The sequence below is a fragment of the Gopherus evgoodei genome, chromosome 1 (assembly GCF_007399415.2).
Source record: "Gopherus evgoodei ecotype Sinaloan lineage chromosome 1, rGopEvg1_v1.p, whole genome shotgun sequence".
NCBI classification, from domain to species: Eukaryota; Metazoa; Chordata; order Testudines; family Testudinidae; genus Gopherus; species Gopherus evgoodei.
The window spans coordinates 268944551-269194096 of NC_044322.1; the positions used below are offsets into that span (position 1 = coordinate 268944551).

The following is a 249546-nucleotide window of genomic DNA, read 5'->3' on the forward strand; positions in this document are numbered from 1 at the left end:
CACAGGTTGGATCTTGTGAATAAGGCTTCTGTTCAAGGTGATCTGGCCTTATTTCCCTCTGGGTATCAGGAGGAAGCAAGAGGATAGCAGTTGGGAAACTCCATTAACAGGCGCCCCAGGGGAATGGAAGGGAATACTGTGTGTGCCTCCTCAGATTACATGAGCACTGCACATGCAGCAGGGCTTGCAGAGAAAACAGAGCAAACAGCAGAGCACGAAGGTCCAGAGGAATACTTATGTGCAATATCTCTTCCCTGTAGCTGTTGTACTCTCTGCTCATGTAAGGTGCAGCAGGGGAGGGGACTGCAGGGACAACCAGCAAAGAACCCGGGGTCTCTCTTTGCAATCCCCCGAGATCAGCAGCCATCAGCCTCTTCTTGCTAAAACACAAGTCCAGCTCAGACTCCTTGTAATGATGCTTCCCGTTCATTGCTGGGAACTGCATCCAGGGGAGGGGCAGAGTTCTCTTTGCAAGGCAGATTGACTGTAACAGTTTTAAGCAGGTTTCCACTCTGGAGCATGCTGGCTGGGTCCATGCAGCCCCAACTTTCTGTCAGTTGGCCCAACGAGGATTAAAAGGAGCAAATTTGCACTGAATTTGGAGGCAGAGAGAGACCAGGATTGAAACAGAAAGGCAAGCGCACAGGGAGGCAGAGACGGTGTGTGAGGGAAGCTATTCGATTGGAGAAGGCCAGGGTTATTGTCAACGCTGCTGGAGCATTAGCAGATGACACTGTCGTCCTTCTCTTTTCCTCATTAAAGCTTTGCCAACACCACCCGCTACAGGTGGCATGTCACACCTTGGTGCACAGTGGGTAGGGGAGCAGGGGTCCTCTTTGGGTGACAGGAATCCTTGTGGCTAGGAGTCTCAGCAGCAATTGCTGCTTTAGGCCTATGCAGCTTGCATGTAATCCCTGCCTTTAATGGTCCCACTTCTCACTCCCATCGACCCATCATCCCGGGCCCCATCCCGCTGGTTCCCTGTCCATGATCCCGTTTGAATCTGGCGCCCAAGGGCTGTGACAGGGGGTGAATTTCGTAACAGCTCTTCCAACCCTTGCTTGGAAAGCTGGCACTTTGGCTCCATCTCCTGGCCATATAAGGGAGAGTCCCCAGGAGCCACAGAGCCTCTCTCAGAGGTGAGGGATTTTCTATAGCCTGAGGGGGTCACAGGCAGGGAGGAGGAGTGCTGTGGATACAGGGATGTGTGGGAGTTTGGACATCAGTGAAAGGGAGCTGGACAGACCCCTCATGGATTATTTCACACAGAGCCGCACAAAACCTAGGCCCAACTGTGTTCTCTGGGTGATACGTGTCATTATACAGAGAGGCAAGTGGGGAGGTGGGGAGATGAACTGCTTTTTTGCCACCCCTGAGATCCAGATTTCTGCATGATGCCAGTCAGCCTTGCCCTGGTGTTTTTACTGGGCCTGATTCTCCATTGCTCTGCACTCTGCAGGAAGGGACACCAGTGCAAAGACAGTGTGAAACGCTACCGGCCTGGTAGCTTGTGACAGTCCCTTTGCACGGGGGCAGCAGTTTCTGTGTGGTACCTGGCAATAGGGAGTCAGGCTCATCGTTCCCATTTGACAGTCTGCCTTTCACTTCTCTAACATGGGGAGGCGGGGAGGGCAGTTTCGCCAAACATGCTGCAATCACAAAGCTGCCCTGCTTACGGCTCTCTTTCGGTAGCACTTCCTCAATCTGGTGGGGGCGGGAAACGAGAGGCTAACACTGATGTATTCAGAGTGAGATCCCTGAGGCCCTGCAGAGGGTTCCCAGTACATCCAGACTAACGAGCCAGAGGAGTGGGGCCCTGTTTGCTCCCAGTCCACTAGAGGAGAGAAAGGGCTGGTCCCTTCTGTGGCTCACCTGGACCCCAAGGAGCTGAAAGGATGTCTCTTCCCCGTCAGCTGCGAGACAAGAGGTGAGTTCCCCAGACACACTGCGTTACCACTCTGCTCCTTCCCTTTTGCTTGAACACAGGCCTCTTTGAAGAGACACTGCCTGGGTGTGGCTGCAGCCACCAAAACATTCGGCTTCCTTTGTGCGTGCGGGAGCCCTCAGTTTTTAAATAGGAATAGCCCCCCTGGTGCTATCAGGGGCCCCATGGAAGGCTCCCCATCCAGGGAGGGCAGCGGGTATTTGCCTCTTTGTCCTCCCTGCAGTTCCACCAGGGGAGACAACTGTAAACTGCAGCTGGGGCTCCACAGCAAAGGCAGGCTGGGACAGCTTCGGCCAGGGCCGGTGCAAGGAAGTTTTGCGCCCTAGGCAACACTTCCACCTTGCGCCCCCCCCAGCCCTGCAGCAGCTCCCCACCCTCCCCTGCCCTGAAGTGTGACGCCCGCCCCCGTGGCAGCTCCCCACCCCCTGGCCTGAGGAGCCCTGCGGTACCTCCCCACCCCAGCTCACCTCTGCTCCGCATCCTCTCCAAGCAGGACTGTGCAGTGGAACCCCTGGGCTGGCAGCTGCTGGCAGCGGCGTGCTGACCCAGGAGACCTCCCTGGGTTGCCAGCAGCACGCCAGGGCTGCCCAGAGGATTCCGGGGGCCTGGGGTCTTCGGCAGCGGGGGGGCCCCCACTTTGGCGGTAATTCGGTGGCGGGGGGCCCTTACGCTCCGGGACCCGCCACCGAAGTGCCCCAGAGACCCACCGCGGGGCCCCCCCACCGCCGAATTGCCGCCGAAGCGGGACCAGCTGCCGAAGTGCAGCTGGATCTTCAGCGGTAATTCTGTGGCGGAGGGCCCCCGCCGGGGGTCTCCGGAGCCCTTTGGCGACTGGTCCCAGAGCGGAAGGGCCCCCCGCCGCCGAATTACTGCCGAAGACCGGGCTGCATGTCGGCAGCAGGTCCTGCTTCGGCGGTACTTCACCGGCGGGGGGTCCTTCTGCCCCGGAGCGGAAAGACCCCCCGCCAGCGAGGACCGGGAGCAGAAGCTCCAGGGGCCCGGGCCCTGCGAGAGTTTTCCGGGGCTCCCAGAGCGAGTGAAGGACCCCGCTCCAGGGGCCTCGAAAAACTCTCGTGGGGGCCCCTGTGGGGCCTGGGGAAAATTGCCCCTCTTGCCCCCCTCTCTGGGTGGCCCTGCTGGCGCGCTGACCCAGAGGAAGCCCTGGGCTGCAGGCAACGGCGTGCTGACCCAGGGGACTCCCTGGGCTGCCAGCTGCTGTGGCAGCGCCCTGACTGGGAGGACCCCCTGGGCTGCCGGCTGCCACGGCGGCGCCCTGACCCGGGGAACACCCTGGGCTGCGGGCTGCCGCGGGGGCGCCCTGACCCGGGGGACCGCCTAGGCTGCCGGCTGCCGCTGGCAGCTCAGACTCCCTCTCTGTCCCAGCAGCAGCGGCTGCTCAACCATTTAAAAAAAATTGGGGGGCACTTTTTGGCACCCCCAAATCTCAGCGCTCTAGGCAACCGCCTAGTCCGCCTAAATGGTTGCACTGGCCCTGGCTTCGGCACATCCCGTGGCTGGTTTAACAGCAAGTGGTGGCGCCTCCCAAGTTTGGAGTGGTGCTGAGTAACTCCAGCAGAGCAAGGGATTGTGGGCAACTTCCACCACTATAACGCCCTTCTGAGTGGACTCTCCACTGCCAGAGGCCCCTTGTTCTGGGGTCTGATGGCGGAACGGTGAACTGATGCCCCTTCCATAGTCTTTGCGGAGTGGGAAAATATTCCATTTGCTAGAACTGGAAACCATCTTTTCCCCATTCCCACTGCTCCTCCACTTCCTTCTCCAGCACTTTTACTTCAGGATTAACACACAGAGAGCTCTCACGTTGTGGCATGTGACTGAGGCAAATGAATTTGCACTTCTCTGTTTTTATCAAGGGGGTTGGGCAGAGAAGGGCCTGAAAAGAAGGTGAAAATGATCTGGTCAGACCTGTGAGCCCATTACTATTTGTGTATACAGACAGAAGTGAGATAGGTGCCTGTGCTCACCTTAGGCCAAGGCAGACTGGTCTATAATTATTATCCTAATGTAAGGGGAGGAATGGTCCAGCTATTGTGAGGAACTTTCCTGGCTTATACATTACCCCAGTGGACTTAGCTAGCAGAAGGATCTGAGTCCTCACTCCCACTCCCTTTATCCAGAGGCCTGCCTGACCTCAAGGGCTCCCCTTCCGCTCTCCCATGTGGCAGAGTCCTCGTAACCCCAACAAGGCTGGGCCCAAGATACATGGGGGGCTAGGGTGTCCCCACTCTGGGGTGCTCTTTCTGCTCTGGATGCTTCCCTGACCCACTGACCATTGCATATCGTTCAAAGCAAATACAATTTATTAAACAGCAATCAATTAAAAAAAATTAGTAAGAATTGGGAAAGGTTAAAGAAAAACCTGTCACCCTGCTCTGTGGCATGGGGACATCACAAACACTGTCTCTGGAATGTAAGGGAAGTTCAGTCTGTTCCTCACACGTCCCAGGCTCCTCCTCAGGCTCTGGCTGTGCTACAGGGATGCTGCGGGTTGGATACTTGCTCTGGTGGTGGCCACATGCACTCAGGCTCTAGGCAGCAGGACCCTTCTTCTCAGCATCAGCCCCCCTTGTCAGGGTTATGATCCCTCTTCAAGTCTGGCCTGCAGAGTCTCTTGGCTGAGGGTTTCTCCCTGTATTGGGCCTGCTGCCTAGGATCCCCCTCATTCTTCCCCAGCTGCTCACTGCACCCGGCTCTGGACTGCTCCAGCCTCAGCTCCAGCTCCACCACTCTGCCTCAGCTCCAGCTCCAGCCCCAGCCCCAGCCCCAGCTCTGCTACTGCTCTGCCTCCAGCTCAGCTCCCCGGGCTGCTCCTCTAACCCCTCTCAGGCTCTGGCTGCTGCTCTCTCCTTAGCTCTGCCCTTCTGGACAGGCCGCTCCAGCTCACACTGAGAAGGACAGGACCCCATGCTCTTGACTCTCTCATTGGCTTGTTTGCCTCATCAATCAGGCTGACCTGGAGCACTGGCCTCTCCCCATTGGTCCTGAGGACTGTGAATCTCAGGGTCTTGATTTCTCATTAGCCTTTCCCCTTTCTTATGATCCTGGGAGAAGGCCAACCAAAAACCCCACTAAGTTTCAGAAAGAGGCCAACAGTCCCCTTACAGCAAGTTTTCTAGACACTGTAGGATGGTCAAGAATGTGCCCCGGGACAATGTTATCTGCCAGCAAAAGTGCGCTAAGCCAGACCCTTTGGTGTGTAGACCTGCTGGTGTGGCTGGACCTTAGAGCACGGGGGCTGATTTTCAGACTCACTGCATACCCAGAGCTCTCACTGATTTCTGTTGGAGTTGTACGTATTCAGTGCCCCTGAAAATCAGATCTCAGAGGTCTATACAGTCATCCTTGCCGTTTGTGGGGCCCCAGGCTTCCAGAAAGAGGGAAATCAGGGCATGAGTTGCCTTCTTCTTGCTTCTGTTGCTGTCTGGTGCCTGGCAGCAAGATGTTGCCTCCCTACCCTGGCTCTACTGCCTGCGAGGGTGATAGGACCAGCCCAGGAGTTGCAGAGGTTACATGGAGCCATTAGTTCGCTTGTGCCAGTGGCCAACACCAGCTGTAGTAACCCAGCTTTTTTTTTCTCTTGCCTTTCAGTGACTTTGACCAGCTTCCAAATGAGGTGCCTGTCTCCGCTAACATTGCAGATGCCCAAGAGAAGAGCGGCTTCACCAGTTACTATGTAAGAGAGAGACTCTCTCCTTGTGCTCACAGGTGTGACTGGCTCAGCATTGGGTCAGGGAAATAGGATGCAACCTGCCTGGCCTGATGCCGCTAGGCGGGGCCTGCTGCCTATACAGCCTTCCGGTCTCCATGTTGTTGGGTGGGGCCTGCCTTCCTCTGGAATGGAGAGGTGTCTGTCATGGGTGCACTCTGACAATCCAAGTACCTGTGGGTGTGGTCTGACATTGATGGGCTCTTTGACACTGCCTGTTTCCTAAGTCTTTCCATAGCCTTGTTTAGGAGATTCAATGGGGATAGGGGGATAGAGAATCTGACAGGGAATAGCCCATCTTGGCACATGCAAATTAGGAAGCTCCCTCCTCCACAGAAGAGGATGTCAGATCTGGACAGTGAATCACTGGAGCACCAGGGAGGAGAATGGGAGGGAAGGAGGGGTGTGAGATGTGCGAAGAGTGAGTGAGGCCTGCTCAGTGTGCCCTCTGCAGGGTAGGCTCCTCTTGCCAGAGGTATTGACCACCGATCTCTCACTGAGGGACTGCACAGTTTAGACTCAGTTGCAATAAATCTTGGCTGCTATCTGCTTAAGTCTGCTGGCAGTATCTGGGTGCCACTTGGCACAGAGTTCAATGCTTGGAAATCAGGCCGTCCATTAATCACAGCAAACCAATCTGTTTGGGAAATGGGCGAGAGTACTGTATGGTGGTTGGAGCAGGGGACCTGGAGTCAGGAAATCTGGGCACTGTTTCTAACTCTGTCACTGACTTGCTGCATGACCATGGACAAGGCTCCTAGGCCAGAATGTTCAAACTTGTGCGTGTCAAGTCAGCGAGAGTTATGGGTGCTTGCGACCTCTGAAAACCAGGACCTTAAATTAGGGGCCTAAATGTGGATTTAAGATATCCAAGGCACCCAAGCTTGAAAATATTATCTTTAATCTCCTGGGGCATTAATTTCCTCATCTGTCAAGTGGCAGTCATAAAGTGGTGTCCTGCTCTCTGATGGAAGGTGTTATAGGAGAGTAAAGTTTTATTGTTAGCATTATCTAATGCCTCAAATCCTCCCAGGTTTGCTGTTCGCATGATGGTGTGGTAGGAAACAGTCACAGTGACGTGATCCATGGGAAACCTGGGGACACAGGCAAAATCAGCCTGGCGTGGTTATTATTTTATAGCACCCAAAATGCCAGGTTCTTAACAGAAGGCTTACCTTCAACTTCAGCCTCCTGAGAAAACAGCCCAGACAGTGGACGGCGGGCTATATGCACCTGCTGTGTGCCTCACTTGCACTCTGTTGATCTTATTAGGTATGCATGTGACCCTCACTCCCTCTTCCCCTTCAGGTGTTTGTCATTGAGGTGAAGACAAAAGGAGGTGGCAGATACTTGATCTTCCGCCGGTACCGCCAGTTCTACGCCCTGCATAGCAAGCTAGAGGAGAGATATGGGGCAGAGAACAAAAGCAATACCTTTGCCTTCACCCTCCCCGTGTTGCCAGGTAGGCTGTTGTCGAACGCAGCCCCGTGTCTGCTCCCAGACATCCTTAGTAGATATTCCAATCCAAGCTTCTCCTAGTGGAGCTCATTGTAGGGAAGGATGCCGGAGTGCTGGCTGTGAGAACCAGTTCCCAGCAATGGGTGTTGTAGAGATCAGTGCAGGTGCAGTGGCGGAGGGATCTCCTCCAGCAGGGGACACTGACATGTAGAAAGCTGGAAATCCTTTCTCCTGTATTTCTTGTCCTGGTTGTTACTGGCATGTTGCTTCCTTCCTATTTTCTGTTTGGTAACTCTTCTGGTTTGTTGGTTTTGTGCTTTCCAGGAAAAGTTTATGTTGGTGCAAAAAAGGAGATTGCGGAGAGCCGGATCCCTATCCTCAATATTTACATGAAGGTAAAGCTTCAGCTTAGAGCTGAGGTTGCTGTGGGCATACAGAGTCAATGCTTTGGATAGGTCCCATTTGAAACCATCTTGGATAGCTATGTCCACCCCAGCAGGGGGTACCTGGCTCTCTTTATGGCGTTCACCCTGCGACACCCTACTTTCCCGAGGCACCATAACACTGGGGAGAGAACTCCTTCGTGTGCAGATTGATTATGGGCCCTGTATTAAATGAGTGGCTGACTGGGGCCTGCAGCAGCTGATGGTCTGATAGGCAGTAATGGGGAGCCTTCCGCTGCCCAGCTCTGCCCTCTCCCCACAGGGATCTCTGTGATTCCCGGGTTTGGGGATGACAGGAAGAGGGTGAATGTCCCTGGAGTAAATAAGGCACACTGGCAACACATTGGCCAAGGCCAGCAGTGAATAGAGGCAAAACCAGAGGCTGCTCAACCCTGTCCCACTTAGCAGGGAGATTTCTGACAGTGATGCACCTCCTCTGTGTGTCGGTAGATTGGAGAGGTGTTTCCATTACCCAGGTAACATACAGGGTGGATCTCTACCACTGCTGTTACTCTGCCCCCTTGCCTCCCCTGACACAGAAGCTGCTCTGCCTGCCCAGCTGGGTGCTGATGGATGAAGACTTACGACTGTTTTTCTACCAGTCGGAGTTTGACTGCGAGCAGGTGCCGAAGGGGCTGCGGCGGCTTCGCCCACGCACTCGCCGAGTGTAAGCCTCTGATGTGTTTCCTCCTGGGTCCCTGCTCGAAGGGAGGGTGCCCAGCCCCTTGTCTTCACCGCCCTTTGGGGAGAGGGAATTGGAGAGTCCCAGCGTGTCCCCCAAATAAGTCAGTCAAGTCCTGCCCTACTGCTTGTCTGTGCCATATAAACTGGACTGTTCCCACCCCCAGTAACTAAAAACCCTGCAGTATACAGGCTGCATTCTGTCTAAGGCAAGGGAAATGCTGAAAGGCCATCGGCACTGTTTTCAAATGGTGCCCTACTCATTGCGCTAATGACTCTGTACCAGTGATCTCTGTAGGGAGCTGTGTGTGGTGTGGGCAGGCCAGGGTTGGGAGCGTGATCCTGCACTGCTGAAGTCAATGGGAGTTTTGCCATTGACCTCAATAGCAGTTGGATCAGATCTTAAATGAATGTGGAGACTCAGTTGGTCCCCATGCCTCACCTGAGCAGGGGCCTATCCTCCAGAGCAGCACTGGGATCCCACAGGAGAGCTGTGCTGCATAGAACAAAGGAGATTGAATTCCCCTCTCAACCAGCAGCATGTGTGTGTGAAGGCCTGGATTGCATTAACACAATCCTTAAGGCTGAGATTTTTCCAAGGGAACTAACTAGCCCCCCAGAGTCCCCAGGGCAAGTCTGACTTCCCCGCTCTGAGCAGCGGGAGGGAGGAATTCCTCCAGAGCGGGGTTGGTAAGGGAGGTCTAAGATTCTGAGTACATGGTTTGAATTCCCCTCTGTGCTCAGCAGAGGGCTTTGCCAGGGAGTGTTTGCTACTGCGACACACCAGAGCTGAGAACCCTGGGCTTAATGTAGTTGTGTCCGCATCTATTTGCTTGACTCGCACTTCGTGCACAGATACTCTGGTGCTTTGTAAAGTGACTTGTGACTTGGATCACCTGCCTTCTAGAGGGTGAGGAAGCAAAGACTGTGCTATTCAGCTACTTTTCTTACCACTAGAAAGGGGTGTTTACCTTCCCGTTGTCTCCTTCCTTTGCAGCAAAAGCATTGCGCACCAGGCGCCTGGTTTTGACCGCATGGCAGCCCCACGGGCTGAGGTGGGTACCCTGTGCAGCAAGTAGCAGGTTGTAAACAAAGCTGCTTTTCCACTCAGGGATCTCTCTTATTACATCTGTGTCCTTCTTGGGAGAGGTTCATATGTTGGGGGAGGAGGGAAAATGGAATAAGCATAGATAGGAAATTCTTCTCACTCCAGTGCGGGAGAGGGGAAGAGTAGGAGAGACCAGTATGAGGTGAAGCAGAGGACTGAAGATATATAGAGACTGACTCCCCCTCCCAGTTGAATAACAGGAGGGTCTTATTGAAGGATCAATATGAGCTGAATCTCAGAAATGACAGAACATAGAGAACTCACTGCCCACTTTTCCGCATTTAGAGGGGGTCACCCACAGACTCACTCTCAGGCTCTGATTCAGCAAAGCACTTAAGCATATGCTTAGCCTGAAGTATGTACTTAAGTCCCATTACTTTCTGTAAGATAAGCACGTGCTTAAATGCTCTGAATCAGGGCCTGCGGCATTCTCATCACCAGGACTAGAAGAGTGAGGAAAATCCAGTCCTCAAGTCCTAAGCTGAGAAGGGGAAGCTCTTACAAATGGAAATTGTGTGTGTGGGGGGGAGAACATGAAAGAGTGGGGGAAAGGAGGGAGAGAGATAAAACACGGAAGGTAGAAGTAGATGGGACAAGGCTGAATAAGACAAGACATTTCATGAGGAGAGAGGAGGTTGGGGGAAAAGAGAGCCTTTCAATAAAATGAAACCTCATGAAAGGGGGAACACTTAAAGAGTTCATAGTCCTAGGAAAAAGTTGGGCACTGGGAAAGATACACTCAAAATCTAGGAAGATACATGGAAAATAGGAAGAGCAAAGGGAAAAGAAGGAGAAGAACAAAGGGGATGGCAAGTTCCTGCCCCCGCCCCTTTTAATTGGGTAAAAAACTTGTTTGATACAAGATTTTGACTCTGCCATTTGATGGCGATTTGGATGTTTCCGGCTGATTTAAAAAGAATCTTTCCTGGCTTTGGGAAAGAAGAGTTGACACTCCTTCCTCAGCCCCAGCTCCTGTTGGGTATTTGTAAGGCTGACTGTATTCCTTTCTGTCACTAACAGGAAGTTGGCTCTCTCCAGGGCATGCGGCTAGAAGCCTGTACTTTCCTGTTTGAACAAGCAGAGGCGGCTCAGAGTTTTCCTGAGCTGAAGTGATTATTTCCCTCTGTCAAGACACAAGATACTTGCACTCTGAAGCTGGTTTGGGAGGCCCTTCTTAAGAGAAACACTAAGCTTCTTTTTTGTCCCCTTACTAAAACTCAGTGGGGATGTTCTGGTCGGCTAGCTCCCAGTACCAAAAGGGGAAGGGTTGACGGGAAATCAGGACCCTGAGACTGACAGTCCCCAGGAACAATGGAGAGAGGCCAATGCTCCAGGTCAGCCTGATTGACAGAACGGGCAGGTTAATCAGGGAGTGAAGAGGCCTGGGGAGCAGATCTGGTCTTCCATGTGAGCTGGAATTGCCTGGGTCAGACGGAGTGGGGCCGAGCTAAGGAAAAAGCAGAGGCTCAAGCTGAGCTGCTGGGAGCAGAGCTGTGTCAGCCAGAGGGGCCAGAAAAGCAGCCCAGGAAGCAGGTCAGTGCTGGGAGCAGAGTCACAGAAACAGCCCACAGAGAAGACCTGTCCTGGGAGCAGAGCAGTAGCAAACAGAGCCAGAGGGGCCAGAGAAGCAGTCCAGGGAGCTGGAGCTGGAGCAGTCTGGAGCCGAGTGCAGTGAGCAGCTGGGGAGAGCAAGGAGGGACCCTGGGCAGCAGACCCAGTGCAGGGAGATGCCCACAGTCAAGAGGCCCTACATATTATGTAAGTGGGGGAATGGTCCTGCTATTGTGGGGAACTTTCCTGGCTTACACACTACGCTTGTGAAGTGGGCTAGTGAAAGGATCTGAGTCCTTGCTCCCTGCCTGACCTCGAGGGCTCCCCTTCCACTCTCCTGTGTGGCAGAGTCCTTGTAATCCCAACAAGGCTGAGCCCAGGATTCCTGGGGGGCTCAACCCCCTACCTTGTCATAGTCACTTAGGGCAGGGGCTAGGGTGTCCCCACTCCAGGGTGTTCTCTCTGCACTGGACGCTTCCCTGACCCACTGATCATTACATACATTCAAAGCAAATACAATTGATTAAACAGCAATCAATTTAAAAAATAAGGAAAAATGGAAAAGGTTAAAGGAAAACCCGTCACCCTGCTCTATGGCACGGGGACGTCACAACCAGCATCTCTGGATGTCAGGGAAGTTCAGTCTCTTCCTCACAAGTCCCAGGCCTCCTTCTCAGGCCCTGGCTGTGCTGCAGGGATGCTGCAAGTCGGACACTTGCTCTAGCGGTGGCCACATGCACTCAGGCTCTAGTTGTCAGGACCTTTCTTCCCGGCATTGCTCCCGCCCCGTCGGGGTTACAATCCCCATCCAAGTCTGGCCTGCAGGGCCTCTTGGCTTCCTGACTCCCTGATTAGCCTGCCTGCTCTGTCAATCAGGCTGACCTGGAGCACTGGCCTCTCTCCATTGTTCCTGAGCACTGTCAGTTTCAGGGTCCTGATTTCCCATCAACCCTTCCCCTTTCTTTTGGTGCTGGGAGCTAGCCAACAAAAACACCTCCACTGAGTTTTAGTAAGTCCCCTTACACAAAGGAAAGGAGGCTGCAGCCAAGGGGAAATGCCATGGAAAGGTTTACCCAGAACGTATTCTGCAACAGAGGGGTTCTAGTGAGACTTTGCCTTTGAACTGCCCTGCTCTGGGAATGCACACTTCCATCCCTGGGCACTAGCAGCTCGGAATTGTCTCAAAAGCAGAAATTGTTTGGGCCACGGTTTTGCCCTCTGGAAGATCTGAATGTTCAGTGCAAGGCTATTAGAAACTATGGGCTTAGTTGCTCTGAGATCCTTTTCAACTGCTGAAGACAGCAGCTCTTGGATCAATCATTCTCCATTGAATCTGTACCCTTTTTTTCATTAATAGTTACTATAGTTTATGTAGTTTATAAAAAGCCTGTTTAAAGAGCTATTTATATTGGTCACTAGTGAGAGGGGATTCCGGTGTCTATCCTCCTTTATGAGAACCACCATCTTCTGACCTCTCAGTCTTTATTTGTTATTTGAATAGCAGAAAGGTTCTGAGAGGCTTGGGGCTCTAGTTCTCTATATGACCTTGCACAAACATTTGGATCTGTGATGGGAAGTGCATGCTGCTCCAACTCTCCCTGCTTTCCTGATTGCTCCAGCTCTCAGTGTGCATCTCAATAGCAGGGATCTATTAGGCAATATACTCCCAAGAATGTGAGTTACAGGGAAATAACCTTTTCCTGTGAATATGCCGGACAGGAAAAGCAGGAAAGCAGAGTTCTGTAATCTGAATTTATCACTGAAATGGTGATCATTTCCCCCAGGCATTGTTTGACTTTCTTGGAACCAGTACACTGGAGTTGAACTTCAAAAAGGGAGACTTGATCTATCTACTCAGCAGGATCAACAAAGATTGGCTAGAGGTGAGACCGAGGTTACTGGGTCTATGCGAGTTTCTGAGCTGTCAGGGTACATCTAACGTTAGTCCATGAGAGACCAAGGCCCAGATCCTCAAAGGTATTTAGACTCCCAACTTCCAGTGATTTCAATGGAAATTAGTAGTCTAAATAATTTTGAGGATCTGGGATTAAGCTTCTATCTCCATATTCCAGGGTCCTTTCTTTCTAGGCTCTGTTTGAATTTTAGGTTTCCTCTCCTCTGGCGCTTGTGTTTCACTTGTACTCTCTTTGCCTATAGTGCATGCTAGAGTACGTAGAGGTGAGTAGAACACACACACACAGGCCACAGAAAAGAGAAGGAAACTCCTGTTCAGATGTGATCACTTGTGTTTGCATTACTTGTGACATGCTGCCCTCCAGCCCTACCTGCACTGCCCTGTTTTGGGGGGACTTGGACACTATGGGGAGGTAATGAAAATGGGCTGCGGGAGCATGCAGGATATCTGCTGATATGGTATCTCTGCTTTCTATAAGAGGACAGCCTTCATGGGGAAGTATCTGATGTTTGTATATCATACACTGCCCCAGTCCGTCTGTAGCCAACCACCCAATCCAATATTCCTGTTCCAGGTACAACATCAGGTCACTTCCACTGCACTCATCTCATTATGTTGATATAGTGTACTTGGACTCTCAGAAAGCCTTGGACATGGTCCTATATCAAAGGCTCTTAAGCAAAGTAAACAGCCATAGGATAATGAGGGAAAGTCCTCTCATGGATTAATAACTGGTTAAAAGATAGGAAACAAAGGATAGGAATAAATGGTCAGCTTTCACAGTGGAGAGAGGTAAATATCTGGGTCCTCCAAGGATCTCTGCTGTGACCAGTGATGTTCAACATATTCATAAATGATTTGGAAAAGTGGGTAAAACAGTGAGGTGGTAAAGTTTGCAGATGATACAAAACTACTCAAGATAGTTAAGTCCAAAGCTGACTGTGAAGTTACAAAGGGATTTCACAGAACTATGTGACTGGGAGACAAGTTAGCAGATGAAATTCAGTGTTGATAAATGCAAAGCAAGGCACATTGGAAAATATAATCCTAACTATACATACCAAAATGGTAAGGTCTAAATTAGCTGTTACCACTCAAGAAAGAGATCATAGGAGTCATTATTTATAGTTCTTCAAAAACATCTGCTCAGTGTGCAGCAGCAGTCAAAAAAGCTACCGAATGTTAGGAACCACTAGTAAAGAAACAGATAATAAGACAGAAAATATCATAATGATATTATATAAATCCATTATATGCCCACACCTGGAATACTGTAGGCAGTTCTGGTCAACCCATCTCAAAAAAGATGTATTAGAAATGGAAAGGGTACAGGGGAAGGCAACAAAAATGAAGAGAGATTAGACTAAAGCGATGTTTAAGAGATGGTATGGCTGAGGCCTATAAAATCTTAAAAGATGTGGAGAAAATGCATAGGGAAATGTTAGTTACCCCTTCGCAGAACATAAGAACTGGGTGGGGGGGGTGTCATCCAATGAAATTAATAGGCAGCAGGTTTAAAACAAAAGGAAGTACTTCTTCACACAGCGCGCAGTCAACCTGTGGAACTCACTGCGAGGGCAAATGAAATGTAAATGTGGATAAATGTAAAGTGATGCACACTGGAAAAAATAACCCAACTATACATACAATATGATGGGGGCTAATTTAGCTACAACGAGTCAGGAAAAAGATCTTGGCGTCATTGTGGATAGTTCTCTGAAGATGTCCACGCAGTGTGCAGAGGCAGTCAAAAAAGCAATCAGGATGTTAGGAATCATTAAAAAGGAGATAGAGAATAAGACTGAGAACATATTATTACCCTTATATAAATCCATGGTACGCCCACATCTCAAATACTGCATACAGATGTGGTCTCCTCACCTCAAAAAAGATATTCTACACTAGAAAAGGTTCAGAAAAGGGCAACTAAAATGATTAGGGATTTGGAGAGGGTCCCATACAAGAAAAGATTAAAGAGGCTAGGCCTCTTCAGCTTGGAAAAGAGGAGACTAAGGGGGGATATGATAGAGGTATATAAAATCATGAGTGATATGGAGAAAGTGGATAAGGAAAAGTTATTTACTTATTTCCACAATACAAGAACTAGGGGTCACCAAATGAAATTAATAGGTAGCAGGTTTAAAACAAATAAAAGGAAGTTCTTCTTCACACAGCGCACAGTCAACTTGTGGAACTCCTTTCCTGAGGAGGTTGTGAAGGCTAGGACTATAACAATGTTTAAAAGGGAACTGGATAAATTCATGGTGGCTAAGTCCATAAATGGCTATTAGCCAGAATGGGTAAAGAATGGTGTCCCTAGCCTCTGTTCATCAGAGGATGGAGATGGATGGCAGGAGAGAGATCACCTGATCATTGCCTGTTAGGTTCACTCCCTCTGGGACACCTGGCATTGGCTACTGTTGGTAGACAAACACTGGGCTAGATGGACCTTTGGTCTGACCCGGTACGGCCGTTGTTATGTTCTTATGTTCTTATGTTGGGAAGGCCAAAAGTACAACTAGGTTCAGAAAAGAACTAGATAAGTTCATGGAGGATAGGTCCATCAAGGGCTGTTAGCCAAGATGGTCAGGGATGCAACCCTGTGCTCTGAGTGTCCCTAAACCTCTGACTGCCATAAGTTGACAGTCAATGACAGAGGATGAATCTCTCAATAATTACCCTGTTCTCTTCATGCCCTCTGAAAGATCTGTCGCTGGGCACTGTCAGAGACAGGATACTGGGCTAGATGGGCCATTAGTATGATTCAGTATGGCTGTTCTTACATGACCATATCTGGGGAATTCTGGTGGTCATCTCCATGGAAACGACTTACATTTCCACAGCAGATCACATGTAGCAAAAATAGTGCCCTCTTTGTCATTCTCTTCCTTCCACTTGTCCCAGGGAACCGTCCACGATTCCACCGGAATCTTCCCATGTGCTTTTGTGAAGATCATTCAAGACTTACCCCTGGAGGAGGGCACTATCAATTGGCTGCGCTGCTATTACCAGGATGACACTCTCAGCATCATCAGGTAATGAGACGATGCTTTCAGATGACTGCTGGAGAGATACCCAGACTCCTGCAGCCCAGTCAGGGATCTGCTCTGATCATGTGAGATGATGATGTCTTTTCCCTCTTCTAGGGACATATCAGTGGAAGAGGATCTGAGCAGCACCCCATTGTTCAAGGACCTCATGGCATTAATGAGGTACAACACAAGCAGATGGAGGTGCATGCACTATTGCATGCAGAGATTCACTCCCAGGCATATTTCCTGAGTTCCTCCCACTCCTGGCTATGTTAAGGTCCAGCCATCCCAGTGTTCTGGGCCTGACATACTCTTCCCTATTATTCTGGAGAGTTGGCAGTTGTCACAACTTGGCCCAGTACCACTCTGTGTGGTCCCTAGTCTGTTGTGAATGGACCCAATGACTGGGTCCCACGTGCTTCCAAGCCAAGTGGGCCTGGGCAGAGTCTCGTCATTGCTTCTAGCTGTGGGACTCTAGGACACACTCCCAGCCTCAGTCCTCTTGTCTGACACCCTTAGGATGTGGGGCACCTCTGTCCAGCCACCCTAGACATTCATCTACACAGGAGAAAAAAGGCATTGCCACCACCCGTGGAGACATTTGCAATGCACACAAAATGTTGGGTCCAAGTGTTGCCAGCATCATTGAGTGTGCACCTTCTCTGAGCAAGTCTTGATAATGTCTCGTCCCACCCTGTTATTTATGATTTGTATTGTCGTAGTGCCTAGAACCCTATTTATAGATCATGACCCCATTGGGCTTGGTACTGAACAAACAGAATCTACCCCAACATCCCTGCCCACTGTTGCTAGTCCAGTGTGTCTGGAACTCACAGGCATTGCAGTCACATAGACATGGCTGGTTCTCCCATCTCAGTCCACCAGTGCTTTTCCCCACACAACCCTAACCTTGCCAGCCCTAAGCTTATAGAAATAATGAGTCCAGGCCCTCAAGATCATGAGACTGGCTTGAGAATTTTGAGACTTTAATCATAAATGTTGGAGTTTTTTTTATTTACCTCCTGGCATTTGAGAAGGGTCACATTTTCAGATTATTTTCTCAAGCATGAGGTCTGAGATCCTCGTGTAATCAAATGACTCCAGGAGCTGGGGCTTTAAGAAAAACTGGCGATAAAATTGAGAGTTGACAACACTATTGAACAGTGACCTCTCTGCACTCTAACACCTCCCTTTGGCTCACCTTGTTCTCTCCAACCTGGTTTTAGGAGGCCTGCGAGCCACTGAGCCATCTATCAGCTGGCTTGTTGTGATGGACAGTACCACAAATAACAAGCTGGACACACGGCAATAGGAGGAAATAGAACTTCACTGTAGTTTTAAAACTTGGAATATTAAAAATCAAACAGGGGGCCAGTTTTCTTCCACTCTTCTAAATAGGGTGACCAGATGAGAAGAAGAAAATATCGGGACCAAAAAAAAAAAAAAAAAGAGGAGTGCCGCCAGCGGAGCAAAAAAACACCGGCGTGCGAAATTTCAGGACAAATTGCGTCCCGATTGATGGGGACAAATGCCTAAATATTGGGACAGTCACGATTTTGTCGGGACATCTGGTCACCCTACTTGTAAAGGAAACAAACAAGGGGGAAAGGAATTGTTTATGAATTTACCAGTTTTAAATCGTTTTAATACACTATTAAACCAGTAGACCAACAGACCCGAGAGAGAATGCTGTGTGGCTTGACAGCTCATCTCTCTCACCAACAGAAGTTGGTCCAAAAAAAAATATTACCTCTCCCACCTTGTCTCTCTCATATCTTGGGACCAACGAGGCTACAACAACACTGGAAACAAATATTAAACCAATAAACTGTTTTACTTATTGTAGAGCAGTTCTTTGTTGGGCCACTCATCTGGGAGCTGCTGGAGTGGCATCCCCCACATGTTTGTCCAACCTTTGAAAGGGATAGTAGAAGAAGCATTATAACTTCATTTTGAATGACAGTGGAATTACAGATATATTCAGTGGGCAATACTACTTCTGCCTCCTAACTGCTCCAATTGCAGATTCACCTGTCCCTAGCAGTTTAGCTGGCTTTCTTTAATGGTGTTTGAAACACTGTTGTCTATTAGCAGCCAAACTCTATAGCATGTCCCTAGTGCAGGGGTGGGCAAATTACGGTCCGGGGACTGCTTCTGGCCCTTCAGACATTTTAATTCGGCCCTCAAGCTCCAGCCAGGGAGTGGGGTCTGGGGTTTGCCCTGCTCCAGCCAGGGAGTGGGGTTGGGGGCTTGCCCCGCTCCGCACATGCTGGGGCTCCGCACGGCTCCCGGAAGCAGTGACATTTCCCCCCTCCGCCTCCTACTTGTAGGGGCAGCCAGGGAGCTCCACGCACTGCCCCCGCAGCTCCCATTGGTTGGCAACTGTGGCCAATGGGAGCTGCAGGGGCAGGTGCAGCACCTGTGGATGAGGCAGTGCGCAGAGCCACCTGGTCGCGCCTCTGCATAGGAGCCGGAGAAAGGACATGCCGCTGCTTCTGGGAGGTGCTTGGGGTAAGCGCCGTCCAGAGCCTGAACCCCAGACCCTCTCCTGTGCCCCAACCCCTGCCTGGATCCCTCGCCCACCCTCCAAATCCCTCTGTCCCAGCCCAGCACACCCTCCTGCACCCCCAACCCCTCATTCCCAGCCCCACCCCAGAACCCGTACCTCCTAGCTGAAGTTCTTACCCCCTTACTCCCTCTTGCACCCCAACCCCCAATTTGTGAGCGTTCATGGCCCACCATACAATTTCCATACCCAGATATGGCCCTTGGGCCAAAAAGTTTCCCCTCCCCTGCATTAGTGATATGCATTGCTGGCAACCATTTTCAATAAGTAATGGCCTACTGGAGATGTACCCACAGAGGCCAGCATTCGAGTGAAGGGCAAAGAGACCCTGGCCCTCAGCTTCATATCTGTACAGTGTTAATACACAACGTGGTATGGGGACAGCTGATAGTGCAAAGTCTTGTTGTTAAGAATCTGACACCTCTCATTGGCTTGGGAAGGGTTAAATATCTTCAAAAAATTGGGTGTGCTGCCATTCTTTAGAGTTCTCCTTAGAGGGCTGCTGCCTCTTGTACACCAACATGCAATATCTTCCTGGCATTGTTTGAATCCATTTTTCCTCTCCTAGGAGAGAGTTTGACCGTGATGACATTGTTCTGAATTACCGGGACTCTGAGGGTGACCTGATCCGTCTGGTCTCTGACCAGGATGTCGAACTCATGGTGTCTGAGGGCAGGAGACGGCCCTCCGAGAAGCATTTTTTCCCCTGGAAGTTGCACATCACCCACCAGCATGACCTCAGTGTCTACAACACCAGCCCAGGAGGAGGCACTAGTCAGGCACTAGCAGTGAAAGGACAGTGACTGCCACAGGGAACTGTTTCCACTGGTGGCTGCACCCCTCCATCCACTGTACTGACTGTTTCTTTTAACAAGGCTTGAGACAGGCAACAATCACAGCAGGTTAGATACTGGTGCCCTGGGACATGGAACAACCAGAACAAGTGGACCTACTGCTGCCTGAGAGGTGTCAGGGGAGCCCTGCAAGCCCAGGCACCTCAAAGACTAATTGGACATTGTTAGTAAATGTAGCTAGTAAGCTGGATATAAATAATTGTAACTGTGTGTCAGTGTTGGGTTTGAAGTGTTGTTCTGGCTGAGAAGAGAAGATGTGCTATTGTGAACTATGCCTTTACGGGCTGAGCGCCCCAGCATGAAATCTGGGTAGAGCGCAGCAGAAGCTCCAACTGTTGTCATGGGGCTGACTGGAACTGGTCATGGAATAAAGCAGAGCTCTGTCTAATGCCTTTAGCACTGAGTGAGCACTGAGCACCACCAAAGGGAATGGGAAGGCTGCAGGGGGACCTCAAATGGCCCTTGGGATTCACCATGCTGCTGGGTCACCCTACAGTGAGGAGGATAATTTTAGGGGCTTTTATGACAACCTGTTCCTGCTTGTCTAAGCCCCATCTCCCATAGCAACGTCTCTCTGTGGGCATGAAGATGCCAACATATCAGGGGTTGTGTTCTCTGATGTCCAGGTCCACTCCGCAGATAGTAAATCCAAGTGGGAATGAATCCCTCAGAAGGGAGGAGATGAACCATGGCTGGTGAGAGGGCATCACACAGTAACACTGTCCACTGGCTAGAGGGTGCAATGGTTGTTTAGGATCTGCACATGGCTTTCCTGTCTGATGTGGCTCCTCAGGGAACCCAGGGGCTTCTAGTGTTTGTTTCTTCCTGCTTGCCCTACACAGATCACCTACTTGCCACAAAGTTTGCAAGGGGAGAGGGACTTTCTCTTTCCTCAGTTGCCCCAGCCCCACCTCCAGTCTTGGAACTATTGATTATTTTGCCCGCAGATGTGAACTGATTATGGGCATGAATTAGGGCTGTTTCCCCACTATCTGTCAGTGGGATTAGGTCAGAATGAGCTGACTGCAGAGGAATGCCAGAGGTTTGCAAGTAGAAGACATTAAAATGTAATCAGGGGTAACTATGGGAGGATTATCTCCCACGCTCAATAATTAACTGTGACAGGTTCTGCTGTTCCAAGGTACATGGTGTGGAGGAGAAAAAATTGCTCTGTGACTAAAAAGGGAGGCCAAAGTGCAGTTTACAGAGATCTCCTATTGGGCTTCCTCCTGCTTCAGCACAGAGTGAACAGATCTCAGTATGCAGCGTGCCATCGCCAGCCAAGTAGCAAGGCATTGTATGCGTATATACAGCACCAAGGCCAATGGGGCTCTCTTTAGGCGCTACCGCAATACAAAATAACAATGACAATATGAATAGCTCTGAGGAGCAAGGCTGCAAGTGTGTGTGGGGGGGTGCGGAACCACCCAAAGTTAGTGCTAGGGATCTTGGGGGGTTTCAAAGAATGGAAGATTTGGGCCCACTGGCCTGGCACTGTGCCAAGATGACATGGTTCAGATCTGTTTGCATCACTAATTGGGCCTCATGCAAAACACAAGGAACTCAGTAGAAAGACTCCTATTGACCTCATTGGGCACTGGGATCAGACTCACAGAGATTATATGGGATACAGAAAACAGGGCAGCTCGGGGGCACAGTGAGTTGATACATATCCAGGCATCTTGGTGCAGGGGCAGAGTTAATACATGGGGTTTTTAATGGTCTTGTTCTAATGCCTACATAGACACGTAACAAAACCACAGCACAGACTGGAATATGTGGCCTTCTCTATTCGCGCAAGGCCTGGGACTGGATTAGCAAGTCAGGAATGAGTTGGGCTGGGAATGCTTGGATGGCACCTATCTCCACTCTGGTCAGCCTGAGGCAGTGCTGTCGGCCCCTTCCTTTCAAGAGCAACAAATTCACTTTTCTCATGTCTAAAACTAATGAGTTTATCAGAACTTAAAATATCCAAAAGAAGAATTGCACTGCACAATGCAGGCCTGGCAATGTCAGATTAACATAGCAGAAAAAATAGAAATATACTCCCAGAACTGCCCTTTCTTCCCCTCATCAGCCATGTCACATGATACCCTAAACAAGTGAGATGCAAGAATCCCTCCTGGTAGGTGACACATCTAAATCAATCAGTAATGGAGCTGACCGATGGACTGAGAGCTGATTTTTGTCAGGTGTGATCACTGGTTACAGCTCTGAGCCAATATTTTTTCCTTGCAATAGAGGAACCGGAAAGAACAGGGTTCTCTTTGTTTGACACAATTCATACCTTACAAGAAACTGCTCAGATCTTCACCAAAGCACCAGCTTGATGTTAACATCTTCCACAAGCAGCAAATCATAGTATTTTAGCAGTTATAGATTCATAGATTCCAAGGCCGGAAGGGACCATTGTGATAATCTAATCTGACCTTCTGTATAGCACAGGCCAGAGAACTTCCCCAAAATGGTTCCTAGAATAGATTTTTGGAAAAAACATCCAATCCTGGTTGAAAAATTGTCAGTGATGGAGAATCCACCATGACCCTCAGTAAATTGTTTCAGTGCTTAATTACCCTGATTGTCAAAAATGTATGCCTTATTTCCAGTTTGAATTTGTCTGGTTTCAACCTGCCATTGGATTGTATTATCCCTTTCTCTGCTAGATTGAAGAGCCCATTATTAAATATCTTTTGCCCATGTAGGTACTTATAGACAAGTCACCCCTTAACCGTCTCTTCGTTAAGCAAAAAAGTTTGAGCTCCTTAAGTCTGTCACGATCATGCATGTTTTCTAGTCCTTTAATCATTCTCATGGCTCTTCTCTGAACCCTCTCCAATTTATCAACATCCTCGAATTGTGGTCACTGGAACTGGATACAGTATTCCAGCAGTGGTCATAGCAGTGCCAAATACAGAGGTAAAAATAACCTCTCTACTTCTACCCAAGATTCCCCTGTCCCTGTTTATGCATCCAAGATTTGAATTAGCCCTTCTGGGCCCTGCATCACATTGGGAGCGCATGTTCAACTGATTAAGCAGCATGACCCTCCATGACAAATCTTTTTCAGAGTCACTGCTTCCCAGGAGAGAGTTGCCCATCCCATAAGTATGGCTGCAGTCTTTGTTCCCAGATGTACACATTTACATTTAACTCTATTAAAGCACATATTGTTTGTTTGCTCCCAGTTTAACAATAATCCAGATTGCACTGAATTAGAGATAGAATAGACCAATTAAATCATAGCTTGTCCATCTTAAGAGCCTCTTCCTCCCCCAGCTTTCCCTGCAATAATATATATTCTCCATTGTTTTCTCCGATCTAGTTTTATGTCTCGTATGATTGGTCTTCCACTGCTTCCCTAAGGACATTATTCCACAGGATAATAGATGTCACAATTAGGAAAGGTTTCTTGATCCCCAGCCAAATTTCCCTGTTTCTGTTTCATCCTTTACTTCGACCCACTTTGTCCCATATGCAACAATTCCAATCCCTCTTTGGTATCTACACCCTTCCAACACCAATTCTTCTGGATGAGTATTATCTCTCTAAATAACCTAGATCTGTTTCAAGAATGTGAGGCATTTCATTCCAGGTACTTGTGACAGAGTCTTATCGGTGACATGCAGTTTGATCATTCATGCCGTGAAGTTTGCATTGAACTCAACATTATGTTCTGCACCAGAACCATAGCAAGACTAATACGGTAATGGCAAGGGGTTTAGAGTGTGTGTAATGAGCAGCCCTCTGCAATGGGGATATATTTCCTGGTTTCTGTATCCAAATATACTAATACAGCTGAGAAGGACATGGTGCTGACTGATGTCTTCCACTCCCTTTGGGAGTGGAGAGGGCTGGAAAGAAGAATTGCTATTTTTGTTTCCCAGTGTAAGAGGGTGAAGACCTGTGGGGAAAACAATAGAGGTGACATGCTTTGAAAGGTGGAATTTTCATCCAATCACCTGCTCTCTTGTCTTCACCAGTCCTCTCCAGAGTTAGCAGAGTTCCTGGCCCTGACAGCTGATTCCTGTCCTTCCCATAGCGGCAATGCAAGGTAAGCGTCACACTTCAGAGTTCGCATGAGCTGAATGGCCTGCGTGTGGGTTTGAGGCTAGGAAAGAAGCAATATTCCTCCATCTCGTGTAGAAAAACTGGCCCAGTGTCATTGGGGTTGAACATGACCATCTTACTCTCATTCACAGGCTCTGCTTTAGAAGTATCAATCCCTTCTGACAGGAAGGGTCAGGAAACACTGATGGGTTGTGAGGTACCATGTGGGGCCTGGAGAAACGTTACGTGACTCCCAAATATATGCTGGTGCACTCCAGAGGGAATGGCTAATGCTGGAGATGGAAGTGGGACTGCGACATCAGTTGTCTCAGGGCCCAATGCAGGGCTGCAGGTGCCCTCTGTGGCCTGGGGGTATCATGGGTTGGATGTCAACACGGCAGCAGCAGTGAGCATCCCCTCTGGCAGGGCCAGTGCAGGGGACAGATGGGCAGAGTCTCTTGCTGGCATCAGTGACAAATCTTCCGTGATGACATATCCCACTGGCCATTTCTGACAGGAGTTGTTTAAGATGGCAGCAATCGGTGACCTTTGACTTCAGTGTCCCCTTGCGCCACTTCCCCACCTGCTGGCTGGCCTTGTGGCCCTTCTTGCCTTCCAGCAAGGGGCTGCTTCATCTCTTTCTGAGCAGTAAGTGAGATGGGGTGGAGCTGAGCTGTTCCTCTCTCCTCCCCCACCAGCAGGGTCTGGGAAGGGGACCTCTGGGGTAGGGACACGTACTCCAGGGACACTAGCCTCTCCCTGGTTCCCAGTGGGGCAGCTTCCCAGTCCTGATGAACGTCAGGCAGGGAGCACCCATGGGGGAGGCTCAAGTATGGACCATTAAAGTCAAAGCAGGACATGAGGGCCTGAGAAGCAGTGACCTTAGTGGCTGGCGACAGGGACTGACTGGTGCCCCGACTTGAATGGCAGCCAGCCGGGGCTGCTGGATGTGGAACTGTAGTTGTCATTTCAAGAGTCTGATACGGGTTCTCTGGGTCCAGTGCACCAAGGAAGCACATCCTCCTATCGGCCACGGCTGCAGGGAGCTCTGCTGAACTAACTTTCATCGGTCTGCAAGAGGGAAACAAGAGGAATCAGAGCAGTCACCCTGCAGAGAACATCACATACAGACAGGGAGTGGAGCTAAGGGCCCCCTGGGAGAAAGGTCTCTTTGGGGTTAGAAGGAATCTTTCCCGGGGGGAAGATTATCCCATAATTCCCTATAGCAGAGTTTCTTGCTCCTTCCTCTGAAGCAGCTGGCACCGGCATCTGTTCCTGGCAGGATACTGGACTAGATGGACCATTGGCTGGACCCAGTCTGGTAGTTTCGGTGTTTCTGGAGTATAGGGGGCCCAAGCAGCATATTACCCTACAGAGACCGTTACCACCACCACCCATATTATATAGCACCAGACCTTTGCCTGGCACTTGGCAGAGATTGTAAAAAGACATGGCTCCTGCCCCCAGGAGCTTACAGCCACTGAGGTAGAAGATAGAGAAAGGGAGGGGGCAGGCAAGGAGAGATGGGGATTCAAACAAATACAAATAATGGCCTGCGCTTTCCAAAAGTGACCAGTGATGGCTGGGCACCAACCTTAAGACACTTTAAGGTACGTCTCCACTGCAATGTTTACGTTGGCCCCACACTTCTCTTGCACTGGAGGAATTATCCTTTGGCCTATTGTGGTTCCTACTGGCTCTTGTATGCTCCCAGAACCAGAATGAGTCCCAAGGGTGGTGAGGGCCTCACTTCCAGGTGACAGGAAGATAGGGTGTGTGGGGGAGGGGGTGTGTATGCATCTGTGTGCTGGGGGTGCTTATTCACCTCCATGTCCAGATTGGGAAATCAAGGGCATTGAGGGAAGCCCATTTCCCGAAACCCCTGAGCTGAGTGGATCTCAGTTTCAGTGAACTGCAGAGGGGTGTGGCCCAACCTCTGGGTCTGTGCTGAAGCTGACTGGAGTGTCTAACTCAGCAAGACAGGAGTGAAGGGGCACCTATTCTGGCAGGAAGAGGTTCTCTGTGGTATCCCTGGTCATTGAGTAACGGTCTCTAGGGAAGACAAATGAAAATTGATGTGCAATTGCCTGGGAAAAGGCTGCCATGAAGGCAGAAGCAGCCAAACAAAGGGCTGCACATGAGCAAGCACTGGACTTAAAAGACAAATTGATTGAAGCACAGAAAGATGCTCAGGAGCAGAAGAAAAGAGAACTGGGCAGCAAATGCACTGTCCAAAAAAAAAAAGGGTAATTTTAGATATACTGCCTCTGCCATGGACAGTGTCCATGTCTCTGGCAGTAAGTTCAGGAGAAGAGTGTGACGTTGCGCTCCATATGATTTTATATGTTACTATTTAAAATGCTAATGAGTGTGAATAAGATGTAACTAGAATACGCTTCATGCAAAAGGTCTCTTGTAAGGTATTATTACAAAGCTTATAATCTATTGAGTGTGGTCATCCTATCTGTATAAATGTATCACTCTTGTATCTGAAACTAGAAATATGAAATATATCTCTGAGGTCCTATTGCAATTATGCAAAGTGTGGGCCATTAATGGCGGTTTGGAATCTTGATGGCTCCCATCAACTAGGACAATTGTTTGTAAATGACTCTGTTTACTTGCAAGCTTTCCTGTGAGTCAGGCCAGGAAGAATGAAGGCTTGGGGTCTCACAGGACATATGACCAAGTCACCTGGTACTGGAATCCTTCTTTAACTTGGTGCTTTTGCATTTAGAAGGAGGGGTGCGAACCCAGAGACAGACAAAGGATTCTTGCCTTGTGCCAAAGCTATAAAAGGGGATGGAACAGAACAAACGGGGCTGCAGTCATGAGAAATCCCCTAGCTACCACCTGAGCTGGAACAAGGACTGTACCATGGGAAAGGATTGGGCCCAGACTAGAAAGGAGTCTAGTCTGTGAAAAAAGCTTATTGGAACATCTCTGAGGGTGAGATTTACCTATATTCAGTTTTTTTAATGTATTAGGCTTAGACTTGCATATTTTGTTTTATTTTGCTTGGTAACTTACTTTGTTCTATCTGGTATTACATGGAACCACTTAAATCCTACTTTTTATATTTAATAAAATCATTTTTACTTATTAATTAACCCAGAGTAAGCAATTAATACCTGGGGGAGCAAACAGCTGTGCATATCTTTCTATCAGGGTTATAGAGGGTAGACAATTTATGAGTTTACCCTGTATAAGCTTTATACAGAGTAAAGTGGATTTATTAGGGGTTTGGATCCCACTGGGAGCTGGGTGTCTGGGTGCTAGAGACAGGAGCACTTGCTAAGCCGTTATCAAGTAAGGCTGCAGTTTGGGGGGCAAGGGTTGGACCCTGGGTTTGTGTTGCAGCAGATTAGCGTATCTGGCTCAACAAGGCAGGGTTCTGGAGTCCCGAGCTAGCAGGGCAAATGGGCTCAGAGGTAGTGTCAGCACATCAGATGACAGTCCCAAGGGGGGTTTCTGTGACCCAACCCATCATGTACCTCCATTTCCAGATTGGGAAATCAAGGGCATTGAGGCAAGCCCATTTCCAGAAGGAGAGATCAGGGAGGAATGGCTCAGGGTTTGGGGCTGGTGTTTCCAGGGAGCCAGGGAGACCAGGGGCTGCAAGTCCACCATTGACATTTCCAGATGGGCGTGTGGAGGATGTGTCAAGGTTTATCATTCACACCAGTTACATTTGCCACCTCTGCCTGATGGAATCAGCCACACAGAGGAACTGAGATGCCACTATCACCGAGTAACGTCTCGGAGAGTATCACCAATGAGCAGTGCACTGATCACTCACCCATCCAGCACTTGGATGAAGCTGACCAGGTCTGTCTTCTTGGAAGGGCTCTGCTTGCCAAAGTCCAGCTGGCTGCTTGGCAGCGGAATCCCGAGCAGTACTTTCTGAAAAGAGACAAGGGCAGATAGCACTCCTGGCAGACAGAGGGTGATTCTCTGAGGGCAGAGGGGAGCCAGAAGTCCCGTAGTGGAGATATGGCAGTGTGTGGTAGCAGTTTAACTCCTCCTGGGGGCAACATTGCTTCTGGGGACAACATTGCTCCTTGATGGAGGGAACAGGTCTGGAGGCCTCGTGGCCCTGTCTCACCCTGCCCCAAAAAAGGGCAGAGGAGAAGTCCTCCAGGCAGTCTAGAGTGGCTGCTGGGAGCAGCTAATCAGAGGGGCTGCTGGAGTGACCAATCAAGGGGCACAAGGGCCATATAAAAGAAACCAGCAGCGGCAGAGCAGTCAGCTGCTGCCTGGAGCTTGAAGAAGGAGAAGTGGGTGCATGGCTGGCTGGAGGAGCAGCAGGACCATTGACAGCTCACTGCAAGTGAGACTAAGCCCAGGAAATGCTGCTGAAGACCAGGTGCCTGGCTGGCAGGAAAAGAAGCAGGGCCATGGGCAGCTTAGTTCGGGCAGGCTGAGCCCAGAACCTAGTGAGACCAGGTGAGAGTACCATGATGGGCCCTGCTGGTCTGGTTGAAGATTGAGTCCAGGGAGGGCTGCCAAAAAAACATTAACTGAGCGTACCAAGATGGGCCCTTTTGGGCTGTTAAAGAAAGCAGTGCCGCTACAGCCCCATACCAGGCCATGAGCAAGACCTAGAGACTGCATACCCCAGAACGGGGGACAGTGTGTATGATTCGGCCAGAGGGCTGAGTCACTGAAGAACTGCCAAAAGAACCATTGGCTGGAGACGTGCTCATGAGAGGCAGGTGCAACCCTGTTGTAAGAACTGAAAGAAAAAGGCTCCCACCCGACCACGAAGGGGACACCAGCAAGAGGTGGGTGCCGCCCTGTTCATAACTGAGTGATTGCAGGCATGTATCGGCCAGAGAGGAGGTGCTCACAGGACACAGGTGTCAACATCATTACTGGCAAGGTTTATTTTGTTCTCCACGGGCCTTTCATTTTCCCCAGTGCTGATCTCTCTCATTTAACTCCGCCCTTCATCAGGTAATGCCAGGTATGTGGTGGCAGCTCTGCCCACAGAGCGCAGGGGAACAGTGTGGGCAGGTGCAGGAGGGCAGCAAATCAGCCACTGTGTGTAATGGCAGCCCTGCCCTGGGAGACTATGGGAATGCTGTAGGTAGGGCCAGGGCCCAGGAAATCAGCCTGTGTCTATAGCATAAGAGCTCTGCCATCCCAGGGTGAGCTGGGGCACCCCATTTCCTAGGATTTCTGAACACCTTTGGATCTGACACCTAATGAAATGTGATGGACACTTAAAACCATGGGGTAAGGAACAGAGTCCGACCATGGATTGAAAACCAGCTACACAACTGGGAACAAAGAACTATTGGGAATGGCTATTCGTCAGGGTGCAGAGAGCTCATTACTGAGCTGTTCTGGGGCCAGCTCTGGGAGCTGTGTGCATTATGGATTTGGAGAGAGAACTGAGCAGCAGATTGGTGACGTTTGCTGGTGACACAAGATTATTTCAGTTGCTAAGGGTAATTAGCATGAGGGACTCCATTTTGTAAGTTCCCCTATTTTGTATCCATCATTAACTAAAAGAGAGCACATCACGTACACAGCTCCCAAGGGCAGCATTAAAGAAAGATAAAGCCAGAAACAGGAAAGAGGATCGGAAAACAGCAGCAACAGCATGATTGAGGAAAAATTCTAGTATGCAAAGTAACAGCTGGACTGTGCACTAGCCAGCACGAGGACAATGATTAGTTGTAATAGGCTGAAGATAAGAAAATGGCTTGTTTATTGGCTAAGGTTTCCAATCCATGAGGGTAGCATGCACTCCTAAAAGGTATATAACTTCTATGTAATCTGCAGCCTGGGTCTCTCCCTGACTAGCAGGGGGACACCACGTTCAAACATTGTTTGAACCTTGCGCAATAAAACTTTGTTGTTTGGACACTCTGTAAATCTTTGGGTTTTGTGCCTCAGCCTAGAAACGAACGGTGCGTGGCCTACAGGTATAATTCGCAACACAGTTAGAACTAGAGAGACTTGACAGCATCTCTGGGTGGATGTGAACCCATGGAGGGAATGAGCAACACAATAGTAGGTGCAGTTCAGCTTGCTCAAGCATAAGGTAAAACACAGCGGCAAAAATACTATCACCTGGGCTTCTCCTATGCACTGCTGGGCAGGGTCCTCGAAGGACAATGTGTGACATTATCTGATTAAGTTATGACCATATAGATCATTGTTGCAACCTCTTTTATATATTTGCAACAAATCTCATACAAAATGTGGCATGTAAGATGTCTATGAAAAGGTTATGATTTGCTGGCTATGATTATGCTATCTATATGCATGTATCATTTTTGTATTTGAAGTTATAAGTATTGGTGCTATACCTGGATTTCTAATGCTTGCTCCTGAGGTAACGCCCACAAGGTAGTTAGCCAGCACAGCTTGGAGGCACTATTCAAATTAAGAGGCTCATCAAAAAACACTTACCAGACAATAGACCATGGGAGATGCCAATCTATACTGAATGAACTGTCCTGCACAGGTGCTGTTTTAGGTACAGGTAATGGCTTCTTGTATCTATTGGGTGTCTGGGAAGTGGGCGGGCGAAGCCCATCCACCGCTAAAGGATCCTCCCCCAGCCTAAGGGGAGGAACCACAGGGCCACAGAACCCACTGAGTGCGGGGGACAACTAATAAAAGAACAGGGACAGGAGTGAGGTCAAAGGGTCAGAAGGAGGGAACCTAACGGGGACACCGAGCAGAGAATCCCGGACAGCGCCCACTGCTCCTCGAAGGCGTCAAGGGAGCCAGTGGACGCCGCCCAGAGGAACTCCACCCGGATGCGTGATCGGACCATGGAGCGGAAGCAAGCCCCACAGTCACCGGAGTCTCCATCGGCCAACCTCCCCTCCCTGGTCGCGTGGATGGCCTTTTTCGCCAGGGCGAGGAGGAGGTTGACCAGGAGGTCCTGGGACTTCGTGGGGCCACGGATAGGGAGTGCATACAAAAGGAGGTGAGGGGAAAAGTGTAACCAAAAACGTAAGAGGATGGCTGTGAGGAGCCGGTGTAGGGGCTGCAACCTGGTGCACTCTAAATACACGTGCGCCAGGGTCTCCCTCACGCCGCAGAAGGGGCAGGTGTCCGGGACAGGGGTAAACCACGCCAAGTACACGCCCATGCTCACGGCCCCATGGAGGAGCCGCCAACTGATATCCCCAGTGGGCCTTGGGACCAGGGTGGAGTAGAGGCTGGCCCACCGGGGCTCCTCACCCTCCAGAGGTGGCAGGAGGTCCCGCCACTTCGTATCGGGGCGGGACATGAGGGTGAGGAAGTGAAGGGTGTGGAGCACGAGCGTGTAGAGCTGTTTCCTTGGTGCGGTTTGGAAACGGACCGGCTGCAGGTCGTGCAGCCGGCTTGCGGAGAAGGGGCAGGGGGACCGGTCGTAATGGCTTCTTGTAGCGGAGTGATCACCCCGCTCAGGTTAAGAAGGGATTAAAAGTAGCCAAGGGATGCTGGTTGGGAAACAGCCACAGGTGTGGACACACCCAACTAGGGTCCAGCTGACCCTGATAAAAGGGCAGGCTGAGAGAACAAGAGTCTCTCTTGCTCCAGCTGAAGAGCAGAGAGGACCAGGCTGCCTGGGTGAGCAAGCAGGGTACCTGAGGCAGAGCTCTGGCCTGGTAAGTCCCCAGACTGAGGCCTTGCTGAAGGCCAGAGGAGGTACTAGGGCTGCAGGGAGGCAGCTGGAGCTGGAAAGGCAGCTGGTCTAAACCCCCTTGCTGATGAGAAGTGGCCACTTCAGACTGCAGTTTCGCCCTGAGGGAAGGGACTAGATGAGGACTGGCAGTGGGTCATTGAGGTGAGGTGGGCTTAGGGGACTGGGGTTCCCCAGGGAGGGGAGACCCAGAGTGTGGGGCACTGTTGTCAGGCAATATCCCAAGGTAAAGGGCATTAGGGTCTGGGAAGGATGCAGGACCTGAAGTGCTATAAGTGGTGGTGATCAGGAGGAAGCAGGCACCGGTAGAAAGACACTGGACAGCAGGAGGGACACTGAGGTTGGAACTGACCAGCAGGAGGTGCTGTGGCGGTGCCTGCTGTGCTACACTTCTTCTGTGTCAAAACCTTCATGCATGGACATGTGACTTGCCCATGTGACTCCAAACACTATCTTGTCACCTGTAACTTTCCACTAGATGTGCTGAGAGCTTTGTTTGAAAGAACAGGTTCCCTGCACATGGCAAAAGATATAAAAGGCCCTGGAAACCCCTCCATTTTGCTGTATCCTGCTCTGGCCTCTTTCCTGCCCAAACCTCTGGACTATGAACATATGTGAATGGAAGCAGTCTAATCACGGAATTGAGGACCTTGGAAGCAGCCAGAAACTTGACTTAAGCCAGCAGCTTATTCCATCACTGCTACAAGCCTGAGTGTGGTCTTTGCAATTACTGTATGTATTTGATTCCTTTGAGCAATTTTAACTCACCTGCTTTTTATAAATAAATCTTTAGATTCTACATACTAAAGGATTGGCATCAGGATGATTTTTTGGGTAGGCTCTGAGTTGCATATTGATCTGGGTGTGTGGCTGGCCCTTTGGGATCAGAAGAAACTTATTTTTTTTAGACTGGTTTTAAAGAACCACTCATCTCTAAATCCAGTGGTTTTGGTGGTGATATAAGAACTGGAATGCCTAAGGAAACAGCTTTTATGACATCTTGTTTGCCAGTGTAGTGAAACAGAAGTTTTCTTCTGTTGCTGGTTTAGTGTATGGAAGAATAACCACCAGTTTTAGGTTGTGTTTGCCCTGTTTCTTAGCAGTTTGGCATTGAGGCACAGTTACACAATGTAATGAGGGTATTTACCCTACAGGTGCTGTGAAAGAGTAAAGGTTTGAGGGGCTTGCTTGAACCTAGAGGATGGGCCAGGCCTAATTAGAAATAAAGCCCAGATGCAGATGAGAAGGGCTTGTGGCCATAAACAGCTGAGTGAGGCTAGTGGGAGGAAGGAGACCTAGGGAGAGGAGGTGAGAAGTAGCCTAAGAGAAGGCAGAGAGAGAGAGAGAGAGAGGAGGCAGAGCAGACAGCACACTCCAGGGGTGAGTGGGAAGTCTGACTGGAGACAGGGACACTGAAGAGCAGTAGCCTGCTGGAGCTCCTGAGTGAGGGGAGGAGCATGTCAGCTCCTGGATAGCAGGGCTGTTGAAAGCACAGGACCTGGAGACAAGCTGTGGGGATAAGTGGAACGGATGAGGCAGGCTTGTGAGGATGAGATGGCCAGCTGAGCTCAGCCAGGCTGAGGGGTTTGGTTTTGTTTATGGTTCTATTGGACATGGTAAAGGACTCTGTTGGCCAGAAGGGGCAGGACTCTGTCAAGTTGTCTGACCAAAGGGCCAGGGTACTCTTGCAGCTGGAGTAGGCCAAAGATTTTTAGGGAAAAACTAAGGCAAAAGTTGCTGCACTGCCACACCCAGCAAGGAGGAGTGTGCTGAGGTGGCTATTTGCTACAGTCAGGCCTTCAGGAACAGCAATGGAGGTGTCTGCCCAGAGCGGGACAAAGATCTAAAAGCTGATGGGTTGCTTGGGATCATTTAAAAAGGGAATGGAAATAGTCCCCTTCTGTCAGACAGGGGTGCTCTCCTTGGAGCACTACATTTCTGATCACCTCCCAGGACAGAGGATGTAGCTGAGATTGAAGAGCTTCCAAGAGGGCCAGTGGAGGTGGGTTGAGGTCTGGACAGCAGCTACAGGACAGAAAGAGTGTCAGGTTTATTGCATATGCAAAGGACAAAAGTGGAGGGGGGATGGTGTCTAGTGTCAAGTGTGGAAGACCTGGGTTTAAGTTCCTGATCCTCTACAGACTTTGTTCATGACCTTGGGTGAGTCATTTAATCTCCTTGCCTCAGTTCTCTAGCTGTAAAATGGGATAATAATGCTGCCCTGTCTCACAAGGGCATTGTAAGGAGAAATACACTAGAGATTATGAGGCACCCAGTACTGTGCTGATGGGAGTCATGGAGGCACCTGGCATAGATCTGGCTGAGGTCTTGAGGAATTGTGCTAGTGGGGAGCACCACCACTTCAGGGTGGGTGGGGGAGGGACTGTGTCTCTGAGGTGGACCTAGGCAGATGCCACCATCCTGTAGGGTGATTATACCAACTGCACCCTGGCAAGCAGGTACAGAGGTGGGGCAGGACCATGACTCAGCCTCCTGCCTTCACCTTCCCCAGTCCTTTTGGGGGCACAAGGAGGGAACAGTCCCTGCGCTTCTGCAAATCAAACACTGTGACTGGCCCTTGCATGGAAATGCATGTGGTTGGGGCTTGCCCTAGAAGATCATTACTAAGGGGATTTGGCAGACTGAGTGACTCATTTCCCCTTGTCCCATATCATGAGAGGGTCACTCAATAAAAGTAACATTCAGGGGAGGGGAGAGAAGAAATAGATCTTCCCACACTGTATTGGAAACCTCCCTATGTCCGAAGGGCGGAGGACTGTGACTTTATAAAGAACCAGCTATCGCCCTGGCTCATAATAACATAGGTAATAGTGTAAAAGCAGCAAAGAGTCCTGTGGCACCTTATAGACTAACAGACGTTTTGGAGCATGAGCTTTCGTGGGTGAATATCCACTTCATCAGATGCATGCATCTGACAAAGTGGGTATTCACCCACAAAAGCTCATGCTCCAAAACGTCTGTTAGTCTATAAGGTGCCACAGGACTCTTTGCTGCTTTTACAGATCCAGACTAACACAGCTACCCCTCTGATAATGGGTAATAGTGGTGCAAGTTACACTAGTAGTAACTGAATCTTGTGCACATAGGGCCAGGAAGTAATTTCCCTATGCAGTGTTGCAGTCTTGGCCAGGTGCACTGTGGGCAGGAGTTTGTTTACCTCTGAAGCAGGATAATGGATGTGAGAGACCAATGGCCTAATCTGCTGTTTCTACTTTGTCCACAGTGCTCCCGTCATCCCCCAGTCGGGGGCAGTGGTTTGATCAGCATGTTCAGGTTCCACCTGGGCAGCTACACACTCAGCAATAAACCCCAGGGCAGCATTTCCCCTTTCTCTGACCCATGCAGAGCTTCTACTTCCACTTCTCCAGGGTCAGCAGTTCTCTTACCTGGAGGTAGCTCTGGAGCAGCTGACTCCTGCCAGGATTTGGAATCTTTTCCTCTCATTTTTTCTTCTTGCTGTAACAAGACAGAGTTTGCAAGGTCACTTCTCCTAGGGGCAGGCTACACTAGACACACAGCCGTACCCTGGGCCCCCTTGTCAACCCAGAGGCCTGAAACTCCATGGCCCAGCACTCAAGCTGCAGCCCAGGCATATCCCCAGCTCGACTAAGCCCTAGATCAAGGGTAGGGGTGTGCCCATACAGCACCTCACCCTTGTTTCTCTGCCCCTCCCTGCACTCACTCTACCAATGTGTCTGGTGAATCTCCCACTCCCAGTGCAAACTTACCTGAGTAAGCCTCTATAACTGCACCAGCCAAATGCTATCAGCATGATGGTGAAGACTGGAACCAGCAGTGGGAGAATCAGTGGTGACCAGACTGAGACAGATAAATGAGAGATAAAGAGACAGCAACAGAAAATAGCTTCATTCTATATCAAACTTTATGTTCTGGATGCTCTGGAGGGATGATATTGAGGTCAGGAAAATGTAGGTTGCCTATCAAGTCACATGTCCTAACTGACAGGTCTGTTAGACCATGGAATAGTTGTGCATGTGTGACAGGCTAGATGTGACCTAATCAGGGCAATGAATCCGTGAACACGTTTGCTAAAACCAACTTGTGATTTGATCTGTCTGTGCCTGAGCCCTTTCTGTTGGGTTTTCCATGAACATCTGGATAACCAGTTTACATTTGTGCAAACATCTGAGGACGCGTTTGTATTTGTGAGAGTCCTCGTATGCCCACAGACCTCAGATGTTCCCAAGAAAAAATTCCCTCTCCTGCACAACTCCAAGACACAGGGTCTCCCAGGAGGTGCTGTGGAAGTGGGGTTAGTCTCTACAGATCTCTTTAAGTCAGCCCCAAAGGGGCTATGGTCCTCAAACCCCTACTCTCCTAATCCCATGTTAGGAATATTTAAAAAAAAAAAAAAACTGAAGAAATTCCCAGAGCATAGAACTTTGTTAAAGTGAAGTTCAGACTGAGAGAACAGATCAGTAACTTCAGGGTGAAGATCCCTACGAGAACATTGCAGGTATCAACAAAAAAGAAAAACACCTAGTCATTTGAAATGCCAGGAGACTTGCAGTTAAGTGTGAATTTACAAGAAACACAAACATTTGAGTCTGTACATTCACAACTTAAGGCCTATTCAGTCACCTCTCCTGTTTGTACAGGTTCAGGAAGCCAACTGGAGTCCATGAACTGCACCATAAGACCTAGTGACCAATCACACAGCCTGAATTCCAAATGCTGAACAACACATCCATGAAGAAATGCTTCTCTGGATGACCCGAGAAACCCCTGTAGGCTCCAATAGATTTGCTTAAAATCAGTTTCAAAGAGTCCATCTTTTTCTTATTTTTCAGACATGAAAATGTGGTTCAGAATGAACAGTTCAACCAGCTCCACTGATTGATCCCTTTCTACCTTCTAGCATGGATCATTCCTTCCCTTCTCCAGCCCTCCACGTAGATCCATGAACTTCTCTTACTGGCCTCCAGCCCAATTTTCAACCTGACCACATCCTGTGGGATCCAGTCTGCCTGCTTCCTCTTAAAGGTAGTAACCTGGTCACCTCAAAGGCTGCAGTGCAGAGATACAATGTGTAGGGGAAGGTTACAGTCATGTGGCCCTGCTCCCTGATTTTCCTCGGACTCACGGAACTAAAACCTCTGTACAACACTCTGACAGTGTAGGCAGTTCATGCTTCTAAACCTCCTTGTGGAGGCCCCTTCTCTCCTCACCTAGTGCATCCACATCCAGCCCCTGATTTTCATAGTGTTTTCTTGTTCCCATGGGAAATGGCAGCCCTGGGTTCCCATTCAGATAAGCCAATTATACTCCTTCTCTGTGATTTGAAGCATGCAGCCAGGTACCAAGGGGACCCTGTTCAGTCTCTTTGCTCAATTAACTGTATGAAACCCTGGTTCCCCATAAACCCCAGCTAAGGGACCCATTTCTCTAGGGAGGGAACTGATCCCCTCCCCCAAGCCCGTGGCCCAGCTGGGATGTACCACTCTCAGTTTTCCAGGTGCACGCCTCACTCCACTCGCTCCAGAGCCCCTGGTAGGTGAGCATGTTCACCCTCGCCCGCATTTTCCCCCTATAGTGTGTGGAGGGCTCCAGCATCTATAGGGTGAAGATGAAGGGAGGCTTGTCATTGCTGATGTTTACAAGCTGGGCATTCTGGGAAGAGAAGAGATGGAGGAGGGGTGAGGAACTCTCTGTCCCATCCACTCACCTACCTGGCAGAGTCCTGGGCTCCCAGCAGTACCATCACCTACCTCCAAGGAGTCACCAGTCTTCCAATACAAGAATTCATATCTCTGGCCTATATAGCCATAGCTTAGGATCTGTTTTGTCCACCTCAGCTCATACTCCTGGTCTTTTGTCTTTGTCATTGTCACGTTGACAGGCACAAGCAGCTTGACTAGAACACAAACAACACATTAGGAACATGTATCCATCTCCCAGCTTCGGGGCTGCCTAGAGGATTCAGGGGGCCTAGGGCAAAGCAATTTCAGGGGCCCCTTCCATAAAAAAAAATTACAATACTATATTATTGTGGGGTCCTTTGCGGGGCCTTGGGCAAACTGCCCCACTTGCCTCCTCCCACCCCCCCCACAGGCGGCCCTGGGAAAAATAAATCTTCCGCATCTTGGCACAAACCCAGTTTTGAGAAAACTTCTTTACAAGGTATCACTGGTTCTCAGCATCAGCTAGCGCTAAGAGGTACTAAAGCTCATTAAAAGGGTTGGACAAATATTTTCCATCAAAACATTTTTTGGATTGAAAACTAGGGGTTTTTAAAAAGCAGAAAAAAAAATCACAGACAATGTCTGCTTTCCTTCAAAATTTGTTGTGGTTTTTTTAATTGAAAAGCTGAAATTAGTCTGTCAAAACCTGAATATGGTTTGGGGTTTCAGAAGTGAGTGGCTAAACAATCAAACACAGCAAGCAGCAAATATTTGAAGAAACAATAAAAAAAAATTCTGCTTAAAAAAAATCCAAAACTTTTGAATCACCTCAGCTTGTGACCAAACGCTTGAGCCCATCCAGCCAGAGATTTTTCCAGGTTTCTGATACTCTGCTGGCTTCCTTGACTCATATCTGTCTCCATAGCTTTGGGTTCATTTAGGTTAGAACATAAGAACAGCCATACTGGGTCAAACCAAAGGCCCATCCAGCCCAGTATCCTGTCTACCGACAATGGCCAATGCCAAGTGCCCCAGAGGGAGTAAACCTAACAGGTAATGATCAAGTGATCTCTCTCCTGCCATCCATCTCCACCCTCTGACAAGCAGAGGCTAGGGACACCATTCCTTACCTATCCTGGCTAATAGCCATTAACGGACTTAACCTCCATGCATTTATCTATTTCCTAGAGACTGGCTCCATGGGGTCCCTAATAAACTGGAGATGGTTACTGTGGGTTTGTCTTTAGTATAGCTTATGTACATACTTCACGAACTGAGCATTTGAACTTTTTCCAAAATCTGGGATGAGCCTATGTTGTGAAAACTGAAATGCTCAAAATAGCACATGAATGTGAATGGACACAAGGTGCTAAAATTAAATTAACCCAGGGGTTCTCACACTGGGGGTCGGGACCCCTCAGGGGGTCATGAAGTTATTACTGGGGCTCACAAGCTGTCAGCCTCCACCTCAAACCGCGCTTTCCCTGGTATTACTCTTCTCATGTGATCCCTCCCCCAGTGGCTAATTTTAAATGAAGCTACCCTCCCCTGACATGAATCTCCCGATGGCACTGAAATTAAATATAGACTATAATTTGGCATTTGAGAAGTGAAAGGGATGCTAGCCCTAATGGAAAAGCTAACAGCTTGGCTCTTCTGCAAGCCTCAAACTGCTGAATGAGCTTTAGGGTAGGGAAGGCTGTGCCTCCCAAACAGCCTGGCTCTGCCCCCTATCCAACCCCCACCCACTTCCTGCCCACGACTGCCCGCCCCCCTCAGAATCCCCGATCCATCCTGCTCCTTGTCCCCTCACCCTCCCACAGAGACCCACCACCACCACCCCGGGACCCCACCCCTGCTCCCTGTCACCTGACTGCCCCAACCCCTATCTGCCCCCTCGCTGTGTCCTGACAGACCCCGGAACACCGACGATCCAACCCCCCATTCCCTGTCCCTGACTGCCCCCCGTCTGCCCTCTCCCTGTCCCCTGACTGTTCCCTGGACTCTCTGCCCCTTATCCAACCCCCCACAGTCCCGGCCCCTTACCCACGGCTCTCCCCTCACCTGGAGCCTCAGCGCATCCAGGAGCGTCGCTGGACAGCTGCAGAGTGGCTCCAGCGAGGCCTGAGCTCCCTCCACTCGGCCTGTAGCTTGCAGCTCTTCCCCCTTACCATGCAACTCTGAGCGGGGAGGGGCTCAGGCCCCACTGGAGCAACGCTGCAGCTGTCCAGGGACGCTCCTGGATGCGCTGAGGGTCTGGGAGAGGGGCAGAGGCAGGGTCGGGCAGGGGAGGGAGCCTCCCCCATTCTTGTGGGGGCCCCTGCAGAGCCCGGGGCCTGGGGCAAATTGCCCCACTTGCCCCCCCTTTGGGCGGCCCTGCCCAGCTTCTCTTTCTGCCCATTCCCTTTCCCACTGTGAGTTGTGGGCAGGACTAAGGATACACTTGTGCAAAACTTGTTGCCTGAGCAGACTAGCACCAAGGACTACTAATAGCAGTGCCCTTATCTGACTCATCTCATCTCCACACGCCCATTCTGTACCTCCTCATGGCAGTGCTCTGTCGGTGCCAGTCAGGAGCTCCAGTGCTGGGAGCTTCCTTTACCAGCCATCTGCCCCACCCATACATCACTGTCTAGCTCTTTTGTTAACCATTCCACCTCTCTGCCAACCCAAGTGTTTCCTAAGCTGGAGGAGAAACCACCAGATAACCCTGGGCTGAGTAACCAAATGGGCTCTCACTGTTTTTGTAGGCTTCAATCAGTTTCTCCTCCTTCTTGGGCCGGACAGTTATGAGGTACCGGCTCAGCCTGCTGGGATTGGTGACATGGATCTCACAGCTGTGGAACAGGTAGTGGCTGCCAGGCAATTCCTCCTCATGGACTGGAGAGCATTCTGTCTCTCTGGTTAGTTGCCCAGCACAGGAGCACGGCACCAGTCATAATGCAGCACTGGCAGGGGCAGTACATGATCCTTATACACATTTCCCCTGCCACTGCACCTGAAACCCCTCGCTTTGATGGGACCCTTCTAGGTGTGCTCAGTATCTGGCCTCTCAGCAAAGCGGCCAGTGAGTGCCAGTGTAGATGGTGGGAGCAGCCAGGCCTGAGTGATCAGGAGGGATAGTCAGATCCAGGAGGACAAGCATACGCTGCCATGGCTCGGTCACTTACTCTGATGCCGGTGGGGTTCTGTAGACAGAGCTGGTGACCTCTCTCCTCACTTCCCAGCTGCACATTAGCTGATCAACCCCATTGAAGAGGCAGCAAAGGTTATTGGGCTGAGCCTCATCTCCTAGTGAGGAACCAGTGGTTAGTGTAGCTCTGGGAGGGGGAGGTTTGGGAGGGATGGAGAGGACAGTGGAGCAGGGACTGATTGTGACCGTTGAGGGAGGAAGGGAAAATTTTTACTTTCAGGGTTCTCTAGGGCAGTCCAGAGCATTATGCTGGTCCACTCATCCACTGGATACAGTCCACATATTGCAAGAGACACAGACTGGCCTCTGATGAGCCCATATCCCCAAACCCACCATCTACACTGGCACTCACTGGCCGCTTTGCTGGGCAACTAACCAGAGTGCTGCAGTCTCTGTGGCTACTGCTCTGCTACCTGTCAGTGACACCAAATTCACTTCAGATAAGAGAACACCAGTGAAATTGGACCATTTTCATCAAATTCTCAGCCCCCAAATCCTCTGGAAGCAAAGCACAATATCCCTCTGCTGCCAGCATCTCATTACATCACCCCTTCCTCCTCCCCTCCCCCCCAGTCCCTTGACCTCCAGAATTACCTTCCTGAGACTTCCAGGACATGGCAGTGCTCCATTCACTGGACTGCCCAGACCAACCAGCGCCCTGGCTTGGCTTGTATGGGGCACGAGCTACATAGTTGCTGCTCTGCATAAGGGCATCACACCTCAGCAAGCAGTGGGAGGAGCTTGTGACTGACACCAAGGAAGATTTCTGTCAGTGAGGATGAGATAGTGAGAGGTGAGAGCAGGTGGAGAGAGAGAGAGAGACTTGTGAGAGAGGTGGGGGGAGGATCCTTTTCTTGGGTAATTCAGCTCAGCCAAGCACAGCCAGCGCTGTGATCCCTCGGTAAGGTGGAGCCAGATGCTCCTTGTACAGGGCTCATTGCTCTTTTATTTGCTAGATCTCTAGTCTTAACCAGCCAAGGCCAGGGCTGGACGGCACAGGATTTGTAAGATGTACACACAGCTAGCTGCAGCATGCACGGACCCACTGTCTGGGCAATTCAGGTTTCAGAGAATCGCCTGGGTTCAGCAGCCAAGCAGGTTTCAGAGGATTGCAAAGGTTTGTCTTCTGCCCTCTAAAAGGTGCAACCAAGAACAACATATGCCAATGCCTAAGTACATCTCATGCCTACCTCCCAGGATTCCCACTCCCACTTGTAGGGCATGTCAAGTTCCAGTGCATTGGGCAGCCGGAGTCTTCCCTTTCTCCCTCCAGCTGCTTCCCAGGCTGCTTCTGTGACAATTATCCAACCCTTCTGAGGTGCGAGGGTCTGGACTGGAAATAGTAAGGGACAACGTGGGCTGGGGTCATTAGTAGATAGGGAGAGAGTCTTTCTAAAAGTCTTATTTCCATAAGGAAAGACCCAGATCTGCCTAACATCAGGCTTTTGTGGGATTTCCCAGGACTGCAAAAAATCAAACAAACAAAAAAAACCATCTAAGGCCTGTTGGCTCTTGGCAGTGGAAGACATGAAGTTGCCAAGGCCTTATGCAGGGCTGGCCTTAAAATGAGGCGAACTGACGTGCCAGACTGTGGGGGTGGGGGGGCACCACTAGGACCCAGAATTTGGACCTTTCAAAGTTTTGGCCCAAACAAGGGGGAATGTGGATGTCATTTGAGCTCCCTGCCTCAGGTGCTAAAATGTTGTGCCTTATGGAAAATAGCGATCAACAGAACAGAAGAAGCACAGGGAATTGAGTGTCAGGTAGACCCATAGCAGCCAGCATTCATTTTAAGGTGGAGACATATCACTGTGTATTTTTCTGAGTGAAAAGGTTTGTTTGACATCAGTTTTTTCCTAATAGCAGAGAAAACCAGCTAGAGCATGGATGTGGGTTAAGTAGGCGGAATATGTCTGACTTTTCCATTGTAGGCAGGTAAGGAAGGAATCTATTTATCTGGAATCTTGTCACAATGAAAATGAAACTCAGTTCCTAGCATAATTATAGCTGACATGCAGAAGTAAGTTGAAGGGTTAGGGATAGGGTGGATACAAATCATTTTTTTAATTTATAATTATTTTTTATTTAAATACTTTTTTTAGTTTTAATTAAATACAGCCTGTTTTTTAAAAAAGCCTATTTAAAATTAAATTGGGAAATTATGACAACTATCTTAAAGCCTAAATTTACCATAATCTATTATAATAATTTAAATCAATTAAAATAATAATATTAAGCAACACATATTTGCTGCCAAGTTTTAAAGACTGTGAGACTGTGAACTGGTGGAAGTCTCTGGCTAAGCACCTGGATTCAGAACTTGATACGGTGCTAAAAGCAGCTTTTGACAGCAGTAACCTCTTCTGTTGGTGCTTAGAGAATATTTTCTTCATTTCTGTTTATTCAACTAGTTCATTCCACATTAAGAAACCAATTGGAGTTGGAAAAAGTAGGAAAGCTTGTTTTGCTCTTCCAATCTCTGTATAAAAACTAGGTGTGAGAGGACGAGATCTACTAGTTTTAAAATCTTGAAGAATGTGGTGATCCGAAACAATGAATTAAAGTCAATTACTACTTCCTTCTTAATTTTAAATGCAAAACATGTTTTGACAAACATTTTTTCTTGTGTATCCCGTGCACATACATAAAGTAGTTTTATTTAACTAATTATAGTAATCATAATACAAATTAAAATTCTGGTTTTGTGCTTTTTTAATTGAATCTGAATTTCTATCATAATTGAGCTTGATACTAATCACAAGTAGAATTTAAACATAACCTAGTAAATAAGAAATGTATCATTTGCCTTTTTGTAACATAGTACAAAAAGTAAGTAGGAATCTGAATAAATGTATGTTAGACTATATACATGCTTTTAATAAGTGTATAGATATTATGATGCTGGTAAACCAGGTGCCAGCTCCTGCAAGGTCTGTAAGCATCAGCTGAGCACTGAAAAATTCATAGCTGGAAACTAGATCAGCTCACTTATATGTTAGTAGTGTTCAAGATAGGTGTTAGGCTTGTAAGGATGTGTTTAATGTTTAGACTATAAAATGCTTGTAAGTTGCCGCATGCATTAATCTTACTTGTAATATCTGTATTCCATGCTACAAGGAATAATGATAAGAATGCCCATTCTCAACTAGTGCACACAGATGAGAAGGGCGGGTCCCCCCACCTATCCAGGTGCAAAATTAAAGCATCCTGTGGCACCTTATAGACTAACAGACGTTTTGGAGCATGGGCTTTCGTGGGTGAATACCCACTTCGTCAGATGCATGACATGCATCTGACGAAGTGGGTATTCACCCACGAAAGCCCATGCTCCAAAACGTCTGTTAGTCTATAAGGTGCCACAGGATTCTTTGCTGCTTTTACAGATCCAGACTAACACGGCTACCCCTCTGATACTTATCAAAATTAAGTGGACTGTTGTAGGACACAATTTGTTGACTGCTCTGTCCACTCATGGAGAAGAACCTGCAGAAGGCCTTGTGCCATCGGTTTGAACGCTGGAAAAGGGAAATCAAGATAGCGGACATGAAGATTTTTCATCTCTGCTGTTTGGACTTTGACAAGGGCTGGAGCTAAGAAACAAAGGCAGAGGTCCCTAGGGTCAACCTGGGATTAACCCTAAAAGATATTCGGCACTGATAGATTACTACATCTCTGTCACCTTTCGAAAGGCTATATTTAGTTGCAAAGCAACATGTGTTAATGGTTATCAACCAATGAAAATCAACATCTCTTTAGAAAAATAAAGAAAAAAGGACAAATACAAAACAAAATTAAAATTGAGGATTTAAATCAAGATTTGCGGCCTGCTGATTTCAATCATGATTAAAATTTAAATGGTTTTGATTTAAACGAATCCACTCTGATTGGGGATCAGGATTCTTGCTTATGGTTGGGGGACCTTCACACAGGAAGAAGTATTCATTTCAGCGAATCAAAAATATTCCTGGAGGGAAGAGAGTGGTGGTGTCTTGCCCTTACCATTCTGGGAGAGGTTGACGTTCAGCTCGGCCTGCAGCAACTGATCAGATTTGAAACTGTAATTGTCGTGCACCCCAATTGCAAAAAGGGTGCTGTTCCTGTGGCAGCTCCAGCAGACACAGAAGTCCTGGCAGATCGGCAACTCTTTGGCTTCCAGAGGGTCACATGGGATCTGTGTGCTTCTCCCACGTGCAGAGAAAAAGGGTGAGGAGGAGCTGATTTAGATACAGATAGCTAATCCAAAATTAGGCTCCTGAAATCTTCCTCACATTTATTCTAGTCTACGCAGTATAAGTTCTTATACTGCACTCATTGCTGTAGTATCTGAGCACCTTCCAGTAAATCTTTAAGAAATGTTAACATGTGTCTGCTACAGTTATTGTCTTGCCCTAGCATAAGGGGCAGAACATATACACATGTTGCTCTGTATTTATATTAGAGAAGGCTGGTCAAAGAAATGAGCCTTGCAGTTAGTACGGAAGGTAGTGAGCCAGAGGCAATGCATAGGGGCGCATGTGGGGTCATGTGTCCCCCACCATTGCTGGGTCATATGGTGCAGACAGGCCCTCTCCCTGCAGGGCAGCTGAGCCAGGGAGCTGGGAGATGCACCTGTCTGGGAGAGGCAGAGGCAGGAGGAACAGCTTTGAACTGCAGGAAGAGGCCACTGTTTTCCAGGAGGAGCTGCTGCGGGGGGAGGATGACTTGAGCTGTTCTGGGGTTGTGCTGCCCCATTATCAGCAGGTGTGGGCTGTCTCTGTGGTGATGTCAGCAATACTGGCTTAGGTAAAAACACATCAGACCTCTCCTCTGCTCACTACACTAGCTTCCCATAGAATGTCAAATAAAGTTCAAGGTGTCGGTCCTTATCTTCATGGCACTCCCTTGGCCTGACCTCAGGCTATCTAACAGATCATCTAAAACTCCAGGGTGAAGACCATAGTCAACAAATCTACTCCTCTGGCACACAGGAACTCCTACAGGAAGGGTAAAGCTGACCTGGGCAGAGGACACAACTTTCTCTGACACTACTCTGAGATTGTGGAATGAACTTCCCCGAGAACTAAGGACCATCCCAAACCTCACCACCTTCTGCTCCAAGTGCAAGGTGCATTTCTTTGACCTGCCTTCTTTAATGCAACTACAGAGCAACATTTGTATATTAACACTCCTCCTACTCCAAACAAAAAACTACTCAAACTGCATTGCAGCTGCTTCTCTCACTGGGGGAAAGGATCAGAGAGCTAAGCCCATCTTACAGCTGTGTAGTCATGTTGTTTAAATGCACTACTGGAAGGCACTCAGAAAAGACAGTGATCAGGGCAGTGGAAAACCCCACAGAGAACAGAATGTTCCCATTGACCCTGCTGCAAAGAAGGGAGGTGTGGAAAGTCTGTGAGAGCAGAGCCAGCGCTCTCTCCCCTGCTGATGAATGAGCATTACTCCAGCAGTACTCTGATACCTCTTTTTCCACTCCAGATGCAGTAAGCTAACAGGCCCTGCCATCACTCATGGCTGGGATCCCTCAGAAAAACCAAGATAGAGTGATAGAAAAAGTAATGAAAATAAACTGATCAGTGCACATTCCTGTATCTCCCCATCCTCCCAATGCAGAGCTAAAAGTGTATCCAACTTCCACCCCCCCAGCAGGGCCAGCACAGGTGACCATGTGCTCCTCAAAGCCTGGTTGTCAGCTTGGATCCTTTTCCCTCCTCCCATTCCACTCTTCTTGAATCCTTCTGCAGCAGAGCTGGGGTCAGACACTTACTCGCCTCCAGTGTCCTCGTGGTGAAGAGTCACACTGAGGAAGCGACGTGCCGCTGTGCATTCCTGCCACGTGCAGGTCATCTGGGAGGTGAAGTCATTGTAGCAGTGCAGGCTCTGCATCGGGAGGCTCTCTGCAGGGGGAAGGAAAGCACAACGCTGCTGGTGGATCATAGAGATGGGCAGTGAGGAATAATGGGATGTGCACGCCGGTGCTATGGTGGAAAGGGCAAACATGGGGAAATGAGGAACAAATGGGTAAACTTTCCCAGGAGTCCCTTGCATGTCAGTTAGCTCCTGTGTCAGGGATGTCATGAACAAAAACCTCCCACTCCCCGATGCTCACAATCCAGAGGCTGGAAAAGAGAGGTTTACTTACCAGAAGCCATGGTAATTGGAGAATCATCCCTGTGCATTCACAGTCTGGCCAACTTGTGTGAGTCTATCATGAGTCTCGAGCTACTGAGTGTTTTTCTTAAAGCCCCAACTTCTGCATTGAGGTTATTATCCGAGACTCTCACTTTTCATGTAAAAAAAGTAAGTGTCTGACCTACACAGCTGGGAAGGGAAGCTTGAAGGATGAGCCCTAAATACAACAACACCAAATGACAAATCAACCCCCTCCAGCTGTATTCTCATTCAAATCTCATGATATTTAAGTCACTCTCAGGATTTTTTAGGTCTGACCCTTGATTTCTGAATGCTGGGGGTTGGCAGTTCTGATTTGCATTGTGGGAGTCGCCCTGGTGGTGAGCATACAGAACCCTCGTTTAAAGCTATGTCCGTGGGGCGTGCATGAACATCCTCACAGTGTCATGGGTCAGACGACCCCTGCATACAGGAGTGTGTCCACCAACCACCTCTATTCCTTCTCCTGACCCACAGTCCTGATGCCCAAGGCCAGCTATGGTGCTGCAGGTGCTCTAGTGGGGTAAGATCTTATCCATGCAGTTTCCCGAAGGCGTAACATAGCCCAGTGCACCTCTTAACCCATGAAGAATGTATCTGTTTTGAGGTTTTACTTGACGTCTTTCCCAGAGAGCTACAAATGTCTGTTTGGCTTTTTAACACAATGTCTAAGGTGTAGATACACGTTTCCTTGGGAGGGGAATGGGATCTAGGGAAGAATATAATGTAGAAGATAGACTGTTTGTGATGAAATTCAACTGGGGCCTCACAATGATTTTGTCTTTATGGATTGTTGGATAGGGTGGAGTGGAGATTATTGCTTGTACTTCACTGCCCCTCCCAGAAGAAACCATGGCAAATGGAAAGGCAGTTTTAAGAGACTTCCATTAAGAGGGAGGCATTTATCAGTAACGCCGAGGAAAGGCCAATCAGTTTTGTTAGAATGAGGTTTAAGTCCTGGGAAAGGTAGGTTCCCTACCAGGAATGTGGGGGTTGAGAGAAACATTGAAAAGGCCTCTTAAAAATCTAGCAAATGGAATGGGAAAATATAGTTCTCCCTTCCTGGTGCTGATAGGGAACAGAGATAGGTGCTTGGTTCATTTTCTGAGAAGGTGCAGATGGTTTGGGGACCTCACATGCAGCAGATAATCTAGAACTGCTGGAATTTCAGTTTGAGATGCAATCGGTTCCTTATTAGTGGCCCAGGAGGGAAATCTTGTCCCTTCTGGTGTGTAAAATTTCCAGGTAGACGCCACGCTTGATTGAAGTAGAATTGTCTGTGCTGTCTGTGAGCAGGGCTAAAGCTGGGCCACACACGAAATTCCCATTGCATGGTGTCAAGTATCAGAGGGTGGCCGTGTTAGTCTGGATCTGTAAAAGCAGCAAAGAATCCTGTGGCACCTTATAGACTAACAGACGTTTTGGAGCATGAGCTTTCGTGGGTGAATACCCACTTCCTCAGATGCATTGCATGGGACAGTTCAACATTACAAAATTGGTTTTCCTTCTAAACTGAAACGAAACCAAAGGCTGTTAAATTACTCAGACAATGGAAATTCTGAAAAGTTTGTTTTGCATGTGGAGCAAAAAGATTTCAAAATTTCATTTCAAAACAAGCTTACTTATTTTGTTTTGTCACTGTTTTATTGTTTTTATTATTGTTACATTATTTCAGGAGGTGTCGCTAGCAGTAATACACTGTGACATCATGATATCAATGATATCATGCCACAAAATGCCTCTAAGGCCCAAGTGAAGGACTCGGCAATGAAGAGGGTTGTCCTTGTGTGAGCATGGGATTTGGACCTGTGAATGGATCACATAGCTTAATGGCCTTGGAGGTCAGTTGGCTCGGAGATTTGGGGGTCTTTCCCAAGGGCATGATGGATGAAAGCCCTGCCAACAGCACATTGGGCTGGGGAGTGTGATTGCCCCAGCACAGCAGACATCAGACATGCACATCCACCTCTGGAAAGAGAGATGTGCATGAGGCACCTTCTCTGAAACCCATTTTAGGGTCTGTACGGGGTCTGGGCTTGATGCAGAGCTGGGGCAGCAGGGACTCAGAGAGAACATTGTGGAATTTGGAGAAATTCCTCCCTCTCTTAGGTTCACTGAACTAGAACAAAGCAATAAACAACTAGATCTAACTATGCACAGATTAAACCTAGAAACAGGAGCAGTCAATGGACATGACAGAAGCAGGGCTGACTCTAGATTTTTTTGCCAACCCAAGCAAAAAAAATTTGGCTGCCCCTCATCCCAGCCCTGGGCTTCTCGCCGCACTCCCCTGCTGCCCCAGCCCTGGGCTCTCCCCACCACCCACACCCCCTGCCGCCCCAGCTCTGGGCTCTCATTTTCACCCTCCCCCCACCTTTGCCACCCCCCACCACCTGCCACCCCACCCCTGGGCTCTCCCGCACCCCCCCCCGGCACCCTCCTTCCGCCGCAGCCCTGGGTCACTGGTAACTTGCTCCCAGGGCAGGTCATTCAGCAGGAATTTTGGACGTACACAAAACAAAGACAGGATTGGTTCCCATATGGTTACAGAGCTGCAGTAAGGTGGAAGACATTTCAGCTTGTGCGATTGGAGGATATCTGGATGCATTTTATAAGACTGTCCTACGTAAATGAGGAAAAGTTGAGGTGCCTTTATTATTCTTTTGTTCCACTCTTTCTTCCTATGGGGAATTTGCCAAAGCAATATCACTGTCTTCCTTTTAAACAAACAAACAAACAAACAAACAAACAAACAAACAAACAAACAAACAAACAAAAGGCAATGGCTGTTGAAAATAGCAATCCCAGTCCTAATAACCACTGGGAAGCATTTCTTGCTCAATTTTATCCTACTTTTTCTACAGCAAGTTACAGTGGATTAGTATATTTGATTTGGGAGAAATGAAGTAAGAGCTGCCCAAACTGAGTTTGAGCATGCCTGAATTTTGAGGTGTTCAAATCTGGAAGGCAGGTGCTGGGGGTGGGGGGAGGGGGAGTTGTGGCTCCACGGGAGAGCACGGCAGCATGTATGCAGCAGCGTGTCTGGCGCTGCCTGGAGCCAGACACGCTGGTCTGAGTGGCACGGTAAGGGGGCTAGGGGGTTGGAGAAGGGGTAGGAGGTTCTGGGGGGCAGTTAAGGGACAGGGAGCAGGGGGGGTTGGATGGGGCAGAGGTTCAGGGGGCAGTCAGGGGAGGGGGGGGTTGGATGGGGCAGAGGTTCAGGGGGCAGTCAGGGGCAGGGGGGTTGGATGGGGCAGAGGTTCAGGGGGCAGTCAGGGGAGGGGGGGGTTGGATGGGGCAGAGGTTCAGGGGGCAGTCAGGGGACAGGCAGCGGTTGGATAGGCATGGGAGTCCCAAGGGTTTGTCAGGAGACAGGGGTGGGGTCCTAGGGAGGAAGTTGGGGTGGTCTCAGGAGGGGGCAGTTGGGGACAAGGAGAAAGGAGGCTTAGATAGGGAGTGGGATCCTGGGAGGGGGCAATCAGGGGACAAGGACCAGAGGCGCTTAGATAGGGCATCAGGTCCTGGGGGGTAGTTTGGGGCAGGGGTCCTGGGAGGGGGCAATCGGGGACAGGGAGCAGGGGGGGTTGGGTGGGTTGGAGTTTCTGTGAGGTGCAATCAGAGGGAGTGGATGATAGCAGGGTGTGGCTACCCTCCCTCCCCCTAGAGTGTCCTATTTTTTGAACGTTAAAATATGGTATCCCTACCATTCCCAGTGCAGCTCTCCAGTCACAGCAGCTGCAGCATGAGGCTTTAGCTACCTCCCTCTCTCCCCCTTCCTTTCCTGTTGGTAGTGGCCGAGGGAATGCTGGGAAATGTAGTTCTTCCCTGCTCCAGGGCTGCTCTATAGGCAGGGAGCTAACCAAGGAACTACACCTCCCAGGGCCCCCTGTTGGTTCTCTGCTTCTATGTTGGATCCCTGCCGCCCCTGTAAATGGGCTGCCCCAAGCACGTGCTTGCTTTGCTGGTGCCTAGAGGTGCCCCTGGACAGAGGGTCCTGTTTGTTCTCTGCAGCAGTAAAGAAGGAACTAAGACGTTTCAGAGGGATGGACATCCATAGAGGTGAGCCATTGACATTGACACTGGTGATTTGCTCTGTCTCCCTGCCCCTCATATATTCCCCCCTCCTCTCTGTCTCTCTCTCACACACACCTCACAGAGTCATCCTCCCATTTGTCCACACCTCCAAAAGGATATTCATTCACTTACACTCTCACCTGAATCTATGTGTCGTTCTAGCCCTTCACTCTCCTTCAAGGCTCTGTCTATCCCTACACTACACCTCCAGTTTCTCCACATACTCACCAGCCAGCTTGTTCACACATTTGCCCAATAGCCCACTTGTCTCTCCATCCATCTACTCACTCTTCTCCTCTTCCATCCATCCATTTCTCCATTCAGCCATGCACCCTCCCATCTATAAGTCCATCCACATTTCCATCCACTTACCATACCATCCATTCACATAAACAATCACCCTCTGGCCTCTCAGTCTAGTCACCGACATACACATCTGGAATGGCAGAGGGAGCAGTCGAGCAGAGGAAAGGGGGAAAAGAAGGAAAGGGAATGGAGAAGAGTAAAGGGACTGGAAGGAGGGGAGGGAAGATGACAAAAAGGGTAGGAAAGAAAAAGAAGAGGAAAAGAAACTGAAACTCACCTCAAGATTCTCCAAACCTGAAAGCCCAGCAGAGAGCCAGTAGAGCCCTGCAGAAGGCCTTCATGTTCATGCCAGCCTGAGCCCACCAGCTCAGTCCTTCTCCCTGTGCTCTGGGTTGGTTGCTGGCCTGGGGTTCTTGCACTCACACTTGTTAACTCCTTCTTTGTCACCTGTTGAATGTGGAAGCGAAGCTCTGATGGTCAGGTGGGAGAGAATGGGACCTTCTGTGAGATACAAAACCTCCCCTACCTGCACTGATGGGACCTTTCACCTATCCATCAAGGCCACAAGGGACCATTAGGTCACCTAGTCAGACCTCCTGTAGGACACAGGATGGAAAATAACATTTACTTTGCAGGACCAATACATTGCAGAGCAAGGTCCTCATCTCCTTACCGGGGCATTGCTGAATGCCCAGAGAACTGATAGCCAAATGTGCTCTATTTGACTAACATAAGCATTGTCCCCATTAACCTCATCATCAAGAAACAGTCCTAGGCTCTGGAGAGAGGAGAATTCAGTCTCCATGTTCATTTGTTCCCCGGGCTTCCCTCAAACACACAGACATGCACCCACACTTCCCCCATTGGTTCCCAAGCCTAACCTGGAGACACACCATCCTACCCTAGCTTACCCCATCTCCACCACTCAAATACACCTCTCTCTTCTTGGAGGGAGATGGGGATTCAGTCTTCATGTTCCTTCAGTTCTGGGATTCTCCCCCATCTGCCTCTCCTCCAGCGGGACCACAGATGAGAATTGCTTGGAAGTAATTCCAACTGGCAGTTTGCAGCCAGTGCCCCGGGAATTGCTTTGGGACCCAATCCACAGGCATAATCCCAAAGGAGATTTAGTGTCTCTTTTTGCAGGATCTAGCATTAAATTCAGTGATGCAAAGCCCATGGGCCAAATTCTCCATTGGTGTAACTCAACTGAAGTTAAAGGAATTGCACCACTGGATAATGTGCCCTCATATTACTGCTCTCTAAAGAGCATAACAGACCCACCCCACCTTGGGCACAGCCACAGAGCCAAGCCTCTGTGCTCTGGGGACGTCTGGTCTGTGGCTTTTCCCCACTTTGCGGGAGCATGGAGAAGGAGATCCACCCAGAAAGACCCCCAGCTTCCTAAATGCCATTTCTTTTGATAGAATATGGCCTGCTGGACAAGTGAACATTCACCACAAAGAAGAGGTTCCACTGTGACTAATGGCTCCAGAGCTCATGAGCCCTTGTCTGTCTGAGTACAGACTCTCTCTGCCACGTACCCTTCCCCCAGTAAAGGCAGAGTTTCCTAACCTGAGCCAAGAGCTGCTGGTGGGACAGCCGCCTCACAGCAGGTGGATTGCTGACCCCCTCAGTTCTCACTCCCTGGCAGCTGGCGCATCTTTACACATACAGGAATCAGCATTGACCATGGCTGTCCAAAACTGGAATGGATCCCCATGGGAAATAATGAAGCTGGGGTATCCCTGCACCTGTTGCCCTCTGAAAGTTTCCACACCCCTATATGCCTCCTTTCAAGGAGCAGATACAGCCCTGAACACCGTGGAGCTGAAGTGTGAGACTCTGACACTGAACTTCCTATTGTTGGTGTTTTTCACACCCACCGGGTCCCTGCCGCAGATGCAGTTCTTAAAAGCTGGGAGGGGGAGGAAATATCTCATTTCTTTGTGACCTTCCACTGATTCTTCTTAATCGGTTTGGAGGAATCAGGACACGCTGTTTTCTAGGAATCAAGAGTAACATGCTGCTAACAGAGGCTGGCCTTTGCTTCCCGTCTCCTTGCCCCCATGCCCAGTCAGACACTTGCAAAGAAGAGCAAAGGAAAAGGGAAGTAGCGCTAGCAACAGGAGTTCTGTATTTATCTCCCCCTGCCGTGCTGTAGCTTACCATAACCTAGGCTGTATGATTTTGGGGGCAGTGACTGCTTTTCACTGCACGTGCGTGCAGCACCTTGCCCCCTGGGCTCTCAGTGACTTCAATCAGCTTTGGGTCATGCCTCCAATAGTAACTCACTACTACTTATTTCCCTCCCTTCTAAAATGTGCAGACAGTGTCACCGACTCCTCTTTAGTGTGTGTCCTTCTGGGGTGACAATGTCACTGCTGCCTGTGACCATTGTCTTCTATCACAGATAGGCACAGCACCATTTTCACAAAGCGGTTACAGCTTCCAGGCCCCCAAATTATACTGATCTTTTTCATTTTGCCTTATTTGTCTGTATACTTCCTCAATCCCCAGTGATTTCGACATCAATTTCCAGCCGTGGAGGGATTCTTGTTTTTAGTTTCCTGTTTAACAAACTAGCAGCTGATGACAGCGTATGTTCAGTGGTGCCATTCTGTGATTAAACAGTTCTAAGCAGGATCAGAGTCTGACTCTGCAGCCTTTTTCTATAGGCACTTTATTATTTTGACTCAGTTTGCCACCGGCCCATTGGATTGGGGATAATAAGGAGGCAGTCACCTGCCAAATCCCCCTACTTTATTGCAAACTACTTAAACTCAGGCTGTCATAAACAGATAGTAGGAGTTAATAGAACAAAAGTACTTTATATCTCTTTTGACTGTAAAGGGTTAACAAGTTCAGTGAGTCTGGCTGTCACCTGACCAGAGGACCAATCAGAGGACAGGATACTTTCAAATCTTGAGGGAGGGAAGTTTTTGTGTGTGCTGTTAGTTTTTGGTGGTTGTTCTCTCTGGGTTCTGAGAGTGATCAGACGTGCAACCAGGTTTCTCTCCAATCTCCCTGATACAGGTTCTTATAAATTCAGAATAGTAAGTATTAGGTAGATAAGGCGAGTTAGGCTTATGTTTGTTTTCTTTATTTGCAAATGTGTATTTGGCTGGGAGGAGTTCAAATGTGTATTTGGCTGGAAGGAGTTCAAATTTGTATTTTGTTGAAAGGATTTTAATTTGTACTTGAATACTTAGGCTGGGAGGGTATTCCCAGTGTCTATAGCTGAAAGACCCTGTAACATATTCCATCTTAAATTTACAAAGATAATTTATACTGTTTTTCTTTAATTAAAAGCTTTTCTTGTTTAAGAACCTGATTGTTCTTCATCTGGTGAGACCCCAGGAGACTGGGTCTGGATCCACCAAGGAATTGGTGGGGAGAAAGGAGGGAAGGGTGAGAGAGAGGTTAATTTTCTCTCAGTGTTAGGATTACTTTCTCTCTCAGGGAGAGTCTGGGAGGGGGAGAGAGAAGGAAGCGGGGAAGGTGAATTTTCCTCTCTGTTTTAAGATTCAAGGAGTTTGAATCACAGTAATCTTCCAGGGTAACCCAGGGAGGGGAAGCCTGGGAGAGGCAACGGTGAGGGAAATGGTTTACTTTCCTTGTGTTAAGATCCAGAGGGTCTGGGTCTTGGGGGTCCCCGGGCAAGGTTTTGGGGGGACCAGAGTGTACCAGGCACTGGAATTCCTGGTTGGTGGCAGCGCTACAAGTACTAAGCTGGTAATTGAGCTTAGAGGAATTCATGCTGGTACCCCAACTTTTGGATGCTAAGGTTCAGAGTGGGGATTATACCATGACACAGGCCCACTAAATTTGGCACATGGCTGTATAATACTGTCAGATACATCCACGTCGAGCAAAAATGGAGTTGACATGCACAATCCCTTCTTTAGCTGCGGTATCTTCTTGTAAGACTGTCTCAGGGATATGATAATAATAGTTTAGGGCCAGGGCTGGCGCAACCCATCAGGCGACCTAGGCGGTCGCCTAGGGCGCTAACATTTGGGGGGCGATGGTATTTCGGAGGCGGGACCTTCCACCGCCGCCGTCAGGGGCACCATTTCGGGGGCGGGACCTTCTGCCTCCTAGGGCACCAAAAAGGCTGCTGGCGCTCCTGTCTAGGACAAGTGGATAGTTTTTTGCCCTGCCTATAGAAACGTGTCTATGCTTTCCTGATGGGTCCAGCTCTCAGTGTGCATCTCAGTAGCAGGGATCTGTATGGGCAGTATACTCCAAGAACGTGAGCTACAGGTAAGTAACCTCTTTTTTGTGTGGAAGCAAGAAGGACTTCAAGAAGGGAAATTTGATCTATCTATGCAGCAGAATCATCAAAGGCTAGAGGTGAGACTGCATTTGGATCACAAAGTATTGGGGTACATAAGACATTAGCCTGCTAGGGACTAAGCCTCCCCAAATTCCAGGATTCTTACTTTCTGGGCTGTGTTTGGATTTCAGGTTCTCTCTTCTCTGGTGTTTGGGTTTCACTTGTACTCCTTCCCTGTAATACCATCTGGATTCTGTAGAAATGAGTAGCATGCTCAAGTGCCACAGAAAGCAGAAGGAAACTCCTGTTTAGATGTGATTAGATTGCTTCTGTTTATGTGGCTTGGTATGTGCTATACTTCATCCACTCACACCACTCTATCTGAAAGGGGACTTGGGCAATACCCAAGATTGTGAGAACAGGCTGGGGGTGCATGCAAGCTGATTGCTGATATGGTATCTCTGCTTTGTGAAAGAGAACAGCCTCTGAGGGGAGGTGTCTGATTTGTGTATATGAGAGACACTGCCCCAGTCCTTCTGCAGCTGACTACCCCATCCAGCACTCCTGTTACAGGAATGGCATGAGGTCACTTCCATTGAACTCATCTCCTTGTGTGATCATCGTCACAGATCCAGTCAAGCACCTCCTCTTAGCTGCCCTCCAGCTTGGTGTGAGGGGAATCCAAGCATTTGAATCTCTGGCTGTTAAGCCTTCCTGAGACTGAATGGAGTTCAGGCACCATCCCTGTCTTGGGGCCCTGTGACAGCGACTCATCCAGGCTGGCTGAGCACAGGGTTTTCCCTCCTTTTATTGCCCTGCCAGTCAGCCATTCAGGCTGGCTGCTGGTGGTCCCCTCTGTCTTGCAACTCAGCCTCCTCCATCCAGGTCAGACTCTGACTTACCCCCAAAGGGAAGGGACTGAGTCCAGTCCAAACAGTATGGCAGCCTTGCATCAGATCTCTGGCTCAACTCTAGGTCTACTAGGACTTGTGACTCTTGTCCAGAGCCTTCACCAGGCCTTTCCTTGCGGGCCCATAGGGGAACCCAACCTCCTTCTATCCTGGGTTCCAACCCAGGGTCCCTGTAGCAGGTGACTAAGATCTGCTTCTTCAGACCATCTGCTTCTTTCCTGGGCTTCTTGCTACTACAGCCAGCCTCTAGCCCTTCCTGCCCAGCTGTCCTCGGGCATCCAAGGAAAGGTAACAAAGGAAAGCACGACACAAAAATAGTTCAAGTATGCCCCTGGGCTCCCTCCTTTTAGGAGCTACCTGATGAGCCTGGTTCAGCATCCTCAGGGCTTTTGTGCATTGTTTGCAGGAAACCTTTACTAGCTTCATCCACCATGATGCTCATTTCTGGGAACTAGTGGGGAGAGGTCTATGTACCTTCTGAACTGGGCACCTCCCTTTTTAAGACTTCTCCTCTAAGAATGGCATGCCTAACAGGTGTGGTGGGGTGGGGCTGCCAAAGCACCAAACTGCTCTTAACTCCTTCAGGTCCATAGGCGCTCCCTTTGGGGTGCAGGCTCTGTTATCCCTTCCTGAGAGCTTAGATTCCCACCTCCCATCCATGTCTAGCTATCTACCCCCTGGGGTCATGCTGACCCTTCAGACTCTGCTGTAGCTTAAATGCATCCGGTGCTGCTAATACCAGGATGACACTATCAGCATCATCAGGTAAAGAGATGATGCTTTCAGGTGACTGCTGGAGAGATGCCCAGACTCCTCCAGCCCAGTCAGGGATCTGCTCTGATCATGTGAGATGACGATGTCTTTTCCCTCTTCTAGGGACATATCTGTGGAAAAGGACCTGAGCAGCACCCCATTGTTCAAGGACCTCATGGCATTAATGAGGTACAGCACAGGGAGATGGAGGTACAGCCACTATTGGATGCAGAGATTCACTCCCAGGCATATTTCCTGAGTTTCTCCCGCTCCTGGCTGTGTTAAGGTCCAGCCATCCCAGTGTTCTGGGCCTGACAAACACTTCCCTATTATCCTGGAGACTTGGCAGTTGTCACAACCTTACCCAGTACCACTCTGTGTGGTCCCTAGTCTGTTGTGAATGGACCCAATGACTGGTCCCATGTGCTTCCAAGCCAAGTGGGCCTGGGTAGAGTCTTGTCATTGCTTCTAGCTGTGGGACTCTAGCACACACTCCAGGCTTAGGCCTTTTGTCTGACACCCTTGCGATGTGGGGAACCACTGTCCAGCCACCCTAGACCCTTAAACTGATGTCTGAGATCTGCTAAGCACCCTAGTCATTATTTTGTTTAACCCCTTAGGGGATAATATGGCAGGAAAGCAAGGAATGCAGACTTAGCAGAGGAATTTCTTAACCACAGAGACTTTACTCTTTAAGGACTCAAGAGTTATAGCTCTCTGAAAACAAAAGTCCTGAGACGCCCCCTCCCCTGGTGTGAGCTCACCTCTGCTGGGAGTCTAAGGTTCGTCAGCGTTTCAGGTGGACCAGAGACCTACCTGCTCTCTCCTCCTGCAAGTCCTTTGGTTGTGTGTATGCAGCGATGATTGGCCCTCTTGTACAGAGCAGAATCCTGCTCTTAAATAGATTTCTGTCTCTTTGCCATGTGCTCCACTGGGAAGCTCCAGTCCCCCTACATTCTTAATCACAAGACTCAGCTTTTGAAGGAAATCTTTGTTTATGCTGGGAGTCCAAACCACTTTATTTAGGAGCCTCTTGCAGATAGAGACCTTCTCAGTGCCCAGCTACAGGCTAGCCTCTTCTTGTAGCAGCAGCATATACTCCTTCTGTACACCCCAGCCCCCAGAAGAGTTAAGGTAATTCACTATGCTCTCACATTAGGCTTAAAGGGACAGCTGCTATGTTGCTTATTATGTATGCCTTGATTACAATCCCTTGGGGTGGGAGTAGGGGGGGTTGTAACTATTTGTGTAACTGGGGGCCATGCTGGGAACTCAGAGCTACTCCTGGAAGCATTGAGGGAAATGTATTGTTCCAGTGCAGAGACTGCAAAGTCACTTTCCTTCCTCCTCTCTCCAGGCCAAAATGTTTTAAGTTCCCTATCATAAAACCAGAGACCGTCAGGGTTCCTCCTTGAACACGTTGAATCCCATGGCTTTCTGTAACTCTTACCACTTTTAGGAAATGGGACCCAGGATGACTGATCATAATTTCCATGACGTAATTGCTCCGTCAAATTTCACTCCTTCTCTGGCTTCCTCCTTTTTTTAATCAACTTTTGCAGCCTTGCATAACAGAGTACCAGCAAACTGCTATTATTTCAAACCCTGCTATATTTAGAGTGGAAGCTAGTATGAACTTTTAACTCCCTTTTCTCTGTCACTTATAAATTTCTGAAACTCTTACTTATGGTGCTGAAATCTCCCCAGCTTGGTCTTTGCCTGAAAGTGAAATTTTTTTTGAAAGCTTCAGCAAAATCTGTTTAGCCATTTTTAACATGAGGAATTTGGATGAAAGAAAACACTTTTATAAAAATTTTCTTGCAATAATTGGTTTTCAGTTGCAGGGCTGTTCAAATAAAAAAATCCTCCAAGAAAGTCATATATTGCTCCTAACAAGGGCTACTTATGTTTCTTAGATTATACAAAAATTATGATATATTTGAAAAATACTGTGCAGTCGTATAATGGAAGATGGTACTGTAATGTACTTGCACCAATAGCCAGTATGCAGCTTACGTGTGCAATTTTAAAGGGATGCCATTAACTTGAAATCTATTCCATTTGTAAAAAACCAAACAAACAATTAAAAGTGGTTTCAGGGTTAGGTTAGGATTAGGGTTGAATCCCCCCGCAAATTTCGTGTTTTTTACAATCACATTTTCCTTGTTTTTTTTTTAAATGTTTTTTTCTCTTGTTGCTAGGTGTAAAACCCACACAAACAGGAGAAACTGATTCACTGACTAAAGCTGGATGAAAATGTTCACATTTTTCTGGCAAAAAAAAAAATGCAGGACTCTATGGCACCAAAACATTTGACACATTTATGTCAATTTCACTGAATTATTTCAGTGTGTGGGTGGGTAGGGGTGGGGGTGGGGGTTAAGAAGGAGAACTTTTTTAAAAATCCCCCCAAATCAAAATAAAATGTTTTGACAGTTTTTAAACTAAATGCTTTGGGTTTTGTTTGAAACAACTGTTTCCAAATTCCCTCTAATTTTATTTTAAGAGGGTAGATCAAAATGAAACATTTCAGTCTTGTCAAAATGCTTCATTTGACCCCAAAACAATTCATTTTTTCAGCATTACATTGTACCAAAATATGCCTTACTCACCCAGCTCTTCTGATTATACCGGGGACACAGTAAAACAGACCATGACAAACTGGAAAAAAAATAGACTAGCTATTGCTTTCTTTAGTCTCTTTGTTATCTTAGGTGTTAATTGTAACAATGGGACATGTCCTTTCAACTAGAGAATTTCCTGACTTGTGCAGATAACTTTGGAGCTTGAATGTTCCATTAGGCCCTGGTCCAGCAACGCACTTCAGCATGTGCTTAACTGCAAGCATGTGAGTAGTCCCATGGAAATCAGAGGCTAACTCATGTGCTTAAAGTTAAGCATGTGCTGAAGTGCTTTGCTCAATCAGGGCCTATATGTATGAGATTTTTATATATTAATTATACAGTGCCATCAGTGTGCTAGGTGCTGCTGGACAGACAATATAATCATAGAAATGCAGAGCTGGAAGGGACCCTGATATGTCGTTTAGTTCAGTCCTTTGCCTTGGGGCAGTATGAAATATTATCTAGACCAGTGGTTCCCAAACTTGTTTCACCCCTTGTGCAGGGAAAGCCCCTGATGGGCTGGGCCGGTTTGTTTACCTGCTCTTCCGCAGGTTCAGCCGATCACGGCTCCCAGTGGTTTGGGAACCACAGATCTAGACCAGTGTTCTTCCTTGCAAGACTCGCAAGCCAGTGGCAGCTCCCATCGACCCTAAGTGCAGCTCCCTGTTGATCGCAATCTCCGGTGATTTCTGGTGGTGCAGTGGGGCTGCTGCTAAGGGAGGCTCCCTGCCTGCCTTGGCTTGGGGGGTGGGGAGGGGAGCAGAGGTCTCTGTGCGCTGCTCCTGCCTGCAAGCACCACCCCTGCAGCTTCCATTGGCCGGAAATGGGGAACTGTGGTGAATGGGAGTCGTAAGGGTGGTGCTTGCAGTGAGGAGAGCAGAGCCACATATGCCCCCAGGAGTAGCATGAGTACAGCAGGCCCAGTTATACTGGACTAGCATTTCTCTTCCACCACCAAACCTGCCATAGGTGCCGACTCTGTGGGTGCTCTGGGGCTGAAGCACCCCCGGGGAAAAATTAGTGGGTGCTCTGAACCCTCCGGCTGCCAAGCTCCCCCCTCCTCACCTCCTTTCTCCCTCCAGTGCACCACGTCCCCACTCCTCCCCAGTGCTTCCCCCCCACACTGCCTAATAGCTGTTTGGTGGTGCTTAGAACTTTCCAGAAGGGAGTGGGAGGAACGGGGACCTGGCGCACTCAGGGGAGGAGGCAGAGAAGAGGTGGGGCAGGGGCGGGGACTTGGGGGAAGAGGTGGAATGGGGGCAGGAAGGGGGCGAGGACTTTGAGGAAGGGGTGGGATGGGGGCAGGGCAAGGGCAGGGCCAGGGGCTGGCACCACAGCAGCTTCTGGTGGGCCAAAGGTGTAATTGTAGCATCTCCCCTGAATAATCTATTATTTGGCAGGAGGGAATCTGCAGGTGACATGAATTCTGTGCTTATGTTTCTTTTATTAAAAAGTGTGGGAGGGGGGAAGCTGTGGCACCTTGGTCCCCCTCAGTTCTGGCACTGGTGCCTGCAGGACCCCACTTTGTATGCCTGTCCAGCTAAACTGTGAACCATTGGTAACTACTTACTGGGTATACTTTTCCAACCAGTTGTGCACTCACCTTAAAGTAAGTTTGTCTAGGTTATATTTCTCTAATTTGTTTATGAGAAGATCATGTGAGACAGTATCATAAGCCTTAATAAAGCTGAGCATCCCTGCCCAAGAGGCTTGTTGCTCTGAATAATAAACACTTATTTCTCTTCTCTGAAGTTGGTCCATTGTGCAGCGGGGAAAGGGAAGGGAACTTCTGCTAATTAGAACAGCCTGGAGAGAGGCCATGGCAGACTGTACTGGAAGTCTCCTCTTTGTTCCTACTTGCCAGGTGTGGAGACATTCGACTGAAGGATCCAGACACATCTGACTCCACAACCGATTAGCATACACCCTGCCTGGAGGCAGGTGATGGCTTGTATTTTTCATGAACTGAAAGCTTGATGGAGATTGTGTCTTTTACAAAACTAAATACAACTTCCACTTTCAAGGCCTCACAGGGTTGGAGCGAGGAGGGGAAAGAAGAGGACTGAAATAACATGGGATGCGGTAATTGATTGGCTCACAATCTATCCTCCAAGTGAGACAAGGGACCTGCCAGGCATCTGAAAGCTGATTGACATGCTCAGGTTACAAAGCCTCCTAGAGGCTTAGGAGCTGTGTGCTGGATCACCTGTCACTTAGCCCTGGGGTTTACTCAAGCAAAGGAAACCTGAAGGTTCGTTTTGACTGGCAGAGACACATCCCTCCACCACCAATCTTGCAAGCCAGTTCTGTGAATGAGGGGTTGTTCTGCAGGGGAAGGAAAGGGAGGGAGAATGACCTCTGGCAAACAGAAACCTGTATCTGGGAAAAATCACCCTGGACTCTGGAGAATCATTTGATTCTACAGAATGATGCAAAGCAACCCTTTTCCCCCTGCATACACAGGGCCGGTGCAACCATGTAGGCAAACTAGGCGGCCACCTAGGATGCCTAGTGATTGGAAGCACCTAAAAGTCCCCTCAGGTGAGGAGGTGGAGTGGAGGTGAGCTGGGGGGGGGCGTGCGTGGAGGGCTGCCAGCACTAACGGGGGGCAGGGAGGCGCACGGGGAACAGCTCCCTGCCCCAGCTCACCTCCACTCTGCCTCCTCCGCTAAGCACAGAGCCCAGCTCTAAGTCTCCTCCAATCAGTGCCGCAAGCCTGGGCGGGGAGGAGAATTAGAGCCGCAGCAGCGTGCTCAGTGGAGGAGGCGGAGCCGAGGTGAGCTGGATGGGGGAAAACCCAGGCAGGGTTAGCTTCCGTGGGGGGAGTCTCCCCAGGCAGGGTTAGCTGCCGTGCCAGGAGAGAGCGGGGAGGTCTCCCCAGGCAGGGTTAGCTGCTGTGGGGATGAGGGAGAGTCTCCCCAGGTGGGATTAGCTGAAGTAGGGGGACAGGGGGAGTCTCCCCGAGTGGGGTTAGTTGCCGTGGGGGGACGAGGTGGAGAGGTATTAACGGTCGTGGTGGGAGGGTAGCTGCTGCGGGGGGGGCACCCCGGATGGGGGGCTGAGTTAGCTGCCATGGGAGGGCGGGGTTAGCTGGGTGGGAGGTGCAAGGTGGAAGTTTCGCCTAGGGCGCGAAACTTCCTTGCACCGGCTGTGTGCATACACTTCCACTCAGTTCCTTGATGGCATGCTTTCCTATACAGGTGCTAACAGCCACACTTCCACACACTCTCACTGCCTGCTCACAGACCCTTCTCCCGTCCCCTGTTCTCTTTGCTACAGTACTGAAATTCCATGAAAAGAAGTCCCAACAATGGTATGGGTCTATTACTAGACAGAAATGGTAGAATTGTCAGGAGTACAGAAATGGCAGATGTTTTCTATGACTACGGCCCTACCAAATTCACGGTCCATTTTGGTCAGTTTTACAGTCATAGATTTAAAAAATTGTGAATTTCATGATTTCAGCTATTTAAATCTGAAATTTCACAGTGTTGTAATTGTAAGGGTGCTGACCGAAAAAAGAGTTGTGGGAAGTCACAAGGTTATAGTAGAGGGGATTGCAGTACTGCTACCTTACCTATGTGCTGGTCTGCTGATGGCACTTCCCTCAGATCTGGGCATCTGGAGAGTGGCAGTTGCTGGCCAGGAGCCCAGCTCTGAAGGCAGAGCCACCGCCAACAGCAGCACAGAAGTAAGGATGGCAACACCATACCAAGCCACTCTTACTTCTGCGCTGCTGCCTTCAGAGCTGGGCCTTCAGTCAGCAGCCACCACACTCTGGCTGGCGGCAGCTCAGCTCTGAATGCAGCAGCACAGAAATAGGGGTGGCCTGGTATGGTATTGCCATCCTTACTTTTGTGCTGCTGCTAGTGGGGTGCTGCCTTCAGAGCTGGGTGCCCAGCCCACAGCTGCCTCTCTCTAGCCACCCAGCTCTGAAGGCAGCACAGAAGTAAAGGTGGTAATACCGTGACCCCCCTAAAAATAACCTTGCAACCCCCCTACAACACCCTTTTGAGTCAGAACTCCCAATTTGAGAAATGCTGGTCTCCCCCGTGAACTCTGTATAGCACAGGGTAAAAGCACTCAAGAGTCCAGATTTCACGAGGTGAGACCAGATTTTGTGGTCTGTGATGTGTTTTTCATGGCCATGATTTTGGTAGGGCCCTATCTATGACCATTTCTGTTCTATATTTGGGGGTGGGTGGGAAGCAGGGTGATGTATTCATATTGTATGATGAAGATGAAAGACTCTGTATTCTAATAGTAACTCAGAAGGATGTTAAACAGCAGCTACTGTACCATAGGTGCCGGCTTCCTCTGGGTCCGGGGAGTTCTTAACCCCCCACTCTGCCCCAGGCCCCGCTCCACCCGACTGCTTCCCCCAAGTTCCCACCCCTGCCCTGCCTCTTCCCACTCCACCTCTTTCCCACCCAGTTCTTCCCCTCCCCACAGCATGCCCCATCCGCACTCCTCCCCCTCCCTCCCAGAGCCTCCTCATGCTGCAAAACAGCTGAATGCGGCAGGCAGGAGGCGCTGGGAGGGACGGGGAGGCACTGGGACAGGAGGGGGGAGCTGGCTGCCAGTGGGTGCTGAGCACCCACTAATTTTTGTCCATGGGTGCTCCAGCCCTGGAACACCCACAGAGTCGGTGCCTATGAGTTAGACATCTTTAAATCAGCAGGTCCAGGAATTTAAAAGAGCTGATTGAGGATGTCTGGGCTGTGAATGTTGGATTTCAATAAGTCTTAGAACACTGGAAAAGTTCCAAAGGACTGGAAGTAACCTAATATTGTGCCAATACTTTAAAAAGTAAACAGGATGACCTGGATATTATAGGACTGTTGATCCCAGGTAAATTAATGGAACAGCTGAGATGGAACTCAATTAGTAAAGAATTACAGTTAACACCAATCAACTTGGGTTTATGGCAAATCGATCTTATCAGTTTTGATATTTTTTATGAGATTACTAGTTTGGTTGATGAAGGTATAGTGTAGATGTAATATACTTGGCTTTCTGTAAGGCATTTGAATTGGTACTGCCGGGTATTTTGATTAGGAAACTAGACTGATTCAAAATCAACATGGCACATTAAATGAATTAAAAACTGACTAATGGATAGGTGTCAGAATGTAACTGTAAATGGGAAATCATCATTGTATTGCTAGTGGGGTCTATAGGGATTGGTTCTTGGCCCTACACTATTTAACATTTTTATCAGGGCACAATTTAGCAAGGGCTATGGCAAATTTGCCATCACTGGAAATGTTAAAATCAAGATTTGCTGTTTTTCTAAAAGATCTGCACTACTTCAACAAGGTATTTAATTCAGGGAAGCCCTATGGCCTGAGTTGGACAGGCGGTCAAACTAGATTACCACAAAAGTCCCTTCTGATAAGCTATGCAGGGAATCATTCCCGGGGTCTTGTTCCCGTATACTTCCACTGTGCCTAGGGTCTTGGATGGGTACATACTTGGGGCTGCTAGCCCTTCCCACTGCTCACACTGCTGTTTGCATTATATTTTAAACTAGCATTAGTATGTCTCCTTGAACTGGGAATCACACCCCAGCCTGAAGTGCAGATGTACCCTGTAGCAAATGGAGCTCTGCTCTTGAGTCTGACTCATTCTGGTCCCTTGCAATCTGTCTCATGGGGCTGCTGGACTCCAGTGTGCCCTGACACTCAGCCTGACATAACCTTTTATAGCCTGCCATTGTCGCCAGTCACCCCTTGCCATGCCCCTTACACACAGTCTCCCTGGGCACTGCACTCCAGAACGCCCCATCCGTGGCCTATAAATGCCTTTACAGCCAACCTAAGAGGAATGCTGGCCCCCAGTTTGCCTTCATGCAACCACTTTGACCCTTATAACCCATGCCAAGGGGTTGCTAGGCTTCAGAGGGCCCCATCCTTGACACTCACAACTCTCTGTAGCCCACTTCATGGGCCTCTAGATTGAAGGCTAATTGGTAGTTACAGGAAGTTGTATTTAAAACCATGTGGGATTCCTGGGTGAGTTATCCTACATTGCTACCCTCTAATTTTCTTCTAGCTCCTCTTGTGCTCTCTTTATTATTTAAAGTATGATGCAAAGCTCACTGAATTCACTGGAACACCAGGGGTCAATGTAGTAAAGAGTAATCCCTGCCCCCAAAGATCTACAATCTAGGTCATGGAAAGATACAGGAGGTGGATGAAACAAACGGAGGGACAGAAAGGGAGGGAACTACTTCCCTTTCCCATCTGTCTTCTTCCGGAGGGTCCAAGTAGGTGGGGGGGGATGGGGGGGAAGGACATAGGAAGCGAGGGACAGCCTCTTTTAGCAGCATAATATTCTTGATTTCAAGAAAACAGTGTGCTCTGATTCCTGGAAACTGTTTTAATCAGAAACAATACAACATAAAAAGGAAAAGAGAAATACTTCTTTCCCCGCCCAAATTTAAGAACCGCATCAGTAAGCACTCCAAGGGTTCAAACAAACAGCAAAAATAGGAAGTTCAGAGTCTGAGCGTCACACTCCAACTTCAGAGCGTTCAGGACTGTGTCTGCTCCCTGGAAGGAGGCATATGGGGTGTGGAAGCCCGCAGAGGGCAAAAGGTGCAGGAGATACCCCAGCTTCATTGTTTCCCAGAGGGATCCATTCCAGTTTTGGACAGCCATGGTCAATGCTGATTCCTGTATGTGTAAAGGCGCTCCAGCTGCCAGAGAGTGAGAACTGAGGGGGTCAGCAATCCACCTGCTGTGAGGCAGCTGTCCCACCGGCAGCTCTTGGCTCAGGTGAGGAAACTCTGCCTTTACTGGGGAAAGGGTACATGCAGAGAGAGCCTGTCCCCAGACAGACAAGGGCTCATGAGCTCTGGAGCCATTAGTCACAGTGGAATCTCTTCTCTGTGATGAATGTTCTCTTGTCTAGCAGGCTATATCTATCAAAGGAAATGGCATTTAGGAAGCTGGGGGTTGTTTTGGGTGAATCCCCTTCTCCATGTTCCCCCAAGTGGGAAAAAACCACAGACCAGACATCCCCAGAGCACAGAGGCTTGGCTCTGTGGCTGTGCCCAAGGTGGGGTGGGTCTGTTACACTCTTTAGAGAGCAGTAATATGGGAGCACATTCTCCAGTGGTGCAACTCCTTTCACTTCAGTGAAGAATTTGGCCCATGGGCTTTACATCACCGAATTCAATGCTAGATCCCACAAAAAGAAACAATAAATCTCCTTTGGGATTGTGCCTGTGAAGTGGGTCCCAAAGCAATTCCAGGGGAGCTGGCTGCAAACTGCCAGTTGGAATCACTTCAAAGCAATTCTCTCGAGGGGTGTCGCTGGAGGAGAAGCATGTGGGGGAGAATCCTAGAACTGAAGGAACATGAAGACTGAATCCCCATCTCATCCCAAGAGAGGGGAGATGTATCTGAGTGGGGGAGATGGGGCGGGATAGGGTAGGATGGTGAGTCTCCAGGGCAGGCTTGCGAACAAATGAAAAGCTGTGTATGTGTGCGGGGGAAGCCCAGTGGTGAATGAACATGGAGATTGAATTCCCCTCTCTCCTGCAATGAACTGGTCCTGGAAATAAATTTTATTCTCCAGCCTGTGTCCTAGAGTCAGGGGTGGCTCCAGGCTCTAGCACGCCAAGAGCGTGGTTGGGGTGGCAAGCCACAGGGGGTGCTCTGCCAGCGCCGTGAGGGCACCCTGCCTGCTATGCTTGGGGCAGCAAAATCCCTAGAGCCGCCCCTGCCTACAGGAGGTCTGACTAGGTGACTTAATGGTCCCTTGTGGCCTTGATGGATCAGTGAAAGGTCCCTTCAGTGCAGGAGGGGAGGTTTTCTGTCTCACAGAAGGTCCCAAGCTCTTCCACTTGACCATCAGAGCTTGGCTTCAACATTCAACAGGTGACAAGGAGTTAACAAGTGTGAGTGCAAGAACCTCAGGCCGGTGACCAGCCCAGAGCACAGGGAGCAGGACTGAACTGGTGGGCTCAGGCTGGTATGAACATGAAGGCATTCTGCAGTGCTCTTCTGGCTCTGTGTTGGGCTTTCAGAGTTGGAGAATCGCGAGGTGAGTTTCAGTTTCTTTTCCTCTTCTTTTTCTTTCCTACCCTTTTTATCATCTTCCCTCCCCTCCTTCCAGTCCCTTTACTCTTCTCCATTCACTTTTCTTCTTTCCCCCTTTCCTCTGCTGGACTGCTCCCTCTGCCATTCCAGATGCTTATGTTGGTGATTAGACTGACAGGCAAGATGGTGATTGTTTATGTGAATGGGTGGTATGGTAAATGGATGGAAATGCGGATGGACTTATAGATGGGAGGGTGCATGGATGAATGGAGAAATGGATGGATGGAGAAGTGATGGATGATTGGATGGAGAAGTGGATGGATGGAAGAGGAGGAGAGTGAGTGGATGGATGGATGGACCTGTGGGCTATTGTGCAAATGTGTGAACAAGCTGGCTGGTGAGTAGGTGGATGAACTGGAGGTGTAGTGCAGGGATAGACAGACCCCTGAAGAAGAGTGAAGGGCTAGAATGACATGTAGATTCAGGTGGGAGTGTAAGTGACCGAATATCCATTTGGAGGTGTGGACAAATGGGAGGATGACTCTGTGAGGTGTGTGAGGAAGAGAGACTGAGAGGAGGGGGGAAATGTGAGGGGCAGGGAGACAGAGCAAGTCACCAGTGTCAATGTCAAAGACTCACGTCTAGGGGTGTCCATCCCTCTGAACCGTCTTAGTTCCTTCTTTACCGCTGCAGAGAACAAACAAGACCCTCTGTCATGTCCATTGACTGCTACCGTTTCTAGGTTTAATCTCCCATCTGTGCACAGTTAGAGCTAGTTCAGGGGTGGACAAATTTTTTGGCCCAAGGGTCGCATGTGCATATGGAAATGGTGTGGTGGGCCATGAATGTTCACAAAATCGGGGATTAGGGTCTGGGTTTGGGCTGAGGGCTCTGGCGGGGGGTCAGAAATGGGGAGTTCAGAGTGTGGAGCTGGAGCTCCAGGCTGGGGGAGGGGGTTGGGGTGCAGGGTCCAGATGTGGTGCGTGCTCTGGGCTGGGGCTGGGGATGAGGGGTTGTGGGTGCAGGAGGGTTATCTGGGCTGGGACCGAGGGGTTCAGAGGGTGGGAGGAGGATCAGGGCTAGGGCAGGGGGTTGGGGCATAGGAAGGTGTCAGGGGTGCAGGCTCCAGGTGGCACTTACCTCAAGCAGCTCCTGGAAGTAACAGCATGTCCCCCCTCCAGCTCCTACATGGAGGTGCAGCCAGGTGGCTTGAAACATTGCCCCATCCGCAGGTGCTGCCCCTGCAGCTCCCACTGTCCGCAGTTCCCAATGGGAGCTGTGGGTGTGGCGCTTGGGGCAGGGGCAGCATACGTAGCCCCCTGGATGCCTCTATGCATAGGAGCTGGAGGGGGGACATGCCGCTACTTCCAGGAGCCACACAGAGCATGCACGGAGCACGGCATGCATGGAGCAAGGCACGTCCCGGACCCTGCTGCCTGTCGGGAGATCAAGGGCTGGATTAAAATATCTGAAGGGCTGGATGTGACCTCTGGGCTGTAGTTTGCCCACCCCTGAGCTAGTTGTTTGTCGCTTGTTCTAAGGCCTGGGCTACACTAGCGGGGTTGTGTGAACTAAGATACGCAACTTTAGCTATGCTATTCACATAGCTGAATTAAAAGTATCTTAGTTCGACTTACCTGGCCATCCTCACGGCGGCGAGTTGATTGCCGCAGCTCCCCCGTCAACTCCACTTACTCCTCCTGCTGAGGTGGAGTACGGGCGTCAATTAGCGGATCGATTTATTGCATCCAGATGAGATGCGATAAACTGATCCCCGATACATTGAACAGTACCCACCGATCCGGCGGCTAGTATAGACGTCCCTAAGTCAGTGTACCTTAGAGAGGGAGGAATTTCTCCGAATTCCACAATGTTCCCTCTGAGCCCCTGCTGCCCCAGCTCTGCACCAAGCCCAGACCCCGTACAGACCCTAAAATTGGTTTCAGAGCAGGTGCCTTATGCACATCTCTCTTTCCAGAGGTGGATGTGCATGTCTGATGTCTGCTGTGGTGGGGCAATCACGCTCCCCAGCCCAGTGTGCTATTGGCAGGGCTTTCACCTCTCACACGCTCAGGGAAAGATACCCAAGTCTCCAGGCCTATCTGACCTCCGAGGCCATTAAGCTATGTGATCCATTCTCAGGTCCAAATCCCATGCTCACACCAGGTGAGCCCTCTTCATTGTCGAGTCCTTCACTTGGGCCTTAGAAGCATTTTGTGTCATGGCGTGACATGTGACATGTTAAATAGTGTATTACTGCTAGCGACACCTCCTGAAATAATGCAACAATAATAAAGCAGTCCAGGAGAAGGAATGGAGGCGGTTGGTGGGCACCCTCCCGTATGCAGAGGAGGTTGTCTGACTAATGACACTGTGAGGACGCTCATGCCCCCCCCCCCCCCCCCGCCCGCCCGCCCGCCCATGGACACGGCTTTCACCAGGACAACTCCTACAATGTGAATCAGGACTGCCAACCTCCAGTGTTCAGAAATCAAGGGTCAGGCCCAAAAAATCCCGAGAGTGACTTAAATATCATGAGATTTGAATGAGAATACAGCTTGGTTGGGGTTGACTTGTCATTTGGTGTTGGTGTATTTAGGGATCATCCTTCAAGCTTCTCTTCCCTGCTGTGTAGGTCAGACACTTACTTTTTGTACATGAAAAGTGAGATTCTCGGGTAATAACCTCAGTGCAGATGTTGGGGCTTTTAAGAAAAACACTCAGTAGCCCGAGGCTTATGATAGATTCACACAAGTTGGCCAGACTGTGAATGCACAGGGACGATTCTCTCATTATCACAGCTCCTGGTAAGTAAACCTCTCTTTTCCAGCCTCTGGACTGTGAGCATCGGGGAGGTGGAGGTTTTCGTCCATGACCTCCCTGACACAGGAGCTCACTGACATGCGAGGGACTCCCAGGACAGTTTACCCATTCGCGCCTCGTTCCCCCATCTTTGCCCTTCCCCACCATGGCACCGGTGTGCACATCCTATTATTCCTCACTGCCCATCTCTATGACGCACCGGCAGTGTTGTGCTTTCCTTCCCCCTGCAGAGAGCCTCCCGATGCAGAGCCTGCGCTGCTACAATGACTACACGTCCCAGCTGACCTGCACATGGCAGGAATGCACAGCAGCACGACGCTTCCTCAATGTGACTCTTTACCATGAGGACAATTTAAACAAGTAAGTGCCTGACCCCTGCTCTGCTGCAGAAGGACACAAGAGGCCTGTGGCTGTTGAACCTAAGAGGTGGGAATGGGAGGAGGGAAAAGGATCCAAGCTGACAGCCAGGCTTTGAGGAGCACGTGGACACTTGTGCTGGCCCTGCTGGGGGTGAAAGTTGGAGACTCTTTTAGGTCTGCATTGGGACGATGGGGAGATACAGGAAGGTGCACTGATCAGTTTATTTTCATTACTTTTTCTATCACTCTCCCTTGATATGTCTGGGGGATCCCAGGTGTGAGTGATGGCAGGGCCTGTTAGCTTACTGTACCTGGAGGGGAGAAATAGACATTAGAGTACAGCTGGGTTGAAGAGAGAAGGATGGTTACCCACTCCCAAACTTTCCCCTGGATCTTCTTTGTTGCAGGGTCAGAAGGAACATAGCTCTGGTGAGGTCAGGTTTGCAAAATAAGGATGGGTGGAGAGACTGTGAAAAGAGGGAAGTGGTTATGTAAAGTTGCGCAATCGGGTTTCCGCCCAGAGTTACTGGGCTGTGTACCTCAGTATCTGCCCACTACATCTGTTTCCTTTAAAGAGGGGAACTGAGCCATCAGGCCTGGAGGGCTGTGATGGGCAGAAAGGGAGAGGGACAGAAGGAGAGATATGGAAAGCAAGAGATGGGGAGAGTGAAGATCAGGGTTTAAGAGTGGGGGAAAGTGGTGGAGAATAGGAAGGTATCATCTCTCTTGTCTTTTCGGGAAGAGATGCTGAAATCATTAGTGGCTTGATCTCATGCCTATTGAAGTCAGTGGAAGAACTCCCACAGACTTCACTGTGCTTTGGGTTGGGACCTAAGTGAGCCCATCACCTCTGGAAAAAAAAACCATACAAGGACTTGACCCTTGAGAGAATGCTTTGGAGTCCAATCAGACGAGCTGTGAGGATGGATCCTGGGATGAGCATGAACTAGTCAGACAACATGGACATTACTGCTAGCAATATGCCCATGAAATACAGCTCTCTACTTATCCTTCACCGCACACAAGCACGCCACTACCACCAAGATGGCCCAGTCTTTGGATGAGACCAGCTCATGTGTGAAGAACAGCTGGCTGAAGCTGAACCAGAGCAAGATAGAGGTGATGCTGGTGGGCAGAGGAAAGCATTTTGAAGAGTTTGCAGCCACAGTGCAGTCTCTCTTGGCTGAAGTCACATACCCACAATCAGTCAGTTCAGTCCATCACTGAGGAGTACTCACAGATTCCTCACTGACCCTAAGCTCTCACATAGCAGTGCCAGCAAATAACGCTTTTTATCATCTTTGGTTGGCTGGGAGACTCGGTCCCATCCTGGTGGACCTGGCTTCAGTTATTCACACCTTTGTCATTTCTTGGCTGGACCACAGCAAGGCAAATACCTGGGCATGAAACCTTCAGTGTATAGGAAACTCCAACTAGTACAGAACACTGCAATGTGTCTCCTCAGCAACACAGGCTATCGGGAACTCACCACCACTGTTCACTGGCTTCCCACAGAATTTCAAATGAAGTTAAAGGTCTTGTCCTTATCTTCAAGGCTCTCCAGGGTTGGAGCCCAAGCTATCTAACGGGCCATCTAATGTTCTGGAACAAAAATTGTGGTTGACAGCTCCACTCCTCTGGCACAATGGAATTCTTGTCACTAAGAGTAACACTTATCTGTGCTGGAGACAGAGCTTTCTCAGGGGTCAGTCTGAGACTTGAATCAACTTCCATGGGAACTTAACAAGTGTCACAACCTCACCACCTTCCACTCCGAGTGCAAGGCAATCTCTTTGACATGCCTTTGCTAATATAAATACACAGCAACATGTATATGTTTAAAAAAAAAATCCCTACCAACACAAGACACTACACTTCATATGCTTTTCCTCCTGGGAAGAGGATGAGAGACACGCCCACAGATGACAGATGTGAAGTCACATTGCTTAATGATCTTCTCAAAGGCGCTCAGATGCTACAGTGATGAGCACAGCATAAGAATCTATATAGACTAGAACAGAATGTGGGGAAGGTTTCAGGAGCCTAATTTGGGATTTTCTATCTGTACCTAAATCAGCTTCTCCTAGGTCTCTCTTTTCACACACAGTAACAGCACACAGATGCCATGTGAGCCTCAGCGAACCAAGAGGTTGCCTGACTGCCAGGACTCCTGTGTCTCCTGGAGCTGCCACAGGAACAGCACCCTTTTTGCAATTGGGGTGCACGACAGATACACTTTCAAACCCGATCAGTTGCTGCAGGCCGAGCTGAACGTCAGCCTCTTCCAGAATGGTAAGGGCAAGACACCCACCTCTCTCTTTGCTCCAGGAATATTTGAGATCCTTTGAAATTAATACTTCTTCCTCTGCCCTGATCCCCTAACCCTAGTCAAGAATCCTGATCGCTAACCTTTAACCTTACTTCCGCATGCCAGCCTATTATCTTGCCAGGAATAGTTTCATTTCCACTGTGAGGCCTGTGCTCCTGTTTCTCACTTAGAGGATGATGGATGGATCGATTCCTTCCTTACCGACCTACAATGGAAAAGCCAAACGTATTCCTCCCAGTTGACCCACCCCCTTGCTCTGGCTGAGTGTCTCTGTCATTAGGAAAAAACTGATCTCAAACAAACCTTTTTACTCAGAAAAATATTCAGTAATATGTATTCACCTTTAAATTAATACTGCACTCATGTCCCTATTACCCTTCTGTTCTGTTCACCACCATTTTTACTATGGCCTTGGCAATTCCACCTGTTACAATGCCAAGTGCCAACAGGATAAGAATTAAACAGGCCCTCTGCCCACTCTCCATCCTCATCTACTAATAACCGCAACCTGTGTTTTCCCTTCTCATTTCCAGTCCAGCCCTTCCCGCCTCAGAAGCTCTGGATCAACGTCACAGAAGCAGGTGACTTCTTGCTGGCCTGGGAAGCAGCAGAAGGGAGTAAGGGAAACCACTGGGTGCATGATGAATTGGAGTTTGAAGTGACCTACAGGAGGGAATGGGAATCCTGGGAGGTAGGCATGAGATGTGCTTAGGCATTGGCATGTGCTGTTCTTGGTTGCACCTTTTAGAGGGTAGAAAACAACCCTTGCAATCCTCTGAAACCTGCTTGGCTGCTGCTGAACCCAACTGATCCTCTGAAACCTGAATGGCCCAGAGGATGGGTCCGTGCACGCTGCAGCTAGCTGTGTGCACATCTTACAATTCTTCTTCGAGTGAGTGCTCATATCCATTCCAGTTAGGTGTGCGCGCCGCGCGTGCACATTCGTCGGAAGACTTTTTACCCTAGCAACTCCAGTGGACCGGCAGGTCGCCCCCTAGAGTGGCGCCGCCATGGCGCTCGATATATACCCCTGCCGGCCCACCCGCTCCTCAGTTCCTTCTTACCACCGTGTCGGTCGTTGGAACTGTGGAGCACAGCATAGCTGTCCTCCGCGTCCCTAGCTCTCCTTCGTTTCACTGTTCTCATAGTTATAGATAGTTGTAAATAGTTGTAAATTGTAGTTAGTTATTGTTAATTGTAGTATAGTTTGTATATACTTATTAGCGGGTTTGGGCTGTAGCCCTTCCCTGCGCCCGGCACCGGGCCCATGCCTGGTTCGCCGGGGTTCAAGCAATGCTCGGCCTGTAAAAAGCCGATGCCGACCAGCGATGCCCACGACGCCTGTCTGAAGTGCCTGGGGGAATCGCACATTTCAGACAAGTGCCGCATCTGTAAGGATTTTAAGCCTTGGACAAAAAAGGAGAGGGACCAGAGGTTAAGGAGTCTCCTAATGGAAGCGGCACTTAATCCTGTGGCCTTGACGCAGAGCGCCGGCTCCGCGCCGGCACCGGAAAGACACCCCGGCACCGACCTTCCCCGGCACCGGGACCCGAAGCAAGATCCTCAAAGTCTGCGACTCCATCCTTGCAGGCTCGAGCGGAGCGCCCGGCACCTACCTCGGCCGCGGCACCACCAGCAGGGATTCCGTCGACTCCGGGCCCCGGAGGTCCATCGACTCCGGTCCCTCCTACCTCCCCTATAAGATCTGGGGTTGAGCTATTGGTCCCTTCGACGCCAGAGACTTTCACTTCGGCGCGGGACCTAATTGCTCTCATGGAGCCTACCCAGTCTCAACCCCCGGTATCCCCAGTGCGGGTCATATCCAGAGGCAAGCCTGCGACAATGCGAGTGCCGTCTCCGGACTCGCCCGGCCGGCACCGATCCCCTTCGAGGTCCCGGCACCGTGGACGTTCTCGCTCCAGGCGCCGTTTGCAGTCCCGGCACCGCTCCCCTCGGCAGTACCGGTCGCACTCGTGGCGCCGGTCATCCTCCAGACAGTCTCGCTACTCCTGGCACCGGTTTGGATTGAGTCGCCGCTACCGGCACCGAGACTCCAGGAGCCGTTCCCGTCAGCGATCAGCACCCCGGTCGACCTCCCAGCACCTAGCTGGTGGCAGGTCCCGGTCCCAGTCGACCTCCCGGCACCGCGCCGGAGGCAGGTCCCGGTCCCGATCCCGATCCCAGCACCGGTACGATTCCCGGTACTGGTCCCCGGCACCGAGAAGATCGTCGGCGTCGAGACCTAGGGAGCCCTACCAGCCACATTCGGCCCCACCATGGCCCTCCCGGCAGCCGTCTGTCTCATCGCAGACAGACAGCATGTACGCCCTAGACGCAGACAGACCCGCGGCCCTCTTCCATGACCCTCCTCCGCAGGATCAGGGACCGCAGCAGTGGGGTTTCTGGACGCCCTGGGCGTACCATCAAGCCCAGGGCCCTCAACACATTCCACCTCAGCCTGTGACGTCTGAGCACAGGGCTCCGGAGGCCTCGTTGTCTCACCCTCCCCCCTCTCCGGCAGGGGAAGACCGATCCAACTAGCAGGGCCCTGAGCTCCCTCCGGAATCAGAGGTGCTGGTACAGACGGAGCCCCCCATGGACCCACTCCTACCGGGGGTCTCCTCGTTGTCCTCCCCCGATGAGGCAGTGGCGGGAACGTCATCCTCCAGTCCTCCCCCACTCGACCTCAGGGTGCACCAGGACCTCCTCAGGCGTGTAGTGCAAAACTTGAACTTGCAGGCTGAGGAGGTTTCGGAAATCGAAGATCCTGTGGTGAGCATTCTCTCAGCAGATGCTCCCACCAGAGTCGCCCTTCCCTTTATCAGGACTATCCAAGCCAATGCTAATACCATCTGGCAATCACCGGCCTCCATCCCTCCTGCTGCACGCGGGGTGGAGCGCAAGTATATGGCACCCTCCAAAGGTTATGAGTACCTGCATATACACCCAACCCCGTGCTCCCTCGTCGTGCAGTTTGTGAACGAGAGGGAGCGCCACGGGCAGCAGGCCCCAGCACCGAAGTCCAAGGAGGCGAGGCGTATGGACCTGCTAGGCTGGAAGGTCTACTCGGCGGGCGCCCTCCAACTCAGGGTCTCTAACCAACAGGCCCTCCTTAGCCGCTATGCCTATAACTCCTGGGTGTCAGCCGATGAGTTCAAGGAGTTGTTGCCTCAGGATGCGTGTCAAGAATTTGCGGCAATTCTTGATAAAGGCAAGAAGGTTGCAAGAACTTCATTGCAGGCATCCTTGGACGTGGCAGACTTGGCCGCCAGAACTCTGGCTTCCGGGGTTACAATGCGCCGCATCTCCTGGCTACAGGTTTCTGGCCTTCCTCCGGAGCTCCAACACACCATCCAGGACCTCCCGTTCGAAGGTCAGGGCCTGTTTTCAGAGAAGACGGACCCCAGGCTGAAAAGCCTGAAAGACAATAGGGTCATCTTGCGCTTCCTAGGGATAAACATGCCTGGGACGCAGCGTAGACCCTTCCTGCCGCAACAGCAACCGCAGCGCCGGCCCTATCCCCAGTTCGCCAGCGGCAGGACTTTAGTAGACGCCGAAGCAGAAATGACCGACGCAGACAATCGGGCAACCAAGGGGGGCAGAATCAGGGCTCCTCTAAAGCCCCACCTGGCCCAAAACCTTCATTTTGAAGGTGCGCCCGAGGACGCTGTACCAGTTTCCCCCTCGGATCCGTCCCCCTCGTTTTCCAACTGCCTTTCGTTCTTCCTCCTGGCGTGGACCCAAATAACTTCCGACCGTTGGGTCTTATGCACTGTGCAAACGGGATACCGTCTGCAATTTATTTCATACCCTCCCTCCCGCCCCCCCCCGGTCCCTCTTCAGAGACCCCTCTCACGAGCTATTCCTCCTTCAGGAGGTGCGGACGCTCCTCGACAAAGGAGCCATAGAGGCGGTTCCGGAGAACGAGAAGGGCAAAGGGTTTTATTCCCGCTATTTTCTGATCCCCAAGGCCAAGGGAGGCCTCAGACCTATCCTCAACTTGCGGGAACTGAACAAACATATGGTGAAGTTGAGATTCCACATGGTATCCCTGGGGACCATTATCCCATCGCTGGATCCTGGAGACTGGTACGTCGCCCTCGACATGCAGGACACTTATTTTCATATAGCCATTTTTCCGCAGCACAGACGCTTCCTTCGTTTCGTGGTCGACCGCCACCATTATCAATTTGCAGTCCTCCCATTTGGCCTCTCCACGGCCCCGAGGGTATTCACGAAATGCATGGCGGTCGTCGTCGCATATCTTCAGCGCAGTCGCATACACGTATTCCCCTATCTCGACGACTGGCTGGTTCGAGGCACGTCAGAGTCGCAGGTCCGCAACCACGTCCGCGAGATCAGCAGACTCTTTGGAGCTTTGGGCCTCATTATCAACGTGGACAAGTCCACTCTGCTCCCCATGCAGAGGATAGAGTTCATCGGGGCCATTCTGGACTCCACCTTGGCCAGGGCCATTCTGCCACTGCCCAGGTTCCAGTCGCTGTCAGCCATCATTCGGCGCCTACAGACGGCACCCTTGACCTCTATAAGGACGTGCCTAACCCTCTTAGGCCACATGGCGGCCTGCACCTTTGTTACGGGTTATGCGCGGCTTCGCATGAGGCCCCTCCAGTCTTGGCTTATCACACAATACCGTCCGGCCAGGCATCGGCTGGACGCGGTTATCACCATCCCCCCAGGAGGTATTGGATTCCCTCCGGTGGTGGCTAGACCAGTCCGTAGTGTGTGCAGGGCTCCCGTTTCATCCGCCCCAACCCTCGGTATCCCTAACAATGGATGCCTCCGACCTGGGCTGGGGGGCCCACCTCGGAACCCTGAGGACGCATGGCCAGTGATCCCCTCAGGAAGTGGCCCTCCACATCAACATACAGGAGTTGAGAGCGGTCCGTCTTGCTTGCCAAGCGTTCTTCCATCAGCTTCAAGGTCGCTGTGTCTCGGTATTCACTGACAACACGACGACCATGTACTATATCAACAAGCAGGGCGGCACGAGATCCTCTCCCCTATGTCAGGAGGCGATACGGCTCTGGGACTTTTGTATAGCCCACTCCATTCACCTCATGGCTTCCTTTCTCCCCGGAGTACGGAACACGCTGGCAGACCATCTGAGCGGATCCTTCCTTTCGCACGAATGGTCCCTTCGCCTGGACGTCGCCCTCTCACTCTTCCAGAGGTGGGGTTATCCCCGGCTGGACCTCTTCGCGTCCAGAGGGAACAGGAAACGCCAGATGTTCTGCTCTTTTCAAGGGCGAGAACCAGGGTCGGTAGCGGACACCTTCCTTATCCCATGGATGACTCACCTGCTCTATGCGTTCCCTCCATTCCCGCTTGTCCACAAGGTCCTTCTGAAGGTGCGCAGGGACAGGGCCCGCTTGATTATGATAGCTCCAGCGTGGCCCAGGCAGCATTGGTATCCGATGTTGCTGGATCTGTCTCTGGCCGACCCAGTCCCCCTGCCCCTTTACCTGGACCTGATCACCCAGGACCACGGCAGGCTCCGTCACCCGGACCTCCAGTCTCTACACCTCACGGCGTGGCTCCTGAGTGGCTGACCAGGTTGGAACTACGGTGCTCTACCTCTGTACGTCAGGTACTACTGGGCAGCAGGAAACCTTCCACTACAGCGACGTACTCGGCCAAGTGAAAGCGTTTCTCCTGTTGGTGCACGGAGAGGGGTTCCCTCCCTATGGAGGTTTCTATCGCCAGTATTCTCGATTACATCTGGTCCCTCAAGCAGCAGGGCCTGGCGATATCGTCCCTTCGAGTTCACCTGGCGGCTATCTCCACCTTTCACCCGGGAGGAGACGGCCGTTCGGTTTTCTCTCAGTGACTAGATTCCTGAAAGGTCTAGAACGTCTCTACCCCCAGGTTCGACCCCCTGCCCCTACCTGGGATCTCAACCTGGTTCTGACTCAGCTCATGGGCCTTCCATTTGAGCCGTTAGCGACTTGCTCCCTGCTCTCTCTCTCCTGGAAGACTGCTTTCCTGGTGGCCATCACCTCAGCCAGACGGGTGTCAGAACTCCGGGCCCTCATGGTAGATCCCCCGTATACGGTCTTCCATAAAGACAAGGTGCAGCTGAGGCCACACCCTGCCTTTCTCCCCAAAGTGGTCTCAGCCTTTCATGTCAACCAGGAGATCTTTCTCCCCGTCTTTTTCCCAAAGCCCCATTCATCCCGCAGGGAGCAACAACTCCACTTGCTTGATGTCCGTCGGGCACTCGCGTTTTATGTGGAGAGGACCAAACCGTTCCGCAAATCCCCCCAACTCTTTGTGGCAGTAGCGGACCGAATCAAAGGGCTTCCCACTTCCTCACAGAGGATATCCTTGTGGGTAACGTCCTGTATCAGGACCTGTTATGACCTGGCTCACGCCCCTACGGGCCATGTGACTGCACACTCCACCAGGGCACAAGCATCATCGATGGCTTTCCTTGCCCGCGTGCCCATCCAGGAGATCTGTAGGGCGGTGACCTGGTCCTCTGTCCACACCTTCGCTTCCCATTACGCCCTGGTCCAGCAGTCCAGAGATGACGCGGCCTTCGGCTCTGCAGTGCTTCATGCCGCGGCTTCTCACTCCGACTCCACCGCCTAGGTAAGGCTTGGGATTCACCTACCTGGAATGGATATGAGCAATCACTCGAAGAAGAAAAGACGGTTACTCACCTTTGTAACTGTTGTTCTTCGAGATGTGTTGCTCATATCCATTCCACAGCCGCTCTCCTTCCCCACTGTCGGAGTAGCCGGCAAGAAGGAACTGAGGAGCGGGTGGGCCGGCAAGGGTATATATCGAGCGCCATGGCGGCGCCACTCTAGGGGGCGACCTGCCGGCCCACTGGAGTTGCTAGGGTAAAAAGTCTTCCCGACGAACGTGCATGCACGGCGTGCACACCTAACTGGAATGGATATGAGCAACACATCTCGAAGAACAACAGTTACAAAGGTGAGTAACCGTCTTATCCTGTGCCATCCAGCCTTGGCTAGTCATGGCCAGAGATCTATCAAGTAAAAAGCAGCCTCTGCACTATGAGAGCAATGAACCCTGCACAAGCAGTATCTGGCTTCGCTTTACCTCGAGATCACAGCGCTGGCTGTGCTTGGCTAAAGCAGAATTGCCCAAGAAAAGGATCCTCCCATGCCTCTCTAACAAGTCTCTCTCTCTCTCTTTCTCTCTCTCCCCCCCCTACCCCTGACTTCTCACTATCTCTTCACCATTGGCAGAACTCTTCTTCGGTGTCAGTCGCAAACTCCTCCCATTGCCTGCTGAGGCGTGATGCCCTTGTGCCGGGCAGCACCTATGTAGCTCGTGTGCGATCCAAGCCGAGCCAGGGCGCTGGTTGGTCTGGGCAGTCCAGCGAATGGAGCACTGCCGTGTCCTGGAAGTCCCAGGAAGGTAATTCAGGAGGCTGAGGGGCCGTGCGGAGAAGCGGGGACGTGATGAGAACCTGGCAGCAGAGGGATATTGTGCTTTGCTTCCAGAGGATTTGAGGGCTGAGCTGATGACATTGGAGAATCTCTGGAATTTGATGAAAATGGTCCAGTTTCACCGGTGTTCTCTTATTTTAAGTGAATTTGGTGCCACTGATAGGTAGCAGAGCAGTAGCTGCGGAAACTTCAGTGCTCTGGTGAGTCCCATGGCACAGGTATCAGTCCCAGTGCAGCACTGGCAGGGGCAGTACAATCTCCTTATACACACTTCCCCTGCCACTGCACCTGAAACCCCTCGCCTTGATGAGACCCTTCTAGGTGTGCTCAGTATCCGGCCTCTCAGCAATAGGGCCAGTGAGTGCCGGTGGAGATGGTGGGTTTTGGGATGTGGGCTCAGGAGAGGCCAGTCTCTCTGTCTCTTGCAATATGTGGATTGTATCTTTTGGATGAATGGACCAGCGTAATGCTCTGGGCTCTCATAGAAAACCCTGAAACAGAGGGCATCTCTACACTACTAAATGATGTTGACCCAAATGATGTTGGCATACAGCCTCTGCAGTGATTAAATCACTTTTGTGCGTCCACACTATGCTCCTTGTGTTGGTGGTGCGCATCCTCACCAGCGCTGCTTGCATCGATGCAGAGAGCAGTGCACCATGGGTAGCTATCCCAGTGTGCAACTCACCACCATCTAGCACAGGGTATTTTGGGAAGGTTTTGCAATGCCTCATGGGGCCAAAATGAGTGGCACAGCGGTGACTGGGAACATGATTTCAACATCCCAGAATGCAGTGTTCGCCATCCCATAATTTCATCTGCATCCCATAATGTTCTGTGTCCTCAACCTAAGCACGTGTGCCAAAGGTGGCATGTGAGCTGACTTTGTTTTAATAGCAGGCTGCAGGTCCTGGCCGCTGCTGAGCCTGCTGCCAGCCTGGGGTTTTGTTCACTCAGCCGGCAGCAGGCTAGGCAGGGCCAGGAGCGGGCTGAGTGGGCTGGGGTTCCATCCGCTGGCTCTTGCCAGCCAGAGTCCCGGCCACCGGCCTGCTCAGCTCACTGCCAGCCTGGGATCCCAGCCGGAACCCCAGGCCGGCAGTGGGCTGAGCGGGCTGGTGACCTGCCATTAAAAAAAGATCGTTTCATGTGCCACCTTTGGCACACGTGCTGTAGGTTAAGGACCCCTTTTCTAGTGTATACTGTGTGTACTGTACTTTATGGTAATTTTCACTATACACGATTTTCCTCTTATGCGCTGACCTTAGAACCTAACCCCCACCTAAGATGTAACTCCACTGTAGTGTAAAAAAAAATTGGGGGCACTGCTTTTTGGCACCCCCAAATCTTGGTGCCCTAGGCGGACACCTAGTTTGCCTAGTGGTTACACCAGCCCTGCATCCAGCCCTGCTAACCTGAATTCATTCAAACTAGTCAGAAGATCTCTGACGTGTTCTTTATTTATTCTGATCTGCATCCCTTCCTCTTTATTATCTATGGTAACTTCACTAGTCATCCAGTCACATGTTCTTTTCTGTGAAAGACTGAAGCAAAGGAAGGTAGCATAGCTGCTTAATGCCTACTATCTTCCATTACCAGCTCACTTTCTCCATTGAGCAGCAGGCCCACATCATCCCCAACTTTTCTTTTTCATCTGACACATTTGTAGAACTCTCTTCTTGTCTTTAACATTCCTTGTCAGATGTAACTCATTCTTGCCTTGGCTTTCTTGATTTTGTCCTTACACACTCACACTATTCCCATGTATACTTCCTTAGTGACACGGCCCTCCTTCCATTTCCTGGATGTATCCCACTTGGTTTTTAGATAGGTAAAAAACTCCTTGTGCAGCCACTTTGGCTTCCTGTGGCTCTTCTTATCTTTCTTCTGCATTAGAATAGCTTGATGTTTAGCCTCTAATATTACATCTTTTAGGAATGGCTAGCGCGCTTCGGCTCCTTTTCTTCCTAATTGGTCTTTCCATGGGACCTTTCCTACTATTTCTCCAAGTTGGCTGAAATCTATCTTTCTGAAGTCCAGTGTTCTTGTTTGGCTGTTCTCATGTCCTCCTTTCCTTAGGATCTTGAATTCTATCAGATCATGATCACTTCCTCCCAAGTTCCCGGCCACCTTCATGTTCACAACTAATTCATCCCCGCTGGTCAACACCAGGTCCAAAATGGATGACCCCCTAGTTGTTTCTTCAAAGTTGTCCCCTACACATGCTAAGAATTTGAAAGACATACTATGTTTTGCTGTAATAGTCTTCCAGCAGATATCAGGGAAGTTAAAATCCCCCATTAATATTAGCTCATGTGTGTTAGCTAATCTTGTTACCTGCTTGTAGAATGCCTCATCCACTTCCTCTTCTTGATTTGGTGCTGTATAATAGACCCCCACCATAACATTACTACTAAGCTTTTTCATTTTTATCCTCGCCCAGAAACTCTCAGTATTTGTGCCATTCACTTCCTCTTGGACCTCAGAGCAAGTATCCACATCCTTGACGTACAGCACAATGCTGCCTCCTCCCCCCCCCCTCATACCTATCCATTTGGAACAAACTATATCCCTCCAATCATGAGAGGTATCCTACCAAGTCTCTGTAATGCCAATTAAGTCATAATTTTCTTCATATACCATGACTTCCAGTCCATCCTGCTTATTCCCCATACTCCTTGCATTGGTATACAGACCCTGAAGATATTTTGCAGACTGCTTGGTTGCTTTTCCTCTTGCCTTTTTAATGCAGTTGTGGTTTCTATAATGATTCCTTGGAGGCTAGATTACTGTGGGACATAGAAAGAAACAATTCAAAGTTGTTGAAGGCATTCACGGAGCAGCTGCAGATGATGGAGAGCTGGTTCTGGGTCCGAGAAACAAGCATTGACTGGTGGGATCACGTTGTCATGCGGATTTGGGATGATGAGCAGTGGCTGCAGAACTTTTGGATGTGCAAGGCCATATTCCTGGATCTATGTACAGAGCTTGCCCCAGCCCTCCAACTCAGACACCAAAATGAGAGCTGCATTGACAGTGGAGAATAAGGCGACCAGATATCCCGATTTTATAGGGACAATCCCAATAGTCAAGGCTTTGTCTTATATAGGCACCTATTACCCTGCACTCCATCCCGATTTTTCACACTTGCTATCTGCTCACTCTAGTGGAAAGTGAGTGATCTCAGTGAAAAAAATCCCCATGGTTATAGCTGCCTGCTGTGTTCTGCATAATATCTGTGAAGCAAAGGAGGGAAATTTTCCACCAGGGTGGAGGGTGGAGATGGAATAGATGTCCGTTGAGTGGTGCGGGAAAATATCCTATTGTGGTGAAAGAAATAAGGCAGCTCTCCCCAGAAACCTTCAGCAGGGGATTGCAGACTACCTCCAGCAGTTTCCTCAAGGTCTTTATGGAGGATTCCTGGGACATCCTGGTGCACATAAACAAACTATTCTATGGGAACCCTTCTTCCTAACTCTAGAGGGGGATGAGAAGCGGATAGCAACACTACCTCTATTGGTTATTTCATTACCTCTTCCGGCATAAGTAAAAAAAAGTAAATCAACAGATCTGTCCTGCTACTTCGGGTGTTCCATCCCAACAATTTCAAAGCAAACTGCAGCCTTATCAGAGGTTCCTTCCCCTGCATCAGACTCACCTATGCTGGACTGTAGGGACTGGCTGGACTGCTCAGGACTCAAAAACAGGTCCTAGCTCACTGTGAGGCTGGAACCCCCAGTTACCTGTCCTCCATTCTCCTCCTTCTCTTCTTCCTCCACCTCATTTTCAATTTATGGCAGGGGCCTGTGACTCGGGCTCCTCTGAAATACCCATGGGGCTCTTGGGGGTGGTAGTGGGGTCTCCACTGAGGATGGCATGCAGCTTTTCATAAAAATGGCAGGACTGCAACTACACACCAGAGTGATTAATAGCCTCCCTTGCCTTCTGATACACCTGCCACAGCTCCTTGGCTTTCACATGGTGCTGCTGCTGGTCCCTCCTGTAGCCCTTCTCCTCCATGCCCCAAGTGACCTTCTCCTAGATGTTGACATTTCTACGTCTAGCTCAGAGCTGTGCCTGCTCTAGAGCTGCTAGGTGAGCTCTCCAAGCTGGGCAAACAGAAAATGGTACTTCAAGAATTCATGGAGCTTTAAAGAGGAGGGCTGGCTTCCTGTGTACCTGGCTGCTGAGCAATGAAGTTCAAAATGGTGACCAGAGTGGTCAAAATGGGGCATTGTGGGACACCTCCTGAAGGCCACTAATGGCTGATGTAAGTAACGCAGTGTCTACACTGACACTGCTTCTACCTAACTACATCTATCTAAATTCTATGCTGCTCATGGAGGTGGAGTTATTAAGTCAGCATAGCAGGTGCGTTAAATCAACAGGGATTAAATTTTAGTGTAGACATTTACTTACTTAGGTCAACGTAAGCTGCCTTACATCGACCTAACTCTGTAGTGTAGACCAGGTCTAAAAGTTTTCCTTTCTTCCCTCAACGGTCACAATCAGTCCCTGCTCCACTGTCCCCCCTATCCCTCCCAACCCTGCCCCTCCCAGAGCTACACTAACCACTGGCTCCTCACTAGGGGATGAGGCTCAGCCCAAGAACCTTCGCTGCCTCTTCAATGGGGTTGATCGGCTAACGTGCAGCTGGGAAGTGAGGAGAGAGGTCACCAGCTCTGTCTTGTTCACACTCTTCTACAGAACCCCACCGTCATCAGAGTAAGTGACCTAGCCATGGCAGCGTATGCCTGTCCTCCTGGATCTGACTATCCCTCCTGCTCACTCAGGCCTGGCTGCTCTCTTCCGCAGAGAGACAGAATGCTCTCCAGTCCATGAGGAGGAATTGCCTGGCAGCCACTACCTGTTCCACAGCTGTGAGATCAATGTCACCAACCCCAGCAGGCTGAGCCAGTACCTCATAACTGTCCGGCCCAAGAAGGAGGAGAAACTGATTAACGCCTACAAAAACAGTGAGAGCCCATTTGGTTACTCAGCCCAGGGTTATCTGGTGGTTTCTCCTCCAGCTTAGGAAACGCTTGGGTTGGCAGAGAGGTGGAATGGTTAACAAAAGAGCTAGACAGTGATGTGTGGGTGGGGCAGAGGGCTGGTAAAGGAAGCTCCCAGCACTGGAGCTCCTGACAGGCACCGACAGAGCACTGCCATGAGGAGGTACAGAATGGGCATGTGGAGATGAGATGAGTCAGATAGGGGCACTGCTGTTAGCAGTCCTTGGTGCTCGTCTGCTCAGGCAACAAGTTTTGCACCCATGTATCCTTAATACTGCCCACAAAGCAGAGTGGGAAAGGGAATGGGCAGAAAGATAAGCTAGGAGATGGATGCATGTTCCTAATGCGTTGTTTGTGTTCTAGTCAAGCCACTTGCACCTGTCAACGTGACAATGACAAAGACGAAAGACCAGAAGTATGAGCTGAGATGGACAAAACAGATCCTAAGCTATGGCTATATAGGCCAGAGATATGAATTCTTGTATTGGAAGACTGGTGACTTCATAGAGGTAGGTGATGGTACTGCTGGGAGCCTAGGACTCTGGGGAGGTGGGTGGATGGGACAAAGAGTTCCTCACCCCTCCTCCATCTCTTCTCCTCTTCTCTTCCCAGAATGCCCAGCTTGTAAACATCAGCAATGACAAGCCTCCCTTCATCTTCACCCTGCAGATGCTGGAGCCCTCCACACACTATAGGGGAAAAATGCGGGCGAGGGTGCACTTGGACAGCTACAATGGGCTCTGGAGCGAGTGGAGTGAGGAGTGCACCTGGGAAACTGAGAGTGGTACATCCCAGTTGGGCTAGTGGCTTGGGGCTTTGGGGGAGGGGGTCAGTTCCCTCCCTAGATAAACGGGTCCCTTAGCTGGGGTTTATGGGGAACCAGGGTTTCATACAGTTAATTGAGCAAAGAGACTGACCAGGGTCCCCTTGGTACCTGGCTGCATGCTTCAGATCACAGAGAAGGAGTATAATTGGCTTATCTGAACGGGAGTCCAGGGCTGCCATTCTCCATGGGAGCCAGAAAACTATATGCAAATCAGGGGCTGGAAGTGGATGCACTAGGTGAGGAGGGAAGGGGGGCCTCCACAAGCAGGATTAGAGGCATGAACTACCTACACTGTCGTATAGCAGTTTTAGTTCCATGATTCCCAGGAAAATTAGGGAGGTGTGACATTCCCCTCTGGTGTTATATAGACCGGTGATCTGCTAGGTCACTCCAATCTTTGACTCTGGGAGCCAGCCTTACCCTGCTCTGCTGTGAGAACCTCCCCTCCTGGGCTGTTCACGCACAGCCTCTGGCATGTAAGCTGCTCCTAGCTACTTGCAACAAAATGACACTAGTCAATATCTCCCGTTCCAGACAACCCTAGGAATCTGCATCTTGCAGTGTCCAGTTATGCCCACTGGGTGCTGCAAGCTTATATGAGTTTGTCAATTTAACAAAGAAATTGATATGTACCAGGCTTGTTTTCCCAAGGAGAGACTCTGACATGGTTCAAACCACACACACTGCTTCAGGTAGAATAAACAAACAGATTTATTAACTACAAAGATAAATTTTAAGTGATTATAAGTCAAAGCCTAACAAGTCAGATTTGGTCAAAGGAAATAAAAGCAAAACACATTCTAAGCTGATCTTAACACTTTCAATGTACTTACAAACTTAGATGCTTCTCACCACAGGCTGGCTGGTTGCTCTTCAGCCAGGCTCTCCCCTTTGATCAGCGCTTCAGTCGCTTGGTGTGGTGTCTGTAAATGTAGATGGAAGAGAGAGGAAGAGCATGCCAAATGTCTCTCCCTTTTATCATGTCCTTTCTCCTCTCTTGGCTTTTCCCCGTGCCCCAGAGTCAGGTGAGCATTACTGAATCTCTCCAAGCAAGGTTGAGCAATTCCCCTGGTGTGGCCTCCTGCAGGTGAGTCATTGCATTATAGCTCCCTTGCTGGACAATGGCTGTTGATGGATTGTTTGACACCCTGCCCTGGCATTGGTTACTTTCCTTGCTGTTGCCTCTGGGGAGCTAATATCTGCCTGATTCTCCTAATTTACAGTAGGTTTTAGTTTCAATCATTCTACACAATTATAATAACTCCATGTGCATTTATGATCTACATATATGGATAGAGAAAATTACTTTCAGCACATCATCACCTTTCCCCTGATACCTTACAAGGCATGCTTTATATGTAAGATCACAATTATATGAAAATGAGGAATATGGGGGTTACAGCATGCTCCCCAAAGGTACAGAGTGTCACATGACTGTAATCTCCACATTGTATGTCTGCATTGCAGCCTTTGATGTTTCCAGGTTACTACCCTTAAGAGGAACCGGGCAGACTGGATCCCAGTGGATGTGGTCAGGTTGAAAATGGGGCTGGAGGCCTGTAAGCGTGCGGACTCACCCTATGGTGCCTCCTGCTGGCCATCCGTGAGAATTAGCTCACTAGCCCTCTGGAGCACCCTTTGTCAGCTGATGATCTGGTACCGCTGGGCCCCCAGATCCCTCCTGGACCCAGTACCCCCTTTCTCTGGGTTGCTGCCCCCCTGGGGAACTGCCACCCACTAACCCCACCTCGCCTCAGTCTGGGCTACTGCCAGTCACCATCTAGCCCCCCACCCCCCGGGGCAGACTGCAGTATAAGCCACTCATCACAGGCAAGGGGGTTTGGACCTACTGCCTTCCTCTACCACCCAGTACCCTCTTAGACCTTAAACCTGGCCTTGTAGCCTAGGGAGTTGCCAGCTAGGAGCTCCCCTGGCTTTTCCCAGCCCTGCTTCACTCCTAGTATCCTTTCTGCTAGGCAGCCAGGCCCTGCTCTCTCTCAGACCAGAGAGAGCCTGCTAAGCTCTTGGCTGCCCTGACCTTCTTATAAGGCCCAATTGTCTGTTTGGGTGTGGCCCCAGCTGCAGCCACTTCCCCCAGTCAGTTGGGGTTTTGCTCCCTTCCCCAGCCCCAGTCCTCTGCAGGCCTTTTCCACCCTGCTACATCCCACCCCCCTCCTCAAGATCACCACCTCTGGGGGTAGGGGTGTCTCCTGGCCTGGACCAGTTGCCCATGGGCCTCCAGAGCTGCGCGCTTCTTCTTGGAGTCCTCTAGCCACTTCCGCAAGTGGGTCTCCTCCTCGACAATGGCCTCATACTCCTTAGTGAGGTCCAAGGCCTTCACCTCGGCACCGCCCCTCTGTAGCCTCCAGCTGTGCGCACAGGCCAGAATCCCCGAAGCCCTCTTCCCTCAGGGTCTGGGTTCCACAGTTCCCTTCTCCATTACCATCTGGGTCCCAGCCTCCTGCCAGCCCCACTCGGTCTGGGTTTCCTTCTCTGTGACAGGCTCCGTGATGGTCTGGGTCTCACCCTCCTGCAGGGTTCCTTCCATCCCAGTCATTACCTCCTCTAGTTTTGGCCCCTCCAGGCCATCAGGCACCTCTTCCGGCTGCTCCTCAGTTCCCCTGAGGGGGCAGTGCCTCCTAATATGTTCTGGGAGATGGCAGCCCTAACAGGCTCCCCGCCTCTTTGCTGCCTTTGCTCCTCTTCGGTCCCTCTCGGGTCCCACCGCTCCAGCAGCGTGGATCTGGACCCTCCAACTTGGGCCTGGGCATGCCCATTGCGGGTAGCCCTTCTGCCCACAGGCTGGCAGCTGCCCGGGTCTCCTCACCCGGCAGACAGTCCCCGGAACTTGCCCCTCTTTCTCTCTTGGATAAGGCTCCCGGCCTCCACTCCAATAGGGACAATCCGTTTTTACACGTGCGTGCCTTAAGCAGACATAACATGTCTGGCACTCAGCCACAGGCCCCCTGGCCCTGGCTCTCAGTCTCTCGTGAGTTTCTCCATGCCACTCTCCCTGTTTCCTCTGAAACTCCTGTCAGAGGAGTTTTACCAGGGCCTGCTGCTCTTCTGCCAGCCGGCCCAACTGTCCATGGAGGGCACACTGCACCTCCCATAGTGTCTGTGGGTCATCAGCCCCCTTCTGCCAGGGCACTGATGTCTGTCCCCCACCTAGAGTTAACCTCTGGGGCCTCTGCAAAATACACCCCAGTATACCGGGGTTTCATTGTCCCCTTCCAAAGTCTCTATACAATAGTCCCACTGTCCTTGCTCTGGCCTCTTGTGTCAGAGGCGTACCACTTCTGCCCACATTCTTCACCACTTGTAAGTGTGTGGACTCACCCCTGCAGCACCTCCTGCTAGTCATCTGTGGGAATTAGCTCACTAGCCCTCTGGAGCACCCTTTGTCAGCCAGTGATCTGCTACCGCTGGGGCACCCGTGTGTCATAACATTTTTCCCAGATCTGGACCTTAGCGTCCAAAATATGGGTGTTAGCATGAAAACCTCCAAGCTTAGTTACCAGCTTGGACCTGGTAAAGCTGCTGTGACGAAGTGGGAAAGTGCTTAATGTTTTCTCTGAATACTGTATTGGTGCCTCAGTGTCCCCATGGCAGTTCTTAAGTATCTGGCAGAGCAAAGGGCCAGTGCACCTAAATGCCTAACACTCTGTCTCTTAGCAACTGATGGCCTGGGCCCCTCCTCTGCAAAGGTGCCAGCTGAAGGTGTTGGAGACAAAGGAATCAGGTGACCTCCTGGCCCGGGAAAGGGGCTGAGGAGAGAGGAAGGGCTGGGAGGGGTTGTTAGTCTGGAGCTGGCTGAGGGCAGACGTGGGGGTCTGGCTCACTGACCCCCAGAATGGACCCGGCCGAGGGGTCCGGTTCGCTATATCTACAAGCTCTGTTTTAGACCCTGTTCCTGTCATCGAATAAACCTCAGTTTTACTGGCTGGCTGAGAGTCACGTCTGACTGCAAAGTGGGGGTGCAGAACCCGGTGGCTTCCCCAGGACCCCGCTGGGGTGAACTCGCTGTGGGAAGTGCATGGAGGGGCAAAGGATGCTGAATGCTCCAAGGAGAGACCCAGGAGGTGAAGCTGTGTGAGCTTCTTGCCCTGAACAAGTCTGCTCCAAGGGAGAGAAGGCTCCCCAAAGTCCTAACTGGCTTGGTGGGGAGCAGTTCCAGAGCATCGCCCGGTGACTCCGTGACAGCTGCCACCAGCCAGGAATCTATACAGTGCCTGGCGCACTGTGGTCTCCCCAAAACCTTCCTCGGGGGACCACCAGACTCAGATTCATTGAGTCTCACAACAAAGGGGAATAAACCATTTCCCTTCCCCCCTCCGGGTGTTCCCTCCCTGGGTTCCTGGAGAGATATACAGAAGCAAGCTCCGTGAATCTAAACAGAGGGACTCCACCCTCCCTGTTTCCAGTCCTGGAAACACAAGTACTTCCCCCCTCACCCAGAGGGTATGCAAAGTCAGGTTAGTAAATCTAACAGAGATTTTCCCCCCTGACTTCTTCCTCCCACCAATTCCCTAGTGAGCTGCAGACTCAATTCCCTGGAGTCCCCACTAAAGAAAAAACTCCAACAAGTCTTAAAAAGAAGGCTTTATATAAAAAGAAAGAAAAGGACATAAAAATGGTCTTTCTGTATTAAGGTGACAAATACAGGGTCATTTGCTTAAAAGAAAAAAATGAATAAACAGCCTTATTCAAAAAGAATACAATTCAAAACATTCCAGCAACTACCCCATGTAAATACAAAAGAAAACAATATAAACCGATGGTCTTCCTATCTTTGTACTTACAACTTGGAAACAGAAATTAGAAAGCCAGGAGACAGAAAGATCACTCTCAGAGCCGAGAGGGTCAGACCCAAGACAAAAAACAAAGAACTCACACACAAACTTCCCTCCACCCAGATTTGAAAAAGTCTTGTTTCCTGATTGGTCCTCTGGTCAGGTGTTTCAGGTTACTGGTGTTACCCCTTTACAGGTAAAAGAACATTAACCCTTAGCTATCTGTTTATGACACCCCCCCCAAATTGCAGACAGTGGGGAACCTCAGTGGCGGCGATTACCTCCTAGAACTTTAAAAATAAACAGATTAATACAACACATGCACCTTTACATATACCACTAAGTATATAACTAACAGACTTTTACATTTTAAGAACACTTTTTAACTACTGGATTGTGGGAAACTGTTATGGGAGAGAGCATCAGCTACTTTGTTAGAAGCTCCTGAGATGTGCTGAATTTGAAAATCAAAATGTTGGAGAGCTAAACTTCAAGGAAGAATTTTTTTGTTGTTCCCCTTGGCAGTATGAAGCCACTTTAGTGCAGCATAGTCAGTTTGTAGCTGGAACCGCCGTCCCCAAACATGGGCATAGCTTTTTCAGGGCGTACACAATGGCAAAGCATTCCTTTTCACTGACTGACCAGTGACTTTGCCTCTCAGACAGTTTTTTGCTGAGAAACACTACAGGATGGAAGTTGTGATCCGTTGCTTCCTGCATGAGAACTGCTCCTATACCACGCTCACTCCTGCAGCACCTCCTGCTAGTCATCTGTGGGAATTAGCTCACTAGCCCTCTGGAGCACCCTTTGTCAGCCAGTGATCTGCTACCGCTGGGGCACCCGCGTCCCTCCCGGACCCCAGTACCCCTTTTTCTGGGTTGCTGCCCCCCTGGCAGAACCTCCACACTCTCAGGTTCTCGGTCTCCCCACCCAGGGGAACCCCCACCCACTAACCCCACCCCACCTCAGTCTGGGCTATTGTCAGTCACCATCTACCCTTCCACCTTGGGGCAGACTGCAGTATAAGCCACTCATCACAGGCAAGGGGGTTCGGACCTGCTGCCTTCCTCTACCACCCAGTACCCTCTTAGGCCTTAAACCAGGCCTTGCAGCCTGGGGAGTTGCCAGCCAGGAGCTCGCCTGCTCCTCTGGCTTTCCCCAGCCCTGCTTCACTCCTAGTACCATTTCTACTAGGCAGCCAGGCCCTGCTCCCTCACAGACCAGAGAGAACCTGCTAAGCTCTTGGCTGCCCTGGCCTTCTTATAAGGCCCAGTTGCTTAGTTTGGGGCATGGCCCCAGCTGCAGCCACTTCCCCCAATCAGCCAGGGTTTTTCTTCCTTCCCCAGCCCTCTGCAGGCCTTTTCCAATCCCTTCAGAGCTGGAGCGGTGCTCAGCACGCTACAAGGCCAGTCAGAGAAATTTGTGGATCTAAGTGGAGGGCTGGAGAAGGGAAGAAATGATCCATGCTAGAAGGTAGAAAGAGATCAATCAGTGGAGCTGGTTGAACTGTTCATTCTGAACAACATTTTCATGTCTGTGAAATAACGAAAAGATGGGCTCTTTGTAACTGATTTTAAGCAAATCTGTCAGAGCCTAAAGGGGTTTCTCTGGTCATTCAGAGCAGCATTGCTTCATAGGTGTGTTGTTCAGCATTTGGAATTCAGGCTGTGTGATTGGTCACTAGATATCATGGTGTGGTTCCTGATCCCTGACTGGCTTCCTGAACCTGTACAAACAGGAGAGTTGATTGAATAGGCCTTAATAGTGAATTTCCAGAATCTCAAATGTTTGTGTTTCTTGTACATTTACACTTAACTGCAAGTCTTTTTTTTGTTGATATCTGCAACGTTCTTGTAAGGATCTTCACTGGACATTACTGATCTGTTCTCAGAGGGTTGGTCTACACTAAAGCTGTAAGTCGATCTCAGTGACCTTACTTCAGTTACATGAATTACGTAAATTACGCAACTGAAATAGATGAAATTTAGGTCAACTTACAGCAGCGTCTACACCAATGGTCCCCAACCTTTTCGTCTGTCGGGCACCAGACGAAGGACCATGGCGGCAGTGGAGCATCCACCGAAATGCTGCCGAATTTCTGCGGCATTTCGGCAGCGAAGCCTCTCAATGACGTTACTTGTCAGCGGCAAGCAGCGTCATCGAGAGGCGTTGCCACCAAAATGCCGCAGAAATTTGGGGGCGACGCCTCTCGATGACGCCTCTTGTCAGTGGCAAGTGGCGTCATCGAGAGGCGTCTCTGCTGAAATGCCGCCGAAATTCGGCGGCATTTCGGCGGATGCTCCACCGCCAGCCAGGACATGGGCGCATTTAGATGCCCGCACCCATGGGCACCACGTTGGGGACCCCTGGTCTACACCATAGAATTATAAGACTGGAAGGGACCTCGAGAGGTCATCTGTTCTAGTCCCCTGCACTCATGGCAGGACTAAGTATTATCTAGACCATCCCTGACAGGTGTTTGTCTAACGTGCTCTTAAAAATCTCCAATAATGGAGATTCCACACTCTCCCTAGGCAATTTATTCCAGTACTTAACCTGTGCTTCCTAACCTGCCAGTAGGAAGTTTTTCCTAATGTCCAACCTAAACCGTCCTTCCTGCAGTTAAAGCCCATTGCTTCTTGTCCTATCTTCAGAAGTTAAGAAGAATAATTCTTCTCCCGCCTCCTTGTGACAACCTTTTAGGTACTAGAAAACTGTTGTCATGTCCCCTCAGTCTTCTCTTTTCCAGACTAAACAAACCCAGTTTTTTCAATATTGCCTCTTAGGTCATGTTTTCTAGACCATTAATCATTTTTGTTGCTCTTCTCTGGACTTTCTCCAGTTTGTCCACATCTTTCCTGAAATGTGGAGTAGAACGCGAGAATTACTTCTCGTGTCTTATTTACAGTACTCCTGCTAATACATCACAGAATGATGTTTGTAGGATTTGTTTGGTTTTTTTTGCAACACTGTTACACTATTCACACATATTTACCTTGTGGTCCACTATGACCCCCAGATCCCCATGGTGTGTCGACAGGAGACATTCTCCAGCTGACTTACCATCTGCCTCTCAGGAAGACGGCGTACACATGTCAACAGGAGAATGCTTTCCCATCATCTTAGCAGATCTTTACCAGACCCATTAAATCTACACCTCTACATTGATCGCAACAATGCTGATTTAGCCAAGAGTATAGACAAGCCCTCAGCCTGAGCTTCACTTCAACAAAGTTCTTTGCTCTGGGAATTTCTTTAGGGTTTTTTTTTTTAATCGTCCTAACATGAGACTGGGGAGAACAGGGGCTTGACCTAATGCAATCTGTAGAGGGGAACCCCATTTCCACAGCACCTCCTGGGAGAACTGGGAGAGTATTCCATGGTCTAACAGACCTATCAGTTAGGACACGTGACTTGATAGGCAACCTATATTTTCCTGACCTCAGTATCATCCCTCAAGAGCATCCAGACTGTAAGGTTTGAAATAGAATGAAGCTATTTTGTGTTGCTGTCTCTTTATCTCTCTCTCTCTCTCTCTCTCTTTCATTTATCTGCCTCAGCCGAGTCACAACTGATTCTCCCACTGCTGGTCCCAGTCTTCACCATCATGCTGATAGCATTTGGCTGGTACGGTTATAGATCCCTACTCAGGTAAGTGTGCACTGGGAGTTGGAGATATGCCAGGTACATTGGTAGAGTGAGTGCAGGGAGGTGCTGCATGGGCACACCCCTATCCTAGGGCTTAGTTGAGCAGGAGATATGCCTAGAGGGCAGTTCAGAGATCTCTCCATGTTGGCCAGCAGCTTGAGTGTAGGGCCATGGAGTTTCAGGACCTCTGTGTTGACAAGGGGGGCCAGGGTAAGGCTGTGTGTCTGGTGGAGCCTCCCCACAAGAGAAGTGACCCTGAAAACTCTGTCTTATTACAGCAAGAAGAAAAAATGGGAGGAAAAGATTCCAAATCCTGGCAGGAGTCAGCTGCTCCAGAGCTACCTCCAGGTAAGAGAGAACTGAGCTTTCCCCTACTACACTTCGGCCTACTCCAGCTGTAAGAATATCCCAGCCCTATCTTCAGATGACTTGACAGAGTCCTGCCCCTTCTGGCCACCTGAGTTCTTTACCAAGTCCAGTAGAACTGTAAACAAAACCAAACTCTCAGCCTGGCTGGGCTCAGCTGGCCACCTCAGCCTCACGGGCCTGCCTCTACTCCACTTATCCCCACAGCTTGTCTCCAGGTCCTGTGCTTTCAATAACCCCGCTGTCCAGGGGCTGGCACGCTCCTTCCCTTGCTCAGGGGCTCAGGCAGGTTAGTGCTTTTCAGGGCCCTTGTCTCCTGTCAGGCTTCCTACTCACCCCTGGAGTAACCTGTTTGCTCTGCCTCTTCCCTCGCAGGTTACTTCCCACCTCCTCTTCGCTAGTTCTCCTTCCTCCCACTAGCCTCACTCAGCTCTTTATGGCCACAAGCCCTTCTCATCCCCACCTGGGCTTTATTTCTAATTGGCCTGGCCTGGCCTATCCTCCAGGTTCAAGCAGACAGATTAATTGGCCTCTCAAGCCTTTACCCTTTCACAGCACCTGTAGGGTAAATACCCCATTACATTGTCTGAGGACACTGCCCATTGGTGCATCGGAGAAGCCCAGGAGATAGCAGTATTTTTGCCACTGTGTTTTACCTTACACTTGTGAGTGCCCCCTCTCTGGCTAATACATGACGGCAATTATTCAATTTTGAACAGGGCAGCACCCACCTCTCACAGGTGCCCCCTTCCTGGTTGGGTGTGACCCTGCTTTCTTTTCAGTTCTTACATGGTGTGGCACCTGCCTCTCACAAGCACCTTCCGCCCCCTCCAGCCAAGTCACATGCAGTGTCCCTCCTTCGGGGGTGTACAGCCTCTAGTTCTTGCTCATGGCCCTGGTATGGGGCTGTGGAACCAAGGCTTCTCCCTGGAGGCACTGCCTTCTTTAACAGCCCAAAAGGGGCCCATCTCAATACCCTCTGTTAATGTCTTTTTGGCAGCTCTCCCTGGGCTCAATCTTCAACCAGACCAGCAGGGCCCATCATGGTACCCTTGCCTGATCTAGCTAGATTCTGGGCTCAGTCTGCCCACACTGAGCTGCCCATGGTACTGCTATTCTTCCTGCCTAAGGTGACCAGATGTCCTGATTTTATAGGGATAGTCCCAATTTTTGGGACTTTTTCTTATATAGGCTCCTATTACCCCCCTACCCCGTCTCGATTTTTCACACTTGCTGTCTGGTCACCCTATTTCTGCCAGCCATGCACCCACTTCTCCCTCCTCCAGGCAGCAACTGACTGCTATGCCCCATGCTGCTTCCTTTTATATGGCCCTTGTGCCCGATTGGCCACTCCAGCAGCCCTTCTGATTAGCCCTTCTGCAGCCACTCTAGACTGCCTGGAGGACTTCTCCTGTGCTCTTTTCTGGGGTGTAGTGAGGCAGGGCCACGAGGCCTCCAGGAGGAGGCCTCCAGACCTATTCCCCCCCATCAAAGGGCCGGTACCCGGAAGCAATGTTGCCCCCACAAGGGATTAAAATGCTACCATACACTGTGGTATCTCCACTACAGGGAATCTGCCCTCAGGGAATCACCCTCTGTCTGCCCGGAGTGCTATCTGCCCTTGTCTCTTTTCAGAAAATACCGCTCGGGATTCCGCTGCCAAGCAGCCAGCTGGACTTTGGCAAGCAGAGCCCTTCTGAGAAGACGGACCTGGCCAGCTGCATCCAAGTGCTGGATGGGTGAGTGATTGGTGCACTTCTCACTGGTGATACTCTCCGAGACGTTACTCAGTGACGGTGGCATCTCAGCTCCTGTGGGTGGCTGACCCATCAGGGAGGGGTGGCAAATGTAACTGGTGTGAATAATAAACCTTGGCACATCTTCCACCTGCCCATCTGGAAATGTCAATGGATGGACTTGCAGCCAGTGGTCTCCCTGGCTCCCAGGAAACACCACTCCCAAACCCTGAGCCCTTCCTTCCTCATCTCTCCTTCTGAAAATGGGCTTGCCTCAATGCCCTTGATTTCCCAGTCAGGAAATGGAGGTGGATAAGCTCCCCCAGCACACAGATACACACACTCTCCCTCCCCCACATGCCCTAATTCCCTGTCATCTGGAAATGAGGCCCCCACCAATCTTGGGGCCAATTCTGGCTCTGGCAGCATACAAGGGCCAGTAGGAACTGCAATAGGCCAGAGAATAATTTATCCAATGCAGAAGTGTGGGGCCAATGTAAGAAGCCCAAGACTGCCCTCCTCACAGCTCCTGGTGTAGGGAGGTTGTGCTGAGGCAGGGTATGTGCTGTGAGGGATTCTGGGTTGAGAAGAGTAGCCTGAGGAAGGCTGTATTCAGTTAGAATAGCCTGAGTCCCAACTTGGAGACTCTTATAGCTGTACCCCTTCTCCCAGGGCAGGGGTCGGCAACCTTTCAGAAGTGCTGTGCTGAGTCTTCATTTATTCACTCTAATTTAAGGTTTCACGTGCCAGCAATACATTTCAATGTTTGTAGAAGGTCTCTTTCTCTAATTCGATAATATATAACTAAACTATTGTTGTATGTAAAGTAAATAAGGTTTTCAAAATGTTTAAGAAGCTTCCTTTAAAATTAAAATAAAATGCAGGGCCCCCCAGACCAGTGACCAGGACCTGGGCAGTGTGAGTGCCACTGAAAATCAGCTCGTGTGCTGCCTTTGGCACCCGTGCCATAGGTTGCCTACCCCTGTCCCAGGGCTTAGAGGGCTGCAGCCAGAGATCTTCTCCCCTTCCAGGCTGGGGACAGGAGCATTTCACCCTCCATGAGCCGCCTCTAGCCACCGCAGCCGCTGGCTGCCAGCGCAAGCCCCAAGCTCCAGGCCACCGGAGAAGCTGAGCCCCTGCCGGCTTCAGGGGAGAGGGGGAGTGAGGGCATGGCCTCAGGTTAGGGGAGGCTTAGTCTCTCCTGGTCTTTGATACCTGCCGCCCATGGGTGGGTGCCCAGCCATCACTGGTCACTTTTGGAAAGCGCAGGCCATTATTTGTATTTTTTTGAATGCCCATCTCTCCTTGCCTGCCCCCTCCCTTTCGCTAGCTTCTATCTCAGTCCTGTAAGCTCCTTGGGGCAGGGACCATGTCTTTTTACAATCTCTGCCAAGTGCCAGGCAAAGATCTGGTGCTATATAAATGTGCGTGGTGGTGATCATGGTCTCTGTAGGGTGATGTGCTGCTTGGGCCCCCTAGGCTCCAGAAACACAGAAACTGCTAGACTGGGTCCAGCCAATGGTCCATCTAGTCCAGTATCCTGCCAGGAACAGATGCCGGTACCAGCTGTTTCAGAGGAAAGCACAAGAAATTCTGCCATAGGCAGTTATGTGATAATCTGCCCCCAGGGAAAGATTCCTTCTAACCCCCAAGAGACCTTTCTCCCAGGGGGCCCTTAGCTCCACTCCCTGTCTGTATGTGATGTTCTCTGCAGGGTGACATCTCTGATTCCTCTTGTTTCCCTCTTGCAGACCGATGAAAGTAAATTCAGCAGAGCTCCCTGCAGCTGTGGCCAATAGGATGATGTGCTTCCTTGGTGCACTGGACCCAGAGAACCCGTATCAGACTCTTGAAATGACAACTCCAGCTCCACATCCGGCAGCCCTGGCTGGCTGCCATTCAAGTCAGGGCACCAGTCAGTCCCTGTCACCAGCCACGCTCCCCTGGAGGAGCAGTGCTAAGGTCACTGCTTCTCAGGCCCCCATGTCCTGCTTTGACTTTAATGGTCCATATTTGTGCCTCCCCCATGGGTGCTCCCTGCCTGACATTCATCAGGACCGGGAAGCTGCCCCACTTGGAACCAGGGAGAGGCTAGTGTCCCTGGAGTACGTGTCCCTACCCCAGGGGTCCCCTTCCCAGACCCTGCTGGTGAGGGAGAAGAGAGGAGCAGCTCAGCTCCACTCCGTCTCGCTTCCTGTTCAGAAAGAGATGAAGCAGCCCCTTGCTGGAGGGCAAGAAGGGCCACAAGGCCAGCCAGCAGGTGGGGAAGTGGCGCAAGGGGACTCCGAAAGTCAAAGGGCATCAATTGCTGCCATCTTAAACAACTCTTGTCAGAAATTGCCATCAGGATACGTCACTACGGAAGATCTGTCACTGATGCCAGCAAGAGACTCTGCCCATCTGTCCCCTGCACTGGCCCCACCAGAGGTAATTCTCACTGCTTCTGGCATATTGTCATCCAACCCACAACTGCCCCACACCATGGAGAGCACCCCTAGCCCTGAGTTGGGCCCTGAAAAACTTTGTGTCGCAGTCCCACTTCTGTCTCCAGCATCAGCCAATCTCTCTGGAATTGAAAGCTATGTTATGTTCCCCAATGCTCTGTATGGCACCCCAGAACCCATCAGTTTTTCCCCACCCATCCTCTCAGGCGGGGATGATTTAGCTAAAGCAGAGCCTGGGCAAGAGGACAGTGTGGTCATGTTCAACCCCGACAGCACTGGGCCAGTTTTTCTACATCAGGTGGGGGAATACTGCTTCTTTCCTGGCCTCAAACCTGGTGAGAGAGACCCCTTGGCTGATCAGACATCAGAAGCCAGACAGGCATTTGGAAAGCCACCCTGTGATGGAGGATCTGTCAATGGCAAGCAAGAGCCTGCACTTCACATGCAGGCCATTCAGCTCTTCAAAACCCTGAAGCGTGACGATTACTTTGTGTTGCCTCCATGGTCAGGACAGGAACTGGCTTTCAGGGCCAAGGAACTGTGCTAGCGCTGCGAGAGGACTGGTGAGGACAAGAGAGCAAGTGAATGGATGAAAAGTCCCCCACTCGAAGCATGTTGCCTCTTCTTGTCATCACTGTTTCCCCTCCTGAACCCAGGCAGGAAAAACACAAAGGGCAATTCTTCTTCCCAGCCCTTCTTCTTCCAAAGTGGATGGCAGATGTCAATCAGCACCATGTCCTCCTCAGCTGTATCAGTGTCCTTGGCTAGAGAAACCAGGAAACCTATCCCCATGGGAGAGATCTGCTCATCACACAGATCTCTAGTCCACCTGCTATTATCATGTTAGTCTTGCCATGCTTCTGCTGCAATGCAATGTTAAGTTCAGCGCAAACTTCACAGCATGAATGATCAAACGTCATGTCATGGATAAGATTCTGGTGCAAGCACCTGGACTGAAATGCCTCGCATTCTGAAAACAGATCTAGTTTATTTAGAGAGATAATACCCATCCAGAAGAATTAGTATTGGAAGGATGTAGATACCAAGGAGGGATTGGAATTGTTAAGGATGGGACAAAGTGGGTCGGAGTAAAGGAGTGAAACAGCAATGGGGAAACTTGGCTGCAGCTAAAGAAACCTTTCCTATCTGTGACTCTATCTTGCAGAATAATGCCTCTAGGGAGATGGTGGAAGCCCCATTACCAGAACACATAAAACCAGACTGGACAAAGCCAGGGAGGATATATATTATTGCAGGGAAAACTGGGATTGGGGCAGGGGAAAGGTTGTGCGGGTGGACAAACTATGGTCTAATGGATCTCTTCTATCTCTAATTGCTCAAATACTATGACATGCTGGATTCCCAGTACACTGGCTGTTTGTAGAAGATGGTAGCAGCTAGCTAGCTGCTTTGGTGAGTGTTAATGGTGCCAGGGAAAGAGAACTCGGTTCTTTCCTATTCTTTTCTGCAAGGGAAAAACATTAGCTCAGAGCTGCCACCCAGTGATCAGACCTAGCAAAATTATCTCTCAATCCATGGATCAGCTATGACTGATACTGATTGAGTTAGATGCATCACCTACCAGGTAGGATGTTTGAGTCTGACTCTTGTGTATTTGTGTGACATGGCTGATAAGGGGAGTGTAGTGCCCCACTCAAAAGTAAAAGGGATTAAGAGCAGATGAGGGAGGCTGGCGAAGTAGTTGGCCCAAGGTGTGGCTGGCTTAATCAGGCCACAGCTGGCCCTGATAAGAGGGCTGAAGGCCAGGAACTACAGAGGCATCTCCCTCTAGTTTTGGAGTGGGAAGGGCTGGCTGCCTGGGAGCAAGATACCTGAAGTGAAGCAGTGCTGGGGAAGGGCAAAGGGAACGGGGGAGCCCCAGCCCAGTAAACCCCCAGGCTGCAGGCCTTGGTGAAGGCTTACAAAGATACTAACCCCTTGCCAATGATGAGTAGCCATTACAGACTGCAGTTTGCCCCAGTGAGCAGGGGCTAGATGATAGCTGGCAGTAGTCACTGAGGCAAGGTGGGTTTAGAGGGTTGGGGGTTCCCCTGTGGAGGGGAGACCCAGAGAGTGGGGGTACTGCTGGGGCAGAACCCTGAGGTAAAGGGCACCGGGGTCCAGGGTCAGCTGCAGGCTAGACACCGGCCTACAGAGGGCACACCGTATGCTGGAGAAGAGTTAATTCCCACATGACCAGCTGGAGGTGCCGCTGCAGTGAGTCTCAAGCCGCTACAGGGAGAAAAGGGCAGTTCTGGGACTATGTTTCTGTTTTTTTCCTGCTATGTTAATTGGATGCTGCCAGACCTGCATTGTTCAGTGTAATTCTTCTTTTGGACAATTTAAATTCTGATAAACTCATTCATTTTTAAACTTTAAGATATCTGAATAGTGAATTGATTGCCCTTGAAAGGAAGGGGCCGACAGCACCGCCTCAGGTTGACCAGAGCGGAGATAGATGCCATCCAAGCATTCCCAGCCCAACTCATTCCTGACTTGTTGCACACTTTGTTAATCCAGCCCTGAGCCTTTCCTGAATAGAGCAGGCCACATTTGCCAGTCTGTGCTGTGGTTTTGTTATGTGTCTATTGTGACAGATCCAGGCCACTGGGGTACAGGAGTCTGGTCCTATTGGTATCCACTTCTAAAGGACCTCCCCCTAGCCTAAGGGGAGGATTCACAGGTCCGTGACACCAAATAAGAACGAGGGACAACTAATGAAAAAACAGGATCGGGAGTAAGGTCATAGGGCTAAACGAAGGGAACCTGATGGGGACACCGAGCAGAGAACCCCAGACAACGCCTTCTGCTCCTCGAAAGCGTCAAGGGAGCCAGTGGACGCCGCCCAGAGGAACTCTGCCCGGATGTGTGAATGGACGGAGGAGCAGAAATAGGCACCACAGTCGCAGGAAATCCCATCGGCCAACCTCCTTTCCCTGGTTTTGTAGATGGCTAGTTTGGCCAGGGCCAAGAGGAGGTTGATAAGGAGATCCTGCGACTTTGTGGGGCCACAGATGGGGAGTGCATAGATAAAAAGATGAGGGGAAAAGTGCAACCAAAAACGCAATAAGATATTCAAGAGGAGCCGGAACAGGGGCTGCAATCTGGCGCACTCCAAATAAATGTGCGCCAGGGTCTCTGTCACACCACAAAAAGGGCAGGTGTTGGGGACAGGGGTGAACTGCGCCAAGTACACGTCCATGCTCAAGGCCCCGTGAAGGAGCCGCCAACTGACATCCGCGGCAGGCCTCGGGACCAGACCAGAGTATAAGCTGGCCCACCGGGGCTTCTCACCCTCGAGAGGTGGCAGGAGGTCCCACCATTTGGCATAGGGGCGGGACGCGAGGGTGAGGTAGTGAAGAGTGTGGAGCACGAGCGTGTACAGATGTTTCCTTGGCGCAGTCTGGAACAGAACCAGCTGCAGATCATGCAGCTGGCTCGCAGTGAAAGGGCGGGGGCGCCAATTGGGTCCACAGGGCAGGGGCCCGATAAAAATGTCCACAGGGCCAGGGGTGGAGGGTGGGCGGGGCGTGCCCTCTCGCAGGACCCGGTCGAGGTAGGCCCGAGCAGTGGGCTGTAAAGCGGCCTTCACCTCCTGAAGTACGTACCTGGGAGTATGAGGTCTGGAGAGCCCCATGTGCTGAGCGAGCATCAGGGGATCCAGCCAGTCTCCCTAGTCATAGTCCAGGAGGTCTCCGACCCTGGTGACTTCCGCCAAGACCAGCCTCTGGCACACTGTAGGGGACTCCGCCACCTGCACACGAAGCTGGGGATTGTGTAGCAGGGGCTCCATGAGGAGATCAACCCCCACGGTGGCCGCCACAGACCTGGTCATTGAAAAGAGCTTCCAGGTCCGGAGGAGGTCTTGGTAGAAGACCGGCAGCCTGGAGAGGTCTCACGGAAGACCTCTCGGATGGAGGTAAAAGAGCTGCTGGTCATATCGGAGCCCTCGGAAGCGGCGGAGGAAGGCGTGCGCCAATACGCTCCACGCCGGACTACCTGCACCATACAGGAGCCTCTGCAGGGCCTGGAGGCAGAAGACATGGACCTGAGTGCATAGGCACTTCAGGCCCTGCCCCCCCCCGCCTCCTCCAGGGGCAGGTGGAGGACCCCTGCAGAGACCCAGTGCATTCCTGGCCAAAAGAACTCCAGAATTGCCATCTGGAGGTTGGCCAGGAAATCCGGGGCCGGGACCAGGATGTTGAGCTGGTACCTGTCATAAACAGATAGCTAAGGGTTAATGTCTCTTTCACCTGAAGCACCTGACCAGAGGACCAATCAGGAAACCAGATTTTTTCAACTTTGGGTGGAGGGAATTTTGTGTCTGAGGTCTTTGTTTTCTGTCTGCCTGTTTTCTCTGAGCTTTGGAGAAGTAGTTTCTGCTTTCTACTCTTCTGTTTCTAAGTATAAGGACAAAGAGATCAGATAGTAAGTTATATGGTTTCTTTTCTTTGGTATTTGCATGAATATAAGTGCTGGAGTGCTTTGATTTGTATTCTTTTTGAATAAGGCTGTTTATTCAATATTCTTTTAAGCAATTGACCCTGTATTTTGTCACCTTAATACAGAGAGACCATTTGTATGTATTTTCTTTCTTTTTATATAAAGCTTTCTTTTGAGACCTGTTGGAGTTTTCTTTCTGGGAAATTTCAGGGAAATTGAGTCTGTACTCACCAGGGAATTGGTGGGAGGAAGAAATCAGGGGGAGATCTGTGTGTGTTGGATTTGCTAGCCTGATTTTGCATTCCCTCTGGGTGAAGAGGAAAGTGCTTTTGTTTCCAGGACTGGAAACGGAGAGGGGGAGTCACTCTGTTTGGATTCACAGAGCTTGTGCCTGTGTATCTCTCCAGGAGCACCTGGAGGGGGGAAGGGAAAAAGGATTATTTCCCTTTGTTGTGAGACTCAAGGGATTTGGGTCTTGGGGTCCCCAGGGAAGGTTTTTCAGGGGGACCAGAGTGCCCCAAAACACTCTAATTTTTTGGGTGGTGGCAGCAAGTACCAGGTCCAAGCTGGTAGCTAAGCTTGGAGGTTTTCATGCTAACCCCCATAATTTGGACGCTAAGGTCCAAATCTGGGACTAAAGTTATGACATGGTGTGTAGCGGTTACAGGATAGACAAAATCCAGAAGCCAGTAGGAATATTATATTTTTCTTTTCTCTGCTAAGGGCTTTTTAGCAGAGAGAAACAGTTTGGTTTTAAAAGGGAACCAGAGAGAATTTTTTTTTCTGCTCTCTCTGGCAGTTTGTGGCTTGCATAATAAGCAAGAAACCATTAAGGTGCTATTAAGAGTCTTTTGTCACACAATAGCACTCCCATTGAGAGTCATTACCAGCACTATATACATGCAAATAAAGTGGTTTTTCTGGTTTGCTTTACATTGAAAACAAAGGGCAAAACCCCTGTTGCTAGGCAGACCCCAGGAGGCAACAGAGCCTGCAGTTCAGAAGATAAACACTGGAGGGCACCCCAACACAAGAAAACAGGAACCATGACTTCTAAGGCAAAAATTGAGGCCGAAGTTCAAGTCAGAGAAGGTGAACACAGGCAACAACTGGAAATAAAACAAACAGAGATGGAAATAAGAGAGAGAGAAAGAGAGGCAGCCTACCAAAGAGAACAGGCAGCCAAAGAGGCAGCACACAAAAGAAAACTAGAAGAAAAAGAGGTGGCCCACCACCGAGACATGGAAAAACAACAAAAAGAAATGGAAAAACAATAAAAAGAGTATGAAGAGAAGGAAAAACAGAGAAAACATGAACTGGACTTGGCAAAAGCTGGGCTGCATGTGCCAGCCAACCCTAACAACCCGGCACCAATTATTGCTCCACAGCACAGGAAATTTCCCACCTACAAGGCAGGTGATGACACCGAGGCCTTCTTGGAAAATTTTGAAAGAGCCTGTCTTGGGTACAGCATCCCCGAAGACCAGTACATGGTAGAATTAAGGTCACAGCTCAGTGGACCTTTAGCAGAGGTGGCAGCTGAAATGCCTAAGCAGCAAATGAATGACTATAAACTTTTTCAAACCAAGGCCAGATACAGAATGGGGATAACCCCAGATCATGCCCATCGGCGCTTCAGAACCCAAAAGTGGAAACCAGATGTGTCATTTCCCAAACACGCCTACTACGTTGCAAAAAACTATGAGACCTGGATTACAGGACACAACGTTCAAACCTTGGAAGAACTGCACTTCCTCATACAAATGGAGCAGTTCTTGGATGGTGTTCCTGAAGACATCACACAGTACATACAAGATGGAAAACCCAAAGATCTCGCTGAGGCGGGGGAGATTGGAGCCAAATGGATGGAAGTGGCAGAAAGCAAGAAAGCTACTGTCAAGGGGAACGAATACCCCAGGGGGCACACCGACCATAAACCCTACAGCCGAGGACAGCCAAAGACCCCACATACAACCCAAGTAAAGCCACAGATGCCCTACTCTTCCACCTCACCAGTCTTCAGTAACGCACCTCGGCCCAGTGACCCATCAGATGGAAGATGCTTTAAGTGTAATGAACTGGGACATATCAAGGCCAACTGTCCAAAGAACACCATGCGAGTGCAATTCATTACACCACCATCACACCAAAGATCCCCAGGCCCGGATGCCTCTCAAATACCCTTGGAGCGAAGGGAAAATTTGAGAGTGGGCGGAAAGAAGGTTACTGCGTGGAGAGACACGGGGGCACAAGTGTCAGCTATCCACCAATCCTTCGTTGACCCCAAATTCATCAACCCAAAGGTCAAAGTTACAATTTACCCCTTCATGTCACAAGCTGTAGACTTGCCTACAGCTCAACTGCCTGTCCAGTACAAAGGCTGGTCAGGAATGTGGACTTTTGCAGTCTATGACAATTATCCTATCCCCATGCTACTGGGGGAAGACTTGGCCAACCAGGTGAAGCGGGCCAAGAGAGTGGGAATGGTTACACGTAGCCAAACCAGGCAAGCTTCCAGACCCATTCCTGTTCCTGAGCAGTCCACAGAGGCCCCGTCTGTGTTACCAGAAACCCAGACAGAGGTAGTGGATCCCGATTCCATGCCAACCACTGAAACAGCCACAGCACCTCCAGTCCCAGGCCCAGAACTGGAACAGCAACCAGCACCAGCAATTGCAACCCCATCTTCAAACTCAACGCCAGAGGGCGCCAGCGAGCCACAACTGGCAGAAACAACAGACAGCCATACCCAAAAGGCTCAGCCAGAGCCTGAAATACCCTCAGGTGCAACAGCGGAGAGCGGTTCACCTGCAACGGAAACAACCCCATCACCTACATCGCTTCCAGAGGGACCAACCCCAATGTCCACGAGTCTGAGGAAGAACTGGTGACCCCAGCCTCAAGGGAACAGTTCCAGACTGAGCAGGAAGCAGATGACAGCCTTCAGAAAGCTTGGGCGGTGGCACGGAGCACCCCACCGCCTCTCAGCTCTTCTAATCGATCCCGGTTTGTTATAGACCAAGGACTTTTATACAAGGAAATTCTTTCTGGTGGACACCAGGAAGAATGGCAGCCGCAAAAACAGTTGGTGGTTCCAACTAAGTACCGGGGGAAGCTCTTAAGCTTAGCCCATGATCATCCCAGTGGCCATGCTGGGGTGAAGAGAACCAAGGACCGGTTGGGGAAGTCCTTCCACTGGGAGGGGATGGGCAAGGACGTTGCCAAGTATGTCCGGTCTTGTGAGGTGTGCCAAAGAGTGGGAAAGCCTCAAGACCAGGTCAAGGCCCCTCTCCAGCCACTCCCCATAATTGAGGTCCCATTTCAGCGAGTAGCTGTGGATATTCTGGGTCCTTTCCCAAAAAAGACACCCAGAGGAAAGCAGTACGTACTGACTTTAGTGGACTTTGCTACCCGATGGCCGGAAGCAGTAGCTCTAGGCAACACCAGGGCTAACACTGTGTGCCTGGCCCTAACAGACATCTTTGCCAGGGTAGATTGGCCCTCCGACATCCTTACAGATTCAGGGTCTAATTTCCTGGCAGGGACCATGGAAAAACTGTGGGAAACTCATGGGGTGAATCACTTGGTTGCCACCCCGTACCACCATCAAACCAATGGCCTGGTGGAAAGGTTCAATGGAACTTTGGGGGCCATGATACAAAATTCATCAACAAATTCTCCAATAATTGGGACCTAGTGTTGCAGCAGTTGCTGTTTGCCTACAGGGCTGTACCACGTCCCAGTTTAGGGTTTTCGCCATTTCAACTTGTGTATGGACACGAGGTTAAGGGGACCATTACAGTTGGTAAGCAGCAATGGGAGGGGTTTACGCCTTCTCCAGGAACTAACATTCTGGACTTTGTAAGCAACCTACAAAGCACCCTCCGACACTCTTTAGCCCTTGCTAGAGAGAACCTAAAGGATGCTCAAGAAGAGCAAAAGGCCTGGTATGACAGACATGCCAGAGAACGTTCCTTCAAGGTAGGAGACCAGGTTATGGTCTTGAAGGCGCAACAGGCCCATAAGATGGAAGCATCATGGGAAGGGCCATTCACTGTCCAAGAGCGCCTGGGAACTGTGAACTACCTCATAGCATTTCCCAATTCCTCACTAAAGCCTAAAGTGTACCATGTTAATTCTCTCAAGCCTTTCTATTCCAGAGACTTACAGGTTTGTTAGTTTACAGTCCAGGGAGATGAGGCTGAGTGGCCTGACGGTGTCTACTACGACAGGGAAAAAAGACGGTGGCGTGGAAGAGGTGAACCTCTCAACCACCCTGGAACGTCTGCAGCGGCGACAAATCAAGGAGCTGTGCACTAGCTTCGCCCCATTGTTCTCAGCCACCCCAGGACGGACTGAACGGGCATACCACTCCATTATACAGGTAATGCTCACCCAATCAGAACCCCACCCTACTGGGTGTCTCCTCATGCCCAAGCTGCTATAGAACGGAAGATCCAGAACATGCTACAGATGGGTATAATCCGCTCATCTACCAGTGCATGGGCATCTCCAGTGGTTCTGGTACCCAAACCAGATGGGGAAATACGCTTTTGCAGTGGACTACCGTAAGCTAAATGCTGTAACTCGTCCGAACAACTATCCAATGCCACGCACCGATGAGCTATTGAGAAGTTTGGACGTGCCCAGTTCATCTCTACAATAGACTTAACCAAGGGGTACTGGCAAGTACCAGCTAGATGAACCTGCCAAGAGAGGTCAGCATTCGTCACCCATGCGGGGGTGTATGAATTCAATGTCCTTCCTTTCGGCCTTCGAAATGCACCCGCCACCTTCCAGAGGCTGGTAGATGGTCTACTAGCTGGACTGGAGAATTTGCAGTTGCCTACCTCGATGATGTGGCCATTTTTTCAGACTCCTGGCCCGAACACCTACTACATCTGGAAAAGGTCTTTCAGCGCATCAGGCAGGCCGGACTAACTGTTAAGGCCAAAAAGTGTCAAATAGGCCAAAAGAGAGTGACTTACCTGAGGCACCAGGTGGGTCAAGAAACCATAAACCCCCTACAGGCCAAGGTGAATGCTATCCAAAAGTGGCCTGTCCCAAGGTCAAAAAACAGGTCCAATCCTTCTTAGGCTTGGCCGGATACTACAGGCGATTTGTACCACACTACAGCCAAATCGCTGCCCCACTGACCGACCTGACCAAAAAGACCCAGCCAAATGCAGTTAAGTAAACTGATGAGTGTCAAAAGGCCTTTACTCAACTTAAGGCAACGCTCATGTCTCACCCTGTGCTCAGGGCCCCGAATTTTAACAAACCATTCCTAGTAACCACGAATGCATCAAAGCGTGGTATAAAAGCACTGCTCATGCAGAAAGCAACAGATCACAACTTCCATCCTGTCGTGTTTCTCAGCAAAAAACTGTCTAAAAAAAAAGTCACTGGTCAGTCAGTGAAAAGGAATGCTATGCCATTGTGTACGCCCTGGAAAAGCTACGCCCATATGTTTGGGGACGGCGGTTCCAACTACAAACTGACCATGCTGCACTAAAGTGGCTTAATACTGCCAAGGGGAACAACAAGAAACTTCTTCGTTGGAGTTTAGCTCTCCAAGATTTTGATTTTGAAATTCAACACATCACAGGAGCTTCTAATAAAGTTGCTGATGCACTCTCCCGTGAGAGTTTCCCAGAATTCAGTAGTTAAAAAGTGTTCTTAAAATGTAAAAGTCTGTTAGTTATATACTTAGTAGTATATGTAAAGGTGCATGTGTTGTAGTAATCTGTTTATTTTAAAGTTCTAGAAGGAAATCGCCGCCAGTGAGCTTCCCCACTGTCTGCAATTTGGGGGGCATCATAAACAGATAACTAAGGGTTAATGTCTCTTTCACCTGAAGCACCTGACCAGAGGACCAATCAGGAAACCAGATTTTTTCAACTTTGGGTGGAGGGAATTTTGTGTCTGAGGTCTTTGTTTTCTGTCTGCCTATTTTCTCTGAGCTTTGGAGAAGTAGTTTCTGCTTTCTACTCTTCTGTTTCTAAGTGTAAGGACAAAGAGATCAGATAGTAAGTTATATGGTTTCTTTTCTTTGGTATTTGCATGAATATAAGTGCTGGAGTGCTTTGATTTGTATTCTTTTTGAATAAGGCTGTTTATTCAATATTCTTTTAAGCAATTGACCCTGTATTTTGTCACCTTAATACAGAGAGACCATTTGTATGTATTTTCTTTCTTTTTATATAAAGCTTTCTTTTTGAGACCTGTTGGAGTTTTCTTTTCTGGGAAATTTCAGGGAAATTGAGTCTGTACTCACCAGGGAATTGGTGGGAGGAAGAAATCAGGGGGAGATCTGTGTGTGTTGGATTTGCTAGCCTGATTTTGCATTCCCTCTGGGTGAAGAGGAAAGTGCTTTTGTTTCCAGGACTGGAAACGGAGAGGGGGAGTCACTCTGTTTGGATTCACAGAGCTTGTGCCTGTGTATCTCTCCAGGAGCACCTGGAGGGGGGAAGGGAAAAAGGATTATTTCCCTTTGTTGTGAGACTCAAGGGATTTGGGTCTTGGGGTCCCCAGGGAAGGTTTTTCAGGGGGACCAGAGTGCCCCAAAACACTCTAATTTTTTGGGTGGCGGCAGCAAGTACCAGGTCCAAGCTGGTAGCTAAGCTTGGAGGTTTTCATGCTAACCCCCATATTTTGGACGCTAAGGTCCAAATCTGGGACTAAAGTTATGTACCAGAGCATGGACAGGATCCGTTGATTAAGCACCAGCGCCCTCCCTCGAAGGGAGAGGCACCGGAGCAGTCCTGTCCATTCCGGAGCCGCTCCGTCACCCTGCCCTCCAAACCATGCCGGTTCTCCGGTGGAGACGGATGCATGGCAGAAAGGTAAACGCTGAGATAGAGCAGTGGACCCGCACTCCACCGGATGGCCTGAAGCGTGGGTGGGAGGGAGCTCTCCTGCCACCCGTCCCCAACCACAAGGCCAGAGCTCTTGACCCAGTTGACCTGGGCCGAGGAGGCTGCCGAGTACACAGCCTGGCAAGCCTCTACCTGCGCCAAGTTGCCCAGGTCCTGGACCACAAGGAGCACATCGTCAGCGTACACCGACAGGACCAGCCACAGTTCCAGTTCCCGAAGCACCAACCCCGTCAACCTCTGGCGGAGGAGACAGAGGAAGGGCTCAATCGCCAGAGCGTACAGCTGGTCCGAGAGGGGGCACCCCTGCCGTACTCCCTGCCTGAAGCTGACCGGCTCGGTCAAGGTCCAGTTGAGCCTGACCAGACACTCTGCGGAAGCATACAGCACCTGGAGAAAACCCACAACCCGGGGTCTGAAGCCGAACGCTCGCAGAGTGCTCAGGAGATACCCGTGATCCACGCTGTCTAACGCCTTCTCCTGATCCAGGGACAAGAGGGCGAATGACAGACCATCCCTACACCCTAATTCCAGAAGGTCCTGGACCAGATACAAGTTATCAAATATTGAGTGGCCCGGGACGGTGTAGGTCTGGTCAGGATGGACCACGTCCGCCAGCATGGACCCTAGCCGCATCGAGATGGCCTTTGTAACGATTTTGTAGTCCATCCTGAGGAGCGAGACGGGACGCCAATTCTGTAAGTCGCAGAGGTCCTCCCTCTTTGGCAATAAGGCGAGCACAGCTCGTCTGCACGAGAGAGGGAGGACCCCGCTTTGTAAAGACTCGGCCTAGACGGTGACCAGGTCTGGGCCGAGGACATCCCAGAACGCGGTAGAATTCCACAGTCAGCCTGTCCATGCCCGGAGATTTCTTGGTGGGCATGCAATGGAGGGCTTCCGAGAACTTGGCCAGAGTGAGAGACAGCTCTAACTGGTCCTGGTCGCCCGTGCTGACCATCGGGAGTCCATCCCATAGCACTCTGCAAGCGTTAGGATCGGTCGGATCCAGGGAGAAAAGAGTCGCGTAGAAGGCCCTGGCCCTCTCGCACATCTCCGCTGGATCCGTGAGGGGGGTGCCATCCTCCGCCAGGAGGCAGGTGACATGCTTTTTGGCCCCCCTCCTTTTCTCCAGAGCGTAGAAGAAGCGGGAACCGCGATCCATCTCCCGAAGGAGGTGGATGCGGGATCGAACAAAAGCACCCCGGGCCCAATGGTCTTCGAGGGTCCGGAGCTCCTCCCGCTTCTCCCGGCACGCTCCGGAGAGGGATGGATCCTTGGGGCTGGCGGCCAGACGCCTCTCCAGCTCCAAGACCTCCCGTTCCAACTGCCCTATCACTGCATCCCTCCGTCGGCTGGCGCCCCGGGTGTAGTCACGGCAGAAGAGCTGGGGGCGCACCTTCCCCAGGTCCCACCACTGCCACACCGAGAAAAAGGCATGCCTCTGCCCTCGCCAGGCCAGCCAGAACTCCCGGAAGGACGCCACGAAGCCCGCATCCTCCAGCAAACTATTATTAAAATGCCAATAGGCCGGCCCTGGCCTCTCCGCGCAGAGAGAGGCCATGACGGTGGCAAGGTGGTGATCCGAAAAGGGGGCCGGCCAAACGCTGGAGGAGTGGGCTCGTGAAAGGTGGAAACGCGACAGGTAAATATGGTCCAGCCGGGAGTGGCGCGACCGATGGGCCTCTACCTGGATGAAGGTGAACGTCGAGACGTCGTCCGGGTGGTGGTCGCGCCAGATGTCCACCAGGGAGTGGCGTTCGACGATCTCCGGGAGGACGTCCGTGGCGGCCGGGTGCTGCTCGGTCCCCAAGCGGTCCCGTTCCTCGAGGGTGGTGTTAAAGTCCCCTCCAAGGACCAGGCACTCACAAGAATCCAGGAAGCCGAGGAAGGCAGATGCCTGCTGAAAAAAACACAACCTCTCCGGGCCCGATGTCGGGGCATAAACATTAACGAGATTAAGCACAAGCCCCTCCATGCGGACCTGGAGGTGCAGCAGGCGACCCGGCACAGCCTCGGCGACCCCCAGCACCTTGGGTCGTAAGTCGGGGGAGAACAGGGTCGCCACTCCAGCCGCGCAAACTGAGAAGTGGCTAAAGTAGGCCCTGTCCCCCCACTCTAGCTGCCAGCTAGCTTCAGCGGCCGGATCCGTATGGGTCTCCTGCAGGAAAACCACAGAGTACCCCCCCTCCCAGAGGAAGGAGAGCACCTGGCTCTTGCGGAGACCCATCCTACAGCCCCGGGTGTTTAAAGTGGCAAAGATGAGTGGTGCCATGAGGAGGGCTGGGGGGGTCCTCGCCGGCAGACATGCCCACAGCCTCCGGCAGGCCACACAGCCATCCGTGACCTATGCCGTAGGTGAGTAAAGAGTCACGGAAAAGGCGGACCCGCCAGTAGGCCGTGGCAGCCTGCTTCCCGGTCCTCTTGCTCCCCCATGAGGACCCTCACGGCCTGGAGGACCTGATGGAAATCCCCCCACCGCTGGATGGGGCAGCAATCCGTGGCCTACCCGCAGGTGAGTAAAGAGTCACAGAAGAGGCGGACCTGCCAGTAGGCCACGGTGGCCTGCTTCCCGGTCCTCTTACCCTCCCCCATGAGGGCCCTCGTGGCCCGGAGGACCTGATGGAAATCCCCCCACCGCTGGAGCGCAAGCTGGACTTTGTTACGGGAGCCATGGACGTCCTCAAGGAACTCCCGCAGCTCCTCCCTCAGCGCATGGGGGGGGTCACGGATCGATGACCATCCCCCAGTGGGGCCCTTGTCACAGCCCCGTGGCCCACCGAGGCGGGCAGGCAGGGGGCAGACCCCCGACGTGGCATCAGATGGGCTGACACCACGCGACCTGCGCCTCTCCCAGATTAAAGAAGGAGCAGTGGAAGGAGAACAGCAGCCCCTGGTGGGTCGGGACAAGGAAAAACTAGCGAAGCTGCTCCCTGGGGGGTATTCCCAGGGGCAGCACTGGCATCACAGGAGGTGGGGGGGACAAGGACAGGGCTAACAGGAGTCGGGCAGGGATCAGGGAGAGAATCCGGGAATGAGGTAGAGGCAGGATCCAGAGCCTCTATAGTTGAGCCACTGGATGGTGGCTCCTCCTGGCCAGGCTCAGGGATCTGGGAAGTGGGAAGGGGACCCCTAACGATGCCAGGCTCAGCCAGTGTGGAACGTACGGCAGCCTCGGCATCCAGAGATAGATGTTCGTCAATGGGGTCCCTGCCTAGGAAGGAGGCCGGGTTCTCCACACCCAAGAGGGACACCCCCTGGGAACCGGGTCTTGGCAGCAGGGCACTGGCCGTTGTCCCAATGGGCTCGGCGGCAGTCAACAAGGTGCCACCCGCAGCCGGGATGATGGAAGAATCCAGGGGACCCTCAGAGGTGGGAGCAGAAGCAGCAGTTAGGGGAAGGGAATTCGGGGACAGGGGGGCCAAGGTGAGGTCGCCCAGATCGAGGCCCGCTAGCAGAGGGTCGTCCTCCCCCTGCGTGACTGGGGTCAGACCCAGGGCCTCGATCTCCTCATAGATGGAAGGGAGATCACCATCCACCACCCCAGAGCCCTCCCCGCCAGCACCCTGGGCGATACCCACCGCGGAGCTCGCAGAGGCCTCGAGTGGGAAGGGGGCGAGAGAGGCTCCCTCAGGGGCTTCCATGGGAAGGGACCCCGGAGGAGGGGTGGTGTTACCTTCCGGTGCTGCCACGGCGTCCCCAGCCGGCACCACAAAACGGGAGTCAACAGGGGGCAAGGCAGAAGGCTCATCATCGGTGCCCCCCTTCCTGCTCTTCCAGGGGGCCTCCGAATCCGAAGGATGTAATGAGGGCTCGAGCCTTCCGCTTGCCCTGCTTCTCCTGCACTAAAGACCAGCCCTCCATGGCATCATCCGGGAGCTGGCTAACAGGGGTCGGCTCGGGTGGCAAGGGCAATGGCTCAGGGACTCGGGGAGGCAGTGGTGGGACAGCAGAAACCAGGGAGGATTCCCCTGGGACGAGCCCTCTCCCACGTCCGGCGGTAGCCCCGCCACACCCTCCTCCACAGAGGCGGACCGAGAAGGAGGAGGAGGGGCAGCTTTGGGTGCCGGGCAGCCAGGGGGACCAGTGATGACAGGGCCGGCGTCTGGCCGGGGCTCGGGGGTCCCGGACGCTCCTCCGTGCTGGGCCAAGGTACTGTCCCTCCGGACGTGCCCCATCGCCTGGCAGAGGTAGCACCGGGCCTCCCCCGTTGAGTAATGCACCTGGTAGTGGGCTCCCTGGTAAGGGACCAGAAAGGACCCCTCGAGCGCCTCTCCACCACGCGCCGCCGGCGGCAGTTGAAGCTGCACTTGCCGGCGGAACGAGAGAACATGACGGAGGGCGGGGTCCGTGCAGCCCAAGGGGAGAGGGCTGATGACGGAGATGGGGCGTCCCAGGGCAGAAAGGGCGGGCAGCAGGGCGGCATTGGGCAGGAAGGGAGGAATGGAGGTCAAGATTAAGCGGACCCCCAGGTCTTCCAACGGCTCCAGGGGGACGAACACACCCCCCACAGCCAGGCCTGTCTCTACTGCCTCCTGGGCGGCGGCCTCCGATGCCAGGAAGAAGACCACCTTCCAGTACATTTTGGAGGCCGCCACAATGGCCATGGGCCCCACCACCCTCGCCAATGCCCGCACGTAGATCTCCACGTGGGGCGAGGTGGGCACCAGGAGGCAATGGACGCCGTGCTTCCTGGTCAAAGTGGGAAAGGGGCCCCGGCCACTGTAGATGGGAGTGGAAATGGTGGTCGGAGGAGCCGCAGCAGGCGGGGGGGTTGCCGCCACCTGGGCGTATGCCCTGGGGGCCGGGGGAGGGACACCTGCAGAGCTGGTGGAGTGAATAGCAGGGAGGGATGCCACAGTCACTAGTGGGGCCGCGGCAGCGGGGGCAGTCTCCGCCATGGAGTGCCTGGCCTTTCTAGCGGGGCCCTTACCCTTCTTCCCACCCTGACCCTTCCCACCGGCTGGGGGGGCTCCCCCTGTATCGGAAGAGGTGAGGGACGTGGCAGTCGCTGCTGCCAGTGCCCCAGGAGGGGCGGTCGTAGGTGGATCGGCAGCGGCGGTTGAGGTAGAGGCTTGGGCAGTGGACATGGGGGCAGGTGGAGGAGAGGCAGTGGGAGCATCGCAAGGGGTCTCCCCTGCCGCGTCCCCTGCCATAACGAGAGCGGGAAGGGGGACAAACAGTGAGGGGAGGGGAAGGAGAGGAGGCAACCACCCCTCCCCGCTAGGCTGCAGGCAGGGGAGGAGGGCACCAGAAAAGGCAAGCTGAAGGGGTGTGGGGAGCAACCAAGGACCTAGGGGCGGGAGGGCTTCAGGGCACCGATGCAGAGGGGAGTTACGGCCCCTCTAGTTGCACTAGACAAGGGGGACAAGGGTAGGGGGGGTGCAGTGAACAAGGGGAAACCAAATGGGGAAGGGCACAAGTGCATGGGAGGGGGAGTGGGCACGTAAGGGGAGGGACCAATCAGGGCTGGGGGAACTCAGGGTGTGGGGGGAAAGGGTGAGCTGGGTATGGGGTAGAGGGACCATGGATACAGCTGCAGGGCTGGGGCAGAACTATCAGGCCGCAGAGGGTAATAGGTGGGGTGGACAAATGTGGCAAAGGAGAGGGGGTTAGTCCAGGGAGAGGGGGGAGGTGGTGCGCCCACAGGCACTTGTGCCAAAAAGTCAATGCTAGGCTGCTGCTGCTGCAGGCCCAAACGATGGAAGTGGGCGTGGTGAGCCAGGCGAGCAGCTCAGTCCCAGAAGGAGGAGGCCGAGGCAGAAGGAAAACAGCCAGCGGGGGTGGTGGAGGGGGCAACAGGGAACACGGATGGACAGGGGGCAGGCTCCACGCCACACCCCCGGTGTCCCAACAGACACAGTCGAAACCCCCACCACAAGAGCAAAGTTCGAAAAATACTCAGTCCAGGAATGCCCCCTCCACAGTGGTCTTCACACAGTCTCTAGCAGCAGGTGGTCCTCTTCTACTCCTCCTCCTTGTCCTCCTCCGGGCTCCAACAGCTCCCCAGCAACAGCCACAGTAGCCCCAGCAGCTCCAGGTGGTGGTGGTCTGGTGTCCAGGCAGCTGGGGTCCCTCACTCCCCTCCTCTCTGGGAAGCAAGCCAGAAGTCCCCCCTCCCCCCAGGGGCTGTAGGTGGAGTAACAGCAGTAACAGGTGGGGGGGAACCACCAGCCAGCCAGCAAACAGACAGCAGAGAGAGGGGTGGGTGGTGGTGTCTAGCCCAGCCAGGGGAGCAGCAGGAGCAGGAACAGCAGCAGAAACAGCGAGGGCCCAGCAGCAGCAGCAGCAGCAGCAGCGGCCCTCTCCCTCCTTCCTCTACAGCAGAGCGGTCGAAGGAAGAGCCAGTACTGGCCCCAGGAGAAGCAGGCTTCTGTTCCCCGAGTGACCAGAGCAGGGGCTGCACTAGCAGGGCCGACTTTAGGAAGTGCGGGGCCCAATTCGAACATTTTCGGCGGGGCCCTGGCAGGGATGACTTAAAAAAAAAAAAGTGGAAAAAAAAGCCCTTCATTTCTTTCATGTATTATTTACTTTCCATAACTATATAAATAATGAAATTATATATTATGTACAATGCAACATATATGCTGTTGATTGGTTATTAATGACTGCCGTTTCACATGTGTGGGTCCCCGCCACTCCCTGGGGGTGTGCACATGTGTGGGTCCCAGCTGCTCCCTGCCCCCCTCATTGAAACAGGTGTGCAGAGTTACTGCCCTGGAACTGCAGGGCAGCAGTTGACATGGGGCTGGTTGGAGGCAGGGCAGGGGCTGACTGGAGGTAGGATCTGGCTGCAGGCAGGGCAAGGGGTGCGGGACTGGTTGGAGATAGGGGGTGCGTGGGGCGGGCTGGCTTCAGGCAGGGCCGCAGGGAGGTGCAGCAGGGGTTAGCAGGGCTGGAGACAGAAGATTGTGAGACTGGCTGGCTTCAGGCAGGGGGGTGCAGCAGGGGTTGGCTGGAGACAGGGCAGGGTGTGCAGGGCTGATGTGGGCAGCACTGTGTGTGTGGGGCTGGCTGGCTTTGGGCAGGGCCGCAGGAGTGTGTGGCAGGGGTTGACTGGAGACACGGCAGGGGGTTTGGCAGGGGCTGGCTGCGGGCACAGGGTGCAGAGCTGGCTGCAGGCAGGGGGAGTGGGGCTGGTGTGGGCAGGGCAGGGGGTGCAGCAGAGGCAGCTAGAGTCCCAGCCCTTTAAATAGCCCCCAAGCCCCCTGCTATCCCAGGGCTTTGGGGGCTGTTTAAAGGGCCCAGGGCTCCCCAGCTTCTACCCCGCCCTGGACCTTTTAAATAGCCACAGGAGCCCTGGGGAATGCATGGGGGGGTGGCGGGGCTCTGGTGGCTATTTAAAGGACCAGGGTGGCAGAGGCAGCTGGAGTCCTGGCCCTTTAAATAGCCCCCAGAGCCCCCTGCTACCCCAGGGCTCTGGAGGCTATTTAAAGGGCCCGGAGTTCCAGCTGGGACAGCGGGGCCGTGGGGCTTGCTGTGCTCCCGCCTGCACTTTGGTTAAGGGAGCAGGACCACAGAAGACCCCGGAGCAGACCGCAGCCAGGGACCCGCGGTAAGTGGAAAAAAAAAATTAAAAAGGTGCCTAAGGCGCAGGGCCCAATTCCCGGGAATCAGCCTAAAGCTGGCCCTGTGCACTAGAGTAATCAGGAACCTGCTAGAACCAATTCAGGCAGACAGGCTGATTAGATCACCTGCAGCCAATCAAGGCAGGCTAATCAGGGCACCTGGGTTTAAAAAGGAGCTCACTCCAGTCAGGGAGTAGGGAGCTAGAGGAAAGGAAGTGTGTGTGAGGAGCTGAGAGCAAGAGGCATAAGGAGCTGAGAGGGTGTGCTGCTGGAGGACTAAGGAGTTACAAGAGTTATCAGACAACAGGAGGAAGGTCCTGTGGTGAGGATAAAGAAGGTGTTTGGAGGAGGCCATGGGGAAGTAGCCCAGGGAATTGTAGCTGTCATGCAGCTGTTACAGGAGGTACTATAGACAGCTGCAATCCACAGGGCCCTGGGCTGGAACCTGGAGTAGAGGGTGGGCCCAGGTTCCCCCCAAACCTCCCAACTCCTGATCAGACACAGGAGGAGTTGACCCAGACTGTGGGGAAGATCACCAAGGTGAGCAAATCTGCCAATAAGCGCAGGACCCACCAAGGTAGAGGAGGAACTTTATCACAACATGTAGGCATTAGAATGAAACCATAAAACCCCCATGTATTAACTGGTTCTGCAGTCAGATGCCTGGATGTGTATCAACTCGCTGTGTCCCTGACCTGCCCTGTTGTCTGTATCCCAGATAATCTCTGTAGGCCTGTGGGAGCCCTGTTGGCCTAGGCACTGTACGCATGCATAGGGTGATGCAGTCCCAGCTCTGAAGTGCTTACAATGTAATTTAAGGCAAGATTCTACAAGTGTGAAACTATCTAGAGGAAGGATAAGGCCAATACAAGTAGTAATACAAGCAAGCAGTTACATAGGCAAGTGGTGTGCATAACTAATCATTGGACCCTTTCCTTATTTATATGAATAAATAATTATCAGCAATTCTCACTGACTTGCTACCTTGCTCACACCGGAGAGCCAGGTAATTTCCTGTAGGCTGCACAGGAGAAACTGGTTTATTATCCAAAACTCATGGCATTGAGCAACAGAAATGCAATGCCTCTGTTTGCATAAAGCACAGGGCAGCATCCAAGGCTGGCAGCGGACTCCCTTCTGATCAGGGCGGATGCGTGTCTGAGATTCTGTTTTCACCATGCTCACGTTGTGTGGTGCCGTGCCCAATGCGCTATTCTAAGGCTCATGAGTGGCAGGATTAGGCGCTGAGGTTTTACAGTCAGAATGCTGAAGCAGCAGCATGGGCTCCACCACTAACTTGCTGGGTGCCTTCAGGGCTGCCCTTAATTGGCCTATGTAGCCTCCTTCTGCATCAGCCCAGGCATGCAGTGTGCAGAGCTGTGATGTCCTAGGGTGCTCTGCTGCTTGGCTGGAGATTGCCTGCTGAGGCCTGTGCACTCTGTGCTGAAGCATGAGGAAGCCCAGTAGGAGATCTCTGTGACCTGCATTTTGGCCCCCATTTTTAGTCAGTGGGCAATTATTTTCCCCTCTCCCCCCCCCCCGTACCCTGGAACATCAGAACCCATCATGGTTAATTACTGAGGGTGAGAGGTAACCCTCCCATAGTTACCACTGATTACATTTTAACCTCATCTATTTGCAAACCTCTAGCATTCTTCTGCAGTCAGCTCATTCTGACCTAATCCCACTGACAGATAGTGGGGAAACTGCCCTAATTTGTGCCCAGAATCAGTTCCCATCTGCGGGCAAAATAATCAGCAGTTCCAAGCCTGGAGGGGCGGCTGGGCCCAGGGGCGCTGGAACGATTTGCATAGTGGGAGGTGCTCAGAGCCACTGAACCAAACTGTAAACCTTCTATCTAATGGAAACCACTTCAAGCTAGGGGGTGTGGCAGCACCCCCAGCACCCTAGTTCCAGCTCCTGTGGTTGGGGAAAGAGAGGGCTCCTCTCCCCTTGCAAACTTTGTGGCAAGTAGGTGATCTGTATAAGGCCAGCAGGAAGAAACAAACACTAGAAGCCCCTGGGTTCCCTGAGGAGCCATATCAGACAGGACAGCCATGAGCAGATCCTAAACCACCATGGCACCTCCAGCCAGCAGACACTGTTACTGGGTGATACCCCCTTGCCCACCACAGTTCATCTCCTCCCTTGTGAGCGATTAATTCCCATTTGGATTTACTATCTGCAGGTGGACCTGGACGTCAGAGCGCCATGCAATGCTGGCACCTTCCTGCCCACAGAGAGACGTTGTTATAGGGGATGGTGGGAGACAGGGCTTGGACAAGTAGGAACAACTTGTCATAAAAGATCCCAAAATGATCCTGCTCACTCTGGGGTGACCCAGCAGCATGGCAAATTCCAGGGGCCCCTAGGGGTCCCTCTGCAGCCTTCTGGTTCCCTTTTGGTGGGATGGGCTTTTCGGCATTCGTTTGGGTTTTGGACCTTCTGGGTTTGGCTGGGTGACCTGCTGCCTCCAGTGCTGAGATGAGTGTTGGCAGGTTTTCCCACAGTCACTGTAGGTTGCTGGCTATGCAGGAGCTCTTAAAGCGAGTCTCAGTCTAGCCGCCTTAAAGCAACACATCCAGAATTATGAAAGGGAAGGAAATTGCCTCTTGCCTCACAGTCTCAGCCCCCAACAGGGACAAGAGTTGCACCTGGATGCTGTACTAAGCATGACTGGCCCCCTAGAAACACCTGCGAGAGTGTGTTCCCACAGAAAGGGCCCACAGACCAATGGCTTTCTGCCTGGTTTGTATATCTCACCAAGCCTCTACTGTGCTTCCTGCTGTGCAGGAGAACTGTGTACAGAATCCAGGGGAGAGACGGAAAAGGGGCTGGCAGCCATCAAAGTGCTGTCCATGGTCATTCAGTCATGGGCATCCTCCCTCCACACACATGCGTGAGCACACACATTCCAGCCATGCTATTTCCTAAATACTGTCCCCAGTCTGCTGGATAGTCAGACTCCTTGTTCCTTCAGTCCTGGGCTTCCTCGCTGCACCCTCACACTGCTTTCTCCAGTGCCTACCCCCACCCCAGTCTCACCCTGCAGAGATTCCATGAGAACTGTTTCCATGGCCATTCAGTCCTCTCACACATTACTGCCCCCAAAAACTCTCCCTCCCTTTTCCTAGGATAAGAGGCTTTGCCATTGTGTTTCTGCCCACTGATTGCCCAGTTCTCTTCCTGCCACTCGTATTGCTGATGCTCAGCAAGCACACTGATCGAGGCTGCACGGAGGTTTATTCTAGTGCTAGGGAGAGCAGGGTCCCTTTCGGAGAGCGCTTCGCTTCTCTATCTTTTGCCTTCTAGGATTTGCCTTTGGTCTTCTCCCCATATTTCTGCTCCAAAGCTTTTTGCAGGTTAAGGTTTAGGGCATTTTTCTGGTGCCATCGCCCTGTAAAGAAGACAAATCACAGTTCAATCACTGCTTCACTCCTAATGATACCGCTCTCCCTGTGGGTAAGAACCAGTCTCAATGATTTCCACCTGCCTGTGGCAGTGCTCTGCCCTAGCCCAATGGCTCTTCTCCTGTGATAATGCCCATCTCTAACCCATCAGCTCCCTTTCTTAGTTCATGTCCAGCTCTGAAGTGCATCAGTTGCTTGCTCATGACAGAAGCCTTACCTAGGTCATCGGTTTTCCTTCCATGCCAGTGCTTGGGGTCTCTGACTGCCCTTTGAATCACATCTGGGGTATAGGAATCCTTCATCAGGCTCTTACTCTCTATTGGGCCACCTGCAAGAAACCGACCAGGCAGGAATTTGTTACCATGAGCCTCTCTGCTGCTGGCAGAAGTGATGTACACCCACGGCCAAAAGGGAGAGAGAAAAGGGATACACAGCTGACATTAGCACCTTCATTCAGATTTGACTCAGCTATGTGTTCTGATGGGGTCTGTGGTATGGCTCTGTGACCACTTGGACTCTGTCCAGTGCATTCTTGCACTTTCTCTGCTAGTACTTCCTGCCCATAGGTAGAGCAGGCCCATGGTGGAGCATCATTTTTAGTCATGTCCCAAGGTCTACTTTTCCCTCAAGCACTTATGTGCAGTCTCCCCTACTGCTCCCACTATCTGGGTGTAACTCACAAAGCCACCATCTCACCCTCTTAAATCCCTCCTTCAAACCTATGGGCCCTCCAGATCACTCCCATCTGGGCCTGGCTAGGCAATGGTGAGTTGTGACTTCTGTCAGCCCCTTCTAGCCTTGCTCATCTCTTCTTGGTTTCATTATTACCTCCTCCTCCTCCTCCCAAGCCACCCAGACCTTGTTTTGGCGGTCATCCACTGGTTGATGCCAAGTCTGAGCTTCCTGAGGGAGGGCCAGTCTCCATTTTACCTGCTACACAAAGGTCCCAAATCTTGCCTGAGGTTCCTACATGCTACCACCAGGCACACTGCATAATAATCATAATCCGGCTTGTGAGGCATAGGGTACATGCACAAAAGGCACTCTGATACCAAGCTGTTGAGAGCAGTACATCACTCCCCAGTAAGATTTGATCAGATAGAACAGAGGTGGGCAAACTTTTTGGCCCGAGGACCACATCTGGGTATGGAAATTGTATGGTGGGCCATGAATGCTCACAGAATTGGGGGTTGGGGTGTGGGAGGGGATGAGGGCTCCGGCTGGAGGTGTGGGCTCTGGGGTGGGGATGGGGATGAGGGGTTGGGGTGCAGGAAGGTGCTCCGGTCTGGGACTGAAGGGTTTGGAGGGCAGGAGGGGGATCAGGGCTGCGGCAGTGTGTTGGGGCATGGGAGGAGGTCAGGGGTTCAGGCTCCACGTGGTGCTTACCTCAAGCAGTTCCCAGAACCAACAGCATGTCCCCCCTTCAGTTCCTATGTGAAAGTGCAGCCCAGCAGTGCGTGCTGCCCCATCACTTGGGGAGGGGGCAGGGTGCGGAGCCTCCTGGCTGCCCCTACTCATAGGAGCCGGGGGGCAGGGGACATGCTGCTGCTTCCAGGAGTTGCGCAGAGTGAGGCATGCCCCCAACCCTGCTCCCTGGTGGGAGCTCGAGGGCTGGATTAAAATGTCTGGAGGGCCGAATGCGGCCCCCGGGCTGTAGTTTGCCCACCCATGAGACAGAGGGATCACTGAGGATTCTGGAGGCACAGAGACTTGGGGGAGAGGCTTCAGAACAGCATGTCTGAGAAGGCTTCAAAGAGCAACAAGCATGTGATTTGAACTGGAGCTATTAACATGGGACATTTGATTGCAAAAGCTATCACCCAGGCAGCTCTCAAATGGCGGGGACATGGGTGGTCATGCTGGACCCTCATGCCTCACTGTTGCTGGTTGGAAAGAAGGAAGAGAGGAAGATAAGGACATGGGGGAATAAGTAAAAAGGGGATCCAAAGCCATCCCTCCTTTCCCTTGGTATCCTGCTCCTGGAGTGTTCTGAACAAGAGGGGCGAGAGACTGGGGAGGGAGCAGTATAGTTAAAGAGACACGAAGACCAATGCAGGAGCCCAGGGGCAATACAAATAGTATAGGGAGATCTCAGGGTAGAAATACAGGGCCCCTCACCTTGGAAGATGTTTGACCTCAGGTTGTAACCCAGTTCATAATAATCAGCAAAGGGTGTGGTGGCCATGGGATTCTCTGGTGTCTTAGAGGACCGGTTGCTGAGTCGTTTCTGCCCCTCGATCAGTCCAGCCTCACACAGAGCACGGCGCGCCTGGCAAGCACAAACGTCATGGAGTCAGTCTTGACCCACAAACCCCAAGTGCACCTGACTCCCTGGAGGCACCTAGATGTACCCTAATCCCCAGGGGCAAGCGCTGTTCTTGCGTGTACCTCTCTCACCAGCGTGTACCTCTAATCTCTGGGTTCACCCTGAATACATAAGCTAATTCAGACCTAGTGTAAATGAGTGCAGTTTAGCTGAAATCAATGGAATGTCATCTTCTTACAACAGGTCTGAATTTGGCCCAGGGGTGGGTGCTGTGACACCCCTGCCCCCGCCTCACACCTTCTAATGTTATTGGTGTCTCTAATGGCCTTCACCCTCTGCTTCTTCATCATGAGTGCAAGGAGGGAGAGAGAAAGAGAATGAAGAGATAAGTCAGGATGGGGAGACAGAGAGGGAACACAAGAAATTGTTGACGATCTGGTGCCTCTGGGTATGCAATTTGTCACTGGACTGGCCCCCCCCAGTTGCAAAGCCCAAATGCCTCCCCCTAAAACACCCTTCTCCAGGTGCTGTACTTCCAATCACTCCCCCCGCAAAGTATCCTCCCCACTCCTCGTGTGTCAGTGTTACCACTTCTTCCACAACCTGCTCCTCGGTGACGAGTTCATCCACAATACTGCTCCCAAACTTGTGTTTGATGTTAATTGGGATTATGCTGTTTTTCTTCTCCTGAAAGAGCTTCCCCTCTGCTTTCACATCTTGCCCTATTGATGCTAAGGATTCCTTTGCACTTAAGCCATTCCGGAATTCCCTCACTTCCTTGTGGCTGGTCTTGGTCGTCTTTCGGGGAGATCCAGGCACTCTGGGCCCCAGCGGTCGATGTTGCCCTGCTGCTGGTTCTTTGCCATTTGAGTAGGCTTGGACACTGTCTGCCTCCTTCTGGGTAGACTTTGCAAGATGTAGGAGACTTCCTGTCCTTCCTCTTTGATGTTGCCCCACTGCTGGTTCTTTCACACCTGAGACATCCCGGGCTTCTTCTCCTTCTCTGGTGAGATGACACCATGCAGAAGGAGTTTTGGACCGGAGACTCTGTTTACTATAGCCTCTGGTGTGTAGATGCTGCGCAGAGGGGGATGCCTGGGATTTGACTTGAGGAGAACTCATGGGTGTTCCGCTATCTGTTGGGTTCTTGGAGATCTTCCAGGCGGTTCTACTGGAACTTTTCAAAGAGGTTCTCTTGCCGCTGGCCCGTGCCCCAGCCAGGACGTGCTCCTTGTTGACATCTCCAGGTTCCACTTAAAGATAGAAGGAAAAGCTCAACAAATTTGCCATCATTTTGATAGAGGAGTGTGGCAATAAATGATCTTGCACTGCACAGCATGTACAGTGTACATAATCTACTCCCCCTGAGCTGGGTGGAGGCTGTGCGAGGAGCTCGGGTGTGTCTGTGGCACATATATTTGGTCACGTGTCCAGAAGCACACATACACACAAAGGTCTAGCTAGTCAGCCTGTGCACTTGAACCCAGGTTTGAACCTTCTCACACCTCAGCAGGCATATGTCTTGTCACACATACACATCTGTTGCCTTTAATTGGCACGTACCAGCACGAATGCCTTCTTGCATACACACACACATTCCTAAGCAGCGCAGGCATGCCCATGAGAACTCATTCCCACAGGTGTATGTAGCTAATCAGTTCACAAGCCCATGTGTATCATCCTCTCATACACATGCATATCCAATCAGGACGCATTCATGCAAACAAGCAATCCCATAGGAACCCTGGTGGGGAGTGAAGGGTGGAGGAAAACCCCCATGGAATGTGAGAGCAACGTCAGACGTCTGAGTGCAAAGTGGGGGCTAGTGAACAAAGCAGCTGTTTCACTGTCTCTCTTACCTGATGGGTCTTGGGCTAGCACAGGCTCATGTTTCGCTGCAAGAGGTGTAAGGGAGGCCGAGGTCATAGGCACCTCCTTGAAAGAGCAACAAAGGCTGTGTTAGGTAGGCATAGAGCAGGAGCCAAGAATTTGGATTCAGCTGGTCGTTTGTCAGAAGTAAGACACGGCCCAACCAAATAGAGGGGGTGCCACACCAAGTTAACATAGAATTTGCTGCACCGGATCAATCTAGGAATTACCACGCCAGAGCAGCCGATTGGTCCATCAAGTCCATAATCCTCTCTTATTAAAAAAACAAACAAACGATACAGTGTTCTACAGAATTGGTCCAAAAGGCTACAGCCTGTAATGGTGTATAATCAATTTCTGTAGAATGCCATTTGCCATAGGCAGAGGGCATTAAAAACATTATTATTTGTTGTGTATATTACAGTGGCTCCCAGACGGCTCAGCCAAGATCAGGACCTCATTGTTCCAGGTGCTGTACAAACACAGCGAGAGGCTGTCCCTGCCCCAAAGGGCTTAAGGTCTAAACAGACAAGACAGACAAAGGTGCGGAGGGGATGTGCGTAGCACTGACTTGTGCACTGATCATTTTATGCTTTGCTTTGACTACCCTCACCCAAGCCACGATAACTGCAAATGCTATTTGTCAACAAATTAGCCAACCCTTTTGTTAAAAAAAAAAAAAAAAAAAAAAAAAAGCAGCTACTGTATTTTACTCTGTGCCCCTTCACTGGCAGCAGACTCCCCAGACTGACTGCATTCTGTGGGGAGGGAGCTGTTCTATGCAAATCCCACCCACACCTTTAACCTTTGTCTTCGCTCTTCTCTGCCCCCCCCCCTCCTCTTCATCTTACACATTGGCTGGTCAAACCTGAATGCAGGGCTCCCAAGGCCCTGTTCCAACTATCCATGGACTGGCTCCAATTGACTTTCTTGCCATTAGATCAGGCCCTGAGTGAGGGCACGTGATTGCTCCATGGGACAGAATTACATTCTTTTTCTGTATTATTTTCAATCCCTTTTAAGAGCATTTTAATTGTATTTTTATCAGATTGCAGGACTTGGTGTTAACTAAATGGATCTCCCCCACTTAGTTCCTATGTTAACTCCTGCCTCCAACCTAGACCTGAACCAAGTTACCACCATTATTGTTATGTCCATGGGAAGAGGGCAGCTTGTACCCCAGACCTGCAAGTCTCCCATTTGTGGGTCACCCTTTGACTCAGAAGGCTTGGAGTATTGCCTCCACTGCTTTCCTTGTACCGCAAAGCACATTCCTTAGTAACTCTGATTGCTCCAGCTTCCGGCAAGTTCACATGCAGATCCTCTTTTCTGGGATTTGAACTAATTACATATTATTATTCCTATTTAATATTTTTCTTACAGCAGTGCCTAGAGGGTGTGACTGAACTCAAGGCCCCATTCAAACATCAATAGCTCTTAAGGGACCATTCGATCATCTAGCCTGACCTCCGAGATAGCACAAGTCACAGAATTTCATGCAGAATCTCCTACATTGAGCCCACTGTGCTAGGCACTGTACATGAACATAAGAATGGCCATACTGGGTCAGACCAAAGGTCCATCCAGCCCAGTATCCTATCTGCCCCAATAGTGGCCAATGCCAGGTGCCCCAGAGGGAGTGAACCTAACAGGATCTCTCTCCTGCCATCCATCTCCACCCTCTGACAAACAGAGGCTAGGGCCATCATTCCTTACCCACATGCATGTTATAAAAAAGCAACTCCTGGCCACAGAGCTATAAAATGACCAAACTTTTTTCTCTGCCTTTTTCTGAAGATGCCACATAAATTATTAGCATAGTTTCGCGGGTATTTTCACCGTGTTCATACTCTCCTGTCATTATGGCTCCCACTGACCAAGAAGAAATAAGGTACTTGTCCCAGTGGAGCTAAAGACTAACCTCAGGCTGCTGAAGGTATTGCTGTGCCATTCTCACAAGGTTTCTGGCTGGGAAAAGCATTACTATTATTATTATAGATGAACTATACACCTGCCAGAAGTGGCCTGGGATCTCCTGCCAAATGAGGCTCAGGATCAGCTGCCAGAGGTGGCCAAGAATAGCCCCACACGCCTGCCACATGTGGCCTGGACTGGCATCAAAAAGACGGTGTGATCAGTGTGCTGCCTCAGGCCTGAAAAGCAATGTGGCAGTACATATGAAATGTTGTCTTTGATTGGCTCATCCTTTCTTTGTTTGTGTGTCTGTCTGAGTTTCAGTGTGTCTGAAGGGGGGTGGGGTAGGGGGGCGCTGAGTTTCCAGGATGAGGATCAGAGGTGAAGCCATTCTTATAAATGTCTCTCTCACCTGTTCCATGGTCTCAGTTGAGATGACAAAGTGATTCTTCTAACCAGGCAGGTCCTGCTGAAGTCCAGAAGTGCAGGCAAAGAGGTGGAACTAAGAGTAAGCATCAGGGATGGTTGCTAGGGAACAACCCTCCCCATCTATGAGCTTTAGTTACTATGGGAACCAAAATAAACAAGGCACAGTTAGGTTTTATCTTTGGGGGAAAAGGCTCATGTCTCAGAAAGAACACAGGCCCAACAGTTTTCAGCACATGTGTGGGGATCTTTAGTGGCTCACATAATAAAATAATAATTAATAGGACTTAGCACTTCTGCTGCATTTTCCACTCAAGCATCTCCAGAGGGTATTAACTGTGCCTCATACACTCCCCAGGAGGGAGGTGTCATTATCCTCCTTTTACAGAGTAGGAAAGAGAGGTTAAGTGATTTGCCCAAGGTCACACAGTGAGTCTATGGCAAAGCCAGGACTAGAACCTACCATGTTTGATGTCCAGCCCTGTGCTTTCACCACAAGAATGTGCTCCCCATTTCTTTGGGGGTGTTGGTAACTTGGCTTCAGTAGTTCCTAACCTAGCTGGGATTTCTCAGAACCTCTAGTGGGAGAGCATGTTCCCCTGTAGAACATGGCTGTTCTTCCTTCAGCTGCACATTGTAACATCACAGTATGATGAGGTCCCACAGTCACTGGGGAGGATTAGAGGCACATACAGACATGTAATCGGAAAGCAGAGATTTTATTCAGTGGTGCAATTAAAAAAGAGACTAAAAACCTACTAACTGATCTTACAAAACTGGATTAACTATAACAGAGAGAGAATTTATTACGTTCCTTCCCCTCGTTTCCAGCTCCCTTGAATGAAGACAGTTCATAAACGCCACTCTCAATGAATGCTAAAGGACTGCATTGCAACATCTCTTCCTTTATGCCTTGTTGCGCTTCCACTCAGAGAGCTTGTGCTCTGGCGGGGCTCGGCGGAACCACTCTGACCAGGATCCATCATAGATGGCCACATCTGGCTTGCCACAGAGGTACGCTGCCAGGGCAATGTGGCACGCTGTGACCCCCTTACGGCACGTGGCAACGAGTGGCTGCGAGAGGTCCACCTTCTTCTCCTGGAACATGCTCCGAATCTCCTCTGGGCTCTTCTCGAAGCCGGCTTCAGTGAGGAATTTAAAGAAGGGCATGTTCAGCGAGCCAGGGATGTGACCTGGTTCAAGCCCTAAAACACCCCCAGGGAGAAAGAAAAGGACGTGTGAGGAGAGTGTTCAAAAGACATGCACATAACGTGGCACACTCATAGCCTATAAATCCCTTCAAAGGACTACTTCACTGTCTGAGATGACATTGGGGGTACAGAATTACAAGCTAGAAGTTACAGAAGTAAAAGCCTTGGCTAAGACACTATGGCCCAGATCCTCAAAGGTATTTAAGTGCATTGATTTCAAGGAGTGTTAGGCACCTAAATTCCTTTGAGGATTCGGGCCTAAGATTCTTCATGGCCAGAGGTGCTATCACTGCTGAGATTCAAGAGCAGGCTAGAGCAGATATTCATGGCCTGGTGTAAAGAGAAACCGAACAAAATATGTAAGAAAGGATCAGATTGGAAGATCCAATGGCCTCTACCATTGCCTATATGGGCTAAATTCACTAGAGTTTCATTATGTCAGTGGTGAATTTGACTCCCAGAGTTTATGAAATTATTTCTGCTGCCAGCGATGTTGGGTGGGGGTGATGTGAATAGTCAGAAGCCAGAAATATCATGAAAACTGTTCGGAGCCCGGAGCCCAGAATTTGGGTGTGTCACTCACAGATGGTCTTCTAGAGAAGAGAGTTGTCAGGCCTGGAGCATTTAGGGTCACCACTGGCTAGTCATTTACAGCAGGGCCAAGTGCAGGTAAAACATCACCATTAGTATGAGTGGAGAATTTAGATTTTTGTCGCATTTTAAATCCACTCTGCTTGGTGTAAATGAAAGTCAGACTTTCTGCTGGTGTAAGTTACTTCAAGGAAGTTCTGCTATTTTCTGCCAGCAGAGAATCTGACCCAAGGGCAAGGCTGTTAGTGTGAGAGAGGCTTCAAAAATGATGAATGAGATTTTAAATGTCTCACTGAAACATGTAGCAAACTCCACTGCGGGCCTGATCCAAAGCCCATTGAAGTCATGGGTTTTGGATCATGCCCTACGAGAGTAGGAGACTTTAAACACTGGCTTGAAATTAGTCTCCAGTGAGTGAGACAGGTTTGAATTTCTAAAGAGCCTGGAAGAGACAATGCATGCATGTACATGCATCCGACAAAATGGGTATTCACCCACGAAAGTTCATGCTACAAAACTTCTGTTAGTCTATAAGGTGCCACAGGACTGGAAGAGACAAGTCGTGGGACAATCAGATAATAATCTACATCTTAAAGACAGGTCACTACCAGTCCCAAAATCAGTGGGATGGTCCTGAGGGTCATAGATTTGTCCCCCAACCCACAAAGACAGAGTCACCTATTAATTTCAGGCCTCACAATGCCATGACCTTGCATCATAACTCAGCATCACAATGCTGTGTCTATATGTGATGATGTTGCAGTTTCATCACTCATGGGATGCATAATCACAATGTGATGTTGCAAAGACTGTGACATGTCATTTTGTCCCACAGGTAAAGCTAGAGGGTTGGGAGGCAGAATCTGTGACAGTGCTAGATCCCTTTGGAAGGCTGTTCTGTGACTGTGTGATCACCCACTATTCCAGACGGACATTATTCGTCTCATTTGCTTCTTGATTTGTCTCCTCTGAGCTCCTTAGACACTGGCTCCAGCTCCCAGCAGTATCCACATGCTTCCCTTGAAAACAGGCTCAGCATTGGCTGGCAAATGCTGAGCTGAGAACAATTTTCACTCCTGGCTTTTTTTAAATTAAGAAATATATATTGATTTGAACTGCCGTTTCAGTCCTTGGGTGTCTCCTGACCCAAGCCCACAGGTGGCCTACATCTAGAGATTTGATTTATTTTGATTTATGTTTTTAATTATTAAAAGCATGTCCATCAGAGCAGTCTCAGTGTGCGTTCACACCTAGCAAAAACAATACAAAGTGAGTTAATAAAATATTGCCTGAAAACAGATGCTCAATCCTCAAGCTGCTAAATAGCATAGAAATGTCCTCTGAGTCCCATTCCTCTCTCCTCCCTGGGTCTTTCAGGGTGAGCAGAAAGCAGTATGTGGAGGGCAAAGGAGCAATGAAATTCTGGAGAATGGGAGTGGCAGGGAAGCAGAGGAGTCAGAGAATACAGGGGATGGGGCTGAAGAGTAGCAGGAGAAAAGGAAAATGGAGGGATGACAGGGATCTGCATGGGCAAGGGGAGCCTAAGTCTCTCCAAACAGTCAAGCCGTGGCCCTGCCCATGCTCCGCCCGAGGCCCAGCTCCCACGTCCTGCTTTTCCCCTGTGACTCTGCCCATGCTGCTTCTCTTCCTACCCTCATTCTGCCTCTTCCCTAAAGCTGTTGGGGGCTTGGGCCGGCTGGCGGCTGAGGACTTGGAGTGGCTGGGGCAGGCAGGCTGGGTTTGAGGCAGCTCAGCTGAGATCCTCTGGCCACGGTGGGGGCTTGGGGCTCCTCTGGCTCTGGGGGTCGAGGGGATGGGCGGAAGAGGCGGGGTGGGGGGGTCTCAAGCAGAAGGGGCGGCACAGGGGCTAGCCTCCCCAAATGGGGGGTTCACGTGCTGTCCATGGGGATCTGGGTAATAGTTCCTAACAAACAATTAATTTGGAAAGTTGACCCTCTTTTTCTGTTATCTGCCAAGAAACAGAGAAAGTCTCAAGTGTATTTATTTACGAGTTCTTAAGCAAATAATTCTTGCTGAGCAGATGGTTTGTGCCAAATATTTTCAATGTGACATTGCTTGTAAATTAGTTATTAATTATTATTATTGTTTATTTGATTTATGGTAGCACTGGGAGCCCCCACCCAAGATTAGAGGCCCATCGTGCTAGATGATGTTTCAAAACACATAGAAAAGGGCAGTCCCTGCCCCAAGGAGCTTACAGTCTAACAAGCAAAAGGTGGGAGAAAGGAGAGAATTATCCCCATTTTACAGATGGGGCATTGAGGCACAGAGAGGTGAAGGGACTTAAGGAAGTCAATAGTGGAGCCAGTAATGGAACCTCAGTCTCCTAAGGACCAGGCCACTTCTTCTCTAAACCACGTGCCCTTGCTTCAGTTCCTGATTGGATGACTGTCACAGGGTGACTAGTCCCTGTAAGGGAAAACGAGCACCAACTGTGCCATAATTAATTAGCTGCTTCCTAACCTGAGGGGGTGGGGCTAAAAGGTCAGATGATAGTTTAATAAAGACATGGGCCTTATAAAAGGACTGAGAGAGCTCACTCTCCTGGTGGAAACACAGGGAGTGGGCAGGCTCCTATGGAAGGCCTCAAGCTAGGGTCTATATCAGAGTAGAGAAGGCTGCAAGGAACAGAGCCCAGAAGGGGCTGAGAATAGTATTTCAGGGGAACCAGCCTCAGGGTGGAGTGTCCTATGCCAGAGCCATAAACACTGGCACAGGTAGCCCAAAAAGGGGTTGGTAACAGAGTCCAGAGGCTGGGCTGAAGAAAAGCTCCTGAAGGGCAGAAGAGCTTTTTTATTTGTTGAGCCTTTTAGCTGGTCTTTAGGTCTTTTGGACAGAGGGCTATGCCACATCTCCAGCACAGATTGGTGTGTGGAGAACTGAGGAAATCCACCCTTGGGAAGGAAACTGAGGCAGGGCATGCTGGCAGTGCCACACTTTGGCACTATGGGGTAGCTACGCCCTATGGCAATGGCCTGTGTAATCAGCCAACAACAGCATGGATTTCAGACTGTACAGCTGAACGTAAATTCTGTATTTTACAATGTGCACTTTGCCCTCTGGGTGTTAACTGATTGGAAAACAGCTTTTAGCAATGTATTGATCATGCCATGCTGTGGGTGTGTATATGTGCCTGGAAGGCTCCTCTGCTGGAATATTTGCAGAAAGCAAACACAAAAGGGGGACCAACCTGGTCCCAGGGAACTAATTCAAAACTAGGAATGAATAGTCACTGAAATGTTGGAGTTCTTACAGCATTTGCAGGGAAAAGGAATGTGGAATCCATCTGTCACCAGCAAGGAGCATTTTGTGTGCATTTCAGATTGAATTTCAACCTCCACTTACTGAACTCTGATGCAATCCCAGATCTTAATACACTAAAAAAGGGAACTAACCACAAGCACATCTCCTGATTTTTCACTGCTGTAACCCTTGTCATGCCATACCTCCTCTTCCCCTCATCCCACCTTGTGTTGTCTAATTTAAATCCCAGTCCTGCAATTGGATCCACAGATGGGGGGCCCTCTGCCCCTGTACAGCCCCATCAAAGTCAATGGAGCTCTGGATGGGCTCAAGGGTCTGCCTGCATGGATCCAACTGGAGGATCAGGATCTTAGATTGTAATCTTTTAGGGGCAGGCCCAGTGCTTAATTTGTAATGAAAGAGGTGCTGGGGCTGAAGCAATTAGGTGCTGGAGCGCAAGCAATTTTTTTACTTTCTTAAGAGAAAAAGCAAACCCAGAGGTGCCGGGGCAATGAACTGCCAAGCCCGGAGATGCAAACCCTGGCACAAATTCAACTCTGGGCAGGCTCCTCTCTCACTTTCTAACTGTAAAACACCCTGCACACACATCTGGCTCTCTAGAAATAAGAACAACAATCTTGGTGCACATGCACAATTTGACAGGCTTTCTGCTAGGTGTTCAGAAATCAGAAGGCGGAGCAACAAAATCCTGGGATTTAAAGAGCACTCATGATTTTTAAGTTATTCTGATGATTTTGGGGGTTGTTTTCATGCTATGTGAACTCAGATTTGGCAATCAGAGTGTTTTCCTTCAACTTCAAATTGAGCAAAATTTCATTCCAGGCATGTTTCTATATAACCTCTCCCCAGACACGCAGCCTCTCCTCTGCTCCCACTGCGGCAACTCTAGCCTTTTGTTCAGGCTGATAAAGTTACAGTTGTACAAACCACGCCACTTGTCAGGGAAAGGGAGAGGAGGAGAGTATGAGCCTCTGGGATAGGGTTTGGGACTCTCTCTCGCTCTCTCTAAAATGGTTGAGTTTATATGGTAAGGATCCAAAGGGCAAACAGCCAGTCAAGCAAGTTCTCTGTCGACTGGGGAATTGGATTTATCCCTCAAGGGAAAACAGAGCTCTCATGTTACAAGGAAAAAATGAGCTGTGCTTACAGCAGCTTGGTCATTTGCTGGTGTGTCTAAGGAAGGCAAAGTGCAAGCATGAAAACCAGTCATGTGTGCATCTGCTAACATTAGATAAGGAGGTCCTATTCTCCCACATCAGCAGTATGATTAACTCTGCAAGGGAGCAAGAGGGCACAGGCGACAAACACCTCCAGACTTCAAGGAAGTTTGTGACTGGATCTGAACTTCACAGCTGCTCGTCTTTATAACAGGTCCAAAGAAAACCCTAGATCTGAACTCGGAGTAGATTCAGATCAGTTTACTGAAATTTGGGTGCTGTCAGTGCATGTGTCAGTGAGGAGAGGTGTGAGTTGCGAGCATGCATTACTGCAAAGTGTGTTTGTTAGCAGGGAGGAGGGGTAGTGCCTGAGCAAACATCCAGCTGTAGTTGAAAGTTGAGACGCCATGTGCTGCTCCTACCTTCGTTCCCTGGTTCTGGTTCTGTCCCCCGGTACTTCCCCTCAGATCTGGAATCCACCACCTGGAACTGCTTGGATTCCATGTTCTCTACCATGTCTGTATAGGTCTTCAGCAGGGACCTGTCCAAGGTGGCCTTAAACACTGCTGGCTCTGGCCGGCTGATCTCTGATGTCACAGGGTGACCCTCCTTCACCCAGTTCTTGAACCCGCCGTTCAGCACAGAGACCATTCTGTGCCCGAAGACCCGGAACATCCACCAGGCTCGGGGTGCATAGAAGGTCCCCAAGTCATCCCCATCATACACCACCACATGCGTGTCATTGCTGATCCCCAGATGCCCAACGTAGTCGGCGAAGTGTGCCTCGCTGGGCAGCATGAGCTCATAGGGCGACGACTTATCTTTACACTCCTCGATATCAAAAAATGAGGCGCCAGGTACATGCCTGTCTCGGAACTCCTGCTGGGCGTCCCTCTCCCCAGGAGGGTACCAGGATGCATCTAGCACACGCAGGCTGGGCCCAATCCGTTTGGCCAGGACAGATTCTGAGAGCCACTTGGTGGAGACCAGAGCTCTGTACAGTACTTGCTGCACCATTGTGTCCAAGACTGTGTTTGTGTCGTCAACTGAGAGTTTAGCACTGTATGTGAGAGCTGGAACTGTACCACCACCGGGGTGATATGGGGAGGAGCCAAGTCTACCGGAATCCCAGCTTCTGGTATCTGGTTCTCAGCCAATCAACTGTCTGGATTGAGAGAGCTCTAAAAACTCCACCCCCTCTTCTCCCTCCTCTTCCCCCATGCCCCTCCTCCCCTGCTAGCTGCTAGTCCCAGAACACTTTTGCAAGCGACTGGTGGATTTGTTCCTTATTCCTAATTTCTGATTTGTGGTACCATCTCCTTATTTAAAGGCCAAAATTATTTTTAAAACATATCAAGATATGGCTAATGTTTTATAAATGTTATCTAATTAACGTGATGGAATGTGATAAACATTTAAATTAGTTATTGGTACTGGCTGTATATAACACATTTCAGATCACCACAAAGTGACATGTCTCTGTGACCATCAAATTGCTATGAAAGAGCTAGGGCCTGAGATATGCCACTCACCAAAGATAACGGGCAGCTGTGAAGTTCAGATCTAGATGCAAACTTCCCTAAAGTCGGGAGGTGGTTGCCTCCTGTGCCCTAAATGGAGCGTGAATAAGGAACTAGGGTTTTGATTATGTGATAAAATGTATTTGAGGTCACCCTAAGTGATAAGCCCCTGCAATTGTAACTTCATTATGAAGAGATGAGGAAATGCCACTTCTAGAGGTGACTTTTTATTTTTGGTCTGACAAATATATTACCTCAGTGTATTATTTTGTGTTATCTTTGTTAGTAAACACACAATATGCAGGTAAAAATCAACAAAAAGCAATATTCAGTCAATGTGTTGCAAATCCAGCTGGGATGTTTTCACATAAATTATATGATAGTTACAAATGAAGAAAATGGTAAGAATGTTGGTGTGATCTTAGAGGAATTAAGAAGCAGAAAAATAGCAAAATTTATCAAAAAACATGTCATTGGATTACAGATATAAAAAACCATTTCTTATTATTAGTGTTGTGTCTTTTGCTCATTCCACAACAAAAATAATATGGAGACCCTACTTGGTCAGTTGGCTCCCAAATAATCATGTTTATTACCTGCAATCATACAAGATCTAGGTTGATACTATCCTACCGCTCTGAGTGGTTTCTGGTGGCTTCTAAAACACAGAAAAACAGCGAGTACCATTACAGTGCTCACGAACTTCTTAAAGGAATCCTGCCCTACACCTATATGCTACAATTAGTGGAATCAGCCAGTGTCTTTAGAGTTCCTGTCAGGCTTATCCAGCAGCAATGTGGCTGGGTACACTTTAATGGAATTTGAGGGACTGGGGTCTTTATCTGTGGCTAGAATATCACTACCTCATTTCCTTTTTAATTCCAAAATTCCATCTTAGAAATGCCAGCCCTCAGTTTGACCAAGTTTGTGGAAACATACAAAATGGCTCCCAGTGTTTTATGGTGTCCTAACAACTTTGGGCCTATAATATCAACGCCTTTGCTTTAATAAACTTTACTGTTTATGCAAATAATGTTGATGGAGCCTGCTGAACTAATTAATATTTTAAATATTAATGCTACATTCAAGTTACATGGAAAAGAGCTACAGCAAGGACAGGTAATGGGTTTTTCTGAGGTAGGGGCATTTCATTTTTGTTTGAATGGTCTGTGAATGGTATTTGAAAAGACGTGGATCACTGCTTTGATTTGACCTCCAAAACGCGTCTTGTTTTCTTTCAATTTATTTGCTATCATGCATAGAAATCTCTGATGGAAATAGCCCAGGGTCAAAATTTTCAATCTTTCTATGACCCGACTAAATGCAGGTGTAATGAACAAGATGCATGATTCACCATTAATGAAATGGCATGTACTCAACTGACAAAATTCATTGAACTTGTTCACTTTGACTATGACATAAGTAAAGAAGTTTCTATTTATTATAATAAAAAAATGTTAATTAATTGAGAAATTGTTGCTGTTGTTAGTGCTGATCACTAGTGGCAGCTATATTTAAGCACCTAAAGATTTGTATAATAAGACCGTGTTTTGCACAGAAGGGAAGTTTCTTTGTGAATTTCTGCTTAGAATTACTGCATAATTTGGTACTGCCTGCCTCTCCATAAGGGGTTTTTTTAGTCTGTAATCCTGACACATTCAACTACTACACCAAACTTCCACATGGAGGGCAAAACTTTGCAAAAGGTGAGTGTGCAGAAGGGCTTGTAAAAAGGCCTTGTAAATTCAGAGATTTTCAGGCCAGAAGGGATCATTAGATCATCTAGTCTGCCTTCCTGTATCACCATAGAAGTTCATCCTGTTACCCTGTATTGAGCTCAGTAACAACTTATGTTTGACTAAAATACATCTTTGAGAATGGCTTCCACCCTTGATTTGAAGAATCCACCAATGCCCTTGGTAGTTTGTTCCAATTGTTGATCATCCTGACTGGTAAAAATGTGTGACTAATTTCTAGTTTGAATTTGTCTGGCTTCAGCTTCCAGCCATTGGTTCTTGTTCTGCCTCTCTCTGCTAGATTAAAGAGCCTTTTAGTACTGAATATTTTGTCCATGTGAAGTAGAGCCCTGCACCTGACCCAAACCCGATGGGATCCAATGAGAAGTGTCAGGTTCGGATCAGGTCAGACTGGAAAACAACCCGATCCTCTTGGGCTTGGGTTGGGTCAGCTCCGCTCCCCATTTTCTGTCCCTGCCTGCCTCGCTCCTGCCAGTCTCCACCACCCTGCTGCACTGTATGTGCTGCAGAGTGAGCGTGCAAAGCAGTCACAGCACTCGTGTTGACCACATGGACAGGTCACAGGAGATGGTGCTGTCTCAGGTTCAAGGGGTTGGGATTAGGTTGGAAAATGACTTGACCCTCTTGAACTCAGAGTCCAAGTCCAGTCAGGCTTAAAACTTAGGCCTGTGCAGGCCTCTAATGTGAAGGTATTTAAACACCATAATCAAGTCACTTCCCAATCTTCTTTCTGATACACTAAACAGACCAAGTTCTCTAAGTCTCTCACTGTAAGGCATACACCTCTTTTACCAACTCTAGACTTCCGAAATAGGTTATAACCAGTCATGTGAATTGTCCCACCAGGCTTCAGTAATGCCAATTATATAATTTTTTTTCTCATCATTGAGAATTTCTACTTCTTGTTAGTCCTTACCCAGAGTACGTCTACACTACAGCATAATTTCGAATTAACTAAAACCGGTTTTATAATACCGATATTATAAAGTCGATTTTATGCGTCCACACTAGGGCACATTAATTCGGCGGTGTGCATCCATGGTCCTAGGCTAGCGTCAATTTCTGAAGCAGTGCACTGTGGGTAGCTACTGTAAAAGAATGAGGCCAATAATGTCGATTTGCGTCCACACTAACCCTAAATCGATATAGTAATATCGATTTTAGCATTACTCCTCGTTGGGGAGGAGTACAGAAATCGATTTTAAGAGCCCTTAAAATTGATTTAAAGTGCATTGTAGTGTGGAAGGGTACAGCGTTAAATCGATTTAACGCTGTTTAAATCGATTTAACTGTGTAGTGTGGACCAGGCCCCAGACTCCTAGCACTGAGATATAAGCAATTGAAAAATGTCTTCTCTTTGCGTTCTTTGCCACATCGGTCCAATTTTTTCACAATGTCAAGTCTGAACTTTTATACTGCATTTGCCTCCTTAGCACCCTCCCCTTGCACTGGTAGTTTAATGGCCTCCTAGCTGCTTCAGTTCATCTGCATTCGAGAAGGTTAGCTCCCTACCTGTGAGATGCAGCCCATCCTGTCTGTAAGGCCTCTCTCCCACTGAAAGGTTCAACAAAACCAATACTTTCAGCTTCACGCCAACCATGCAGCCAACAATTCACCTCCAGTATTTTCTGCCTTCTCTCACTCTGGGACCAGTACGATCTCCAAGAAAATCACTTAAACATTCCTTTTCTTCCACTCGCTTCCAAGATGTCTAAGGTCTTCTATAATCTGGGTAGTTCCATGTGATGCTTGTGATGGGTTCCAATGTGTATCATCATCAATTGCCAGACAACTTCATAAACCTGTCTAACTCTGTAGTTACCTCTCACATCATCATTCCAGGGAGCCAGCACACCGTCCTATTGTCCTTCTGCCCCTTGCTTAATTTTCTGTCTGCTCTTTTTAATATGGAGTCGCTGATGATGATTATTTGCATTCTTAGGATGGCTGAAGAACCTCTCTTGGTACCTACTTCTCATATTGTAAGGACACACATCAGGTATGCCCTCTGTAGCTTTCTGTTCCATTCAACGGAGAAAAAGTTCTTCTATAGTGGATTTTCTATCTGAAAACATTTTGATATTTCTCATTGGGCTGAATGCCTCCTAACTCTCTTTCCCCTCTTGGTCACAGACTGCCTCTTTGGTTTCTACTCTCTCCAAGACTCTTATCACCTTGTGGTGTCTGTGACAATAATTTCTGAATCTGGTTGTCCAAGAAGTCTTCATTGCCTCAGATAAATCTATTGTGCCTTCCAGCAGAGAGGAAAACATAGCACATCCAATGCAAGTCACAGCAGTTGTTCCCTTATCATCCCAATCTGCTACCTTATGTAAAGACATACCTAAAACTGGTTTCACAGTCCCTCTGTAAACTCCCACTCAGATTTATCTGGTTTGTCACTCCTGTTCACCTGGCAATTGATATATATTAAACCTCACTGTTCAGCTACCTCCTTTGCAAACAGGGAGGGAATAACCACTCAGATGTCAAATACTAGTTCTGTTCAAAATCCAGCCACCGAGCCCTCACTGAGACCCAAAAAGATCTATCTCATCTAGGCAGTTCAGGGGCACATAGCCCAGCCACACAACCCTGATTGAGAACAAACAGATGGAACAAACACAGCAGTCACCAAGTCCCTGTAACTGCAAGCATAGGAGCCACATATTCACCTTCTGAAATGGCCCTGTTTGCCATTCCTGTTCCCATTCCCTTCTAAAAGGTGTATAGGTGTTTGGGGGGTGGGGAAGAGGGCTAGTGATATGGGCCACAATTTTTCTCATACAAAAAGTTTTGTCAAGGAGTTGCATGTCTCAAATCTATCAGACCAGTTTAGCAGTGGAGGGGCTGTGTTACCTGGGGTGTGCTGAGACTTATTTTGTTAGGTACACCCTGTCAAAACCCAGCTCCTTATTCAAACTCCATATAGAAAATATAAGTAAGGTGGAGATGTGACATCTTACTGAACAAGAACAAAGCTTCAGGTCAATGAATGACATGCCCCAGCTTCTTCAGCCTGACAGTTGCTGGGACCTATCACTCGGGGTACCCCAAAGATGTATTTTCTCATGTACAGCCTGTCAAGCCCCAGCTCCTTATTCAAACTCCATGTACAAAATGGAAATGGGGTGGGAGCATGATGTGTGGCAGCAAACTGCTGAAGAACACTTCAGGTCAGTGAGCGGCATGCCCCAGCTCCTTCAGAACAGTCCAATGGTCATAGAGACATGTCACTTGGGGTGACCTGAGACTTATTTTGTCATGTGCAGACAGTCAAATCCCAGATCTTTATTCAAACCCTGTTTACAAGGTAGTAGTGGGCTGGACTATGACATGTAGCAGCATAAGATGCAGGAACTACACTATGGGTCAGGCAGCAGCCTGTCCCAGCTCCTTCAGAACATGCATCTGAAGAAGTGTTTTTTTACCCACAAAAGCTTATGCCCAAATAAATCTGTTACTTTTTAAGGTGCCGCCGGACTCCTCATTGTTTTTTCAGAACAGATTGTCAGTCACAGGCACATGTCACTTCAGGTGACTGGAGACTTGGTTGGTCATGTTCAGTCAGTCAAATACCAGCTTATTTGCTTATGTAATTAATAATTAACTAATGTATCTTTATCACATTCCATCACATTAATTTGGTGTCATTTCTAAACATTTACTCTTACCCTGATATATTTTAAATAATTGTGGCCTTTGAATAAGGAGCTGGAAACCATGACTAAGGAGCTGGTACCACCAGTAAGGAACTGGGAATAAGGAACCATCTTCAGCGTCCTGTGGGGCATAAATCTGAAACCCTGACAGCGTGGGAGGGAGGTAACAAGGTGAAACCAGACTCCAGAGTCATTAACAGCGCAGTCAGATGACTGGCTAAATCGGTGTTAGGGCAAAGGGCAAATCTCAAAGAAGAAACTGTGAAGTGTTGTATCCATAAGGGTCCCAGGATATTAGAATGACAAGGTGGGTAAGGTACTATCTGCTATGGGACCCAACTTCTGTTAGTGAGAGAGACAAGCTTTTGAGCTACTGGTACCAGAAGAACTCCCTGTTGCTGGAAAGCTTGTCTCTCTCTCAGACAGAAGCTGGTCTAATAAAACAGTCAAGTATCAGAGGGGTAGCCGTGTCAGTCTGGATCTGTAAAAGCAGCAAAGTGTCCTGTGGCACCTTATAGACTAACAGACGTATTGGAGCATGAGCTTTCGTGGGCGAATCCCCATTTCGTCGGATGCATGTAGTGGAAATTTCCAGAGGCACGTATATATATGCAAGCAAAATCTTTATACCAATATTTATATTCCAATTGATTTATAATTATATGGTAAAAATGAAAAAGTGAGCAATTTTTCAGTAACAGTGGCTGTGACACTTTTGTGTTTTTATGTCTGATTTTGTAAACAAGTAGTTTTTAAGAACATAAGAATGGCCATACTGGGTCAGACCAAAGGTCTGTTTAGCCCAGTATCCTGTCTCCCAACAGTGGACAATGCCAGGTGCTTCAGAGGGAATGAACAGAACAGGCAATTATCAAGTGATCCATTGTGTCACCCATTTACAGCTTCTGGCAAACAGTGAAGTTAGGTGTAACTTGGGGGTATACAAGTCAAATGAGACTCCAGACAAGATTACAGGAGTCCAGAAAGTATCTTTTATGGCAGTGGCTCTCAACCTATCTCACCCATCTTGTCTCCCTGCGAAAGAAACCGTAAGGGGCTCTGCAGAAAGCTAGGACTCTGGGATCAGTTAGAGCAGGAGGAGGCAACCTATGGCACGTGTGCCAAAGGTGGCACATGAGCTGATTTTCAGTGGCACTCACACTGCCAAGATCCTGGCCACCAGTCTGGTGGGCTTTGCATTTTAATTTTAAATGAAGCATCTTAAACATTTGAAAAAAGTATTTACTTTACATACAACAGTAGTTATATATTATAGACTTATAAACATTCTAAAAACATTAAAAATGTATTACTGGCACACAAAACCTTAATTAGAGAGAGTAAATGATGACTTAGCACACCACTGCTGAAAGGTTGCTGATTCCGGAGTTAGAGGGTGTAAGGTAAGTGAGCTAAAGACCAGCTTGCATGTCACTACACAGCAAGCCCAGAAGACTCCTTCCTAATGAAGGAAACCGCTGGACATAAAGTCCTCCTGCTCTAGGAAGAATCCTGGTGATGGAAGAGCAGCTCCCAGCCCCACTCGCCTTATAGAAACCCTTCAGTACTAAATCCCCTGTGGGAAACGCCCCCAGGCAGGGCTCCCCTAGCAAGGGGGAGCCCCCCAGCGCGGGATTTCTGGCAAGCAGCGCCTCGCTCCCTTTGCATTTCAATCGAGACCCATTTATTTCCGTGACTCAGCAGCGCCCGGCGCCGCACCCTGACTACCAAATGCCCGTTTGGTTCATTTCCTTCTCGCCTTGCAGGAGGCCCGGACCATTGTTGCAGGGGGGTGGAAACGCCCCCCCTTCCCAGGAAAGTGCTGAGCTGAGCCACCCCCTGCGGCAAGCCCACCCGCTGGTGGCTGGGAGCCTAGGGGCGCTGCTGCGGGCTGGCTCTGCGCTGGGAGGGCTGGTGCGTAGGGTCCCATCTGTCCCCAGCGCTGCCCCGGCCTCCTCAGGGTTGGTTTGCACGGGCAGCCCTGCCCCCCCACTGGACAGCCGGGTGGGAGGTGCCGCTTGTCTCCTCCCCGGAGTGAACGCGTGGAGGGGGCGGTGCCCTGGGGCCCATGTCAGTCACCCGGCTGAGCAGCAGCGACCCGGGAGGGGCACGGAGGTATGGGCAGTAGCCTGCTGGACGGGAGCCCCTCCCTCGAGGGGCGAGGGCAGGAACGTCTGCGGGTTCCTGGGCTCGGCGGCCCCCGGGACTCCCTTGCTCCGCTCGTGGGCATGGAGTGGTTGCACCGATCCCCAGGCTCTGGGTTGGAAGGAGGCCGTGCCAGGCCTTGCTGGCATGCCTTCCGCTGGAGCCCTGAGCGGACACTGTCCCTTAGAATCTGATGCGGGGTATCCAGGGCAGTTAGTGCCTTGTAGGGGCCGGTCAGGCAGGGGAGTGGCCTTGAGTGGCCACCAGCCAGTCCTCTCTGCTGCTGTGTTCCACCTCTGGCAGTGGGAACCCAGGGACCAGTACTGCAGGGGCAGGGGGGATGCTGCTGGCTCAGCCAGGTCCTAGGGGACAACCCTTTCTCTGCCTGGAGTTCTCAGCCTGTCGCGGAGGCAAGGACCCTTCCCAAAGCTGTGCTTTCCTCTCATGCGCCTGTGGGGCAGGGAGTTGTAGGAAAGTCACCGTGCTGGCAGAGTGTGTAGCAGCAAAACTTGGACCCAGGGAAGTGAACAGCATTTTTAATGGGGTGGTGGCAGTCCTTAATTCAGAACTCGGGACGCAGCTGTGCCGAGCTCCCTTTTGTGAGGTTCAGAGTGCTGGCTCTGATAGATACAGCTCTCTAGCCCAAGAGGCATAGGTGCCGGGGTGCCTCACACACAGGGTTTTCTCTTCCTGATTCTGAATTCAGGTTCCTGCCATGTGCAGCTGACTCAGCCTGGTGTCAGGCAGGCTCTGCAGGTGTTCCTCTCCCTAGGTTTCTCTCTCTGTCTTTAACTGAGCTCATTTCATGATCTCTGGACTGCCAAACCGATTTCTGATGTCGCCCCAGTTGTGTTACAACAGAGCTGACTTTACCCAGGTGTGCACAAAGTGAAGCAGAGATGGGGTTGTATTCTGTAACCTGGGGCCCAAGTTATTTTCTTCTGCTATTATTATTTGTATTACCGTAGTGCTCAGGAGCCCATTGTGAAAGGTGCTGTACACACAGAACAAAAGACAATTCCTCCCCCAAAGAACTCTAGTCCCTTTTTTTCCCCAGTAGCTCACCCTAATATCTTCTGTCACTAATTCCTGACTTTTTCCCCCTTCAGGAAACCCCAGAGACTGTCTGAATCTGGCCAGGACTCAGGAGCAATGTCTCAACAGTTCCTTTATCGGGCACTGGTGTCAGCTAAGTGGCTCTCAGAAACCATCAAATCCCCTCAGGCTGGGCAGGCTGTGAAGATCCTGGATGCATCCTGGTACCTCCCGAAGATGAAGCGTGACCCCCGGTTTGAGTTTGAGGAGCGCCACATCCCTGGTGCTGCTTTCTTTGACATCGACGTATGCAGTGACCGCACGTCACCATATGACCACATGCTGCCCAGTGCGGATGACTTTGCGGAGTATGTGGGCAAGCTGGGTGTGGGGAACGATTCCCATGTGATTGTGTATGATGCCAGTGATCAGGGTCTCTTCTCTGCTCCCCGTGTCTGGTGGATGTTCCGGGTCTTTGGGCACCATGCCGTCTCCCTTCTGGATGGTGGGCTGAAGAACTGGCAGCGGGAGGGATATCCACTAAGCTCTGGCAAGAACCGAGCAGTTCCTGTGGAGTTCCATGCCTCCCTGGACAAGTCACTGGTGAAGACCCATGAGGACATAGAGGAGAACATAGAGTCACATCGCTTTCAGCTGGTTGATGCTCGCCCTTCAGGGCGGTTCAGAGGGACGGAGGCAGAGCCCAGGGAAGGTAACACTTCTGCTTAGCCATCACTGTAACAAACATGGTGTCCATTTAAGGCACAAACCCAGAAACATGACTCTCGTTCCCAGCTGAAGATTGAAGCTGGAAACTCACTTTTTCCAAAGATAAGTTTCAAGAGGAGGATGCTTGGCTGATATCGATCCCTCTTTGTGGTTGCTGTCTCTGCTTACCTATGTCTGTTTGCCACTCCCACTGTTCTGTTCTCCGTATGCTGCTGCAAATGCTTGCTTAAAACACATTCACCATGGGGCAAGGCCTTATGACACTAAACACAAGATGTTTATTAGTTCAGCATCTGTGTCAGCAGTAAGCCATGAGGACTTTAATCCTGGCAGTGAAGTTCTCCATCTGACAACCAGATTTACTGTATATATGATTTGTATTGTAGTGCATAGAGGGCCTGATTCTGATATGTGCTATATAAACACACAGGAGACAGCCTTGCCACAAAGAGTTTACAAAAGAGGCAGACAAATGGTGGGAGAAGGAATGGATTATTATAGCTGTTCTCCTGCTGGGAATCTGAGGCACACTGAGGTTATGATACACATCTAAGGTCAAACAGGAAGTCTGTAGCAGAGGAAGGAATAGAAATAAGATTTGCTGAGTCCCATACCTTGCTTTCACCCTACAACCATCTCTCCTCTCAGCTGATTAACCTGTTGCCACAGCTGAGTTTCAAATCAGGCATACAGAAGGGGTGTTGCATACACTGTGACTAATACATGTGGCTGAAAGAGAGTGCTCCCATCCCCACCCCTAGCTGTTAGAGCTGCACCCCAGAAAGTGATTTTCCGTCCATACAAGAATTGAAGAAAGCTTTGTATTTTAGTATGAATGCGGAGTCCTGTGGTTCAGAGGCAGCAGTGCACTCAATCTCTCAGGGACCTGGGGAGGTGGAAGAGAAGGTAGCTCCTACACCCCATCCCTTTAATAATATTTAGCTTTGATATGATGCTTTGTGGTCAAAGGTACAGATATTAACCCTCACATAACCTTGTGCAGTGGCTGTAGAGGGAGGGCTGCTGTGGCACGAGTATGTGTGGAGGGTAGTCAAGGAGGGGTTGTGCGGTGGAACCCTCTATGATGTAAAGATTAACTCCTATCTGTGTTGGTCTCCTTCCTCTTCCTCCAGGAATTGAGCCTGGTCATATCCCTGGCTCCCTGAACATTCCCTTCTTGGATTTCCTCACAGAAGCTGGCTTTGAGAAGACCCCTGAGGCAATCCGCAGCTTATTCCAGGAGAAGAAAGTGGACCTCTCAAAGCCAGTGGTAGCCACATGTGGCTCAGGAGTCACTGCCTGCCATGTGGCCCTGGGGGCATACCTCTGTGGCAAGCCAGATGTGGCTGTCTACGATGGTGCCTGGGTGGAGTGGTACATGCGGGCACGGCCTGGAGAGGTCATCTCTGAGGGTAAAGGCAAGACCCTCTGAAGCAATGCTTCTGCCCCTGCAGTGCAGACAAATTGCCTTGGAACAGGCTTTGGGAGATGGTCTTAGCCTTTCCTGTTTTCAAATCATAGTGGTCTTGGGTGACAAATCTAAACATACATGGTTCTAGCCCCTTCCCCTACTCCCCTCCCCCTTCTCACCCACTAACTCCATCCCTCATTTTTCTGGGCATGGAAAATGCCTTTTTACAGCTTCTTACTGGGTTGAGGGGAAGCACTTGTCATGGGATGGTGGAATAATTGATTCAGGCTGTACTCATCAGCTTGGATGATCTCTCCTGATTGGACACTTAACAAGGAAGATGAGTGGAGGAGCAGTTTAGGTTTCTCCTTATATTTGGACTCTGATTTGTTCTCAGCCAGTTTTGCATCCACCATTGTTCCTGGGGAACTTGAAATCATGTTTCTTTTAAGTATCTAATTCAAAGGTTACATAATAAAAATATTTAATGAGTTTAAAGGTTTTTCTCCTGAACAGAGCCCAGGACAGTATATCTGGGGTTTCTCCTTCCCCACTCACCGAGGCATCTTGCTCTGTATCCCTCCACAGGGAGTGTTTAGTTAGCACAGCTACGTGCATCCAGCATATATCTACAGTGGAGCCGGAGATGTAAAATCCAGCTCCCACAGACATACCTGTACCAGCAGTGTAGCTGCATCGTCGTGAGGAGCTGGCCCAAGGACATACCTGCAGTTTCAGACTGGATCATGCTTGGGGCTGATAGCCTATCATGCAGTTCATGCGGCTGCAGCTATGTTGCTGTTTTTAGTGTGCTAATTCGATCACAGCTAGTGCAGGTATGTCTACCCAGGTGGCAAAGTACACTTCCAGTGTAGACATACTCTTATTCTCTGTGAAGGAAGCTCTTCTGATGAAGTGAATGCAGTATTTGTTTCCTCCTTGGTAGGTATATTTCAGTTTCCCTGGGAGACCCCTGTGGATCAAATAAGGAAGGGCAGCATACCTCTCTGTTTGTTTCAGTATGCAGCCATGCAATTGTGTGACTTTCAGATACCACACTCCAATTCAGCATGATCCTTACACTAGGCACGAAAGAGTACTCCCACTGTAGGCAGTGTTGTTCCCAAGATATTAGCGAGACAAGGTAGGTGAAGTAATAGCTTTTATTGGACCAGCTTCTGTAGGTGAGAGAGATGAGCTTATACAGAGCTCTTCTTCAGGTGCTTCCACGGGACTGTTCACGTGCTTACAATTAGTTATGTGCTTCAATACCTTGCTGAGTTGAAGCCCTAGGGAAGAACTACCCATAATGGCAGTCATTTTCACAAGGCCACCACCTTAAATCTTGTCGCTGAAAATCTCCCCCAGCAAACAATAGCAGGGGTATTGATTCAGTGCATTTGGAGAGTTGATCTGCTCTTGGTTACACCTGTACAAGCACAGTGGCTTCAATAGATTTGATTAAAGAAAGGTCTCTGTTGATCATAACACCCATTATTCTAAACAGCCTGAAGAGAGAGATGGGCAAGGGGGTGTTTGTCTCCTGATCAATTCCCAGGGAGCAGCTGGGCTGGGTTAGGGGTTAACCATTTGCCCTTCCTCCCATGATGACTTCATTCTTGTGGGTGGGCCAGGTCCTGAAGTCTGGGCAACAAACAGACCAGTGCTGATAGAAGAACTCATGCTATGACTAAAGACCTTCCCTGGTGCATGCTGTAGGAGGAAAGAGATGGGTAGGAAGTGGGGTGGAGAAAAGTGGGGAAAGAGATGGAGGAAAAGGAGATTGGGTGGGTGAATGGAATCAGAGGAAAATAATGACAGACAATAAGGCTTTGGGCCTGAGTCTCCACTCTAACCAAGATATGCCATATAGAGATAAGGAGCAGGCATGCAAAAGTGACTAAGCCATCTACAGTTTATATTCTTTATACATCCAGGGGCCTGTCTATCTGTCTCCTGCTGTAAATTAGAGGAGACTCAAGGCTGTTCAAATTTACACTCAGCTGCAGTGGTGGCCAAGGGCCTACTTAGCTATTTTCAGCTGCTGGAGGGCAGCATATTCCAGCCATGCTCCCTCCTACCCCCAGCACACCCCCTACATGGGGGCCTGTAAAGGGAGTGGCATAGGCTGGCTCTGTTTTCCAAAGTTACTCACCTGTGAGGAAAGTTGTTGCCTTATGCCCCCCTCTATGGCATAAGGGGACTGAATTGTACCAGAGCATTAGCTCCCTAAATGGAATAAAAATAAGGGGAGGGGGGGAAGGGGGGAGGGCAGTGAAGATAACTCAGGAAAAGACCTGACTGTAAGGTTAATAGAGGTGTGTCTACATTTCAGCACTGCACTTTATGGATATTGCCCTGGCAGAAAAGGGTCAGGTGCCTGTTTGGGAGGGTGGCTTTGGGCTAGTGTCAGCCTTCAGGAGGGAAGCTACCTGCATTTTTCTGCCTAATGTGAATACTGTTTGAAATGTTGGCAAAGGTGGCTGCAGTTAATGAGTCAGGTGACTGCTGTTGGGTGCAGTAGAAGCATGTTTGGGTGAATAGATAAAGCATTTGTGTTTCAGCTGGGTCAGGCATCATGTGCAACTTGACTTCCAAAAGGGCACCCTCTCTTCCTTCTCAACCCCCCCTTCCCAAATGGGGCACTCAGAAGAGACCGAGGCAGGTGTTGTGAATGAATTAATCCCCTGGATGGGGTTGGGGGGCAAGGCCTGGGACTGAATGAACATAGAGACACCCATCCAGGAAAGGGAGGTTTATGCAAGGCAAGTTTAGAGTTGGTGGTGGAGTAGCAACTATAGGGAAAACTTACTGACTAGGTGATTATTACTGCAGATAAGTTAAAAAAAACAACAAAAACAGGGCTTTGATATTGGACACTGCTCCCCTACACCCATGAGCACCCACATAGTCTCAGTGACAGAAATCATCCAAATCCTCTGAGTGTTTTGCTGCAATAACAGAGAAGTGAATGTTATGATAGTTAGACACCCTGCTGGGCAAAGGGAGAACATGGAAGAGATCTGTCTGGTTCAGCACTGGAAGAGTTAGCCACATCCAGCATGAGCACAGAGCAGTTTTCTCTTCAACCCAAAGCACAGCTGCCTGCACAGCCAGCTCTGGAGGTGTGTAAACTGCAGCTTCCAGAATCCTCTAGCACCTGCAGCAGCAATGGTGGCATAGATTACACTGCAGATCCTGGTGTAGGGAGACTGGGCCATGCAAAACTACAGCTCCCAGGATTCTTTGGTTACCAATTGCAAAGATGTAATATGGTAATTAATAGGGTTTATATTATTTCAAAGTACTCTACAGCTATCAGCTGAACAGTGGTGACCAGAGAAAGGCCCCTGGGCAAACCCCATTATCCTGGGATTTGGGGATCCCATAGCTACCCACATTGAGCCCCAGTGAAATGCAGCTACCTCTGGGGTGGAGAGCACCAGATAAACTACAGATCCCAGAATCCTCCAGTGCCCTCACCTGCAGTGGCGTCTTCAGCTTGGGAGAGACGGAGAGGGAGAGATGAGGATGGAAGGAGGGGAGGAAACGCAGGCTCCAGAGAGGGTGTCTTTGACTTGGGAGAGCCACCCGCCGCAGCCCGCAAACAGCAGCCGGGCTAAGTGGGTCCGGCTGAACGTCGGGGGCACGGTTTTCCTCACCACCAGGCAGACCTTGTGCCGGGAGCAGAAATCGTTCCTCTGCCGCTTGTGCCAGGGGGAGGAGCTGCAGTCAGACCGGGTAAGCGGCGAGCTGGCGCCTGCTGACCGCCCCGCCTTGGGTTGTGTGTCTGTGGCTGCGGTGTGCCCAGCGGGGGGGCCCGGAGCCCTGCCCCGGGTGGGATCAAAGCGCAGCGCAGGCCAGGCTGGGAGGAGCTAGCCCCGGCGGGGAAGAGGAGGTCCTAGTGCGGGATCAAGAGGGAGCTGGAGAGCCAGACTGATGGACGGCGCGCACAGGGCCAGGGGTAATTGGCGTGAGACCCCTTCCCTGTCCCCCCGGGAAACTCACTCCCGGCGTTCCATCCAGCCAGAGCCTCTTGAGGGGGGTTGGCCCGTCCCCTCTGGGGAATGGGGGGAGTTTCTGGCTTAATGGTGGGGACCAAACAGGCCTGCCACCCCGATGCCGTGTGGCACACACAGCACCCGTCTCCTCTGCTTCCTCACACCAGCTGTCTGGGACGCTTTGCACCAGCCTCACAAGAGGCGCCCCCCCCCCTTTCTCCCACTGTGACATGCCCAGCTACGTGGGTGGGACTCAGATCTGAGAAGAGACATGGCGTTACCATATAGAGACACAAAATAAGTTTCCTCCCATCAGAGACAAGGCGGGTGACATATATTTTTAATTGCACCAGACAAGCTTCCCAGCTTACACAGAGCAGTTCTTCCATTCTCCTCCTCCCCATACAAGCTGAAGAGGTAGACTCCCTGCTGAGACCAGAGTCCACATCACATCTTTTTATTCTTGGATCTCTCTGCTAACCTTATAGAATCATATTATATATAGGAAAGGCTTGGGGGTCTGCACCTCAGGGGTGAAATACCGAGGACCTCAGGCCCCAGCTGGATCAGTTCAGCCCTTTGATCTTTCCAGGGAGATAAATTGAGAGTACTGTGCAGCTTGCTCTGCATGTGTATTTAGGATGAGAGCTATAACAAGGTTCTGCCTGAATGTTAAAAGTCCCAGGGTACTTTAAATGAGAGAACAGGTTTAACCCCTTTTGCTCTCCAATATGTCTCTTCTCCCTACTAAAAGCAGCAAAGAATCCTGTGGCACCTTATCGACTAACAGACTTTTTGGAGCATGAGCTTTCCTGGGTGAATACCCACTTCGTCAGATGCATGTAGTGGACATTTCCAGGGGCAGGTATATATATGCAAGCAAGCTAGAGATAATGAGGTCAGTTCAATCAGGGAGGATGAGGCCTCTTCTAGTCCCTGATTGAACTGACCTCATTATCTCTAGCTTGCTTGCATATATATACCTGCCCCTGGAAATGTCCACTACATGCATCTGACGAAGTGGGTATTCACCCAGGAAAGCTCATGCTCCAAAAAGTCTGTTAGTCTATAAGGTGCCATAGGATTCTTTGCTGCTTTTACAGATCCAGACTAACACGGCTACCCCTCTGATAATTTCTCCCTACTGTTTTTCAGTGTGATGTGTACTAGCTGGCTGCAGCCTTCCATCCTAGAGGTGGCTGCTTTTCTGTGGTATTATATGCATGTAGTTTGGGAAGTAGTTTGGGATCCTAAAGTTCACTTTTATATGCTACTTTTAATATGTAGCTCTCAAATCACTTTACGAAGGCAAGTGTAGATATCATCCTTAGATCAGGTCAGGAATTTTTTGATAAAATGGTTTTTCCTTGGAAAATGCTGATTCATCAAAACCAAAACTGTTCCTGGGAAAGTGTCCATTTTTATGAATATCCTGTTGAGGGGCGGGGGGGGGGGGGAAGGGAAATGCTCTGAACTTTTTGAAATGTCCCATTTTGACATTTTCTAAATGGAAAATTCTGGGTTTTGGATTAAAATTATTTTTGGTTTGAAATTTAAGTTATTTTAAGGTGAAAAATATTAAATGACAAAGTCAAAATTGAACTGAAATGTTTTGATCTCTCTGGTTTGAATGCATTTCTTTTTGAATTTTTCAGTGACAATTTTTTTTTCCTTTTGGGATTTTGCCTTTTCATCCCAATTCAGGGTGGAAAAAATTATTGAAATCACAAAAATTCTCATAAGACTGGAAAACTGTTTCCTGACCAGCACTAATCATTATCCCCATTTTTCACAGGGAAAACAAGGCACAGAAAGTTTAAGTGAATTCCCTAAAATCAATAGCCAAAAGGACCCAGGTTTCCTCACCTTCAGTCCCGTTCACTGGATCAAAGGAGCTATAGAAATTAGGGTGACCAGTTGTCCTGATTTTTATAGAGACAGTCCCGATTTTGGTGCCTTTTTCTTATATAGGATCCTATTACCCCCTACCCCCATCCTGATTTTTCACACCTGCTGTCTGATCACCCCAACAGAAGTATAAACCAGGATTACTACAGTTCTTGTTTTATTAAAGTCTGTTGTCTAGAGAAGTTAGGGGCAGTGGTAAGTTTCCCCACTGGGTTCTTCCCATCATGGCTTCTATCTATTGTTAGGATGAGACTGGTGCATACCTTATAGACCGGGACCCCACATATTTTGGACCCATCCTGAATTTCCTCCGTCATGGCAAGCTGGTACTGAATAAAGACATGGCTGAGGAGGGTGAGTGTTGAAACCCAGAAAATTCCCTCTTAACTCCCAATCCCTCTCTTAGAGGTGGGTTACAGTAGGTGCTGTTAACCCCAGTGTCCTCTGACCATAACCAATTCTGCTTTCTAAAAAATCTCCCTCAAGTGGCAGGCCCCCTCCCCTGTGCTAGGATTTTTGAGACAGCTATCTTTGGAGCCCTCATCTCAGGGAACTCTTTGTGCCCCATTTGTCATACAATAAAATGAATGAGAGTTGGGAGAAAAGGCTTGCTGGAGTTTCCCCTTGTCGCTAGTGATGGTATGATAGGGTGAACCCATGCTGATTCAACCCTGTGCACACTGTTTTCCTTGTCAGTGTTCCACTATTTGGAGCATGAAGCTTTTGTCACTGGGGCTGGGAAAGGCATGGTTAGAGGGAGAGGCATAGCTCAGTGGTTTGAGCATTGGCCTGCTAATCCCAGGATTGTGAGTTCAATCCTTGAGGGGGCTATTTAGGGATCTGGGGATTGGTCCTACTTTGAGGAAGGGCTTGGACTACGTGACCTCCTGAGGTCCCTTCCAACCCTGATATTCTATAATCGATTCTATAGTAATGATGCCCAGTAGGATCTCTGATGAATTAGCAAGTAGGAAATGGATGGCCTTCCCTGGTGTTAGCCCCACAGGATTTGAGCCGTAAGTGACTAAGAATGCTTCATTATTGATTTCCTCCCCAGCATGCCATTTCTTCCAGTGTATGAGAGGGGGACCAATGAGGTGGAAGAATGAGAAGCTCTGAGGGAATCTCAGAGTATGTCTACACTATGGAGACTATGCTGGCATGAATATGCTGTCAGAAAGAGTTTTCCTGTCAATGCAAACAAAGTTAGCTTTGTTGATGGAAATCCACTTCCGTTGACAGAACTGCATCTACATTAGAGGTTTTGTCAGCATAGGTATGTCGGTCAGTGGTGTGGGGTTTTTTTCACATACCCGACTGACATAGCAATGCCGGTATAACTTTTCTGTGTACCCTGCGCCTACATGGGATGGTTGGGGGCAGACAAATCTCACCTGCTTGCCCTGTCTATGTACTGATCTCAAGAGGGAACCTGTGTAATCACTGAATGCTGGTTCCTAGGCACCATTCTCCCTTGTGGACCCATAAGGTGCCCCACACCCTCCCTGTTAGCAAACATGATCATGTGTGTCTCGGGGGAGCGGACAGATGCAGCTAATGTACGTTAATGAAGTGAAACACACATCTTTGTTTACCTGCTTTGGGGTAAAGTGCTATTCAGAGATCAGCAACAGGCCCAGGACAGGTACCAGAAGACTAGGCTCAATACCTACAACAATAACCAGGATTCACTCCCAAGTAGGTAGCACTCAGTAACTGAGGGATCTGGATTTAATCCCTGTTGAACAGAGCCCACAGGACAGTAACCAACAGGACAAGAATGAGCCCTTATGTAGCTAGGGGCCTAATTTCATTCTAATTCATAGACGCTCTGAGTCAATAATCAGGGTGCCTGGTTTCAGTGCCTAAAAGGTAGAGCCCTGAACCTGCCCTGGGAAAATAACCTGCAAGCCTGGATAGTTTCGTCCTCCTGGAATAACAGCCAGTGTAGGGATATGTGTGCACTTCCCAGTAGGATGAATCCTGGGAACATTAACCAGAGAACTAGGGTTCTGTCTCCAGTTGTAGAGCCCTGACATTGTAACCAGGTTAGTCACCCCTGCGCCTCCCCTTGGGACAGTAATAAAGGGGGCCTGAATTCAATCCCCAGGTGTAAGAGCTTCCAGGCAGCAGTGAACTGTTAATGTGGGATGTTGTGGGGTCCCTTCTCCCCACGGCAGTGTTCTCCGTGGAGGCATGTGAATTCCTGAAGCAGCCAGATGGGGCTTATCCTTCAGGAAGCTCCAAGTACTTGGAAATGGGACTAACAAATACTTATTCCCATGTCTTTTACACTCTCTTTGTTTCTAGGGGTTCTAGAAGAAGCTGAATTCTATAACATCGGCCCTTTAATCCGAATAATCAAGGACAGACTGGAGGAGAAGAACTACACCGTAACACAGGTCTGAGGGGAAATGGAGAGAGATGTCTGGGGGGAGGAGGGGAGGGGATGGGGAGCTAGAAGGGAGGTCAAATATGGGAGGGACAATGGGGAAGTCCCATGGAAAAATAACCCATTGGTGGGAGGGTGTTACTGATCCCTGTGCCTATCTGCAGCGGATATGAGTTGTTACAGCCCCCAGCCACAGAGCGTAAGCTATAGCAGCCAATACTTTTAGATCTGGAGGTTCCTGGTTTAATTCCTGGTGTGTCAGCCCAGCTGGCCCTGTCACATAAATGGGAGGTGTTTGCTAGCACATAAATACACAAGGATGATTCCATTGATACATGCTGTGTCATGAAATCTTCCACCAGCAGGAAACCTTCACTGTAGTTAAAATAAAATGGAAGTCCCAGAGGTGGCACTAGATGCTGTGCTTGTCTGATCTGGAAGGGTGCTATATCCTGAACCTTCAGACAGGGCATTAGCTGCAGGGGCTATTTCAGTGTGGGAAGGGGATGGCTGGTGGAAGGTGCCTTGTCTGTGTGCACCTGCAACTCCAGAAAGAAGCCAGCCTGTTCCTTTTAGTGCACTATCACTGTGGGAGGCAGAGGGATATCGGTGGAGAGTCATTGAGGCATTAATGCTGTGGGAGGTGGAGGGGATGTCTGTGGTGGGGAAATTCTCTAAGGCGTGACGCCTCCATCTTTGGCTGTGATTGCTTCCTTCAGATCGCTCTTTAATACCATTTGTTCCAGGAATAATAAGAGTTAAAAATTGTTCGTTATTTGCATTACCGTAACACACACTGAAATTAGAGCCCTATTGTGCTAAGCCCTGTACAAACACGATCAGAGACAGTCCCTGCCCCCAAAGAGCCTGCATTCGAAATAGACAAGAGAAAGGGTGGGAGAAAAACAGGCTTATTACCCCCATTTTGCAGATTGGAAACAAACACAGAGCGATTGTGGGGGGATTCCCCAGGGTCACTCAGGAATCCTGCAGCAGAGTTACTACTTTGCTTCACCAGTAATCTCTCCATAGTCTCTTTCCTTATGCAGTGATCCCATGTCCGAACTTGGGTTACTTTCTGTCTTATCTGCCTTAGTTTGTGAACTCCCTGAAGCAGAGACTGTGCCTCCACACTTGAGCACAGTGGACATTTATGGCACTATATCAGAGGTTCTCAAACTTTTATCCTGGTGACCTCTTTCACATAGCAAGCCTCTGAGTGTGAATCCCTTTATAAATTAAAAACACTTTTTTTATATATTTAACACCATTATAAATACTGGACATGAAGTGGGGTTTGGGGTGGAGGTTAACAGCTTGCGACCCCCCCATGTAATGCCCTCCTGACCCCCTGAGGGGTCCTGACCCCTGGTTTGAGAACCCTTGCACTATATCAATGGCTTTCATTAGCAATAACAAATGCAAACTTCCTGTAAGAATGAGCATGGCCTATGCTGGGTCCTGGACCGTTCCCCATCTCACTGTAGATCCTTTTAATCCATGTGCTCTACTGCTACACATGAGATGTGATCCCACAGAAACCTTTGTCCTCTCATACCACCCCTTTTTGGGTAGGGCAATATGAAGTTGGCTTATAGGGCCCTTATTTTTATAATCCCTGCCACAGGTATATCAGCTTTTTGTCACAGAATAACATTCAGAATCTTTTGAGGGTACGTAACCACTTAGCTCAATTTCCTGCCGGAACATCTGCCGTGAAGGCAGAGTTCCTCAGCAGTGTGCCTCACTCTCCTCACAGGTGCCTCCGAAGCATGTGTACCGGGTGCTGCAGTGCCAGGAAGAAGAGCTCACTCAGATGGTTTCCACTATGTCAGATGGATGGCGCTTTGAACAGGTAGAGCAGGATGTGTGGGCTAGAAGAGGAGCTGTGTGCTAGAGGAGAGACAGGGAACATGCTCTAACACCAAGGCGCCAGAATACACCACTTCCACTCTGGGTATTGTTTACTCACCAGGTACGGTGCCAGTAGATCCCATCTCTCTGCCAACTCTTCTCTAGGGAGCTTGGAGGAATCTGCGTGAGGTTACAGTGCTTTGTGTTACAGCAGCTCCACCCCCAGTTCTCTGTGTCACAGCCTCTGTTTAGTCCTCAGGCCCTCTGGTTTCTTGATGGGAGTAGCACATAAGTATCTGACTCCATGCTCCCTGAGGGCGTTGTCCATATCCCGGTTCCCAGTGAGAAGTGGACGTGTAGTGAAGCATGTGTGAGATCTTTGACTTCCATTTTTTTTCACTTCCAGCTGGTGAATATCGGGTCATCCTATAACTATGGGAATGAGGACCAGACAGAGTTCCTGTGCGTAGTCTCCAAAGAGCTGTACAACTCACCCAATGGTCTGAGCTCTGAGCCTAGCCGCAAAGCCAAGGTGAGACCAACCTGCACTTCACCGTCCCTGTTAATGACTTGTCTTCATCACCATAAGAGCCTCTTCTCTGTTTCCTCCCTCCCCCTCAGTGGTGGGCTAACCAGGTGGTGAAATGTCATGGCCTATCCCTTTGTTCAGAGTCATGAAGTGCTACCTCCTAATGAACAGGACCTTGTGTGTGTGGCAAATCACTATAACAAGGTACCCCTGTCCTCATGCCTTCCCAGTCTGCCTCCTCATCTCTCTTCCCACCCACGCTGAGTGTGTCACTATCATCAGACCCAGCGGTGTCTGAATACCCATAATGCTTTGCAGTAGGTACCTTTATTTGCTGACTAGAGGACCATATTCTCTTTCTGGAGAGTAAGGAACGCTTTCTCCAGTGAATTGTGGTGTGTGGAAATGGGAGGCGCCTTCCTCACCATCAGGCCAGAGAGGGAGGGGAGAAACTCCCTTAGGGCATGCTTTCATGGTAGATAACAGACACACACAAACAACATGGGAAGGACCAAAATCCATTGGTCGCTGACAACCCTCTGCATTTCTATGTGGGGAGACGTACCTGTCTGATTCCCATGGACAGTCCCCGTGCAGGGTTCCAGAGGAAGCCTGAATTTCTCTGAACCTTAAAGGTCTTCAGGCCATTCCTCTCTATACCCAAATCTGGCCGCTGCTTTGAGCCCTTGCACATGAGCAAGAATCACCATGGCAGGTCTTGCAAGTGTCGCCGATCTTTCTTCCCTTTGTACTGCATGCTGGGCTGCAGAGCACAGAGGAGGATCCAGAGGAGGAAGAGCAGGAGGAGGAGGAGGCAGAGGAGAAAGGTGCATCAAATCCCTGAGGAAAATAATAATAAAAACCCAACCATAAAGCCGTCTGTTCCCGTCTGGTGAGAGTCCACACAACTAGTGACAGGGAAGCACTAGGAACGGGGCTGAGGGAACCACTCCAGGGAGCAGGAAATGCAGTGGGGCTGACGTCTCAGTGGTAGAGGCGGAAGATCCGTTACACATGGCTGCTACTTTATATTTAACTTTTTTTTTTTTATTTGCAGCAAATTAATCTACTCAGAATTCTGCCAATTCTTTCTCCTGTCCAGATTCCCTCTCCTGCTCCTTCCCACCCGTGGGGTTCTTGTCACCTCTCTCCTACTTCCTCCCTTCCACACAATTCTTTCCCCAAGAATCCCTCCCTCCACTCCCCTCTTCCCTCACTCTCTCTCCTCATGCACCTAGGTTCCTGCCTCCCCTCCCACCTTCCACTCCTGGAGTCCTGTGTGCTCCCTGCTCAGGATCCTGTCTCCTCCTGCTCCTCACTCTTCCTCCTCTGCAGGTATGGTACCTGTCTGCACTCTCAGACGTGAGTCTGAGCTCTGCATGAGTGACTCTCATCTTCTCCCCTCTTATGGACCTGGTCCTGGTTTGCAGGTCTTTGGTGGGGGCAGGGAGTGGTTGATTCTTTCCTTACTCTGTGCTTTTCTGATTCTCTTTGTGTGTGTCTGACTTTTTAAGCAGGCCTTACAGTTCTGGACTAGAGGCTCTGGCAGCAGAAGGAAGAGCAAAGCTGTGAGACATTGAGAGGGATGGGAACCAGGGCAAGGAAGATAGAGGGGGAGCTGGGGAGAGTGTTGTATTTCTGCCTGGCATATGTGCACACAGGAATTTTCCCCAGCAGCTTCTGTTTAATCCTCCTCTGATAGCTGAAAGAATATTTTGCATGAGGATTTCCATATATTTCCCTGCCTTTAAAAGCAGCCTTTGCCATCTGGGTGTTTCCCATCATATTCTGACAGGGTAAGCGTTCTGGGGGTGAAAATAGAAACTAGGCAGCTCTCTGTGAAGTGCACCCCAATTTTTGGCAGAGAGAGAGAGAGAACGTTGGCTCACTGTCCTAGCTGTGGTGGAGGTGGTGAAGGGGGTGAGGAGGCCTGGAGGAAGGAGCCTTGCTTCTCTCTTTTTAGGGTGCTTTCAGGATTTGTGCTAAATTGGAGGTTCCTGAACCCCTCTTCCCACACCCCTAAGATTAGAGGGAGTCATTGGTTCTCTGGTATTTGCCAGGCTCTCTCCATCTCTCTGTTTAGAGATCTCTCTGCCCTCAGCTGTGGGGCCTAAGTATTACACTGAGTCAGTATCTTTTACTGACATGGATTTTCCTTCCTCCCTCTTTCTCTCCCTCCCTTCTTTTTCATGTCTCTTTCTTTTCTGTTCTCTCATCACTTTGCTTTTCCTATTCCTCTCAATTTGTGCTGTTCTCCCTTTCTCCTCCATGCTTGATTTCTCTCTGCCTTTTGTTTTGTTCTTTCTCTCTCTCTCGTTTTCTAGTTGTTACAAGCCAGAGGCCTCAGGATGTGATACCAACAATCAACTCCAGCCTTTTAATTTCCATTGAAAATCTTTATTTTTGTACTGTAGTTTATGGCAGCCCTCTGGGGGAAAGCGTCGCAGCGAGTCCACTCCTCACCCTCAACTTGTTGCCTTTGTTTTTAAAGTTCTGTTTTGCAATATCGTTTCTGAAGCTCACGCCTGCATCCCCCCTGAGAAAGGCAGATACCCCCGCCTGTGTGTCTGACTTGCTGCAGGGGATGTAATCCACACCCTGCAATCTCCCCAGGCCCACAGGATTCCCCTTCTTTAGGGTCACAGTCAGTGCTTGATTTGTGCCAGGGCAGCTCTGGACTTGCCGTATCAGTTTTGAAAGTAAATCATTGCTTTAGCCCCATCACCTCTTTCATACAAATTAAGCACTGGTCACACTGACCCCTGCTGGAGAGTATAGAACTGAGCAGCTTCACACTTCCTTCCTACCCCCATCCGCTGACTAGATTCAGGCCTGTGTGTTTGATTTACTGTCAGAGCCACTGGTGGGGAGGGCAGTTGAGCTGTGCTTGTCACCAGGGGGCAAATGAGGATTCCCTGCCTCTCTCCAGATAGCCTGTACTTAGCACAAGGAGAAAAGGGGCAGCACTGACCCTTTGCACACACAGGCCGTGCAGTGAGAGGTTTAATTTCAATGAGGGGAGAAAGAGGCAGGAATATAGCATGGCGTACCTGGCTTCTGATGTAGTTTCTGACTGTTCTAAGAAGGAGATGCCTGCCAGTGCTTCTGGGCATGGGGTGTTTCCGGTGTGTTATAACTCCTGAATAAATGTCACTGCCCATTACTGGCTGTCTCCTCTCCTGTTTGCCACAGCACTTTGGTGCTCATGGGAGGGACCCAAGAGCTAGCACTGAGGACTCAGATTAACTGCACGAGGACATTAGAGCTCATCCACTCAGAGCCAGTCTTCCTTCCTCACCCCTTTGTTCAGGAATGGCAAGTGAGGCAGGATGTGTGTGTGAATGGAGTCCCTGTACCCAGCACTCTGTAGGCCAGGAGACTTATGGTCCCAGTGCAAATGATGTTGGGCTAGGAAGCTGTGTCCATTGCTCACTTGGCCCAGGATAAAACTCATAAACACACATGATACTAAAGTTGTTTGCTGGATGCAACTCAGCCTGGAGGCTTGGCCCTGGCCTGTGCTCCTGGTCACCTATTCTGACCCTAACTTACCTAAGTATTGATATTTATTGCCCACGTTGTCTTCCATTCTCAATGGTGGAAGGGGATGTTCTGGTTCCTGGCTAAAGTGACAGAGACATTCCCACAGTCCCAGGGAGCCTGGCAGGGCCTCCCTTTACTGTCTGTGTCATTCCCCAAGTGTGTATAGCAGGGCTGATGGGGGAACTTCTTCCTGTTGTAGTTCACACCACAGTGATGAGCACTGTATAAGCACCTGCACAGATTACAGATGGTCCATGCTGTCGCCAGGCTGTAGCTGAGGAGGAGGTGTTGGTCTCTTTTTGAGGTTCTCTAATCTGGTCTCATCAAGTTGCTGCATATGGAATTCTAGGCTGACAGACATTCTCAACCCAGAGAGAGTTAAACAGAGGAGAAAATTGCAGAGCAAAAAAATAATGCTTTTTATTCCCAATTCTATACATTGGCCCATAATATTTCTTTATAAATACATAGCCATCACCATCTGAAATACTTTGCTTGCTGCCTTCTCCCCTTACTTTGCTGGCAATGGAGGATGGAAGTGAAGGAAAATCTTTTGTATTAAATGAATTCAAGGGAGCGGGTAGGAGGTTGCACAGATGTTATGTACTCAGTGGCCAAGAATTCTGCCTGGAGGGAGTCCAATTGCAGCATAAAATGATGGTGAAATTACAGCACTGAGGCAGTGACATGTACTTGGGAAAAGTGATGGATTGTGTCTTGGAGGCTCTAATAGACAAATAATTGCCCAGTTGAACCTAACTACACCCTATAGCTAAGGAAAGAAGCAATTATAGAGATGGGAGAGGAGGAGACATGGTGGGGGGAAGTGTGGGGAGGAGAAGAATGAATGGCAGGGAAGGGGAGAGACACGGATTGATATCACAATTATTGGAATCTCATTTCTATCTACATCAGTCAGATTTTCTTGCAGCAAATGTTCCAGTGTTGGGACTGGGGATGAATCACGTAGCTCATGTAAAGTTTGTCTCCCCCATTCTCCTGTCCAGAAAGCATCTGCTCAGGACCCCCAGCTTTCCATCCTCCCTCCCCTTAATGTACCAGAGACCTTTATGCACCTGGCCTTAATACAAGACTGGGCATTTATTGGAGAGGGTGGAGGGGCTTCCCACATGTCCTCACATACCCCCAGGGGCAGATTTACTTTCCCCCATCCCAAAACATAATCTCTGTCTTTCCCAACCCTCTGGAGACAAGTGATCAATGTCAGAAACAGGTAACAGAGCAGTCTGTGCCTAGTGGGGAAGGCACAGGGGGATATCCCTCAGCTCATTGTCTGTTTCATCCAGCCTAGCACTCTGGTGATCCTGGTGTAGACCCCGTAATTATCTGGACGTGCGCAACCCAGCCCCCAGCTCACCAGGCCAGCCAGGAACCACCTGCCACTGGGCTCCTTGCAGACAAGGGGACCTCCAGAATCACCCTAGAGGCAGAAGGAAACAAAGAAACATCAGGACACTAAAGTGATGGGGTGGAGCACGATGAAGAACTCACACATGCTTTGAGAATATATTTCCCCTACTTCCTCTCATCTTCAGGCTGCAATTCAGCCCCTCGATCCCACTGCCCAAGGCCTTGGCAGAACCCCCAATGGAGCTAAGTATCTCAGGCAGATGGGTGTAGGATAGAATCAGAAACCCAAGTCTTCTAAGGAAAGGTATTGGCCACTAGCACATCCTCAGCCACGCGTGTCCCCTTCCCCAATAAGCCTCTTGCTTATTCTTCTAGTCAGTGGAAGGTCTTCAGGAGGAAACAGTCTGGAGCAAGTCTAGGGAGGGCTTTGCCAATTGCAAATTTGAACTGGATCCTAAAATGAATGGAGTGCCAGTGGAATTGCCTGGGGATGAAGGGTAATGTAGGAGCATCTGAGAGCAGCAGCACCAATCAGCACATGCTGGGGTGGGGTGAGTTATGGGAACAGTCTTCAGGTAGATGACAGGGAAGATGCTCATAGTAGGAAAGCAGAGGAGTGGCTGAAGAGGACATAATGGCCTGAAATTGGAAAAGGGAAAATCCAAGCTATATTGTCACCAGCATTCCTGACTAGGCCGAGGACCTGTGGGAGGAAGTGGATAATCTTCCTTATGGAGCTGTGTGTGTCTCCACCAAGGTTCCATCACTGTGGGGAGCTCATGGGAGACTGGACGTAATCCTAAGGAACTGAAAAGTTTCTGCGTTTGCACCAGAGGATAAGCATGAGCAGGATGTGACCTACAGTTGGGGCAAGAAGGTCTTTCTTCTAACCTCTTGGAATCAATATACTCCTTATACAAAGCTACAGCGCATGTTCAGGGGACAAAGTCCCCCCTGCCCCCCTAACCCCATCCATAGCTGGATGATCCCCCTTTAAGGTGGAAGTGTCCCACGTCTCTTCTGTCACCTGGCAGGCATCCTTCTTGCCCTTGCGGTAGCCGGCACAGAGCATTCTGGGAGAGATCTGGTAGTGATAGGCCTCACAGCAGATGTCCTGCTGGATCAGCTGCACATCTGCCTTCTGCAGGATGTTACTCAGTTGCCCTAGATATGGAACAAGAACAGCAGGTGAGCAGCAGCAGAGGTCCCTGCCCCTTCCTGTTATCCCCATACCATGGCCACATCTCACCTCTCCAGCTCAGGGAAAGAGCTGCCACTCGGATCACCATCTTGTCCTCCACTTGCGTCACATCTTCCCCCCTTCCCTAATCCTTACCTTAGCTTCTCAGCTTTTACTCTATCAGTTCAAGCTTCTCACTTCACACACAAGGCTCTACACAACTGGGCCCTATTCAGCATTACCCTGCACCCCTTTGCACCAGTGGGGCATGAGCGGGGTAGAGCTGTCTGGAGGATGACAATTCTTTTTTTCAGCAACTTTTGTGCTTTCAGAACTTGTTTTTGTCCCACAGTGGGCTGAAAACACGGCCTTCTGAACATCCCCATGAAAACAGAATTGTGTTGAACTGTCCAGTTTTGGATCCAAACCAGAACTTTTCAATTCAGGAAGTAGTGTGGGTACGTGGCCTGGTGGTTAGGGAGATGGGACACTCAGGTTCAAGTCCCTGTCCCGTCTGATTCAGAGCAGTGTTTTCATCCCAGAATAAGGCAGAATCTTTCTTCATCCAAACTGCTAAGTCTCCATGACTGTCCCAACCATCTCCATGAGGGGAACAGGAGACACATGGGCAATACTGTACGAGAGCAGCAGGGTTGTAGTGACCGTCTCACCAGGGGCACAAGTTAGGGCAGCCCCTGCAGTGGCTCCTGCAGCTACTGCTTGGAGGAAGTGCAAGCTGTAACCCCTGAATCTGTGTGATGGTGCCTATCCCTGCACAAGTGCAGGGCTGTATCTGGGCCCAATGTCATCCCTGCAACCAGCTCTGTTCTTCTTAGGCCTCTCACATTACTGTGTTCTGGCTCCTTTTCTTGACCTCTGCTCCACACCTTCTCTCATGCCACCCCTTGTGTTCCGAGTCTGGAACAGCTCCAGCCTTTTTGTCTGCCAAGAGAGCTCCTGCTCCTCCTGCCCACTCCTTTCACAAATCTGTCCTGCATTCATCTTCATGCCAATATTGCCCTCTCATTGTCCTGGGAATTCTTTCCTCGTGTTTCATATTTACCTGTCTACATTAAACATTAAGCTCACTGGCAGGGCACTGCAACTGAAACCTGCGATAACTGGGTTCAACACTTCCAAAGGAGTTGTACCATCAAGCTGACAACAGGTTAGAATTTGGACCCTTTTCATCAGTCAGAGAATTATAGCTATTAGATGGACAGGACCTGTCACTGTAGGCCATCTAGCCCAGTTCCCTGCCAGGATAGGAGTCTTCCTTACTATACTTTTACTAGTGCTTTCTGCAGTGTAGTTTTAAATGATCTAGGTTGAGGCGGGGTGTTACATTTTCCAAAGTCACACCTAATTTTGGGTGCCTCCATATTTGGGATGCTCCAGGTCTTGAAGCGGCCTGATTTTCAGAGGGCAGGAGCTCAGTTCTTTCTGACAATCAGGGGCACCAGCCATTTTGAAAATTTAAGCCAGAGCTTCTACTGCTTCCATTGGGAGACTATGTTGTTGTGTGTGTAATACACCGTGCACACACTCCGTAAAGAATTATAGCTACAAAAATCCTTCATGCTCCCTTCACTTGCTGACAAAGACCCTTCTCTAGGTCTTCGGACCCAATGTCTCCAGCTGAGAGCTGTCCCAGCGCAGTGCACCCAGTCCTCCCAGGATGACCCATACCGTTATGACTCTGTCTTAGGTCCTGCAACCCAGACAGTTAAAATCTCTCATCTTTTGAGGGCCTCACGCTATTGTCTTTATGCTGTGATGTTACATCAATGTGATAATTTTGCATGATGCACTATGATGATCCACTAGGGGGAGCTGGAGGGCATCTTGAGGCAAGGCCGATTATGGTAGATTGCAGTTGCATTGGGTAAAGGAGGCAAGGGCAAATCAAAGCTCTCCATTATGTTTCAAGGAGCTTGGAACTGGAACATTCTCAGACTTTTGTTTGGGGGACCCTGCGTCAGAACAAGAACATTATCCCATACTGAAGCAACCAAGTCCTGATGTGAGCCTCCTAGAATCACAACAGAAATTATTTATTTGGAAGGAGATTTGCAAAGGCACAATGAGTAATTAGCCCAACTTTGTGTGGGAGCTGGGTATCTGTCTGTCATTTGTGCCTTTGAAAAACTCCCCCCCTTATGTAGCCCCTGGAGGACAGAGGATCCTAACGAGCAGCAGACATCCTGCATGTACCTCCTTCCTTGAGAGCCCCCCATCCGGTGATCCAGCAACGGAGGCCAGGTTCAAAGAGGTGGGAGTGGGTGGGCAAGCAGATGGGCTGAATGAAAGGTGAGTTGATAACTGGGTGGTCCAGCTGGAGCAGGGCCACGTCGTAATCGTGACTGTCCTCCTCATAGTACGGGTGCAGGAGGAGGCGGCTCACCTTGAAGGACACCTCATTCTGGCTGCTGACGTTCTGAAAGTACTTGCCCAGGTAGACAGTCCAGATGGACGGGAAAGCCAATCTACTGGGGGCAAGGGGAAAAAAAGTGTGTCAGTGTTAGAGAGTCAGGTGGGGCGTGCAGCATGAAAAGGGAGAGTGAGAAATTAGGGGAAATGAAGGAGAGTGAGGAGAAGGCTGGAAAATCAGAGAGACAACGGGCAAGCAAAGGAAAGGAAGGGGACATGGAGAAAGTGAAAGCTCTGTGAAAAGGTCAGAGAGGGAGTGATATAAAAGAGGGGAAAGACATATCTGAGGGCAGGTCTACGCTGAAAATGTAGGTCGACCTAGCTACATCTCTCAGGAGTGTGAAAAATTCACACCCCTGAGAGATGTAGGTAAGCCAACCTAAGCCCCAGGGTAGATAGCGCTAAGTCTACGGAAGAATTCTTCCATTGACCTAATTAGGATTTACTTCAGTGATGGAAGAGACCCATCTGTCAGTGTAGTGTCTACACGCCAGTGGCGCAGCTCCAGCTGTAGTGTTTCTAGTGAAGACATACCCTTCGGTTGAGCAAGGGTACGTTACAAGGAGGAACAGCCCTAAATCGGAGCATAGATTAAATAGCACCTACCTCCTAATGGGAAAAGCCAAGAGAGGTGGGGATCGGAGGTGGAGCAGTGGAGATGTTTCAGTAGATTAGCTAGCATGCCTATGGGAGAGGGGAGAGCATGTTCCAGGTGGGAGAGTGAAGGGCAGACTGGAAAACACAGTGAAGAAGACTGGGGGGAAAAACTGTAAGAGGCCTATTGTTTGGACACACGGTCCCTTCCACCTCTGTGCCTTCTCCCGTGCTGCTCCTAATGCATGGGAAATACTCCCTGACAAACTCTCCAAACAGCTGCCATCTTATCCTCCATCAAATCCCTCCTTAAGATTCATCTCTGCCATGATGCCTCTGAACCCCAGCCTGCTGTTCCTGGCTGGGCACATGTCCAGCTGTGACTATTCCTCTTCCCCTTCTCTCCTTTTCTTCCTCCATACCTCTAATCCCAGTACAAAATAATAATAGTAATAAAAACAAGCCCCACTCTACACCCTACAAAACACAGAACTAGCAAAACAGTGCTAGTGCTCCACCGGATTCATTTGCTGGGCTGTTGCAGCCATTTCCTCTACCCTTCATCTGTGTGTGTCTCCGGATGGTAAGCTCCTCTGGGCAGGGATTGTCTCTCTTCAGTGCTTGCCCAAGTTCCCAGCAAAATGGGGCTCCCATTCTAATTAACACCTTTGGGTGCTACCAATATATAATTATTTACTACAAGGCACCATTAGGGAGCTGTGACATGAGTGACAGAGCTTGAGAAGACTCCCCTGGGGGAGGCTTGCAAGTCATGACTGGCCTAACACCTATCTGGTGAGGGGCCAATGTGCTGGTAGCTTGAGCTCCACCAATGCTCTTACCACATAAAGCTACGCTGGGCTTCCCCCTGTGAATCCCCATTTACTCTTTTCTCGCATGAAGGAGAAAAGTCCAATTGTGTATGTTTTTAGGGTTCATGACCGTGATGGGACCAGAGCCAAGCACAGGGTGGATGGGAGCTATGCAAGCTCCCTCCCCTCTATGCCTTCCCAGGGCACCTCAGCACCTCCCTGCTACTACAGTCCTGCCCTCATACACACACATCTCCAACAGGGCTTCCCAGGCCTGACCTCCTTGCTCCAGTTCTAAGCCACTACCATCAATCTTTCCATTCTGTGACATGGGTCCAGGTTGGTTTAGGCTGAGATCCAACTGGCTTCAATGTGAAAGCAGTCTGAACTCAGTCTCCTCCACAGCACTCTTCCTCACCATTTACCTGTCATCCTGGAAGCAGTGAGCAGCTGAGACCACCCACCGATCGGCAATCAGCGTTCCACCGCAAATATGGCTCCCGCGGACCTGCAGGCTAGCCTGCCACGGCCACTCCCCTTCTACGGAATTGGCACCACCCACAATCCGGTTCAGAGGGGCCTGCCAGCCACAGTCTAAGAAGAGGAAGACATAGCAAGTGTCTCAGGGGAGAAAGAGTAGAAGTGGCCATTGTATATCATGTCTGCCCTTCCCCTTTGTTTTACTGACTTTCCAGTCTGCCATTTACACCGTTTATACCCTTGGCCATTTACACCCTGCCTGGCACTGGCTGGAGCCATTTTATAGTATGCCAAGGCTGAGGTGACTGAAAATTCCAGTGTGAGGTTTTTCCCTATTATTAACACAGGTGAATCCTGCACTACCTTTCCCATATGCTTGAGCTCAATCAGCAGCAGTCGGGATACCCGTGCTGTAAGCTTCCTCACAGCAGTTCCCAGTCCATGCCAACTGGTGTTCTGTTAATGTGAGCTTTCTTGGAGCAGTGCCCCATTACTGGCAACCATCACTCCAGCAGTGCCAGCCAGGGCTCTGGTAGAATAAGGTTCCTCACAGCAGGGCCCAGCCCGCACCGTTCTTAACTCAAGGAGTGGGAGCTTCCCCCTGGCAGTGCCTAGGAGAGTGCCCTCCCTTCTCACTCCTCACCACAGTGCTTCTCATCAGACGAGTCCTTGCAGTCAGTGGCGGAGTCACATTGAGGGTTGGGTTTCTTCACACAGCTCCTGTCTGCACACTGGTAAGTGAAAGGCCCACAGGGGACTTCTGGAAAGATGAAGTTGGATGGGAGAGTAAAGGGGAGCGACTTGAATGAGGGTTGGAGTATTTCAGTGGAGAACATCGGGCAGCCAAAAAAACCCACATCAACCTTCTGCCTTGGAGAACCCCTAGATGGATGGGTGGGAGTTCCCTCAGTAATACCCCTGTATTAGCTGGTATGTTAAGAGAGAGAATGTTACTAGCTGTACTTTAGTGTTAGCTGGTAGTGGGGTTCTGATCTGAGACTCAGCAGAGGAATTTTATCAATAGCTTATTAGAGAGACAAGGTGGGTGAGGTAACATCTTTGATTGGACTAACGTCTCACCAACAAAAGCTGGTCCAATAAAAGCTATTACCTCACCTCCCTTGTCTCTCTGGTATCCTGGGACTGACACAGCTACAACACCACTGCATGCATTGTTAGCTGATAGGGGGAACTTTATCACTACCCAGTAGTCTCCCCTCCCTACCTTCATTGCACTGCTCCTCGTCGCTCCCATTGACGCAGTCCAGGTGTTGGTCACAGACCCTGGTGAACTCTATGCAAGTGCTGTCCTCCTGACACTGGAACTTCGCCGAGCACACTAAGACCAAAGCACCCGGAGGAAATGGGTGGGATTCAGAAAAGCAAGGCAAAGGGAAAGAGCGGGTCTCTTATACCTCAGCAATACCCACCCACTAACCACAACTGGAAACACCATGTGGCATTTGGCTAGAGGAGACAAGGACTTTGGGTGTGTCTGCTCTGCAGCTGGCACTTAGCCTCCCCATCTGGGCAGGGCAGTCAGACTGGCACTAAGGGGGCTCAAGCTATCGTGCTGCAAATAGCAGTGGCGACGTTGCGACTCCAGTGGAGACTCAGGCTGGTGCTCTGAGCTCAGAGCCAGGGGTCACATGGGCGTGAGAGCCTGAGCGGCAACATCCACACTGCTACTGTTAGCACCCGAGCTCCGCCCCGCTAGCGCCAGTCTGTCCACCCAGGCTGGGAGGCCCAAGTGGTGTGAGGGTTAAGAGACCAGCCTGTTTTGCCTCTGCAGTCCTGGCATCAAATATAGGACAAGTCATGTGTGAAGTGATTTGGGAGGAGGAGGGGAATCTCAGCCTAGTCACATATTGTGCCCATCAGACAGCCCCATTTTTGGCAAGACTGGCCACCTTTATTTAAGAGAGGCTAAGGGAGTACACGAGGATTAAGGTGTATCAGCAGAGCATCGATGTGATATAGCGAGCAGAGCACATCAGAAAGGTGCTGTGGGTCAGGACAGTAGTGCACTGGCAGAGCTATAGGAGAGGCAACATGGACTAATGCACTGAGCACAGGAAAGCAACAGAAAACGGAGAGTAGAAATGCACGGTAACTTTTCATCATGGCAAAGGTTCCAAAGAGTCAGCGATTACAAGGTCAGAAGCAGGGCCGACGCTTCCAGTAGGCGAACCTAGGCGGTCGCCTAGGGTGCCAGGATTTGGGGGATGGCATTTTGTGCGCTCCCCACGGGGCGCATGGGAGCTTCCAATGCCACTCCTGTCGCGCTGCCGAAGAAGGACCTTCTGCCAACGTGCCATGGAAAACAGCGGCAGGCAATTGAGCAGCTCAATGACTGCCGCTGTCGCCTGCGGCATTTTGGCGGAGGGTCCTTTGGCGGCACAATGGGAGTAGAACCGGAAGCTCCCGCGTGCCCCATGGGGAGCACACAAAATGCCGCCCCCTGAATTCTGCCTAGGGCGCCAGAAACTCTGGCGCCGCTCCTGGTCAGAAGAGACCATTCTGATCATCTAGTCTGACTTGCTGTGTAACACAGGCTATGAATTTCCCCCAGAGGCTCCTGCTTCAGGCCTAATAACTTGTGGCTGCGCTAGAACCTATATTTTAGAAAAATGCCCCATCTTGATTTAAAGAAGGTTAATCACAGACTCATAGAAGAGTAGGGCTGGAAGGGACTTCGAGAGGCCACCAAGTCCAGCTCCCTGTGCTGAGGCACCGACTAAACCTAGACCATCCCTGACAAGTGTTTTTTCCAGCCTGCTCTTAAAAACCTCCAGTGATGGGGATTCCACAACCTCCCTTGGAAGCCTATTCCAGAGCTTAACTATCCTTATAGATAGAAAGTTTTTCCTAATATCTAACCTCAATCTCCTTTGCTGCAGATTAAGCCCGTTACTTCTTGTCCTGCCTTGAGTGAACATGGAAAACAATTGATCACCATCCTCTGTATAACAGCCCTTAACACATCTGTAAACTGTTATCCGGTCCCCACTCTGTTTTCTTTTCTCTAAAGTTTTTTTTAACCTTTCCTCATAGGTCAGATTTTCTAAACCTTTTATCATTTTTGTTGCTCTCCTCTGGATTCTCTCCAGTTTGTCCCCACCTTTCCTAAAATGTGGCACCTAGAATTTGACCTAGTACTCCTGCTGAGGCCTCACCAGTGCCAAGTGGAGTGGGACAATTATCTCCCATGTCTTACATACAACACTCCCATTAATACACCCCATAATGATATTAGCCTTTTTTTCAGCTGCATCACATTGTTGATTGATATTCAATTTGTGAATCACCATATCCCTGTGACAGTATAAGGGATACCATTCCTCTGGGGTCAGAGGTCTGCTGCTACCTGACTGGCTGGCTGGCTAATTAGTCTCCTCTGCTGCACCTGGGAAAAGACGTGGACCGTAGCTGGCTGATCCTCATAAAAGAGGGCAGCAGGAAATGGTGAGATGGCCAGACCCTCCCAAAAGCTGAGGGACTGTGTGTCTAATTCATGGCTACTGGAGTAACTGCACAGAGGGGTTGTTCCAGAAACCAAATGGACAGGAGGGAGACTGTGTGAAGTCCTTCTATTCCTGAGGCTCTGAGGAAAGAGCCAGGAAAGTGGGTTGCGGCACTTACTGGTGTGAGGGACAGATTTGGGGAAGGGACTGCTCAGCCTGTACAGACTTTGAAGGGGTTTTTGATTTGTTAAGGCATCTTAAAATAAAAAACAACTAAACCTGCTGGAAACTGCTTCCCTGGATTCCTTGAGAGAGCTCAGATAGAATTATACCAGGGAGTGAGCTGGCTCAGCAAGAACAAAACCTGGTCTGGTAGGAGGAGGGGGCTATAGGATAGGCCCCAATCCTTGGTAAACCCTCAGATCCTTTTCAACAGTGCTACCATCTAGGCAGCTAGTTCCCATTTTGTAGTTGTGCATTTGATTTTTTTCCCCCTTCCTATGTGAAGTACTTTGCATTTGTCTTTATTGACTTTCATTTTGTTGAAATCGGACTAATTCTCCAATTCGGCAAGGTCCTTCTGAATTCTAATCCCATCCTCCAAAGCACTTGCAACCCCTCCTAGCTGCATACTTTATAAGCATACTCCCCACTCCATTATCCAAGCCATTAATGAAAATATTGAATAATACCAGATACAAGTCTGACCCCTGTGGGACCCCACTAGACACTTACCCCCAGTCTGACTGCAAACTACTGATACAGTCTTTCAATCTGTTGTGCACCCGCCATATAGTAAATTCGTAGTTCCCTAGATGAGACTGTCATGTGGGACTATGTCAAAAGCCTTACTAAAATCAAGATATACAATGTCCACAGCTTATCCACTAGGCCAGTAACCCTGTCAAAGAAAGAAATTAATTTGGTTTGGCATGATTTGTTCTTGACAAATCCATTCTGGCTATTTCTCATAATCCTATTATCCTCTAGGTGCTTACAAATTGATTGTTTAAGAATGTGTTCCAGGATCTTTCCAAGTATTGAAGTTAGGCTGACTGGTCTATAATTTCTGAGGTCCTCTTTGTTCTCCCTTTTAAAGATAAGTACTGTTTGCCTTTCTCCATCCTCTGAGACCTCACCAGCCTTCCATAAATTCTCAAAGATAATTACTAACAATTCTGAGATTACAGAACTAGCTGAAGCAGGTACCTTAGCATGAATTTCATCTGGCCCTGAGGAAGATAGTGACGTGCCCAAGGCTCCATGCTAGGACTGGTGTTTAATATATTCATTAATAACTAAGGAAAAAGAGAGCAATGAGGTGGCAACATTTGGAGCTGCTGCAAAATTATTTTGGTTAGTCAAGACTAGAGGAGACTGCAGGGAATTTCAGAGGGCTGCTCGATAGCAGATTAAACAAATTGTTAACAAATGCTCAGTAATGCATCTAGGAAGAAGAAACTTGATCTGTTTTAAATTAACTAACTGTGCAGGAAAAAGTTTTGGATGTCATCCTAGCTAGCTCATTGAAAGCTTCCATTCAGTGTACAGCCAGGCTCAAAGGGTATGTCTATATTGCATTGTACACCCAGGTCTGTGGGACCTTGGCTTGTGGACTTGGTGGTGCCAAGCCTGCGTCTGAGTGTCCACACTGCATTGTAAACCTGGGCTTACAGTTGCTGAATTAGGCCAAGTGGGCCCAATCGGCCAATTAAACTGCAAACAGCGGTGTTTTAAGCTGTGTGGGGGGAACTAATTAGAAGGAAGCTCAGCTGTGAGGGAACAGGTGGGGCTTCTATAAAGACATGAGGCCGCACAGTGTGGGGGGACAACAGGGAGGAAGCCTACATTCCCTTTCCCTGAGGTAAAGGAGAAAGAAGGGGGAGACGAAGCCAAGTAGGCAGGAGTGAGAGCAGTAAGGTGGTGGAGATGCAGACCTTGACTGTTCAGTACAGGACCCTGGACTGGAACCCAGAGTAGAGGGTGGGCCTGGGTCTCCCTACCACCCACTGCAGAGTGGTACCATTAAGGGCAGTGGATATGAAGGCTGCTGGAGTCAGTGTAGGAATGACTTGGTCTGGGCAGTAGTGTGAGGACTGCCTGATGCTGCTTGCAGAGAGATTTTAGAAAGACTACCCTCGAAGGGGGGGGACCTTAGTAAACTGGCTGGAGGGCTAAGTCCTGAAGAGGAAGCAGTAGCTCCTGGATTGAGAGAAGCACTGCAGACTGAAAGGGAGAGACGGAGTGCAACTGCAGGAAAGGGTGTTGGCCTGATGCAGCTAATATCCAGAATGGCCAGCAGGCAACGCTATCCAGCAGGGAGTAGAGCACCCTGACACAAAGCTCTAGTGAGCAAGCACTACATATATTATGGGTGGCCAAGACTGGTGTGTGTTGGTAGAGCAGCGTGGGACACCAAGGCCTAGAACAGCAGATGGGGCTGTAAGCCAGGACTGAGGTTCACTGTGGTGAGAGAGAGGAGTTGTCAGGCATGCACTGTACCAGCAGTGAGAGGGTAGTGTAATGCTGTAGGTTGGACAGTGATTTATTTGAGGAACTTGTACATCTTGATGTACGGAAACTGTTTGTTTTTCTACTGCCTCATTTTCTGGGGCCAGCTGTCTGTGGGATATGTGGCCTTGAGAGTGCACAGAGGAGCCAGGTGCATGTTCAACTTTCAGTATCACTTCCTAACAGACTGAAGCAGTGTGATTCTGGTGGACTGAAGATTCACTGCCTGTATGTAACCAGGCAAATGCCTTTGTTACTTTCACCCCCTGGTTGATGCAGTGAAGTCTCTGCGGGGTTTTCCTGTCTCCCCCAGAGATTCCCATTAGAGAGTTGGATTTGGACCATGGAGACCAATTCCTTTGTACTGGAGAGGGTTGAACTAGGCTGCAAATTGCTGAGGAGAGACAGGATAGAAATAATGGACCACTCACCACAGTTTCTCTCATCCAGTCCATTAGGACAGTCTTTAATCCCGTCACAGGCTGGGACGCACAGTCCATTGACAGAACAGAGAAACTCTCCGGGACAGGCTAAAAAAAATCACAAGGGAATGTTTAGTCCCCATTACAGGACCTCCTAAAAGCAAAACACTTGGAAGTGTGTGACTCGAAAATGTGTGACTACAAGCTTTCTTGACCTTGCCAGATCTGCAGGATGTTCACACAGTGCTTGCTATATTTCCAAAGTCCCGTGTAACGGCAGCCCCTGAATCAGTGCATACAGACCCTGGCTAGGGAATGGAGGTATTGACAGTTTGTAACTGATGCAGATCATGTGACAGGGTCCAGGAAATCAAGAGCAATCTCTCACCAGAACTCCTGGGAGCTACACTGTTATTACATCCTGCCACACCGTGCATGATGCTGGGTGGAATACTGGGATAGATTCCCTGGGGGCTGTTACAAAAGCCTGCTCGGGGACCTGAAAAAGGCGTCCCCAGGACATGCAGGGAGTATGCAGAGAGGGACAGTGTACACTGCCAAGTACTGCACAGTAAGCCCAGACTGACTTGGAGAGAGTGTGTATGCGCGCATGTGGGTGTGTGTCAGGCTTTGGCTTTCTCTCTGTCTTCCACATACATGGATTTCAAGGGAAAGCAGGAAATGACTCTCCAGGAGCCTTTGTGATTGAAACAGTCATTTCAAATTAAAATAAGCCGAGGCATCTAATTCCAAGGCCAGCTCAGTAATACAGAAGTAGAGGTGAGTCTGCCTGCAACTAGGTGTACAGTCCCTCAATACCTCTGTGAGTTGTGTATGATCAAGTGTTGAGTGCTTGAGTGTATTTGTGTGTCCATGGTTCAGAGTGATGTGTGCACATGTATTCGTGAGGGTAACGTCTGTATGTACCTATAGGTGAGCTGTATCTGGGACTTGGCATGTGTGGCTCTCAACACCTGCCAGGATCTTGAGAAAGCTGTTGGTGACTGGGTTGCAGTGAAAGATGCAAAGTACATTCTCAGTTGGTATCTCTAGGCTATAAAAAGCCCTATACTCACGATCGGATTGGTTATAGAGGCTGTAGGCAGCCTGCACTCCGGGTCCGGTTAGGGAGATCTGAGAGGTGAAGCTGATGGTGATGCCGGCAGAAGACACAACAGGAATTCGCTCAGCATAGGCTTGCAGGGTCCGCAGGCCACACAACCTGATAGAGAAGTACAGGCAGGACATCACAGAATTTGTGTGAAGGAGAAAAAATGTCCTCAAGGGGAAAGGGTGTTGGGGCAGGAAGGTTCCGTGGCAGTTGGAAATTGGGGTCTGGTCCATGAGAGAGAGAAAGAGAACCGCAAGGACTGGGATAACAGAGATGGGGAAACACCCTCTGTATGTTTTGGGGATGTAAAGTAGTGAAAGAGGAAAGAGTGGTGGTGCCCTTGGAAATGCAGGGGAAGCCAGACTTTTCAGCAGACCTGCCATTCAGCACCACATATTCTTTTCCACTGCACCAGCACTTAGCTACTTGGCTGGAACGTCCTGAGGCCAGAGCAATTCCAGAGACATCACTGGTTTTACACTAGTGTAACCAAGATCAGGGGCCAGAGAAAATGAAATGTGCAATGAAGCAGCCCTAGAGACTGATGGAGATGGAGGGAAAGAAAAGAGACCTTCTAAGGGTAAGATGGAGAGAATTTTGAAATGAAAGTGGTAGTAAACACCATTTAAAATTAGCGATAAATGTGTTTAATGGTTCTGGATGTTCCGAACTGAACAGCTTTGAAGAGAATATTATGCACTTGGTAACAAAAACCAGGCACAGGGAATTGGTGTCATGGGTGTTCTTCTGAAAACGGGCCATATTTTATACACAGTCCACTGGCCCAAATTCTGCTCTGTTATCTCGGCATAAATCCAGAATAACTCCACCTACTTTTGAAGCATTAATTCTGATTTATCCCTGTCTGGGGAAGACCAGAATTTAGGCTGTCTAATCCAATGCTATTTCTATATTGTCTTTCCTATGAACTTGTGTCCTAGATGCTTCACATGGTTAAATAAGAGTTAAAGAGAGGTTGGACTAAGGAGAAAGGAAGAAAAAAGTACATGCAAGGAAGAGATGCTGTAGTGAGGCGGCCTGGCTCCCAGCTGCCCCAGAGAGGGATGAGCCCTTATGGACGCCAAAGTGGGCGGAGCCGCAGGAGCATCTGCCCCCCCCCCCGAGGTCAAGGCTCAGGGCAGGAAGTATAAAAGACCAACCCCAGGGCTCAGAAGCTGGAGAGAGCAGATGTCCCTAGGGGAGCCTGAGACTGGTAAGTTCCTGCAGCCCCAGGTGGCCGCCCAGACTGGCCAGAGCTACCCTGCGCCCGCTACCTGGAGGAGCTGCCGGAGCTACCCTGTGCCCGCTACCCGGAAGAGCTGCCGGAGCTGCCCCCTGCCTGCTACCCGGAGCTGCCGCTCAACCCCTGCCCCGATGAACCTATGCTCCTGGACCCCCCAGAGGCCAACGCCAGGACCCAGGTAGGGCCCGAGGGAGAGTACGGAAGTAGCCTGGGGGCAGCTGACCCTAGTCTGGCTGCAGCACACCCAGAGCCAATGTCAGTGTGTTGCGGCCAGGATCCCCACTGACACAGCGGCAGGCAGCCTGCCGCTGTTAGGGCCCCGGGCTGGGACGCAGAGGAGTGAGTGGGCCTGCATCCCCCCTGCCACTCCACTCACGGGTGGCAGTCTCCCCCTCACCCCTGCGCTCAGGACCAGCAGCCTGGGCTTACCTTGCTGAACTGTTTGCTCAGCCCCTGCCTGAGGGTCTGAGCCCTAAACTGTTGTTTCTTGCCCCATGTAGTGAGGCTCCTGGCTCCCAGCTGTTCCAGAGAAGGACAAACCCCAACAGTGGATGTGTACAGATGCAAATAGAGGGGAAGTTGGTGAAATGAGACATACAAGACAGCTGTTGCTGATGACAGGCTGTGACACCCATAGTGGAGAGTCTGAGGTCATTGGAAAAACTCCCTGGCTCAGGTCCAAAGACAGAGGTGGCTGAGGTCAGGTGAGCAGCAGAGACAAGGTCTGCGAGGTAGGTTGGAAAAGGCCCATACAGGGTTTTAAAATAAGACGAGAATTTTGAACAGGCTCCTGAAATGAAAGCGGAGCCAGCTGGAGGGGTCTGAGGATGGCAGTACAGTGGCCGTGCTTCTTTGTACATGGGAGAAGGTGGGCAGCGGCAACCAGTGCATGATGGCAGTTGGGCTTAGGGAGGCCCTGGAGAAGTCTTTATAGATGGGAGTTTTTATAGGCAAAGCAGGAAGAAGCAGAGACTCAGAGGCAGATTTGTGCGGAGGAGGATTCGAGGCAGTAGCACACACAGACGCTACTGCAGAGGTGGTGATAGGCACATTTGCAAACACAGGAGGTGTGGGAGGATGGCAGGGCTGCACACAGTGGGGGAAACTAGACCGTTTGCTTTACACAGCACGAGGAAGAAGGGAAGTTGATAGCGACATTGGAGAGGTTTGGGGATATTGCCTTTGCCCAAAAGAAGCACTTCTTTCTCTAAGATGCTTTTCGGAAGGAAGGTGAGGCAAAGTCATACATTTACTTGGTCAAGCTAAGCCGTCAGTGGACAAGGAGGAGTCACTAGAGTATTGAAAAAGATATGGACAACTGAGTGCCATCAGCACAGTAGTAGCTGTTACAGTTAATGGCACAGATCAAATGACTGAGTGGGGGCAAGTAGATAGAAGTTAGAGCTGGCAAATATTTCCTAGCAGGAATCTCCTCCTTCAGACCTGGGGGCTGGCTAAACAGGAGAGGGCTGGGGGCAAATTGAGACTCATGCAGAAGTAATCTGGGGTTGGAGGTGGAGAGTGACAATCCAGCAAGAACATGAGCACACACCTTCTGTTCTGAATAATCCACTGGCCTTGAGTACATGGCAGATTATACTTCTGTCTCCTCAGTGTGTAGGCATCAAACCATAGGACAACTCCATAGTCAAGAGATGGGACCTGCATGCAGAGTGGTCCAAGAGCAGAGCTGAGGTAGCAGCAGAAAACTACATTTCCATCCAACCAAATGGGACCATCAGCATGAAATGGGCAGAATGAACACAAATGGGAGAGCAATGAATTCATACAGTGCCCAGCTGGCAAGAGGTAGGCACAGTCTACACAGGCACCAGGCCACTGCCCACCTTAATCCTGAAGTGTGGCACCCTCTGTCATTCCAGATCTGCCTCCAAGACCTCTGCCAGAGCATCTTAGTCAGAGGGTGACCAGATGTCCCGATTTTATAGGGACAGCCCCGATTTTGGGGTCTTTTTCTTATATAGGCTCCTATTACCCCCCACCCCCTGTCCCGATTTTTCACAATTGCTGTCTGGTCACCCTACTCAGTCAGTCATGTCTTCCAACGCTCCCTGCTAGACCACTCCTACCCCCCCCCGACACCTTTCCCAATGCACCCCCATCATGGAGGCTGTTCCAGCCCTAGATCCTACTCTCAGCCCTGACATGCAGGAACCCTGCTGTTTCAGTCCTGGGGCCTTGCACCTAGCTATGCCAATGCACCTCTCTCCTCATCCCTGCTACTCTAATTCTGGGTCTTGGTTGAACTGAGACAGGCTGGATTTGGAGAACAGAAGGCGACTGTCTAGTGAGTTTACTTGATAGTCACAAGTCCAGGGCAGAGCTCTAGGAGGAGAGCCACAAGAGTCAGTTCATCGGGAACCAATGCCAGAATTGGAAGTATTGTAGGGCAGTGATTCCCAGTTTTTTCCTTACAGGAAACCTCTCCCCTCAAACCTTCCTCCTATCTAGGTGGGGCTCTAGCAGGGAGTCCCTCCCATTTAGCATTACAGGAAGAGCTGGATGGCTGTGATCTCATGACCCTCTGCAGTAGGGCCTGCAGAGATGAAACTGCCTGGCACTCAGCCCCTCTGTGCCACTTGAGTCTGAATGGAGAGGGCATTGCCACAGAGCAGTGGTGAAGGGGAAAGGATGCTCTTGAGTTCTGTTCAAAGTCACTACTGGGGAAAGGTTTGGCTAGGGAAAGCAGAGGGGCTGGGGGGCTCACCATCATGAGCCAGGTGCACTGTGTGTTGGGCGAGTAGTAGCTCGGGTAGTGTGGAGTGTTGATCTTCCCCTGCAGTTCCAGGCCTCCCTGCAGTGTTAGATTCACCTGGCAATCTGAAAACAGACAACAGCCCCCCGCCCCCACCACGTCAGCTGGGAAAACTGGATCCTCGCCTGCTGCAGAAAAAAGGGACTTGCCCCACCCTCCAGAGAACGGGGGAAGGCGCAGGCTACATGTTTGCTAGAGACACATGAAGCTGCTTGCTGTGCTCACGGTCTGTGTTCTCTGTGGGATCAACATCATGCTTTTCCAGCTGGGTTTGCTGGGAGCACCAGAAACATCCCAGGGGAGCTACTTCCTGACAAGGGGGCACCTCAGAGGCAGACAGCTGAGAGAGTCAACTGCAGGTGTGGATGCCTGCTTGGCCTACTATATTGCTATGCCACAGGGTGTACACGCCGGGAAGAGCTGGGGATGGTAGGGTGAAGGATCATAGTGCAGGAGATACCAAGAGACCAGAGCTAGAGAAAAGGGCAGCGGGTACAGCTCAAAAATGAGTAAGTGGCTGAAAAAGAGGAAAGCCCAACTGAGAGAGGCTACACGCTGTGCTCTCATGAGCTAAGCAGGAGTCAAGCCTGGCTTGTACTAGCATGGGAGACCGTCAGAGAAGTGTCCAAAGCAGTGGTGCTGCTGTAACAGACAGTGCTCTTCCCTCTGACTCAGTGCCATTGCTCCAGCCTGGCATTAGGGGTTACGGAGACATTAGTGTTGTCTGCTGTTAGTTGACTTGGACAACTCTTGCTCTGACCACTCCTGGTTGTTAAAGATCCCATGGCATTTTGTGCAAAGTAAGGTTGTTAATCTCCTTCTCCTGGCCAATTTCCAATAGGAGGCCATTCTACTGACCTAAATTCCTCTGTGGCTTTAGCTGAATGCAGGACTCCTCACTTCTATCTATCTCCGTCCTTTTTTTGGCTGCCATCACTGGAGCATGTAAATGCTGCACAATCTTTAATGAATTCCTATCCCAAACCGTTGTGTGGTGTTTTTATGCGAAACAGCTGCAATGCTCCATCTCAGTGGGAGTGCCTGGTGCTGGTGGGTGAAGTGACCTGTAGAATACGTGTGAGGCTAATTGACAAGGGATCTGCACTATGTGAGCTCTCCTAGCTCCTTCATTCTCCACACTTTCCCTCCAGCCTTCCTCACCTTCAGATGGCACAGCCTGGGCAGTGAGGATGAAAGGATCGTAGTAGCTGTACATCGCTTTCTTCCATACCACGGACATGACATGACCCGAAGAAAGAACTTCCACCATGGGCTCCTGACGGCTGCAGCCATAGAATCTGAGAGGAAAGAGATAGCGGGAAGTGTGAAAGAGAGTGGGAATGAGGAAAGGAGGTGAGAAAAGGAGAGGAGCGAAGTGGTGGCAAGAGACGGGGAGAGAGAAAAAAGAGGGGGTGAAGTTATTCAGACCTTTAACTTCAGTATGTTGCTAGACACTACGGCCTAAATCCTCAAAGGTGTTTAGGCTTCTGACTTTCATCAAAACCAATGGATATTAGGAGCCTAAATACCTTTGAAGCTCTGGGACTAGTAACCAAATCAAGGAATAGCATGGAGAAAAGGGTGAGCATGTCCCCACCCCTTGTCAGGACCTTCATCTTATCTCACACCAGACCACCTTCATGAGGACTCTGAGACCACAGAGTACCTCTTGTGATGCTACACCACATATTCTTTATAGAGATATGCTTATGATATGAATATGACATAACTAAGATGTATTTTATGCAAGATGGGTCATGTGAGGTATCATTGGAAAGGTTATGATTTACTGTATATGACTGTCCTATTTGTATGCATATATCATTTCTGCATCTGAAGTTAGGAATATTGACTATAACAAGTACAACTGTGTTTACACTTGGGGAATGTCCACCAGACAATGTGCAATCAGCCTGGATGGGTCATTAGGAAGGACAATAGGACTTTAAAAATACTAATCTCCCTCCTTCCTGAGAAGTTTCCTGGGATGCTGCTTTGACACTGCAGGGTCATGTGATCATGTCACCTGATACTGGACACCATCTTGGACTGCTGGTATTTTTCCACTAGGCGGGGGTGGGGGTCAAACTGGGAAACAAAGGATTCCTGCCATATGCAAATCCTATTTAAGGCTGGCAAGTGAGTTAATCTTGGTTCTTCTTCACTGCATCCCTGCCCGAGAAGGAAGACTGCTGAAAACACCTGGAGAATCAAAGGAACTAAGCTGTGGGGGCAGGGCATGCAGGTAAGAAAAGTCTAGCGTGTGAGAGGAATACCCGGAGATTTAAGCTGCAAGCAGTGCAGTTTACCTTCAAGAAACTCTGCAACCAGCATAAAACAATATTTAGGGTGAGAATGTGCTACTGTTAACTAGTTGTTTTAGTGTATTAAGCTTAGGTTGCTGTGTTATGTTTTGTTTGCTCAGTAATCTGCTTTGATCTGTTTGCTATCCCTTTTAATAACCCAAAATCTACCTTTTATAGTTAATAAACTTGTATTTTTTGTTTTTTCTATAAGCACTTTGTGTAATTCATAACTGGGAGGCCAAAAAGCTGTGCATATCTTCCTCCACACTGAGAGGGGGAGTGAATGTCATGATTTACGCTGTACAGATCTCTATCCAGCACAAGACAGTGTAATTTTGGGTTTACACTCCAGAGGATGTGTGCACCTGAGTGCTGGGAAATCCCTGAACTGAACTTTCCTACACAGAGCTCTGATCTGTGTCTCTTTGCAGCTGGGTGTGTCCCTACCTGTGTGTGTGTGCAGCAGGACAGGGTGAGGGAGCCCAGGCTGGTGGTATGGGTGAACTCAGTGGAACCCCAGTACATCAGGTGGCACCGCAGAAGGAGGACCAACCCATCACACCCCTCATCCATAAATCAGTCATTTTAGAGCCTTCAGGAAACCCTGTTCTCCCTCTAACCTTAATATGGTCCAGACCCTATTCCTAAGGAACCTTAGTCAGATCTTCAGCTGGTGTAAAATCAGCAGAGTTACACTGAAGTCAGTGCAGTTACACCAATTATAGTAGCTAAGGATCTGTCCAAGGATCCTCTTATAAGGTTCCTGACCCTAAGATCTGGGCTGCTCTGAGGAGGAGTCCTATATCAAGTGATGTTCTCATGAAGCTCCTTGGTCTCTGAAGCACAATCTCTTGTTCCACTACCACTGTCACTGTGGAGTTGCTGTTCTTATTCATCTGAACACTTCAACTAGTTGAACTTTTTTTTTTACTAAACTGAAGGGTTGCCTCCCTAATATCCCACAGCAGTGAGCTCTACAGGTGAGTTAGTGTACTGTGAGAAATGGTAAGTAGCACCAACTGACTCACCTTCTTCCTACCAATTGCTATATTTTATATCACTGTCGTATGAAAGCTACCTACGAGGTGATGAGACGGTTCTCCAGTGGCCCAGCCGCATCATACATGGCCAGCCGGTCCCTGCACTCCGGGAGGGTCCACTCCAGACGTAGTTTGATCATGTGGCCTTTGGGACCACGGAGGTGCCAAAGACAACTGGAGGCCAAGTAGTCAGGGCCCTTCAGCCTGAGGACTTCCTCTGCCCTGATGTGGCTGTACCTGTAGCAACCTGAATCCATGAGACAAACAGAACCACAGAGTGCTGTTAGCTGAGCGTAAGGGAAGGGGCTCTTGCCAGCAAGATACCCTAATGATGACCAATGTAAGCCACGACTACAGGGTTAGGTTCTATGTTAGCCCAGTTCCTCCCAGTGATCTCACTTTACTTTCACACTTTACCCTAGTTCCTCCCAGTAACACCAGTCCCCTCTCACTAGCCTACTCCAAGTTAATTATCGCCTTCTTCTAGGCAGACTCTCATTCTCATATTTCTCTTCTCTTTGACCTATTTTCCTTGTTCCTGGCCCCATCCTCCACTTACTGTGTATCCTACTTAGAGCACACACTGCTTGTTCTCCGAATGACACTTCTAATTCTCTTTGGGTTGGCAGCTCTGAATGGGGACTGTAAGTGAAGGGAAGAGTGAGTTTCCAAGTGCATACCATGCATGCACACACAGAGCCTGAGCACAAATGGCCAGCTATTAGCTAGAGAGTTTGTGACACCGGGTTAAATGTTCAAAAGCACCTATGTGTCTTAGGCACCTTAGCCCAGATCCTCAAAGATATTTCAGTGCCTAACTTCCATTGAGATAAATACTGAACACCTCTGAGGATCTGAAAGTCAATGTGATTTAGACTGCTAAGTCACAGTGATGTTTTTGAAAGTGTTATTCGCTGTGTGCAGCATCTGTGCTTCATGAATACAATCCTCTTCCTCTCATTTTCCTTGATCTCACATCTCAGGACAGTAAACAATAATTCTGATCCCTCACCAAATCCCCCCAAACAAAATGAACTCAAAAACCAAGGGAAAGGATGGCCTACCCAGAGTGGATTTCAGCACTACTATGTCTTTCACACTGGATTCTGTTGGAAAGGAAATATATAAAAGAAAGAAAAAAACCATAAGAATCTGTAGTACCTAAAATCTAAGTTGCAGGATGGGCCCCTCTCCTCCTTTCTGTGCCCAGTGGTCCCCCGATCAAGCACTACCCTGGGTGCCTTCATTCCTTACTATGCCTGTTATCAAGATCTTCCTTGGTCACCTCCTTTATCTCCCATTCCTCCTATCCTTGTTCAACCTATCCTGGGCCCTGTCCCTCTTACCCAGGATGCCCCAACCTGCCAGGAGCCTCTCTCCTTCTTTGTTTGGCCATCATCTGGTCCTCTCCCAGGCATATTCTCTTCTTCCCACCCAAGTCAGTGATTAACCTAGGCCCCCATTCTTTATCCACACCCCAAGTGGCCTTAGGCCCTTCCCCTCCTAACCATGCTCATTGTCAAGCACTAGCACCCCAGGGAAGTGCCTTGCTTCCCATGCCTCCCAAGGTTCTACCCTGGCTATCTGCCTGCGACCCAACCCACTTTCCTCCTTTCTTCTCTCTTACTCTAGATGGAAAGAAAGTCCCTTGGGATGAGCAGAGATGTGGAGATAGAAGGATCCAAATCCCAAAGGGGATTGGGCTCTTCTCACTCAGGGCCTCAGGGAGGGGGGATTCTTTCCAGTGACTTCAGTGGGCTTTGTATCTGCTGTCAAAGGGGGTTATGAAGGGAAAAAAATAAGTGAAAATGTGAGGATAACAGGGAGGATTGGTACAAGTGACCACAAGGTATGTGAGTTTGGCACAGTGAATAACTAGGTTAACAGAATACTATGGTCCAAAGGGATTCTTTCACAAGAAAATCAGTTATGGGGAATTAAGAAAATTGGGGCCCTCTTCTTCCTGTTGCATGATATGAATAACTTCCATTGAAAACAGTGGGAGTTTCTTGTAATCTCTGAGAGACAGGGATGGAGAGAGGACAAAGCCCCCAGTGAGTGATGTCCAGTAGATGGAATATTGAACTGCTCTATAAAATGTCCCTTTAAAAAAGGAACATAAAGAGAGGACAATCCACAAACCTGTTTAAAAAAATAGTGTCAGATTGTGGTTGGCCCATTTAGGGGAGTTGGGCCCAGCCCCACCTGTGACTGATCAGCTCCCTCCCAGCTCATGCTAAGAGGCAGTGATCAGGTGATAGTTTGTAGATCACCTGGTCCTCATAAAGGCCAGCAAGAGCTTTGTTGAGTGGAGGGCTGCTGGTGGGTGGGAAGATTGTGGTTTCAGGAGTTCCTAGGGCAAGGGAAAGAGGCCAGGTTATAGATTCATAGACTCTAGGACTGGAAGGAACCTTGAGAGGTCATCGAGTCCAGTCCTCTGCCCTCATGGCAGGACCAAATACTGTCTAGACCATCCCTGATAGATATTTATGATTATGATATATGATTCCTAGGCAGATGGCCTCCTGAGGGTAATTCTATAGGGAATAGATTGGCTCCTAAAGAAGACCTTGAGTCAGGGTGAAAGAATGTGGTTGATATTTTTGAACCTGTGTTAAATAGATTTTATTCTGGAGAAATAAAAATGAGTTCCTGAAAGAAAAGGGGCTGAAATCCAGTGGCTAGAGAGAGATTGCGGGCTTACAAATAGCTATGAGTAAAAAAGTGAGGGAAGACTTGGAAGATCTGACCACATACAAATCAGTGGGTTGATAAAATAGGCACCCTATGATAAAGAGAGGCAGCTAACAAATTTAGTAATATTAAGAGTCTTCACATAGGAGCATTTGGCTGAGGATTTTAAAACACTTTACTGCTGTCAATTAATTACACCTCAACAAGCTGTGAGGTTGGAAAGTGTAAAGGAATTGTTAGCTAACATTTTATTCCCACTTTACAAATGGCTAAACAAAGACACAGATTAAGTGATTTGCCAAGGGAGTGTCTGTCCCAGGGATAGAATCCTGGGGTCCTGATTTTTGCCCCCTGTTCTAGGCGCTAGACATACTTCTTCCCAAACTCAAATCTTACTCAATTACAGACATTTACTTTTGAAATGTCATGGAGAAACAGGGAAACCCCAATAGATCATGATGGCCTTAGAATTGAGCAAATCTAACTTTAGACCCTAATAAAATAATGAACAAATGTGACGGGAATGAGAGGGAAAAAATGGAAACCTTTAGAAGATAATGGGACTGACAAACTTGATTGCTTTTTTTGATAGAATTACTAAATTAGTGGATAAAGGGAAAGCGGAAGATGCAATATAGCTTGATTTTTAGTGAATCATTAGGCATGTGTTTCATGAAATCTTAATTTAAATTGGCTTGAATGTGACCACTGTCACATACAGTGCACCAGAAACTGAAGAGCTGCAAATAAAAAATAATTACAAATGGCAATTTATTAAATAGAGAGAGGTGTTCAATGGGACGTTAGGTTTGGTCTTATTTAACATCTTCATTAATGATCTGGAAGAGGGAGTAAAAAGCATTTTAATGACATTCCCCAATACTAAATTAAATAACAGCTATGCGAACAGAGAGAAAAGGACCTTGTGAAGTGAGAAATAGGGTAGGGATATACCAAAATAAGATTAATCTGGGTAAAATGCCAGATAATATATCTAGGCGGAAATGGTTGGAAACATGCTATTTAATGAGAAACTTGGAATTGGCAATAGTGAAAGAGACCCCGGGAGTAACAACAATAGCAAATTAGAGATGAGTTTGCAATGTAATAGGGCAAAATTTAAACAAACAAACAAACACAGTCATTGTGGGCTCTATGCCCACAGAGGTATCGCATCACAGAGCAAGGAGGGAGCAATCACACCATGGGCCTGATCCAAACCCCAGTGCCATTGATGGCATTTTTTTTCCCACTGACTTAATGGACTTTGGATCAAGGCCTAAAAAAGACCTGAAATATCAAGGGTAGTTGCTAGGCCCTCCCAGGACCCTTTAACAAGCCATGATCTCTATTTTGTGCACTGATTTAAAAAAAAATATTGAAGTCAATATAAGGAATTGAAATGATGGAAATATGACAAGCATCATGAAGCAGAAACAATTGTAATCTAAGTATGTTGCATTCAGTTCTGTTCTCAGTCTATCGGAGAGTAGAATAGTCTCCCGAGGAACGTCATGGAAGCCCGGTTGCTTGGGACATTGGAGTAAAGCTACAAAGCATATAGTGCAAGGAACAACTCTGTGTTTGCCAAAGCTGAAGGAGGAGGCAGAGGAAAGGACAAGATGCTATCGAGTCAGTTACTGCCATCTCTTACTCCATGAGTCTATAATTCTTCAGGGGAATAACCAAACTTCATGAAAAGTGTGTCCTGTATAAGGAGGAAACACTTGTAATTCATTCCCCTGTCCTGTTCTGTCTTCTGCCTTTCCCTCTAGCATACACTCTACCCTTCCCCTATTTTTCCTCTTATCCTCTTTCCTCTCCCCTCTTTAACACACTCCTCTCCTCCTTTCCTCTCGCCTTCCCTTTCAGTAATGCCATTCAGTCTAGCCTCTCAGCCTGCCTGCAGCAACTTATAGGCCTCAGCCCCTAATCCTGAAAGTTTAGGTCACACTTGGGTGGCTGATACTCACCCAGCAGAACCAGAGAGTCTGGATCAACCTTGTACTCTGTCTGGTAGGAGAAGCGGCTTGTACCATTGGCACTGGAGAGAAGCTCTCTGCAGAGAGTCATGTTCACCCTCTCAGCAGTCATCTCCTTGTGCTGACTCTCGGGGACTTGAAGGGCGAACCAGAAGAAGAAGATCAGGGACCCCTCCCTAGCAGGGAGATATCACATTAATTTCCTTCATCCTTTTTCATTTCAAGTGAGTTCAGCACTGGTGAGAGTCACCTCACTGGCAACCTTGGAGACAGATGTCCTCCTCTCTTTAGCTGCAAAGCAGACACATCAGTGCCAACGTCCCAAAGCACACTGCCCCACCAATGTGCCTCAGCCCCGACCTAGAGAGACCACCTTTAGTGGAAAAGAAGAGCCAGTGGGTCCATGGTCCATTCAATAGTTGGTCTTTCTGCTGAGTAAGCCATCTTGTGCCACTGGTAATGGGTTTAATGATCTGGACACCTGCCCATAAGAAACTAAAATTAGATCATTAAACTTTTTTATAATCCACTTGAATGTGCTTCAGGTGGAAATGACTTGTGGCCACTGCTGACATAGATTGGAAATGTTGACCTTTAAGGCTCCATGTCCCATCTCCCAGTAGTGACAAGTGACTGATGCTAGACTCTGTTCAGCTGATCAGAATGAGCCTTTAATCCTGTGCAGGGACCACTGATACAGTGTAGGAGATCACAACCACAGTAGTTTGTCAGCTGAATGACAGAGAAAATGGACCGAGCTGGGGAGTGACTGTAGGCCTGAGTGAAAAAACATGAATGAAACATTTTCCTGCTTGAAAATGGTTTTTTTTTCTGAAATAGAAATTTTCTGTGGGCAAAGATTGCTGTTGACGTAATTTGCCATTGCGAAAATCAAAACAAAATGTTGGGATCATGTTGACACTAATCTCCACATCTGCCCTAGTCACCACAGTGCCCTGAGGCAGCTGTAGTTCCAGGTCCCTCCTACTCCACTTCTCCCTTATGGGCCCTGCCCCGTGCAGAACTACATCTCCCAGGATGCACAATGGTCTTTGTGGCATTTCATTTTGTGTTGACAGTAAAAAATGAAACATTTCTATTCAAGAATGTCAAAACAGTCTTTCAATAGAAAGTGCTGAGACTAAACCTTTTGACATTTCCTAATTAATTTTTTTCTGGACTTTTCATTCCATAAGAAGTTTTGATATTTTGACTTTTCATCTCAGTTGGGGCTGAAAACAAACATTGAATTATTGGAATTTCCTGTGGAATGGAAATTCCATTTTTCAATCAGTTTTAGTCCAGAGCCCATGTGGAGTAAGAATGGAGGTTGCAGCAGCTCTTATCAGATGAACAGATGGCTATTGAACAAGATCACAACTTAACTGTAACTTTCACATAGGACAGGAGAGACAGAGTCTTGAAAAGCAAACAAATGTGGATGTAACACTCACCCGAAGGCATATACTGTGCTGGAGTTGTAATATGGATCCAGGTCTGTGACACGAATAAGTTCCCTCAGCTGTAATAAGAATGCCACTGATAACTAGCCAGCAAGAGTACAACAGCAAACTTCCCATGGAACCCACCCAGTGCTACAGCCCCCTGTTTTGGTATAACTCACCTAGTCTTCCATTCACAGAAGCACCTCTGGCCCTTTCCCCCACTCAGCCTCAGCCCCCACACATGAAACCACCCTCACCATCTTCTGTAGCTTTGCTGACTCAGTCCAGAAGGCTCTGGATTCTGGCCGTCCAAGGTCCAGGGAGTACTGACAATTGAGGATCCGGAGGCTGCCGGAGTAGAACTGCAGGACGGTTGATTCCAAGTGTCGTGGTCTGTAGTCTGACAACAAAAGACACAGGCAGATTAACCCATGGATGTGAAGGACAGAGGGTTCTTTGGATGGGTGAGGGAACTTAGCTAGCTCCCTAGGGAATCAGCGCACAGATGGTTGACCCATGGCGACCCATCCAGGAGTCACCGATTCTCTTTGTCATCTAAATCGGCTTCCTCCTTGCCAGGACACATGAGCACCAGCATAAAGAACAAAACACCTTAGAACTGTTACCTAGGAAATACCAGGTCAGCACTCCAGCTCCAGCCAACAGCACAAGGACTATCCAGAGTGGTGCATAGCGCAGGCAGTCGCGAGCCTTGCTTTTGGGTTCATCCTCAGATGGGGTGTTTGCATCTTCCTCAGCCTCCATCATGGGCATCTAGTCAGGCAGCAGACCAAGGATCAGGCTGTATTATCTTCGCATCCCTTGCTCCCTTCCTATGTGTCCTTTGTCATCTATATGCTTCTCGTCCTATTTGTACATCCCCTTGTTATCTATGCATAGGGCCCTATCAAATTCATGGTCATGAAAATCACGTCACAGACTGTGAAATTTGGTCTTTTCTGAGCTTTTACTCTCTACTACACAGATTTCATGGAGGAGACCAACATTTCTCAAATTGGGGGTCCTGACCCAAAAGGGAGTTAACTGGGGGTCGCAGTATTGCCACCCTTACTTCTGCACTGCCTTCAGAGCTGGGTGGCCGGAGAGCAGCGGCTATTGGCTGGGTGCCCAGCTCTGAAGGCAGCGTCCTGTCAGCAGCAGCACAGAAGTAAATGTGGCAATACCATATCATGCCATCTCTGAAGGCAGAGCCGCTGCCAGCAGCAGCACAGAAGTAAGGATGGCCTGGTATGGTATTGCCGCCCTTCCTGCTGCGCTGCTGCCTGCAGAGCTGGGATGCCAGAGAGTGGCGGCTGCTGACTGAGGGCCCAGCTCTATATGAAGCAGCCTAGAAGTAAGGGTGTCAGTACCATACCAGGCCATTCTTACTTCTGCGCTGCTGCTGGTGGCGGTGCTGCCTTCAGAGCTGGGCTCCCAGCCAACAGCTGCCACTCTCCAGCTGCCCAGCTCTGAAGGCAGCGCCACCAGTGGCAGCAGCGTAGAAGTAAGGGTAGCAGTACCGCAACCCCCAGCCACACAATATCTTTGCGACCCCCCCCTTAAATAACCTTGTAACCCCCCTCCCCAAATCCTTTTTTGGGTCAGGGCCCCTACAATTACAACACTGTGAAATTTCATATTTAAATAGCTAAAATCATGAAATTTATGATTTTTAAAATCATACGACTATGAAATTGACCAAAATGGTCCGTGAATTTGGTGGGGCCCTAGCTATGCCAAATCCCTAGGACCTTGCTCATTGCTTACACAAGCAAAACTCCCGTTGAAGTCCCACAGGAGTTTATTCAGTCATTACTTAGGCAGAAGCTGAATGAGACCTTTAGGATCATGCCCTATGCATCTTCATGCTGGCTCTGTGCCCCTAGTGTCTGTAAGTCCTAACTTTTTAATACATTCCCCAGCATACCTGTGTCTGCCCCCAAATGTCACTGAATGCAACAGCATCACCTAAGCAGACCGCTGAGCTCCAGGGGTCTGCAAGGCAACAGGAATGCTTTCAAATGCTGCATAACCCACTCTAAAGTACCTCCTTGCTACCCCACCTCTCCCCACTCCCCACTGATGGATACTAGGGAGCGGTGACCCCTCAAAGGTAATTCAGCCCTCTACCTTCCAGATCGCCATCTTTACCCCTCCTCCCACAACACCTGATTGTCTGACTTATTCCTGCCTTCTCCCCTTCCTGTAATCGCCCATGATTCTCTGCTAAGAAGTACTATAGCCTACCAACAGATGCTCCTGGGCTGGCTGCCTTGGACACTCTCCCTCTACAGTCCCTTAAGAGGCTCGGTGAAAGTCCTGTCACCCAGTAACATACTAGCAGAGGCCAAAGGATTTGCATGTTTCCTTCACTGAGAAGCAACGTATGAGTGTGCATGGACATGAATGTGAGGGAGTGTGCGGGAGTGTCAGAGAGGGCCTGAGTGTGTGTTAGCATGTTCCAAAGCATGTTTACATGGTGCTCTGCCTGCCTGGAGGGCACACACACGTATGTTAGTGAGTTATTTGCATGCATGGGGCTGTGCCTGTGTGTGTTAGAGTGTAGAGGTGAAGGGTGTGTGTGAGTGCCTGTTAGAGGAGGTCCCTAGGGGGCTGAAGCATGTGGATGCACATGTATGTGCACACATGGAAGTCTGTATTAATGTGTGTGCTGCATGACCATATGAGAACAACAAAGGGCAGCCAGGATTCCTTATTCACCCCAGTACGGAGGCTCCTCCCAACCCTCAGCTTTGCTCCTCAAATACAGAAACACATGTAAAGAGTGTTTAAAAGAAAGCAACTCAATGGAAACATCTAACTTAACAAGAGCGGGCACAAAGACAACAATGAATCCATTAACACCACCACTTCCTGTCTCCTACAACCCTCTCACATGCAGCAGAGATCGGAGCTCTTCACTGTGATCTCCTTTCAGCTGACGTTCCTCAGGGGTATCCCCCTGCCTTGGAGCAGGAGGGAGGAGGCAAGGATCTCTACTCCACCTTCAAGGGATTCCTTCAAAACAACAGCCGCATAAAGAACCACAAACTGATCAAAAAGAGCCTCCCTTTGCTAGAAGATCAATTCTAGGCACTGGGGTTTCCCCCAAAGCTACAGACCTACCTTTGAAACCTCCAGCTCTGCGTGTGGCCGGGCGCACACACATTGGTAGATATGTGTTTACATAAGCCCAAGGCCTCCCTGGCGATCAGTAATCTGAGGCCATGTCCCTTTGTTTTGGCCTTTGCCCTGTCCGGCCCTACAGAGAGGGCTGAGCGTGCCCAGGAGAGACACAGCTTTCTCTAATGGAGGATGGCTCAGAGGGAAAGGAGGTTTGCAGAGAGAGAGGATCTGCAGGCTGTGAAGAGATGATGCTGTAAAAAGCCTGGGTAACAGTCCCCTGTCCCCTGAGAAGCCTATCTGGAAGGCAGGTGCAGATGGATCACAGATTCCCTCTATGGGGGCAACTAGTTGCTCAGCAACTGCTTTCTGTCTTAGTTACACTCCTGGGTCCCAGTGGAGCTAAAAGGCACACATGGCACAGAGAAGAAAAGGCTTGTTCAGACGGAGTGGGGAGGGTTGAAGGCAGTGGGCTGTACAAAGGAGGGACAAAGGGAGGTGGCAGGGGCTAGCACTGTCCAAACTAATAGCACTGGTAAGAACTAGGCAAAGCTTTATAGGTGCCTCTCAGTCCTGACCTGCAATGCTCTCTGCCACTCCAATTCTGAGCCTCCCCCTGTCCCTTCTTGGCCAATTCTCCTCACTCTCACCTTATAGCACCCTCGCTAACCCAATCCTAGGCTCCTACACAGCTTTGCCAATGCCTCTCATTCCAGCTTGGAGCATCCCATTTCTTTAGCCCCAGGCTCTCCATGGAGCTCTGATAATACATCTCATCCAACTCACCTTCTGGTGTATAGTCCAGAGACCCTACTGTACATGTACCTTGTGCTCTGTAAAGGCACCTCATTTTTTACCAGAAGTAACTGTGCTTTAACCATAAATAAATAAAGGCCAAGTCAAATGGGGAGACAAGGTGGGTGAGGTAATATCTTTTATTGGACCAATTTCTGTTGGTGAGTGAGATGAGGTTTAGAAGTTGGTCCAATAAAAGATGTTACCTTATCCATCTTGTCACTCTAATATCCTGGGGCCAACATTAAAATAAGAGATATGCCCATCTTCTAGATCTGGAAGGGACTTTGAAAGGTCAATGAGTCTAGTCTCCTGCCTTCACTAGCAGGACCAAGTACTGATTTTGCCCTGGATCCCTAAGTGGCCCCCTCAAGGATGGAGCTCACAACCCTGGGTTTAGTGGGCCAATGCTCAAACCACTGAGCTATCCCTCCCCCCAGTGCAACAACACTGCAATAAAGTAAATGAAGTCATCTCAGTGATAATTGTTAGTAGAAATTCCCTCTTAGCTGACAGGTTACCCCTGCTATAGCTCTCCCTTGGTATGGGAGAATTTGGTCACTAGTCTGTTATTAGCTGGTGAGGAATAGCCTTTCAGCAGGAGGTTAGTGGTTCCAACCTAGGGTTGGGCCAGTGGAGAATGAAATCTGTTACTATACAGTGTCTTTACCTCAGTTTTTAATGGACAAGTGCTCAGATCACCAGAACTATGTATTTATTTTCCAACTCTGGTCATTGTAGTATCTGAGCTCCTCTCACCATTAATGAAATTACCCTCCCTACACCTTGGGACTCAGGGAAGGGTTATTATCACTACCATTTTACAGATGGGAAACTGAGGAACAGAGAGACTAAGGGTAAACATTTTAAAAGTGCCTAAGGGACTTAGAAGCCTAAGTCCCATTTTCAAAAGCAATTTAGGGCCATATTTTTAAAGGCATTTAAGTGCCTATCTGTCTCTCTAGGTGGCTAATATCTTTACAAATCTGGCACTTGGGCACCTAACAGTAAAATTGTAGAAAACCCCTACATTACTTAGGACCCTAAGTCTTATTGAAAGTAAATGGGATGTGCACTCCTAGGTGCTTAAATTCCTTTTGAAAATGGGACTTAGGCGCCTATGTGATTTGGATGCTTTTGAAAATTGTGCTCCAAAGTCACGTGGGAAGTTTGTGGTAGTGGGATTGACCCCAGATGTCCTGACTCCCAGGCTAGTACCTTCAGTACAAGATCATCAATCCTTCCTTCCAGAAAACAATTGCCTCACCTTTGTTTATGGTCTTCGTAGAGAGGCCAAGTACTGAGTCCAGGCTATGTCTGCACTAATGCTTATGTCGGCAGAAATTATGTTGCACAGGGGTGTGTGAGTAAACCTCTGACATAAGCATGGCTGTGGACAGCCTTATGTCAGGAGGTGGTTTTATTATGCCAATGGGAGAGTTCTCTCCCATCAGCATGGAGCATCTTCATGAGACACACTACTGCATTGCTGCTGCAGTGCTGTATGTGTAGACATTAATCTAATCTAACCAATCTGAGTACCACATTCACCAGTGTGGTATCTATGAATAAACCAAGAACACAGACCCAAAAGTAAATCTGACTTCAAAGGAGTTGCACCATCAAGGCTGAATTTGGCCCTGAATTTCCACTTTCCCATGGTGTGGGATGGGGCCTGGCTGTTGTGCAGCTCTCCACAGGTCAGAAATGAGGTACATTGGTAGGATGTCAGGGTAGCATGTGTGTGTAAACCTGCATTGCTGCTAGTTCTGTGTTGTACCTGTGCTCAAGATAAATAGCAGATTCCTGGACTGCTGGCCCAGCACTTTTCACTGGAGCTGGAGTTCAATTTAATAAGGAAACTATAATTGATGGACACTGTCCTGAGATGCACTTTTTTTCTGGCTTTGTCCATGCTACATTTGGATCAGCTTGGGGCCCTTTAGACCTTCATGGTACTTCCAAAGAGTCTTCAGGACTCAGCAGAAAAGGGTCATGAAGCAACTGGCAATGGCTATTCTATGCTACAACTCAACTAATCTCACATCTGCAGCAACTTTAGACCACATGACCTAGCTTCCTGGAATAAAGGTCCAGTTATCTTCAGATCTTACGCTGAGCACTTCCTGACACAGCATGTCATACATTCACACCCTAGAGTGGCGGCTGTCTCACTTCTAGCAGCTTACATGCTTGAAAACCATTAGCATTTTCAGAAGTGGGAAAATATTTAGTCGGCCAAGTGATTTTCGGTGGCCTGCAGCAGTTTCGCTGCCAGCGATACTTCCTGAGTCTATCTGGAGAGGATCATAGTGACTAGGTTCTGAAATACAATTTATGTTACTTCCACCCTCCCTATACTGTCTGTGACTGAGGGTTAATTCCCTTGAAATTTCTTCCCCTTCCCCTGAAGAGGCTATCCAATTACCCAGCTGTCTATAACTGGAAACTATTCCTCCTGATGCCTCCTTTCCACTCAGTGAGCCCAGTGCTCCAGCACCTGACTGTCTGTGAATGAGGGTTCAACCCCCTGAAACTGCTATCTGATCCCTACATTTGCTGTCCAAAGGGTCTAATTCAAAGCCCATTGAAGTCAATGGGAGTCTTGACACTCTTTTAATAGAGTATAAGCAGCCAGAAGGGAGCACAACTAATCTGACCCCCTGTATAGCCACCAACACCAGCCACACCCTCACATTAAACCCAACCACTGAAATTAGACCAAAGGATTGCAGCCCACAGGATACTAGCTTTGGATCAGGCCCAGTGGCTGAACTGTCTATGAGTGAAGGGTAATCCCCTAAAATACCCCTTCTGATCCCAGAGCCTAATCTACCAATGCCCAGCAATCTTTGGCCAAAGGCAAATCCCCTTTCTATCCCCTGAACTCATTGTCTAGATAGCAGACTATCTGTGACCAAGAGCTAACCCCCTCATGCCCTCTTCCTGATCCCTGAACTGTCATCAAGAACTCATTTCCATCCAACCAGTAGCGATTGTGAATATCCAAGTTCCCCTACCAAATGGCAATGAAAAACGTGCTATTTTGACACTGCATTAATTTTTATTTTATTGACAAAAAGGCAGGGTTTTTTTGTTACTCATTTTAGCAGCAAGAATGATTAAGAAGCTTATGAAGAAATACACAGGAACCACTATGAGATCATTGGCCATCTAAGCTAGCATCCAGCCTGGCTGTGCTTATTACTCTTTATGGTGCGTCTTGAGAGCTCCCAATAACACAGTAAATACACTGGGCGGCCTTGTCCTCACTCAGCTGGGAAGCAGTTATCCCTTCTTTATCCCCAGTCTCTCTGCAATGCTGGGATAACAGGCATCCTGAGACATGTGCAGTGGCTTGGAGAAAGCGATACAGGAAAGGGTTGGCTCCCTTCAACCTTCTCTGTGCTAACCAGGCCAGGCGCCATTCTATTGCAGTATCAGTAGCACTTTCATGGACAAAATCAAACCCAATGGACACCCACTTATCTGACAAGCACAGCGTTCAATTTAATAACTCAGGAGAACGAAAACCAGGTGAATAATTTTGGTGCTGGAACATGAGTACCAGGACAAAGGGGGAAACTCAACCCTAGTGTGGAAATGGGGAACAGTGAACTAAATTTGGGTGAATCTCGGAAAGTTTACAGAAGCATCCTAATGGTTTAGATAAGTTCCTCAAAAGTTTGGATGCTTATCCAAATTTCTTTGGTTTGGAAATCTCGTGAGCGAGATCAGGTCTTTTTAGCATGAGGTTGGTATTTCCCATGTCTAGACAGGTCTGGAAAGATGGCAAGAAAAAGATACAATAGATAGTCAGAGGGGTGGATGGACAGATATCATGGAACCAACATCAACAGTCTTCCCCCTATACCTGACCTCCCTGGATTATTTCAGCACTTCTGCCCCAAATCAGTAAATATGGAGGCACTACAGAATGCTACCCAAACTTTCTTTTGAGCCAAATTAATGGACTGATTTTTGGTTTTAAGCAAAGGTGATGATCTGTAGTCATTTATCTGGAGCTGATTTATCTGCCGTTACCGCTAATTGGGCAATGATTCCCCTCAAGCAAAGGAAGGAATGGGGATTACTAGTTAGATGATTTCCACTTACTACAGGATGTGGGATGGACTCTTCCGCACATACCTTATCACAGTTGAATGACAGGGTTTTGGTCTGTAGGGCAAAGAGACTTTTGATTTCATTAAAAGATTGCAGCAAGAATGGGAAATGTTGTGCTCTATTTTATTGCTAGCATCTCGCTTGCTTTCCCCACACTCCATAAGATGGGGGAATTTTCCCCAGTATTTTTTGCTGATAGTAGGGATTGTTTTTTTATCACATCCCTTGCATGACTTGACTCATTTCTGGCTTTGAATTGTCTTTGAAGACCCAAGCCCAGACCCAGATATCTGGTTGGGACCAAGCCAATTAGAACATTCACTTCACACAGACTGGAGTGGGAAGGATGCAGGAAATGAACTAAACTCTGGGCCAATCAGTAAGGGCCACCCTTAACACCTGCCATCACCTCCATCCTCAGCAGCCCCCAGCACTCACTAGCAGTTCACCATCTCCATCTTCTCAAGTATTTCTATTCCCCTGTAGATGCTTGCATGCCCTGTAAATTGGTACTTGAGAGATGGAAAGTTTGGCTGCTCAGCCTCAGAGTTTGGTACTATCTTCACTCTGAGTTGCAGAGCAATCCAATTTCTCTTTCTCCATTTGCTCTATGTACTTTAATAGTTGTAATGCCCCTTTCTGACTTTCTCAATTTCATCTCTATCCATTTGTCTACCCATTCATCTATCTAGTTCTCCTTCCATGGTATCCATCCAGCCACAGTATCTACCAAGCTGTCAGCTTATCCATGGTGTTGTCTGTACCACGGAATCCATCCATGCACACATCTCTCTTCCTGAGCATCCTTTTTCTTAGGTTTTCATCCCTTCATATGTTCACCCATCCCCAATCCAAAGCTGACCTATTAAGGCCTTTACTTTCCCTTCAGGTTGTAGGTTTGGATCATGCTCATTCCATGTGCCACCAAAGGTTCCATTCCCTTGCAACAGTGAAAAGTACAAGGGTCTCTCTCCATGCTACTCAAAAGATAAGTCCCATTGGGTTTGTTAAAACTAATGTTCAACTTCTTGTTCTCTCAGACAATTTGTCTGTTTGTCCAACTCTCCCTCCAGAGAAGGCCTTAAGCTCAGAAGGTTCTTGAGGCAGATCTTAGACCGAATGATGGTTGTTGTATTGGCTTTGGAGCTCACTCAAAGATAGGTAGGCCCCAGTGTTTGGGACTTGGCTGGAGGAAGCAGTCCTGTGGAGATCATCAGCTTGACCTTGCCTCAGAGACATGGGCTGGGAAGACGAAGAGCTTGCATCTGCCATAGTAGTAGTGGAACTGATTTGAGGTTCTGCATCCCCAGCCTCTTCTGTGATTTGAATGGTATTGTTGTCATGCAGCCCTGGGATATCTGAGAAGACCATGCCAGGCTTCTGATGGGATTCAGAGAGCTGTAAAACTGTGACATTTCCATTCACCTTCTCATCCTGCTCCAATGCTGGGGAGGAGCTCTCGGGTGACAGAAGAGCCTCAGGAAGTGCCCCAAGCCCATTGGTTGTGCTCGATATCTCTCCCACAAAAGAACTGTTCTGGAAACCTTGGTTTGCTTCGATGCAATGAAGAAATCCGGAGGAGAAGAGTGGCAGGTTGTCCTCCAACATGCAGAGATCTGGGGAGGGGAGTGCTCCATAGGAATCTCCATCTTCACTGCCACTGCTCTTCCGGGCGAAGGGCTCGTAGGTGAAATACACCTGGCAGGGCTCAATCTCATAGGAGTCAGGGAGGTGGAAAAAGAAGTAGCCTTGGTTGGTGAAGCAGCTGGTCAATGAGTGCCCGCTGGTTTCTGGGGGAGCACCAGAGGTGAGAAAGGCCTTGGGAAGGAGGAGCTGGGAGTCCTGTTTCTCCTTCTGAATTATCTCTAGCTCTGAGATTTCTGGGGAGATACTGCTCACACTGAAGAGAGATGTGGAAAATGGAGATGAGAGCCACTTCTGAAGGGGAAGCGGGGGAAACACAGAAGAGATATTGTTACGTTCAAAATGGCAGCAGTATAACACTGTCACAACAGAGACACAGAATCCTAGGGTCTCTTCCTTCATGCCCATGATGAATACACTCCAGACATCTCCTATACAGAATATACACCCTTATCATCGCTCCTCTGGGATCTCCACAGGCAATAGGTCCCTGGGGATCCCTCACCAGGCTCTGAACCATTTTAAAATAAGGGGCCAACCTCAAAAGCTTTCCCTGCGTGATCTCCATAAGGAAAGGGAGGAGGAAAGAGAAAGGAATCTTGCAATAGAGAAAGAGACAGAGTATCAGAGAAAAAGAGAGGAGTTGAAGGGTGAGAGGGGGAGAACATGACAAACAGCAGGAGGAGGGGCTAGAGGAAGTGAAGAAGAAGGCATAGAGGCAGGGTGGGATGGACTCCAAGAGTCTTGAGCTCTCCTATACTCCTGTGTGCTTTCTCAGCCCTTACTGTCAGCAGAGCAGAGCTCTGAGGTTTGGTGGTTTGCACTTTCTCAGTTCTGTAATTAGAGATGGAGCAGCCAAGTGGCAGCTTAGAAAGGTCAAAAATAAAATTAAAGCAAATCTCCCAGCAGCAGCCAGTGCTGGAGGGTCCAGTGATGCACATGCTAGATCTGGGAGCTGGATGTTCTTCCCATCCATCTGCATGCAGCCTGAGGGAGGCAGCCAGTCCTCTCCTTCTTTCCCCGCTCATCCTCTGACACCCTCCCACGAACAGCCCGCCTTCCCCTGGTCCCCATACCTGAACGTCGCCTCTGTGCACAGTGCTCAGCGGGGGAAAGAACTTGTCTGGGTCAGGAATGTAAATCTTCAGCATCTTCTTAAGCCTTCACCAGAGAGAGAGACATGGAGAGAGAGAGAAATTAACATGATATGGAGACCTGCGGTCTTCCAGGGGCCTGACCCTCCACTCCCTGGCACCAGTGTAAATAAAGAGTAACTCCACTAATGTCACTGGAGTTATGCTGGTGTACGTAAGGGAGAACCAAGCCCCAGGGCTCTTTATCTCCCATCCCTCACCAGTAGCCTGAGAAAATCTCCGCATTTGCCAATGGATGTATTGGGGACACAGAAACTGAGAGAAAAAAGGGCATTGCAAAAGCTATTTCCCTCAGCCCTATCCCCAGAGCTGATAATGCCACCATTCACCAGCATTCTTGCCTGCCTCTCCCTGTTACTCAGTCCTGTCCATTCCTTTCATTAGCTACCAAGCTGGGAGAGATGCCATCTTTGATCCAAATTGCTGGCATGGTTTCCAAGGCCTGGTTGCCATGAGCTGATTGTGCCTCACTTGGTTGCCATCACAGTGATGCAGAGATTGCACTGCCATCATGAAATGGCAGCATGAGATGGCAACACCACAGTCTCTGTGCCCTGTGATCAGGATGCAGCATGGCAGTGTTGTATGGCATTCACACTGCAGCACCACTTCATGATGCCTTACACCATCATGACATACCAAACTACACTGGTATTACCAGACCATACCAGAGCCAAGTCATCTGGTCTGCTTTTCCTGTCTCTCAAGGTGGCCAATACCAAATCCTTCAGATACCTAAAAGTCTTCTAATGCACCTTTACTGTGCAATAATCTATGGTGAGGGAAATTCCTCCTGACCCCTGTGCTCTGAAGCAGGAGGATTTGATAGTCCTTGTACATTTATACTAGCTTGCATCACTGCAGATGATATTTTCCTTCCTGCATGTCTAATCCTTTTCTGCACAGCATTATCCTGCATCACTGAGTTCCACAGATTAACTATACATCAAGGGAAGAGGATTAGCTGTGTTTATATGTGTTGTAAATGGAGTGCTCCCTTGCCCTCACGAGTTGGCTTTCTCTATTCCCATAATCATTTTACACACTCCTATAATCTCTCCTCCTCTACATATGAAATAGTCCCCATCTGTAATTCATTTTAATATGGAAGCACCTCACCTCTCTGATATTTAGATTGCTTTTCCCTATGCCTTTTCTATTCTGCTATGTCCCTTTCTGAAATGAGGTGACTAAATCTGAAGCCACTTCCAAATTCCATGATGCTGTCAGGCTATTCTCTATATTATTGTACCGGGTGCGCTTGTGTGGCACATTCAGCATTGATTAAGAACAATATTAGAACAGAAATGATGGGCATGCAATCCAAGCGCTGCTCTTGTCCCCCTTTAGCCCTGTTTTGAGAGATTAAGAGGCCTTGTTCTGGTTCTTCTACACAAAGGTGAATTTCAGCTAGAGGGTCAGATTTCTAAAGATATTTAGAAACCTAACTCCTGTTGATTTCAGTGTGAGTTCCTTTAAAATTCTGGCCCAAAGAGAAAGTGTCCTGTGGCTATTTTGAGATTGGTGATGTGATGACATCACGCTGTGCCACTGTATCTCAGCATCATGGTGCAAACACAGAATTCCCTCACCGTCAGGGTGTCCCTTCGGACAATGCCAGTAGCAATCCAGAGAGGCAGAATGACTTGGCTCCAAATCAGACTAAGGGACTCTGGCCTCATCTGAGAGAAAGAAAATGAAGACAGAAAGACACACTGGGCCTGGGACAGGACTGAAGAGGACCATTCGTGTTCCTTTTACCTTTTCAATGGCTGTGAGATAATGATCAAGACAATGATGACAACGAAGAAGATGGTGCAGATGGTCCCCACAAGGGCTGGCATCGTAAGCTGGGGGTCTCCCAGGGGAGGTTCTGCAAGAGAAGAGAAAGAGTTACTAGAAAATGCCAGCCAGAACAGAGAAAGTGGGAACCCCAGTCACTCCAGTTGGGTTTTATTTCACTTCTGAACAAAGAGGTTTGAGATCCAAGTCAGATAAGTGGATGACTGGCCACACAAGTCTGCCAGCCAGCATGCCTTTGTGATTAGGAACAGATCTGAGCCCCCACAAGTCTTGCCAATGCACCTCACAGCTCACCTACAGCCTCTCTCTGCTATTCCTGTCCTGGACTGCCACACAACTGCAATGACCATGCACTTCAGCCCTGACCTGCCACTGCCCACGCCCCACCCCCACTATTCCCTCTCCTACACAGCTCTGCAAATGTACTTCAGCTCTGTCCTGCCGCACTCCTGTTACTCTTCATCTTGTGTTCCCTCTGCCTGTGCATCTCATTTTGGACTTGCTAAGCCCCTTGGAATAGGTGGAAGGATGCAGAGGAGAGAAGAGGGAAGGGAAAGAGAGGAACAGTGCAGGGCTGCCCGGGGCGGGAGGGGGCAAGTGGGGCAATTTGTCTCAGGCCCCAGACCCTGCAGGGGCCCCCACGAGAATATAGTATTCCATAGTATTGCAACTTTTTTTATGGAAGGGGCCCCCAAAATTGCTTTGCCCCAGGCCCCCTGAATCCTCTGGGCGGCCCTGGAACAGTGGGACACCTTTGGAGAAGCTTTTCCCTCATGTCCTTGAGATGTTACTAAGATCCCTTTGTTTCCTCCACCTTAGGTAACTTTGGCTCCCAGTTGCCACGACAACTGGTTGTAGCTGAATCCTTTTCACTGACATCATGTGCTATCAAAGTTTGATTGCCACAGCAACACACTGCCCTTTCTAAACATAGCTGCTCTGTTTATATCACTACCTGCCTCAGCGTGGGGGGACCCCAGAACTGCCTACTTCCTGTGAAGAAACTAAAAATACAAGGAGCTGAGGACTCACCAGACACTCCTGCTGGAGATGGTATTTGCCAAGGCTGCAGGCTGCACAGGCTTCTGACTGGCCTGGACAGCTAGCCCTGCTGTGCACTGCCCACGGGAGAGACCTGGGGTAACATTTTGCAGAAGCTGTTTAGGCAGCTAACTCCCATTGATTTCACTAGGCGTTAGGCACCAAAGGACATTTAAACATCTGGCCCCACGGCACTTTGGCGCCTAGGTCCCATTGATTTTCAGTGAGCCTTAAGCCTGAAGGGCCCAAGTCACTTTTGAAAATGGGACTTACGCTCCGAAGTTACACGGGCCCTCTGGAAAGTGTTTCCCAGGCCTCTTGTACCCCTGGTCAGGAAGTTGCTCTGCTGCACTTAGCGAGGGGGCCCCCACTGGTGTCTGTGATTGGAATCCTGGCCCCATTTCCATGGACTTCAGTGGGGCCAGGTTTTCACTCTGGAGCTCTTGTCCTTTGGACCAGCAGGCCCTGCTCACCTGACCTGGGTCTAGGATTACAGGAAAGGCTCCTCTCAAGCTATTTCCAGTCTTTCTATTGTACTTTGATTTGTGCATCCCTCCACTCCCTTACTTTTCCTGCTCCCACATAACTCCAGCTCTTGTTCTCCTCTTGCTCCCGTGCCTCTCCCCCAGGGCCAGATTTAGGGGCAGGCGACCCAGGTGAGCACCTGGGGTGCTGGGTTTGGGGTGCTGTTTTTGTTGTTAGCGACAAAAGGGAAAATAGAATGTTTGAAGTAAAATGTTTCAGGTATTCTGTATGGGGATTCATTTTTGACTAACCCCCTAGAATGTTCTGGACCTTTGTAGAATCTCATGGAACGTTCCAGACTTTCTGAGAACTACATTTTCCTTGAACATCCTAGAATGTTGTCAGCCATGACCTCATGGGTATGTAAGGCATGGGGTGTCGCCAATCAGTCAGTGAGATAAGAGCGAAGGGAAGTGATGTGAGAGCCCATCTGTGATATTGTGAACTTTGTTTTATTGTGTAATTGTGAAAGTCTACTTCTGTTTTAAGACTTGAAGAGAGTAAGTAGTGACTAATAAAGGACATATTTAATGAAACACCAGAGATATCTTTCGAATCCCTATCTATAGGGGTTATAATATAAAAGAATATGCTGTTACTTCTTTTGAACTAAAAGACTAGAGTTAATAGTCTAAGGCTGTCACCCACTGTAACACTATTTAATACTGCCCCACCCAGTGTTGGTGCACAGTTCAATTTCTTGATGTTAATACACTTCAGTTATTCTTAAAATTAAAATTAAAAAGTTTCTATAAGCTCAGAGGAAATGAATTTTTTTATTTGCTTATGTATGGCATGAATAAATACAGATTTATAGATCCTAGCTTGCAAATGTATCATCTTATATGCCAGTGATAAATCATGCAGGCAAATCATGCGTCAAAGTCGTGATATGCCCTACACATTCAATAAAAAATAAGGTATTCAAAAGTTTAACGGGGGGTGTGGGTGCACCAACGACACCCCTTGCCTGAGGCACCATTTGGACTAGGGCTGGCCCTGCTCTCTCCTCACCTATCTCTAAGCCCTGGCCTACCCACTCCTCTAAGTCTCATTACCTGAATATCCACGAATCACATCACTACGATCTGTCCTCCATCTGAGCGTCTTGCTCCAGTTGCTCCACACGCCATATTGGTTTGGCTTCACGCGAACTTCAGCCTCATACTCTGAGTCAGGCAAAAGGTTCTCAATCCTCACCCACTCCTGGTCCTGCTTGATAGGGAGGAGCATGGCAGTCTGGGATGGAGTAAAAGTTACAGAGTGATTGCTATGTTCTCCCACCCACAGTCCACACCATTACACCTCTCAGCTGTTCAATTAGAGCAGAGTTGATTGGCTCTGGGCCTCTCACAGCCAGCACATCCTAGATCCAATGCTGTACCGGGAGGGCACCTCTTGCCCACCTCAGAGCCCCTCTGCTCTACAGTAGTAGGAGGCCGATTCTACCTTTTTCATCTCCGCAGTCTTCTCTGTCCCATACTGGGAGGACACCATTCTGATGCCTCTCATCCAAGCACTGGGCAGGCTAGAATTTCCCTTTGCTTCCCTGCCATCACCATATGCTGGCAGCGGATGATGCAGATAAAGCTGAAGTAGGAGTCACTGCCCCCTTTGGCCTCTCCTCTGAGGCGATGGTATTGCAGCCATCTGGGGAAGGGTTTAGAGCACAAGCGGGAATAGCAGGTTCTTTGCAGTAAGGCGGCTCTGTCTCCTCCACTAGTTACAGGCCTGAGGCCCATGAGCAGGAGAAGCTAGTCTGGGATCCTGCACTCACCTCCCGGGGCTTTGTGCGATCTCTGCACCACACTTCAAACTCCCGTCTATTGTTTAAGTAGTGAGACGAAATAGGAATTCTCCAAGTTAAGTTGCAGGTGGAGTCGCTGGTATTTACCACTTGGAGGTTGTCAGGTGGCCTCAGCTGTACTGAGGAGAGAAGAGTGAGAGAGGTGCTGGGATACATAGCCTGGGAAACAGAAGTAAAGGCTACATAGCGGTTTGCGCTCTCTCTTTCTCTCTGTTTTGTGGCTTCATTGGCAGACACCCCTCTCCGGGGATGGGCTCTGGGCCGTTCCACTGGGTGTGCGCATCTGTGAACCCGTCCCAATCATTTGTCCCGAACAATTCATTTTGTGAATATTGCCTCTTTTCCTGTTCCCCAGGGTGCTCTGCTTCTGTCCCCATTGAAATCAATGGCAAAATTCCCGATGACTTTAGTGGAGCAGGATTAGAGTCAAGCAATCTGTAGTCTTGCTAGGATGTTTTTTCCCATTAAGTACAGAGGGCCAGTTGCTCAGCTGGGGTAAATGGGCACTGCCCCACTGCAGTCAGTAGCACTGCATAGTCTTACATCAGCGGAGGATCTAGCTCAGCTGTTGCCACCAAAGGGCACAGCTTAAACAGCCAAAGCTCTTATCCCTAGATCAATGCACCCAGGCTGGGGGCAGAGGGTGGTTGGTACCAAGCAGTATGTCAGAGCTAATGCTCAGGGAAGCTGCAATGCCATGCTGGAAGCAACAGGAGGGGGCATGGCGAATCTGTGGCACGGCGTGACCAAGTGAGCATCCAGAGCAGGGAGAAGAGGCAAGCCTGAGATCAGGCATGAGGTAAACAGAAGGATGCCCGGCAAGGCCAAGGTGGCACAGGGGACATATCTAACCACAGATTGAAGCCTTGGGGGATCAACACTGATTAACACTCACTGTTGTCCCATGGTCTGAATTTCTGCTGTTGTATCACAATTGTCCCGTTTTCCCCAGCTTGGCAGGACACAGTCAGGAGAAGTGAGTCTACAATGGTGAAGACCTGACACTGCAGGGAAATTTGCTGTTAGCATTACTAGTCCCCCCACTATGTATTGTTCACATTTCTAAGGCCTCTATCGTCGCAGGCTACGTTAATGCACAACCATTACTCCTTCCACCCTAAGAATCTCAAAGTGCTTTTCACATCTTAATAAGCAGAGCAGTGTTAGATTTGCTGCATTGGGGAAACCAAGGGACAGAGATTAGATGAGTTAAATATTCAAGAAGTGTTCTCTCTTTTTCCACACGGCTAGTGTGTAAAGCAGATTGAAGCTGGGTAGAGGTAGCAGGGTCTGCTCCTTAAGTATCATTGGTCCTGCAGGACGCAATAATAAGGTTGTGTCACAGCTTCTCTGTCTTTATGCCACAATAACGCAGCCTCAGAGAGCATCACCCTGTGAGTACACACAGTCAGTGCTGGGGGGGCTGTGTTGGCATGTCTAACATAACTCTGTGGGCACTGTAACAGTCCTGTGACCTCAGGCTGTAGAGCTCTGGACTGACCCACGGAAACAGGCACTGGGGCCTGCGTAGTTCTTGATGGGTTGTGACTGGTGATGCAAGGAAGGGAGCTAAATACACTGTTAAATATCAGAGTGTCACCTCCTGGGGTTTGTCACAGATTGGCTGGGATGGTGACTGGATACTGACCTCTGTCAGGGGCCAGAGTATTTACCCCTTGCAACCCTGCCCCAAGTCAGGGGCCTGGAACCAGGAAATAAAGTCTTATCTCATAGCAGCATTTCTGTGTGTAACACTGTTATTACAGTGATAATCCATATACCGATCACCCGCAGCCCCTTTTATTAGCCGGTACATTTCAGTTGGTTACCTACATCAATGTTTTTATGGAAGGCTAGTTCACATCTCCTGGGTGCCATGGTAGGAAATTCACAGCTCCTCGTTAGATTCCTGTCAGAGAGAAGACCAGAATACTGCTAAGCTGGAGGGACTTGTAGGCATGTAATTATTTATTTAGATTTGAAATCATCACAGACACCCATCCAAGGCATTAGGCACCCAGACATCCTTGCTACTACAATACAACGAAATCCCAGCAGCATTAAGCTAATGGTAACAGAAACTCAGACAGCCACCTACAGAGACCCTTCGCTGGTGTGGGGAGCACACCCTCAGCCCCTCTCCAAAATCCATCTCAAACAGATGGCTTTGGCAGTGTGCCCAGAAAGTCATCAGATTCCAAATATTATGGACCAGGAGGGGGGCAAGTTGCAGAGTCCTGGTGCTCTCACAGGCAAAACCCTGCCAGCCACCCCCTCGGTTTTATTCCCAGCACCGCTGTGGCAGCTGCTGCTGCAAGAGGAACTGCCACCTGCATCCCTCCCCACTGGTTCTGGCCTGTCCAATTCCACACCCAGCTCAGAGTTCAAAGACCTAGTACTGAACAGGCACCTGGAGTACATTTGTTCTGACCCACCATCCCCATGCAAGGGAAACCTGCTCTGCTTTCCACCCCACACATCAGCCATGGCGAACCCACTCCTACGGTGGATACACCCACACTGTCTCAGGGAAGCCACCAGAAGACAGTGGAGACCCACCAACCACAAGAACCAAAGCAGACCTATTCCTCAAAGAGCACCCACCTAACCATCAAAGGGGGACCGGCTCCTCACCTGACCAACAATTCCATAGCTACAGATCACCAAGCCCCTGCCAGCCACCAAGGGCAGTGTGGAACAGGTAATGGAGGTGATAGGGAAAGGTAAGCATGGTGAAGTGAGAAGGATGGAAGGGTTAGCGGCTATTATTGTGGGGAGAGAATATTTTACCCAGGTAATGCCACATGTTGCTGCCTGAGGTAGAAAATCTATGAGGGAGCCCATCCCTTCACTAGAAGAGTCTAGTGGCCCATTAAAACTATATCCCTCTCTCGGCAGACCAGCAAGACCCCTGTCCAGTTATTGGTGTCCCTTACTTTATGGCCTGGGACCGGGACAGCCCACAAAGAGTCGAGCTCTTTGGAAAATGAATCAATTACAGAAACAAGAAGGAGAAGAAGAACTCAAGCTGCATTTCCACTGAAAAGAGCAGTGACACTTGAGTAGCTGGGCTAGGTCTTAGTTAGTCTAGGGGTAGGAGAGGGGAAGAGGCCCCAGAGAGCCAGTTCCTCAGCATGTGTCAATCTGTGCATCTCCATTGCAATCAATCACGATACTCCAGCTGAGGATCTGGCTCTATATTTATATTAGAGTTTGACCTCCAAGGAAGCTGGTCTTTTTGTGCAGAATCAAAGGTAGCCATGATGACAGTTAGAGCTTGACATTCACTGACTTTGCCAAATAATTTCAGCCACGTACCTCTCATCAGTGTTATGAAAAACATCAAGTCGGCATGGTGCTTTTGTGTGATTCCTGTCTGGAGCCCAGGTGCAAAAGAGAGTCGCCCGTGAGTCATAAAAACAAGTTAGATTTGAGGGTCCTGTGAATGGAGAAAAGATGCCATTACATCAATCCTGTCATGACAAAGTCATTAAGCATTAACGATCATTTCATCCAGTTCCATGCAGTGCCCAATTCATAGGCTGGCTAGTGCCCTGAAGAAACATCCAAGGAACATCTCCAAACAAGAATAGAAGAAACCTATGGCCCTTCTCACTTCTTCAATGCCCCAAAACGAAGAACTCCCAATAGGAACTTGTATATTGTGTCACTCTTGCCCTGGTTTGCCTTAGTGCTTCCTGCCCTGTTGCAGGACATGGACAAACCTTCATTTTGCAGTGACCTTCCCATATCACATAAGGATAAATAGTGTCCCCACCCACACACCTCCCTAATTCTCCTGCTGGGACATAGGGGGATGCTTTCTTACCCTGAGTGATTCTTGATGCCAGTGAAACATCTAGAAGGATGGACAGCCAGAGGCAAAGCAGAAGGGGAGGAGAAGGCTTCATCCCTGTCATACACAGGAGGGGCCCACACTGGAAGAGAGAAGAAGATCCCCCCGCCCCCCCCCCCAGCACAGGTGAAGATGACAAAGTTCCACACTTCTCTGTGGAGGTGGTCCCTGCAGTAATCTTCTCCCTTGGTGCTATTACCAGGAGTCGGAGGCACTTCCAAGGTCAGCCCCCAACAGAAGCTCTACATACACCCAAAGCTGCTCACACCTGATGCCCAGATGAAATCCCACTCAACAGATTCCACCTATCTCCATAATCTAACCTGTCTCCTTCCTTGTGTGCTTTGCTCAGCAGTGAAACACTTTGCAATGCTAGCATTTAAATTGAAAACAAAGTCAATGCCTTCTTGAAATGAATACAAGAGCACACCACTCAGAGCTGTTGTTTCAGGGAGGTTGCTGACTCAGGCAGACAGTACTGCTGGAGTCACACCCAGTTTACATTATGAAGGGGTTTCTTTTCAACACTAAAAGTGCTAGTGACTTCAGGGAGTGGTTGTAGTTAATTAGCTGTGGAGTCAGGGACCTTCTGGGTGTTTGGGAGTGTTAGTGGAGGGGCGAGGGATTAGTGAACAGAGGCAGAAGAACCTGACTGGGACAGGGAAAATAAGGATCGTAGAAAGGATTTCATGTTCAGTAGAGCTAGGTTTCAACATGCTCACACCCCCCAGTCTCCATGTTTGGACAGTCCTGAGCTATATCCCACACATGGCTTCAAGGATGGGCCCCACCCAGCCCTGCCTTGGAAGGATCATTCACTCCCCATATTCATACAGTCCCAGGCTTCACCCAAACTCATGCAGCAATTTATTTTATTTATTTTTTATTTTTTTCCTCCAATGGCACCTCGTTTTGCCCAGGATGGTGGTGGTGGTGGTGGTGGTCTATGTGTGTGTGTGTGTGGGGGGGGGGAATAGCCCTCTCTTTGCTCAAAAGAGTAGCCCTGAGTTTGTTGTACAAAATGAGAAGGGGTCTTGAGCAAACCCTGGACCCTTGTGGGAGGGGGCAGGACCTGCGATGGCTTGCCAGAGGCCTGCCATGCGGCACGGTCAGATTCCAGTTCTGATAAAAGATTTCAGTTCAGAGAAAGAGAGCAAACAGACAACAACCCGTTCAGTTATTGGGAGATATGGGGCACAATGAGAGAAGGAGGCATGTGGAAACAGAGAAAGAGAGAGAGACAGAGATAAACAAGCGATCAGACCTTGCCAACAGCTAGAAAAATGTGTCAGATTGAAACTCCTTCCAAGAAGCTTCTCAGTTCAGCCACCCCCGTGTGGGAGCCGCTTGGCATCGCCCCGTTACCTTCCTATGCGATGGCCTCCTTAGCTGTGCAGTTGTGCCAGAGATGGCCTTCAGGGACTGGACCAGTCCGTCCAGTGGAACTCAGGCGCCGGCCTTCAAATGGCTAGAGGTGGAGTGGGACAAGGGTTTCTTCCAGTTCAGCACATGGCGCTGCTGGTGGAAATAGGCAGGGGTCGGAGCCGGGCAGTTCTGCAAGCACAAAGGGCTTGCCAGCGATCTGTCGTTTCTTCACCTTGAGCACAGGAAGCTGCATCTAACTTGCCCTGTCAAAGCGAGACTAAGCACCGGAGTCCCGAAATGGCTAGTGAGGCCGAGAATAAAAAGCCCCAAACCACGTCCACTTCCTGACGGTAAAGGTGATGAGAGGGGGTGGGAAGGAATCAGGTATGAGGCTGCAGCACTAGGCTGAATTGGAGACTGGTCTGTGCACAGTTCTGCACAAAGCTATATCTCTGGGTTTGTGCCCCCTGCACACAAACACGCCCACAGTGACACGTGGACATGCTGATATCGGTTAAAGACTAGTTACACTGGGTTAGCTTGCCCCCGCACATACCCAGTACCAACCCTGATATGAGCCAGGTGTAAATTGATTTAAAAGCAACCCCACACACGCACGTTGCACCAGCTTCACTAAATCAGTTTGAAATCATGCCTGTAGTTCAGCCAGTGCAACTTTGTGTGTCTGGAGGGCCTGAGATACAACCTCCCCACTCACACACACACAGTCGCACCACATGCAAACACACCCTTCCCCCATACAGAACTCGTCTGCTCACACAAACAAACAGACCTTTTGCCCCACAGAAATAATGATCGCTGGCTCTGGGTGTCTACATTGACTGCCACCTGAGGGGCTCAGTTAATTGATCTCCACAACACAACTGTGAGGCAGGGATCAGGCCCATTTTACAAATGGCCCAGAGAGGTTATGAAGTGACTTGTTCACTCAACAGGTAAGTGGTAGTGCCAGGAATAGAGCCCCAGGAGTCCTGGCACCTTCTCCTCTGTAGTGACCAGAGCAGAATGCTCCTTTCACACTACAGCCCTCACAGAGATGATTCCCTAAGATGCACTCAGGCACATTTTCACAACACTCAGATATTGCCTCCACCCCCCACTACACACTCAGATAGACACAAAAGCACCTGATTCTCAAACACCCCACACTTCACAACAAGCAGTGGCACACATACATCCCCTGATGCCCACTCCTCCCCCCCGTCCCCCATACACACAAATAGCATTCTTTGAAGTACAGCAGATCACATTTCCTGTCTGGTTAGGGCTGCACAAACATGGCCCGTGGTGTTGGAGCAGAACTGCGGCACGCCCGCCTTGATCACTGAGCTGAACACTCCCTGCGTCCAGGCCTCAGCACCTCTGAGGTGTTAGCACAGGTCCAGCAGAAGGTTTTGCTGAGCGAAGGGTTCTGGGAGATGAAACCTAAGTCACGGAGAGCTCCAGGATGGGCAATTTCAGGGAGCAGAACATAGGGATCATGTGGGATTGCCCCGCTGCAACAGCCAACCTGGACAAGTGGGTTCAGGGAGTGTTGGGGAGTGGGTTAGCTCTTTGTCATGAACAGACCAGCACAAAAAGTGGGTGTGAGAGAGATTAGACCTCAAATACAGAGAATCCAGGAGTGAGGCAGTGGTTTGAGGGAGCAGGAAGGGTTATTTTTACAGAGATTGTGGTTGAGGGCTGTGTGGGGTGTAACTCCCCACATGAAACCTGAGAGGGTAAATTAAGCCCAGCAGGAATAGGAGGGGCCTGTATAAAGCCAGGTAGCTGGCAACAGAAGGGGCTCCTGAGAAAGGCTGCAAACACTCCCCAGAAGGGAGGAGTGTTTGGAGGCTGCAAAGCCCTGTAATATGCAGTTGCTCCCTAGGAGCAGGGAGTGATGAAGCTGGCAGACCCAGTGAAGGAAGGGAGAGCCAGAAGGTTAGGAAAGGGCTCAGGGAAAGGCAGTAAGGTCTAAGAGGGAACAGATCTTAGCTGCTGGCTAGAGGGTCCCTGAGCTGGAACCCAGAGTAAAGGATGGGCCCGGTTTCCCCGACCAGACACTGAGGGAGTGGCAGCTTGGGGCAGTGAGAGGGAAGATTGACTGAGACTGCTAGGGAGAAGGGACTTTGCTACCCCGGAAGGGGAAAACACATCTAGTGATCTGGCTGGAGGGCTAAGTTATGAAGAAGCAGCAGCAGCTTGTGGAGCAAGAGAGGGGCCACAAACCCAAAGAGAAAGGCAGAGGATGGCATGCAACCATGGAAAGGAGCATCGACCTTGTGAGCTACTCCCCAGAGTGACTGGGAGGAGAAGCCATCCTAGCGGGGCATGGAGCACCCTGTCACAGGGGCTCAGGGGCTCCATTTCACGCAAAGCATTACAGTCCAGACACCAAGGCGGCATCAAGCTCGTGCTCAAAATGCTGCAGTGGAGAACACAACACACCAGTCTCCAAAAGAGACAATCTGCTGTGAATGTCATGGGCCGCAGTGCCCTGCTCCATATAATCTGGCAGCACAAAGGAGCCATAACAGGGCATAAATTCAGTACTCCTGAGACAGGGAAATCTCTGCATGGCATAGGCAGACAAAGAATCCAGCCAGCTACACCCTAGTGGAGAGGGTGTAGCCAAGGAGGAGCTGTGCGGGCTAAGTGCTACCGTGCTCCAGCAAGCCCTAGTTGGTGTAATGGCCACTTGGGGTCTGTAACCAGCCAGCGTAAATTAGACTAGCCTACTCTAGGGGCTGAAGTGCTCTGGCAATTGAGGAAGGACAAAGCTAGGGTGGAGATCCCTTCCTCATAATCAAATGCTTTAAATGTTTATGGTCCGGATGCCGAAACTCTTTCCCCAACTTGGAGGGCTTCTGTTTGCACCAGTCGCAGTGAAATGGCCAGCATACGTGTGCTCCCGATGAGGGTTGCCAGCCCTTCAGGATTGCCCGGGAGTCTCCAGGAATTACAGATTAATCTTTCATTAAAGATGATGTCATGTGATGGAGCTTCCAGGAATACAGCCAACCAAATTGGCAACCCTAGTCCTGGAGTAAAGCACCATTCCCTCAGTACCACTTATCCTGCCTACATTAATGGTTTTGTAACAGTGTCGTTTACATCGGTGCAAAAACCTGAACTGCAGACAAGCCCCGTGCAGCAGCCTACTCTGTGATTAGTTCCATGGGTTTCAAGGAGACTGCCTGCAGACTAAGGTTCTACTCAGTGGGAATAAAGGTAATGGAGCCAGGTCCTGTGTGTTTGGACAGCACTGCAGCTTTTGCAGTAGCAAAACCTATCGCTAAACCTGCAATGCAGCATTTATTATACTCCTCCCCTCCCCCAGTTCCCTTTCAGGCTGCACCTGCTTTCAGCCCAAATATCAATAGCTTTGGAAAGTTGGAGCTCACGGCAATGTAAGCGAGTTAGCAGAAAACAAACCCTTTTCCTCTTTCCAAACAACGCATACAATGTTAGCTGAGCACAGATGCGGCCAAAATGGCAGCAGGGTAAGACATCCAACTTCCCATGCAGTTAGTCCTCCATGAGGAGCACCTGCTGGGTGGTCTGAAAAAAATACATAGAAACTCCCTAGTGTGCATGTATAGTACAAGAATTGAATAGTTCCATTGCCTGCAATTAGCTGCACTTGATTCACACCAGCTGAGGATCAGACCCATTAATTCTGGTTGCCAGTTACATCATTTCCTATGAAATTATGCTAGTGAAGCTACGGGATGTTTTTTTGTGAAGTTGAGCAACACTCCCATCCTCATAGAGCCCCAGTGAAGATGTTCTCTTTTTGGTTTCTTTTCTGTCTTTAAAACAGAGCATCAGATACGGGAATTAAATACAAAAGCCTTTGTTAATTAACATCAAGGCTTCATATTTGAACATAGACATGTAAAAAGTTGAGGTTCAGACTGAATGTATCAATGGGGACATATTAGCCTTTCCCTACTTAAGGGTGAAGCATAGTTGTCCATTAAACGCCTGATTTTGATTCCCCCTTCTCCAATGTGACTGAAACAAACCACCCCCCTGGAAATTTACACATGCACGATCACATGTCAGAGCAGAATTTCTTTGGAATGACTGAGGCAATTCAGAGAAGTCATTTGCTTGGTATGCGAGTGCAGAAGATCACGTGCAAATCATTTGTGTGGAATTATTCTCTTCTGGGTGGTTGTCGGCTCATCATATCATAAAAAATGGTTTGACCTAGAAACGCTAGTTTTCTTTTCTTCTGTTGCCCTTGCAGAGGACTGGAGCCCTGGGCTATTTTTGGCGATGTTGAGTATGTTTTATTGACAATATCCTCTACAGTGAGGTTCGTATGGCAGGCATGCCATTGGTGCATGACCATCACCGTGTATTCTGGAGGAGAAGCTGGAAGTGTGGAGCTAGGGACTCCTGAGCCTTCCTCCCGCCCAAAAGCATTAGTGAGGTCTCTTGACACCCCTCAGGTTAGTTTTGGTACCTTCCGAAGAATGGGGTTTTTTTAAGTATAACCTTTACTTTGAATTTCCTGCCTTTCAGACATTTACATTTCTTAAAACGACACCCTTCTGTCAAGCATATTTTCCCTTAAATTGTGGTTCTACTCTGAAAAGTGTCTCTGTTAAAATGGGGGTAGGAGAAGTTCTGCTTGTCATCTCAGGGAGGCCTATAGTAAATGTGCTCTCTTTACCAGTAAAAAGATGCTTTGGTTTGTTTCCTAATGGCCAGTCTTGCAAACTCAGCTATGGCTCTGAGAGTCAAGTTGACATCTTTCCTTCTTGTGTGTCAGTCCCAATAAGAAAGTTTCCACAGGCCAGTTCTGCCCTCCGCTACCCCTCTGCAATGCCACAGGGGCCGCTTGGTCCAGTAATAAGACATTAAACCAGATTCTAGTCCTGGTCGTGGCACTGCCTCCCTCTGTGACCTTGCCCAAGAAACTTATGGCAAGGCTTGGTGCCTGAAGAACTTTCCTGGAAAGCTGTAGCTAAAGTGGCATATGTACATATGAGATGACCATCAGGTTTATGCAGCATTAACCTCTTGACTTTAGCCTCAATTACCCTAATGGAAAATGTCAATAATGACCCACACCCACCTCTGTGAAGGACTGAGACCTGCATATGAAGGACTAGATCCTGCATCACGCTCAGCCCCCTTGTGTTGCTGCAGCTTGGGCATTATTATTATTATTGATTTACAAACTGTTCTAACCAAGCCCCTGAGGATTCCCTGCGGTGGGAGACGGCATGGCTAGAGTGCCACCTGGAACGTCCCACCTATACCTTCACCGAAGGGTCCCACATTGCCGCAGCAGCAATATTAAAAAAATGGGTCCTGTGCAAGGATCAGATCTTCATGAGACAGCCACAGCAGCTCCGCGTAGCTGACTTGCACTGGGAGGCCATCATTCCACCAAAGCTGCACCACAGCCACCTAATCAGTGAGCATTCAGACAGCTGGTTTGGCTTTAGGTCAGTTAGAGACAGTTGCGCAAACACCACACAATAAGGATTTCTCAACTCTGTGATTCGGCAAGGCTTATCAGGACATTCTCAGGCCAGTACCTTTCCAGGAACATGGACTAAGAGTATAAAATAAGGGATAGTGGCATCATGAGACAACCTCTTTCTTCCCCCACTTCTGCTGAAGGCAACAAGAACACTGGGAAGAGAAAGACTTGAACTGAGGATGCTGGTCCCAGACTGAGAAGGAAATTCCGGCTGTGCATTCTGTAACCTACCTGCAACATCCAGTGAGGCGAGAAAAGCTGTTCGATTCAACTCTTGCTTAGTCTAAAAGTTGTAGCTCTTCAGTTTCTCTTTGAAGTCTGTTTCTGAAGGTTTTTTGTTGAAGAATGGCTACTTTTAAATCTGTCACTGGATGTCCAGGGAGATCAAAGTGTTCTCCTCCTGGCTTTTGTATGTTACCATTCCCGATGTCCGGTTTGTGTCCCTTTATCCTTCTATCCCAGTGTTCTTGTTGCCTGAGCCACAGAGCTGAGAAATCCTTATTGTGTGGTGTTTGCGCAACTGTCTCTTATTGAATTGTTGATTTCTCATTTACAATTTCCCCCTTGGTCAGTGGTCGTTTAACTCCCGCCTGGGTGTTGGTCACCTCCTTTGTTGTCACTGGAGAAGTAGCAGTAGGTGACTCCCAAACTCACAACATAGTTCAATAACAAGCATATAGCAAAAATCTCATAACTTCAGACATACTAATGATGTACATAGTTGGACAGAAAATGAGTTTCATCAGATCGTGGCCTTTCCTATGATATCTTATATGGCAAGCTGTGTATGAAATATCACAACCATATACCAGTGATGAATATGGGGGTGCTACTTTGAGGCACAGCATGTTACAGCTCCCTCCTTACTTTATTGCAAAAGGGTTAGTCACTGACAAACTCAAAGGCAGTGTATGTTAAGGTTCTTTTGAATTTTAACAACATAATTTCCAAGTGTTGCTAAACATTGTAGCGTTAACCACATATGCTCCTGCATAGTTTGTGTACTTTTTAGCACTCTGTTGACTAGTCTGGTGAACTCATAAGTTAACAAGTGTGTTTCCCTGGGTTACTAGAAAGCATCTCTTTATACCTTTGCATTGCTGTTAACACTTCTGCTTTCCCAACTAGTGTTAACTCAATGTAGATATTAAAGTTTTCCAGCATGTAGCTATCTTGGCATCCAGTCATTAAAGCAATGAGGTGGTGGGTTTCAGTTTCCCTTCCACACAGCAGACCCAGTTTATTATGGTTTCTCTGCTGTGAGAAGCTTTAAGTCTATTTACAGGTAGTAGCTGAGAAGGCTGTACGGCTTCTGACATTACAAATGTTCTCAGTTACCATTTCTAGCATGTCCAAAGGCTTTTCCCAAAAATTGTGCATCACGTATCATATCTTATCCCAATATTTAACATTAATACCAGATAAGTGTTTTCAAGTATCTTTATCATACCATGCCTTCTGGTCAGACATTCTAGTTTTGAGGTTTGTTTGTTCAATACCCATTGTGTCTTTTTCTCCTTCTTGAACCTTTGCATGTGATCACTTATTGCCTTTGCTTTCACTACCATGTCCCCTTCTGCATGGGTTCTGAATCTACGTATAGCTCTGGGATTCTGGTACCTCAGAGCCTGGGGAGGTAAGGCTTAAGGGGGATCCTGCATATTGGCTGACCCTTTGTGGTGCTGTCTCCCTACCTTGGGACTGTACATATGCAAAAAAAATCCATCTCCCCTCTTAGGATCACCCTGTGTTCCCCACTCCCAGCACTGAGCCCTTCCCCGACTCCTTTCCCTAGATTGTTGTGATCCCTGCTCTCTGGGTTCAGAGTGTTCGCTCTTTGACCAGATGTTTCTGTTCCCAGCAGCCTTACCAGGCTGGAGGAAGACCCCTCCCCTCCGCCAGCTGGGTCATTTCTGTGCTCACAGACAACCGATGCCTTGAAGCTTCCTGGACTCAACATCTTGGCTGTTACAGGTGTGTGAGCTGCATCTTGACTTAAAGAGACACAGTTATTTTCCACAAGCATGTCAGGCCCAGTGTCCTGGAAAACTGGGACCTGGATTGGGGCACCACCCATCACTCCCTTCTCTATCCCCAAGAAGTCAGCTGTATGACTGCTTCCCTCTGAAAGGTCAGTTACACAGTTCCCTCCCTGGATCTGAGTTACAGGCTGGGCTTGCACAGATGCTGAATCAGCCACTTTGTCCTGGGCATTCTCTCCCAAGTGACCACTGAAGAGACATACATGTTCTCTAACTATTCTTTCCCCATGATGCTAGCTAGGCAAAGCCAATTGCTTACAGTGTTGCTTATCTTCTACAGAAATCCTTTCCTCATTTTCCTTCTCTGGTGTCCCCTCTAGGACACATCTTTCTGTGCTCACTAGAGTGGGATCTCTCCCTGGTTCATCTGCCAGGCATGCAGCTAACATCTGGAACAGTGATAGGTACTCCACCCTTCTCCCTTCCTGAGGAGATGCTGCCTTTAGCTGTGGTGCAAGAGCTGGACTCAACCCCCCACTACACCTGGAAGCATACTGCAGAGGAATCAAAGAGACTTTCTCCCATTCCTTTAGCAGTTTCTGGGACTTCACCCTTTCCCTCTGGGGTCCCAGCATAGTATTCCTTCTTGCTGTGGGCAAACAACTTAGCAGCCTAAGCTACCCAGAAAAATCATTCCCAATAAGCATGTCAATGGGGATACTATCCACTATCCCCACTTTTAATTCACGTTCTAACCCATCCGTTTCTACGTGCATTTTGGCTAAAGGCATAAGAATCCTGAATCCTCCTACTAATAAAAGCTTTCCCTTTGTCCTGGAAACGTGTCACCTTATTGAATTAAACTCTGCTTAATCACAGAAATCAGTGCACCTGTATCTTCCCATCCTAAGTATTCCCTGCCATTAATTTTGACAACTTTTGTATGCTCTAGGTCTTGTTCTGCAGAATCCAATCCCACAAAACCAATATGATAAATTTCAGCTCAGAGGCTTCTGTGCTGAGGACAGCAGCATTAACATGGGCTACTTGTTGCCTGCATAGGGCATTTATTCCTCAGGTGATCAGTGGAATTCCCGCGATAGCACCTTTTGGGCTTGTCTGTGTTCATAGGAGGTTTGTGATGGGGATTGGAGGAATGGTTTTGGGAAGGTGAATACCCAGCCTCCCAGCCACCCTCCTTTCTCCCAGTGGTAAAACAGGAACCTCCCTTCCTCCTGGTTTAAACCCCTCTTTCTGTTGTTTACTTTCAGTAGATGCCTGGGTCTACCCAAAGGCATCAGTTACAGGAGTCATCTCCTCCACAGAGAGCACATTTCTATCCCATGAACACTGTTTTACATCATTTTTACATATACTTAGGAATTGTTACTGGCCAATGAAATCCGTCATTTGCTCAAGGTTTTCAGTCCCTTTCCCCCCTCACCCATTTTCTTATCAGGTCATTCATCCTGTTTACATATTCACCATTATTCGTACCAGCACCCCTCTTAAGAGTTCTAAATTGTACCCAATATGGTTCAGGGGTGATTTGAAACTTTTGAAAACCAGTATTTTTAAATGTACAGTAATCTAAAGCATCCTCAATTGGCATTTCATTGAATATATTTAGAGCGTTACCAGTTAACTTTGCAATCAGGGTGGGGACTTTCTTGTCAGCAGGAATTTCATGAACTGCACACAGCCTCTCAAAAGTAGTAAAATATTCTGTGATATCATCTGTTTCCTTGTATGCAGGACATAACTGGCCCCAGTTGTGGATTCTTGGAGTGGTGGGACTAGTTGGGCTTGGTGATTTCCGGTTCTGCTTTTCTAGCAAGTCCAGTTGGTGTTTTCACTCTCTCTTTGCTCAGCTTCTTGGGCTTTCAGGTCTAGGGCCCACTGATGTGCTGCCTCCCCTCTAGCAGCCTCTTCCTCTTTCATCTCCAGTTCTTTCATTCTTAGCTGACGCTCACAGTCGCTCTTTTTGCGCTATCTGTAATAGGTATCGGGGGTAGCCGTCTTAGTCTGTATCCACAAAAACAACGAGAAGTCCAGTGGCACCTTAAAGACTAACAGATTTATTTGGGCATAAGCTTTCATGGGTAAAAAACCCACTTCAGATGCATGGAGTGAAAATTACAGATACAGGCATAAATATATATTGGCACATGAAGAGAAGGGAGTTACCTCACAAGTGGAGAACCAGTGTTGACCAGGCCAATGCAGTCAGGGTGGATGTAGTCCACTCCCAATAATTGATGAGGAGGTGTCAATACCAAGAGATGGAAAATTGCTTTTGTAGTGAGCCAGCCACTCTCAGTCCCTATTCAAGCCCAAATTGATGGTGTTAAGTTTGCAAATGAATTGGTCACTGGTAAAGCATTGTGAGAGACAGCCCAGGCTGGAGTGTTAAGGGGGCACAGCAGTCCCACAGTTCTACATTGTACTCCGGGGATCCCGTCACACGATGGCCCCGGGTTGCTCGATCCTCATGTGTTTACGGTAAGAGTAGCTTGTATTCAGCTCCACAACAGATTTGTTATACAGTAACAGAAGACTCTAAGGCCTAATAAATTAAGATAAATGCAAAGGTTTAGTATGCGTTCAAAATGATTTCAAGAAAGTACACACTGCTTCAGGGAAATGCAATGGAAATAAACCCAGAGGAGTTATTACAAGGTCCTGTTTGATGTTTAATCACACTTCCTTTCTTTCCCCAGAGGAGTTTTTCATTATAACCACAGTCCCCTTTCTGCTTCAATCCTTTCTCCTGCCCCTTTTATCCTATATAAAGTCTCCCCTGCTATTTGTCTGTGGGGCAGCTTTAGGGAGAGAAGGCTGATTAGATGGTTGGTTTCTGAATGGGTTTTATTATGAATCTTTGGTCCTGAGCCCTAGCGCCTTAGCAGGGGGAGGTGGCTCGTGAACACAACTATTATTATGCTTAATGACATTAATGTGGTTGAATAGAAACTATTTATTTTCAACAGTGCAAGAGGCGAGCGTGTGTCCCTAAAGCTCTGTGCTGACAATTTGCACTCATGGCTCTGAAAGTTTTGCATTCATGGCTCCTTATCAATGCAGTCTTTTATCTACGTCATATAAGTCTATGGTTTTGCTAATGCAAGGGTGTGTGCTGTCCTTCCAGGTTCTGTCTATGTTCTCCTAGGGCTCCCATCACGGCAGTACGCGAGCACCTCACAGCGCCCCCGGAAGGTAGGTAACTATTAGAAGGTGAGTGTTGCAGGCCACCCTGCAGGGACCTGGGAGGAAGAAATCAAGAAAGCAGCACTGAGACAATGCAAAGATCAAACTGCTGAGTGGCCTGAAGACAAGTGCCATGTAGACTAAACACATCCTGCACATCAGAGCCCAAAGGGCTATGCCAGGCGAAGAAATATGGTGCCATGAAGTGCCCCTCATTTGTCTTCAGTGCCTGCCACTTGGCAGCTCCTACTGTCTTAGTAGCTCTGCTGAGCTGCTGGAGGAGCTGGCTCATGGCAGACTTTTCCCGTGAAAGTTCTCTGCCGATGTAAGTGGGTGTCAGGGGAGCCAGCGGAGCCGCGGCAGGGAGCTAGGCCCTCGAACTCTATTGCTTGCAGCTGCACGTGACATGTTGCAGGCACGATGACCACTGGTGGTTAGCCCTGAGTGAACCTCTTTGTGGGGCCCTTGCGTATGTGTCAGCTCTGTGGTGAGCACAGTGTGGCTCCCCGCAGGAGGAGAAGGCAGAAAGGGTGGGATTTATTTTTATCCACATGCGTTCACCGAGGAGCCTTCAGGCTCCGCTTAAGTGGGGGAGTGACAGAGCCACGTGTAGGTAACATTTCAGGGGTATTATGCTAAAAACTGCCTAGGTGCTCCACTCACTAGACCCACATCAGGGAAGCAGCATGGGGGAGACCTGAGGGAGATGCAACTGGACCTTCAGGGCAAGGAGAGGCTGAGATGTTGCTTAACCCATTCTCTGCTAGCTCCTAGGAGGCAGTGGGGGGGAAGGTGTCTTTTGCAGTGCCAGCATCCTATGAAGTGCTGGCTACTCAGGTGAGACAGGTGGTAAGTGACAGAGCACTGAAGTTGTTAATGTCTTGTTCTCCCTCTACTCATAGCTCGTTAGCAGACTGAGCAATTCTGGAGCCTGTGGCACCCCCACCAACCTGTCTGTGGAGGTGATCACAACCAGAGTGATGTAGCCGGAGTGATGCAGCATACCACTGAGAGCGGGCCATGGAGAAGTCCTCTGGAAGCCTCTATTGTGCGTGCGTGCGCATGCACCCCCCCCCCACACACACACATCCCACCCCCTGACTGGTGAGGGAGTGTCAAAGAAGTTCAAAGGTTTGGCTCAGCTTGAATGCTTTGTTTGGAAACAGGCCACGGACAGAATGAACTCTGGGGGTTGTTCACCCTTTATATGTGGTCTCTCCATCTCAGGATCGGGATTCCCTGGGCAGGGGTGTGTGTGCACACACTGCTGCAGTCCCTGCAGCCCTAAGCCTGGTATACGGATTAATCATGCGTTTCAGTCACAAGGGCAACCAGGCTGGTACCTTTCACCGGCACTGACCTCCACTCTCAGAGAAGGGACCATGCAAAATCAACGCACCCCCACTGAATGGGGACCAGGGCGAAGTTCTCTGAGAATTGTTTTTGTCCTTTTGCCATTGGAAGTGATGCTGGCAGCCAAGTGAAATATCCCTCTACCCTGAGCCCCTTTCCTCTGCTGTAAGCCATAGGAGGGGGAGGAAGAGCGTGGGCGGTGGAAGGAGTTGTGGTTGCCAGATGTGTGAATTGCTGCTGAGCAGAACAAATGCAACGCAGCCACTTTAACCAAAGAGAAGCAGCTCAGGTGACAGAGCTGGGACACTGACCCTTTCCTGTTGCTTTTCTCAGTCCTTAGCTGACCCTCTGATTGCTTCCCCTCCACTTCACACCCAGGGGCCTCCTTTGAGGGTCTTTGAAAGGACAGAGCTAGCTGACACTGGAATGAAACATAAAGCAATGGGGAAAGTGGGCCCGCCAGAAGCTGGCCAACCAGAGTACATTCACCCTACCCCAAGAGCTGCCATGCACTTGTTTTTAACCCTGCAGGAGAAAAGAATCATGTTGTGACACAACAGAATCGCATACCAGCACTCAGGGCATTGTCATCACTTAGTGCATAATAATACTGATGCTGCCTCATAATAGGGAGAGAGGTTGGATTAAAGCATAAGCACCTCAGGGCAATGCCCGAGGCCCAGTTCCTGGAGTCACATGACAGCAGCAGACTCTCAGCTTTAATTTAAAAAAAAATGGTTCTAGCCCTCATGGCTGCAAATAAAAGCTTGAAAATGTGTAACCAAAGCAGCACTGTCTGCCTGAGTCTGCAGAGAGCCTGAAACAGTAGCTCCAAGATGCCTCATGGACCTCAATGGCTGTTAACTCCAAGACCCACTGCTCAGGGGGCAGGGACAAGGACTCTGTGGGAGGAGCAGAAAGAATGCTGCAAACCCAGCCCAGCCAACCCAACTAAACATACACCCCATTGCTGGGTAAGTGTGGGGTAGGCAGTCTGCTACTACCCTGCCTCACAGCCACCACTGCTTCATGTAGGGGGTGGGGGCCACTGTCATGATTTGCCTGAGGATGTGTATTACTTTAACACAGCCCCCAGAGGCCCAATGCAGGTGTCATAACAACCAATATATATGCAGGACTTTTTAAATGACCTACAAGCTGGGCTTTACAGACAGATGACAGGCCCCTGAAAATAGTGATTGACCTGCATGTGCACACACACACACACACACACACACACACACACACACACACACACACACACACACACACACACACACACACGTGCACACACATTTCTTTTGTGGCAGGTTTTATATCCAGAAGCCCTGGAGATTTGGTCACATCTAGGCCTATGTCAGCTGAACCCTAGAGAGCTGTCCGTGTCAGAGTCACTTCACTATGTTTACGGAAACAGGCCAGAGTTAAAGTAGGGGCTGTAGGCGAGCTCCCCTACTGAAAGCAGAGGGAGGGCTCCCTAGCTTAGATAAGCAGCACTGCCCCCAAACTTTCCCATCCCCCTCAGACACAGCCTGATCATAAACCCAGTGAGGTCAGTGGAAAGACTCCCCGTGGCTTCAACAGATCAGGCCCCCAGTGTGGTGAGAGCCCCTCATCTTAGTTCAATCTACTTTAACCACTGCCAAAAGGAGTGAAAAGGGCTCTCAGTCTGCAGTGACTCCCTGGCAGTTTGTGAGGCAAGTGTCTTAAAGGCAGAACAAGACCAGCCCGTGGGCTGCGAACATGTCACAAGCCTGAGTGCATGTCCTCTGCCCCGCTACTCAAACCTGTGCAAGGGGGAGATCAAAGTGACCCAGGGAGCCGTTCACACAGCATTCCTACAGAGGCAGCTGGGCACCCCAGCCCCTCAACAGCCTCCTCCTGAGCTCATCTCAAGAGCAAGACCGTGCTTGAAAAGTGCAATTGTTTCCATTGGTAAAAGGCAAGATGTGTCCACCTGGGAATGTGTGACTGCAGACTGAGGTGCTGAGCTAGACCCTGCTGGAGAGTCTGCCCTTCATCACCTCATCACCTGGCTGTGCTCCAGCCCCCAGCATGGGGCTGCTGTCCTCTAGGCGCACTCCATCTCCATGGGGAGAAGGGTCACGCTGCTGTCTCTGTATAACCTGCCACATCCCACCTCCAAACAGCCCAGCCTGGTGCCAGGAGGGGGCGCACTGCTGCTGGAGGGTCTGGCCTTCTCCCTGCACTTAGCATGGAAAAGAGGGGGAGGCAATTAAGTCATCATGGGCACCAAGCAGAAACATGCTGGGCAGGACGCTGGGGCTGCTCAGACTGCTTTTATACCAGCTCTCAGTGCTGCTGGCCAGAGCACTCTTCCCTGCTGTCCGGTGCTATAAACCTCTCTTGGGCTCTAGCATCTCACAGGGGTGGGGGAAGAGCAGGCTGGGCTGGACGGAAAACCAGCCACATCACAGCACAGCTGGTTCCCAAGCGGAATACGCTGGGCAAAGCTCCCCAGCCTCAGCAGAGCTGAGCAGGAGCAGATTCCATGGCCGCTGGCGGGCCTGTCAGTGGAGCCCATTGACTGCTCTGACGCACATATCAGTGCTACCCTCGGGGCCTACCTCTGTGCCCAGCTAGACAAGGGCCAGGCTGACAGTTCTTCGGAGCTTGCAAGAATTGGCCTCTGGGCGGTGTTGGGTGCTCCTCTTCTCCCCCCTTCCCTCCTGCTGGATGTGTGGCAGAGCTGTTGGAGGTGGTCCCCTTCTGGGACTCTCTCTTTGGTGCTGGAATCTCCCCCACTCCCCTCCCTGCTTCTCTCTTGATTTTTTTTCCATCTGTTTTTTCTTTTCTTTTTTTTTTCTGTGGCGGTGGGAAGGGGGAGTAACACGTGGCAAGGAGCTACTGCAGAGATCTCCAGCTGGGCTGGGGATGCAGCCACCATTCTCTCCTCCAGAAAGCAGGGTAGCCTGTCCTCATGCCTCTGCTCTCCTGCTTCCCCCTCTTTACCTGTTACATCACAAACGGGCAGGAAGCAGCAGGAGGCCCACTGAAAGGCCTGTCCTTAAGCAGGCATCTTTGCACACTAAAGAGTAACAAAACTCACCAGTTATACAGGGCTTTTCAGTCACCGCTCTCAAAGTGCTTGACAAAGGAGACTAGTATCCTTCTCTGACAGATAGGGAAACCGAGGCACGCGCTGACATAGTGACTTGCACAAGCACCCAGTAAATCAGCAGCAGAGTCAAGAACAGAAACCGCATCTCTTGAATCCCAGATGAGTGCTTTAACCACAGGATACACTGCCACTCTTACACTATGTTATTCATGTGATCCCCAAAACAGGGCGAGCCAGATCCTCAGCTCCTGTAAACCAGCACAGCTCCCTTGAAGTCAATGCTGATTACATAGCTCTGAGTTTGGCCCAGAAACACTAAGGTGTGTCACTGGCTGGCGCAGCAGCCTTGTCAGTGGGTCAGACAAGCTGTCTGAGCCCTGATGCTCTGACAGGCACTAATGAAATCCTATGGTTATGCAGCCAGCAGGACTGTGAGACCCCTTTAAGGCCTGGTGTCACTCATTCACCTTGTATATGTGGAATCACAAGTAAAATGCCATGGCCCACTTGAGATTAGTATACATCACACTGGCTAGTAACTGGCTGGCTCACAGGCCATCCCTCACTGGTGTGTTGGGGCACCTTCCATCTCAGTCAGTCAGGATGGCCCATCGCACAATCCCAGGCAGCCGAGCTAGCTAGGCCATTTATGCAGCTTCCCTTGCATGGAATGGGGTGGGGTGATCAGCAAAGGAGCAAAAGAAAGGGCATTATTTGCTCAAGTCACACAAAGGCTCCTCAAGGGTCAGAGTACCTCGGCCCCTCACCCCACCCTCCTGAATGGCTCCTGCAGGGGCTGCACAGACATGGCCAATTCTAGCAGCATCTCCACTGAATGGCACTGGGATGGGAGCATGCTCTATGCTTCCTGAGAATCTTTCTGTTTGTTTCATTATACTAGGGGTGGGGTAGGAGAGAAAAGCCACAGTGGCTTGGGCAGGACCCGGAGAAGTACCAGATGTGCCAGGGTCCAGCCTGGACTCTGGAACTGGCACTAGGACCATGGTGGACCTGGGGGAGAGGGAGGAGGAATGTAATTATATGTGCCCCATCCCGTCCCAAACAAGTTACAAACCAATCAGAGCCTCCTGGCACACAGGAGGCAGCTGAGACCAGTGTCTTATATAAGACCCAAAGCTGAGCCGTCCCCAGGTAGAGGCCCTCTTATTCCTGTCTCACACTCACAGCCATCACTCACTCCAGTGGCAGTTGAGGATGCACAGCCTCCATTCAGCAGCAGGCCCCAAACACGCTGAAATAAATCTCATGCATTTACCTGTTCCCCAGATTTTCACCCCATCTCTAAAACCTTCCACCCTGCCCCACTGTTTGGCCTCCAAACCTGCACCAACTTCCCAGCTGATCCCCAAGCCTCCACCCATGCCCATCAATTGGCTCTCTACCCCACCTATCCTCCCAACATAAGCCTCCACTTTCCCCTACAGATCTCCCCAGCCTGAGCCATCTCCTCAATCTGGCTCTCAAACTCCCCCCTCCTCCAGTAACATTACTGACTTTCATAAATGTTCATTCAATTACTTCATTTCCCTCCGCTATGGTTCAGATGTCACATCTTCCTGGAAATACCACAGGGAAAGCCCGTTCTTCCGGTATAGAGCAGCCAACCAGGACCAAGATCGGCAACAGAACAAGAAAAAACATCTGTTCTCTTACAAGCGACTTCCAGCCCCCTTCCTATGTTCAGCTAAAGAACCCCCTCAAAGAATTTGTACTTTTCCCTTCGCTAGCAGTTTATTCTCCAGTAACTCCTGAACTGTTTTGGAGCTTTGGTAGCTGAGAACATTTTATATAAAGGATCAGAAATGTCCTACTAATGACAAATCTCACACGGCGCCTTTCATCCATAGATCTCAAAGCCCTTTACAAAGGAGGTTGAGCATCATTATCTCCATCTGACAGATGGGGAAACAGTGGCACTGAGAGTAACTCACCCAAGATCACTCAGTAGGTGGGTGACTGCACCAGGAATAGAAGCCAAGTCTTCTGGCCTCCTAGACCAGTGGGGCCCCCTGCCTTAACCCGACTGGAGACAGAAAGAAAAGACCCTACAGGGGAAATCATCTCAAAGTGCAAAAAAAAAGTTTTAATAAAACTGAAAAACATAATATACAAAAGTTCTTGGTAGTTTTCTGTAATGTAAAGCACCATTCATTCCACAGTACTTTGTGTCTCTGCTACCCTGACACCCCTCCCAGTAAGCACCAATGACTCTCTTGAAACCTGATTTAGCACCAAGGGGCTGCCATCTTATTTAGCACCAAGGGGCTGAAGCTGGCCCATGAAACACACATTCTCCTTCCCCCCAATACATTTTAAGCACCGACCAGCTGCCCTTTTGCAGTGTTTGAGCCCCCAAGCTGGCCCTGCAGAAGTAAACAGTGACATTAGAAAGGGAAGGAGTTCAGAGCTCAGGTCTGGCAGTTATTCAGCATTAGAGATTCCTGCTCCTCTCTGGGGAGACACAGGGACACCACACACTGTAAATACACAACAGCTGGGTTGGCAGTCTGTGGCTTCTAAAGAGAGAGGGAGAGGAATTCAATTGCTAGTTCCTTTGCTCCTAAACCTCACCCCCAGCATGCGGCTCCCTCACGATTCCCCCAAGCCCACACTCCACTGGGCCGGGAGAGGGGAATTCCAGTCTCCATGTTCCTCACACCCTGGCATTCCAACAGACGTTTGAGGCCCCTGATAGGACCAAACTTCCTTGGAGGGATCCTGCTTTTCATACCAGCTGTGCTAATGCAAGCTGTTATGAGGGTCAGGTGGGGAAGAGCCTGGGACTCGATCCTTTCCCCTCAGCTCCTCATCCTGAGTAAATGAGGGGCAGCAATATGAACAAGAGAGAAACTGGCCTGCAACGTTCTCGAGTTCACCTCTCCTTTCTCTCCCTCTGATGTCTTTCTGGTGTGAGTTTAGTCCTGTCGAAAATGGACCCAGTGACAGCCTGGCATCTCATCTTTACTGTGTCCTCAGGACACGTAGGCAGGGGTTTGCAAAAGCACTCAGAGCTGATTCAGCTGCCAGTGAAGCCAGTGGCAAAGCTCCCTTTGATGTCACTGGAAGCAGAGCTAGGTCAGCACTGAGGGCCGCTGAAAACCCCAGCTGTCACGCACAGGCAGTGGCAGCACAAGCTTTGCCATGCAGCCCTGCCAACATGTCTCACCCCTGACTGGGAGGGGTGGGAGAGTATTTCAGTCTCCGTGGCTTCTCCACTGAGATCACCAGCAAAGGAGACAATCAGCAGTGGGGACGTTTTAATGATGTGGACACCTGTTCACTGGGAGCAGGACTGAGAGGCCCAATTCACCTTGTACAGGTTATGAAGCCACCACTGGCTATCCTTCTTCCATTGGGGTATCAGAGAGGAACTGGACAGAAGCTGACCCTGTGCATTAGTAGTAAAAGGTGTAACCTACCACCATACGCAGCCAGTTCCTCCCTATTGTGTTTTCAAAGGGATTGGAGGTGGGATTTAAAGGAATGATTGTCTCCTAGCAGAGCTGTTCCAGCCACACCCATGGGACTGTGACAGTGGAATCCAGTGCCTGATCACTGGGCCTGATCCTCTTCTCACACCAGCATGCAGAAGGGGGAACTCTGCTGAAGTCGATAGTTACACTGGTGTAAATCTGGTGGGGTAGGGGAGCAGAATCAGGTCTGTTTCAGCCTCCAGAAAAGGAACAGTCCAAAGCTGGGATGGCTTTGAACCTAACATGGAAGTTGAGACCAGAGAGCATCCCACGGGAGGCTTGGAGGGGAGCTTTGCTGATGGCCAACAGGGTCTCACTCTCTTTCAATTCTTAGGGCTAGATCCACAGCAGGTGTACCTGGGTGTAACTCTGTTCACTTCAGTGGAGCGACACCGATTTACACCAGCAGAGAATCCGGTCGTCTACTTCCCAGACGAGTGTCGGTCTATACAGCCAGGGACTGTACCATCATTCCCTAGCTTTGCATCGTTATCTATGTCCCTGCCGCTGAGTTAGGCCGTGGGAAGGCTCACATGGCCTAGCAAGACCAGGGGTGACCTGAGGCATCCCCTATCCAAGGTGAATGGCGCTTACCTAGAAGTCAATGACACACTTTGAATGAGGATGGCCCTGATTTGGATAGCGGGTGTTTTCTTTCAGGTTCCCTGGTGCCCTCCCATCCCATGACCCTCCCAGGGAGCCCCCAGTCCACTTCCTCCCTTGTGGTTTGCAGTGATTGCGGGCAGTGAAAAGAGAAAGAGAGGGAGAGAGAAGGAGAGAGAGGGAGGAGGGCCGTCATTCCAGGCTGGGCTTGATCAAGTAGCCGCTGAAGGTGATGTAGATGTCTACATCATCACTGTATATGGCGTTCTCCCGCTCCCGCTTGTAGAGGCGCACCCAGACCTCATCATTCTCCCGCAGCTCTAGCATGAGGCTCTGGCTCTGCATGATACTGCGGTCGCTTGGCTGGGCGTATAGGATGACCTGCTCCTGGTCGTTGTGCATGACGTGCATGTAGGTCTCCTTGAAGTTCCAGGTGTGGACGTTCAGGCTGAAGTAGTACAGGCCGGCTGTGTAGCAGTAGAACTTGCCCTTGAACATGTCGAAGTGGCCGTAGAGGTTGACAAAGACGGTGTCGAAGATCAGGGCCTGGTAGCCCTCGCTGCTGTGCAGTGCCTTTTTGCGGCCCACGGAGAAAGCGGCATACTGGTGCTTGCACGGATCCCCCGGGACACCCATCTGCCCCTTGCTGCCTTTCTGACCCTGGGGGCCCCGCTCGCCTGGTGGTCCCTCTTTGCCCCATTTCCCTGGAGTCCCAGGTTCCCCCCGATCTCCTTTGTCTCCTAGGAAACAAAGCAGAGGGATGCACTCCATAAGATACCCAAAGTGAGATGTGAAAGCTGCCAAGCACTGGGCTGTCTTGAGGAGGCCAGGGTTGTGGCCAGAAACTAGAGCTGTCTACAGAGGATCTGATTCATCCCTGTGCAGGCACCAGCACAGCTAGTCTGTGCTTTCCCTGTTCAGGGGTTGTGGGGGTGAGTGCAGCCCTAACTTGCTACCCTGTTTCACGGGCCTCTTTGGGGCTTTGCAGGAACACAAACTTCCTTGAGCACCGGTTCCCCTGGCCACCCCTCCCTGCTCTGGCCCCAGAATGCCCCCCAGTGCTGGGAGCTGTTGTGGAGGTGGTTCTGAGCGCCCCTATGCCTAGCTACCATAAAGGGGCTGCAGAGCAATGATGAACTGGGCCCAAAAAGCAGAATCTCTCAGTGCCAGGACTCACCATGCACGCACATCCTATGCATTAAGCCTCAAATGGGGACCCTTGAGGAAGTAGCTGATCTGCACCGGAAAGCCACCCCCATTCCACCCTGAGCTAAGCCAGCAGGAGCTGCCTGGAGCAGGTCTTGGCTGGGAGTCACTCTTTGCAAATATGAGTGTGGGGGAGTTCATGCAAGCATCCTCCTGGCTGCTTGGGGAGAAAAGCAAATGTTAGGGCTCATGTCATTCCCCTCCTCCCTCTCCCAGATGACATGAGGTTCACAGAGATGGCCTTCCATTAGCCTTCCCTGCGCAGGACATTAGCGGTGGCACTGTGCCTTTGTTAACAGCACACCCTCTCGTTCTTCCTGGCTGGGCAAGGACCCGCTGCTCCCTCCCTCTGCACTACAGGGCAGCTTGATCCTGAAGCAGGTTCAGATTGGCAAGAGGCCCAGTGGCGATAAACAGGAGCCAGTGGAAAGCAGGCGAAGAGGCGGTTCCCCTGAATTCAGAGGCTATAGCAGGAAGACTGCTGGGTTCAGGGGAAAACTGGCATTCTACAGGCTGATTCCACCTCTCTGGCTACATGGGCATAAGTCTACATGTACCAGCATGGGCACTTACCCTTCATAATGACAAACAATTAGACGTCCATCAGTCTGGACATCAGGCACTGGATATGCTGGGGCATGCCTTTCAGTCTGGCAACTGGGTGTTTGATGGGTATAACTGATGCACTGTTGCCCATCAGTATGGTGACACTGAAGTCACTGGTAGTCTGTGGGCAACCGGTGTGCCAGCACAGAACCTTACCTTTCACTACAGCAATGCTGGTTCCCAAGACCTTGGGTCCCAGGCACACTGGCTTGGCACTTACCTTTCAGTATGGTGATGTTGATGTATGGACGCACCTCTGGCATTGGGTACAGTGACGCATGGGGTCTGGCAGGGCCGGGGGTGACCTCTGAGGAGCCATGGGAATCCAGCGGGTCGCAGCAGCGTCTGCAGCCATTTGGGAGGGTTGTTGCTTCTTTGGGGTCAGGCTCGTCAGTAGGTGCCCCAAATACAAACAGAGGGAGCACAAGGAAGGCCACGCGAGCTCGTAGCTGAATCATTACCATAGTGACCTGGAAGACATGAGCCAGTAAGAGAGAGAGACAGAAGAAGGGGATGACTGAGCCAGGGCAGAAGCCAACATGAAAGGACAGGGCACTGCACCTCCATTCTCTGTGGCTAAAGCCAGTTCATTCATCACGGGAGCAGAGAGGGAAGGAAGGAGACAGAAAGACAGAGTTAGTCACTGTTCTGCAGAGAGCTGCTACTTTGGAGTCTAATACATGCCTGTCCCTGGAGGGCTAAGGCTGCAGTCCAAGCCGCAGTGGTGTCACTGCTAGGGCGTGCCTGACTCCCTGGAGCCTGGGGTCCTGCCACTAAGAGGAGGCCTGTTCTCCAGAACCCAGAGCACCAGTGCCCATAGCGTAACCACTGGAACCCAGGGCACCAGCGCCCGGGGATTCAATCTTGAGGCTGCAATAAAAAGAGAAGAGGCAAATCCAAGAGCCCCTGGTGATGAAAACAAACTCAGGTCTCAGAGGTTAGCTCTGCGATAAGGGTTGTGACCTTACAGCACTAAAAACATCCTGCTTGGGCCATTTTCTCACCTCCTGACCACTGGCAAAGCTGAAACCACACCTACTTCTGAGCTGATGCCCTGACATATCTGAGGGGTCAGGGAGGGGGGAAAGCACATTGCCAGGGTATTCTTGAGCTGTCTGCTGCTATCAGGAAAGACAGGAGATCTGGTAGGGGAATGATAAATTTGTTAGCTCATGAGAGCATCATATCGGTTTCTAACATTGGGGGAGGGTCACAGACAAACATCTTGCAGCTCACTCAGCAATGGGTATTTTCTTTAATTTGAGTCTTGCTCTAAATCCCATTAGAGAGCATCTAGCCAGCTCGCACCCCCGTGGGTACTGTTTCATCACGGCCAAGGTCACAAGGTGTGGACAACTGACCTGCTCACCGGACTAGAAACCACATGCTGCCGAGTCCTCTGTCACTGACTGAGTCTGTGACCTTGGCCAAGTCACTCCCTCCCCTCTGCAGCTCACCCCCCCCATAGGGAATTAGCAATATTTACATACGGGGGGGGGGAGTGTATGAGGCTTAGTTAGCAGTGGCCAACTTCTGCTCTCAGGGGCACGAAGCCTGGGCAGGCATCGGAGAGCCACATCTGGCCCTGCGGTGCTCCCACAGGAGGGGCAGCGCGGGGCGGCGCAGAAGGGGCTGGGGAGCCGGGACAGGCACGTGTGGTTGCTCAGCTCTGCCTGGTCCAGCCTGCAGCGCGGCCGGAGGGTGCAAAGGGCCCCAGCGAGCCGCTCTCGCGATCAAAACGCGCAGCCCTCGCCCCTGCGCCCCCGGCTCACCCTGCAGAAGAGGCGACAGGCCGCCGCCGGAAGGGTCCCGTGCGCTGCGAGCCGCTCACTCCCCGCCGCTGGCCGGGCAGCCTCTGCTAGCGCCGCCCGCCCCGAGTCCCATGGCGCGGGGAGCTCGCTGCTGGCAAAGGCACCGCAAACCGCTGGCTTCGGCGCAGAGCCGGGCTGCGCCTCCCTCCCCGCCCCCTTCTCCCCGCGCCCCGGCGCGCTCCGCTCTGCACCGCACCGCCGCCGTTAACCCTTGCCTGGGGCTGGGGAAGGCTGGAAAGCGAGGAGACCCCCAGGGCCCGTGGCAGCAGCTGCCTGCCCGGGGAGAGCTCGGGATTGACACGCACTGGGCTGTGCTCCCGTCCAGCACTTGCCCCTCTGGCGGGACAGTCCCTGCAGGCCTGACCTGTCCCTGCCTGCCCCCTCTGCTCTGGCACAGCGTCCCGCGACCCCTGCACAAACACCGTCCCCTGCATTAGCCGCCCTGCTGCCACCCAGGCCCAATCCCTAGGGGGTGGCTATGGCAGGCTTGCCCCAGTGTTCCCTCCTCTGCCCCATTCCTTACAGCGCCTCCTGCTGACTGGGGTAGGGATCTGTCTCTTCCCTGGTTTGGTTCCCTCTCTGAAGGGGGCACAGACCAGTCCCCTCTCTGGCACGGGTCATGTCCTCTGCCTGAAATCTTGCCCAGAAAGGGCGTCTCCAGCTGGAAACACTCTGGAACATGACCTCGCTGGGGAAAGCCCACGCCACCCACTCGTCTCTTGGGCCAGATGTGTACGTGGCTCTTTGTAGCCAGCCCTGGGCTAGCTCATCATGCCATCTGTGGTGGGCCTTGCGTGAGGGGCCTGGGGCCAAGATGCTGCACTGTTGCAGGGTACCCTCTGCCCTCAATTCCCCGTGCAGCTAAGCCAGAGGCATTCCAGATGCCTTCTCTAGCCAAACCTGGCTCGGGCCTGGGCGGCCGGGAGAGCAAAGCGATTTCCACCCGCCACTCCGTGAGCATAAGTGCCGACTCAGCAGGTTTGCTCCGCTCCTGTAATTCCAGAGGAAAGCTGGAGAATGTTTAACAAGCCATGGGAGCCTGAGGAAAGGAAACATTTTTCCGATTGTTTAGTTTGGGAGTCAGAGGCAGTTACAGCCAGCTTGCTTCCCGAGGAGTAGCTGGGGCTTGGCAGGAGCCCCAGCACCACTGGAGAAGCAAACAGAAAGTCTGGGAAAATATGTGCAGAGAGCATAGGGTGAAGGAGGGAGAAGAATGTTATTGACCTCCCTGCTCTGCTGGAACCCCCACAAATGAATGCACATAGATGAATGCCTCTTTCATCCCAGCCAGCAGGGTGGATTCACCAGGGCAGAGGTGCTCTTCAGCAATTCACAACAGTACTCCTGACTTCTAATCGAGGTTCTGCCATTGACCTGCCTGGTCACTGTTCTGTGCCTCAGTTTCCCCAACATGTAAAATAGGGATGCTAGGCCAAATTCCCTGCTAATGGAGCTGTGACAGAGATTATGGCCCAAGGACCCTGAATTGCCTACCTCCCACGGCTAGTGGTTAGGCTTAATTAGGGTTGGGAGCATCCTGTGGGGTATGAAAGTGAAGCCACAGCACTGCGTGAATATGAAGGTAGAGCCAATCTCTGAGTGATCTTGGCCTAGTTCCTCTAGAAGCTATTGAATATTTCCAGATAGGATATTTTCCAGTCCCTTCTGCAGCTCTGCACCTTATCTTTAGGCGACATTTTCCCTGGAGCAGTGGGAGAAGGTTGGCTTCCATCTTCTCTCCAGCCTTCTTGCAATAGTCTTGTGAGCTAGCGGGGTAGGTGAAAACACAGTTTACTGAAGAGTTCATGGGCTATTTTATCATCTGATCAGAAGCACATGGGGACTCCACAGGGCTTTGCACACACACACGCACACATGCTTTCTCTCTGCCTTGAAGCCAACACAGGAAAGCTCTTGCCAGATTGGATTCCAGTACTCTCTGCTGAAGTGCAGCTGCTCCCCCCCTCGGACAAAACCTGGAGAGTGAAAGAAATGAGCTTCCCCAGCATCCCCTTCATTATATTGTCCCTCCCCACCCATCAAATGCACATGACTCCTAACCTATCTACAGGGACTGACCCCCTGCCCTGTCTCCTCCCCCACCACCATCCCCTGCAAGTGGCCCCTAACCTATGTAGAAGGACTACTGACCCCTTCCTGGCCTAATCACAGGAAAGCCTCCAACCCCCTGCAGTCCAAGCTCTCTGCTCTGCTCCTTTCCCATTTCTCTCTGTCTTACACACACACATACACATTAATTTCCTTGCATCTTCCATGGCCACAGAGCAGTCTGGCTTTTTCCTCTAGGCTGGAGGCATTATGCTTATCTAGACACAGGCAAACAGTCCCTTCTCACTTCTTCCCAGCTACTTATCCTTTATCATTAAGTACCTTTTCTATTGCCACCCCTTCCTACTCTCCAGGTGCTTTGCCTTGTGAGTGGAACCCTGGGAACCCCTTACTTCTGATCCCCTTAAGAGAAGCCCTGCATTGAGCTGCGTGTATCCTCAGCTTCTCCTTGTTAGCACTGCCAGAGGAGTGGGTGAGAGGAGGCCCAGCTGATTGAAACCAGCTGCTGGCCAAGGGCTCTTATGTAATTACTGTCTTTTCCATCCTCCCTTGGAGAACGGTCTGGTCCTTTGCGAGTCCCTCCCCCACGCTCTGGACTGTACCAGGTTAAGCAATCTCCGCACTACCCCCACCCCCCATCATTACTTGTTCAACTCAACAGCTGATTCCCCTTTTAGAGCAGGGCCTACTCTTTAGGAACAGAGCCAGCTCTGTCCTGGAAAGGAGTGAGTGCTTTCTAATAGCACAGGGAGTTGTTAGTCAGGATTTTCTGTTCTCTTTCCAACCCTGCTACTGACTCAGTGTGTTACAGGCAAGTCACTTAGGCTCTCCTGGCCATAGTGAAATGGGCCGATAGGCCAAGATATTGAAAAAGGACCAGTCATTTTAGGTGCCTGAATACTTGGGTACCCAAAAGACACCATAAAGGGGTCTGATTGTCAGGAAGTGCTGAGCTCCTGCCCTCTGACAACCAAGCCCCTTTAAGGCAGCTCAGGTTGGGCCCCTAGAATCACTAGTAACATCTGATCATCTCGGCCCTAATTCCTACCTTGCAGGGGTGTTATGAGGTAAAATTACTTCATGTTTGTAGACCCTCAGAGGCCTGTGTTTTACATACCCAGTGCAGTGCCACCCACAGCTCTGCCATAGGATGAATTAAGGCTAGATGGAGTCTGAACTGAGGGCTGGTCTACACTAGGGGGGGAAATTGATCTAAGATACGCAACTTCAGCTACGTGAATAGCGTAGCTGAAGTCGAAGTAGCTTAGATCGAGTTACCTACCGTCCTCACGGCACGGGATCGACGGCCATGGCTCCCTCTGTTGACTCCGCTACCGCCGTTCGCGTTGGTGGAGTTCCAGAATCGACAGGAGCTCGTTCGGGGATTGATATATTGCGTCTTGATGAGACGCGATATATCGATCCCCGAGAAATCGATTGCTACCCGCCTATATGGCGGGTAGTGAAGACGTAGCCTGAGAAAAGGAGAGCCCCAGACTGGTCCCAGGTTTCAGAATGGTAGCCATGATAGTCTATATCAGCAAAAAGAACAAGGAATCCTTGTGGCACCTTAGGCTAGGTCTAAACTGGGGGGAGGGGTGTTGACCTAAGATACGCAACTTCAGCTAGGCAAATAGTGTAGCTGAAGTTGGCGTATCTTAGGTCAATTTACCTGGCTGTGAGGATGGCAGCTGCTCCCCCATCGACTCCACTTCTGCCTCTCGCCGCAGTGGAGTTCCGGAGTCGATGGCAGAGCAATCGGGGATCGATTTTATCGTGTCTACACTAGAAGCGAAAAATCAATCCCCGATCCGGAAGGTAGTGTAGACGTACCCTTAGAGACTAATAAATTTATTTGGGCATAAGTTTTTGTGGCTAAAACTCACTTCATTGGATGCATGCCATGGAAAAGACAGTAGGAAGACATATATACACAGAGAACATGAAAAAATGGGTGTTGCCATGCCAACTATAATGAGACTAATCAATTAAGATGGGCTATTATCAGCAGGAGGAAAAAAAATGTTTGTTGGGATAATCAGGATGGCCTCTTTCTAACAGTTGACAAGAAGGTGTGAGTAACAGTAGGGGGAAAAATAGCATGGGGAAATAGTTTTTACTTTGTGTAATGACCACACACCACACAACAAAAACACTAACCCAGGAATCTATCATTGCAACAAAGCCTGTTGCCAACTCTGTCCACATATCTATTCAAGGGACACCATAAGACCTAATCACATCAGCCGCACCATCATGTGCCAGCAATGCCCCTCTGCCATGTACATTGGCCAAACCGGACAGTCTCTACACAAAAGAATAAATGGACACAAATCAGACGTCAAGAATTATAACATTCAAAAACCAGTCGGAGAACACTTCAACCTCCCTGGTCACTCGATTACAGACCTCAAAGTCGCAATTCTCCAACAAAAAAAACTTCAAAAACAGACTCCAATGAGAAACTGCAGAATTGGAATTAATTTGCAAACTGGACACCGTTAAATTAGGCTTGAATAAAGACTGGGAGTGGATGGGTCATTACACAAAGTAAAAACTATATCCCCATGCCAATTCCCCCCACACACACTACACACTGTTACTCACACCTTCTTGTCAGCTGTTGGAAATGGGCCATCCTGATTATCACTACAAAAGTTTTTTTTTTCTCCTGCTGCTAATAGCCCACCTTAACTGATCACTCTCATTACAGTTGATATGGCAACATTCATTCTTCTTCAAGTGATTGCTCATATCCATTCCAGTTAGGTGTGCGCGCCGCGTGTGCACGTCTGCCGGAAACTTTTTACCCTCGCAACTCCAGTGGGCCTGCAGGTCGCCCCCTAGAGTGGCGCCGCTATGGCGCTTGATATATACCCCTGCCGGCCCGCCCGCTCCTCAGTTCCTTCTTACCGCTGTGTCAGTTGCTGGAACTGTGGAGTGCGGCTTGCTGTCCTCCACGTCCCTAGCTCTCCTTCATTACTGTCAATAGTTGTAGTTGTAAATAGTTTAAAAGAACAGTTTAGAGTTGTATAGTAATTAGTAGTCATTGTATATAGTTTATAGAACTTATTCATGGGTTGGGCCGTTGCCCTTCCCGGCGCCCAGCACCCGGCACTGGGCCCATGCCTGGTTCGCCGGGCTTCAAGCAGTGCTCGGCCTGCAAGAGGCCGATGCCAACTAGCGATCCCCATGACGCGTGCCTGAAGTGCCTCGGGGAATCGCATATCGCCGATAAGTGTCGCATCTGCAAGCCCTTTAAGCCTCGAACAAAGAAAGAGAGAGATCAAAGACTGCGGACTCTCCTGATGGAAGTGGCACTGAATCCGGTACTGTCGGCGCAGCCGGCCACCTCTACACCGGCACCGGACCGCGCCGGCACTGGAAAGACACCCCGGCACCGGGATCCAATCAAAGACCCTCGATGTCTGCGACATCATCTCGGCAGGCTCGAGTGGAGCGCCCGGCACCTACCTCTGCCACGGCACCGCCTGCAGGGTTGCCGTCAACTCCGGGCCCGGAAGGTCCGTCGAGTCTGGCCCCTCCTAGCTCCCCCTTAAGATCTGGGGTCGAGCTATTGGTCCCGTCCATGCCGGAGACCTTCGCTTCGGCACGGGACTTGATAGCTCTGACTGAGCCATCCCAGCCTCAACCCCCGGTACCCCCGGTGCGGGTCATCTCCAGAGGCAAGCCAACGTTGAGAGCGCCGTCTCCGGAATCCAGGCATCGATCGCCTTCGAGGCCCCAACGATGTGGACGCTCGCGCTCTCGGCGCCACTCGCAGTCCCGGCACTGCTCTCCTAGGTGGTATCGGTCACACTCGCGGCGCAGGTCAACGTCGGTACGGTCCCGATCTGGCTCTTCTCGATACCGGCACCGGGACTCTAGGAGCCATTCGCGTTGGCAATCAACTCCCCGGTCGACCTCCCGGCACCGAGCCGGTGGCAGGTCCCGGTCCCGGTCGACCTCCCGGCACCGCGTTGGTGGCAGGTCCCAGTCCCCAGCGCCATCCCAGCACCGCATCAGACGTAGATCGCAGTCCCGATCCTGGCACCGAGCTGGAGGCAAGGCCCGGTCCAGATCCCGGCACCAAGTACCAGACCAATCCTGGTCCCGGTCCCGGCACCAGTATGGCTCCCGGTACCGATCCTCGGCGCCGAGAGGATCGTCGGCGTCAGGACTGAGAGATGCCTATCAGCCGAGTTCGGCACCTCCATGGCCTTCGAGCCAGGCATCGGTCTCCTCTCAGGCGGACAGCGTTTACACGCTGGGTCCGGACAGACACGCGGCCCTCTTTCAGGACCCTCCGTCTCAAGACCAAGGGCCACAGCAGTGGGGGTTTTGGACTCCCTGGGCGTACCATCAAGCCCAGGGTCCGCAACATACTTCTCCCCGGCCTGCGGCAGACCGAAGACCACCAGAGTCAACGCTGTCTCGCCCCCCTCCCTCTCCGGAAGGCGAGGAAAGGTCCAGCCACCAGGACCCAGGGCTCCCTCTGGAGCCAGAGGGCCAGGCCCAGATGGAACCCCCTGTGGACGCTCTGCTGCCAGAGGTCTCCTCGTCATCTTCCCATGACGAGGCAGTGGCAGGCACCTCGTCCTCCAGCCCTCCCCCTCTCGACCTCAGGGCACATCAGGACCTCCTCAGGCGCATGGCGCAAAACTTGAATTTACAAGTGGAGGAGGTCGCTGAGGTCGAGGATCCAGTGGTCAGCATCCTCTCCGCAGATGCTCCCACCAGGGTTGCCCTGCCTTTCATTAGGACCATTCAGGCCAACGCCACCACTATCTGGCAGTCACCAGCCTCCATCCCTCCTACCGCACGAGGCGTGGAGAGAAAGTACATGGCCCCCTCCAAGGGCTATGAATTCCTACACGTCCACCCGACACCGTGCTCCCTCGTGGTACAGTCGGTGAATGAGAGGGAGCGCCATGGACAAGAGGCCCCGGCGCCCAAATCTAAGGAGGCGAGGCGGATGGACCTCCTAGGCTGTAAAGTCTATTCGGCGGGAGCGCTACAGCTCAGGGTCTCCAACCAACAGGCCCTCCTTAGCCGCTACTCTTTTAACTCCTGGGTAGCGGCGGACAAGTTTAAGGAGCTGTTGCCACAGGAGGCACGTCAAGAATTTGCGGCTATTCTTGACGAGGGCAAGAAAGTCGCAAGGACCTCGCTGCAGGCCTCATTGGACGCTGCAGACTCGGCCGCTCGGACCCTTGCCTCAGGGCTTACGATGCGCCGCATATCCTGGCTTCAGGTCTCTGGGCTTCCACCGGAGCTCCAGTATACCATCCAGGACCTCCTCTTCGAAGGCCAGGGCCTGTTTTCAGACAAGACAGACCCCAGGCTAAAGAGCCTTAAAGACAATCGGGTCATCATGTGCTCTTTGGGGATGCACGCACCTGTGACGCAGCGCAGACCCTTCCGGCCGCAGAACCAGCAGCAACAACGCCGGCCATATCCCCAGTTCCGCCCACGGCAAGACCTTAATAGGCGCCGGGCAGGAACAGTAGGCGCAGACAGTCGGGTGGCCAAGGGGGGCAGAACCAGGGCTCCTCCAAGGCCCCACCCGGACCCAAGCCTTCATTTTGAAGGTGCGCCCGAGGGCGCAGTACCAGTTTCCCCTTCAGATCCTTCCCCACAGTTTTCCAACCATCTTTCATTTTTCCTCCAGGCGTGGACCCGAATAACATCAGACCGTTGGGTCTTACGCACTGTACAGGCCGGTTACTGCCTGCAGTTTTCATCGCCCCACCCCCCACCCCCCACCCTCGTCTCTCTTCAGGGACCCCTCTCACGAGCAATTCCTCCGTCAGGAGGTGCAGACGATCCTCGACAAGGGATCCACAGAAGAGGTTCCAAAGAGCGAGAAGGGCAAGGGGTTTTATTCCCAATACTTTCTGATCCCCAAGGCCAAGGGAGGCCTCAGGCCTATCCTCGACCTGCGAGAACTCAACAAGCATATGGTGAAGTTGAAGTTCCGCATGGTATCCCTGGGGACCATCATCCCATCGCTGGATCCTGGAGACTGGTACGCCACCCTCGACATGCAGGACGCTTACTTTCATATCGCCATATTTCCACAGCACAGGCGTTTCCTTCGTTTTGTGGTCGACCGCCAGCATTATCAATTTGCGGTCCTCCCATTTGGCCTTTCTACGGCCCCGAGGGTATTCACGAAATGCATGGCAGTCGTCGTCGCACATCTTCGGCGCAGCCGTATTCACGTGTTCCCCTACCTCGACGACTGGTTGGTCCGAGGCACATCAGAGCTGCAGGTCTGCGACCGCGTCCGCAGGATCAGCAACCTCTTTGCTGCCCTACGCCTCATTGTCAACATGGACAAGTCCACTCTGCTCCCCACACAGAGGATAGAGTTCATCGGGGCCGTTCTGGATTCCACCTTGGCCAGGGCCTTACTACCATTGCCCAGGTTCCAGTCGCTATCGGCCATCATTCTGCGCTTGCAGACGGCCCCCCTGACCTCCATAAGAACATGTCTGACCCTCCTGGAACATATGGCGGCCTGTACGTTCGTGACAGTGTATGCTCGACTCCGCATGAGGCCCCTCCAATCTTGGCTCATCGCACAGTACCGGCCGGCCAGACATTCGTTAGACACAGTTGTTACCATCCCCCAGGGGGTACTGGACTCCCTCCGGTGGTGGCTAGACCAGTCTGTCGTGTGTGCAGGGCTCCCGTTCCATCCGCCCCAACCCTCGGCATCCCTGACGATGGATGCCTCAGATCTGGGCTGGGGGGCGCACAGCAGAACCCTGAGGACTCAGGGCCTGTGGTCCCCCCAGGAATTGGACCTCCACATCAACATACGGGAGTTGAGAGCGGTCCGTCTGGCTTGTCAAGCATTCATCCATCACCTTCAAGGTCGCTGTGTCGCGGTGTTCACCGACAACACGACGACCATGTACTATATCAACAAGCAGGGTGGCACCGGATCCTCTCCCCTATGTCAGGAGGCGACGCGGCTCTGGGGATTTTGTATAGCCCATGCCATTCACCTCATGGCCTCCTACCTCCCTCGAGTACGAAACACACTGGCGGATCGCCTGAGCAGATCCTTCCGCTCACACGGGTGGTCCCTTCACCCGGACGTCGCCCTCTCACTCTTCCAGAGGTGGGGTCATCCCCGGATGGACCTCTTCGCGTCCAGGGGGAACAGGAAATGCCAGGCATTCTGCTCCTTTCAGGGTCGGGAGCCCGGGTCATTAGCGGACGCCTTCCTTATCCCATGGGCGACCCATCTGTTTTATGCGTTCCCTCCGTTTCAGCTGGTCCACAAGGTCCTCCTCAAGGTGCACAGGGATAGAGCTCGCGTGATTCCGATAGCCCCAGCGTGGCCCAGGCAACATTGGTACCCCATGTTGCTGGACCTCTCAATAACCAACCCAGTTCCCCTGCCCCTTCACCTGGATCTGATCACCCAGGACCACGGCAGACTCTGTCACCCAGATCTTCGGTCTCTGCATCTCACGGCGTGGCTCCTGCGTGGCTGACCAGCTCTGAGTTACGCTGCTCTACCTCGGTTCGGGAGGTTCTCCTGGGCAGTTGGAAGCCTTCCACTAGAGCTACATATTCAGCCAAGTGGAAGCGTTTTTCCTGTTGGTGCTCGGAGAAGGGTTTTCTCCCTATGGAGGTTTCCATCGCCAATATTCTGGTCTGCCTCTGGTCCCTCAAGGACCAGGGTCTGGCGATATCGTCCCTTCGGGTTCACCTAGCGGGCATCTCCACCTTTCATCCGGGAGGAGATGGCCGTTCTGTCTTCTCCCACCCTATGGTGGCGAGATTCCTGAAGGGGCTGGAACGTCTCTACCAACAGGTCCGTCCCCCTGCCCCTTCATGGGATCTCAACCTCGTTCTGTCTCGGCTCATGGGCTCTCCATTTGAGCCATTAGCGACTTGCTCCCTGCTCTACCTCTCCTGGAAGACCGCCTTTCTAGTGGCCATCACCTCAGCTAGACGGGTGTCGGAACTCCGGGCCCTCACGGTAGACCCCCCATATATGGTCTTCCATAAGGACAAAGTGCAGCTGAGACCGCACCCTGCCTTTCTCCCCAAGGTAGTCTCAGCCTTTCACATTAACCAGGAGATCTTCCTTCCCGTCTTTTTCCCAAAGCCCCATTCGTCCCGCAGGGAGCAACAACTCCACTCGCTGGATGTCCGTCGGGCACTAGCGTTTTATGTGGAGAGGACCAAACCGTTCCGCAAGTGCCCCCAGCTCTTCGTGGCGATAGCGGACCATGTCAAGGGCCTTCCTATTTCCTCGCAGAGGATATCCTCGTGGGTAACATCCTGTATCAGGACCTGTTATGACTTGGCTCACATCCCTACGGACCGTGTGACTGCGCACTCTACCAGGGCGCAGGCATCATCGCTGGCTTTCCTTGCCCAAGCGCCGACCCAAGAGATCTGTAGGGCAGCGACCTGGTCATCGGTCCACACTTTCACTTCCCATTACGCCCTGGTCCAGCAGTCCAGAGATGACGCGGCCTTCGGCTCAGCAGTGCTCCATGCCGCGACTTCTCACTCCGACCCCACCGCCTAGGTAAGGCTTGGGATTCACCTAACTGGAATGGATATGAGCAATCACTCGAAGAAGAAAAGACGGTTACTCACCTTTGTAACTGTTGTTCTTCGAGATGTGTTGCTCATATCCATTCCACGCCCGCCCTCCTTCCCCACTGTCGGAGTAGCCGGCAAGAAGGAACTGAGGAGCGGGTGGGCCAGCAGGGGTATATATCAAGCGCCATAGCGGCGCCACTCTAGGGAGCGACCTGCCAGCCCACTGGAGTTGCTAGGGTAAAAAGTTTCCAGCAGACGTGCACGCACGGCGCGCACACCTAACTGGAATGGATGTGAGCAACACATCTTGAAGAACAACAGTTACAAAGGTGAGTAACCGTCTTCTTTTTCATGTTCTCTGTGTATATATATCTTCCTACTGTATTTTCCATTGCATGCTTCCAATGAAGTGGAAGCATGCACGGAAAGCTTATGCCCAAATAAATATGATAGTCTCTAAGGTGCCACTAGTACTCCTCGTTCATTTTCCAGACTGGTCCATGATCTTTGGAGGGCAGCTGCAGGATTTTAGGGCCCCTTTGGAAAATGTGAGGCCCTGCCTACATTAATGTTTGTTTCTGCTTTCATCTGCTGTTCCTGCGCAGCAGCTCAGTGCAATGGCACTTGCTTCATGGTGTACAGATGGTGACATTGCACCACTGCTTCTGCCCCGTTTGCAGGGCCTTGCGCCCAGGCCCCCAGCAAGGAGCACGTTAAAGTCACCTAGATGAGAGGGGTCTCACAGACAGCTGGAGCACAGGGCCGGTTTGGGTTCCCATCTAAGCCGTTTGCTCATTATTGGTTATTCACACAGGGGTCTCATTTGGTCACATGACCCACTCCCCTTCCATTCATCTCATGCCCAGCCCCAAAGCCGTCCAGCACACTCAGCTGCCTGGCAAAATTCCACATTGTCAGAGTGGAGGAGACTGGGCCCCTCCCAGCACAGGGCACCCCTGTGTGGGGAGACCCCACTTGTGCAGGACAAAACGACCTCCCACCCTGAGGAAACATTCTGCATGCTTTGTGTTGGGCAGCATGTGTGGTAGCGTTACCTTGGCCACCGCCAGGAACTGTCTGCAAGGGAGTGATGAGAATCTCATGTTTTAGGCCTTGATCACCCCTACTCCTCCTGCCCCCTCTAATCCTATTTGCCCTGACAGCTGTGCTGGGAACTCGACAGCCCTGACATGCGGTGCGGGGGGCGGGGGAGAAGATGAGACCAGGCCGGGTAGGGGCCAATGTGAGCAAATAGCTCCCCCTGAAGGAGAAACGGGGATCAGCACCTACAGCCACTGGTAAACTTCGCTCTGCTTCAAGCCTTGTTCACACGGGCAGGGCCGGCTCCCGGCCCCAGCACACCAAGCGCGTGCTTGGGGTGGCATGCCGCGAGGGGGGGCGCTCTGCCGGTTGCTGGGAGGGCAGCAGGCAGCTCCGGTAGAGCATCCGCAGGCACGCCTGCGGGAGGTCCCCCGGAGCCGCAGACCCAGCTGACCGTCCCCTAGGAACGCCTGCGGCAGGTCCACCGGAGCCGCGGGACCAGCGAGGGGCAGAGCGCCCCCCGCGGCGTGCCACCATGCTTGGGGCGGCGAAATGGCTAGAGTCGGCCCTGCACACGGGCACGTTCTGTGCCCCGTTGTGAGCAAGAAGTTTAGCTGCCTGTGTTGGCAACACTATAAGTCTTCTTTGCATGGGGCCCAGCCCAAATCCCACTACGGTCAATGGAAAGACTACCACTTCTTGCAGTGAGTGTCAGACGAAGCCATGGTGCCCAAGCAGGTTAGCCCTGCCTACTGCAGCACTTAAAAACATGGGTGCAGCTGTACCTATGGCTGACAACAGACACAGAATGTGCTAGGCAAGGTGTCTTCCTGTAGTGCGGTCTGATCTACAGCCCCTTGCTCCTACCTTAACAGGAGATGCCAGTATAACACCATTTGCAGGGAACAGGATGTGCTGTAAGCGTGTTTCTAAATGCCCGCATAGGCACCATACCTGAGTCAGCATGCACATATATGTTTTACATGTATGCATCCGCATGTAATATTTTAGGGTTGCATTTATGTCTAGAGTGACCAAATGTCCCGCTTTTATAGGGACAGTCCCGATTTTTGGGTCTTTTTCTTATATAGGCACCTATTACCCCCCGACCCTCTGTCCCAATTTTTCACATTTACTGTCTGATCACCCTATTTGTGTCCCACAGGCAGAGTGTATACATATTAGATGGTACGTTACGCTGAGTGTGCATGTGTTTAGATGGGCACTGTGTCTGTGTTTCTGTGCTGGGAGTTTTGTGTGTCTGGGTGCGAGATCTGTGCGAGGTGGGTGCCTTATGTGTGTGTTTGCATACTTTAAGCTTGGGAAGGCAAAGAACACTAAGTTTTCATGAGCAAATATTTGCATATTTTCCACTCGTTCAAGCAGATAAAGGGTTTCAGTTTGCTATTGCATCCCCAGGAGAGCAGGAGCATCTAATCTGTTCACATCTCTCTGCATTTTTATCTGTTTGGTTCCCCTGCATCAAGAACTGTTTAGAAACCACCCCCAGCCTGCAGCCTTGACCCATGCTCCCAAACAATTCAGAAACGAAGGCACACGCCATGTGCCTGCGTAGGTTTGCCATTCACCTTATCGGAGCCGCTGTTTTACCATACGGATCGTGTAAACAATGGCTTCCTGAAAATAGCCGAGAAGGACATCAAGTGCAGGCTGTGTAAGCAGCGCAGCCTTGTAACGTGCCCTCCCCTCAGTTAGGCTGAACCCCTCCGTGTGGCCCTTTTCATTTCTGCAAAGTTCTCTTCAAAGTTACAGCAGCAGGGTAAGGTCAAGCAGAGAGCAGGTACAGCTCAGTGATTGTGTGGGTGCAGACTGTGTATCGTTAGGCTTAGTAGGAGTACGTAGAGTATTGTGTTCTGAGTATATTTTCAAGGTCAGTAATCAGAGCCCGGCTTTAAATACACACACACATGCATGTGCTGGTGCGCACACACACACATTCTTGCAGTGCCTGCAGAATGGGGTCCTTCTATTTCTAAGCACCCTGACTGTGAACAAACACAAGCAGGAAAGAGGCATTGCAGGGGCTGCTGGAAGCGCTGTGGTCTCTGCTAGACTTGCAGCTCTGCTCGCTACGTGATAAGAATGAAACCCTTTGTGTGGCGGAGGGTTTGATGGCCCCCTTATCTCTGTGTCTCTGCAGCCAGAATAGAAAAATCCATTTCCACGTCTGATTAGAACAAATCCCCCTGAACATGTCCAGAATTCAACTAGCTGCTGTGCATGACTTCAGCCCCTGTCGTTCCGAAAGCCAGCCCACTGCAGGGCCCAAACCAGAAGAGATGCACAGGGCCAGCCACAGGAATGCAGTTTGCACATGGCAATACAAGCTGATGGCAGCCGTGAACTCACAGGGGGAGGAGGAGGTAGGGCTGTGGGACAGAACTAGTTGAAAATTTTCACTCCCCTTACCCGCCACTCCTCCCCGTGAAAAACAGACTTTTCATCGACATGGAAAAAGTCTGCAGACAATTTTTGGTATTAATTTTTTTTTCTGACTTTATAATGAAAAAAGTAAAAAAAAAATTGTTTTCCCATTTTCATTTTCTATTTGTTTTCTCCCCTCCTTCCCCCTCCCCCCCATTTTGCAACTGGAAAAAAGGAAGGGAAAAATAGAAAATGTGGGAGGGTGAGCTTGTTTCAGTGCAAAAATGAGAACATGTTGCAATTTTTCATGAAATATCTTGAAAAAATGAAAACTGTTGAACATGTCCCCCCAGACACACCATTTTTTAACCAGCTCCATGGTGGGAGACACTAAACGGCCTTTCCAGTGGGCACAGCCTAGTGAAATCGACAGCACTCTGAGTCTCGTCTGAGCAGCCTAGTGTTTCTGCACCTAGCTGTTGTGGGCAAAAATGTCTTTGAGGTTTCATTCCTGATCTCTCGTTGCAGAGGGGGCTGCAGAGGTTGACCATGAGCTCCCTCTAATCCATCAACCTGGCAAAGGGTTTTTACTTCATCGTATGGCCAAGGTGGCATGTGTAGTACATTGATAATATAATTGACAGCCAGGGATCCCTCCTTCCCTAAGGCAGGAGCTAGTGCAGTCATACAGCCAGTCTAAAAGGAGATGGAAAACCTTCATGCGTCCGTTCCCCATGTACTCTGAGCTGCCTCTCTCCAGCTACGTCCTCTTCTGGCTGCTACTCTCACTGCTTAGGAATAAGCCACCAGCTGCCTCCCTTCCCAGAAGGTCAGTGCCATCTCCACTACATCCTCCAGCAGTGCTTTCTGCTTCAGAATTACCCAGCATTGCCCTTGCTGTGATGCCACCTAATAGCAGGATCAAAACATCTACCTGTTTACCTCTATCATTGTGGGATCTAGACCCTTTCCTCTCCGGTACCTGTTGCCTCTTGTACCATGCCATAGACGGGAACTCTGGAAGTCTGTCATGATCCCTTCTCTTCCTGGTGACCAGATGACAGCTAGAACTCTTTCCACAATCAGAATGGCCTTTTTGGTCTAGCCACTGAGATTGGCTAACTCCCTGCAGTTGCTGTGGGTTTGCTCCTTAGGCTGCAGACTGTATTAGAGTCCATGACAGCGTATCTCTGCATGGATTGAGCCTCCAAAGGTATAGGAGAAAGGAGGAGACATGAAGAGCCACCACAACAAGTGATTTACAAGGAAAGAGAGCAGACACTAAGGCCCTGAAATCTCACATTGTGATATATACCTATCTTTATATATGCACCCCTTTCTCGGCCAAGCAAAGGGAATGCATTTCACCAAAGAGAGATGTGCAATATCTGGTACAAGGGTGGATGCTTCAGGAATCAGGAAAGGGAATTTGTGGGGATTAGCCTTCACTCATGGATTGTCTGGTACCAAGATACTGTGTTCAGGGAGAAGAAAGGATGGATCTGGGGTGGGAGGAGGGTTATTACTCGCAGAAAGTCCAGTGCTAGGACTGCAGGGTTAGGGGGATCAGCCCCAGTCCCACCCCCAGTCACAGACAGTCCAGCACCAAGACAGCTGGGTGGTCAGTATCTGTTAACCCTCCCTGACTGCCAGTCCAGCACTGGAAGACACGTATCCTAGTACACTCCTTGCCCAGCCCTGGCTGCTTTCGCTGCGCTTGGCTATCCCCACACTGACCAACAAGTTCTCATTTAGCCACATATTGATTCTGAGTGAATTTGCTCTTCAGGAACGTGATTCCATTGTGCGGTTGATCTCACCATTCAAGCCTCCTTTCTCTGCTGTTCCCACTGCATTTCTCTACTTTGGCTTCAAATCTGTTCTGTGTTTTTGGTCTTGTGGCTGCTCCCTACAACAACTCAACTCGCCCCTCACAGTCTCGCCCCCTCTCTCTCGGAGGTGCCTCTTGATCTGAAAAGTATTTCTGCCCCAGAGAGACACCGTTTACACATCCCGCAGGATCCTTCTGTATCTCTTGGAGTACTTTCTCCTTTTGGCTGGTCTTTAACACCCACACACCCACGCCGCCTCCAATTTCCCCAAAGCCGCCCTTGGAGGAAGGTGCCCATAATCCTACTGAAGACTCTGGATTTAAAGTCGCTCTTACTGATTGCTGTATCTTAGCAACAGCATTTATAGAAAAGTTCAAGGTATGGGGAGAGGCATTTATCAGAGCCTGCAGGAATGGAGCAAGGTAGAGGGAAAAATGCTCACACATACACCCCCCATTTGCAGCCACCTCTCCACCACTCAAATGCAGACAAATCCACCTTTGTACCCATGCAGACCCACCCCCCGCATGGACACCCCACGGACACTGCCAGAGACAAATCCACCCCCTTCACCTGCACAGACACCCCCACAGAGACACCACCAGAGACAAATCAACCCCTGCACCCATACAGACAACCCCACAGAGACAAATCAACCCCCTGCACCTGTACAGACACCCCCACAGAGACACCCAGAGATGAATCAACCCCCTTCACTGCACAGACACCCCCACAGAGACACCCAGAGACAAATCAATCCCCTTCACCTGTACAGATATCCCCACAGAGATAAAATCAGTCCCTGTACCTGTACAAAAATCTCACATACACATACCCTCAGAAAAAACAGTCCTGAACCCCTGTACACACACACACATCTGCCCACCATACATCTATATGGGAATTACCATATTCACAAAAATTCCCACTCTCACTCCCAGTATGGTTGCCAGCTTTCCAATTTTTTAAAAACCAGACAATACAACCCCCTCCCTGTTGCTCACCCCCCACTCCCATTGGACTCACCTGCCACCTGCAGAGCTGGGCTGGGAGGAGCTGATGCGGCACCTGCCTGCTTGCCCAATTGGGGCAGGGCAGGGCAGGGGGTAATCGGGGCCCAGCAGAGGGGGGTTTGGTCCCTGGAGCAAGAGCAAGGGGCCACAGCAGAGCGGATGGGGGAGGTGGTCACCGGAGCGAGGGGCCATAGAGAGCCGAGCCCCAGCTGAGAAGGCAGTACCTACCTCCTCTCCACCGGAGCTGGGAGCCAGTTCCTAAGCTTCTCTCCAGTCCATCAGCTGAGCTCCTCCAGCAGCAGCTGCTCTTCCGACCCTCCCTGCAGTAGAGGCTGGTCATTGCAGGAACCGGACTTTCAGTGTCCGATCAGTTGTACTGACCAAACACAGCACAGGACCCCTTTTG

At 50.0% G+C, this 249546-nt stretch overlaps 9 protein-coding genes, 1 long non-coding RNA gene and 1 pseudogene across 23 annotated transcripts; 5 read left to right on the forward strand and 6 right to left on the reverse strand.

Moving 5' to 3' along the window:
• Positions 1 to 1720: 1720 nt before the first annotated feature.
• Positions 1721 to 32753, forward strand: LOC115642148 (neutrophil cytosol factor 4-like). 2 transcript variants are annotated; one of them, XR_003998168.1, is made up of 12 exons: positions 1721 to 1927; positions 5555 to 5639; positions 6981 to 7134; positions 7455 to 7525; positions 8113 to 8240; positions 9252 to 9309; positions 12698 to 12796; positions 15733 to 15863; positions 15975 to 16040; positions 18995 to 19392; positions 23277 to 23280; positions 32744 to 32753. XR_003998168.1 is itself a non-coding variant. In XM_030545577.1 (10 exons), the coding sequence occupies exons 1-10, from the start codon at positions 1896 to 1898 to the stop codon at positions 19227 to 19229; spliced, it is 1059 nt and encodes a 352-aa protein (XP_030401437.1). In that variant the 5' UTR covers positions 1721 to 1895; the 3' UTR covers positions 19230 to 19676. The 2 variants fall into 2 exon arrangements, 1 of the variants encoding a protein (XP_030401437.1); XM_030545577.1 differs by lacking the exons at positions 23277 to 23280; positions 32744 to 32753 and having other exon boundaries at positions 18995 to 19676.
• On the reverse strand, positions 22218 to 57419 carry LOC115642124 (annotated as a pseudogene).
• A 7970-nt stretch (positions 57420 to 65389) lies between these two features.
• On the forward strand, positions 65390 to 100738 carry LOC115642161 (cytokine receptor common subunit beta-like). The gene is made up of 14 exons (XM_030545605.1): positions 65390 to 65728; positions 66836 to 67001; positions 70051 to 70180; positions 72287 to 72471; positions 73042 to 73199; positions 79750 to 79921; positions 84540 to 84675; positions 84766 to 84926; positions 85326 to 85471; positions 85575 to 85746; positions 94142 to 94232; positions 94508 to 94577; positions 96231 to 96334; positions 98083 to 100738. Exons 2-14 carry the CDS (start codon positions 66932 to 66934, stop codon positions 99320 to 99322), a joined length of 2835 nt encoding a protein of 944 aa, XP_030401465.1. The 5' UTR covers positions 65390 to 65728; positions 66836 to 66931; the 3' UTR covers positions 99323 to 100738.
• Positions 100739 to 120884: 20146 nt separating this feature from the next.
• TEX33 (testis expressed 33) lies at positions 120885 to 128146 on the reverse strand. Of its 3 annotated transcripts, none has more exons than XM_030545626.1 (7): positions 128007 to 128146; positions 127530 to 127586; positions 125194 to 125269; positions 123938 to 124587; positions 123187 to 123337; positions 121286 to 121396; positions 120885 to 121055 (listed from the first exon to the last, which is right to left on the reverse strand). In XM_030545626.1, the coding sequence occupies exons 2-7, from the start codon at positions 127536 to 127538 to the stop codon at positions 120967 to 120969; spliced, it is 1086 nt and encodes a 361-aa protein (XP_030401486.1). In that variant the 5' UTR covers positions 127539 to 127586; positions 128007 to 128146; the 3' UTR covers positions 120885 to 120966. The 3 variants fall into 3 exon arrangements, with proteins under 3 accessions (XP_030401486.1, XP_030401479.1, XP_030401497.1); XM_030545619.1 differs by having other exon boundaries at positions 127530 to 127682; XM_030545637.1 differs by lacking the exon at positions 127530 to 127586.
• Positions 128147 to 128246: 100 nt separating this feature from the next.
• On the reverse strand, positions 128247 to 134902 carry LOC115642177 (thiosulfate sulfurtransferase-like). Its single transcript, XM_030545652.1, has 2 exons — positions 134210 to 134902; positions 128247 to 128748 (listed from the first exon to the last, which is right to left on the reverse strand). The coding sequence occupies exons 1-2, from the start codon at positions 134802 to 134804 to the stop codon at positions 128450 to 128452; spliced, it is 894 nt and encodes a 297-aa protein (XP_030401512.1). The 5' UTR covers positions 134805 to 134902; the 3' UTR covers positions 128247 to 128449.
• Positions 134903 to 142749: 7847 nt separating this feature from the next.
• On the forward strand, positions 142750 to 146544 carry LOC115642187 (3-mercaptopyruvate sulfurtransferase-like). The gene is made up of 3 exons (XM_030545677.1): positions 142750 to 142841; positions 143981 to 144618; positions 145769 to 146544. The coding sequence occupies exons 1-3, from the start codon at positions 142795 to 142797 to the stop codon at positions 146065 to 146067; spliced, it is 984 nt and encodes a 327-aa protein (XP_030401537.1). The 5' UTR covers positions 142750 to 142794; the 3' UTR covers positions 146068 to 146544.
• Positions 146545 to 148995: 2451 nt separating this feature from the next.
• Positions 148996 to 175625, forward strand: KCTD17 (potassium channel tetramerization domain containing 17). 7 transcript variants are annotated; one of them, XM_030545700.1, is made up of 6 exons: positions 148996 to 149787; positions 152201 to 152309; positions 154266 to 154357; positions 156107 to 156202; positions 156608 to 156733; positions 175590 to 175625. In XM_030545700.1, the coding sequence occupies exons 1-6, from the start codon at positions 149572 to 149574 to the stop codon at positions 175608 to 175610; spliced, it is 660 nt and encodes a 219-aa protein (XP_030401560.1). In that variant the 5' UTR covers positions 148996 to 149571; the 3' UTR covers positions 175611 to 175625. The 7 variants fall into 7 exon arrangements, with proteins under 7 accessions (XP_030401560.1, XP_030401553.1, XP_030401557.1 ...); XM_030545693.1 differs by lacking the exon at positions 175590 to 175625 and adding an exon at positions 157969 to 159893; XM_030545697.1 differs by lacking the exon at positions 175590 to 175625 and adding an exon at positions 159055 to 159893.
• On the reverse strand, positions 161027 to 188908 carry TMPRSS6 (transmembrane serine protease 6). Its single transcript, XM_030545666.1, has 17 exons — positions 188761 to 188908; positions 188392 to 188534; positions 188144 to 188211; positions 186681 to 186865; positions 183078 to 183119; positions 182056 to 182260; positions 179829 to 179965; positions 178620 to 178732; positions 177444 to 177553; positions 174614 to 174759; positions 173547 to 173645; positions 168366 to 168479; positions 167784 to 167900; positions 167086 to 167254; positions 165039 to 165313; positions 162672 to 162808; positions 161027 to 161714 (listed from the first exon to the last, which is right to left on the reverse strand). Exons 1-17 carry the CDS (start codon positions 188906 to 188908, stop codon positions 161556 to 161558), a joined length of 2367 nt encoding a protein of 788 aa, XP_030401526.1. The 3' UTR covers positions 161027 to 161555.
• Positions 175897 to 180437, forward strand: LOC115642244. The gene is made up of 4 exons (XR_003998180.1): positions 175897 to 176069; positions 176392 to 176622; positions 177506 to 177700; positions 179819 to 180437. It is a non-coding gene; the product is annotated as an uncharacterized LOC115642244 (long non-coding RNA).
• A 6202-nt stretch (positions 188909 to 195110) lies between the features above and the next one.
• On the reverse strand, positions 195111 to 209791 carry IL2RB (interleukin 2 receptor subunit beta). Its single transcript, XM_030545710.1, has 10 exons — positions 209373 to 209791; positions 207981 to 208089; positions 207470 to 207590; positions 205985 to 206060; positions 205047 to 205155; positions 204122 to 204270; positions 203403 to 203583; positions 200737 to 200848; positions 198898 to 198982; positions 195111 to 198115 (listed from the first exon to the last, which is right to left on the reverse strand). Exons 2-10 carry the CDS (start codon positions 208069 to 208071, stop codon positions 197288 to 197290), a joined length of 1752 nt encoding a protein of 583 aa, XP_030401570.1. The 5' UTR covers positions 208072 to 208089; positions 209373 to 209791; the 3' UTR covers positions 195111 to 197287.
• A 16794-nt stretch (positions 209792 to 226585) lies between these two features.
• C1QTNF6 (C1q and TNF related 6) lies at positions 226586 to 232863 on the reverse strand. Of its 5 annotated transcripts, none has more exons than XM_030545728.1 (3): positions 232746 to 232863; positions 230632 to 230881; positions 226586 to 229339 (listed from the first exon to the last, which is right to left on the reverse strand). In XM_030545728.1, the coding sequence occupies exons 2-3, from the start codon at positions 230873 to 230875 to the stop codon at positions 228792 to 228794; spliced, it is 792 nt and encodes a 263-aa protein (XP_030401588.1). In that variant the 5' UTR covers positions 230876 to 230881; positions 232746 to 232863; the 3' UTR covers positions 226586 to 228791. The 5 variants fall into 5 exon arrangements, with proteins under 5 accessions (XP_030401588.1, XP_030401593.1, XP_030401590.1 ...); XM_030545733.1 differs by lacking the exon at positions 232746 to 232863 and adding an exon at positions 232438 to 232523; XM_030545730.1 differs by lacking the exon at positions 232746 to 232863 and adding an exon at positions 232184 to 232282.
• Positions 232864 to 249546: the final 16683 nt, after the last annotated feature.

Excerpts from the sequence above, each read along its gene's own strand:
- C1QTNF6 (XM_030545720.1), bottom strand. The coding sequence starts at position 231,472 with ATGTCAGGGCATCAGCTCAGAAGTAGGTGTGGTTTCAGCTTTGCCAGT. Across the intron at positions 230,882-231,415 it reads GCTTTGCCAGTGGTCAGGAG|GTCACTATGGTAATGATTCA; the intron begins GTGAGAAAATGG and ends CATGTCTTCCAG. Across the intron at positions 229,340-230,631 it reads CAACATCACCATACTGAAAG|GAGACAAAGGAGATCGGGGG; the intron begins GTAAGTGCCAAG and ends TTTGTTTCCTAG.
- LOC115642161 (XM_030545605.1), top strand. The coding sequence starts at position 66,932 with ATGAACATGAAGGCATTCTGCAGTGCTCTTCTGGCTCTGTGTTGGGCT. Across the intron at positions 72,472-73,041 it reads CGTCAGCCTCTTCCAGAATG|TCCAGCCCTTCCCGCCTCAG; the intron begins GTAAGGGCAAGA and ends TCTCATTTCCAG. Across the intron at positions 96,335-98,082 it reads TGCATCCAAGTGCTGGATGG|ACCGATGAAAGTAAATTCAG; the intron begins GTGAGTGATTGG and ends TCCCTCTTGCAG.
- LOC115642148 (XM_030545577.1), top strand. The coding sequence starts at position 1,896 with ATGTCTCTTCCCCGTCAGCTGCGAGACAAGAG. Across the intron at positions 1,928-5,554 it reads CGTCAGCTGCGAGACAAGAG|TGACTTTGACCAGCTTCCAA; the intron begins GTGAGTTCCCCA and ends CTTGCCTTTCAG. Across the intron at positions 7,526-8,112 it reads TCCTCAATATTTACATGAAG|AAGCTGCTCTGCCTGCCCAG; the intron begins GTAAAGCTTCAG and ends CCCCTGACACAG.
- KCTD17 (XM_030545691.1), top strand. The coding sequence starts at position 149,572 with ATGAGGATGGAAGGAGGGGAGGAAACGCAGGCTCCAGAGAGGGTGTCT. Across the intron at positions 149,788-152,200 it reads AGGAGCTGCAGTCAGACCGG|GATGAGACTGGTGCATACCT; the intron begins GTAAGCGGCGAG and ends ATCTATTGTTAG. Across the intron at positions 154,358-156,106 it reads AGAACTACACCGTAACACAG|GTGCCTCCGAAGCATGTGTA; the intron begins GTCTGAGGGGAA and ends CTCTCCTCACAG.
- TMPRSS6 (XM_030545666.1), bottom strand. The coding sequence starts at position 188,908 with ATGCCCATGATGGAGGCTGAGGAAGATGCAAACACCCCATCTGAGGAT. Across the intron at positions 177,554-178,619 it reads AGTGCACCTGGCTCATGATG|GTCCCATCTCTTGACTATGG; the intron begins GTGAGCCCCCCA and ends CTCTGCATGCAG. Across the intron at positions 165,314-167,085 it reads CACTGCTTCCAGGATGACAG|TAGATTGGCTTTCCCGTCCA; the intron begins GTAAATGGTGAG and ends CCTTGCCCCCAG.
- IL2RB (XM_030545710.1), bottom strand. The coding sequence starts at position 208,071 with ATGACAGGGATGAAGCCTTCTCCTCCCCTTCTGCTTTGCCTCTGGCTG. Across the intron at positions 206,061-207,469 it reads TTTCATAACACTGATGAGAG|GAATCTAACGAGGAGCTGTG; the intron begins GTACGTGGCTGA and ends TCTCTCTGACAG. Across the intron at positions 198,116-198,897 it reads TGCACAGAGGCGACGTTCAG|AAGTGGCTCTCATCTCCATT; the intron begins GTATGGGGACCA and ends CTTCCCCTTCAG.
- LOC115642187 (XM_030545677.1), top strand. The coding sequence starts at position 142,795 with ATGTCAGTCACCCGGCTGAGCAGCAGCGACCCGGGAGGGGCACGGAG. Across the intron at positions 142,842-143,980 it reads GACCCGGGAGGGGCACGGAG|GAAACCCCAGAGACTGTCTG; the intron begins GTATGGGCAGTA and ends TTCCCCCTTCAG. Across the intron at positions 144,619-145,768 it reads GGAGGCAGAGCCCAGGGAAG|GAATTGAGCCTGGTCATATC; the intron begins GTAACACTTCTG and ends CTCTTCCTCCAG.
- LOC115642177 (XM_030545652.1), bottom strand. The coding sequence starts at position 134,804 with ATGGTGCAGCAAGTACTGTACAGAGCTCTGGTCTCCACCAAGTGGCTC. Across the intron at positions 128,749-134,209 it reads ACCAGAACCAGGGAACGAAG|GGCTTGAACCAGGTCACATC; the intron begins GTAGGAGCAGCA and ends GGGGTGTTTTAG.
- TEX33 (XM_030545626.1), bottom strand. Across the intron at positions 124,588-125,193 it reads GCTAGCCCAAGACCCATCAG|TGGAACCTGGAGATGTCAAC; the intron begins GTAAGAGAGACA and ends TCTATCTTTAAG. Across the intron at positions 121,397-123,186 it reads GAGGTCAAACATCTTCCAAG|GTGGCCCAATAGAGAGTAAG; the intron begins GTGAGGGGCCCT and ends GGTTTCTTGCAG.